Source organism: Pholis gunnellus (genome assembly GCF_910591455.1).
Source record: "Pholis gunnellus genome assembly, chromosome: 8".
Taxonomy (NCBI): domain Eukaryota; kingdom Metazoa; phylum Chordata; class Actinopteri; order Perciformes; family Pholidae; genus Pholis; species Pholis gunnellus.
In genome coordinates, this window is record NC_136534.1 from 23691274 (window position 1) to 23935066 (window position 243793).

General features: G+C 41.2%; 12 protein-coding genes and 2 long non-coding RNA genes across 21 annotated transcripts; 11 read left to right on the top strand and 3 right to left on the bottom strand.

Annotated features, from left to right (window-relative positions):
- The first annotated feature begins 29163 nt into the window (after positions 1-29163).
- On the top strand, positions 29164-52034 carry ube2e2 (ubiquitin-conjugating enzyme E2E 2). Its single transcript, XM_079164212.1, has 6 exons — positions 29164-29279; positions 30778-30961; positions 31865-31915; positions 46041-46173; positions 48933-49080; positions 50248-52034. The coding sequence occupies exons 2-6, from the start codon at positions 30786-30788 to the stop codon at positions 50343-50345; spliced, it is 606 nt and encodes a 201-aa protein (XP_079020338.1). The 5' UTR covers positions 29164-29279; positions 30778-30785; the 3' UTR covers positions 50346-52034.
- A 3245-nt stretch (positions 52035-55279) lies between these two features.
- LOC306699575 (ubiquitin-conjugating enzyme E2 E1) lies at positions 55280-64193 on the top strand. Its single transcript, XM_079164214.1, has 6 exons — positions 55280-55345; positions 56690-56874; positions 57647-57697; positions 60843-60975; positions 63151-63298; positions 64064-64193. The coding sequence occupies exons 2-6, from the start codon at positions 56720-56722 to the stop codon at positions 64159-64161; spliced, it is 585 nt and encodes a 194-aa protein (XP_079020340.1). The 5' UTR covers positions 55280-55345; positions 56690-56719; the 3' UTR covers positions 64162-64193.
- A 7618-nt stretch (positions 64194-71811) lies between these two features.
- On the top strand, positions 71812-77507 carry nr1d2a (nuclear receptor subfamily 1, group D, member 2a). The gene is made up of 8 exons (XM_079165121.1): positions 71812-72094; positions 73974-74204; positions 74329-74417; positions 74514-74658; positions 74751-75415; positions 75535-75720; positions 75895-76105; positions 76380-77507. Exons 1-8 carry the CDS (start codon positions 72064-72066, stop codon positions 76577-76579), a joined length of 1758 nt encoding a protein of 585 aa, XP_079021247.1. The 5' UTR covers positions 71812-72063; the 3' UTR covers positions 76580-77507.
- An 18491-nt stretch (positions 77508-95998) lies between these two features.
- On the top strand, positions 95999-97097 carry LOC306700005. Its single transcript, XR_013767187.1, has 3 exons — positions 95999-96036; positions 96564-96612; positions 96980-97097. It is a non-coding gene; the product is annotated as an uncharacterized lncRNA (long non-coding RNA).
- Positions 97098-100163: 3066 nt separating this feature from the next.
- Positions 100164-102059, top strand: LOC306699324. The gene is made up of 4 exons (XR_013767165.1): positions 100164-100232; positions 100725-100773; positions 101141-101548; positions 101814-102059. It is a non-coding gene; the product is annotated as an uncharacterized lncRNA (long non-coding RNA).
- An 8926-nt stretch (positions 102060-110985) lies between these two features.
- LOC306699990 (macrophage mannose receptor 1-like) lies at positions 110986-113769 on the top strand. Its single transcript, XM_079164843.1, has 6 exons — positions 110986-111045; positions 111537-111585; positions 111953-112360; positions 112624-112965; positions 113063-113151; positions 113262-113769. The coding sequence occupies exons 2-6, from the start codon at positions 111549-111551 to the stop codon at positions 113370-113372; spliced, it is 987 nt and encodes a 328-aa protein (XP_079020969.1). The 5' UTR covers positions 110986-111045; positions 111537-111548; the 3' UTR covers positions 113373-113769.
- Positions 113770-121852: 8083 nt separating this feature from the next.
- On the top strand, positions 121853-137339 carry LOC306699331 (retinoic acid receptor beta-like). Its single transcript, XM_079163913.1, has 8 exons — positions 121853-122328; positions 126935-127089; positions 128131-128272; positions 130636-130802; positions 133824-134000; positions 134553-134757; positions 134868-135026; positions 136080-137339. The coding sequence occupies exons 1-8, from the start codon at positions 122163-122165 to the stop codon at positions 136244-136246; spliced, it is 1338 nt and encodes a 445-aa protein (XP_079020039.1). The 5' UTR covers positions 121853-122162; the 3' UTR covers positions 136247-137339.
- A 3313-nt stretch (positions 137340-140652) lies between these two features.
- On the bottom strand, positions 140653-155009 carry nek10 (NIMA-related kinase 10; the record flags this gene model as incomplete). The annotated part of the gene is made up of 36 exons (XM_079164451.1): positions 140653-140673; positions 141058-141111; positions 141813-141856; positions 142072-142162; positions 142270-142380; positions 142614-142714; positions 142828-142865; positions 143033-143078; positions 143521-143595; positions 143699-143786; positions 144030-144237; positions 144538-144608; positions 144700-144829; positions 145424-145499; positions 145578-145680; positions 146671-146792; positions 146907-146952; positions 147706-147843; positions 147939-148067; positions 148197-148299; positions 148419-148483; positions 148575-148646; positions 148776-148837; positions 149244-149383; positions 150121-150345; positions 150701-150787; positions 150861-150940; positions 151809-151876; positions 151973-152051; positions 152147-152188; positions 152285-152369; positions 152453-152548; positions 153274-153410; positions 153532-153592; positions 153704-153806; positions 154991-155009. 36 exons carry the CDS (start codon positions 155007-155009, stop codon positions 140653-140655), a joined length of 3216 nt encoding a protein of 1071 aa, XP_079020577.1.
- Positions 155010-156056: 1047 nt separating this feature from the next.
- On the top strand, positions 156057-171596 carry septin7b (septin 7b). Of its 3 annotated transcripts, none has more exons than XM_079164222.1 (14): positions 156057-156085; positions 157995-158097; positions 160419-160525; positions 161483-161583; positions 161726-161860; positions 164904-165021; positions 165319-165411; positions 165510-165606; positions 165789-165840; positions 165994-166122; positions 167167-167187; positions 168887-169022; positions 169324-169466; positions 170424-171596. In XM_079164222.1, the coding sequence occupies exons 2-14, from the start codon at positions 158088-158090 to the stop codon at positions 170461-170463; spliced, it is 1182 nt and encodes a 393-aa protein (XP_079020348.1). In that variant the 5' UTR covers positions 156057-156085; positions 157995-158087; the 3' UTR covers positions 170464-171596. The 3 variants fall into 3 exon arrangements, with proteins under 3 accessions (XP_079020348.1, XP_079020346.1, XP_079020347.1); XM_079164220.1 differs by lacking the exon at positions 156057-156085 and adding an exon at positions 157526-157576; XM_079164221.1 differs by lacking the exons at positions 156057-156085; positions 167167-167187 and adding an exon at positions 157526-157576.
- Positions 171597-173997: 2401 nt separating this feature from the next.
- Positions 173998-185723, top strand: LOC306699377 (uncharacterized protein). The gene is made up of 12 exons (XM_079163976.1): positions 173998-174558; positions 175547-175686; positions 176573-176748; positions 177409-177569; positions 177935-178075; positions 178989-179110; positions 179921-180089; positions 180631-180776; positions 182519-182643; positions 182719-182845; positions 183559-183692; positions 185456-185723. Exons 1-12 carry the CDS (start codon positions 174107-174109, stop codon positions 185579-185581), a joined length of 2019 nt encoding a protein of 672 aa, XP_079020102.1. The 5' UTR covers positions 173998-174106; the 3' UTR covers positions 185582-185723.
- A 1035-nt stretch (positions 185724-186758) lies between these two features.
- On the bottom strand, positions 186759-204631 carry col28a1b (collagen, type XXVIII, alpha 1b). Its single transcript, XM_079164676.1, has 35 exons — positions 204500-204631; positions 203939-204081; positions 202225-202790; positions 201389-201409; positions 201237-201296; positions 201056-201109; positions 200925-200969; positions 200814-200840; positions 200662-200706; positions 200536-200580; positions 199129-199182; positions 197433-197501; positions 196916-196984; positions 195933-196001; positions 195251-195319; positions 194924-194992; positions 194268-194336; positions 193872-193940; positions 192823-192894; positions 192636-192704; positions 192422-192493; positions 192090-192158; positions 191939-192007; positions 191797-191865; positions 191646-191714; positions 191274-191342; positions 191091-191159; positions 190558-190626; positions 190234-190314; positions 189731-189766; positions 189352-189388; positions 188717-189271; positions 188080-188264; positions 187657-187933; positions 186759-187308 (listed from the first exon to the last, which is right to left on the bottom strand). The coding sequence occupies exons 2-35, from the start codon at positions 204078-204080 to the stop codon at positions 187136-187138; spliced, it is 3582 nt and encodes a 1193-aa protein (XP_079020802.1). The 5' UTR covers position 204081; positions 204500-204631; the 3' UTR covers positions 186759-187135.
- On the top strand, positions 188212-215563 carry mios (missing oocyte, meiosis regulator, homolog). 4 transcript variants are annotated; one of them, XM_079164678.1, is made up of 14 exons: positions 188212-188288; positions 192647-192743; positions 194939-195062; positions 206003-206869; positions 206948-207437; positions 207919-208017; positions 208187-208441; positions 210054-210223; positions 210828-210893; positions 211073-211231; positions 212282-212434; positions 213381-213585; positions 213853-213982; positions 214773-215563. In XM_079164678.1, the coding sequence occupies exons 4-14, from the start codon at positions 206051-206053 to the stop codon at positions 214861-214863; spliced, it is 2637 nt and encodes an 878-aa protein (XP_079020804.1). In that variant the 5' UTR covers positions 188212-188288; positions 192647-192743; positions 194939-195062; positions 206003-206050; the 3' UTR covers positions 214864-215563. The 4 variants fall into 4 exon arrangements, with proteins under 4 accessions (XP_079020804.1, XP_079020805.1, XP_079020803.1 ...); XM_079164679.1 differs by lacking the exon at positions 188212-188288 and adding an exon at positions 188909-189020; XM_079164677.1 differs by lacking the exons at positions 188212-188288; positions 192647-192743; positions 194939-195062 and adding an exon at positions 205411-205513.
- A 1859-nt stretch (positions 215564-217422) lies between these two features.
- On the top strand, positions 217423-236060 carry glcci1b (glucocorticoid induced 1b). 3 transcript variants are annotated; one of them, XM_079165204.1, is made up of 9 exons: positions 217423-217556; positions 217685-218078; positions 222249-222397; positions 227824-227913; positions 230148-230261; positions 231173-231310; positions 232809-232998; positions 233460-233580; positions 233844-236060. In XM_079165204.1, the coding sequence occupies exons 2-9, from the start codon at positions 217745-217747 to the stop codon at positions 234175-234177; spliced, it is 1470 nt and encodes a 489-aa protein (XP_079021330.1). In that variant the 5' UTR covers positions 217423-217556; positions 217685-217744; the 3' UTR covers positions 234178-236060. The 3 variants fall into 3 exon arrangements, with proteins under 3 accessions (XP_079021330.1, XP_079021331.1, XP_079021332.1); XM_079165205.1 differs by having other exon boundaries at positions 230151-230261; XM_079165206.1 differs by having other exon boundaries at positions 222252-222397.
- A 1504-nt stretch (positions 236061-237564) lies between these two features.
- ica1 (islet cell autoantigen 1) lies at positions 237565-243403 on the bottom strand (the record flags this gene model as incomplete). Its single annotated transcript, XM_079164135.1, has 12 exons — positions 237565-237702; positions 237933-238025; positions 239946-240209; positions 240443-240486; positions 240662-240762; positions 240862-240960; positions 241117-241242; positions 241737-241935; positions 242268-242391; positions 242499-242571; positions 243115-243286; positions 243387-243403. The coding sequence occupies 12 exons, from the start codon at positions 243401-243403 to the stop codon at positions 237581-237583; spliced, it is 1434 nt and encodes a 477-aa protein (XP_079020261.1). The 3' UTR covers positions 237565-237580.
- Positions 243404-243793: the final 390 nt, after the last annotated feature.

The following is a 243793-nucleotide window of genomic DNA, read 5'->3' on the forward strand; positions in this document are numbered from 1 at the left end:
GATATCTTTCCCTTTATGTGAATTATCTGAAAATCACATTCTGTATGAAAACCAAATGTGTTAGCATGTGATCAAGTCACACTTCACATTTTTGGTGAATGTTTATTGAATGTTTTTTACTATTTTAGTTGTCTGTGTTCATACTTAAACATTTCGTTCATTAGTTGTATAAATTAGTTTTAAAGAAGAGGAGTTTTCAACCCTTTGTAACTTAAAGCTCACTTCTGATTGTTAAAGACTGCCCCAAAGAAAGTAGCTGTGCTGTAAATATGTGTAAAGCCTCTCGTCAGCTGTAATGAACAGAATGACTCTCTTACCCTCACCATCACTGCCGCTATGATTCCAAACGTCTCTCCGTCTCTAGCGGATGGCGTGTCTTGGATGACGCGGTGATATTCAAACGTAACGTATATTTGACTTCTCTTTCATGTGAATTCTTCAGCACATTAAGATATACAAATAGGTAGCTTTGTAAATATTTTATTTATTTATTATATATATATTTATTTAACCATTTTGCAGTCTGCACACTGGTTGAGAATAGCCGTCGCAGGAAACACAGCATTCGTGGAAACCTAAAGAATCAGATATGAAGAATTGGATTATTTCTGTGATAATTGGTAAAAATCGACTCCAGTGATCATTAAGGATAATCTATCCTGTAAAGGCCCCCAGAAACTGTTCGCCAGGGGCTTTTGCTTGTTTCCATCACTGCTCGACTCCATCCCATTACAGCAGATTCAGGTCAGAGAACTTGACAAATGATTTGCTGTGTCTCAGTGACCCACCGGCCCAATCAGCACAGAGCGCGTGGTTGAAATTGCCGGGCAGATAATGTTGCTGGCAGACTCATCATTAATTACTGCCCTTCTATCAATATCTAATTATACCGGCTGTCTGGCTGTGCGAGAAGGAAGATGGACCTCATACTGGAAGTCTTTATATTGGCAATATAGCCACCGAGCTGCGATGCCGTCGCTCTTAAAGCAGACGTTTTCCAGCCGGGTCGTCGCTGCTCGGAGCTCTGCCGAATTCAATTTTAGCTGTTTAATCAGAGGCTATTTTACTCTCCAAATGCAAAGTGAATGCTATTAATTTCCATTAACCACCCGGCAGGAAAGATAAAACAGCAGTAGTGTGAGTCTGAGAAGCACTGCCTTAAAAATAAAGCCTTTCTCTCACCGCACCTCATAACGTTGAATTTATTTTCATTTGATATTTTTTACAGAGTTGAACTAAAAACAAACACATTAGCAGATCAATTTAAAATGCTTTTCATCTGGATTTTATTTTTGTTGGTTTGTTTCCTGCTGCAAGGAGATGCTGACCCCAGAAATGTCAGCCTGCCAAACCAAACTCTAAATATTTAAGAAACTCTCTATTTACAACTAAAACTCTATACATTTATGGAACTGTTCAACTGTATTTTCTGTATACATTACGGTCCGGTGCTATGCATACCATTTTATCAGGAAAATACTGATTTTGAATACTAATGAACGTCCTTAATGGAAGCTGTGACCGTAACAAGAACTCAAACAAACAGCATGGATCATAGAAATAAAATAGAAGTAGAACAGACATTCCCTTTCAAATTATCGAAGCAGGTTGTTAAGACCGGCGGCCATTTTTATGTGTACCGTTGCTTTTGCGACCGCTGTAGCGAGCTAACTTCCGTATAAACTAAACCGAATTACAGCAAGCTGCAAACTCACGAGATGAAGTTTTGCAGTAACGGCTCAAATGAGCAGCGGAGCAGAAACATCAGCACCAGATGAGAGGACGCGGCTTTGCGAGCTGCGACAACACTTCATGACCGCACTGACGTGTGTTGACCATAACAACTAACAATCACCATTGTCTTGTCTAATGACCACAAAATAGTATGGAGAGTATGGATTTTCAGTTTATTAAAATAAAGGGAACTTTTTAACATGAAAGCAATATAAAGTAAGCCGTACATACATACTTACATGCTGCACACGTGTGCATTATTATTTTTTTCCAGTTGCAGAAAATGTTAAAACTTTCTGTGGCATTATTTTGGAGTTGACAAGTATTGATCTGAGATCTTTTTTTCTCCCCATTGATCAGTTGTTCTAAAAAAGGATTGTAAACTTCAAAAGTTCTCTGTCTCTTAAAGAAGAAGAAAAAAATCAGCCGCTTGCGAGTGTTTGTGTTTCCTAATCTTCATCTCTTGGAAAAGAAAAGAAAACCCGCTCTCTCAAACGGTGCCATGAAGTCTAAAAGTTGATGAACGTCAGGCACTTATTTAGATCAAAAGGCATATTATAGGGTATATAATGGTCAAGAATGACATTTTAAAAAACTCTTTTTATATTTACGTCAATAAAACAGCTGAGAAGAAAGGCACGGGCAGATAAAAAGGTTGGACCAGCAACAAAAACACCATTAGGTTTTAATCAGCGTGCAGTAGGAAGAGACACAGTGCATTAGCTGAGGTACGTAGCGGCGAGCAGGCTGGTTATTTTGGCAGTCAGATCATTGTTGCATTAATGTGTTTTCCTCAAGAGGACGATGCAGCTGTCCTTGAGTAAAGCACTTAAATGCTATTGCCTCAGTAAACACTGCCGAGCGGTCGAAAACAAGGGAGAGGAGGACTGCGGATGGATTGGCCTGCTGTCGTGTTCTGGAGGTGAAAGTCGGGCGGAGCGGCATTTTAATAAAACAGATTAGCAGTTAAAAACTTCCAACTTTCTCAGGAAGAAGGAAAAGCAGATAGTAAGCTTCAATAAACAACAACAAGCAGGAGGCGGCTGATTTTATCGTCAGTACAAACAAACTGAATTTTCACAATATGGTGTTGTTTGAGATCGTATTATTTATTATGGCTGTGAAAACTATATCAAGCTATAGCTCAGTTTTCAATACAAACAGGTAAAATAAAATCTTAGTGTTCACAGGTCATGGACCTCACCAATAACATGTTTGTAATATTGTTTATGCTGAGATCGGACTACATTATATTGTTGTCTAACAAGGAGGTCAAAGAGACAACTGACTACAACAACTGTATTTATTTAGGTTTCCAGCCAAAAAATACATTTTACAAGATTACATTTGAACACATCATGATAACGCTATAATTTACCAATACCCACTTTTACTGATTTCAGCATGAACGCACCATATTTACACGACTACGTATGCAAGTTAACGTGCATATGTAAGTAATAATAACTCAATATGTCGACTTTTGGTTCCACATGGGACACGAACTGCAGTCTCCTGAGTCAAAGTCCTGTGTTTGCTCAGGCTGGTCTCATCGAGCATTCGTAGCTATACCTAAGATACATAAGGGGCTTTAATTTGTAGCTATCCCACAAAATAATTTTGCATGTTATCCACGTAATCATGAACAAGAAAGCTCACACCGGGCTGGCGGGTGAGGAGGTTGATGGGTCCAACAAACACGGATCTCTCAGGGACCGCTGTTCGTTCCCCGTGTGAAACGAGAAGACAACGTTGACATATTTGTCACGCAACTTCCAGACTTCAGTAACGGCACCTCCAGAGTTATTTTAACCCAAACAACGATCTTTTTCTAAACCCAACTACGTACGACGTCTCCGCGTCATTCCAAATATCGTAACTTCCGTTTATCGGTTGCAAAAAAAATAGATGGCGACAACAAAATCGCCGAACTCGAGGCTCCATAACATCAATCCACAAACCAATGGGTGACATCACGATAACTACGTCCACTTCTTATATACAGTCTCTGGTTATACTTCGTCCCCTGACTTCCTCTTTCGCTCCTGTTGTTATTACTACGGCCACTAGAGGTCGCCACCTCAATAAGCGTAAATCTTGTAAGTAAGCTGCTTGTACAAATGACCTATGGGGCTGATTTTAGTCTCCAAAATTGGAGTACAAAAGATTTCTTTCTTGGAAATCCACCAGCTAATGTGCAGGTGGATTAGCCAAAAAAAACATTTCTGCCAAAGAGCCTCTGATGATATTTGAGTTTGTTGAAAGACAGACAGCCGGGTCGACCAGCAGCACCTGCAAATCAGATCCGTCACCTCCCTGCTGTCTTACCTTCCAGCTTCGCTTAAAAGAGCATTAAAAACCGGAGGCATCTGCAGGTCAATTATCATCAGTAAGCTCCTGAGCGCAGATTAGTTCACAGACGACTTCTCGGAATGATAATCAATGCTCCCGGCTGTCAGCAGGAGCTACCCTGAAATTATTAAAAAGACCAGAATAACTTGGAAGGAAAAATGACTCCGTTTTCTTTCTTTCCTTCTTTGTCATTTCTTGCATCGTTCAAACCGCCACATCAAGTTATTCTCTCTCCTGCGTACACCGAATCTTCCAGAGAGGTTTATATGGAGGAATACTGTGTCAATATTCTTGTGAGCGGAGAGATGTCTGCCTTCATTTTCTGTATACGGACAAGTTCATGTGGTGTTCTTGCAAGGACACATTTGCACGGACCTGAACAAACAATGTCAAGGTAAAATACACTGTAATAAGATTCACTTAATTGACTCCCTCGGGGGGGTGAAACTGGGTCACTGTGGCAGCAAAGAACGGAGAGCTAAAGAAAATGAATGAAAAGGCAATTGCAGATATAAATATTTATAAGCCTTTGTGGTGCATATAAAAGTTTCCCGTTTGAAAGAAACCTCCTGATGATGGCAAGTGACAGACTGCAGTTTAAACATTTACATAAAATGAAAAGGCGCGGAAACATTGTAAGGACGTCGTTATGAGGAGGGAAATTCATGCAGAATGCTTTTATAAAGTGAAACCTCCATTAAATCTGAGCGGCTCTTCTTATATGAACAGCTTCACTGTATAGATCTCTGCTGATATGCAGTTACAGAGAAGAGAGGATCATAGAGATATCTGCATAAACAAACTGACACCGACCTCTGCTGATGTTAATTTCATGCTTATTTTAGATATCCTTCAGTATTAATGTTCTCACGAGCTGGAAAGCAGGCAAAGCGGTGACGTGAAAAGCCAACATTTCTTTAATTCCTTTGCTACAGTAGTAAATGTTGGGGAAAGCTTGTGGGTATGACAAATAATCTGTGGTTAATGTTTGGTTGGCCACTAAATACATGGGGCTCTAGTTTCCTGGTGCAACAAGCTGCAGTGCTCCAACAGTTTGGTTTTCCCTGAAATAGAAATTAGCTTCGTCTGTTTGTGTGGTAATGTTCCCGAGCACCAGATTCCCTTTAAAAAATACGCTAATTTTACTGTACCAGGGGTCTGACAGTCTGCTAGGTGCAGTCCTGGTTCTGGTCCTCCCGTGTCCCCCTTCCCTCCGGCGGCATGGTGTCGGTGTTGGCTCCCAGCCGGGACCGTTTCAAAAACATTCATGTGCAACACTTTGGAAGACAAACAACGCATCTGATCATTTTGTTTGGAGGACTTAAGAGGCGAGAACCAGCTAATTTTCTCGCTGAATATATGAACTAAACCCATAAATCAATCAGGAAAACTTTCTATTGACTGACTTTACTCATCCGTACTGACTAAGCTGCTCTTTTCTTTGGTACAACCCAGATGAGCTGAAGTCTTTGTCTGAAGACGATTAGCTGAATAAACAAAATGAAGTTATTGGATTTGAAAGTGCTGGTGGTGGTGGTGGTGCAGAGTAGCGAGAGAAAAAGGGTGGAGAATCTGTGATGCGCAACAGCGTGTTTTAATTTGCTGAAAATCCTCTACATCCACACTTACCAGTAATCAATGCCTTTCTCCCTCCACATATGATAATGTGAAGGAGGGGATAATAGAGAGCTGTAGCTGCCGGCGACTGAGCCGAGGATTAACGTTCATTGTATTCCTCACGCTCTACTGTGGAAAATGTGAGAAATGAGAGGCGGAAGGGTGCCGTTTGCTCGTCTGAGGGATTATCTCAGCCGGCCGTGATGGATAAAAGGCACTCAGACTTGGTGTTCCTCATGTTCCTGCAGACACTTGACCTCAGGGGGGAAAGACACACTCAACACCTAAAAGATCCACGTCTTTGAGTGTGAAAGGAGTTCAACTAGTTCTACATATACAGCGTATCACTGCGCACTTAATGCAGTCTGGTGTATTGTGGCTCCATTGAGCTCAGTGGAAGTTCACCACAGGATCCCTGTAATTAGTGCTTGATTGACAGGATTTAGTGAGATTAATACTTGACTCCAATGGATGTGCAATGTTACTTAATAAATAAAGATGCATTGTAAAGAAGGAAATGGTATTACTGGGGTAAAGAATGAGTTTATGACCTGCTCTATACATTTGTACTTTTGTCCATGACTCCTCTATGTGATGAAATGATTTTAGTCCAAACTTATTTGGAAGAAAACACCAAATGTTGCCACGTCAGACCAACTTCCTTGTTCAACTTTGATCTACTGCTCTTCTGCTGGAGGTCAGAATTACGCAGTTCAAATGTCCAACTTCCGACCCTCCAAGAGTCCCAGGTGCTGGATTGCCAAATGTAAAGTAAAAACATGGCTGACCGTGACAAACTGATGTGTCTTTGGCAAGTGTGCACACACCCGAGCTCTCAGCAGTGCATCCTCCTCGCATTCAGAGACGGTAACCGGCTACTTGGTAATATTGCAGACGTATTTGTTGACATACATTTTCCAGGTTTTACTACATGATAGTATGTATTATTTTTTATAAAATACAGGCAAATATAAGTTGACTTTTAGTTTATGGTTTACTATTAGTGCTTCAGAGAAGTGCTCCTTCGTGACGTTGGGGTTGATGGATTTGTCCTGAGTTTACAAGTAGGAACTCTTTGAGTTTCCGTTGTCCTTTCTCTGGGAGGTCGGACGTGTTCCTCTGGCATTACTCCGTACTGTTACAGCGACCCTGTCTTCTGGAAATGTTTCCTCAACCTCTGCCTCTGGTCACGAAACAAAACAAAGGGAAACAAGCTCAAAATCTATTTTGTCGTGCAGCGGATGGAATATTTTCTTTATCCAGATGCTTAGAAGAGTCTTTGGTGATTCTAAACAACCTTCTGGGGTTTTTCAAACATTACCAGTTGATTATCACAAAGTAAAACCAATGTGACCGAGTTTAGTCTACAAAAGCAAAGGGGGAGACTTCTTTTCTTCTTTTTTTTATCTAACCAAAATATTTCCTTAATGTTGACGAATGTCTTTGAGGTTCCCTTCAAAAAAAACAATTGGATAAAAAAACACACTGCGGGTGGCATTACATGTCTTAGTCGCATACAAACACAATTTTTAATGCATTAAGTAATTATAACCTCCACTGAGTGTGTTTAATCACCAGATAAGTAGTTCAGACTTGTTTAACATTGCGACCGCCTGAGATTTAATCTGTGAGATCCTTGGAGGGTTTCCAACCCCTATGTTGGGAACCACATGGTTTAGACAATCTGTCTAAACTTGACATTTGTTTTCACTCTGCGATATCGTCTGACCCGCTCATACTTCTTGTTCGGTTGACCCACATTGTAAAAAACAATGTCTTGAGATAAACTACAGGGGATTCTAGATCTGAGATCAACGTGCATGTCAGATTGTCAGATTTACCCAACATGCACAACGTTCTCCCGCAAGGAACAAAGAGCCAGAGGCGGACAACAAACATGGTGTTGTATTGTCAAACTAGGCGAAAACGTTCTCACATACCTTTACTGTCACGGCTCCACGAGGCGGCCTGGATACAGAATGATTTGCCAACAATGACACAAAACATGTTGTGCCTGAATGCTAACTGTCAAATCAAGTTTAGTTATTCGACTAAGAGGACAAACGGCATGCAGTGTCACTTTAAATGCATCCCATAATATGTCAAATATCTCTTCTTCGACAGAGTGAGAATTCTTTGCTTGCTATTATGGAATAATTTTATTCAACATTATTATTCTGCGTAAGTTCAACCAGGGATGTATGCTTCAAATTATACTCAAACCAGTTTAAAGAAAAACTTCACTTTCACAAAATGTCCATTTGCATATAAATTACTCACAGTGTGTGACTCTGAATTCATATACAGTATAATAAAAGTCTAATTTATACCGTTGTATGATCATTACTTTCCAAACACATTGCATTTTTCTCCAATATCTTACGACATGAAACACTTCTGCCTCTATGACAGATTGATATACAAATGGTCATATTGTGGGTGAAGTATTCCTTTAATATGTGCAGCTTCTGTTTGTTATCACAGAGATATGATTACTTATTTACCGTCACCTTCACACACTCATTGCTTTCCTTTCTGCATCACTTCACCAGTTACTTACAGTCAGTGCGGCGGCGGCGGCGGCTTTTAATACGGTTAATTATTTCTGTTGCTCCCACTCAGGCGACATCCTCTGCATGTAAAGCTGCTCTGGAGGTCTGACGTACGGCGACGTGAATCACCAGGCTGCCACGCCAGCATCCTGGACTCGCAGTGCCCCGAGTCAACAAGCCCCAAGGACAAACCAGCAAGACACAGAGAGGCTGCAGCATTCATTATTCAGACTGGAGACGGAGGTCTGAGACAGATAAATGTGTTTTACAATTATCCTCTTGCTTTTCACTGCAATTTAAAAAAAAAAAAAAAAAACGAACGCAGTTGTCCATTATCGTGCACTTTATCCCGTCAAATGAACAAATCCTCCAAAGCAAATGCGATTCAGTAAATTGAATGGAAACAAATGCAAAGAGGAATGAGAGAGAGAGAGAGCTGGGCTTTGAAGACTGTGTTGGCATGCATGTGGTAACATCACATTGACGGGAGGAAACCCTTTCATCCCTTCTTTTGGAGAATTTCAGTATTCAAAAATAAGTTCAGAATTGAGTTGAAATTATTTTTCTGTTTTTCCAAAAATGTAATTGTATTATTGTTGTTATATGACTAAGTCGTCTCAGGTTCATCTGTTCATTTAATGTCTGAAATTAAGTTTTTATTTTAGTGAAATTCTGTAATTTTTAATAATTTTTTACGTGCACTTTATATAATAATCTTCCACTCATACCATGAAATCAATCCTTTGATCAAATGACCAATGCTGACGTTTTTTGAGCAGTTGGAAGTCATTATTTGAGGTTCAGAATTAGCATCAACATGGGATGTTTACGCCAGTCATCCCCAAAGACTGGGTCGGGGACCCACAGGTGGGTCGCAGGAGATTTTATTTGGGTCGCCAGATAAATCTGTTCCATAGTTTTATTTAAAGGTGTTTGCATCTCTGCGGTTCTCAAAATGGAAGTTTGTGAAACACCGGTTTACAGTGTTGGGCAGCAGTGCATTACGGTAATGTGATTACTTCTTCCAGTGACAAGTAGAGTAAGGCATTGTAACCAGTGACGTTCCATCGGCTTGTTCGCTGTCCTATCTGGAGCTTGGTGAGGATTGATTTCAGTTCGGTCTCTGAGGACACACTGATTGGTGCAGCAGCTATAAGAAATATGACTCCTGGACTCCAAAGTTCATGCGATCCCCAAAAAAGGTTCATGACCTGGCCATGTTGAAGAAACTAAAAACAAGGCAGTTATGGAGATACAAGGTTCCCCCTCTGACAGCAGTGATTGTAAATGATGCCAGTGTGTATGAATAAGTGTGCAAGCAGGCGTATGTCCCTGTGTGTCTGAAGGTTTGTGTCTGTTTGTGTGTGTCTGCCATCGGTGCTGCATCTGCGAGCTGCTTCAGTTCCTGCGTGGGCCTGGAGGATCTCAGCATCGTTTGCACGCTCTGTCACAAAATGCTCCACCTAAACGCCTCTGCTGCTTATCTTCCTCCGGGGATTACAAAAAAAGGCGTCGCAAATGCATGCCGAGCGGCGTAACCGACAACAGTCACATTACTGTGGCACGAGCGGCGATAAGGCGCCGGGCGCGCCGCAGGGTACGCCATGTGCCCTTTCAGCGGATATCTGAGAGTGGAACACACACGGAGAGAAAAGAGCATCTTTGCTGACTGTTACCGCTCCTCTCAGAACAAACTCACCGAGGTCCTCTTCTCCAAGGGGTGTCGCTGGACCTCCTCGTCCTTCTGCCTGAGGATCAGAACAAACCGGTTCCTCTGCTGGCTGCTCCTCCCCCTCACACGACACAATTCACTCACATCCCTCCCTCTTGATTTTACCACCACCGACCACCACCTCATCACCAAACACAGAGGAACCCCCACCCCCCCGTTGGCCCCTCGCTGCCCAGGAACCGCCTCCAGCCTGGAGGATGAAGGATGTTCTTAGTAAAGGTTATTACGGCACGTCGCCTGTGTCATCCAGCAGAAGACAAACCTGCACTCTGATCCTCAGCAGCAGGGAACGTATTCACAAAAGATGTTGATGACACGAGGTTCCCTCTAACATATGGACGTGTGCTGAGGTGATGATTAGCATTTCTGCACAGCAGAGGGCACTTCATTCTCTCAGTGGGAGGCTGAGGTTTTTTATCAAATTGTAAACCTCCTCTCTTTGTCCTGAGTACTTTCACATCATATAAAATGACTTCATGAGATGACTTCTGCTTCCAAGACGGCCCAATAAAAAAGCAAACCGGAGCGGGTGATGTATGAGGCCTTTTGTTTTTCTCTTAGGCTCTCTTAGCAGAAAATTGAACTGCTTTTTAGAAATCCCTTTTTCTGTCCTCTGGGTTACCTTATGTGGCCGCCGCTGTTGTTGCCGTGGAGAGAGGCAAATAACAGCCCAGCTGCTCCAGAGGTGGAGCTGGGCCCGCTTCCAGCTGAGAGTGTGTGCAATCGTGTGAACGCCTGAGCAGGCCGTCTCGGGGAAAAGCAACACGCGTGCTCAGCAAAAGGCTTGACTCGCGAGATCGGGGGGTTAATAAAACCTCACAGCTTCACGGAGGAAACCTTGTTCTGTGCTGAAGGTTTCTACCAATTATGTCAGATTATCTGCCCTCGAATCCTGCGCTCTCTGAAAACTACCATCCCAAACGTCGAAAGATAACTGCCTCGGAGCAGTTTTCCATTTCATTCTAGTTAACGAAATGCAAACCTTAGATGTGATTTTCTTTTGTTTGTTTTTGAGCGAATGAACCTGTCAACAAAAGAAAAAGGGGGGGTTGGGGGGGCAGAATGCGAACACAGAGTACAAAGAAAACCTGATTTTATTTGTCACTGATTCAAACCCACGGGGGAAGTCAGCTATTCCGCTGCTTTTCTTTAGTGGGCAAAGTGGTGAAAACACAGCTGGAGTCTGGGGAGAACAGCAGCAGTCGGGGTTTGAGTCGCTCCCCGCAGCACTTCAAATCTCAATAGACTTTATTGGAATTGTGCTCAACTGTGAAAGAAATGTCCCCCTCTTTGATGGGAATGGATTTTTGTTTTTTTGCCCCGCTACATTATTTTTCACACAATTACAGATCTGCTGATAGTTAGTTTTTTTTTTTGATTTGCTGGTCTGAGCTAAAGGGCACACAGAGAGAGACATGAGCTGGCTGAAGGAGTGACAAAAGCTGAGTGTTGGTTTCTGGGAAAGAATTAATCCCCAAAAGAGCTGATCAAAGATCACTTTGTATGGATGGAAACTAAAGCTGCAATATCTTGTGCTTGTGCTTATATATACATATGTGTGTGAGTGTGTGTGCGCGTGTGTGCGTGTACGGCACATGTTTGCATTTTAAATATGCTACTGCTGTCACCTGCAGGGCAAACTCAGCACTGCACGCCGTCCTCGCTGCGTCCTGATCTGTTTTCTTCCTTCGCCAGTAAAGTCAACATCATTAAAAATAGATGCGGCTGAAATAGAGCAAGCGGCTTCTCCTCTGTCATGAATTATGTTTGCATGGATTTCCTCCCACAAATAACATCCAATGGGTTTGTTAATGACAACTCAGCAAAAAAAAAAAGCTAAGCAAAGCCGGCTTTGGGCTTCCTGGGAACAAATTGATAGCAGAGAGTAGCGCACAGTCTCAGTTAAGATGCAAGATGCAAAAAGGAAAAGTTTTCACTGATTCTGATCAAAACCTATCAACATGCTTCCAGCAAGAGTTTGTTTTACTGTGCAGCTCATTTAAATATCTGTAACTGACTGATACGAAGTAGACAGCTGCTGCTGCTGCTGCTGCCGCTGATGATGATGATGATGATGATGATGATGAAACACATCTGAATACCACCGTTCGGACAGAAACACATTTTCTTAACAGAAAGCGCAACATATGCAGATAAAACTGCTCTAACTCGACAAGAATAAAGACTGAGAAGCTTTCATTGCAGCTGATTGTGTCACAAAGTTTTATTCCAAACTTTTGTATCCGCCGTTCAAAACATGCGGTGACTGTTTGAGTGAAAAGCAGATTACGAATTACAATTTATCATCATCTTCAGACCTTTGCCTCCAATTAAATCCTGTTTTGATGATGAAATAATGAAGTCCTTTTGAAATGGTGATACATTTCAGATTGCAGGAATGAAACCTTTCCCTTTTTTCAAACACATTTATTCGCCGTTTCATTACACAGATAAGCCGACTAATTATCATGTAAAGCTACACCGAGACCTGTTTTTCAGCCATTTTTGTCATTCATCGCCTCCTTTCAACAGTTGATACCAATTATGTTTGAGTTCAAAAGGGGATCACGATCATGTTGTTGGACTTCAAAGGCTGACATCAATCTGTCCTCGAGAGATTTGTGTGAGAACCACCGGCTCTCAGAGATGAATAAACAAACATATTCCACATTTTCTGCTGCCAAAACTTCTTGCTGATCCGCACATATAATTTACAAAGATGCTGAAGCAGCTTCTGCTAACCTACCGGGCCTGGAACAAGCCACTGTCGGCCCTGAGCGCGAGATGAACACAAATCCCAAAATACAGAATGGCATCCCAAATATTTTGTTATAACATTAAAAGGAAATGTTTCAGTGCCTGTCACAGCTTCCCAAATCTCGGATTTCCCGGAGCCGGAGCGTCCCCAAGATGTTTGTTATATGGCTTGTATTTTTGTTTGTATCATCGCAAAGGCTGGTATAATGTGAGACATCCTCACAGGTATCCCAAAACTGTGTTATAATTCATCTCATAACAGCACCCCAAATATATGGGTTATAATCAAAGATGTGTTTTTCTGTCTGACAGCACCTTCATATTGACAAAAATGTTTCATTTTCAATTTGTACACACACCACCCAAAAAACCTCAACGTTTACATTTTTGTTAAATCTCTAAATCTGGCGTAGCGTCAACCAAATTTGTCAGTTGTTATAATCTCATAAGCATCTTAATCATGCTTTCAAAGCTCCCAGCATTTTGGGATTTGCATTGAGCACTGAACTGTGACAAAAAAAAGAGACAGACAGAGGAATTCAGAAAAGGGAACCCCTGGTGGCTGAGGGGCCCCATGAGCCGATGTTTACTCCACCGGGACCCGTTATTATAACGTGCTTATAGTCCAATCGCTCCAGGAGGTCAATCATAGTGTTTCACTCAGATGACAAGGGACAGATATAAAAAGATAAAGATATCGAGAATAAAAAATGAGAGCTAGAGAGGTAAATTCAATTCATTCCAGATGTCGGAAAGGTGTAAAGGGAGGAGGCTGCTGAAGCTCTGCAACCATCAGATAAGCAGGTCGGACGGAGTATGCTTGCCCCTTAAAGGAATAGGTCACCCAAAAACAATATAAATAGTATTTAGCACTCACCTCCCTCGGCTCTCATACGGTTTTTCTATCAGATGGTGTGAAGAAAAGCGAAGCACTCGATAAATAAAATCATATCAGTTATAAAACGTCTAAAAAACGTCGTTATCCAAGTGTCTTGTATCCATTCGTGGGCTCACGGAAACCCACACACCTTTTCTTCGCCTCTTGGTAAAGAAAGCGTTGATTATATGTCGTGTACGTGCACACATTCATGCTGTCTTTTGTTTCGGCCTCCGTCGAAGTCTGTTTGCAGTGATGTGCTTTCATTTCTTCGTCCTGTTTGACTGAAACACTTTGTATGCGATCGTAGAGCGTCTAGGGAGGCGAGTAGCACTGTTTATATCATGTTTTTGGGGTGAACTATTCCTTCTCTGTCACTTACATACTACAACATCACAGTTTAGTTCTACAGTGAGTGATGAAGTCTCCACTCTACTGTCCCGAGGTCAGGAGCTAAACACACAGAAAGAAAACAAACTGTAACATGAACAGAAACATTATCTCATCTGTTAACAGTAAATTCCTCTTACGCTGTCACCCATCCCCCCCCCTCGTACCACATTTATCATCCATTATCCTGTACCCCCTGTATGTATACAGCAGTGGGTTTCTTGGGACAGCGCGACGATGAACAGCACGCAGGGAATCCAAACACACCATTAATCTCCGCCTGCCGCGCAGAAAAACAGCCCACACTGTGAGCATTTCCTAAATACTCTCTCCTGCTTATTTAGACTATGTTGTTTAAGGCTGTGAGGATGTTGCAAACGATAAGGCCGCGGCGTATTTGCATTAAAAAAAAAAGGAACTGCAAACAGAACAGTTTATTACTGCGGGGAACACAGAGAGACGGGGAGGATGTTTGGAGTCAGTGTGTGGATATTAACAACAGCCCAGTGTGTCTGTGTGTGTGTGTGTGTGTGTGTGTGTGTGTGTGTGTGTGTGTGTGTGTGTGTCTGTGTGAGTGTAGTATGAATAAATAACTCCGTCTCTCTCGCTCTCAATTACAGTCACAGTTGCAGCTTTTATTATTGGCCTGTAAAAGCACCTGTGCTGCCAAAGTGTAAAGAGGGGAAAAAAATAATAAAAAAATGAAGGATAAAGAGAAACATATGTTGGCAACAGTGTTGAAAAAATGAGCGGAGTTTATGCAAAAAAGCAAATACACAAGTAGAACATGTCACAATGTGTATGTGTTCTAATTAAACACATGAGACCTCTCTCTCTCTCTCTAAGTCATAAAGTAGAAATCAAGCTCACGAGCACAGCGGCCTTCTGGAGACTGACCAACACACACATGAGGAGCAATCAGATGTGATTGTGTTGGTGATTGGAGAGGAGTTTTGTGAGGCACCGTGGCACAACATGGTTGATTGTGTTTGAATAGCCGCTGATTGATTGCAGCCTCGCTGCAACCAAGCTGTGCGCGCCGTGTGTCCCGTATCAGGAGAAAAAAACAACAACATTAAAATATTGTTTTCCCACTTCTGAGACCTGACACACTAAGCTCAGGCCCCGACGTTTAGCCCGACCGCAGGGCTGAAATGACTCCAATGAAGAGTCGCCGTTTGGAAATACATTTCGAGAGTGTTTTCTGCGATGGAAAATGAGTAATGGGTAAAAGAAAGCACCACGCTGTGTCAGAAATAACACTCACAGTATTAACCTCCAATAGTTATTGCAGTTAGTCAAATAAATAAAGTGAGATATTTATTTTCTCTCTGCTACGAATCAACGTGTTTCAACAAACACTCAAGTGTCGTTTTCTTGATTCAGCTTCTTTTAATCAACAAACTCTGAGAAACTTCCCGAAACATTTGCTGCAGTTTCGATGAGATGTAATAATCTCACTCCTTACTGAGAGACTCATTTAACGAATTCAGGGTGGAAGTTGCTAAAGTGTTTGGTTTTGATTATTTTCCTGAGACAGCAACGGAGTATTTAACATGTATGGATGTATATGTTCAGTAAAGCAAAAAGCCACGAGAGGCAGTGACTCACAGTGATTTTTACAACAGCTAAGGGGCGTTGTTAAACCTCTCTTAGCTGTTGTAAAATCACTGTGAATCACTGCCTCAAGTGGCTTACTGCTGTTACAAGACAGTTGCTACATATACCTGGCAAGGTTTCATAAAATAAACACATTTATGGTTCAAAATCATCCTTCCGCCCTTTGACTCTGGATAGGTGTCTTTTAATTTGGGCGCCAGTAAAGACTAAAGGGACGATTCACATGAACGCCGTCACTGACATGAGTTCTCTTCACTCAAAGTCAGCAGCAGAAGGTTTTGAGTGGTGCTTTGCGATTATAGTGGTTGGCAATTGACCCTTCGCTAAGTCCCTCGAGCGCAGACTGGCCAATCACAGCGTAGCTCCGGCCAGCTCCGGCCAGGGTTCATGCAATGCTTTCAGATTTATTCAATGATGCTCAGTGATACTCGGAGATATACGTTTCTTAAATGTTTCATTTCTACGTTAAAACTTGTGCAGCTAACATTAGCACATCATTAACTAGCATTAGCACTTCTATGCTATGCTAGGTACTGAAGGTACACTGAATGTAAACACATGCTGCTTTTGCTTTTTAATGATTGTGACAGTGAATAAAGGTACCCGGCTTTACAGGAACAGTGTTCATTCATTCCATTGTCTTTTAGCTATCATGAAGCTATCCATCAGTGTTGGGAAATTAACTCAGGAAGTGTATTGTGTCATTCTTTCCTTATTTCTTCTTAAAAGAAAACTGGATGCACTTTTTTCCTCTTTCTTTTACTTTTCTTTTTCTATTCACAACAAGCATGCGGACAGTTGGTGGCGCAAAGAAGTGTAGCAATGCACCAACAAAGGAGGTATGATATGGATGTAAACAAAGCAGGATTTAAAATAACAAACTCGCAACTGAAATTCATTCCCAACGCCTGTCAGGACGTAGGGACCGACAATAAATACAAACATACCGTTGTTCTCAAGAAAACTCCACAGCGTACCTTCAACTCAGTAAACTAACAACCCTTTAGTATTTGAAGACATTATTAGAGGGCTTTCCCCCTATTAGAGACACTGGTGAATATGTTGTTTTGGTGGAGAACGAGGAGATGAATGAAGACAAGTGCAGGATTCCTGAGGAGCTGACTGGACAGGACTTTGAGCTGAGTCACATTTTGGGACAGAAAACAGTCGACAGAGAAGTGGAGTGTGTCAAGGAAACAGTGAAATGACAGCTGAAAGCAGTGAAGAGCCGTTTAGAAGTCTGACAGCGACAGTATAATGGTTAAATCATTGGGTTAGAGTAGTGGGAACCGTAGTGGATCCTCAGATGACAGCGCAGGAAATAAGCATAACTAGTTAAGAGCATGCACACGAAAAGTCTTTTTCTGGATGAACTTTAATAACTGAGCTTTTAAACTTCCACTTCTTTGGAGTAAAATCCATTTCGACGGTTGAATATGAGACTAAATTTCAGTGACGTAGCACAACAGATGTTTTTGCTGGACTGGGACATTGCAGGACAGGGTCACGGGTTTGAATCCAACACCCAGCTGCTGCAGTGGAGATACTGCAGGCCACCAGTGCCAGGGAACTCCCAGCTGTGGTTGTGTGTTGAGCACATGAATAAAAAACAGCAGGCATGCTCCATAAACCTTCTGCCTGAATGCATAAAGGTGAAGAAACACAGAAAAGGCATCATTTATCCAGCTAACACAGCCTCAGGGAAAAAGGAGAAAAGTTAAAAACCATGTGTCTCAGTTGCGATAAAGGCAACGCAAACCCCTTAATACCAATAAAGGAAGTATTTTCTCACTTTTGCCCAGCAACAAAGTCTTGAGCCCTGACTCAGCGAGCTGGAATGCGTCCAGCTCTGCTTGAAAAGTGAGTTTCACATGATTGACCCTGAAATAGAACAAGACAGCCATAAAGAGCTCTGCTGCACCGTTGGATGAGGGCTCGCGTCTCCAGTTTTGATGAATGTTTTATTTTAAAGAGACTGATCAACACATCTGTCCATTCTGGGAGCAGGAATGTCAGAAATGGGGATTAGAAAATGGACCAGGCAGAAGTCTGACTAGATCTGTTTACCTTGGCCATCAGCCGAAAAGTGTAACCTCTTTTTTTCTCCCAGACAAAAATCCACTTTCATACCAACGAATGGCTGATTTTAAGGACTCGATGCCATCAAAGAAAAGCTATAAAAGTCCCTTCAGACCAAATGCCTTTCTGTGACATTTCAGGAGGGCGATTACACCTGGTAAAGCAATTTAAAGCCTTGAGGGATCATTGAGCATCAAATGATTCTGGACCAGGACTTCATTTTTCCATGCTTAAGGCACTTTGAGGGAAGCTTTTACACAGCACGTCCTCCCCGCGCTTCACTGTCCAGCCCGTCCTACTTTGAATAGAGAGGTGATGGGCCTGACTGACCTTGGCGTGCTGTGGTTTGTCTCGTATCGGTAGTTCAAATCAATGTCTCCCAGACTCAAGTGCTGCCATCCCAGAGAACACAAGACCCCCAGGAATACACACACACACACACCCACACACATACGCACACCATCTCCCACCCCGGTCACACGTTCTCCACTCCACCACTGTGACATTAGGATGACAGCAGCACCAACATCGCCACACAGGAGAAGAAAATCTACAGAGAGATGAGAGGCTTGAGAATGGAAGGTCTGGTGATGTGTACAGGTCTCACAGCCCCACCTTGTGTTCGAAAACAGGAAGTGACACATACACACACACACAAACACACACACACACAGATCAGGATGAAGAGAGAGGCAGAGTAATGCGATGCCAGTAGTGTCAGGAAACCTGATTGGTCAGTTGCCGAATACACGGCAACACAGAGAGGGTAAGTAGAATATTAATTTTTGTTATTACAGCTGACAGTCATAACACATATTTCTCATTTTTTTGTCATGTTTTATTTTGTTCTCATTTATTTGGGGAGGTGGTCCTGGAATTGTTTTGACCTTAATCTGTATAACCAAATACCTCCAATTACCAAATATTAGCATGTTAACACACTAAATCAAAATGGGTAACATGGTAAATATGACCTGCTAAACATCACCATGTTAAAAGAGTTCACCACCAATTTAGCATTTCCCTCTTATAACAATGTCAGACTCACATCGGACAGTTTTTTGTAAATAATCAAAATAGATGCAGTAGAACCAGAGACATGAACCTTTTTATTACACACATTCTTCTTCCTGTCAAAATATGACAACTACATCACCCAGAATGCAACTTGACCACCAACAGCTCGGTTGGAAGTTCAGGTGTTTAATGCCCATAGCTGCTAATGTAGCCTCGAGCTGTTAGCCTCAGCAGAGAAGAGGACCGGCCTGCAGAGGTCTGGTAAACTTGCTTCTTTCTAACTCCAAACCTCCAGATTATTTTAATTTTCAAACTTGTTTTCTGCAACAACTGATAGTCAAGTGTTGAATACACTTATCGTAAGTCGCTTTGGATAAAAGCATCTGCTAAATGACTGTAATGTAATGTAATGAAATCACTTGAGGCGATTTATCAGACTTCACGCGGCTCCCTCTGGAGCCACGAAAGGCTTTATACAACGCAGTAGTGTTTCCCAAAGACCTGGAAATAGACTTTGATGTGTAAAATCCCTTTTATGATCGCCATTGACTACGTTTACATGCTCACTCATATCCCGCTATTATTCCAAATATGACAATGTTCCGAATTTCTCAGGGGTCATTAAAAAATCATATCCCGTTTGGATATTCCGAATTAGGTCTTATTCCGAATGGAGCACTTTCTGATTAAAACATGTGGGACATGTCGACATTATTCAGGTTTTAGGAGCTTTTATAACAGGGGATTTTTTCACGACACTTTATGACACACAGCCTCTTTCCTGTTTACGACCAGCTCTGTACACACAAACCAACTAAACAATAGTTTGCAAAGTTGGAGTAGAGATGCACGCCTAAAAGAAAAGCCCACATTTCTGGTCGTAAAGAGAAACACACCTACTTTAAAGCATTATGAAGGACTTGGGTAGGTTTTGGGATATGCACAAGTAAGGATGCGATGAGCTTCTCAATTGTACCAGATGGTAAGATGCTAACGTAGGCGTTAGACGTATACGTCGTGGGAACCTTTTACATTAATCGGAATATGCACGACTGCATGTTAACAGGAATATTCGTGGAAAATACTTTTTCATTAGTCATCTAAACAGCTTATTAGAAATATTGTCTTTTTCGGAATAAGAGCAAAGAACTGATTATTTGGTGCCTGTAAACTTCTTTGTGAACATGTTAGCATGCTGACGTTAATATCTTGCTCATAGTACAGCCTCACAGAGCCGCTAACACGCTGTAGACTCTTTGTCTTGTTTTCTTATGCCTACGCCTAAAGCTGATCATATCATTGTTTTTTAAATGTGCCATTAAACAGCAAACAGTCCGCTTTTCACATCACAGCCTGGAGATTTGATTGCATGCTGCTGTGCAGAACAGAGGATGAGATCATGGTGAATCAGCAGTACAGCAGAGCAGATGAATCGTGCTCTTGGCATGAAAAACATTACAGTCAGCCTGCTGACGTGGAACAGATTCATTTTTATATGAATAGTGAGTATGATTTTGAGCGTGTGCAGAGGTATATTTGATGTCTACAAAGATTTTACTCTTCCTGCAAGCATAAAAGAAGCTGAGCTGCAGGGCATATTTAACTTTTCCCTCCCAGGGGAACTTGAGGCTGGGTGGTCCCAAGATTTTTTTTAAACGTTCTTTGTATGTGCCACTGTGGGACTATGAGCCTTACTTTAACCTGTTTCCAATTTGTACTCCTAAGTGAGTCATCCTGGCAAAATCTTATCTTGAATTACATGCATGTTTCTTATTATTGTTGGCTTAAAATCTGCACAAAAGTCAACAGCACATGAATCGATCATTCATGCACATTATTACCGATGGATTTCATTCGCCCTGTTTCCCCCCCCCCCCCCCCCCCCCCCCCCCCCGTCTCTTTAACCACAACATCTGTGTCAAATCTAAATAACACAATGTCACCCCACTCAAGCATACTTAACGCTTATCCATCCAATCTGCAGGCAGGTCCCATAACAAGGATCTGCCACGGGACTCACGGCCTATTGCTTCTGTATTGGAGCAGGGGTGACCGTGGAGTGGGAAGAAGGGGGGCCCAGCGAACACGGAGGACCAGGTTTTGGATTGTTATAGGGGTTAAACTTTATCCACAGGATTTCCATCACAAAAGCCTCCTCAGCAGCGAGCAGACGTGACCTTGGTGCCTGCCAGGGACAAACAGAGGAAGTGAATTCACTGAAGCGTCCCCCCCATTCACGTGCAGGCCTTATAGGTCGCTGTCTATCACACAGAGTGCCCGACCCTCGCCCCACCTCCTCCTCCTCTTACACCGGCCAGAGTCCCCTTTATTATGCTGATCTAATGACTGTGGAGGGTAATCCAACAGACCTTCATTAGAATGAGGGTGGCGCGTTACACACTCAGCCAGATCTGAACTGACACTGGGCGCCATACCTGCCAACTTGGGTGAGCTTCAAAGGCAGCAGAAGTAGCATAAGCTTTTCTTCTTTTTATGATGCATCGATTCATTTATTTCGATCTCACAGTTGGCAAATTCCTTTATCGCTGAAACACCTCCAGAGATGCAAAGAGCGATCAATACAATGCCCACACAGACAGAAAGCAGCAGCAGCAGAGATAGCATGATGCCGGAAGGCCACTTTGCAGAAGATGTCTTTTCTGATAAGTATGTATCAGTACGCAGAGGAGATAAATATCTCAGTGGGAACATGTGTGACAACAGTGTTGTGGTTGCACAAATATTTGATTATAAATTGGATAGCACTTGAATGCCACAACGTCAGTCATAAACATTGTATTTATGCCCAGGATGCTTCCTAGTAGAGTATCTCACTTTAAATGGCCAGTGTAATGGGGGAGCTAACAGTTGGAAGATAATGTTAATGTTTTCTTTCGTGTATAATCACCTGAAGATAAGAGTCTTTGTGTTTTCGTTCCCTTAGAATGAGACATTTATATCTGCATACAGAGCGTTCCTAACAGAGTCAGGGCAGAAGTTTTCAGTCGGTTGCAATCTGCCATCTCACCGTTAGATGGCGGCAAATCCGACACACTGGCCCTTTAAGACCGGAGTTTGCATGATACATGAATTTGCTTGATGTCTTATACAGCCACATCTGAGGGTAGGGCTGTCGTAATAAATACGTGACGTGATGATTGTAAAATGGTGAATACCTTGTGACAGTATTTCCTTGTGTTGCACTTTCATGAACTCGAAGTTCAAATCCAGAACAGTGATAATTAAATGTTTTGATTTCTGGAAGTTACAAAACTTGCCTGAAAGGTGAAGAAGGGGGAGGGAGTTTCCAGACGCTCTTCGATGATCCAACGAGCTCATTAGTTTGAAGCCCACTGATCCCCTTACGCAATGTTTGTACAACCAAGTGTAACACCGAGAGGAGACTGCCTGAAACCGTTATCCCTGTTTGTGCAATCAATTGCAACAGGACTACTAAGACACGCAAAAGACACGGGGTTCTTGAAGAGACAACGGGGACACCGCGCGGTGCAGATTGCGCCACCTTCAAGTGTGGCCATTTTGAAAAGACAAACACTTATATTTTGGTCGGTCAGTCCACCACTTTGGTCCAGACTGAAATATCAACAAACAACAACTAACTATTTGATGGATTGCCATTCAATTTTGTCCAGACATTCATGTTCCCCAGAGGATGTATCCTAATTACTTTGGCGACCCCCTGGCTGTTCCTCTAGTGCCACCAAGAAGTTGATATTTGGGCTTTTTAATTGAAATACCTGAACAACTATGGGATGGATTGCTGTGACATTTGGGAGAGACATGTATGAACTGTAATTAGGTTAAACACACATTTTGCCTGTGATAATGCAACATGTACATATCAACACAGATAAACAGGACATGCATTAATGCAGGATCCGCTTTGAGACCCTCAATCATTTGAGTTGATATTATGATGTAGTGGTGCACATTCCGAAACAAATTGGCAATTCATCAAAACCAACTGACACACAATGAATATGAGGCCTTTGGGGTCTGGAGTCTGGGGGCAGTTACTCACTTTGCTAATAACCCAGCTCTGCCCTTAAAGCTTTATCTTTCATCCCCACTCATCTCTGATTCAACATTACAAAGACATTCGTCAAAGGCTGAGAAATGCCGGAAAATGTTACCTAATATTCCCATAAATGTCTCATAAATGTCAATAAATTAAAACTCAAATATAACATTTTCTCCTCACTGTTAGAAAAAAATGATATAATATATGGAAATTCTGTATTTATATTCTTATCCTTCAGTGATGCTGTATTAACACTTACTGTTCATTTTATGCCTGCAGCATTGGATTGCATGAATTCTTTTAGATGTCTACTGCATCATCATAAGCATATTTCCCCTGTAATTCAAAATTACATATTTGGTATTCTGGGAGACCTTGGGCTCCAGACTAGAATCAACAATTATGCTCTGGGTTGCAGCAATCCTTGTCTGCACAGCATGAGCTCGTAATAATGGACCCACCAAAGGGTCTGTTGGGCTGAAGAGGTTTAGCTGCAACACTAAGAGAACACTAAGTTAAGAAGTGCAATGCGCTCACGATTAATTAAGCAAGACGGAGAGTCTGCAGCCATGCTAGCAGCTCTGTGAGGCTGTGTAGGCACAGTGGGGCTTTGAGCTAAATGCTAACATCAGAATGCTAACATGCTTGCAAATATTACGCTAGCATGTTGATTTTTCAGCATGTTTAATATTTATCATGTTCACAACCTTAGTTTGGCATGTTAGCATACTATCATTCACTCGTTAGCACTAAATACAGAGTACAGCTGAGGCTGATGGGAATGCCATTATTTTTTAGCATTGGGCAAATGGAAATTTTGACCTGATGAAGGCTTTTGATTAAAGGTCGGGATAAACCTTATTACCATAAACAAAAAAGGGTCAATAGGGGGGCACAGCAATTGTCCTTGTGAGCCATGTGTATGGGTCAAGCAAAATGAGTCAAGTTCATGATCAAGAGAGAAGTCACAGTTTAGCTAAATAAAACAGGCTTTTTATGCCTCTGCGCTGGCGACAGCCGGGTTCAGATGTTTTCTGCTTTAGGTTTGTCCGTCCTTCTGTCCGCCGGTTCATTCTTGTGAATGTGATATCTCAGGACCACCTCGAGCAAATTTCTTCAAATACGTCACAAACGTCCACCTGGACTCAAGAATGAACTGATTTGAAGAACATGTCACGTCCCTCCCGTTCTTGTGAACGCGATATCTCAGGAACCAGCTGAGCGAATTTCTTCCAATTTGGCACAAACGCTCACTCAAGTTTGAAATGATTCAAATTCCGTGGTCCAAGATGACCTCAAAATCTAACATAACTCAAGAATTCATACCTTTCATATGACAGTTTTGACACAAATGTCTAATAGAACCGGATGGTGGAGGCATACGACCGCGAGGCGGTAATTGTAGTTTTTCCATACTTTTTTAGAAAAGCATGTCAGCTGTTTCCCTGATCATTTGTCACCTCCCTCAGTCACAGTGAATAAATGCGTTTGTTGAGCTGGATCAAGAGATCTGTAAGAACACACAGCGAGACTTTGACTTTGTGAGCATCGACTACAAACTCCTTCAAAGTTGTCAAAGGAAATTCAAGGCTTGAAAACTCTTTAAGAATCCACTAATGTTCCTTTTTCTACATCTCACACTGGATAATTTTCTCATCCAGCACGTGATCTTTTTCTTGTCTAAAAATCTGCCTGGCTTTTATTTCGTATAGCACTTCCATTATTCTGGGGTAGGTAATTATTCCTGGCTACTGCTGGCTGTTTTATTTTCATGTTACGCTCATTGTATTTCCCTTAAAATGCTGTCATTTACTGTGTAAAAGATGTGAAATGTAATGACTAATGCACCATTCTCAGCACAGTGTGGATTTTATTTGACAGAAATCTGAATCAGAATTATGAATCATTATTATTATTAATACATAACCTTTTGTAAAAGCCATAAACTATATTTTGACATTACAAATACAAATAAATCTTTTACGGCCTCAAAGTTAAAACCTGTCGTTGCCACACGCTCTCAGGCTCTGCAGCAAAGGAAAGAGCTATACATTTCACAGTGAACACAAACACCCTCAACCCACTAAATCTCTATGCAAACAAAGCAAGAAAGCGTGCTTCAATCACACACTGAGCCTGTATGTGTCTTATTGATCCTCAAACAATCACTCCACAGGGGGGTGAGACTGTGAACCGTATTGGATACTCATTATTTATTTATTTCCCTTCATGTGTACGCATACATGGCCAATAAAGCTGATTCTGATAAAGCTGATTCTCATTCTGATTTGAGGAAATTCTGCCCAAAATATGCACAAGTGTAATTAACTGACACGTCACACAGGAGGAGTAGGTTTCACATCGAGTGCTGGTTTGAAGCCAGTTATTGAACAGTTTATACCTCGTAGTTTACGACTGAGATTCCCCTCAGGCGTTCCTACAGATCTCAGAGGACTGACTCTTGAGAAGGCAGAAGAAAAGAACTGTGGTTCCAGGAAGCCATTACCCCTGACTATAGGGTTATTAATCCAGACAATAAAGGCTTTAGCTCTCAGCTACTCATGTTTTACATTTACAGCGTGGGCTTTTAGAGAGAGTTATACGAGGATTGTGCAAGCTTTGGTGTTTTACTAGAAGACAATTTGAGTAACAATGAGTGGTAACAGTGGAAGCTATTTATCCTGCTAACAAGTGGTGGGGGAAGAATTCAGATCCTTTATTTCAATAAGCAAGATAAGATAAGATAAAACTGTATTTATCTTGCAGGGAAATTGCTGTGCAGATTTCAAATCTAAAAGGTCAAGATAACAATAACAAAACATTGCCAAAATCGGGTTAACAGATTGGATCATAAAATATAAACAGATTAACGGTAAGGATTAGTCTAGGATTAATGCAGAACAAGGAATTTTGCCATAAAAACTTCTTTATTGTCTGTATTGAAAATGTCACTTTTAATGTCACTATTATGAGCAAAATATACTGAAAGTAGTATTATTCAGCAATATTACTCCTGGTATATGGTATTGTATCATATCATATCATATATATTATGTAAAATTAGAGCAGTGAAAGATAATTAGTGTAATTCTCTCTAAATTATTGTGAGGTAGAAGTCTAGAGTAACATGAAATGGAAATAGGAAAAGTTCCTGAAATGTGTACACTAACTCATCAAAGATCCACAGAAATGAAAGAACATGGTATTAAATAATCCAGTTTGTAGACCTTCAGCTGACAACTTCTCACATGTGAAACAGTAACAAATTATATGTAAATCAGGTCGGAAGGAATGTGAATTGTTTAAACAAATGTACTGGATTAGATCAGATGAAACCTGAACCATCTCTGTGGGGAATTTGGGTCATTTCAGGAGCAACAGCTGAGCATCAAAGATAAATACAAGACAACAAGTTCAGGTTACATCAGATTAATGAATGAAGACGGTACGCAGAGCTGAAACCAAACTGTTTGTCGTCTGCAAGGAGTTTTACATTTCATTTACATATTCATAGTATGGTTTATTAATGTGCTGTATCTGTAAATAAACCAATGCTTGTGGTTTTGTATATATTGTTCTTCAAGTGACTTTTTACAACCAAAACCACAATTCTCCTTTATCTTAACTGCATTAAAAAGTGTATTAATGCTTCAGTTGCTATGAGCGGATATCGCATTGTAAGACATTTTGGTTTGTCCAGAATATTCAGGGCCATGTGCTGAAAAGTCTATATTTCTAAATATTTATGACTGTAACTGGATTTTAAATTAATCATGTTTGGAAATTGGATCGATAGAAATGTAGAAAACTGCAAACAGCCTTCATCAAAAATACAGAAACATCTTTGTTACCTGACACAAACCAGGACAAATCAAGTGTATTCATCATAATATTTGTGAGTTAAATGGAATAAAACCTGGCTGAGGTTTTTTGTCTTGAGCGTAAAATAAACACAGATTTTAAACAGGCGACTATTAGGCCTCGTATGGCTTTTACACCAAAGCTGTCATCTTATTTAATAGTAAGATATACGTCTAACAATTCACCAGTAAAGTGGTGTGTGGAGGTATGCTGGAACTGAAATGAGATGACAGAAGAGTGCAATTATATACATATATTATATAGTTTCTGCCTGGTGGACAGCCTCTGGCGCATTTGTTACACCAAAACAGACAAAAGTATTATTGTTTCAGTGCTGCAGGTATTCCTGGTGAATTTGGATTAATGCATCTAAATATCACAAACTACACTGTCAAAGAAAAACCCAGCATCAATAGAATGTGCACAGACTGGTTCAGATTTAAATGTGACATTACTGCACCTTCATGTTGCTTTTTGGGGGGGAAATTCAGCCCCCGCACATCCACTCAAAAGAATAAAAAGAAATCACTTCAATGAATGGGGAGTTTCTGTTCCTCTTTTTAAGGAAGCATTGCTGTCATTTACACAAGACTGTGACTCTAATGTGTACATTACGGTCATTTTCACCACATTTGCTGGGTTACCAATCATGAAAGATTGAAAGACGATTCCACTCAAGGCCCACTTACTCGCTTTTTTTTTTAGCTTACATTTCCTGTAACACCTACATGTGTTTAACACGGCAAATAACGACGCTTCCTCAGAGCTCCTGAGCTTCAAACTATGACGCTCTTGGTTCTCCTCTAGCCTCGGTTTTGGACGTGGCAGTGACGGCGTGTCGGTTTCCCTCATGGCATGCATGGAGTCTTTTCAAAATAAACCTCCGTCTTTTACAGGAAGTTAGGTTTAGGCAACAAAACCACTTAGTACGGGTAATGAAGAGAGTGTGGTTGACTCACGTGACTAGCGAGTGAAAAACGTGAGAAAACGTGAGAAAAAGTGAAGGATGCGAACAGCGGTCTCCTGCCTGAAAGTCCTGTGTTTGTTTGACTTAGAAGTTCATACTTGATCTTAAAGGAACAGTATGTGTAACCAACTAAACTCAAAGAACCACTTACTAGCTTTCAGTAGCTTGCTGCATCATGGTCTTCTTCACTGATCGTGCGATTGAAAGCTAATAAATGGACTGTGGATCTCGGACCATTTTGTTAGACTTCAGTTGCGGAGTCACACTACTCTGACATTTTCTACATCTTCCATTGTCATGTTACATACTTATTTAATCCTTTTTAAATCCCTATTTTTTGAGCCGTGCAGTTGCAGTGATCCCCCCCATTAGCCCTGAAGACTGAAACCTCACAGACTTTAATTGATTTCACCTGTCCGTCATCGTCAAAGTTTACCCTCACACGCCCAACTCTGTAATTCTACAACCATTTACAGTTATCGAAACAGGGGAATCTTTCCCATTTCCAACCATCCATCCCATGTGAGGTGACCTGCCTGAGTGCAGGAGGGTGTTGTGAGGCCTTCAAACACCTCTCTATAGTGAGGCTGATGTTTCATCCTGCAAGTATGGAAATACTCCGTCATGGCGGCTCTAATGTCACAACACTAGCCTATAGTATTGTGTTTTATACCCTTGAGTCTGCAGTCTGGGAAGTGTGCGTAAAGAGCTCAAAAAGTCAACCAGAGCACTTCACTTTCAGCCTTGGGTCCTCACAGACTTGCGTCAAAGTAACAAGGGACATTTGAACCGGGCCCTTGAGTGCAGGTTTGAGGAGGTGACACCACTCACCCACGCTTTCATGACAATAGCTCGTTCTGATTGGCTGTCTTACATTTTAAGTAGCAGCTGAAAGGGTAAATTAAAACGTGTTTACACTAGGTTAATGATGCGATTTGTTAAAACGTTGAGAGGGTTGAACTGTTTTATCATGATGAACTTGAGATGAAATTAGCTTAATGTAGTCAAAATGATTATAGTGTAGCATCTTGTTTTCTGCAACCCAATCCCTCCAAAAAGTATCAGGACAAGGCTTTCCTCCTTGTCTGGGTTTTGGCACTTCCAGGTGTCCTGGGTCGCATCAATAAGCTGCCAAAATATTGGAGCAAGTCGTACATGAAGAGGAACCATGAGTCAAACTTTGTTAGTGCATATGAGTGGCCATTGGAAGTACCCAGAGTACCACTATTGGGGAGGTGAAGAAAATGCATGGGAGGGCAACCATAGAGTGTATATAAGGGGGCAACATTTCCTGCACATGGGGCCTTTACAGTCCTGCACCCACACAGAAACCAAACGTTATAAATGTACATGTAACTGGACCAAAATCGTCCATGTTTAGTATTTGAATTAATTAAATCAGACTAATACACACCGTGGTCTCGTGCAGACCTCCTCGCTTTCGAATGCAGCGCACGTGCACGAGCGGTGTGTGTGCGCGCGGTCCGGGAGCGCGCGCGTGGAGGCGGTCCGGTTGCTGCTGCCTCAGTTTTTCTGTAATCGCTTTTCTGCCGCTGCCTACCTCCAGTTAAATAGCTAGGACACGGGAGCGAGCAGACGGCCGTGTGAGGATATTACTTTTTTTTCCGGTTACCGTGGGATTATTACGACGCGGAATTGCAGCATCTACGGCCAGCCGCCAGGTAATATCGACACACGCCTTTACTCACCCCTCGTAGATACGCGAAAAGTAAGTAAATGTCCCGTGAAAAGTGTCGTTTTTTTCCAGTGGAGACGGAGGAGGAGGAGGAGGAGGAAAGAGGGGGGAGGTGGTGCTGGATGTGTGGGACGAGCCTCCCTTTGTGCCGAGGCAGGGTCACCGCACTCCAACGCACAATGTGGACACTCCACAAACGACGAGGATCCCCGCATATCCCCGCATACCCCCTCCTACCCTCACCGCTCCACCGGCCCTGAACCGTCCTTCCATCAGCCCCGCGCCGCCGTCGGCTGTTTCGGACTGAGTCCGACAGAAGAAACGCCTTCTTCTATGCGTATTTTCAATGACTTTAAAACAACCGAGGCCTGTTCAGCTTCTCCTCTTTTTTTAAAATTACCCCCTCGTCGGTGACGCTAATGTAACACCCTACTTTCCTACCTCCCTCCTCCCCACCGGCCTTGTAACGTTAGCTACGGTCGCTGTTTGTCGGACAGCTCGGTTTGACCCCATATTGTGCTTTTCATCCCCACAAATGTTGACCTACCCGGTTTGAACAAGCATTTCAAAGTGACGTCCGATAAAACACACGGACATCTTAACTTGTCCCCGGTGGTATTTTGGGGGGGTCTTATTACGTCTCCGCGTCGACCCCCGGCATCTCTAACGGCTACTGCACGCGTGTACATTTTAGCCGTTGGTGTCCCTATCAGTACCGCGAAAACGCCCCCCAGGGAAGGCGAGCTGTCCTCCGCTTCGTGCCTCATCGTTCGGATTAACTTCCCCACATTTCACGTATAGCTTGTACCGGTCTGGTGTTTACACGGCATTTTCAAGCAACAACATATTTATGTTCGCCGTGTCTTTTGTCGTGTGTTTAAGGGTGGAGGGGGGCATGAATTAATGCTCGGTCTTCACGGATGATCTCCTCATTTTCAAGTGTCCTTTCTGATCCGTCACCGATGAGATGTGTGTGTTACTTTCCGATTAAATCAGCCCCCCAAGGCTATAAAGAGCCTTTATATCCATGTATTTGCTCACACTGTTGACCTCAAACCACAATAATATGCAGTATTTGTTTAAAGAAAGGGGAGAAGCAATACTTTTTTATAAATCTAGGCCAGTAAATCTAATCACATAAAGTCCTCCAAAACAATTAGCCAGTAATATATATATATATATATATAACCCTTAATAGATCATTAGGGGACAGGCTTATTATTATATTCATTTCAACAAAGGACCTATGCGTCTGTAGGCTTTGACAAATGTCTTTATATCGCTTTAACTCTCATCCACGTCCAGCTGTAGACCGACATTAATTAAACAGATCTTAACCATGGTTCCCCCCTCAAAAGCTACCCAGTTTGCTGAGGAAATTCCACATTATAACATCTTTATTGCCCCTCTTTGCAAGTGGGAATCTGCTTGCCCCCCCCCCCATGCTCACAGGCTGTGTGGTGTGCCGTTACTTTTTTTTCCAGGGCCCACGATGTCCAGCGAAGTGCAGAGACCGGACGACAGCCCCAGCACCAGCGGGGGCAGCTCGGATATCGAACAAAGGGAATCGGTACCCACCGAACATGAGCGAGAGCAAGCACAGCCCAAAAAGAAGGAGACCAAGATCTCGAGTAAAACCGCTGCTAAACTTTCAACTAGTGCCAAGAGGTAAGAAGAAAGGAGGAATGAACAAAAAGAAGCTGGCTCTAGAGAGCGGGTTGTAAAGGCCTCTCCTCTGCCCCGAGGGTGTGAAGTTAGAAAATAACAACTATAGTCCCACAGGCATTGTCATTTCAAACATCCACGCTATTCAGTGTGACACTAAACCCACAGAAAGGAGCTCGTTGATGTCACCCGAAAGGGATGTTCCCATTCCAGCCTGTTTCATTCGAATAGCTCTTGTGTCTCCTACACCTCCAACGCTCACCTTAACACTTATTCCCCCCCCCCCCTCCCAAAAAACGACTGGAGATGACAGGGTCATTATGCAACCGGCTGAGCAAAAGGGTTGTCTGAGGCCAGCCCGAGTCTTTCTTACAATAGCGACCGATGTTTCCGACATTTCCCTTTTTGTACGTCTTCGTTTCAGTTGAGAGCGAGCCTCCGCGAGGGCCTTCAGCCCGGAGAGGCGTCGCTGTCGTCTGAAGTGTTGACGTTAACGACCTGCTCAGCAGCAGCGTCTGCACTCCGCTGCCCTTCACCGTCTGAATCATAATTTTGCACGGTTTATGTGAAATACTCACAGCGGCCGTGTTCACCCTCATGCTCCTTTTTTAATTTTGTTTGTGCACCACAGACGATGACAAAGATGAACAAAACACAAAAACGTACATGTTTTACATTCTATCTATGCTTCATACGGACAGAAAATGAAGTTACAACTTGCATGGTGACGTTTAGAATACATGAGATACTGTGTCGCTGGGATTAAAAGCAACATTTACCTCCTCGCAGGATCCAAACACTGACTTGGTGCTTGTACCGAGTCGTCCGTTCCTTCAGCTTTTATCGTCCTCTAGAGATTTGCCCTCCCTCCACCGATTTTTAACAATAACAATCCTTCTCTTCCAGGATTCAGAAAGAGCTCGCAGAAATAACACTAGACCCACCTCCAAACTGCAGGTAAGAAGATCTTTTCACAGCATTTTCTCTAATGACTCGTACGCCTCTGCGTACAGATGTTCCAGCTGTGGTGGATATGGCAGAGACGGGCTTCTTTCAAGGCTTCTTGTGTCTAGAAAAGGGAAATTCCACGCTGCAGTGCACTCTCTTTTGTCTCCGCTACCGTAATGCTGTTGTTTGTGTTGTTTTGTTTGAGATGGTAATCTCAGGTGAATTAGAGAGACTGTAGCCTATTCTGGCATTATTGTTGTTGTAGTTGTTGTTGTTGCTGCATAATGCACGCTGTTGAAAGCGTAGCCTGTTGGATCACAGTATTATGGTTGCTCTGAAATGGTGGAAAATGAGCAGCAGTGTGACTTTAAAAAGCCGTTTCGATTCTCGTGTGGGTCCCCCCCCCCCCCCCCCCCCCCCCCCCGCTCTGCTGGGGATTTACCACAGACAATGGTTATTGTGTGCTGCTGCCGCGGCTCGCAGTGCTTTGAGGAAGAGATATGGTCGCGAACGAGTGGCACACCACAAGTACATCAGTCTCTCTTGACGTGACAAAAAGGCAAACACACAAAGTGACTCTGTCATTGATTATTAGCGGTTTTTTAATACAGCGCAACAATTTCTCCCTGAACCAGCACACTGCTGCGAAATTCAACTAGTGTTGGTAATATTGAGAAACCAGCAGAGAGACAGAAAAAAGCCAAACCCCCAGTGTTGCCGACTCTTTTTCAACTCTGACAGCCAATCACGTCAGGCCTCCAAAGCCACTCCCCCCAAACTATCATTATGAAGTAAAACAAAGAACAAGGTTGTTGTTGGTACTCACAGCTGTTCTCAGACTCAGGTGAGGTGCAGTGAGGACAGGTAGGCCGTCCATTTGATTTATCGACCACTGTCTTCATTTAATGAGACAAATATCACTTAACATGCTTTGGAAGAACATTACCAACCCTAGCTTTAAGAGGAAGAAAAAATGGAGGCCGGTGTTTGCAAGATTGTGGATACTTTGTGGGAGAGATGCTGATTTTGGATGGGCTGCGTTGGTTCGCAGTCACCTGCTTAAAATGATGAAGGAAAACGTCTTTTTGTATGACTCATCTGGCGATTTGGAATTACTTCACCCTGGATGGCCGTGTTTATTGCCTGAATTAATCCCCCCCCGCTGGGTCTCATCAGAAGCCCACCGCCATTAACGATAAACATTGAGCTAACCTTTTCATTCCAGCTCACAGGCCCCTTTTTTTTGTTATTCTACTGCGGGCTAAAAGAGATGTTGTTTTCCTCGAGGACTCTAATCTATTTCAATACAACCCCTCCCCTCCTGATGCCCCCCAAAAAACTAGGTTGGCTCACATAGAGGATTTAGCTGGAGGACACGAGTAAGTCATTTGAAAGTAAAATAATCGCTAGTGGAAATTTCACAGTCGCCGTCTTAGTGGGGAACTAGTTGCCTGGGAAACAATTAAGCTTCTTCAAGATAATCCTTTTCGGTGTGTGTGTGTGTGTGTGTGTGTGTGTGTGTGTGTGTGTGTTCCCTTTCTGTACCCTCCAAAAATGATACCAAAATCTAATAATGTGCTTTCTGTGATGCACCCAAATAGATTAGCCCTCTGTTAACAATGACAGGAGGAGGAGGAGGAGGAGGGGGAGGAGGATGGGGGTGGGGGGGGGGCCGTCAAACATTCAATTTCCCATGCAAACGATCACAGACCCATTTACGTTCTCGCATGAAGGAGTTCGCGGTGGAGCCGGTGTCGTCATTTGTATGCCGCTCGCTCCTGTCCAGGTGAGCCTGAAAGGTTATTCATTTCTTCTCCCTGCGACAAATGGAGTCACAGACTGCCGGCCCCCCTTCAGGAGGCAGACGGAGGGAGAGAGTCGTGTCAAAGAGATTCACTTCGCTGACTCTGTCAACACTTAGACGATATGGTGTCTTCGTCACGTTAAAATCCGAAGTCTGCTTCCTAACATGTACAGCCTCTTCAGGTGTGTGTGTGCGTGTGTGTGTGTGTGAGCTCTGCTTTGTGTCCTCCGGTGAAGATGTGTGCTAGGAGCCAGAGTTTACCATTTAGCGCCTTGGAAGTGTCGAGGATCTATTTTAGGGAAACATCTGTGGCAGGAGGTTCCCTTTTGATAAGTCTAATAAAAAGCCCACCACTCGTCCTCTAACATCCCTCGGAGGTTGATAAGGTTAATAGGTTAATATCACAAACTGTCGGGACAATAAATAACATGTTTTCTTGCGTTCCGCGACTATGATGAGTCTTAACATTGTTGCGTACGGTGCCATACAGTGTGACTGAAAGCTGTCTGTTTCTACTTTTAGTGCTTTGTCGCAACTTGGAAAAAAACGCAAGCAAGTATTTAGAATGTGTCTCTGAGCTTTATCTCACTCTTATCTCACTCTTTGCATCGTGTCAGCTCACTTGTCACCCTGGCAGGTAGTCGTGCATCAAAACCAACAGCAGCACGTTGACGCCCGACAGGATTTGACACGGCAATTATTCTCACTGTCAAGTATTTACACTTCCAAGTATATTTCACAGGCAGCTTGTGCTTTTATCTGAAAGGATCACTGTGTTTTTTCCTCCTGTGCTACATGTTATATTGCAGTAGTATCACTGAGAATACATTTTGGATTAGATGAGCTGAAAGAGGAACATGACAGGTTCATTGGTGTTACCAAATCTCCCTTTTACACTGAATGCCTGAATTTAGGGCTGCAACTGACAATTATCTTCACAATCGATTGATCTGCTTCCTGAAGCACAAAGTGACGTCCTGTAAGTGCCGGTTACGTCCGACCAACTGTCAAAAAACCCAAAGATATTAAATGCAATGATACAAAACACTGAAAAGCAGATAATCCTCACATTTTGAGAAGCTGAAATCAATTAATTTTTGGCATTTTTTGCTAGATTAAATGACTAAAACGATTATGAGAATCGTTGAGTTTGATCTTTAGCTGAATTGTTTAGAATCAGTCCAGGACCACTGCTGGTGATTCTTAAACGGACTTATCTCTCATTGATACGCTCCTGTCATAAATAAATACTCCTCTCTGCCTCTCCGTTCATATTTCCATACTTATCTCTTCCATCTTGTGCTTTGCGCTGCCGTTGTCGTATGACAGCAACAGTTGCATTTGTTATTGTGGCGCTGCAACTCTTGTGACTTGTTACTATTCCTTCCTTGCTGTTGATCGAGCGCTTCAAGCACAAATCCAAACAAAGACACTTTTTGACGTGGTTAAAACAGCAGCCACTGGTGTTTTTGTACCTTCCGCTTCCGGACCACTGTGCTGTTTGATGTGTTTTATCTTCTTCTCACAGATGGCCAAAACAGATACTTTTATTACAGCCACAACGGAGTGATGGCAGAACAATGTTCATCCGTCTGAAACATAATGCTACATGTCAGGTTTCAACCCATGCGGATTCAAAGATTCCCTTTTTCTTATAAGCTGCCATTGTTCGGCAATCACAGCAGAACAAGCCATCGCAGAAGAGGCAGAGACGCCGATTTCTCATCCCGAGGCGGCTCAAATAGATTAAGTGCAACACAGCCACGACCCATGGTGCATTTTGGGTAACAAGCCCCCCCCCCCCACCTCCTCCTCTGTCAAGATTGTCACAAGTCGTTCAGGGAAATGTAAGTGGAAGTAGATAAGGTTGCCGGAGTGTTGAAAGTAATTTACAAAACTTAATTACAGAATAGCTCCTGTAATGCTTTGGACATTATTAACAGAGAACGCTTTAACAGAATATACGTTAATACACTGGATCTTTATTTAAGACATCGCACCATAAGCTAAGCTCCACCCCCCCTTAAGCCTCTTGCGCATGAAGTCCGTATTTTCCGTCCAAAATTGTTGCACATTTAAAATAAATAAACACAACCTCATGTGGTTTCAATCATTGTTGCACATCGACCCCTCAGAAACACCGTACATGCAAACGTCATCATCCAAAATGTCATCTGATGAGCTGATTCACTGTATGACAAAGTAAAGAATACAGAGATGAAGCATTTCAAAGATAGATGTACAAAAGATAAGACGTTAAAGATTGTCCATTATCCTTTTAATCTCGTATAATAGAGGAAAAGTAATCAGACTCAGTGAGCTGGATTTCTGTGCGTAACAATTTTTACTGGATGACCGATTTAAAAAGAAAAATACGGAGCTGGTGTGCAAAGGCCTCTGCTTTTGTAAGCGACAAAAATAGCATCTTGGTTCTCGCTGGTGAGCGTCAATTTCTGCCAGTTGGGATGACTCACAGGCTGTAGATCGCCGGCTAATTAAACCAGCGTTCGCTCCGTGAGGTGGTTGAAAACGCTGTCTCTGACTTTGTTAATGCCTCCACTGGACTCTTTTTGAGTCTTGCTTCAAGGGTTCTGCACTGTAATGCATCAGCATTGTTCTGGTCCTGCAATGTAGAGCTAGTTAGTTCTTGCATTAAGATATCTTACATTGTTTTGCACTGTTACGCTATAAATGGATTTTCGCTGTTCGGGGGATGGGGGGGTTTAAGCAAACTGTCAATTCTTTGTAATGTCCGCCTTTTTTGATTCCAGCTTCAGCTGACCTAAAATGTCGCTCCTCCTTTTTTAGCACAGCTGCAATGTATGGCCGGTCCTTGGAACAAATAGCCTTCTCTGGTCCTTGAATGTTCCTGGTGTGACGTAATGCCCCCATGATGACATCATGCGAGCTGCAGGGAACGTCCTTTTCTCGAAACACACACACACACACACACACAGCAGGTCACCACGACATGAATATGTATCTCCATTATCATCAGAAGATGGGGCTCTCTGCATTGTAGGTTCTGACCTCTTAATTATGGGATGGTCTTGGTGTCTGTGATGGCTGCCTGTTAGTTTGTGCCAGGCCTCTGGGGGATTCCGTGCCAGTGACACACCCAGCATCATTTTTCACAGCTTTACCATTAAGCACAGCAGGGGGGGGGGGATATCAATATTCATGAGGGGGAACGGAGGGATGAGGACCGGAGGCAAGGGGAGGAGGAGGGGGAGGAGCTGCAGGAATACCTCCCGGTTGTTGTGCATTAATGTTTCCGTGTTGGATCTTTTGCAATGTGACGGCAATTTGAAGCGAGAAACAAGCAACTGCTTTTTTGATGCCGGCTTCATTTGACCTCGGAGGAATCGACCCTAATCGACGTGTTGTTCCATAATCACCGCCTTTATAAATATTGATGAGTTCGAGGCACCCATCTGTGTCCGACGCTGGCTTGTTCCTGACCTTTTCAGTGAAGGTCTTGTTCATCGACTTGTTCAGAGCTAAAGACCTTCATGAAGACAACCGCTTCAGAATCGCTTTGTTCTGAAGCAGAATGAATAGAAACGGGCTCTTCTAGGAGACGTTTGTGCTGAAGCAGATCAGACGTCTGCATCGGCACAAGGCGGGGTCGTAAACATGGTTTTGTTGAGTTGTCTTAAATACAGAAGCAAACAACGGCTGTGAAAGTTTAAAAAGCAAGTATAACCAAGTGAATACTTTCAGTTTAAATTGAATTATTAAAATATTTTACCCTAAAACAGGGCTGCAGGAAACGCTTTTCCTTATTGATTGATCAAATATTCACTTTGTTTATAAAATGTGACAAATGTCCCTTCTGATTGATGTTTTGTTGACTGTTTTTGTGGAAAAAAAACTGTTCATAAAACTGAACATTGAAGGAGTGAAAGATGCTTAATGATAAGAGGGGGCGGGACTAAAGGCCCTTAGTTTGCAGTAATGAACAGGAAATAAACAGTTTGAAGATCTTATCACGTTTTACCGTAAATGTATTATATCTTAGATAAATAAGAGACCATAACACAGGAAGAAATGTGCTATCTGGAAAGAAAACATCACACCTAAAGACAAATGAAGAAGTGTCGTAGCTGCTCCAGGAGCAGAAGAACATCATAGTACAGATGGAGGGTACCAGACCAGGTTCTGCTGCTTTGCTATGGTCACCGTTCTCTTACCTATGAAACATCTGCCACAAAATCATTTCCTTCCCGAGCAAACCGCTCCTTCCTCATTTACTTTCCCCTCACACAAAGTTTAGAGTGTGGGGGAAGAAATGAATGTGCCCCTATAGAGCGACGGGGTTTAATTTATCCTTAATGTTTTCCACTGCGGCACTTGTTTGACAGCGAAAAACGCGGGCCGCCGTGATTCATGCGTGTCATTTGAATTCTCAATGTCCTCGTTTGTGAGTTGGTTTTTCTGGCAAACATTTGTCCAGAATGTTATGAATGGGTTCGACGGCGGACAGCAGTTTGAGGGGGCGACTGATGGGAAATCTGACACGAAAGCAAACAGAGGAATCATTTTGGCAAGCGAGGAGCCACAGAAACGTATGAGTAAGCGGTTTGCGTGAGAGCCTGATGGATGTCCCCCTGAAGTCACAGATCAGAGCTCCTGCCAAGACGCTTTAAAGCGTCTTGATGATATTTGCAGGCCGAGGGGGACGAACTGTTAACACTCATCTGGTTGCAAATGGTGAACGTGACTGATAACCAGTGGATAACATCTCTTAGGAATGTTCTTTTCTCTGTGCTGATTTGTTTCACATTTCTCTACCTGCTGACCTGAGACGTGGTGTCGGGGGAACGGAACCAACGCAGGATCAGACTCGGCTTGTTCTGATCACTGACCTTTTCGGTAATAAGTCCGTTCCCTCGGCCGCACAGAGTGCTCTAGTGGAGGGGGGCTGAAGAGGGTCTCTAATTATGGCTGAGGAGACTTCGGCGCAGGCCTGTGAAATTAAAAAATATTAGCATCGTACTCTCGACTAAATTAGTTTCTAAATTGCAAGAGGCTGCAGTTTCGTCTCTGAGGCAATTTTTTTTTTTTTTAGGCGGTTTCCTTTCCTGAAGCGGTGTTCCTGTGAATCCCTGGACTGCTGCAACGATTTGCATGTCAGCACAAATTCTACCTCGTTTTATTCATGCAAAAGCAAATGTTTATAATTACCCCTCGAAGAACGAACACACACACACACACACACACTCTGAGATTATTTAGAAAAGGCTAATTTACGCATCAATTGTGATTAATATCAGACCGTGTGCTCTTAAAACGTTTTTATTTTCTGCCAAACTGCGCAATTGTGCTTCGAGGGTCATGCAGTCCTCATTAATGGAACAAACGCTTTTTATTTTTCTCTACGCTGCTGTGTCATCCCTTCACCCCCGAGCACACGCTACGGCGACGCTCTGTTGGCTAAGTGATATTTCTTCTGACTCATGATGCCGTTTCCTTCATGCAAAGCCTGTGTGTGTGTTTTTGTTATTGTACAGATATATGCCCTGCATTATTCATCTCTAGCCAGAGGCAAACATTTGCGCTGCATCAGACTCCGGCTGCGCGCTGCGGCTCAGATGCAGGGAAGAAAAAAAGCAGGAAAGAAAAGAAAAATGCTTACCGCGGCAAAACCTCTGCCGTACCTCAGACGCATCGGGCTGAATTCAAACGGAAGGCTGAGGAAAATACACAGATCCCCTGCTTCACTTACAGCTCAGTTAATGTGACTTTAAACCTCAGCGGGGACAAAGTTGCTGAGTGAAAGGCCGGTTCTTCAAACCCTCTCTTTAGAAGTCCACTTCCTCAATTCAATACCGACTGCGGTTTAGATTGAATCGAGGTTTCCCTCCTGTGAGAGTACAATTGTGTTCTTCCCTTTCGACTTGGAAAGCACGCAACCTACTCCCCCCCCCTGTTGTTGCTGGATAGACCGTCCGGTCAGTAATTGCATATTTCATTGGACGCATGAACAATAAAAGGCTTGATTAAAAAACAAACCATGTCATTTGAGACAATGAAGACAAGAGCACAGAGGAAGGAGGTGTCACCTCGGACCGTTGAGCTGCACAGTAATTGGTCTTGGGGCTCTTTCGCGGTCGGGGGGTGGGGGGGTGGGGGGGTGGAGATTGCTTCATTAAAGTTCCTCTTCTGATAACAGCAGCAGCCACGCTGATAGAAAAGAAGATCTGAACTGAACGGCGGTGCCATTAGGAGGAAAAACCGCCCGCGGGGAAACGAGCCGGATAGCGAATAATGCAGATAATGGCTTTATTTGTGCGCAGCGGTATTCACAAGCTCCAAAAAACACACGGATTCACATTCAATTACTGGTTTTCTCTCCTGTTTTATTCATCAGCCCCTCGGAGCAGCTCTATTTACCTGCTCCCGTAAACAGCTCGCCGTGTGACTCGCTGTCTAGTGTTTTCACCAGGAACATTTGCTGTTCTGACCTTTTATGTTGAAGTGATATTCCACCGATCTGATCTTTTGAATGCAACCCAATCTTGGTGTATCAAACAAACACCCTCTTTAGACTTGAAAGGCGGCTGTTAAACAGTGTTTCACAGAACAGCTGTGGGCAGAGTGGATTCATGTCGGCTGCAGTGGATTCCGACACGCATCGGTTTTTATGGTGTCCTGCAAACATGCTCAGTATGTTCAAACATTTTATTTTGTGACCAGAACTCCTCACCTGCCTGCAGGTTAGACGATTAGTTTGGTACAATCGGACAATTGGTTCAAAAGAAATTAGCATCCTCTGTAAATTCTTGACCTGTGGACGATGACGCCTGTTGCTGGTGCGTCCAGTCTCGCACTAACAACGCTGGTCTCTGAGGTCTTAACAGTGGACTCATTAAAGGAACCTCACACATAACTAACATAGACGTCAAAGGACAAGTTTAGAATAACACAATACAGCCTCGGGGCACATTTCTAAATGAAAGTTTCTGTTCGACTCGTTTACTACCGCACACACTCATTTTATCTTCACATGACTTGTTTGTTCCCGCTAGGTTTGGCATTCTTTAACACCGGTTGCTTCCAGTTTTGTCTTTCTCAGAGTTTATTCTGGTTTGTCGTTGCAGCGTCAAAGATGTAGTTTCGTCTTTTTTTTTTTTTTTACCTCCCTGTAAATATGATCAGAGTAGATTGATTTACCTGATGCATTCCCCTGTGAGTGGTACAGTCCTATCTCATGACTGCATCTCTTTCATCATCTTAACCCGAGCTCTGATGTCTGTGGGAATTGGCTCTGGGTGACGAGATAGAGTTGGCGTCTTTTTCCCGTAGATTAGCCCACAAGATAAAGGTTATCTTCTTTTTTTTTCTTCTGCCAATCGCCCTGTCTATGAAATAAGGCTATGAGGATGATTAAATGGCCACCCTGGTCTCACATACCGCACTGTATCGTGGGGAGGAAAGGTCATTCAATATATATGGAAATGATTACTGCTGTCTTTATTACGGGGGCACAGCTTGGATAGTTTTCAGGAACAGGGAATGAAAGGTAAAAATGTGCTAAAGTGTTCCTTTATGTTTGAGGAAGAAACCGTTTTCTTAATCCTCTTCCTCTGAAAGCTGTCTCGGTCCAATCTTTCTCAGCCTCGTGTGCACCGACGAGTCTTTGTCGAGGTGAACCGCAGAGCAAGGTCAGCGTGGGATGCAATTACTCCCTCACAGCTTCCACAAACACAACACTCCTCTCTGACGGAGTCGCGGTGCTGGTGCTACATTTAGTGAAAGATAGGGCTGCGGGAAACATATAATCACCATTACTTTCATCAGTATTGAGATGATTTATCTCGATGAGTCACTGATTGTGTTGAGCTTTCACATTTAAATCATCGTCCATGATGTGCTGCGCTCCTGCTAATGTGCTGTAAAGACCTCATTCACAGAGACTCCTAGAAGCAAAATAAAATTGTAAGAAAACCTTTCACCCTCAAATTAAATCAACAGAGTACTGCTTTCAAGTTGTGCTACATCCCTGCTCATTATCACATTATTGCCTCACACTTAAAATACGGGATCCTCTACACATGAGTTTATTCATTTTTGTGTTGCCCGTCTGCTCTGCGGTATATTACTCTTCTACTTTAGGAATCTCCAGAGGCCCCACGATATATTAAGGCAATACTTAATTAAGTCACAATATGCAATGTATTCGTGATTAACTAGCTCTAGTGAAGGATCAGGACTGTTGTTTCTATTGTAAATATAATACTCACAGGATGATTGAATGTAAAGAAAAACAACACTATTTGGGTGCTCCTTTATGGAGGAAGCAGCCCAGCTGTCTAAAGTGGGTTCCTACTATGAGTGTAATCTCCGAGGACAAGGCGGTGGCAAGACTCTCACGGACAGCCGCACACTAACGGGCCCCGGACCCCTGAAACAAATGACCCAGATACCCAGTGAATCAAGGCATTTGGCTGACGGTGCACTGCAGACGTAGCGCTACTTACACACAGACGAGTATTATTGCAGCCTCCAAAACAAAGCCCAGAAGCAGCACTGTTACACCAGTTTACGTCACGCGTTTGTTGCCGAGTCGATCCGTCTGATAGGGAAAAAAAGACTTGAAATATTTATCCGACTGTCTTTTTGTTTAGATCACCGTGTGTTTGTTATTCTTAACACCTCCATTGACTTCACATTGATTCAGTGAGGAGACATAACGCTGAGGAAATGTCGGCGTGAGGTTGCCCTTGTAGAATTAAAATTCATACAACGCCTTGATTGCCCAATGATTGCTGTGAATTGGATATGTCGGTTGCAGAGCAGCATATCCTGCATCGCTATTAACCAGGGTCAAGGAGTCATCGGCTACTTAACTCCCGTCATTAAGCGTGCATTAATTAACGCCTGGCGAGTGGCATCTCGTGCAAACACCCTCTCTGATGCTGCGGATTGAGTCCAATTGAGTTTCTTTGCGACGTCCACGCCTGCTCGCCTATTCCCAAAAACGTAACGGCCGAGCGAGCACCTGTCAGACGCTGAAAGAGCTGCAACAAAGCGCTGCAGGAACGCCTGAGCCGGTGGGGGGGGGGGGGTCTCCGAGCAACCGCCAGCGGTGGCATGCACATTCTGCTATTGACTTAGCCTTTATCCACGGCCCCTTGTGTGGTTGTCAGATCCCCGACAGCACTCTCGCCTCCGAGCGGGGAGGCCATGACCGCTCATCTCTTATCTTTACCACCGCGTCTGAGCTATTATCAAGGCCGCAAAATCATCAGCCTTTTGAAGGAAGTGAGCATGTGCTTTTTATTGAATAAGTTTGGAAATGGAATAGTCGTCCGTCTCTTTCAGCGCGGCGTCAAGGAGGCTTGTGAATAGTTGTGGCGGTAATGGAAGAGTTACCTTGAGCGCAGAAGGGGGAGATTGCCTTGAGCGAGGAAAAAAATAGGCCTTTTCTTTCAGGTTTCTGTCAATAGCACAGGACATGTATACATTAATGTCTGAAGAGCTGGAGAGGGATCACGAGCAGTTCAGTTGATGTTTCTATCAGGATCACGCTGCACGATTACAAGACAAGCAGGACTCGCTTGAAATGAACTAGTTTGTGCAACAACGTCGCCCGACTAGGTCTCAAGTGTTTACAGCTGTTCTGAACGGCCTCCCTCAAAGACTGTTAGACAATCTTTCCCCCGAGGCATTCATAGTGTGGCACTCTTTTAAAAATTGCCAAAAGTAATTTTGTGAAGAATGGAATGAAGAGAGTTTAATCTTTGCCTACTTTCTCACCTCCACACATCTGGTCGATCACTGGCCGCAGTCTGATTGAAGCGTCGTCTTAGCGAGCATTCCGACCGAAAAACACGAGTGGCTTCGTTGTTGTAGCTTCAGGTACAGGTGACACATGAAAGATCATCCAGGAAGATCAGTTTAAGGATCAACTTTATTGCCGAAACAGCCCTGTATATTTTTACCTTTTACACCAGGCGGCAACCTCCAGTTCTGAAAAGTGAAGCAGATGAGGAAGTGCCTTTAACCTGCATTCTCTCTAATCACCATCAGGGGGCGACTCCTCTGGTTGTATAGAAGTCTATGAGAAAATGACTCTACTTCTCTCTTGATTTATTACCTCAGTAAACATTGTAAACATGAGTTTATGGTCTCAATCTCTAGTTTCAAGTCTTCTTCAATACAGCATGATGTTCATTTAGTAGATTATGGTCCATTTAGAGTCAAACAGACCATAAAGCAGGGTATGCTTTAGGGCGGGGCTTACTGTGATTGACAGGTCGCTACCACAGTGTTATCCTGTCTGGGAGTTAAACCCTTTCACAGTGTGTTTTCAGTTCATGAAAGTTAATTGTAACATTTTGGTTGCCTAAAAATGACTTAATCATTATTATCAATGTTATTTAATGTTCTTTTCATCAGATTTGGGTATTTGTGACCACATGAAAAGTAGTCCCATCTACGGCACCGGATCTAAAGAGATCCATTTGCATTCAACTGCAGAGGGACAATAAGTAAAGAGGCAATCGAACAGATTAATCAATTAGTCAATGAACTTCTGTTACTGACTTGAATTTCTTCAGTCAAGGACGGCCCTTCAAGTAAGTAATTTATTGAACACATTTATTTTGGCAACCTGACAGTCTCCTGTCAAAACTCATCCCATCCCATCTGAGGCATGATGGAAATATTGAATCCCTCTGCTCCAATTTAACTTCACTTAAATACAACAGAAGAATGTAGGAACAGCTGAACACGACCACCAATGAACTGCGGTTGGCCCTCACTTTATATTGTTATGACAGGCTTTCCGAGCACAAGTAACTGTTGGCTATCAGATGTCAACATCTGTCTGTCTGGGAGCCTATGAATCCTTGTATTTAGGGGTCATTTCCTGCAGTCGGTTCAGATAGCGCTCTCTGTCCGACCAAAGATGCAACACAGTTGGTTTTAAGAGAGAGAGACAAAAGAAACCGACGTTGTTTGATGTTCTTTAACACCAGTTTTTGACAGCGAGCACACTCCATGTTTATGGTGCAAGTTCTCAATTACTGCAGTTTAAGTAGGTTTACAAAGATGAGTACTCCGTATGTGTCTCCTTCTTATGGACCAACACTGCCCAGGATGCTCCCTTATCATTCTTTGCTTTTGTTATTTTATTTTCACAAAATAAAAGATTTTTCTTTGTGCCTTGAAACAACACAGGTCCAGATTGGCGACGTCGCTATCGACATTGAAAATAATTCCCCAGAGAAGCAGTAATGATAATCAGCTCATTAAAGAAGGCTTAATAGAGGGGCAGCGTGTGTGAAAGAGTGGCAAAGTAGATTAGTTTGAATTTGCATGTGTTGATGCTGAAGGAGGAAAGGAAATGTCTTTATTTCTCTTTAAGGAGGACGATGTGTTTCTTCAAGGACGCGCTTGGAGCCAGATGCCGCTTTTAACAGTTTGCAGTTTGAGGTTGTTACACAGGAAATCTCTGAGATTATTGGTTTATGTCTGAATAAAAGTGAACAGTAATGTAACAGCCTTGAGTGGAAGCAAAACCGTGTGTGTGTGTGTGTGTGTGTGTGTGTGTGTGTGTGTGTGTGTGTGTGTGTGTGTGTGTGTGTGTGTGTGTGTGTGTGTGTGTGTGTGTGTGTGTGTGTGTGTGTGTGTCGCTGTGTGGCTGTTTGTGTGCTTACACATTTGTAAGCACAGCGTTAAACACCATCCCAGGTAATTACATGAAACCGGAGGGATTGTTCGTCGTCCCGGGCTTTGTGATCTGGACATTGTCCCGGTCTCCTCCTGGCTCCGTGCCAGCTCGGGGTCTTACCACAAACAACAGTGGGGGAGGGGCAGGGAGCGCTCAATATGGAAATAGCATTAATTACTGAGCCTAAACAACAGATGTGACCCTCGGCATTAAATACTCATCTCACGAATATGAAGACGGGCTGGAATATGAAGTCATGTTGCATCACTTGGCCTGTAAATATCTCTTTGGTTTTAGTTCTACTGGTTCACTGATGTGTGTGTGTGTGTGTGTGTGTGTGTGTGTGTTTGTGTGTGTGTGTGTGTGTTTGCTTGCTTCAACTCAGCTCCCAGTAGCAGGTAATCTAATCTTCCAATCAACATTTTGAAAGATAATCTAAATCCTACTAAAATCGCCCTGAACTGAAAACCCTTCAAACCCCTCAAACCCCCACGGCTTCGGCATTTCCCCCAAATCTCCGTCATTAACTTGTCAGAACACCCCTCCTCCCCCCAAATCTGCGTCAGCCCGCTGGCAGTTTGTAGCACCAGGCTGTCGAGTCCAACGCAGCGATTAACATATTAACACGTCTTTTGTTTCAATTTCTCCAGCGCCGGCCCCAAAGGAGACAACATCTACGAGTGGAGGTCGACCATCCTGGGACCCCCGGGCTCCGTGTACGAGGGGGGCGTCTTCTTCCTGGACATCGCCTTCACCCCCGACTACCCCTTCAAACCCCCCAAGGTCAGCAGCCAGCAGACACAACTGTTACATTATTTTTAATGTTTGAGTGAGCAGACACAAGTGTCAACTTCCTGCACAGAGTAATGGAAATATCTGGAGAGAATAAAAAAGTATTAGAAAGAGCTCGGTGTGGGAGGATCCCTCAGAGAAACATTAGTATTCATGTGGAGTCACGTCTCTGGCTTTATTCTCTGGCTAATTATTCCAATATTCACTACATTATATATAACCTAGTCCTTTTATATTAAACAATATTCAGAATTGAGGACGGGTTGCTGAAACTATTAGATGTCACTCACTCTTCTGATGTGATATTAGTGTCATCAGCACAGACTCATCATCTTACTCTATATAGAGCCTGGTCATCGTGCCCGGTGTTTACTGGTTTCAGCCTGCAGCCACAAACTGAAGATGAAGTCATGACTCAGGGCTTTCTGTTCATTTATTTACGGGTTCACACACCTGTTCACTAAATCATGTAAGTTCTGGTCCGGGCATGACGAGACATCTCTTTCCAATTGTCACACAAAGAAGCCTTGATACAAGTTGTAAAATGGGTGAGAGAGAGCAAACAAGCACAAGAAACTTTGATTTGTTTCATGGTTATCGTCACAGATGTACGTCTCAGCTACACTCAGGTAGTTGAGATATGTGCTGCTGAAGTCACAACCGATGTCGTGTTAGTCGTTCAGGATCCGCACTGCAGCTTTTCGTGCACTCTTTTACAGCTCCGTTTCAAATCCTGACCTGTTGGTTCTGTGTCCACTGAGCACTTTAAGGGTGTTGAGTGGATGACACGCAGACTGTCGGGGCCAGTCGCCCTTCAGTTTTTCAGTGCACCCTATATCCCCCTTTCACTTGGCCTTCATTCCCCCCCCCCCCCCCCCCCCCCTCTTTCTGTTATGGAAACCCCTCCCCATGCTCGCTCGCCCTCTCCTCTCGCTCTTTGTGCTGTGTAACCACCAGCTCTGTGTTTGACAGCAGACTCAAACAAATCCACAGGCTCCGGCCCAGCTTTCTGTTGCCAGAGGGACTTGAGTGTTTCCGCCCCCCCCAATACCTCCTACCCCTCCGACACACTGTGAACTGCAGCCAAACCCCTCCACACACACACACACACACACACCAACGCCTTTGGCCTGTAGCTGCCACACACTCCCTCGCTACAGAAACGCTCCAGTGAAGCTCAGCTGCTGAGTGCTCTCAGACCCCAGGCTCGGGAGTTTTAGATCCAGAATCTGACTCTCCTTTTTTAGCTCTTCTAAAAGAGAAACAAGAGCTGACAAGTTCACCAGGTGGATGCGTCTCTGCTTCTGAACTCGGGCCAGGAGAGGAGCTCTGGATCTGCGGAGGCGGAGCGGTCGGTTATTTATAACGTCCTGCCCTTGTGTGATTTTTGGGAATGCCAAGGCTCATTAGAGGTTTCCTCTGGTGGGTCAGGAGGGCCAGATGTTGGTGATTGGAGCAGTGTGGGGGGGGGGGGGGGACAGTGGTGTCAAGTGTCAGAACCGAGCAGATGTCAAGCTCAACGTCTGAGCCGGGACGGACTACGTGAACGGAGGAAGGCCGGTTGTTGGGGGGGGGGCACAGTTTGAGCATAGATTCCTAAAGATTCCTTCATTCATTTAATACAAGACTGGTTCATCATCATTACCGTTGCTTCAAGAGCTTGTGTGTGTGTGTATTATTTCGCTTCTTTTTTTGTGTTTTTAATGTATTTTCTTTGCTTCTTATCATCATTTATTTTTGTAGTATTCTTTCTAATTAATGTTTGCTACGTCTTCTTTTTTATCTGCTTTCTTGTTGTTGTTTGTCTTTCTTGAGGTCCGTTATTTAAATGTTTAAACCTGTGGCTTCTTGAACACTTTGTCACATTTCTTATTTTGATTTTCTGAAGTCTGATGTGTTGAAACAATAAAACAGTACGTAACATTAGTCAACATGTGATGGGTCACTGTGTGCTTTGTGGAGGCTGTTTACTGTGACGAGTAAAGGAATTAATCAACACTTGGGTCCAATATTCAAGGTGGCAACAAAGCTGTTGTTGTGTTTGGTTTTACACCATGCTGCCCTCTGTTGGTCTGATTTATTAAGAATATCATGAGTATTGGTGGATACTAGATGGGACTACATGCGGTTTGCAAGCCATAAAGAAATATATATTTGTGGCTACATGCACATCCAGCAACAGAGACAAATGGTGTGAAGTGTCCCTCAGTGGAGCGATGGAGCGATCACACAGTTAATGTGAATAAAGGAGAAGAGATGAGAAGCCCACAGCAGCCTTTACATGTCCTCTGTGTCTCACCTGTTATTACTGCGTTATAACAAGCTCCTCATCCTCACACACCAAATCATCTTCCTTCACTTAATCCACTGCAAACGTGTTTGATCAGATCTGAACTCTGCAGGTCTCTGGTCATCCTGATGTTACGTAACAGGAGTGTTCACAAACATCTGTAGAGCCGTGGTTTCCCACTGTTGGTGGTGGCAGTTATGGGATTAATTAAAGTCCATTTCATTATTCTGTTATCATTATCGGCAAATTCATTGTGTTAAAATGGCAACATCCTTTTATTTTAGTGGTTTCCTGGTGTTTATTGGAATATAATTATTATTATTTGTAAATAATTAATGCAGCACAGAGTTCTCTTTCCTCTTGAAAGCAACGCTTCCCGTAATGTGCTGACATTTTTTTGTTAATAAAGTCCGATTTTCTGTCTCTAAACTCCCAAACTGTTGTGTTTGTGCGTCCTCAGGTAACCTTCCGTACGAGGATCTATCACTGCAACATCAACAGTCAGGGCGTGATCTGTCTGGACATCCTGAAGGACAACTGGAGCCCCGCGCTCACCATCTCCAAGGTGCTGCTGTCCATCTGCTCCCTGCTCACAGACTGTAACCCAGGTGAGACTCTCTACCGTCTGTTTGATGCTTTTTATTAGTGAGAAGTCAGTAGTGGTTCTATGAGGGCTTCTTACTCGAGGCCTAATAACAGTGTACTAAGCGCCACAATCCATGACCAATTCAAACCCTCATTCTTACTCAGTGACAGATCGTTGGCACAGTAAATAATAAAACCACGTGTCCGCGGCAGAGAAGAGAAGCGAGCTGCTGGCAGAGGAGATCCGCAATAAGTGTTTAATAAAAACACGAATATGATCAACGATATTGATGATTTGTCCTTGGCTTGAGAACAGAAAGTTGTGCACCAGTGCAGGCTGGGAAATGAGTTTACAAAGCAAGAATAAATGGGTCAGTGGCTGCACTTTTTAAAAGATGAACATTTTGTTAGAAGTGTTGAGTTCAATGTCATGAATGTGAGCACAAAGGAAGTTCGAGGGAATAATCCTCTAAGACGGTTTTATTGTTATTTCTCTCCACGACTCTCTACAGTCCTCGCTGCTCCTGATTGGGTTGTCTTTGCCTGTTTAATATGATTTACTGGTTATTGATACAGCTGAATTTGAGACGGTGTAATCAAGTCTACTTGAAGGTCACCACACCATAATAAAATGAACGCTGCCCCCCCCCCCCCCCCCCCCACACACACACACACACACACACACACACACACACACACACACACACACACCCCAGGCAAACCTCTTTATAGTTTGCAACCAGCGTGAGTCTGGGAGATGGTTTAACGATCTGGAATGAAATAGAATTGCATTTATATCAATCACGGTTAGTCTGGAGGGAAATGTAAGAAATCACTCGACCATAGTTCAGTTTTTAAAATAAATGCTATTATAAACTGTACATTTAAAGAAGCTTTCCATATTCTGATATGTACTACAATGACTATGAGGATGTGGACGTTTGTCACCTGCATATTAATAATTAGATTTGTATAATATTTAACAGAACTCTGCTCCTTGGCCTGTTCCAATGGATCCAATAGAAATGTGATCATGACTCATCTCCACCAGCACAGACATTCACATAATCTCTGCCTGAGAGGATAAAGACGTTTGTTGACTGTTGACGGTGGATCGTCCCGCCCAGCTGAGGTGATTATTGACGCTTCATGATTTTAAATATTCTCTCTCTGCCTTTTGTACCTTTCAGCCGACCCTCTGGTGGGAAGCATCGCCACACAGTACCTGACCAACAGAACGGAGCATGACAGAATAGCCAAACAATGGACGAAGAGATACGCCACATAGACCACCGACCATCCCCTCCTGTACCTCCCTCACCTGTCACTGTACCTCTCTCTACCTCTCTCTCTCTCACCCTTAAGGCCTTCACACAACGGGGGGCGGGACCAACAAACGGCACGAAAATGCGATTCTTGCAAATATTTCTCATCAAAACTAATTAGTTACAAGACTTTAAGGAAAAGGTTCTAATAGATTCACGCAGGCAGAGGACCAACTACCAGGATCCCATTGATCCTACCAATCATTGATCCTACTGATCGTTGATCCTACCGATCGTTGATGCTACTGATCATTGATCCTACCAATCATTGATCCTATTGATCGTTGATCCTACAGATCGTTTTGATCCTACCGATCATTGATCCTACCGATCATTGATCCTACCGATCATTGATGCTACTGATCATTGATGCTACCGACTCTACTGATCGTTTATCCTACCGATCGTTGATCCTACCGATCATTGATGCTACCGACTCTACTGATCGTTGATCCTACCGATCGTTGATCCTATCGATCGTTGATATCATTGATCCTGTCAATCATTGATCCTATCGATCACTGATCCTGTCGTCTGTCTGAGGTGAACTGTTGCGTAGCCTAAACTACTGTAAGCTGTCTTTTTGAGTTTCCTTTTAGCGAAATGCTCTGAGTGAATTTGAGTTCCCTCTGGTAAAAACAATTAGTGTACGTACCTGGGGCTTTTATTGTGAAAGGTAAGAACGGAAGGAGTGGATCTGGTCTGCCTTAGTGAAGGTTGAAAGGACTGATAAAGTTTGCAGACTTGGATCAGACTATGGAGCCTCTGTGTTGTTGTTCTTATAAATAACTCAACCCGTTCCGCACAACCTGATTGGTTGATGCCTTTTATTTGCGTTGCAAAAGCTCCGAAAATCCATTCCGTTAAATATTCGTATTCTGTGTGGAAGTACTCAACAACTGTTTGGAAAAATATATATTTACGTGTGAATTAATCGCACACAAAAAATAAATAACTGCCCCCGGTGTGTTAAGGCCTTTAGTCTGTCAAAGCACACTCACTAAGTGCAACAGTAAACCTGCCCTCCTATCACCTTCCTCCTCCTCCTCTTCCTCCACCTCAACATTTTATCTACCTTTTCTGTGTTTAAAAAAAAAAAAAAGAAATCAATGAAGACAAAAATATGTCCTTTTGTTCCATGTTGACTTGAACGCTTCTTTTTTATACAAAGAGTAGATTGGGATTTTTATTTTCCAATATCTGAATGTTGGAAGTATTGTATTGGAGAAAAAAAAGAAGAAAAAAAAACACAGAATATTATAAATATCATACGCATTGTCCTCCAGCTATACAGTATGTATTCTCATTTCTCTTAGTGGCACCTGGAACAAACATGCAGAATATTATGCTTTTGCTTTTGATTTCCTCGTTTTTGTTTTTTTTGTATTTTGTCATCAATATGTTATCTGCATGGAACAGGAAGGTTTTGCGTCAATGGATCCTTCATGCTTTTTAACTTCCTCTGATTTTGTTTGTACTGTATGTATTTTTTCAAAGGCTTTTGAGGCAGACCACAAAAGTATAGGTCTGCCTGTGAAAGAGGCAGGACTTGTATATTTACTGGCTACCCGCCACCTCTGCAATTGCAGAGTGGTTTGTTGTGCACTTGTATTACTGAAGCACCCAATAAAACACACTGTGGTCGACTTGTGAGAAAAAAACTGCTCGGCTCTGTCTGGGATTTTGTGTTTGACTGCAGCGTCAAATATTTACACTTCTTCACTCACTGATCTTCATTCACTCAGTCACGGCTCAGGACTGCTTTCACACACACACACACACACACCTGATTGTTAATCTTTATAGTCTGAAACATTGGCTCAATTACAATAAAAGTTGTTTTTTCTTTTATCAGATATCTGCTTTAGTTGGGTGTGGCTCATTATGACTCCTGCCCTATCTTGGTGCTTGTATTACCTCTATAAAGGAGGAGTGATGTGTTCGTGTCTTCAGCCTCTCGGTCTGCAGGATGTCGCAGAAACGCATGAATGGATCCCCATGAAATTCTTCTCTTTTGGAAGACCTGCAGACTTAAATACAGACTGGGCACTTTCCCAGTGGGAGCTAACATTAGCAGAGTACGTTAGCACATCATTAACTGCTTTTACTTTTTAATGATTATAACAGAATAAAGAGCTACCCGGCTTTACAGGAACAATGTTGTTCCTTAATTTTATTATCTTCTGTGTCGATCTCACTTTCACACTGTGATCTGTAACTTTAGCTTTAATCTTTATCTTTATAACCTGTTTTTAATCAGTTTGACATCCTGGATATATCCTTCAAACACATAGCATAGACCCTTCTGTGTGCTTCTCTCTGAAATTGCATGTGTGTTTTCCTGTTAGCCTCCTCACCATTTGGTTATCACAGGCAACTTGTGTAAGTTAAAGGCAGGGTTGGTCTTCAAAAACATTTTTGATATTATTGTTGAAATTCTCATTACACCCTAACAGAAATCAATAAATCAAATGCTCTGACAAAAAAAGGGGAAATAATTCAATATCTGTGGCTGTCGCAGGACACAAAATCACTACAAAGAGACACATTACTAAAAAAAGACACAAATACTACAAACGGCCACAAAATGACTTCAAAGAAACACAAAATTACTACAAACAGCCAAAAATGACCAAAAAGAGATACAAAAATACTCCATAAAGGCCACAACATGACTACAAAGAGACGCAGAGCAGAAGCTGGAAAACAAGCTGTAGCAGAACAACGTCAGAGAGCTGTGGTTCTGGTATGAAACAGATCATAAGGTCTAAGGTCAAGACTAAAACAGACCGAGGACAGCCTGGACTGAACCGATGAGGAGAACATGTTCTTAAATATGTTGAGCTCGGGGTCTCCTGCTGCTTCCTCCTCCACCATCTCAGACTCTGCTCGCACAGAGCCTTCACTGTTCTCAAGCAGAATATCAAACGGGCTTCTCCTGGTTCGATTCATCATCTTGTCTTTAACACAAATACATGTCGGTTCCTCTGTGGTTCTATATAGCAATGCTGCCACACATAGAACATGTTAATTCCTTGTTCGGTTCTTTAGAGGTTCTCTTCTTTCAACTAAACTAAGCTGGAGAACCATTTCATGCTTCTGTATTGTTCTTTAGAGGTTCTCTTCTTTCAACTAAACTAAGCTGGAGAACCATTTCATGCTTCTGTATTGTTCTTGAGGTTCTCTTCTTCCAACTAAACTAAGCTGGAGAACCATAGAACCATTTAAATCTTCTGTATTGTTCTTGAGAGGTTATCTTCTTCCAACTAAAGCTGAAGAACCATATATAACTTTTTAAGCCCATGTTTTGTTCTCTCCTGGTTCTCCACTTTGTTTCAGTTTAGTTTTGAATAAAACACGTCACAATAGCCTAAGAACAGTGGCTCTCATAATTTTTACATTTCACCATTGATCTTTGGGAAAGTTATAGTAAAAGTATTAAAAACAGAAGGGACGGACCACTCGGACTCAAATCCTCGCCCACAACATGTTTTGACTTTAGAAATTAATCATACAAAAGCTTTTAAGCAAAGGACCAAGTCAGCTCTTGGTCTGTTTATACAGATTTGATGGTCCAGATACTGATGCAAATAGCCTTACAAAAAAAACATACTTCAGATTTTGGTGAAGGTTCTGATTGGCCGGTAGTTGGCTTGAATAATAAGATGGTCGTTAGTCTGCAAGAAAGTCAAACTGGCTAAAGCCTCCATGCCTGCATTAATGGGTGCTGAACTAATACCAGATATAAATTTGCCAAAGGCTTAAGTAAAGGATCAGGCTTGTGTTAATTAATTAGTGTTTGCTGGATCTTAAATTGTTCTTCCATGGCTCCTTGAGGAGTCTGGCCTTTGTGCAGGATAATATCCTCAAATTTAACTCCACCGTGAACCGTGCATCTTAGGTTTCACTCAGCATTGCACAGCCTCAATGAAGACAGAGGAGGTGTAAAAAGGATTCTTCTTACTTTAAATTCAAACAAACTGAATGGGATGCGTGTGATTCAGGACTTAAATGGGGTTAAAGATGAGCACATGCTACTGTCACAATATTGACACAGCATCCGAGATCACTGTGTTCACCTTTTAAACCCACACTTCCACCAGCAGGTAACAGGTGCATCGTGTTCTTTCGTGGCTCATTTAACTTCTGTGAGGCCCCGCTTACACCTAACAAATCTCTTACGAGGTAATTTATCAGTAATTGCACCAGATGCAGTTAAAATAGGAGTTTTTGAAATGCTGGTTGCACACAACAGACGCAGAAAGTGCAGAGAATCGATGCCCTTCAGTGCAGAAATACGTACAAGCCACATTATCCTCTTGAAACGGTGAAAATGTGCTCTTAGGCTGCAGCATGCAATGAATAATTTCAACTCACAGGCCCTGTTACACCGTGTTACTCATGAGTCAGACGTGGTCCGTATCTGTGGTTTTTCAGTTTCTGTGGCCAGCGATGCAGCAACTTAGTCATTGCAGAAGTTCTATTAGATTAAACCCTTTTGAATATAGTAAACAACACATCACACTTTCCAGATTGTCTTTAAATCATGAAACTGGCATTGAATTTGTGGCTTGATTTAATTATCACCACATTAATTGGAATGCTCGTCTGAAATGTAGAGCTGTTGTCTGTAAAATGTAGTAATTTATTTAATACATATTGATTGTTTGAATGTAATATCAGGTGGCATAAATCCTCAAATTAAATATTGAAGTTCATGAAACACAAAGTTCATAAGTTCGACCATCACGTGCCGTATCAAGATGTTGGATTCTAAAGATAACATTAAAAGAATTACAATAAATGTAAATAGGTGTATAAAACTCTTATGTATGTAATATAGGTTTCCAGAGGAGGACCGGGGCCGTACAGCTCGCTGTAGCCGCGGTAGGCTACTTCCGTTCCGCAGAGGGCGACAGGCACCAGCCTAGACTGTGGCGGAGCTCCAGACACAATAGACGGGGTAAGTTTTTATTAGCGAGCGAAATAGATCATTTATCACCGATATTTTACCGAGTGGTCAAAGCACACGAAGCGGTCCACCGCCTTCGTGTGCTTATTTGTGAAGTCGAAGCTCAATTTCTCGGCTTAAAAGAAATAAACAACACGGTCGTGGGGTTAATAGTTGGTTGCATGGAAAACGGGCTCCGGCTATGTGCTGGAACGGAGTTGTTCCTGGCTTGCTGTCTGAAGCGTTTTTAATGTTTTCGTTGTTTCACATTTGGCCTTGAAACCACGCATTTGTACGCTCTGTTTTAATACAAATACGTTATTCACGTTATGTTGAATAACCAAGACAACTGACGTGTACATTTCGTACCACGGTTACCCGGTTGTCGGTTCACTTGTTAAGGGGATGCCTAGCAAGCAGCTCTCCCACACGCCGTTCCAAGAAGTAGTCTCATCCCCCAGAAGTCGTAGGGCCTGCGCGTGCGTTGCCAGTTGGAGTTAAGGGGCTGGTGGTGGGGTCACCGTTTGCAGGTAGCACGAGCTGCGTTTATGGGTTGGGGTGGGGGGGTCACCGTCAACGTCTACGTCTACATTAATGTGAATTGAATGACTATAGTGAGTTGACGGGTGTGAAAGGGTTAATTTGAATGCGTGCGCGTGCGAACTGTGCACTTCGCTATAGCTAACGTTAGTTAACGGCTAACGACAGTTAGTTAACGTTAGTTAACGGCTAACGGCAGTCACGTTCACCGTCACGGGAACGTTGGCTAACGTTAAATACGTTGTGAAAAACAAGCGCACGAGCTAACAGCTTTTTCTGCCCCCCCCCCCCCCCTTCCCACTACCAGTTGAACAGATGATTATAATTTACCAGTTGATACATAAATCATCACGTTAAATACGTCATAATCATCTCCATTAAAACAGTCATAAGAATAGAGAAGTTAAAGTACAGAGAAGTTTGTCAGTATTTCTTCTCTATAATCTGCTATATAACAAGCAAATGACCATAAACCGTTGGTAAAAAATACACATTTAATGTTGACACAGTTACTAATAATCATCCTCATGAAAACACTTAAATCTGAGTGTGTTATCACCAGAACAGGGTAGTTTAAATACCAAAGTACAGAGACGTGTGTATTTGTACTCGCTGCTGTAACAGATAAACCATCAGATAAACATACCGATGAATGTTTATAAGCAGTGAAAGTAGTTTGTGTGTTATGAAACCTATGAGCGGACATATCAGCGTCTGCTTTGGTTGGAAATCATTCTGAAACGGATCCACCTGATTGTAAACTTATTACCTTACTTTGTTGTTGTTGTCGTCCCCGTCCCCCCCCTGCTCCCTCAGGTTCCGGCTCATCTCCAAATCCAAACCGGTATGTCGGATGAGGATTCCCGTGCCAGCACCAGCTCGTCTTCATCGCCACCTTCCTCCAGCCAAACCAGACAGAGGGACGTACTTTGCAAAAAGAAACGGGAGAGCAAAGCCAGCATGAGCAAGACCTCCAAGCTGCTTTCCACCAGCGCCAAAAGGTACAAATATAAAACCCTGATTGTATAGAAATGAATCAGTTATATTCTCTCTCTCTCTCTCTCTCTCTCTCTCTCTCTCTCTCTCTCTCTATATATATATATATATATATATATATATATATATATATATATATATATATCAGTAAGTTGTTTCCTCCTAATATTTTAATGCCACTTCAAACACTAATACCAACAACTATAATTGCATTTAGATGAGTCTCGCAAATGTGACACCATATTGAGATAGCAGTACATTTCAGAAGAACAAGCAGCGTTTTCTAGTACCTCCATCACTGTTCAGCTGTCGTATAAGAAGAGGAACACATGCTTATTCCTCCCCAGACAGTAGCTTCCACTGACCACTAATGTCCACAGTCACAAGATTAAAAAAACTTCCTTTTTCTCCTCAGAAGAAACAAACAAAACCCTCTCACACTTTATATTACAGCCAGGTTCGGAAGGGTTATTTTAAAAATGTAATCCGATACTTATCTTGAGTAAATTGTGTTACTTTTTGTGTGTTCTTTATTTGAGATGTAATGTAAAAGGTTCCAAGAGTCTGATTATAGTTCACGTCGTTAACAAACTAATAATAAACATGACTCACTCACAAACTGATACAATAAATCAGGTTTAAAAAGTACATTTCCCGATGACGCTCTGAAGATCAAAGATGGAGGATAAGTTTCACTCTTTAGTTTGTCTCGTGGTTGAAGAATAAGTGATGTTTGACCAGCGACTGATACTTTATATTCTTATTTCTTGTGTGCAGGATTCAGAAAGAGCTGGCTGACATTACTCTGGACCCTCCGCCGAACTGCAGGTGTGTTTCATTCTCTGTTGTGTGTCCGGTGTCGTACTCGTTGTGAACACACAGATCCCACTATCTGAAACCTCTTGTCGTAATACCTCAACTCAGACACAAAGTACTTGTGTGACTCACAGTGTTTTGTTCTTAATGACTGGCTGTAACTACACATTGTCAACTGTGTGTAATCATGTTATTACAATTTGACACCAGCAGTGAATGTGGATCCACCACTGATTCCTCATCTGTTCAGTGAGGACAGTATGAGGTATATTGAGTACTTGTGCTCATATACTGGCAGGTGTTTAAAAACAGCAGTATTTCCTTTTTAATTCTTTAAGAACTAATCTGGTAGTAGAGCTCAGCTGATACTGGTTAGAGGCTGATCTAACTGGGCCGGTTGGAACGTTTCCAAACCGGTTTGATATTAGCCGCACACACCGAACTAATATACCAAATTCTACCACTAGAGGTCACTGTTTACCCAGCAGCTGCTCCGGTGTGTTAATCACACCGTCATCGCTCTTTACTAATGTAATATAAGAGGGAGTTAGTCTGCTACTCTTTAATTTGACAGAAGGTGTCATAATGACAAATGTCAGTTTGCATAAAATCAACTCGGTTTAACCAAATCTAGTTTTAGGCCTGGGAACATTTTCATATTTGCGAACCTCAAACTAGGGCCTTAGAATATAATCTGTTGTTTTTTTCACAGCAATTTTCATACGTCACCTTGTGTTTTTAAAGATTGTGATGAACATTTTTCTTTATTTTCTGTCATTTTAAAGGCAAATTCAGTCTAGTTTCAGCTCTAAATTGATATCATATCAGCATGAGGACGTGGATGTGACACTTCAGCGGCTCGGTTTACTTCAGTGTTGTGATTTGAAAGATTATCCTTTAAAACCAGACGCTCTGGTTTCAAGCTGCCGTCGCAGCCGTCCTCCTCCCGCCATCAAACCACCGAAGCCCTCCGTGCTCCAGAGAGCCTGACCTCTGACCTCTCTGAGAAAGGACAGAGGCATCTCTTCCATCGTGGCTCAGTAGAGTCCTCAGGCCACAGACCGTCCCGTAAACGAACCCCGTCTGGAGACTTCAGACTTCTCCTCACGTATAAAACAGTAATGTAGTAAAGTGTAGCTGGAGATTTGATTCTCTTTACCGGCCACATTAGAGGCAGCCGGCCTTCATTTGAAAGTCTGTTCGCTGCAGGGAAGCACACGACATGTGTAAATGTTTAACTTTACCACATAACACACACGTTTCTTAAATGTGCGTTTGAGTAATGGACAATTGCAGCAATCTGAGAGAGGACGTATTTATTAAAAACTTGATAAATCACAAAATTTGCGTCCAGTTCTTGCAAGACGGGAAACAATAGAAACGTTTACGTGTATGCTAGTAAGTGTTGAAAGCTTTTCCATCTTAAATATGTTCTCTGTGTGTATCGTGACGACAGCGCGATGATGTTCTTAGTTAAATTAACGGCTTAAATTGTGGCTTACGGACGGATGACTGCAGCTGGAGGTTCACACTGAAGGACTCCAGCCATCGCACGTTTTAGCATTCTAAAAGTAAATTCATAATTAATTACAACAGTGAAGTGTGACAGAAGGCCAGCACACTTTCATTTACATGTGTTTAAAAGAGGACCTTGTGTTATGTGACAACTTAAATGTTCATAATGTGGAAACGCACTCGAGCTTAACTTGTTACTGGAGGAGACGGTAGCACATCTGCATGTTGGTGATATCAATTTAAGGAAGTCATTAATTCTTTATTTCTTTCTGGCTCGTATCATGAAGTTAGAGCTCGTTTATTGTACAGATTTAAATCAACAGTCTCATTATCTCCCAGAACATAAAGTCACATTCTCAAATCTCTGTTTGTTCTTCTAGCCAGCAGTCCAAAACACAAAGTTATCCAGTTTTCAATGATATAAAACAGAGGAAACGGCACACAGTCAGGAAAAGAGTGATCGGTCAAACCGCCGCTCATTTCGGCTCCACATTGAATGAATCCATCTCGTTAAATGAAAACCCTTCCTCTGGGTTACTGTCCCTTTAAGGGACTTTTTATCTGAGGTTGTATTATAATGAGTTTTGCTGCTGCCGCTCTGGAAAACTCTTGAAGCTCAAGCTGTTTGACTGTTGAAAGTCTTTTGATTTATGTGAAAAGGCTTTTTTTTTAAAACCGTGTCAGATGTCGTTAAACCAACATATATCTTATGTGATATCAAAATGAATTGCTCCTGTATCCAACTCCTGCATCTCTTAATGGATTATCATTAAATGCAGATGAGACAACGGGTGTTTTGAGGCTGAGTGTGTTGGAGGGAATGTGTTCACATCATTAAAATCAACCACTCTGAAGACTTTCATGTGGTGAAAGTCTTCATTTGTCACATTAACAGTTATATCTTTTATCATTAGTCCAAACTGTGCTGCCTGGATCTATTTTCTCTGTCGTAGTTGGCACTGAAACCCCCCCCCCCCCCCCCCCTGCAGTTTTGGATCGATACCACTGTGTCTTGTACTCGTGACCCCGAGGGGTTCCAGACCACATGTTCTGCATATAAGAGGGATAAAAGCCACGACTGCTTTGAGCAGAAATCAATACAGATTACAGATCATGAGGCATCGACGCGTCACCGGGGATTTGCATTGAACTGAGGCGTCTTCTGAGTGACGCACGGGGGGGAAAGGAAACTTTTTGAAGGGGGAGAAAGTACCATCTTTGTGATCGCTAATCTGTGAAAGTCATTTTCACAGATTTGGGTTGAATTTGCCACTTTAATGCCACATGCAGCAGCTCCTGAATGAAAAGTGTCCTTTACAGTCTGTATAGAGACAGAAAATACAACGCCCACGCACTCCACTGCTGCCAGTGAGCTTTAGCTGTGCAGGTTGTACACACAGTACATGAATGAGTATGTACATGAATGAGTATGTGACTTTCATACTGTAGTACACACTGCAGGGATTACTCCACTGATGTAGAGCCAGTTAGCCGTATAATAAGCATTGAATCTATATAGTGATTTATTGACGGTCTTCCTCTGACTTTATTTATTTATTATCATGCTGTGTTTACTGAGAGATTTATTTTGTAATGTTTTTAGTTTTGTAAGTGAAAGTGTTGTTTTTGTTTCTTCCTGCAGCGCCGGCCCCAAAGGAGACAACATCTATGAGTGGAGGTCCACCATCCTGGGACCCCCGGGCTCCGTGTACGAGGGGGGCGTCTTCTTCCTGGACATCGCCTTCACCCCCGACTACCCCTTCAAACCCCCCAAGGTACGTTAGTCCTACGTGTCTGGTACACTCATGCAGACTGTGAACGAAGATGAATGTAGTAAAACGAGACAAATTGATATAAAATCTGCTTTTTACAGCTGCACTTCACATGTTGAGAGTCGTATTCAAAAGAAAATGTAAACTATATTACAAAGAAATCCTTTAACCTGACATCAGTAAACTACACAAAGCTGACTGACTTCCTGACTCGTTATACTCTATATGACTCGTTATACTCCATGTGACTCGTTATACTCCATGTGACTCGTTATACTCCATATGACTCTGAAGTCACAGATGTTTTTTTTTAATATTTAGCATTCAGGTTTAGCTTTAAAAGACTCTGACTTCACCAGCATGTCTGTGGCGCTCAGCCTCTACCCCGTTGGTTCCTAATGAAGATTAAATGTACATACTTTAATTATTATATGTATACAAAACAATGTCCTTAAGCTGCTGTTGTTGGCCGTTACTTTAACAGGAGTTAAGTGTAGTGATTCTTTTGTGGAGTATTTTAAGCCCCAGATTTATCCTCAAAGATGAACTTTGTTTTTGTTTCATGGTAATAAAGAAACATGTCGCCCAGTTCCACAGTGTAGCTCAATGACGTGTTTTTAATACTGTTTTAAACCACAGTGGAGCTCCATAGTACAGAGGAATAACAACAGGAGAAATATAGAAATAAAACCAAGCTGTTTTTAGCTGCATTCAGCCTCCTGCACTAAGTGTTGGCTATCGATTTAGCTTTTGTCTGGCGTGTTGGAGCATAAACAAAGTGCTTACTGTCTTCTACTTGAGGCACAGCTCATCCTGAAGCATTCTATGGAAAACCTGCTCTCTGTAGTTTAAACACACATTTACATTCTGATTTCTTTTTGAAGTTTAATGATAAGAGCTTTGTTTTCTTTTCTAGCTCAGTGCTGGTTAGTCTGTGCACTTTACTCCTCCGTAGACGTGCAGTGAGTAGAGGGATAGTGGTTCATTTCTTCGTCCCCACAGGTTTATTTGGACCAATTAAGCAACAAATATGGTCGTTATGATAACAAATTATGACAAAAATACCAATCTCAATGGTAAACAAAACGGTTTAGTTTGTGTTACCACGGCTCATTTCCTGTGGGATACAACAAATATAAAACATATCACAAATAGTGATATTAGCCCAAAAAACAATACAACAAACAGGAGAGTTAAAAACATGTTATGGAGATATTCAAAAACAAAGCAGCACGCTCTGCTGTTTGTTTGAAACTAAAGCAAACTATGTTATTAAAATATGTTTCTCAGCTCTGTATTGTTGTGTGTGTGTGTGTGTGTGTGTGTGTGTGTGTGTGTGTGTGTGTGTGTGTGTGTGTGTGTGTGTGTGTGTGTGTGTGTGTGTGTGTGTGTGTGTGTGTGTGTGTGTGTGTGTGTGTGTGTGTGTGTGTGTGGTTTTGTTTGCTGTGTAAACATCAGCAGGAAATAACCCGTTTGAAGTCAGAAAGCTGAACTAAGATTTAAAGCGACTCATAAATACAGATTCTGTCTGAGAATCAAAGCTGCTACATGTACTGCAGCGCTACACCAACAGGCTAAAACAACGTTGTCTTCAGTGATTCATCAGAACATTTACAGTAAATGACTCAATGAGAAGTTCTCTGTAATATTTTAGTGAAAGCAGGTGTTTCCTGTTAACAGTACCTCCGTTCAGCCACCAGAGGGCTTTCATGCGCTGCAGATGAAGATGAATGTTATGTGAAGCCCTGACTGCAGGTTTCATATTGAAGGACTACGTTCAGAGTTTTCTGTAGTTCAGGTGCCTATTCAAATGACAGTTTAGACTTAGAACATTATAATATTATAATGTAAGTATGTGATAACATTTAGGTTCTCAGTATTAACTAACTATTTTGAGTTAATACCATTTGATTTGGTGCTAAATTTAACCGTTTTTGACCGCTCAAGAATTGATAAAAGACCTTGAGGATAAATCCATGCACTGACTTGGTATCAACATTTTTTTTTTTACATTTTGAGATTTCTGCAAGAATGGTATTTTTTGGTGATTGGACGACGAGACACTTTTGTTCTGGAAACTGTCAATTAAACCCCGTTATTGTATACTTTCGTAAATACATTCTTCTGAGATGTTTTCTCACCCCGACTGTTAACTGCATCCCGTTTGTGCGTCCTCAGGTAACCTTCCGTACGAGGATCTATCACTGCAACATCAACAGTCAGGGCGTGATCTGTCTGGACATCCTGAAGGACAACTGGAGCCCCGCGCTCACCATCTCCAAGGTGCTGCTGTCCATCTGCTCCCTGCTCACAGACTGTAACCCAGGTGAGGCTCTGCAGCGAGTCCGTGAAGGCTCAGGTAGTTAGAGATCACACTGAAGTGTCCTGAGGGGGGACTTCACAAGCTCAGTTATATTGTAAATGTTCAGCACGCGGCAACACGCAGCTTAAATAACAGTTTCATAGTGGCAGCCGTGCACTGAAGGGAAGCTTTTTGTCTCGCTGGCATTGTTCACATCTCACGTTTTCCGCTCTACTTCTCTCTAATGTGTCCGCTTGGAGAGACGGGAGTGAGGGAAAGTGAATCATCCCGTTCAGGCTGAGGAGCCTTCTCAGAATGTGATTTAAAATCACTTTTCAAGCTCATTAAATGCGGCCTGAACAGCTTTTTCCATGGTTTTCACAAAACAACAGGAACCTGACACTCGTGTGTGTGTGTGTGTAAATGTCGTCGGTGCTGCCACCTTGACAGGAAACCCGGCGTCCTCTGGACATCCTATCCAACGACTACTACTCGTGAGAGTGAAAGCAGAGAGGGAGGGTTGGCATTCTACCCGCCGCTTGGGGCCAAAAACAGAAGTTAATTTTGTACCGCAGAAGATTCAATAACACACGACGTCCAACTGCTGCTGAAGATTGTGACCGGACAGATTTTACTCTATAAGATGTTTCAGATGTCTCAGACGTTAATCCATCAAAACCAAATGTAAACGTCATGAGACATGACGCGTCTGAACTCTTCTGTCTGTGTGTTTTTTTAATATAATCTCGTGCAGACAAACTTAACTTGAAACTTGTTTTCTCCGTTCAGCCGACCCTCTGGTGGGAAGCATCGCCACCCAGTACACGACTAACAGAGCGGAGCATGACCGAACAGCCAAACAGTGGACGAAGAGATACGCCACATAGACCCACAGAGGACGGTGGCGGTAGGGGGCGGGGAGGGGGGGGGGGGGCGTTTGTGTTGGGGGGGTATTTCTATCTCAGATTTTTAGTACTTTATTGTCTGGTATATTTTTTGCTTCCTGATTAAGTTATCTCCACAAATATGGTAATAAAGGAACACAATGGAAAGGAAGTGTCGTCGGCCTCCTTTCTTCTTCTACATTGTTATTTAAAGGTTGGATTCTACCTGCAAACCTGCTGCACATATCAGTAATCACTTCCTGTAACGATGAAATCACTTTAAGGAATATAAGTTATACTGTGATGATTGTAATAATGTTTACCTTGTTAACAACACAGAGTAACTTTATCTCATCATTTGGTAACACTTTACTTTAACCCTCCATATTTAGCATATATAAGCTGTGTGTAAATGTTTTATAATTAGTATAATAAGTGTTTATTAATGTATTTATCAACCTCTACTGTACAGCTCCTGTGGGCGCTCATACGTAGTAGCTGGTGAATAAACAGATTATGTAAAAACACAGTTGTAGAATTATAAAATAAGTCTTCATTGAAAAATGTTGTAAGGAGATAAGAACATTTTTAAACCTTTAAAGTGTCCTAATATCCTTACAACTACATCATGTTATAAACCATTTAATAAATCTTAATATAGAGCCTGTAAATGTAAAAAAAGAGTTGACGGTAGTTAGAGTACCGATAACTGAAGAAGACAAGTGATGGAATCTTTTCAGCTTGTTTTCTGGCTGCAGCTTCCTCGTCTCTCTGATGCCCGACAAAAAACATTAAAGTCAGAGTTTGCTTCAAATATCTGCCAAATAATTATAAATGGTGCCGTTAATAATGATGATACTGTCAACACTATGTTGTTTGCAGAAAATGGATGAAAAGTTATCACACATTGTTACTCTTTCACATGTTAGACGCTTCAATATATTATTATTTTACAGTTTGTCATTAATTCAGACCACAGAATGTTACTCAAAGTATTAATCCTGGAGATTTAAATTAAGTAAGTTAAGTCACTGAATGATGTAACCCGCTGGTGATCGAGCCTTTCTGTCTCTTTGATGAAATCATTTGCGTTCACAGTGTCTGGACTCCCGACACTGTTTGGATCTCTGGGAAGTGAGAAAAGCGATTAATCGCCAGAGAGAACCAAACGATATCTTCAAGATTATAAACTTAAACTTCACTAAATGATTCTCACGATGCCATTCCAGTAAAAAGCAGTAAATACTAAATGATTACGCAACACTAGCGTCACTGCATTTTCCTCATTTATCACTTTATTTTTGTCTCGTCTCGCAAAACACCAACTGATTCAGCATCATAACTGGTAACCAGTTAACCAGCACCAGCGCTCCACTCCAGTGCTTTCTCTTCTATTTTAAGCTCGACATAATCCTCCCGATGTCTCCTGTGACCTCCTTTTCACTCGGTGTTAGTTAATGCGTTGGATTTGCTGAATGAACGCCTGAATGACTTTTAATGTCACAGTGACATTTTCCACATCGTGTCGGTCAGGAGAGGCCAAGCTAAGCTGTGTCGTTCCTGTTCCTGTTCCTTCTGTTGGCAAATGTCTGACTCTCCGCTTCAGCTTTGAGACATTTGATTTTCACATCGCTGTAAAGCAAGAATACATGTGTTCCCTGTCAGTAACAGTTTAGTGTTTACTGTTAGATAACGAGTGTTGTACTTCAGGACGGCTGGTAGTGAGAGTGAGGAGAAGCATGCACACACATACATATATGTATATATATATATATATATATATATATATATATATATATACATATACGTATATATACCTTCACAGTACAAAACAATGGCTTCGCTGTCTTCCAAAACATTTCATATTCTGTCACCTGCTGTCTGAAGTATTGATATAATAATAATACAGAGTATACTCTAATACTCTAATATTGTGTAAATACTCCAGCTCCCTTTAAATACTTTTTATAAATACAGTTTTGGTAACAGACTCTTATTTTCACCTCTCTACAATCGTATAATGTCATTAATTTGCAAAAAAGGACGAAAACGCACAAGAAGCAAAGTTAATGAGTTTGACTGATAGCATTTTTATTTTTATTATCAATTATAATATTGTTATTGTGAATTGTTTTTGCCACGATAATTGTATATTTGAAATAGTTTGGATAGTCTGCCTACAGATTTAATATTTTTTCAATGAAATGGTTTTGCTTTGCCTGTAAATGTTTAACAAATGAACATAACTACGTATTCTCCGAATATTTTAGTTGAACATGAACTACTCACGCAGTGTCTGCTAATTTGAGTGAGTATAGTTCAAGTACATGTCGGTGTTTTCATCGGTACATCTGTTGAAGTGTTGAATCTCAACCAAGAAGAAATGTAACAAATACGCTTTAAAACTATTTGGCTCTGATGTCGTTTGACGCCGGTGGGATCAAACTCACGTCACTTGGAAATAAATGGTTCTCAATTGTACTTTGACAAAAGATATTCATCAAATGCACTCTCTCAAGAGTTATACAAGGATATTTTAAAGGGGGAGTGCACTCCTTCTTAAAGGGCCAGGCAGGGTTTTAAAGCCCCCCCACCCGCCCACACACACACACACACACACACACACACACACACACACACACACACACACACACACACACACACACACACACTGAAAACCTGTGTGGGTAGAAGCATCTCTGGAACATCTCAGGTGCACTGCTGATGTAAATGTGGATCAGATAAGCAAGAGGAATGTCCACCTTCCTCTCAGCGAAACATACCAACATTGACGACAATAGAAGGGGAGGAAATACGCTCTATTACAATAGAAATACTGCGATGTAATTACGTAAATCTAGGAAAAACACTGACCTATCCCCAGATGTTAACACGTGAGAATCTCTTCAGTTCACATGACAGGTGAGAAAAATGTGTCTTTTGAGTTGGCAAAAGTCAATGATAATACAGTACTTTCATGTAAACTTCACACGGCAAATACTTACTTATTTTGTATTTTTAAGGACAGTTAGTTTTGATTAACTGAGAAAGAAAAACAACTGAAGCATCTTACAGCTGCCAATCTCCCCTGAATGAACACTGAATGAACACTGTGTCATGCAGTATTTTTTTTATTGGATTATCTGCTTTTCTGTGCTTTACCTCAGAAACTCAGAGGTAAATCTCAGAAACTTGTTAGATAAGAAGTATATTTTTGTTATTGTGAAGAACCCCAGTCCGTTTACTCCTCTGAGCTTCATTTCTGTCCAATTATTGTCCATTAAAAACACACCAATGAGCCACGCTAGTGCACCGTAGTCCTTCAATACGAGGAACCCCACATACTCCTGCTGACAGAAATACAGCAGCTTGAGCAAGAAAAAAACTACAGAGACAAATGAATCAGCCATTTGTAAAGATGTACGTCTTCCCTGGGAATGAGCGAGGCTGAGAGCAACAGACAGGGAAGCATTGAGTCAGTAAAAATATAGATTATTCATTTAGGAGTTCTTTTAGTTAACCAGCTACACGTGTCTTTCAGGAGAGACCTGACCAAGAGGGCGGCGTACAAAACATTATAACCAGTATGACCAGACCCATGACATCGTGAGTAAAGTTTCATTTCCCCACAGCGAGTTTGCTTCCTAAACAAGGAAGAACACAACTACTGCTCAGCATCTGGCATGTTTATGATGTGTTTGAATATTAAATATTAAAAAAAACGGTTTCAAAGTTCAGTTCTTAAAATACTGATTGAGATGACCTGCCAAGTGAAAACCGTTCCCCAGAAGTCTGAACTCGGGCCAGATGGCTGAACGTGGTAAATAAATACTCCCTCGCTCTGCACAAGTGTTAGAAGTGCACGTGTTGGTTAAACTGACTCAGGGATTTTTGACTCCCTCACTTCTTTTAATAATCTTCTTTTGAAAGTGTCTTTTCCAGGAACTCGACATCCTTTTCTTTTCTTTTTTCACAGCTGGTTTTGTACACATGCAGTAACAAATCGTAAAAACGTGAACTGACTCTGGTCCGCAAGTGCGGTCTTGAGTTATTCAATGACTCAAGACTGATTTCACTGGGAATATCGAGGCATTCAACTTTAAATCAACACTTTGTCCCACGGGCTAATGGGAGCAATACAACTACTCACATTCTGGGGAAAAAGTCCCTCAAGTGAATCTAAAACATCAAGTGTATCTTTCATTTATTTATCATTTAAGGACCAACACAAACATTGAACACAAACTTAAATCACAAAGAATGCTGGGCGGGGCGGGGCGGGGCGGGGCGGGATGGGGCAGGGGGGTTATTCCCCCTTTTCTGTTTCCTCACTAACAACTGAACCCGCTTCCTATTTTGTACAAATGCCAACAGTTTTGCACGTAAATAACAGCGTGAGTAGAATGACGCATGCTACATTAAAGCACGATCACGTTATTACACGTCATTATAACAAAGGTGACTAAACGTCTGGAACATTTTGTGCTGCCAAGAATATTAAAACTAGATCAGCCAGAGAACAATTCCTGTGGTTAGTTTAGCGTTGATGATAGATTTTGAAAGTACTAGTTCTAATTGATCCAGTGCAGAGATCGCATTGGAAGGTCACGTTTGTTTGAATTTGAGGTATTTCAGAGCACAATTAGGATCACAGTGAAGAATACATTTCAGTCTGCAAAAACTTGGCTTCAAAATAATGTGGTTACGGTTTAATTTAGTCACAATTTGACAACACAATGCCGTGTGGGTGGAGGCCAACGGTGGTTATTCGTTTAGTGGGAAGGATTTGATGTAATTTGACACCTGTACGTTGTTTCACCTGCAGCCATCAACTCTTTTGAATTCCTGGGGGAGTTTGGGGACCTCCGTGTGAAGCAAAACAATCACGAAACGTAATTTCACATTCACTTCTTAGAAGTCAGCCTAACGACTGCGTGTACTAAGAGGACCTTTTTTATACAGTGGGAAGAGACACTGGTGTCAGTCTGGGACATATATTTCCAAGTATTCAATATAATTAAGATATTAATTGAGCTTGTGTGGTTGTAAAGGAAAAATAAACATGTGGCAAGCCACATCCAAATCAAGCAATATGACACAAAACATACTTAACTTAAACTTAAAGCTGCTACGGGGAACTTTTGGCGGTCCCTCTGGACAAAAGCTGCAGTGTTTTTCCGTAATGAAGACTTCTTTGCCCAGAAACTTCATCACCGACTGTTGTCAAGACATTGGTCAGCATTTGTTTTTGGGGAAATTTAAACAAAGAAGCGACTTCTTTTCAATAACATTTTTCTCTTTTTTTAAACAGCTGTTTGCAGCATGTATAACGATGAGGTCATGTTTCCATTTGTGGAAGAAAGATTAATAATTTAAGGTTTTGGAATAAGGTTAACTCTGTTCATTAGTACCATTCATACACCTGCTAACTATACAGAAACAGACACTCTTCTTGCTATTGGTCTTGTTTACCCATGTAGGTCATATTGAGCCACCCCTATCATATTGAGTCTTGTTTCATAACCAGGTAAAAGTTCATCATAGTAACTTTAAGGACAACAGGCTGCTTGAGTAAATGTACTTTGTTCCTTTCCACAACTGCTTGAGATGACTGTAAATTGCTCTGTTGTAAAGTTTAATTCAGTTATTGTCCCATATCTCTCAATATGCTCGTGTAATGGGACGACTCCCTTTCCCACTCCCACCTAATTCCTTTATGTATGCATTTACCTGCCTGACTGCACATGTTTCAGTTACCCAACGATATCCTCATTGCAATTACTTAGCAGCTGACAGCGGCCTATATATATATATATATCTGTGAGCTGTACACTTGGTTATAACATGCCCTGAAGAATGTGAGTGGAAAAGGGCTCGTCAACCGTCGAGAGGACATTTTGCGCATTCGCTACAAAAGAAAAACATGACAAACAAAGATTTATTTGCTGCAACCAGGAGCAGTTTGGGTGATGGGATAGCCTCAGGTCCTAGATGGGTTAGCTTAGCTTAGCTTCCATCTCAGCTCGCTCCGCTTTCAGTGGCGTTTGGTCCGGCGGGTCTGGGTGAGGTCCGCCCCCAACGATGTTAATCCAAACCCCACGCTTCCTTCTCCTGTTCTGATGAGTGTATTCTTCAATATGTCTTGAGTGCTCCTTTAATAAAAGACAAAAAGACAACAAATGAAGACAAAATTCATGGTCGCCACCGGCCGCACCATGTGCATTCACCATATAACCATAAGTAGTACTAAAATAATCTTACACTGACGGGCATACTGAGTACTTCTAACATTACTATGTACCGTGCTGATAATACTTGTACTGCGAAACATGTTTGAAGAGAAGAGCAAGTAATTATCTTAAATAAGTATGTATGTAAACATTGTTTGCATTAAAGCAATAAAATAATGGTTTGATACTCTATTATTGTTATAATTGTTATACTCTATTGTTTGTTCATTCAGTTAATATCATGTATTTGTACACCATACCAGTATATGTAGCCGACTCTACCAGTGGTGGAAAAGAACTAAGGAGGCTACAATTTGAGGTACTTTTACTTGAGTTGTTCAAATGTATGCTACTTAATACTTAAAATTATACTACAATTATCTGACAGCTGGAGTTACTAGTAACCTTAAAGGTTTAGATTACACAAATACAACACATGATGAACTTATAAAAAGTGATTCTGTGCTATAGATTCATCTATTCCACAGTATAAAGTATTTAAAATGTGCTTCACCTCCTCCAGCTGCAACTTTAAAATGCTGCAATAAAATAGATATAAAAGTGTTTGAATACATAACAGACAGACGTGGGACCCTGTGGAACATGAAGTGAATAGATGTGTTTTTAAATGATGCTGTGATATGTCAACAGAGGCTGCCTCTGATGTTTTGGGGTCAGCTATTCCACAGTTTAGGAGCATACGTGAAAAAAAGCTGCATCTCTAGTTTGTGATATTTTATTCATGTAAACATGGAGAACATTTAATTTGAATGGCTGTTGACAGTATTTTCAGATTTAAGGAGTAATGGAAGGAGATATCCAAAATGACCTCCTTAAAACCAAAATGTCAACAAACCTTTATCCAAAATCCAGATTTCTGTTCTGGAAATATATGCAAATTATCCATTATTTTATTTTATATTAAAACATCATTGTCTTCATGTTAGTAGGCTAATCTACTGAGTAAGTCATGATGATATGTGTTACACGTGTTAATCCCTTCTTGCACCACTGTACTAGAAGGGAATGTACTTTTTATTTTTGACTCTGCAACATTTAACATTTAGAACACAGATCCACGCTCCACGTGCTTATTTGCTCTTGTACCGCTGCAGCTTGTTACTGACAAAAACAACCCCAAAAAAGTGCCCTGGTCCACGGACAGCGTGACTGTATACTCTGCTGCTCCGGTTCAGCGCTGTTCACGTTGAGCTCTGCAACGTGACCAGCCGTGTTACCATTCCTCTCGCTGCACAATCCACGAGGCGCTCTGACTCCGCCCCCCTCCGGTGTCCTGAAAGTGTGTCACTGGGTTAAAGTGGCTCGAGACGCAAAGGGCGGATGGCGAGGGGGCGTGTCCGAAAAAAATAGGTCACATGGGCGAGCCCACGATTGAGAACATTTAGTTCTCCTGACGAGCTGCTGCTCCCCACACAACAAGAGGGGAGCTCCATCGATCCAGACGTGGTTGACTTCTTCTTCTTCTTCTTCTCTCTCGAGATACTCTGCAGATTATTCACAGAAATATAGACTTCTGACATGAGCGTCATCTCTAAAGTACTCGCGCACAAACGTCAAGTTTAGTTGTTCTTTCCGTGAGATTTGCAGACGTCGTGACAGACAGTTTGAATCATCTGTTGGAGAGATTTTTCCTTTTTAATTTCCTCGATCAGAGATGCCTGAGGACATGGGGACAACCAAGCCTGGTAAGAGGACACTTCATCGTGATTTTAGGCAGAGAATGTAATGTTGTCATTCATTGCAGAGTGTTGACATTTAAAGGGAATAACGGGCTTCCATAGAAGTCCCAATTCATTCTTAAAATACCTCACCATTACAGAGCATCAAGTTTGATTTCGTCTTTTTATTTATAGTAGAGAAATCATTTGTGGTTCCCTGAATGCATCATAATTATTATTATTATTATTTTTTTAAATGGATCCAGGGAATAAAGTATTTACTAAGAGGGCAGCACACTAATGAATGGAGTCCTGTCATTGAAACTGTTGTTTTTCAGCGCTATGATCGTCAACAATGTCAGAAAATGACACCATTTTAGAAGTAATCTAACTGTAAAAACAACGCTAATGCACCCCGGAAACCGTGTCTTATAAACGGGGTTAGGAGTACCACAGTTCCGCACGACGCGTCGGTGCTACATTTACATTTGACACAACAACCGTGTTTATCTTCCCCACGTCCCCGCTCACATGGACAGCGTAACCGAGGCCATGTGTTCCGTGTGTACACGCTCTCATCGGAACACTCCTCTGATTGGCCGAGGGGCGTGTCCTCCGCGAGCACGCGTCTCAGGTTAGAGCTCTTCTCGGATTGGCTGGAGGGGGAGCCCGTGACGCAGAACGTTGCATAAATCACGCTGTACACAGGACGCGCCACGCGAGGCTGCACCGCGAGGTACACGTGAGACCGGAGGAGGAGAGAGGGAGAGGAGGGGAGGGGGGAGGAGACAGGAGACAGCAGCCACTGACCTAGATTTTTTTTTTCTGCTCCTCGCGCCTCGGTTTCACAGAAATTCATGACAGGTCCACGTGTGGGTGGGCCGTAAAAAAAAGAAAAAAGGCGAACAGTCATGGTTGATGGTTAGGTAACCATCTGTTTAATTCAGGAAGGAAATCAGGCTTTTACACAAATACTTGAATAAAGACTAAAACTTACCAACAATATTTAACATGCTTTAACATTTAAACTACCCACTCAAGTCACGTAACCAGTTAACTTTACGTTCTTCAGCGTTTTAACGGTCTTTGAAAAACATGGAAAAATAAAATAAACCCAGAAAGGGAATTTGCTTCACACAGTAACTTTTAAGATAAACTACATGACGGAAAAAAAAAATATATATATATATATATATATATATGACTATATATATGACTTTCCAGAGAATGTATAGTCATGTAAATTTGACTCAAAGGCATTGAAAAGTCTTGGAAATATACTGTATGAACACTGAGTCTAGTGCCTTGCCCAAGGGCACTTTCCCTAGAAGTTAATCTATTTATTACTTGGTGTATCAGTGACACTTTTTTAACAAAACAAACCAGAGCTGTAATCTAGCCAAACATGTCATTACACAACCCACCGGTGGTTGTTTTTCCTCTTTTTTTTTTTTCTTCTCACGACGGCTCTAGTTGCTCCGGTGCTTCAGTGACCTTGTCTGGAGCGCACTCCCACAGCACGGGGACACGCGTATGTTATGTAATGGTGTTATCCAACCAGCCAGCCCTGTGGCTGATAAGAGCAGGTCAATCGGAGCAGTGAACTCACCAAACCAGGAAACACACACACATTCTGGAGCGCTTGTCTAGGCGTGTCAAGTTGGCACATTTATGTACTTGATGTACTGCCAAGTGTAATTTGGCACACAAAACAATCCATTTTTTTAAAAATGACTGCGGTTTAACTCGTGTTATAGTCTCTTGTGTCACAGTGACATGCTTGGTGTTTAGTAAAGTGGAATTAAATTGAATACCTGGATGTCGATACGAGCGTGTGTTTGTAATTGCATTGAAATAAAAAGGGAGGTAATTAACGTGCCATAACGGTGTCACCGTCTCTCCACAGGAGGAGTCATCGCCTACATTTCCTCCGGCTCCGCCTGCAGCCCGGAGTCCTTCCTGCTGAGCACCAGCCCCGGCAAAAGCTTCCTGACCACATCGCAGTCGGTGTCCCGCCAGTCGCTGCCCAGCAGGGCCGTGGGCATGGTGGTGGACATCTCCCCGCCGGCCAAGCAGCGAGGCCACGGCGCGGAGAAGGCCGGGCGCTCCTCCACATCAGCCAAGAGCAGCATTACCAGTAAGCACAGCATCCAAAGTCTTATTATTATTATTATTATTACGACTATTGAGAAAGATGTGGCGTATCTGATCTGGTTACCCATAAACCATTGCTTACGTCTGTTTTTTTTTCTCTCTCGCAGAAATTAACGGCATGGTGCTGTTGTGCAAGGTGTGTGGCGACGTGGCCTCGGGCTTCCACTATGGCGTCCACGCCTGCGAGGGCTGCAAGGTGAGACGGGTTCCCCAGAGAAAGAAGCTTGACTCACATCCTGTTGTTGACTTTGAATGACTCGTGCTCACCACCAAGGTCTTGTGTTTTCTTCAGGGCTTCTTCAGGAGGAGCATCCAGCAGAACATCCAGTACAAGAAGTGTCTTAAGATGGAGAACTGCACCATCATCAGGATCAACAGGAACCGCTGCCAGCAGTGTCGCTTCAAGAAGTGTCTGTCCGTCGGCATGTCCAGAGATGGTGAGTCAGTCAGGTTGAATTATTTACTCCACAGCTCGTTAAATGTCGTTTAATCTGGACACAATCTAACAGCACTCCCGTTTTACTCCCAGCTGTCCGATTTGGCCGCATCCCAAAGAGGGAAAAGCAGAGGATGCTGCTGGAGATGCAGAACGCCATGAACAACATGATGAGCAACAACAGCCAGCTGCACAGCATGCTGCACGGCCACCAGAGCCCGCCGCTGCCCATGGAGGCCATGACCAGCGACGCCAGCTCCTCTCTATCCTCTTCCTCCTCGTCGTCGTCCTCCACCGCTTCCGACTCCCCGTCGTGCTCCAACCCTTCCTCCCCGCGGTGCCCCCAGGACTCAGAGTCCGTAGTTTCAATGGACATAAACTCCAGCTCGGCCTCTTCCTGCGCGTCTGACAGCGGCGAGGACGAGGCGGCGAGCAGGCAGCACCGCGAATCCTTCGCCTACAGCCAACAGGGCCAGGCCTCGCCTCCTTCGTCCGGGATGAGCTGCTGGAACAACAATGTGGTTGTAGGAGGTTACCAGCACGGCTCTTACAGTAACGGCCAGCACGTCGCCAACGCCGCGTACAGGGAGGAGAGGGGAGTTCACCACCAGCACCAGCAGCAGCAGCAGCAGCAGCTCAACGGCACCCCTAGCTGTAAACCATCAGAAGACGGCCAGAGACTGCATGGCGTGAACACACAAACTGCCTCAAGTGGTTATAATGGACCAGCCAGCTGCGGGAACAGCAGAGCACACTTGGTGAGTGATTTTTCTTTCTCGTTCTTGAAATTTATATAAATATTCTTTAATCCAAACGTAAAGTTTAGGCGCCTCATCCTCCTCCCCGACTGACCAACTTGACTTTTTTTTTTCCCCAGGTCTGCCCCATGAACTCATCACCCTACGTGGACCCCCGCAAGCCGAGCCAGGAGGTCTGGGAGGAGTTCTCCATGAGCTTCACCCCGGCCGTGCGGGACGTGGTCGACTTCGCCAAGAGGATCCCGGGCTTCCGCGACCTCCCCGAGCACGACCAGGTCGGCCTGCTGAAGGCCGGAACCTTTGAGGTAATAAACACTTCATGTTGTTTTGTGCTCACTTCTGAAGTCAAACGCGGCGGGCTCCTCGAATACTCGGAATATAGGAGCCACCGTAGCTTTTTAAACAGATAATATTTACATTATCACAAACTCAAGAAGTCTTTACCTGACTCACACCAACCTCCTCTGCTCTCTTCCCAGGTGCTGATGGTCAGATTCGCCTCTCTGTTCAACGTGGTCGAGCGCACGGTGACCTTCTTGAGCGGCAAGCGCTACAGCCTCGACACGCTGCGGTCGCTGGGCGCCGGCGAGCTGCTCAACTCCATGTGCGAGTTCAGCGAGAAGCTGGCGGCGCTGCGGCTCGACCCCGACGAAATGAGCCTCTTCACGGCCGTGGTGCTCGTCTCAGCCGGTAAGAGAACTTCAATACAGCTCCACTGTTACTTTTTATACCACAACTTCTTGTATTACTACTACAGTTGGTATAACAAGGCTCTAGGTTAACCTGGAAGCACCAAATATCTGCTCCATTCTATATAAATCAACGTAAAAACGGTAGTTAAAATATGTAGCGTGATGTATTTAAAAGCTAAATGTACATTAGTTTTGATAGAAAACTCTTCCCTCTGATCCCTTTCTGGCCTCCAGCATTAACCCGTTCTCCCTCCTTTTCTCTTCTGGCACAGATCGCTCGGGGATCCAGGACCTGAGCTCAGTGGAGGCCCTGCAGGACAAACTGATCCGGGGTCTGAGAAACCTGGTGATGCAGAACCACGGCGAGGACTCGGCCACCACCTTCACCAAGCTGCTGCTCAAGCTTCCCGAGCTGCGTTCACTCAACAACGTGCACTCGGAGGAGCTGCTCTCCTTCACGGTGCACCCGTGAAAAAAATAAATAAATAAACTTCCTCCACCTTATCCACACACCTCCACCAGGACCTGCCTCTTACTGCGCCCTCCTCCGCACCCGACCAACCCAGTTGCTCGTTTGTTTCTAGAATGTATTCAAAGTTATTTTTTATTCTATTTTTGTTGAGTACACCCGAAGAGAGAAGAGTATAAAGACGTACAGTATTTATAGAAGAGCGCGCGCTTGCGTCTGCGCTTTTTATATTTTACGAGAGAACGAAGAGCGCTGAAGACTGGCTTCACGAAGACCACGCGAGCAGAAACCCATCGCTCGATCCACAAGCCGATTTTAATTCCAAAGTGTGTACTCTGACGAGCGGGCGAATGTGAGATACCGGACACACCGCATGTTGGTTTGGTCCAATAATTCTTGACTGATGTCGGCAAGATATCAGAGAAATGTATCGACGAATGTGTGACGACCGCTGCTAATGCATGGCTGTACTTAATGCAAACTGTTTTTACTTGGGTCTTCTCCGTCTCGTCTCAGAAAGCATCAGTTTCACTGTAAATAGTGTCGAATGTTTTGTTTTTATTTAATGTTTTTGTTTTTTTTACGACTGCCTGCAAACTGTCTGGTGATTTTTCTGGGGGAGTCGGTGACGCCATTATTTTTCAACACTACATCTGCAACATGTTCTGTAACATGTAAATGCTACATGTAAACATTGTCACACGTGTGATTCTGCTGTTTTGTTTTTTGTAAATATATATTTGTTTTTGAGCTTTGTGTGCTTTCAGCATAGCACTGAATTTTAATGTTTGTCATCCATTTTGTTGAAATGTTTTTTCAACTGGCAACACTGCCATATGTAAATAACTATATAAATATATATAAATATCGGATGAACATAGAATATAAATATGAAATATGATATAGTATGAATAAATACAAGTGGAAAATACTCTTTGTACTTTGTGTGTTTACTGTAAGTATTTTTGGATGAAGCTGACTTCAGAGTGGCAGTTGTTCTCCACTAGGTGGAGCTATTCAACAGCATCTTGACTTCAACTCCTTTTCTACTTGATAACCTGAAGTTACCAGTTTGTCTTTGCAAATTGTTGCATAATATGAGTGAGCTTAGCCTCCAACGATCCACCTGCAGATCAACTTTACAGTTTACTTCAAATCACCCGAGCTTCAACCAAATCCATTTTAAAGAAGACCTGAAACGTTTATTCTCTCACATTTCCCACTTCCCATCATCGTCCTATATTGTCTCCATAACACCAATGCCACAACCATCGTTCTACCACACTAAGCCTGTTAGAAATGTGCAATATTCTTCTTTGAGTTTCACATTTTCCCCAGGGTGTAAAAAAACACAAAAGCAAAAAAGTATATGAATGTGTTTATTATCAATTAAGTTTTTCCACCTTTTCTTTCCAATAAGCACCATTTTTTTGGTCAAAGAAACATACGAGGAAGGAACCTCTCATTTTACTGCACGAGACATTTAGGATCTGAAACTACCCTTTAGTAGAGGTTGAGTTGAGCCCAAATAGCCCCAAAAAACAGAACCAGGTGGCATTTTAGGCTTGATTACAATCAGATTGATGCAAAGCAGGTGCACAGACTTGCAGCCAACATGAAAGAACCTAAACTTATAAATCACCGTAAAAAAAATGGTGCAGAATACACTCACACAGACAGTTGATACAGTACATGCACACAAGCACCGTGCAGTATTTATTATGTTAAGACACCTCCTGTTATGTTGCAGGTCAAATTGACCCGTTTCAAAGTTTGAAAATCTAGAAAAAATATTTAAAGTACTTTTTCTGTATGAAACTTCTTCTGCTTGCTTTAATTAGTGTAATCAACGTGAAAATAAATAAATAAAAAATATCATGTATTTGCAACCCCCCCCTGCAGGTTTATATAACAGAGATGATGTTATATAAGGATCAAGTTTAGACCATTTCTTTCTTTGAAAATGTGAGACAAAGTATCTCTTACTCCTCCCAACATGTTTCACCCCATTTCACACACACACACACAGGTGCGGTCTCACTACCGCACCTGTGCGAGAAAGATACTATTTTGCCGGGAACCTTTTTTTTTCTCGCGGGAAAACTCCGCCCACACTTAGCAGGAGAGGGGAGAAACATATGAAAGGGTTGCTTGGGAGTCCTACCAACATTACACTCTGCAGATACATGCAGCACACCAGCTTACTGGAGGACAGCATGAGCAACAGAAACAAAAGGATGACAGCCCTGGAGGCTCTGGAGCACATCCTTGATCACGACAGTGAAATAGAGGATGTGTCTGAAGATGAAGACCATCTTGAAGTCAATTCAGATTATAATGGTGCTGATTATGAACCATCAGATGAGGAAACTGATATACCTGATCCTCCAAGACAGACATTCGTGTCAAAAAATTGTGAAATACAGTGTTCATCCTCACCCAACACACGTCAGCCAAGACTGTCTGCCGAAAATATTATAAAGAGTGGCAAAATGTATTTGCACAAAGACGACATGTCACTCGTGTGCTGTGTAGACACACACACACACACACACACACACACACACACACACACACACGCACACACACACACACACACACACACACACACACACGCACACACACACAAACACACACAAACACACCTCGTTCATTGTGTTCATATCTTGTTAATTTTTGTAAATGTCTGTTTCTTAACACTATAAGTAAACCTAAGTAAAGTTGACTTTCAATACAAATCCTTATGACTCATTTGGCTTGATTTTGAGTGAGCGGGTCAATGTGACTCTGAACAGCAGAGGTGTCTCATCTCCATTTATCTACATCACCCCATGAAAAAAAAAAAGTTTCAAAATGTAGAAATAATTTAGAGAAAAATACATGTTATGGTAGACTAATGCAATTTACATCTAGGTTTTTCCAATGTACCTAAAAAATTGTTTGAACATGTATTTTTCATTAAAACGAGTGAGTTATCCTCATTGAACTATAATCTATGGAGGGGGGAATTACTTCATTCCACTAAATACTGATTGAATTGTTAGTAAGGGTGGTGGTGATGAGGTACAAACTATATTTATTAGGATTTTTTGGTTTCTGACAACTTTTGGATGATTAAACATGCACCGGGTCATATTGACCCGCGAACATCATGGCTGTACCTAAGAAACGAACATAACAGGAGGGTTAAGACAAGGAGCCAAATCTCAAAATCAGTGACCAGAGAGGTATAAAACAAATCTTTAAACATCCGAGGAAGCCTTACTGCTCAGATTTTAAACTAAAAGCACAATTTTATATCTGTATCTGAAGGACAACGGAGATTTATTTTTCCACAAAAGGACAATGTTTTAACGAGAGATTGTCTTTGTATTCAAAACCCTCCGAATGTAAATTTTCAACAAATATAAATGAGTTTAGAGTCCAATGATCCATGAGCAGCCTGCGGCACGAAGCACATCAAGCACAAAGTGAAAACACCTGAAGAGGTGCGTCACACGTCTGGAGGCGCTTCCTCTATATCATCCCACACAAACTATGAGCAGGTAAATATTTACTGTGCACACTGAGTGACTCAAAATACGTCAAATAAAAGTCCTTAATGTAAAATCTGCGGGTTTTTTTGGGTCAGCGTAGATTTCTTCTCTACGGACGTTTTAACGCGACGTTCGTCTCTGTATTCAAATTTCTTTAAATGTATCATTCAAATCCACGAGGCCGCTCAACATCCACTCTGAGCCCATGATGATGATGGAAATGTGGCAGTTAAAGAGAAAAGTAGAAGTAAAGTCAGATGTTCTATGTCATCGATCTTGTAGAAACTAAAGTGAGGGCAGGTATCATTTAACAAAACAACGTGCAGCACATTTTTTATTAGATCAGCTCTCACCTTGTGTTGAGAGGCCTGATTTAGAAACCTAAATGTGGCACAAAAAGACAAAAAAAAGAGCAAATATCAACATTTAGAAGGTCACCTGCAAATGTTTAAATGACAGGAAACAAAAGAATGAATCCATCTGTTTGGTCTGACTTTTTTTGTAACCGATCATTTGATTGTTTCCTTTAATTATCATGTTTTATTTTAAGGGTTAAAGGTGCTCTGTCTCACCAAAACTCAGTCTTAAGTGTCCTCCACACTGTCCCATACATCACTGCTGCACTACTCCAATTGTTTCTGATTTGTATGATTGTTTCAGGTAAATTTATGTTAAACCCGATCACCAAAAAGACGTGTTGCAAACGTATTATTTGCATTCATTGTTTTTCCAGATGATTAATTCAAATCTGACTGACCACATAATGTTGACATCCACTCAGGTCTCACGGTGATGTAAATGTGGTAATAAAAGAGAAAAGTCACTCGCAAACAACAATCTCCAGGTTTGTGTCATAAATGTAGCTGCAGCTTGTAGTTTGACATCTCACGCTTCTTTGCTTTCTATCCGAGAAGATGAGAAGATGTATGCCACATGTTAAATATTAAAGCTACAGATGGCAGCAAGTTAGCTTAGCTTAGCATAAAGAATGTAAATACCAGTATTTATTCTAAGCTAAGCGGCTGCTTGCTGTTGCTTATATTTAAGATAGACCTTCAAACATGAGTTAAAAAAAATACACCTACCAGCACTATAGAGCTTACGAATCAACACATTATCGTATTCGTTAAGCCAAGCTATCTGTGTCCTCCTGCTTACAGTCTTTATGCTAAGCTAAGCTAACCTGCTGTTGGCTGTTGCATCATATAAAACATACAGAAATTTCATACCTTAAAACACAACTACCAGCCCTTAGAAAGCTTACTAATCAACACATTCTCTTGTTTATTTAGCCAGGCTAGCTGTCTCCTCATGCTTACAGTCTTTATGCTAAGCTAAGCATAGCCTACAGACCAGAGTGGTATCTATCGTCTCATCTTACTCAGCAAATAAGTATGTTTCTCAAAAATATTGAAGCTTTCTTTTAAACACAAGGGGATAAATATACTTTAAAGTTCCTTTTGAGTTTCATAGGCTATTAAAATAAATGTAATAATTATGTTGCATTTAAATATCAAAGGCTGGTGGAAAAACATTTACTTTCTAGTAATTTTTTAACTTATCTAGTAATTTATTTTATTTATATTATTTCAGGATATTTGAGATTTAATGTTCACTGTTTTTGATCAGATATTGAGCTTTGGATAATTTCCAAATCATGTCTTTGTATAAACAAAGCTAAATTATCTCTGCTGTTATGATCCAAAAGTAATAACTTTTGTTCAGACCGTGAGGAGGAAAAGGTTGATTTGTTTTTTTATTTAATTTTTTTGTCAGTGAGGGTGTGTCACAGTTTTCTCATCCAATCCGTGTCGTTCAAAGTTAATTGTTCATCTGTAGATCAAACTGTGCTGATTTTCATAAACATAGAAAAGGAGCCTCAACACAACAGTAGTGTTCAAACACTGAAGAGGACAGACAGACGCTCATGCATGCTCAATCAACTGAAGACATTTGAAGTTTGGTAAATATGTAGCTTCATATATTGTTTTTGTTTTTGTAACTGACATTACTTTGTGCAAGTTGTTTAAAGGTGAAAAGATTTGTATGCAGCTTGTCATAAATTCATCACCACAGGATACAAAACGGACTAAAGAATTTATTATTCTTTACTTCTGAAAGAAATAATAGAAAAAGATTCAAAAAAAGATAAATAACTAAAGTAAATCATTGTCTACATAATTGTTTCCAGTTGCACAGGGTTCAACATGTTTTGACTAAAACAAAAAAATGAAAAGAAGTCAGGTCTGAAAACAGCGGAGTCTCTAATTAACAGTAAAAGTACAATACTAATCTTTCCTTGAGGTTAAGTGTATATTCAGGTTCTGTGCAGCATATGAGCTCAAAGCAGCTTCGCCATGTTTGGGTTACATTCTGGAAACGATTAGGAGGCCGATGTTTGTAACGTGTTTACTTCAAAGTGACAAAGGACAAAATCGATCAAATCTCTAAATGTGTCAAAATGTCAGATTAGGTCATTAGGTGTATTTGTTGGTAATATTAGTGTCAAGCAGTGGTGGAAAGTATATTTACTCAAGTGCTGTACTAATGTATAATTCTAAGGTACTTGCACTTGAGTACTTCCAATTTATGCTACATTATACTTCTACTGCACTACATTTTGGAAGCCAATATTATAATTATTATAATAATTATTATTAATATTATTTGATAGTTAAGTTTGCAGATTTAGCAATTCAAAATATAATCAACATGTACATTATGATGTAATATAAAGATGAGGCTTTATTGATTCATTGTAAAAATAAAAAAAAATTAAATAAATAAGAAGCTTTGACAGTTGCAACATTCAAGAGATGAACACATTAATAGATCAATAATTTGAATTCACTGGTATAATCTTTATTCTGAAATTAGCACAAAGCGTACATTTACTTTTGGTACTTTAAGTATATTTTGATCCAAATACTTGTATGTACTTTATGTTCATTCATGTTCTTTCGTCTAGAGTTACTCAAAGTCAGCATGGACGGGGCCGTGTTGGCGACACTCTTTCTCACAGGTGAGATGGGATTTATGTGATGATTGATTTATTATTGCTTATTGGACCCTCACATAGTCTAATTATAAAATTGTGAGGTGTATCACTGCTAAAGAAATGTAATAATATTACATTTTTTACTTTTTTGGTAATTACAATTTGGTATAAAAAAGTGCAGGTGTCACAACAAAGGAGATATGTAGTATATATATATATATATATATATATATATATATATATACTATATATCAACAAATCCACTTCCCTGCTCAGGTTTCTGCGCCCTCTCCTCTTCTTTTCCAAACGCCTACTACTTCATCAAAGAGGAGATGACTTGGGATGATGCCGAAAACTACTGCAACTCAGAGTACATTGCAATGGCCCAAATACAGAACGTGGAAGACGCCACCGCCATGAGCAACACTCCAACTGGGGGATACACAGACAAGGCCTGGATAGGACTGTTTGCAACCTCAGAATGGACCTGGGTTGATGGAAAACCAGTCACGTATTCAAATAATTTAACTAGTGAGCCAAATATGGACGAGGTCTGCGCGGCCATGAACAATGTTGGGATGTGGACAGCTGCCAGCTGCTCGGCTAAGAAAACATTTGTTTGTCATGATGGTGGTTGGTACAGTCTTGACATTTTGGTATTTTAGATTCCGAATTTCAGTGGGAACTGTACTTTTCACTCCACTAGATTAATTTATTTACAACGCAATAAACAACAATATAGTTTATTTCGGTTACAAACCCATATTTACGTAACTGACACAGCTGCACACGCTAGCTACAATAAGAATATGAGATAAGAGAGAACTTGAATAATCCTTTTTTGTGCCAAAGACGCTCAGTATACATAGTAAAAATATTATTACACAGCACATAGCAGCAGAGGATATTCAATATTTTGCGGAAGGTCCTCGTTCAAAAAAATTCTGTTGTTTAGCTTCAATTGTTATATTATTATATCTAATCAGCGGTGCAAAAAGTACTCAGATCTTAACTCTTAACTAAACTAAAAGTAGCAATACCTCAGTTTAAAAATAATCTGTTACAAGTAAAAGTCACGCATTCAAAAGTATGAAAGTATAGAATCAAAATATACTTAAAGTACCAAAAGCAAAAGTACTCATTATGCAGAATATCCTATTTCAATAGGAACTAGTGATGTATTAATGTGTTGGTGAAGGTGATGCTAAATCTTTCCTGGATTATTATTTTTTTGTATTTATAATTTAGCTAAGTAGCTTGTCAAATAAATGCAGTGGTGTAAAAAGTACAATCTTTTTAGTAGTATAAAGTAGCACAAAATGAAATACTCATGTTCCGTACCTCAAAATTGTACTGAGTTACGGCATTTGAGTAAATGCATTTACTACTATATTATATGTATGATATGATAACATTATCTAGGAGAACATACATTTGACTGAAATTGACAATGCAATCCACTGATGATTTTACTTGAAAAGTACAGTGGTGTTATGGAGTGGGATGTCTTCCCTCATTAATGATCTTTGACAATGGTGGCCTGTCATCAAGTGACTGATGTAATTAATGTTAATTAGCAACAACTGATACTTTACTTTGGATGCCCGCGTACCACGGCTAATACCTAATAGCTGTGATATGAATCCATTTGCTCACGGTACCTTTTTAAACCTTTGTTTAACTATTTATTCTACTTCCTCATTGTCTTTATCTCAACAGGTGCGAACTACTATCTTAATCGGAGTACAAGTACTTGGAAGGACGCCAACACCAGCTGCGAAGTCAAAGGGGACGTTCTGGTCACTATCAGTAATTCAAGTATAAACTCTCAAGTCAGGAGTTTATTCTCATCAAAAGGACCATGGATTGGCCTCTACAGACGTAAACTCTGGTATTGGACAGAATCCATAGAAATTAACGAATTCATGAACTGGCAAAATGGACAACCTGACAACCTGAACGGGTCAGACAACTGTGCCGCCGTAGTTTTGACAGACGGAAGCTGGACTGACGAGCAATGTGACGCGAAATATCCTTTCTTCTGCAGTGGAGGTGTGAATCACGCAAACATTTCCCCTTTTAAAGCTGTCCGTTAGATGGCAGATGAGACATTAGACACAACATGGAAGACGCATAGATCCGACCGAATTTTGAGTTGGTGTGCAGGCTTGCACAATTTTGGAAATATTCAAGGTGGAAACTTTCCATGAGAATTAACAGGGAAAAAATGGAAATATAGAGTTTACTTCTTTAGACTGTATTGACCATGTTGTACGCAGATAGAAACAAACATTTTATTATCTTAAGCAGACAATTTAGTTGAGTTGGACTTGACTTATTTAATATTCTATTGAGCTTTCGTTGAACAACAACAAAAAAACATTCCCTCCAAAACGGTACTTCTCACCAAAAAATAATTAATTGATGTAGATTTTTGTATTTAAATTGTGCACATCTTCCATAATTCCCCAGTTTAACTACCTTGTAAAATGTATTGGAACCCTTTGCAACCCACCACAGAAACAGTCTAAAATATTGAATTGAAAAAAAACTAAAGGCTCAAACACACAGGTAGGCTTACGCAGATGAGCGAAGCAAGATCGATTTCACACATTCTGGAGTGCGTCACCTGAAAAATCGAAATGCAACACAAGCGCCAGCTGCAGTCTGAGTGGTGCAGCTAGAGGGCGCCATAGCATGAAACGACAGGAGAAAGCTGACTCCTTCTGTCTGGGTTCACTTCTGCTCAAAACTACCACAGCTGAGCAGTTTGACGAAGTGCTAGCTGAAGATGCATCGGCATATGTGCATTGTTTGTTTACTACAGTGGTCATGGAAACATTGATCAATCATGATTAGCTCTGAATCTTTGGCCTGGCTGTTAGAAAACACAGATCTCTTATGTGTGTGTGTGTGTGTGTGTTTAAACTTCCTCCTGTTGTTTGTGACCCTGTGCAGTTTACGAAGCACGGAAAACAGTGGTGAGGATGAAGATCCATTCCAGCAAGAACATGGAAGATCCAGCTCACAGTGCCGACCTGCTGCAGCAGGTATAGTGTGTATGTGTGTGTGTGTGTGTGCACTTTTAAATATATACCTTTGTGAGGACCATTAGGAGATTTCAGTCCTGCAGAGTAAGGGGACATGTTTGCAAAGGCTCAGGGTAGAATTAGGTTTAGCTTAGGGTCGGTAGTTAGGCCGGTGTGTGTGTGTGTGTGTGTGTGTGTGTGTGTGTGTGTGTGTGTGCGCACGCATGCGTGTATGAGCAAAAAAGAACGAAAAGCAATACGAAACAAAATACTTAAAGTATCATCTCTGTTCTTCTTTAGTTGAGTGCAGCACTTGCTCAGCAGGGTTTCACTGACTTCCAACTGACCTGGAAGAAACTTCCAGAGAAGATACAACTGAATGAAAGCAGTACAAGGTGCGCGCACAGACACACACACACACAGGGACACACACTTATTGGATCTTCTCCAAATACCAAAAATGCTTCTATCTTTCTGTTTAGATGCTTGATGACGCTGTGAGAACAACTCCCAGAGAGATGCACCACAGCATCCTTACTCTCCAGTTACTCAGCTTTTCTGATTTCACTTGTCATTGAATTTCCATTTGACGGCAGCGTGTTTCACATATCATGTGTAACTTAGACTTAGTGTTGTGAGATATAATTACCAATATATAAACTAATAACAATGATGTATTGTTTTCCAATTAATGTCTCCCATAATACTGAATGTTGTTGTCATTGATCTAGTTTTCATTATCTTGCATTGCTGTTCTTGTACATCCTCATGTTTTAGTTGTAGAGGGATTTATAAATAACTACAATCAATAAATACATATATTAAAAATAGATTAATGAGAGGGTAATTATGGTATATTAATTTCATATTAAGTGTTGTCTGTGTGCTGACTGGTTACTCTAAAATAAAAGTATTTAACAACCTCCTGCGCCACAATCTAACCTAATGTTGATACTCGTTACCAGGAGATGTTGGAAGGATATAAACGTTTCTAAAACGCTACGTTTCTACGTACGTAAAAACCTGTGGAGCTAACATTAGCACACATTAACTATGTGCTATTCTACACTACTGAATGTACTCTGAATGTAAGAACATGCTTCTTCTGTTGGCTTCAGCTTCCATCTTGATCTTTTTAACTTATTTTAGCAGCTGAATGTATGTAATTTTTGTTGTCTGTAACTTTTCTCATGCTGCCAGGTCGCCCTGGTAAGAGAGATTGTTGTTCTCAACGGGTCTTATCTTGTTAAGTAGAATAAGAAAATACACAGCTTCCAACACAGTGCTCCATTCATGTAGTGTATATAACCTCAACATCATAATGTATCTACATAGTATATCATGTTTAACTTGATTGTCTTACTTCATTGTGTTTATTATATTAAGTAGTTATTTTAAATGTATGTATTTTATTCCCTACCTTTTAGGCACAGTACAAATATTGAGAGATGTGCATCATTGAGGTCTATATACAATAAAATGTTTTTCTCACACAGTCGGCTTCACGAGGCCTTTCCTGTTCCACCGGCTGTTCATTTGCAAATTGATCGCTTTTTTAAAGTAAATATTCACCTTGACCCAAATGCATTTCATTTAATTCTAGTGATCTCAAATTGATCACCAAAATAAATGGGCCTTAAATATTTGTATACACTGTATGGTTCCAAAAATCCAAACGTTTTAACATTAAAGGGGACTGGTGTCCATCTTGACCTCTCACTGTCCTCAGAGGTCTGACTTCCCTTCACATCTGAAATAAACATTGTTTGTATAACTATGCTAGAAATGCACAGTTTTAATATCAGAGCTTTTACAGGTATGTTTTTTGAAAATTTCTGAAAATGCCATTTTCAGATTTTCTTGCATTTCTGTGTATTATATTAAATTGAATGTATTTGGGTTTTAGACTGACAAAACAATACATTTAAAGACCACCTAGGACATGTTTTCACTATTTTCTGACATATAGACCAAACATTGCATCCAGAGAATAATTGGCAGGTTAATCGTTAACAAAAGTAATTCTTAGTTGCAGCCCTATAATGTGTGATAGACTTTGTGTTTTGTGCTGCACATTGACATGATGTGTTTATAGAACTAAATTATATAACTGATTTATTTTAAGGTGATCACTGTGTCACTGTTTTTGTCCATCTAGACCGCATTGGACCGGTCTAGATCAAAAACCACTTGTCTTAGTCTTGTCAAATCTGAAACCTATTAATCCAGAGAAGCTAAAGAATTTAAAACAAAATGTCAGTCAATCAGACGTCACACACTTATACAAGTGCAGTAATGTGGAAACTTGAAACGTCCAGAGAACAAACACTGATAATGGACGTTTCACTAAGGTGGAAGACATCTCGTCTTCAGCAGCTAAACTCTTGAAATGAAAAGATATTTACATATTCATAGATTCTGGATTTTTCAATGAGGGAGGAGGAGGAGAGGTAATTTTAAGTTTAAACTTTTTTAGTGAAAAAAGACCCACATCAGACACAAATTATCATTCACAGCAGAGTATATTTATTTATGTCTTCAAACACGTCTGACAACGAAAGCAATTCTAAACAAAGCTGGTGATGACAGTAATGAGCTCACTTTATTCATCATGCAGCATGTACAAGTGAAGGTGTACATTGTTAAAAAAGTAAGACTACTGAAAATTAGGTAACTGAAGATAAAAAAAGATATAAGTGTTTACATTCGTTATTGTTGGACTGACTTTTTAAAACAGACGGACCAGTAGCTCCTCTGATGACTACAAGTGAAAGTTTAACGACTATGTAAACAACAAAAAGACCAATCTTCTATTAGCGGCTGTCTAATTACATACTCAAATGATTTGATTAACAGCAAAACAAAATCCTCATATCATTGAGTAGGCTTGCAGATAAAAACACATGTTAAAAATTTAAAATGCATTGAGGTTCAGTGTGTTTCTCCTGCTTTCTGGGTGGAATCTTCCATCGCAGCTTGAAGTCAGTGTATCCCTGACTCTCTAGCGATGCAGCCAGCTGAAGAGAAATAAACTGGGCTTAAAATATATACGTAAACTTTGTCAAATGTAAAAACACACGTCACAAATTCATACGTTCATATATCAAGACATTGAGCCTGTACCAAGATCATTCACAACAGATACAAACATTAACTCATCATTCTTCTCTTCCCTTTTTAGATTTGTTGTGCTTATCTTGTCTTAAGTGGTTTAACTGAAACAGGAAACTTTTAACCAGAGGATGGCAAAACTCTGCTTTTTTTCACCTCAGTGTATAGTTACTCTTTAAATGTACAAGATACTGCACAAAAGTGCATATCATCTGGTATTATGTGATTTATTTTGTGCAACATTTGGCTGTGCATTGAGTGTTACTGAAGTCTGATTCTTGAGGTCTGATGCCAAAGGTTAACTGATTCTTGAGGTCCGATGCCGTGAGTTCTGATTAGAACTGATTCTGATGCCCGATCCTGGGAACTGATCCTGAAATCTGATACCAAAGTTCTGGTACTCAGGTCTCATAGCCGGGTTCTGAAGCCTGAGGACTGAATCCTAAGATCTGATCTAAGGTCTGACTTTGGCCCAGAATTGTTCCTCTGTTGTTGCTTTTTTCCTCATGAGAGAATGAGAATATGGGCTGGAACTTTACCTGCTGTAGGATCTGTGTGTTAGCAGCTGGATTTGAAAGGTCAGCATTGGTCTGAATCTTCACCCTCACCACGGTCAGCTTCACTTTAAGGGCTGGACGGTCCAACAAACAACCAGAAACCAAGGAGAGAAATATTATTGCACTGCCAGAAAACAAAAACAGAGAAGTAAATATCTGGTTTACATGTATATTGTTTTTTACCTCCATGGCACCAGAAGGTAAGCTCAGTGTTACAGCTCAAATCATCCCACTGGTGTTGTGAATCCTCAGCTACACAGTAATTGTTACCATATGGCTTTCCACTTTGCCAGTTTCTGAAGGAGCTGCTGCTGTTGTCGGACCACCTCCACAGATCACGGTACAAGCCAGTCCACACACTGTGCGGGTTTATTGCTGACATCCTTGAGTTTTCTTCATCATTCTCGATCATAGCCAGGTCGGTGTGGTGTGTTCTGCAGTAAATCTGGGCATCCGTCCAAATCTTGCTTATCGTAAGTAAAGTATAAACTTTCGGGTCTGTTACATGTTGATCTACCAATAGAAGAAAAGAAAAAGCTTCTGTTACTGCAAAGACTCGAGTGTGTGATCAACTTAACAGCAGCTAGAAAAAAAACAGGGTGTTATTGCTGTCCTCCAGGGATTTAACTTCTCACCTCGCTGATGTGATGTAGAAGTGGACTACAGGGTGTGTCAGTACACTGTGACATCACTGAGATGTGATCTGAGGTAGGGTGTTCTGGCCAAAATCTTATATCCTGATTTAAGTCATTTCATATCCCAATAACGATATACATCATCATATAGCATGTTTTCTGGTAATTCAATAAATAAACTCTATATGAAATAATCACATGGTAAAGCCTTTTTTTTTAAATACGGGCCAAATAAAAACTACTGAGTATTTTCTCATTTTATTAAGAACTTTAAAACAAAATGCCCAGATTTTCTGAAAAAAATAAGTTGAGCTTTAACATTTCCGCATCATCTCATATTATCTTGAAAATGCAAACCAGACATTTTCGAAGAGATATAAGATATAAATGAGACAAAATAAATGCATGTAGGCAGAGTTAACAGGCTTTCATTCTTTAATTTCCTCTCATTAGTTAAAACAGAATGTAAGCTAGACGTTCATATGAGGTTCATCGATAAAAGCTACAATTATCAGAACAATACGAACGTTCAGGCTCAAAAGTGTGCTGGGGATAACAATGTTAAATAAAAGACTGGAAGGAAATCTGCAAATTGATTTGGCAACACCAATAAAATCTTCCTCGGACCACACCCAAATAAACTTTCAACTACAGTATGCAGTTCTACACTGCCTTTCAATTCTCAGTTCAATCTTTAAATCAGTAAATACAGTATTTGTTCTTACCGTAACAAACAAAATATCGTTTGATCAGACAGTCAATATCATTCCATCTTCCATTTGGTTCCATGATCACACAGGCCTGATCGATGTTAAGCTGATCTGGCTGACCTGGTTCCCAGTTTTGGTAGCCAGTTATGCTTGTTCCACCAGTTGTGGACCATCTCCAGGAGCTTGTCAGTCCAATCCAGATCCCTGAGGAGATCGAACTCGGTCTGTCCAGCCTGTTTGCGTCTTCCATGCTTTCGATGGTCGCCAGGTCGGTGTGTTTCACTCTGCAGTAGTGCTGAGCATCGGTCCATTTCATTGGCTGGTTGACATGGTGGTACTCTCGGGGGACAAGGGCGGCGTGAGAGCAGGAAGTGAGGCCAAGTCCTGAGGGTTGATGAGAGAGAGGGCATATTTGGCTGTGAACTATCAAAAATCATGGTTGGATCTGTTGATCTGAATCTTTTCAAAAGGCTTTTTATTAAGTTTCTAAGAGAAATTAAAGAGACATCAGACCAGATTAGTGTTCGTAGATGTTTTGGCCCATTGACTACAAATCACATATATTCTAAATGACTGTTGACAGTCTTTTTGTTCAGTTTTGTCTTAATATGATTGTAGGAGCTCTATATTTTGTGTTAGTATTTGTTATTTAATTCATAAGTAGTATTATTTAATGATTCTAGATGTGTGGTTATTTAGGTTAGATTGTTTGATATATTAAGATTGCTTTTTCTCTTTAATAGTCATTTGTTTAGTTGAATTATTTTAGTTGTTTAAGTATACTTAGTTTTTGGGTTTGTTTGTTTTGCTTATCCATTGAGTAACACTGTGCACCTGTGATTAGTTATAGGAGTAGGAAGGTATCGGACCAGCATGCACCGGGGTGGGTCTGGTTTTACCAGCGCAGGAGAGGCAGCGACAGGAGATTTCTTTGTTCTTTTTGTTTGTTTGCTTGTTTTTGTTTTGTTTGCCAAATAAATGAGAAAAACGGAATCCTGTACGGACAATCTACTCTTCCTGCCTGCATAAACCACAAACCACAGTGCATCAGTGGCCCTTTGATTAATGTTTGTTTTATTTTGATTTATTGGACAAATGACCACTACAATGATCAACAGCATCAAATAAATCAACCTGCCAGAAGAGGAGTCAGAAAATCGTTCTCGTGTCTATCGAAGAATTTTTTTTTGTTTTGTACATTTCATTTTTGGAGGCACATTTCTTCTAATCATGGCCGACATTTCTCAGCTGTCTGATTCAAAAGGAAATAATTAATTAATTGTGGTGCAAATGAGAACCAACAACAATCACCACGTAATTATGTAAAGTTATCGTCACTCTTACCAAAGATGACGGAAATCAAAAGCACGGTCCGATCCATTTCTGATTTCACTGAAAAGTAAAAAAAAAAAATATATATATATATATACAGGTATATAAGTAAATTAGAAAAGCACTTCAAACATAATTTGCCATTAGAGCATATATCCACCTTAACACAAGCTGTACAAGATATTTTACACCTTCAGCAAGCTCGACTGTGGCTTGGTGAAATATTTGTAATAGTTTTGAGAATTGTATAAATTCTGTACTATACTGATGATAAAATGCCTAATAACTACTACTACTAATAATAATAATCATAGTAATTATAAAAGAATGAATAGATTGGTACTCACATACACAAAGTCCAGTATTTTAACTCTTGGCAGCAAACCAAACTTGTCATCGCTTTGTAATCAAATGTCTGCTCACCTTTCAGAGAAGTATCCTGTGCTGTGCTGCATTTGGTTATAACCTTATTTAAATATGCAAATGAACAAGGTGACAAAAGTCAGTTTTTATACAACCATGATGTTTGAAAAGTGAAATGTTTTGGTGTTTTTTCATAAACTGAGGTCAACAGAAACCCTGCGTCTGCATTTAACACGTTTAAAGGAGGTAAAGAAAAAGTGTTAAATGAAAGAATTAATAAATTTTTTCGATTCAAGACTACATTTCCTTCAGAGGCAAGAGAAAACAAACAAAAGCAACAATACATTGTACGTCTTACACTTAAACACACTATATGAGATAGAAACAAAATAAATTAAACATACAACGCTGCCATACCTTGATCATAGACACTTAACAAACACTGAGCTACATGAACTGTAATCTACATTATAATGACATATCTAACAGATCAGCAGATATCTTCAGGAGAAGCTTACTTTCAATGAATCATGATCAGTGTTTCCCCTATAGGTCTATCATGGTGTTCATGTGTTTCTTTTAATGACAGCAGTCAATATAACAACTCAACAATTATTTGAACTGTACATTGAACTAAACATGGAAACATTTATTTGTATGAGAATTATCCACAAAGCGTGCAGCTTTTCTCACTGCAGTGTATCTTTCTGGGCTTCTGGAAGAACATTTCCAGACCCTCTTGGTATGTATGTATGTATGTATGTATGTATGTATGTATGTATGTATGTATTGTAACACTAAGGTGCTTTTAAACAGCAGTATTCCCTTTACACAGTAGCAGTTATATTCCTTGTAAATCTCAACTTCAACATTAATGTAATCGAATCAAATCAAGTCTTGAGGCTCGTACATGCCGTCATTCGTTGCGATCCTAAGAACTTTCCTCAGACCGACATCTTCCACAATACTGACCGGCAGCAGTTTGTATCCGCGGTGTAACTAATATTACTGCAAGAGAAAATATTTAATTTACTTTTGTAAATTAAATGTTTGACTTTTTATTACCATCTAAGACTCTTTTAAGACTCTTAAAGATCTGTAGATACCTTTTAATTACAGTTAAAAGTTCAATAAAAGTGCAGCACATGAAATATAAAAAAGATTAGCCACACACTTGAGCATTTTAAAACTGCTAATTGTTTGAACTGAAGTTGTAAATCGGAAAAGAGCTTCCAGTTTACACACACACACACACACAGACACACCTTCATTACATGACCTTTGATATCACACAGCCTTAACTCAACAAGGAGCTTAAAAAAAGGCAAATGCAGCAGCAGCAGAGACGCGACAGATTTGAATAAGAAATCACTTCCAACAATTTGTTTACTCATCTCCTTTATTTCTTCTCTCTGTAATCCACCGCAAATAATGTTTTGACACACAAATTGATTAAATTCAAATCTCCTGACCTTGTGTAGTCTCGGGGTTAACCACAACAATAAGCATTGTGAGAAAAGCATGACTTTCCAAAAGTTAGTACACATCATAAGGTTCATTTTCAGATGTGGAGGGAAGTCAGATCTGACCTCTGAGGACTGTGAGAAGTCAAATACAATATGGCCGCCAGTCCCCTGGATCGACATTTGGAACTGATCGCTTTTTTTAAAGTAAATATTCACCTTGACCCACATGATCTCAAATTGATCACCAAAATAAATGGGCCTTAAATGTTTTTCTACACTGTATGGTTCCAAAAATCCAAACGTTTCCAGATCTTGACCTCTCACTGTCCTCAGAGGTCTGACTTCCCTTCACATCTGAAATAAAGCAGAGCTTTTACAGGTATGCTTTTTGCTGTCGGTCGTGTTCTTCCAACTTTGTGGTAGGAAGTGTTTGAGAAAGACTCTCTACTGTTTCAATGTGACAATGCCGTCCATTGAGAAATGGTTTTGCACAGAGCCCTGACCTCAACCCCATCCAACACCTTTGGGATTCACCCAATGTGTAAAGTCTGTCGTTTCAACACATTCTCACCCCAACGAGTGAGAGACCACAGCTTCGTCAGTGCTCCTAAGCTTCATACTGACCTCTGAATTTTTGTAACTGGACTCACACATGACTGTCATGACAAAGAAAGCCAATTCGCTTTCAAATCCTTTAGTTAACGGAGGTCTACAAAATCTATATTTAAGAATATATTTTGCAGTAAAATCAAATTGTTTTTGTTTCTTTATAATGCCTTTGAGACTTGACTTCTTTCTTCACAAGGATTGTATGAAGGCAATAAAGTAGACCATGAATATGAGATATGAGCTTACAGTTAGAATAGTTACTTAGAATGAGAATTCCTCCTCGGCTTTGTGGAGGTTGGTTGATGGTGTTTTGCCGGTAACAAATGTTGTCTTCTTGTTTCTACGTGCTACATTTTGTTTGTTCAAATTTGCATCTACGGTGCCATGCAGAGTGACTAGCGACTCACGAGACTAACGACTCACGTGACATAATGTGCACGCGGGAGAAGTTTGTCTTCAGGACTTTCTGCCAGAAAGGGTTTATTTTAACCCAAACCATGATCTTTTCCTCACCTAAGTAGGTTGATTTGTTGCTTAAACCTGAGGATATTTTTGGCAGAAACGATTATTGTCAACGATTACTTTTAATTTTGTTCAGGATCCAAACAGCGTTCTCTTGGACGTGTTTGTTTGACTCCTCCACCTCCCCTCCACACTGCCCTGTGTGGAATATGTTGCACTTTTTTCTACTAGTTGCAAGCCCGGTGCATCGCATACAGACTGAGGAGCACTGATCAAGCCGCCATATGTCATGCATTGGGTGTGAGGACGGGCTGGTCTTTTAAAATTGCCTTGTTTCTTCTCTCAATACAAACAAACATGACCAAAACAGTCAGTTAATGCAGCTTTAACAAAGGTTTCAACATATGTTGAGAAATGCAACACTTATCTATGAGGAGGCTGATGATTTTATTGTTGGATATCTATGATGCAAAACAACCTCCAATTGATGACTTTTCCCAAAGTCAGGTTTTACATATGAAAATAGTGTCAGACACAATATATTACTCAAGGGGGTTTTAGCCGAGTTTTTCTTTGTCTGAATTGTTGGATGATTAACAACAAAGAGTTCAAATCTCAATCGCAGAACATTCAACGGCTGGATTTTAAACTTGTAAGTATACTTTTATTTCTCCATTTCACTTTAACTATGAACAAGGACTGCAGGGGAATGATTGTTTATTTAAGAGCTGGTAGAGGAGCAGGTCCCAACTACACATCTAACCGCTGGTGAAAATTTAACCCAGTTTTAACCTCGATCTCTAGACTTTGTCGGACCTGCAAATTACCAAAATCGTGATTACCGGGCATCACCAAATACAGAATAAAATACTCCCAGGATACAAAGTACAACACCAATATATCCTTGTGCCTACTTTGTTGTGTTTTAAGGTGCCTCTACACACCACTTATAATAATAGTACACTGGTGTTTTCAATTAATGTATAATTAGAGATTAACTCCCTTTTTTTCCCAATATTGTTGTTGCAGCTGCTCTGACTTTTCTGTATCTTTTCATTCATGAAGTTTAGCGACCAGAGCAGAGGTCTCAATCAGCCAGGATAACTGGAAACACCTGTGTTGCTCATGCAGACGTTAGAAAGTTCAGTTTTACATTAATTATTTTCCTCTTGTTTGCAGTGAAAATCAGAAATGGATTGCTATGTGACTCTCATTCTCCTCTTCTTTGGTAAGGTCAAGACATTTAAGGAATTTAACGACGGATGAAATGTCTGTTTTGGTTTTCAGTTCACACTCAAACCCAACTCAGCATTGTAAGCTTGTTGAGTCTCCTTTCAAAGTGTTATGTTATCATTGAATATAATATTTAACATTTTAAGAAACTTAGTATAGTACTGGGTCGATTAGTAAGCACTTTATTATATCACATGTATGTTTTTATTTGTAAAAAGTAGCTGTAGTGAGAATAATAATGGCGTGAAAGAAATAAACAGTGATAGTTGTCAAGCTATGAACAATCTGCATGAGATGCTTGGACCTAATGCTATTATATGTTGATGGAAATTATTACATATTGTAAATCACAAAACCCTCAGGATTCAGCCTCAGCTCCTGCTCTCACTTCCCCCCGCGTACGTACTACCATGTTAATTCACCAATGACCTGGGCTGAGGCTCAGCATTACTGCAGAGAGAAATACACCGACCTGGCGACCATCGAAAGCAATGATGATATAAGCACGCTACGTTCTGATTTCCCTGTTGAATGGACATGGATCGGGATGAGTGACGACCCAAAATCCTGGAAGGACAGCATGGGCAATGACAGCAACTCCTGGAGATGGTCAGCGACTTGTGAAACGAGCAAAACTGGTTACCAAAACTGGGAGACAAAGGAACCATCCAGTGAGAAAGCAGATGTAAACTGTGTCTCGATGCTCCCTGCTGGAAAATGGGCCGATAAGTTGTGTGAATCAGTGTCATTCAGTTTTATTTGTTACACTGGTAAGAAATGATTTGAGTTTATGGATTTTACACACTGAATGCATTTGTCCACTGACAACATTTTATAGAAAATGTCACAGCTACCGCTCTCTTTTTTATATATACAGTATATATATATATTTAAGATTCTTATATATAAATAAGAGAGAAATAGAGTAAAAATATTGTTTTGGTGCATAGCTAAAAACTAGATTTTTAACAAAGTAGACATTATCAAATATACATCAGTAATAAATTGTTTCACTGCCTTCACTTCTGTCTATTGCAGCGACGAACCAGACTGAGAAAACCTATGTGTTCATCGAAACGAAGAAAACGTGGTACAACGCCCGTGACTACTGCAGAGAACACCACACAGACTTAGCTATGATTGAGAACGATGAAGAAAACAATGAGGTCATTTCTAAAAAGCCAAGCAGTGATACAGCTTGGATTGGTCTGTACCGAGTGCGGTGGACTTGGTCCGACAAGTCCCAGAGCTCCTTCAAATCCTGGCTGAGTGGCAGACCAGATAACCTTGGTGGCACACAGTATTGTATCGTTCTGGGTCGTTATGGTGGATGGAATGACGGACGCTGTCATGACAAGTTTACCTTTATCTGCCATCAAGGTGATTGTTAAATAAGAAATTCTTTTGATCTATATTTATCAAAATGTACAGCATGAGTCTCGCTGTTTAGTGACTGCACGTTTATTTCACTGTTCAGTTGCAAGACTGGAGACCACGCTGAGGGTGAAGATTAAGACCGACGCTGACATCACAGATCCAGCTACGAACTCCCAGATCCTGCAGAAGGTACGGCTCTCTCTCTGTTTTTGTTTATTTTAGGAGGTAAAATGAAAGTGGATGAAGAGAAAGACAGAAAACTAAAGAGTGTACTTTATTTCTTTATTTTCTCTTCAGCTGGCTGCAGCGCTAGAGAGTCAGGGATACACTGACTTCAAGCTGCGATGGAAGACTCCGCCCAGAAAGCAGGAGAAACACACTGAACCTCAATGCATTTTAAATGTTTAACATGTGTTTTTATCTGCAAGCCTACTCAATGATATGAGGATTTTGTTTTGCTGTTAATCAAATCATTTGAGTATGTAATTAGACAGCCGCTAATAGAAGATTGGTCTTTTTGTTGTTTACATAGTCGTTAAACTTTCACTTGTAGTCATCAGAGGAGCTACTGGTCCGTCTGTTTTAAAAAGTCAGTCTAAAATAATTAATGTAAACACTTATATCTTTTTTTATCTTCAGTTACCTAATTTTCTGTTGTCTTACTTTTTTAACAATTGTATTGACACCTTCACTTGTACATGCTGCATGATGAATAAAGTGAGCTTATTACCGTCATCACCAGCTTTGTTTAGAATTGCTTTCGTTGTCAGACGTGTTTTAAGACATAAATAAATATACTCTGCTGTGAATGATAATTTGTGTCTGATGTGGGTCTTTTTTCACTAAAAAAGTTTAAATTTAAAATTAGCTCTCCTCCTCCTCCCTCATTGAAAAATCCAGAATCTCTGAATATGTAAATATCTTCTCATTTCAAGAGTTTAGCTGCTGAAGACAAGAGGAGGCGACTAGCTCACTGGGCTCAGAGGGTTGTCGACGGTTCGGTCTTTGGCTGTTGAACAAAACAATACATATGAAGATGTCCCCCTGGATTTTGGGGGATTTTAACGGGCATTGTTCACTATTTTCTGTCATTTTATTGAGAAAACGATTAATCGGGATCAGCTGAGGAATTGATAATGAAACAAATCAGTTGCAGCCCCATGAATGACACCTTTAGTCAGTATATTAAGGTATTACGTCATGGTCCCGTCATGGTCTGTACACAAAAGATAACCTTTAAGGTCATGCTTTGCATATGAAAATAGTAGCGAGAGCACACACCTTACAGTACATCTGTGCGAATAGCAGCCGTCTGTATGTTTGGTGGATGAAAGAGTTCAGATCTCAACAATGAGTGTCAGTTTGCCTTTATATTTCAAGGGAATAAGTGATGAAATACAGTTCCACTGTAAGTTCACAATACTCTCCGCAAGACAAGAAATGAACTCCTGATCAAAGATTTAAGTATTCTTTCTTCTGTTACGAGGTGGGAAACAGTGAGGAAACAGTGAAATTATTGTTAAATTCTCATGGAGTCTCTCCTGATTGACGTGCGATACCTCTATATTTGAAGCTATTAAGAGGCTTTGAGAGGCTGATAAGTGGAAGTTGTACAAAAATACAGCTTTTTTTTGGCATTACTGTTTATGTGAAAACTTCTTTCTCGTGTCAAACTCTGCACATACGTCATTCTGCATAGTGAAGCTTGAACATCAAACTTACATAACAATCACAACATGTGAGCGTAGGTAGACTTTAAACTTGAACCATAACTAGAGCATTGCTTCAAATTATCTTCTCATACAAGTTTTTGTTAATCCATTAAAGGAAACAATTGTCAATGCTCTCTAAATAAAACACATATTCTCTTCATACTTTTGTCCCTAGAATCTGTTTTTGCTAATTTGATTGTAAATACATTTATGTATGAATAATATAATGCCTTTTAAAAGGGAGTTAATGCAGCTTTAACAAAGGTTGCATAATGTGTTGAGAAATGAAACACTTCTTTATGCAGAGAGGATGCCGATGACTTTATTGTTGGATATTTATGATGCATCCAACCTCCAATGGATGACTTTTACCAAAGTAATATTTTGCATATGAAAATAGTGTCAGACACAATATATTACTCAAGGGGGTTTTAGCCGAGTTTTTCTTTGTCTGAATTGTTGGATGATTAACAACAAAGAGTTCAAATCTCAATCGCAGAACATTCAACGGCTGGATTTTAAACTTGTAAGTATACTTTTATTTCTCCATTTCACTTTAACTATGAACAAGGACTGCAGGGGAATGATTGTTTATTTAAGAGCTGGTAGAGGAGCAGGTCCCAACTACACATCTAACCGCTGGTGAAAATTTAACCCAGTTTTAACCTCGATCTCTAGACTTTGTCGGACCTGCAAATTACCAAAATCGTGATTACCGGGCATCACCAAATACAGAATAAAATGCTCCCAGGATACAAAGTACAACACCAATATATCCTTGTGCCTAGTACACTGCTGTTTTCAATGAATGTATAATTAGAGATTAACTCCCTTTTTTTTCCCCATTATTGTTGTTGCAGCTGCTCTGGCTTTTCTGTATCTTTTCATTCATGAAGTTTAGCGACCAGAGCAGAGGTCTCAATCAGCCAGGATAACTGGAAACACCCATGTTGCTCATGCAGACGTTTGAAAGTTCAGTTTTACATTAATTATTTTACTATTTTCTTCTTGTTTTCAGTGAAAATCAGAAATGGATTGCTATGTGACTCTCATTCTCCTCTTCTTTGGTAAGGTCAAGACATTTAAGGAATTTAACGACGGATGAAATGTCTGTTTTGGTTTTCAGTTCACACTCAAACCCAACTCAGCATTGTAAGCTTGTTGAGTCTCCTTTCAAAGTGTTATGTTATCATTGAATATAATATTTAACATTTTAAGAAACTTAGTATAGTACTGGGTCGATTAGTAAGCAATTTATTATATCACATGTATGTTTTTATTTGTAAAAATTAGCTGTAGTAAGAATAATAATGGCGTGAAAGAAATAAACAGTGATAGTTGTCAAGCTATGAACAATCTGCATGAGTTGCTTGGACCTAATGCTATTATATGTTGATGGAAATTATTACATATTGTAAATCACAAAACCCTCAGGATTCAGCCTCAGCTCCTGCTCTCACTTCCCCCCGCGTACGTACTACTATGTTAATTCACCAATGACCTGGGCTGAGGCTCAGCATTACTGCAGAGAGAAATACACCGACCTGGCGACCATCGAAAGCAATGATGATATAAGCACGCTACGTTCTGATTTCCCTGTTGAATGGACATGGATCGGGATGAGTGACGACCCAAAATCCTGGAATGACAGCATGGGCAATGACAGCAACTCCTGGAGATGGTCAGCGACTGGTGAAACGAGCAAAACCGGTTACCAAAACTGGGAGACAAAGGAACCATCCAGTGAGAAAGCAGATGTAAACTGTGTCTCGATGCTCCCTGCTGGAAAATGGGCCGATCAGTTGTGTGAATCAGTTTCATTCAGTTTTATTTGTTACACTGGTAAGAAATTATTTGAGTTTATGGATTTTACACACTGAATGAATTTGTCCACTGGCACAATTTTATAGAAAATGTCACAGCTACCGCTCTCTTTTTTATATATACAGTATATATATATATTTAAGATTCTTATATATAAATAAGAGAGAAATAGAGTAAAAATATTGTTTTGGTGCATAGCTAAAGACTTGATTTTTAACAAAGTAGACATCAAATATACATCAGTAATGAATTGTTTCACTGCCTTCACTTCTGTCTATTGCAGAGACGAACCAGACTGAGAAAACCTATGTGTTCATCGAAACGAAGAAAACGTGGTACAACGCCCGTGACTACTGCAGAGAACACCACACAGACTTAGCTATGATTGAGAACGATGAAGAAAACAATGAGGTCATTTCTAAAAAGCCAAGCAGTGATACAGCTTGGATTGGTCTGTACCGAGTGCGGTGGACTTGGTCCGACAAGTCCCAGAGCTCCTTCAAATCCTGGCGCAAAATCAGCCCAAATAACGTTGGTGGCACACAGTATTGTATGACCCAGCATGTTTTAGATGGATGGGATGACGAAACCTGTGATATCAAGTATCCTTTTATCTGCCATCAAGGTGATTGTTAAATAAGAAATTCTTTTGATCTATATTAATCAAAATGTACAGCATGAGTCTCGCTGTTTAGTGACTGCACGTTTATTTCACTGTTCAGTTGCAAGACTGGAGACCACGCTGAGGGTGAAGATTAAGACCGACGCTGACATCACAGATCCAGCTACGAACTCACAGATCCTGCAGAAGGTACGACTCTCTCTCTGTTTTTGTTTATTTTAGGAGGTAAAATGAAAGTGGATGAAGAGAAAGACAGAAAACTAAAGAGTGTACTTTATTTCTTTATTTTCTCTTCAGCTGGCTGCAGCGCTAGAGAGTCAGGGATACACTGACTTCAAGCTGCGATGGAAGACTCCGCCCAGAAAGCAGGAGAAACACACTGAACCTCAATGCATTTTAAATGTTTAACATGTGTTTTTATCTGCAAGCCTACTCAATGATATGAGGATTTTGTTTTGCTGTTAATCAAATCATTTGAGTATGTAATTAGACAGCCGCTAATAGAAGATTGGTCTTTTTGTTGTTTACATAGTCGTTAAACTTTCACTTGTAGTCATCAGAGGAGCTACTGGTCCGTCTGTTTTAAAAAGTCTAAAATAATTAATGTAAACACTTATATCTTTTTTTATCTTCAGTTACCTAATTTTCTGTTGTCTTACTTTTTTAACAATTGTATTGACACCTTCACTTGTACATGCTGCATGATGATGCATTTGGTTATGCTCTTATTTAAATATGCAAATAAACAAGGTGACAAAAGTCACTGTTTTTATACAACCATGATGTTTGAAAAGTGAAATGTTTTGGTGTTTTTTCATAAACTGAGGTCTACAGAAACCCTGCGTCTGTGTTAAACACTTTTAAAGGAGGTAAAGAAAAAGTGTTAAATGAAAGAATTCATTATTTTTTTCAATTCAAGACAGTACATTTCCTTCAGAGGCAAGAGAAAACAAACAAAAGCAACAATACATTGTACATCTTAAACTTAAACACACTATATGAGATAGAAACACAATAAATTAAACATACAACGCTGCCATACCTTGATCATAGACACTTAACAAAAACTGAGCTACATGAACTGTAATCTACATTATGACATATCTAACAGATCAGCAGATATCTTCAGGAGAAGCTTACTTTCAATGAATCATGATCAGTGTTTCCCCTATAGGTCTATCATGGTGTTCATGTGTTTCTTTTAATGACAGCAGTCAATATAACAACTCAACAATTATTTGAACTGTACATTGAACTAAACATGGGAACATTTATTTGTATGAGAATTATCCACAAAGCGTGCAGCTTTTCTCACTGCAGTGTATCTTTCTGGGCTTCTGGAAGAACATTTCCAGACCCTCTTGGTTGGTTGGTTGGTTGGTTGGTTGGTTGGTTGGTTGGTTGGTTGGTTGGTTGGTTGGTAGGTAGGTAGGTAGGTAGGTAGGTAGGTAGGTAGGTAGGTAGGTAGGTAGGTAGGTAGGTATGGTAACACTAAGGTGCTTTTTAACAGCAGTATCCCTTTTACACAGTAGCAGTTATATTCCTTGTAAATCTCAACTTCAACATTAATGTAATCGAATCAAATCAAGTCTTGAGGCTCATACGTGCCGTCATTCGTTGCGATCCTAAGAACTTTCCTCAGACCGACATCTTCCACAATACTGACCGGCAGCAGTTTGTATCCGCGGTGTGTCCAATGGTGTGTATTGCATTTAAAAATAAATAATTGTCGGCGTTAATTAATGAATGCGTTAACGCGATAATAACGCATTAACTTGCCCAGCACTAATATATTTACTTACTTACCAAGATCAGTCTTGTACAGCCAGGGAGAGTGTTTCCCCTCTGACAGCCAAGCTGGGTCGTGTGAGTTGAATGTTCGCTACAACAGAACTTAATAATATATAACTAATATTACTGCAAGAGAAAATATTTAATTTACTTTTGTAAATTAAATGTTTGACTTTTTATTACCATCTAAGACTCTTTTAAGACTCTTAAAGATCTGTAGATACCTTTTAATTACAGTTAAAAGTTAACAATAATTATATTTAAATCAATAAAAGTGCAGCACATAAAATAAAAAAAAGATTAGCCACACACTTAAGCGTTTTAAAACTGCTAATTGTTTGAACTGAAGTTGTAAATCGGAAAAGAGCTTCCAGTTTACACACACACACACACACACACACACACACACACACACACACACACACACACACCTTCATTACATGACCTTTGATATCACACAGCCTTAACTCAACAAGGAGCTTAAAAAAAGGCAAATGCAGCAGCAGCAGAGACACTATAGATTTGAATAAGAAATCACTTCCAACAATTTGTTTACTCATCTCCTTTCTTTCTTCTCTCTGTAATCCACCGCAAATAATGTTTTGACACACAAATTGATTAAATTCAAATCTCCTGACCTTGTGTAGTCTCGGGGTTAACCACAACGATAAGCATTGTGAGAAAAGCATGACTTTCCAAAAGTTAGTACACATCATAAGGTTCATTTTCAGATGTGGAGGGAAGTCAAATTTGACCTCTGAGGACTGTGAGAAGTCAAATACAATATGGCCGCCAGTCCCCTGGATCGACATTTGGAACTGATCGCTTTTTTTAAATATTCACCTTGACCCACGTGCATTTCATTTAATTCTAGTGATCTCAAATTGATCACCAAAATAAATGGGCCTTAAATGTTTTTCTACACTGTATGGTTCCAAAAATCCAAACGTTTTAACATTGAAGGGGTCATTTCGACCTCTCACTGTCCTCAGAGGTCTGACTTCCCTTCACATCTGAAATAAAGCAGAGCTTTTACAGGTATGCTTTTTGCTGTCGGTCGTGTTCTTCCAACTTTGTGGTAGGAAGTGTTTGAGAAAGACTCTCTACTGTTTCAATGTGACAATGCCGTCCATTGAGAAATGGTTTTGCACAGAGCCCTGACCTCAACCCCATCCAACACCTTTGGGATTCACCCAATGTGTAAAGTGTGTCGTTTCAACACATTCTCACCCCAACGAGTGAGAGACCACAGCTTCGTCAGTGCTCCTAAGCTTCATACTGACCTCTGAATTTTTGTAACTGGACTCACACATGACTGTCATGACAAAGAAAGTCAATTCGCTTTCAAATCCTTTAGTTAACGGAGGTCTACAAAATCTATATTTAAGAATATATTTTGCAGTAAAATCAAATTTTTTTTGTTTCTTTATAATGCCTTTAAGACTTGACTTCTTTCTTCACAAGGATTGTATGAAGGCAATAAAGTAGTCCATGAATATGAGATATGAGCTTACAGTTAGAATAGTTACTTAGAATGAGAATTCCTCCTCGGCTTTGTGGAGGTTGGTTGATGGTGTTTTGCCGGTAACAAATGTTGTCTTCTTGTTTCTACGTGCTACATTTTGTTTGTTCAAATTTGCATCTACGGTGCCATGCAGAGTGACTAGCGACTCACGAGACTAACGACTCACGTGACATAATGTGCACGCGGGAGAAGTTTGTCTTCAGGACTTTCTGCCAGAAAGGGTTTATTTTAACCCAAACCATGATCTTTTCCTCACCTAAGTAGGTCGATTTGTTGCTTAAACCTGAGGATATTTTTGACAGAAAACCCTGAAGGCTGAACTTCCCTATTGTGCCTAAATGTCAACGATTACTTTTAGTTTTGTTCAGGATCCAAACAGCGTTCTCTTGGACGCAAGTCCTGTGTTTGTTTGACCCCTCCACCTCCCCTCCACACTGCCCTGTGTGGAATATGTTGTATTTGTTTCTACTAGTTGCAAGCCCGGTGCATCGCATACAGACTGAGGAGCACTGATCAAGCCGCCGTATGTCATGCATTGGGTGTGAGGACGGGCTGGTCTTTTAAAATTGCCTTGTTTCTTCTCTCAATACAAACAAACATGACCAAAACAGTCAGTTAATGCAGCTTTAACAAAGGTTTCAACATATGTTGAGAAATGCAACACTTATCTATGAGGAGGCTGATGATTTTATTGTTGGATATCTATGATGCAAAATAACCTCCAATGGATGACTTTTCCCAAAGTCATGTTTTACATATGAAAATAGTGTCAGACACTATATATTACTCAAGGGGGTTTTAGCCGATGTTTTCTTTGTCTGAATTGTTGGATGATTAACAACAAAGAGTTCAAATCTCAATCGCAGAACATTCAACGGCTGGATTTTAAACTTGTAAGTATACTTTTATTTCTCCATTTCACTTTAACAATGAACAAGGACTGCAGGGGAATGATTGTTTATTTAAGAGCTGGTAGAGGAGCAGGTCCCAACTACACATCTAACCGCTGGTGAAAATTTAACCCAGTTTTAACCTCGATCTCTAGACTTTGTTGGACCTGCAAATTACCAAAATCGTGATTACCGGGCATCACCAAATACAGAATAAAATGCTCCCAGGATACAAAGTACAACACCAATATATCCTTGTGCCTAGTACACTGCTGTTTCCAATGAATGTATAATTAGAGCTCTCCTTTTTTTTCCCATTATTGTTGTTGCAGCTGCTCTGACTTTTCTGTATCTTTTCATTCATGAAGTTTAGCGACCAGAGCAGAGGTCTCAATCAGCCAGGATAACTGGAAACACCTGTGTTGCTCATGCAGACGTTAGAAAGTTCAGTTTTACATTAATTATTTTCCTATTTTCCTCTTGTTTGCAGTGAAAATCAGAAATGGATTGCTATGTGACTCTCATTCTCCTCTTCTTTGGTAAGGTCTAGACATTTATGGAATTTAACGACGGATGAAATGTCTGTTTTGGTTTTCAGTTCACACTCAAACCCAACTCAGCATTGTAAGCTTCTTGAGTCATGCAGGTAAAAACAGAGCGTAAATTCACTGATGACAAAGGTTTATGCAAAATATATTATCAAAAGAAGGATTCATTATGATCATCACTGGCAATTAAAATATATTATGAAATTTAAATGAGCTTAAAAACTCTTTTTTAACAGGAATCTTTTTACTTACTCGACCCATTTGGTGAGAAATTTATATGGTGTTTTTAAAATAAGAAAAAAGAGCAAATTCTGAAATGAACTACATGAATAGACATGTTGTTGAACCTTGAGAATCTATTAATAAATACATTTTCATAGAAGTATGAGCAGGAAAAGTGCTTCATAGTGACCTAATTTAAACCAAATATAACTGAAATCTCTCAGGTAAACAAGACTAAAGACACGACAGAGTTAAAGTAGTAAAAGTAGAAGTACCATAGTCTAAAAATACAACTAAAGCTCTGAATTCAAAATGTTACTTAAGTTAGAAGAAGTATTATGAGCAAATTTTACTTAAAGTATTAAACCGACTCATAATGGCTCCTTTCAAAGTGTTATCATTGAATATTATATTGAACATTTTAAGAAACTTAGTATAGTACTGGGTCGATTAGTAAGCACTTTATTATATCACATGTATGTTTTTATTTGTAAAAAGTAGCTGTAGTAAGAATAATAATGGTGTGAAAGAAATAAACAGTGATAGTTGTCAAACTATGAACAATCTGCATGAGTTGCTTGGACCTAATGTTATTATATGTTGATGGAAATTATTACATATTGTAAATCACGAAATACTAAATCTGCCCTCTCTCACCAACCCTCAGGATTCAGCCTCAGCTCCTGCTCTCACTTCCCCCCGCGTACGTACTACCATGTTAATTCACCAATGACCTGGGCTGAGGCTCAGCAATACTGCAGAGAGAAATACACCGACCTGGCGACCATCGAAATCAATGATGATATAAGCACGCTACTACCTGCTTTGCCCAATGAATGGACATGGATCGGGATGAGGGACGACCCAAAATCCTGGAATGACAGCATGGGCAATGACAGCAACTCCTGGAGATGGTCAGCGACTGGTGAAACGAGCAAAACCGGTTACCAAAACTGGGAGACAAAGGAACCATCCAGTGAGAAAGCAGATGTAAACTGTGTCTCGATGCTCCCTGCTGGAAAATGGGCCGATCAGTTGTGTGAATCAGTTTCATTCAGTTTTATTTGTTACACTGGTAAGAAATTATTTGAGTTTATGGATTTTACACACTGAATGCATTTGTCCACTGGCACAATTTTATAGAAAATGTCACAGCTACCGCTGTCTTTTTTATATATACAGTATATATATATATTTAAGATTCTTATATATAAATAAGAGAGAAATAGAGTAAAAATATTGTTTTGGTGCATAGCTAAAGACTTGATTTTTAACAAAGTAGACATTATCAAATATACATCAGTAATGAATTGTTACACTGCCTTCACTTCTGTCTATTGCAGAGACGAACCAGACTGAGAAAACCTATGTGTTCATCGAAACGAAGAAAACGTGGTACAACGCCCGTGACTACTGCAGAGAACACCACACAGACTTAGCTATGATTGAGAACGATGAAGAAAACAATGAGGTCATTTCTAAAAAGCCAAGCAGTGATACAGCTTGGATTGGTCTGTACCGAGTGCGGTGGACTTGGTCCGACAAGTCCCAGAGCTCCTTCAAATCCTGGCGCAAAATCAGCCCAAATAACGTTGGTGGCACACAGTATTGTATGACCCTGCGTGTTTTAGATGGATGGGATGACGAAACCTGTGATATCAAGCATACCTTTATCTGCCATCAAGGTGATTGTTAAATAAGAAATTCTTTTGATCTATATTTATCAAAATGTATGAGTCTCGCTGTTTAGTGACTGCACTTTTATTTCCCTGTTCAGTTGCAAGACTGGAGACCACGCTGAGGGTGAAGATTAAGACCGACGCTGACATCACAGATCCAGCTACGAACTCACAGATCCTGCAGAAGGTACGACTCTCTCTCTCTGTTTTTGTTTATTTTAGGAGGTAAAATGAAAGTGGATGAAGAGAAAGACAGAAAACTAAAGAGTGTACTTTATTTCTTTATTTTCTCTTCAGCTGGCTGCAGCGCTAGAGAGTCAGGGATACACTGACTTCAAGCTGCGATGGAAGACTCCGCCCAGAAAGCAGGAGAAACACACTGAACCTCAATGCATTTTAAATGTTTAACATGTGTTTTTATCTGCAAGCCTACTCAATGATATGAGGATTTTGTTTTGCTGTTAATCAAATCATTTGAGTATGTAATTAGACAGCCGCTAATAGAAGATTGGTCTTTTTGTTGTTTACATAGTCGTTAAACTTTCACTTGTAGTCATCAGAGGAGCTACTGGTCCGTCTGTTTTAAAAAGTCAGTCTAAAATAATTAATGTAAACACTTATATCTTTTTTTATCTTCAGTTACCTAATTTTCTGTTGTCTTACTTTTTTAACAATTGTATTGACACCTTCACTTGTACATGCTGCATGATGAATAAAGTGAGCTTATTACCGTCATCACCAGCTTTGTTTAGAATTGCTTTCGTTGTCAGACGTGTTTTAAGACATAAATAAATATACTCTGCTGTGAATGATAATTTGTGTCTGATGTGGGTCTTTTTTCACTAAAAAAGTTTAAATTTAAAATTAGCTCTCCTCCTCCTCCCTCATTGAAAAATCCAGAATCTCTGAATATGTAAATATCTTCTCATTTCAAGAGTTTAGCTGCTGAAGACAAGAGGAGGCGACTAGCTCACTGGGCTCAGAGGGTTGTCGACGGTTCGGTCTTTGGCTGTTGAACAAAACAATACATATGAAGATGTCCCCCTGGATTTTGGGGGATTTTAACAGGCATTGTTCACTATTTTCTGTCATTTTATTGACAAAACGATTAATCGGGATCAGCTGAGGAATTGATAATGAAACAAATCAGTTGCAGCCCCATGAATGACACCTTTAGTCAGTATATTAAGGTATTACGTCATGGTCCCGTCATGGTCTGTACACAAAAGATAACCTTTAAGGTCATGCTTTGCATATGAAAATAGTAGCGAGAGCACACACCTTACAGTACATCTGTGCGAATAGCAGCCGTCTGTATGTTTGGTGGATGAATGAGTTCAGATCTCAACAATGAGTGTCAGTTTGCCTTTATATTTCAAGGGAATAAGTGATGAAATACAGTTCCACTGTAAGTTCACAATACTCTCCGCAAGACAAGAAATGAACTCCTGATCAAAGATTTAAGTATTCTTTCTTCTGTTACGAGGTGGGAAACAGTGAGGAAACAGTGAAATTATTGTTAAATTCTCATGGAGTCTCTCCTGATTGACGTGCGATACCTCTATATTTGAAGCTATTAAGAGGCTTTGAGAGGCTGATAAGTGGAAGTTGTACAAAAATACAGCTTTTTTTTGGCATTACTGTTTATGTGAAAACTTCTTTCTCGTGTCAAACTCTGCACATACGTCATTCTGCATAGTGAAGCTTGAACATCAAACTTACATAACAATCACAACATGTGAGCGTAGGTAGACTTTAAACTTGAACCATAACTAGAGCATTGCTTCAAATTATCTTCTCATACAAGTTTTTGTTAATCCATTAAAGGAAACAATTGTCAATGCTCTCTAAATAAAACACATATTCTCTTCATACTTTTGTCCCTAGAATCTGTTTTTGCTAATTTGATTGTAAATACATTTATGTATGAATAATATAATGCCTTTTAAAAGGGAGTTAATGCAGCTTTAACAAAGGTTGCATAATGTGTTGAGAAATGAAACACTTCTTTATGCAGAGAGGATGCCGATGACTTTATTGTTGGATATTTATGATGCATCCAACCTCCAATGGATGACTTTTACCAAAGTAATATTTTGCATATGAAAATAGTGTCAGACACAATATATTACTCAAGGGGGTTTTAGCCGAGTTTTTCTTTGTCTGAATTGTTGGATGATTAACAACAAAGAGTTCAAATCTCAATCGCAGAACATTCAACGGCTGGATTTTAAACTTGTAAGTATACTTTTATTTCTCCATTTCACTTTAACTATGAACAAGGACTGCAGGGGAATGATTGTTTATTTAAGAGCTGGTAGAGGAGCAGGTCCCAACTACACATCTAACCGCTGGTGAAAATTTAACCCAGTTTTAACCTCGATCTCTAGACTTTGTCGGACCTGCAAATTACCAAAATCGTGATTACCGGGCATCACCAAATACAGAATAAAATGCTCCCAGGATACAAAGTACAACACCAATATATCCTTGTGCCTAGTACACTGCTGTTTTCAATGAATGTATAATTAGAGATTAACTCCCTTTTTTTCCCCATTATTGTTGTTGCAGCTGCTCTGACTTTTCTGTATCTTTTCATTCATGAAGTTTAGCGACCAGAGCAGAGGTCTCAATCAGCCAGGATAACTGGAAACACCCATGTTGCTCATGCAGACGTTTGAAAGTTCAGTTTTACATTAATTATTTTACTATTTTCTTCTTGTTTTCAGTGAAAATCAGAAATGGATTGCTATGTGACTCTCATTCTCCTCTTCTTTGGTAAGGTCAAGACATTTAAGGAATTTAACGACGGATGAAATGTCTGTTTTGGTTTTCAGTTCACACTCAAACCCAACTCAGCATTGTAAGCTTGTTGAGTCTCCTTTCAAAGTGTTATGTTATCATTGAATATAATATTTAACATTTTAAGAAACTTAGTATAGTACTGGGTCGATTAGTAAGCAATTTATTATATCACATGTATGTTTTTATTTGTAAAAAGTAGCTGTAGTAAGAATAATAATGGCGTGAAAGAAATAAACAGTGATAGTTGTCAAGCTATGAACAATCTGCATGAGTTGCTTGGACCTAATGCTATTATATGTTGATGGAAATTATTACATATTGTAAATCACAAAACCCTCAGGATTCAGCCTCAGCTCCTGCTCTCACTTCCCCCCGCGTACGTACTACTATGTTAATTCACCAATGACCTGGGCTGAGGCTCAGCATTACTGCAGAGAGAAATACACCGACCTGGCGACCATCGAAAGCAATGATGATATAAGCACGCTACGTTCTGATTTCCCTGTTGAATGGACATGGATCGGGATGAGTGACGACCCAAAATCCTGGAAGGACAGCATGGGCAATGACAGCAACTCCTGGAGATGGTCAGCGACTGGTGAAACGAGCAAAACCGGTTACCAAAACTGGGAGACAAAGGAACCATCCAGTGAGAAAGCAGATGTAAACTGTGTCTCGATGCTCCCTGCTGGAAAATGGGCCGATCAGTTGTGTGAATCAGTTTCATTCAGTTTTATTTGTTACACTGGTAAGAAATTATTTGAGTTTATGGATTTTACACACTGAATGCATTTGTCCACTGGCACAATTTTATAGAAAATGTCACAGCTACCGCTCTCTTTTTTATATATACAGTATATATATATATTTAAGATTCTTATATATAAATAAGAGAGAAATAGAGTAAAAATATTGTTTTGGTGCATAGCTAAAGACTTGATTTTTAACAAAGTAGACATCAAATATACATCAGTAATGAATTGTTTCACTGCCTTCACCTGTCTATTGCAGAGACGAACCAGACTGAGAAAACCTATGTGTTCATCGAAACGAAGAAAACGTGGTACAACGCCCGTGACTACTGCAGAGAACACCACACAGACTTAGCTATGATTGAGAACGATGAAGAAAACAATGAGGTCATTTCTAAAAAGCCAAGCAGTGATACAGCTTGGATTGGTCTGTACCGAGTGCGGTGGACTTGGTCCGACAAGTCCCAGAGCTCCTTCAAATCCTGGCGCAAAATCAGCCCAAATAACTATGGTGGCACACAGTATTGTATGACCCAGCATGTTTTAGATGGATGGGATGACGAAACCTGTGATATCAAGTATCCTTTTATCTGCCATCAAGGTGATTGTTAAATAAGAAATTCTTTTGATCTATATTAATCAAAATGTACAGCATGAGTCTCGCTGTTTAGTGACTGCACGTTTATTTCACTGTTCAGTTGCAAGACTGGAGACCACGCTGAGGGTGAAGATTAAGACCGACGCTGACATCACAGATCCAGCTACGAACTCCCAGATCCTGCAGAAGGTACGACTCTCTCTCTCTGTTTTTGTTTATTTTAGGAGGTAAAATGAAAGTGGATGAAGAGAAAGACAGAAAACTAAAGAGTGTACTTTATTTCTTTATTTTCTCTTCAGCTGGCTGCAGCGCTAGAGAGTCAGGGATACACTGACTTCAAGCTGCGATGGAAGACTCCGCCCAGAAAGCAGGAGAAACACACTGAACCTCAATGCATTTTAAATGTTTAACATGTGTTTTTATCTGCAAGCCTACTCAATGATATGAGGATTTTGTTTTGCTGTTAATCAAATCATTTGAGTATGTAATTAGACAGCCGCTAATAGAAGATTGGTCTTTTTGTTGTTTACATAGTCATTAAACTTTCACTTGTAGTAATCAGAGGAGCTACTGGTCCGTCTGTTTTAAAAAGTCTAAAATAACGAATGTAAACACTTATATCTTTTTTTATCTTCAGTTACCTAATTTTCTGTTGTCTTACTTTTTTAACAATTGTATTGACACCTTCACTTGTACATGCTGCATGATGAATAAAGTGAGCTTATTACCGTCATCACCAGCTTTGTTTAGAATTGCTTTCGTTGTCAGACGTGTTTTCAGACGAAAATAAATATACTCTGCTGTGAATGATAATTTGTGTCCGATGTGGGTCTTTTTTCACTAAAAAAGTTTAAGTTTAAAATTAGCTCTCCTCCTCCTCCTCCCTCATTGAAAAATCCAGAATCTATGAATATGTAAATATCTTCTCATTTCAAGAGTTTAGCTGCTGAAGACAAGAGGAGGCGACTAGCTCACTGGGCTCAGAGGGTTGTCGACGGTTCGGTCTTTGGCTGTTGAACAAAACAATACATATGAAGGTGTCCCCCTGGATTTTGGGGGATTTTAACGGGCATTGTTCACTATTTTCTGTCGTTTTATTGACAAAACGATTAACCGGGATCAGCTGAGGAATTGATAATGAAACAAATCAGTTGCAGCCCCATGAATGACACCTTTAGTAAGTATAGTAAGGTATTACATCATGGTCCCGTCATGGTCTGTACACAAAAGATAACCTTTAAGGTCATGTTTTGCATATGAAAATAGTAGCGAGAGCACACACCTTACAGTACATCTGTGCGAATAGCAGCCGTCTGTATGTTTGGTAGATGAAAGAGTTCAGATCTCAACAATGATTGTCAGTTTGCCTTTATATTTCAAGGGAATAAGTGATGAAATACAGTTCCACTGTAAGTTCACAATACTCTCCGCAAGACAAGAAATGAACTCCTGATCAAAGATTTAAGTATTCTTTCTTCTGTTACGAGGTGGGAAACAGTGAGTTTCATTTACACGACCACTGCAGAGCACACTACACAGACTTAGCTATGATCGAGAACAAAGAAGAAAACACAAACGTCTAGAACTCGAAACAAGCCCCTAATGTCTGGATCGTTCTGTACCGAGTGCTGTGGACTTGGTCTGATAACAGCAACGGCTTATTAAGAAACTGGAAAAGTGGAGAGCCAAAGAGCTTTGGTGATGGCAACATATACTGATGCTCTACGTGAGTGGGCTGACGGAGACGAGTGCGCCTTCATCTGCCATCATGGGGATTTCTTTTTCGAATGTATTCCAATTCACAGTATGTGTGTTAACACAAATAGCTCATCAGCCAATCACATGGCAGCAACTCAACTCAAGATACATGTAAACCAGATATTTACTTCTCTGTTTTTGTTTTCTGGCAGTGCAATAATATTTCTCTCCTTGGTTTCTGGTTGTTTGTTGGACCGTCCAGCCCTTAAAGTGAAGCTGACCGTGGTGAGGGTGAAGATTCAGACCAATGCTGACCTTTCAAATCCAGCTGCTAACACACAGATCCTACAGCAGGTAAAGTTCCAGCCCATATTCTCATTCTCTCATGAGGAAAAAAGCAACAACAGAGGAACAATTCTGGGCCAAAGTCAGACCTTAGATCAGATCTTAGGATTCAGTCCTCAGGCTTCAGAACCCAGCTATGAGACCTGAGTACCAGAACTTTGGTATCAGATTTCAGGATCAGTTCCCAGGATCGGGCATCAGAATCAGTTCTAATCAGAACTCACGGCATCGGACCTCAAGAATCAGTTAACCTTTGGCATCAGACCTCAAGAATCAGACTTCAGTAACACTCAATGCACAGCCAAATGTTGCACAAAATAAATCACATAATACCAGATGATATGCACTTTTGTGCAGTATCTTGTACATTTAAAGAGTAACTATACACTGAGGTGAAAAAAAGCTGAGTTTTGCCATCCTCTGGTTAAAAGTTTCCTGTTTCAGTTAAACCACTTAAGACAAGATAAGCACAACAAATCTAAAAAGGGAAGAGAAGAATGATGAGTTAATGTTTGTATCTGTTGTGAATGATCTTGGTTCAGGCTCAATGTCTTGATATATGAACGACGCCATTATTCATCTCTGGCTCACATTAAATAAACCGAGGACGCCTCATTGTTTATTATTGCTTATTCTTTCAAATATATCTTACTGTATTAATCATGTCCACTGTAAACTTAGTTCATCTGTTTATTTCTGGTTTGTTTTTGTGTTCTAAATCTAGAAGTGATGATGTTTAGTCAAACAAAATGACATACTTCAGCTGTAATTCGTTGCTTTCTGTTATTGCCTACTTAATAAAGTAACAGTTGGTCAGGGATCTTATCAGGTGGCTTATCAAGGTGACCTTTGTCAGTTTCCTCATTTGCATATAGTCAAATATGAGCCTGTTAAAATGCAGCACAATGCTGGATGCTCCTCAGAAAGGGCCCCTTAAGATGTGACTGATTCCAACTTTGGGAAATTTGCTCTAAACAGTTCAACCCAGTGATTAGCTATATTTTCCAGAATGCTTTTGAACAAGAATTTTTTTTTTTATAGCTGCAACTATTTGACCAGGTTTAAACCATGGCTGAGTAATGAGTCCTGTATGCCCGTCATTTGTTTCAGGGGGGAGTTCTGCTTTAATGTCTTTAATTCATTATATTTTTTTAATATCTTTTTTCTCTGTGAGTCTTTGCTTAATCTCCGGCCAATCAAATCTTCACAATGTTTAATTTCCTCCATAAAAAACACCGTAATTAAACACCGTATTCCACATTCGCCAATGAAACAATAGGTGAAGAAAAATAGCTTTTGCAAAGGCTTTATGAAATTGTTTGCTTCCACATAACATCCAAAAATGTGTTTCTTTACTGAGCAAACTAAGTATTCATCAAGCCGTGTAGATGTTTTCTGCCTCCACTACAGTTTGGGTCAACAAAAAGCATATATTAATAAACATAATATATATCCAATGTTAATCTCTGACTGTGAAATCTGCAAATTTAGGTTCAATGTTATAAAAACTAGATGTATCAGTTTGACTAGTGTCATTTTTACTGTTGAAAAGTTTAGGCAGTCCTTAATGCAAAACTCCACTTAATCCCGGACAGGTCAGATAACGGTTTGGCTGCAGGTCAGAGAATATAACTGCCCGCATGTCCCAAATATCTTATTAGCCCCAGATTTCCCCCCCCCAAAAAAAAACATGGCAACTGTTCATCAATCAGCAAGTATGGTCTTGATTTTCAGTTGTTTAATAAGCTAAAACTTCAAAGAGGAGTTTGACTTACAGAGAGCCCTTCTAAACCTGTTCATTGCCCGTTATCACTGCTGTTTGTGTGACAGTGAGAATAAAGAGATATATTGCTCTAATAAACAACCCCTCAATGGTGCCAGGCTCCAAGTGAAGGTTTACAACTGGTTGTAAAGAATCAAAAGGAAAGCTGAGGATCTGTTGGGAAGTCGGTCATTCAGTCTACTTACCATTTGGTGCAACGCCATATTTGGACAAAATGCTGGGGAAATGCACAAAATGAGGAGCAGATGAAAAGGATTTTACAGCTTTAACGAAACCAAGATGTGGTTTGTTGTGTGGTTTTGTATATTTAGGGTAGATTTCCTTCATGACTTTGACCAAATCTGGACAAAAACCTAAATAATATTAATAAGTAAGTCGTTCTTAATGGTTTAGGGTCAGGATTATATATAAAGTGAATTATATTATATTAATATTGAGTATATATATATTAAAAAACAAAATTTGTAACTATGAGAATTCACCAAAGCGTTTGTTGGCTAATGCATGTTTTATTTTAACGTAAGCCTTCCCAGAGCTTTTCTAGATGTAAACAAGTGCCTGGAAGAGCGCCAGGCTGTGTAGCAAACAGGCAGCAACCTTCAGTTCTGACAAGAAGTCAATGCTGAAGTACCTTAAACCTGCATTCTCTCTAATGGCCATCAGGGGGCGACTCCTCTGGTTGCAAAAAGGAAGTCAGATTATATAGAAGTCTATGAAAAAATAACTCTACTTCTCACTTGATTTATTCCCTCAGTAAACATGAGTTTATGGTCTCAATATCTAGTTTCAAGTCTTCTTCAATACAGCACGATGTTCATTTAGTAGATTATGGTCCATTTAGAGTCAAACAGACCATAAACCGTCTCTACGTCTCTCCTCCAGTCCAAATATGGTCACTTTAGTTCATTGGTTGCGAAAAGCCAAGATGGCAACGGTCAAAACGTTGAACTCAAGGCTTCAAAACGGCGGTCCATAAATCGATGGGTGACGTCACAACGACTACGCCCACTTCTTGTATACCGTCTATGGTAGCATATTTTACCTGTTCGTTGGTTCCATCGATTGGGTATAGGCATGAAGAGTGTGCTTGGTTAGGGTTAGGGTAAGAATATCAGCGTAAGCCAATCAGAGGCAGAGAAGGGTTGGTCAAGCCTTCGCCATAGAACAAAATAATCAAACCACAACAAGAGCATATGGCTTTGAAGTACATTTTTGCTGTGGCCAAACAGTGAAATATCAACCTTCTCCCAAAAAGTATTTTCCCATAGACTTACATTGGGAAACAGACATCTAAAATCAACTGCCCAGTGCGAACACTTGAACGGCCCTCATTTAATTCACTAGGTCCTAACATTTGTAAAATGCACTCGCACATAGCTGAATCCAGAGAGGTTTTCCTTCCTCCGTTCATGAAAATAAGCCCGATAACGTGGGCTGGGAGGCGGGGTTAAAGCAAACACTTGTGCACTTGTTCTTTGGGCCCAGGGTTGCGTGAGAGCGCCGGACGATCCGAGTACTTCCATCAGAAATTCGTACTTGGAAGTCTAACTTTTTCTTGCTTCACGCACCACGGAGCAACCCTCGTAGGATTGACGAGGGGCGCCGCATTCAACGCTGTATCCAGTTCTCTTTATACATCCATGGAGGTATCCAGGACTGTCAGGGTACGGCCAGACTGAATACAACAATACCTCACACATCAGCCACAGATCTGTGCCTCAATCCAAATGGAGTTTAGTAATAGTAATTTGGAGGTACAGTTGGTAAACATTATACCTGTTTAATATCAGCAAGGTAGCGTTGTCTTCGCGAGTACATTAGCATGCTGACATTAGCATTACTTCAAAGCACCCTAAGTACAACCTCACAGAGCCGTTGTTTAATCAGAACAAATCAGTGTGTCACATGCCACAAAATGTGATTGATGAATGGCTGAATAGATGCACTCCTACCACAGAATGACAACAATTGACTGAGTGAACATTGGAAAGAGCGATCAAGATGGAGAGCAAGAAGAAAAAAGAAAAAGAAATTAGAGCGATGCTAAATGGGACAGAGGGAAGAGGACGGGGACGAGGAGCCGGGGGAGGACGGATGAAGGAGGAGAAAAGGAGGACAGGGGAAGACTGAGACTGGGAGGGAGGTCCAGCAGCAGCAGGCTGCAGGAATGTTTCACATGCCTGTCCTCTGGATGACCTGGCCTCCCTGGAGTGTGGGAGATACTGGGAGTAATTAGCCTCCTTTAACATTGAATCTGTGCTGCCTCCACGCCTCAATGGGGTTAGCAGTGGCATTGAAGGAGATCAAGTGTATTTATATATTCAAACAACATAGTTTAGCATTCTTCTTTGGCATCGTCCGCCTGCTATCCCTTTTTAATTGATACATTTTTAGACGATGTATTTAAATACTTTTTCTATGTATTTCTTTTTTTGTTTTTTTGGGGGGGGGGGGGGGGGCTTGGAAGTTGTTTTCAGTCATTTCCAGTTGATGAATGCTGTTAAATTGGTCCATTATTCCAAAGTGGAACAGATTTCCTTCCCCCTACCCACCAACCCATCTTGCAGCTGACCTACTTTATCTCCCCGAAGATTTAATTATGGATCCTCCTGGCTGCAAATATTTCTCACTTAAAGTCATGGATCAAGAATTGAAGTGGACGCAAATGAAGAGAAACAGAGCCTAAAAAGTATTGATTTTGTAAAAGGCCACATGGTTTCAATCATGAAATGCCAATACGGGAACATCAGTGTTAACCTGCTTTGGTTTGATGCCCTTTATTTAAAACAGGAAAGTGTCCCTTTATGGTGAACCATGAGTCCAAAGCTAAAAGCCTGAGTGTTCTCCAGCATAATGACACTAATCTCACTGCACTTGAGTGCATTTTGGAGGGGAGCAGGAAGAGTATTTCACTTATATTTCCGAATAATTTGAATATCATCTTATAAGAACATTGCAACCATTGGGTCTTAAAGAGGATTAAGATTCTATATGCTTGTTTATGGCTGAAGCCTGATGTTTACATATAATGTATCTCTATTGCTGCATATTCTATATGGGTGTATTTTTTATCTCTGATGTGCTGCACATTTTTTAACTGTCTCTATAGACACTGTGTCTTTAACTTGTAGTCCATCATACCTAGGACTACAATCCCTTTGATGTTTTACCACGAAACTACAACATATGTACACAAGTGTTCTACGTTAAAGTTAATTAAGTGAATTCCTTGAATCTTTTGCGTTCTTGCCTTAAAAAAGTTCTCTGAACAAAAGCTTGCATACTTAACAGATTATTACACATATTTGAGTATGCAGATGCTTTTTTTCATTTAAAAAAATCCACTTTGCCTTATATCTTATATCTTTAAATAATTAATTATCTCCAAGCTTGGAACAAGGCACATAGTTTTCTATCGCTCCATAAAAGAAAAGATGTTTGGGCTATGGTACATTGTTCTCGGTGGACAGTGACAATATATCAATAGGCATGTTCTGGCCTAATTAAAGCATTTTCAGTTCACAAAATGAGTAAATGTGAAATAATACTCAACTGAGCATTACATCGAACAAGGGTGAACATTCTACAGCACATCAATTATGTAGTTTGGTAGAATTCCTGTATCCCATCTCCTGAATATACATTTTTCAGAACATAAACACACTTGAGTTTGACTGTAGAAGGATTTTATCAACAGTAAAGATCTTTATGGTTTATGACTTTCTCACCCTAGAGGTGGATTAAGCATAATATTTTGTCTTGATCTGAAAACAGAAGATATCATTGATGCATTCGCATGTACAGGCTGTTAATAATTGAATACTGACCTTCTTCACTATGATTCAGTGCCTTTTATGGTTGTTTAAAGTACTTTTAGGCTCCTTTAAACAAAGGAAATTTTCACATTTTATAAAATACAATTATTCAGTTTCTAGCCAATAGTGAGGTGAGAAGATAGATACCAATTTAACGCTAAACAGGGAGCTAGAGCAACGAGGCAGTTAGCTTAGCTTAGCATAAAGACCAAAAGCAGCAACAAACCATGTCTACCAAACAACTCAAAAGCTAATAAAGTAAAACCACAACTTGTCATTTTTACATTTCTGTTTCCTGTCTTTATGCTAAGCTAAGCTAATAGCCTCCTAGCTCTAGCTTCACACTTAAAAATAAAGTGCACTGATTTTTAAAAACTTAATTATAAAATCTTACTTCAGTAAATCAGTATGTATAAGTATGTAATTTGTAATTTGCATGAAATACACGTAAAGTACAGAAATTAAAAGAACGGTTGATGTTAAAATAATATACACATAATATTGAATAACTACTTAATTTGTAAACATCACAAATGTTGCAGCTGGTAAATGTGGGGCTAATTTAAAGTAGCTTAATCAATAAAAATACATCTAAATGTAGTCTTTAATATTTGTAAGTGTGTAAGTGTATAAATGTAATGTAGTAAAAAGTATTGTCTTTTTATAAAGCACCTTGGCATAAAATAGAAATACTTGAGTAAAAGACAAGTACCTCTAAACTGTACCGAAGTGCGGTACTTTTAATAATATACTTAATTAGCTCCATAACACTCGAATTGCATTATGGGGATTGTAGGCGCCACATTTTGAGCAGGAAGAAGATTACTCGGAATAAAATACCTCTGTTTCTGCTGCTTTAAATTTTATACTTTTCAAAGTGACTTCGGTAGGTGTTTCCAACCGACCGACGTCCACGCTCGAATTGCATTATGGGGATTGTAGGCGCCAGAATTTGAGCAGAAGAAAGACCATAAAAAAAATACAATTTCTCTTGTTTTTTAATGCTTCAGATTGTATACTTTTCATCTTTTACAGAATAAATCATTTTTACTCAAAGTAAAATGACTTAACGGTTCTTGTTTCCAACCGCTGCCGGTGACGTCACGCCACGGCTGGGTCATGTGAAGGCCAGCAGCGGAGGCGGTTCACCGGGAGTTCACTCGCATACATTAGGTAACACCATCGCTCGCTCTGACATAACTAGTATGAAGCAGGGCCGAGTTGAGACATTCGTCAATAAAGAGGAGATAAGAGGAAGAAAGTCCCGGGACTAACTTTGTTATGCAAAACAGCCTCAGAATAAACCTGGACGCGTTTAACCGCCAGTGGCTCTTCTGCAAAGCGACATGCGAACACTCTCTCTGACCGTCTGTGGGGAAGCATAGGTCTACACACGCCCCTCTGAATGCAACACACGCATGTTTTAAGAGTAAAACACCGTTTGCATCAAACTCAAAACGGAGTAAGGGGGGGGAGACAAACAAAAACCAACCCGCCTTTGCTGTGAAGGATTTGCACATGCGGAGAAGGTCTCAGTCGCGGAGACCTAAACCTCGAAGATGTTTGACTATCTGGAATTTCAAGCTTTCGGTCCCGGAGAATTCATGGACCTGTACGCGTCCACGTCCAGCCCTGCATGCATGCTGCAGGAGCAGGACCAGGACCTGGCAGCCTTCTTCCCCGAGCTGGTCGAGGCGGACTGGCAGCAGCACCGGTGCTCGCAGTGTAGGTGGAAACTACATTTTTTAAACAGTTTGAATCAGTGATGTTTTGGTGGCCTCCATAAGGGGAATGTCATATTATTTAAAAAATAGAAATCAATCATGTTAAATCAAGTTTGTTTTAGTTATATGGCCAATGAAATGGACTTAAATGGCTTTTCAATGTTGTGCTTGACACCCTTCTCTATACACTTTAATTTATTGGCTAAACTAAATTACACTTTTGACTTTAACCGGAAAGTCAACAATTATTTAGCCATGCATCGACTAATTAATACGTTTCAAGTAATATACCTGTAGTTTGTTATTGAAGGTTAGGTGTTGTTCTAAATTAAGGTGTAACTTTATTCATCAAGTTACATCAAATTGTTGTGCAGCAGTTGCAGCACAAAGTAAGAAATACAATAATAACAATAAGGTGCAAATCACAAATATACACAATGCCAAAAAAAACAGGTTAACAGTGTGGATCATGAAATACAAACAGCTTAATGGTAAGGATCCATCTTGATGGGTTGCATAGATATGCATGCTTAAGAGCAATTACCCCATTTGGAAAAACATTTCAATACATTAGGCTGCACTGATGGGTAGATATATATATATATATATATATATATATATATATATATATATACAGATAGAAATATGGGATTCATCCACTGCATTGTTCAACTGCCCTGTTTCTGATTCAATCAATTAGTCAATCAAAGTTCATTTGTATGACACTTTTCCTCCAATGTAGTTCAATTCAAAGTGCTTTACAGAAGACTGACAAAGCTAATAATAAGATGTGAACAAAACAATCTGAGCCTTACGCAGGGAACACATACAAATGCTGAAAATGAGTTAATAAATAAGATAAAATAGGTTTAAAACACAGTCAAATAGACAAAAACAAATACAATATTTTGTTGAGTATGAACACATTTAAATAAATTATGATTTTAAAACAAAAACATTTAAAAAACATGATTCTAAACAACATCCAGGCTAAAGGAGGTATATTTTAAGTTTACTTATGAAGATATCAACAGTTGGAGATCATAAAATGCTTAAAAAAACAAACAAAAATATGTTAGAATAAATACAAAAACTGACTTGAAGCCAAATTTGAGTTGTTTCCTCTAATCATGTGTGAAGGACTTTACCTTCTACTGTAACAATTCACTTTAACCCCTCATTTAACATTCATAAGCAGAATATAAATGTTTAATTGATGGTTTCATGTAAGCAGATTTAAGTCTTTATTCATTTATTTGTCAACAACTATAACTCACGTGGGCACCCATAACACACAATGAATGAAACACAGTTTTAATAATATAAAAGCAGACTTCACAAGAGACGTTATAACAGTTGACAAATACTGTACAGTATTAAAAACTTTAAAACGCTCTCATGGCTGCGTATAACTACACTTAAGTGTGTTACAACACTTTTATTGATTGGTTTATAAACTGCTTCTGAAAGTCAAGGAGGGGAAAAAGTAAATCCCGTGATCAATATACTGCGATGCTTTTCGTGGTGAGTTCAGGAGCTTTTGTTTTTCACATAATCATCAGTAAACGGGGAGCTGTGCACAGAGCGGCTCATGACAGTGTGGTGGTCTGTGTTTGGGATGGGGCCGGTCAGTGTGGGGTCACCGCGGGTTCACCGGACGGTCACCGGCTCAGAGGAGAGCCAGACCGTTGTCAGTGGTGGAGGAAGTACCCATATATTATACTTGACTAGAAGTACAAGTACAACACATGTAAAAACAAGAAGACAGTGCAAGTAAAAGTCCTGCATTAAGAAACTGTGCTTCTTCTGAGAAAAATGGCCCCTGTGGCTGTTGATATATTATTACATGTGACATTATTAGATTGTTTGATTTGTTGAATGAGGGAAAAACTATTCTGCTACACTAATGTGTGTTAATAATTTATAGGACTAACTGTAACTGTAATATTTATGTGAAATAATTTGACCTCTTTGTGCGTCTTAAACTTACAGACTGTCACTGCTTTCACGTCTCAAAACACAAGAAGACTCACTGAAAGTGTGTTTAACCAGTAAAAGGAGACAAAAGATGTACAAATAAATAACCCAAAGCTGCAACCAATTGCTGATTTAAATTGATTCATTGATTGAAACCGGCAACTGTTTTGATAACTAATATTTTTGGTCATCTTTTAAGCTGGTTCCAGCTTCTCAAATGTGAAGATTTTATGTTTTTCTTTGTCGAATATGACAGTAAATGAAATGTTTGTCGGTTATTATGGTTTCTTCCTAATCATTTCTGGACTTTGGGAAATTATTATGAGCGTGTTTCACTACTTTTGACATTTTAGAAAATAACAGTCGAGAAATTAAGTACATTCGTTGTGAGGGCTGCAACAGAAAATGCTTCTTTTGAATTTTGATTTATGGATGTTGTATTTAGCAACAAGCAAAATGAGGTTAAACACAAAAAGAGCTTCTTTCTTCAGATGAAATTACCAAAAATACCAAGCTTACACGCAACTTCTTTCACTTGCAAGTTGCCTTTTGAATCTTTTACCTTGCAGGCTCCAAAATATGTTTGATTTAAATGTTAAATGCATTGTCGCGTACATCATATAACACCACCTAAATTGGGACGGGGGCCCCCTCTTTCTCCCTTCCCCCGACCCAATGACTGCCACCGCCCCACCGCACACACTTTCTGTTTCTTCTCCCTCCCTCTCATCAGTCAGCTGGGCTCGTGGCATGCTCCGCCATTGTTTTGTGTCCGGGCTGATGGGGGTGTCCTCGATTGACCCGCTGATTCCAGGTTCAATCAGAGGCCACGGGTTCGAGGGGATGTAGATGAGCAATCTTTCTCTTTTTTTTCTAAAACGACTTTCTTCGTTTTCTGTCAGCGGTGGAGGTGATCAGGGAGCCGGCGGGGGAGGCTGAGCGAGCCCCCACAGACCGGAGCAATGCTCCTCTCAAAAGCGTCTGTTGAAGTGGAAGAGGGTGGACTGTTGTGAAATGATACATTCAACTGGAAAGATTGAGATAAACGCTTTGCCACAATAGGTGCAAATGTGTGCATGTTATGGAGAAGTAAATTCGACATTTCAAAAGAGTCGGTTTGTGATCGATGAGTCCAGCTTTCTCTGGACAGAGCGCCTACTCTCTTATTCATGACACAGTTGGGGTTTCACTCGAGAGTTTTGGTTTCTTAGTCCATGAAGGACAAGTGCAGATATGTAACTCCACAATTTCAATAAATGCGAATAAGTGTTGCTGTCTCAGAGTCTGATAAAGGTCAGGCGATAAGCTTGAAGCCAATGAATGCTGAGGTGTTTTAAAAGTGCATTCTCTCTAATGGCCATCAGGGGGCGACTCCTCTGATTGTATAGAAGTCTATGAGAAAATTACTCTACTTCTCTCTTGATTTATTACCTCAGTAAACATTGTAAACATGAGTTTATGGCCTCAATCTCTAGTTTCAAGTCTTCTTCAATACAGCATGATGTTTATTTAGTAAATTATGGTCCATTTAGAGTAAAATAGACCATAAAGAAGGGTATTGTCCGGTCTGGGAGTTGTCGTTGTTTTCTTCTTACATCTTTAACTCTTTGAGCATTTCTGTCCCCTATAAATGCCTTATTAAGCTTTCGGTTGTATCTTCACCCTCTTGTGTCACTTTTGGTCCAAAAAAACAAGATGGTGATGGAAACTCAAGGCTTCAAAGCCGTAGTCCGCTCACCAATGGGTGGCATCACGGGGACTACGTCCACTTCTTATTGATAAGGGCCGATAAGATCGATGTAGATTTACACGAAGGTCCTGCCCAGCGATAAGAGGACTGTGAAATAATTCTCTTACTTGACTTTTCTCTGAAATCTCATAACATTTTTATGAAATTGAACAGCCTTAGCAGTTAGCAGAGTCACTGGCTCTGTGAGGATGACCGTATGTTCACATTATCTTCTTATTAATATTTTATTTAAAAGGCTCCAACTAGTTGTGTAATCTTGGCAAGACAGAAAGCTACACCTGCAGCTCCTAGTGGCTGTAATCCATAATACAAATGGGATTTAGACCAAAAATAATAGATCTGTCCTATTTGTGATGCAATAAGGATATTTATTTCCTAACAAACGTAGTGATTCCAGTATGTTTAATTGCCCCTTTAAGAGTTTTAGGCATATTTTTATGATTATCGGGATATAATTATAATTATTTTGGCATAAAATGTTCATATTGTCCCATAATGTTGCACGTTCTGTATACATACACACGGTACATTTTGAATGTGATTTTGTATATTTTTCCACTTCAAATGAAAGTACAAATTTTGAATAAAAAGTGAATGCCCTATAATGATCGATTGTCCATAAAATAGAATTTAAAAAATAGAGGAGAAAGCCTGTTAATATCTCCCACAGCCCAAGAAGACATTCAAATTGCTTGTTCAAAACCCAAAGATATTCTATTTACTATCCTACTATCATGCCGCTGTCATCAAATGAAGTGCCCGATCAGATTTCTTTGATAATAAAACCCAAAAGGTTCAAACTTGTAAGTGACAGTATGTTGCATTCTCCCTGTTGTGCTTGTTAATGAGTGTTTTTTGGTGTCATATTGTGTGTTTGCAGCCGTTGAAAGCCAGAGCTCCAGCTCCAGCTCAGACGACCTGTTCGCCAGTCCCGCCTCCCCGCCGCCGCCTCCTCGCACTTACAAGCCCTGTTTCGTGTGTCAAGACAAGTCCTCAGGCTACCACTACGGCGTCAGCGCCTGCGAGGGCTGCAAGGTAACATGTAAAAAAAAAGAAAAAAAAAATAACCTTGCTCCAGAAAAGCGGTCAGCAAAAAAACGTTATTCTCATGCTCTAAAAAAAGAACGATTTTTTTAATTTTGGGATGCAACAGCTGCTACAAAGTTCATCATGTATAATAGCACGTTTTATTATGTTCGACCCTTCTAGGAACGTGTGTTTCAAATTAGCTTCTGCTTTCAACACTACTTGCATCTGATAGCTGTTTTCTGTTTGTCTCTGTATATTGTATCTCTCCTCAACAAATACACCATAAATAAATATTGATTGCTGTATTTGCTCAGCGATAACACCAACATCACTACAGCGCCTGAACTTTGTCCCGGTAAACATGTCAATATTTCAGCAACAGTGACTTCCATCCATACAACGTAAACACACTGTTGTAAACAACCTGACTTGTGTAATTCCAGATGTGTATCTGTGTTGTTTGTAGATGTTTCCACCACATTTCAAGTTGTAGTCGGTGACGTTTTTTGCAGAATCAAACTGAGTTTTTGCTGAAAATCAAGCTATTTAAAAGCACGTTGGCTGATTCAAAATATAGCACACATAACAGTAGTTTTATTGTCGAAACAGATCATTGGAACCTGCTCTTATTCCCAATTCAACTGACAATAAAAGTCGGTTGCTTTTCATCTGTAATTTTTGTGAACATTGAAATAAAAAATGCCTGTATTATATTTTACAGCCAGTAGATGTCTCAACATTTACTTGGTGGATTGGGCACAAAACCTTTTTACAGACATGATCTAATGTTTCCTAGTGAATGGAGTAAATATCTTAATAAGATATTTAATACTTAATAATATGTTTATACAGGATGATTAGTTAGTTATTGATTACTGTATTTGGAGAAACATACCACTAATATCACTATAAACTATCCAATTATAAAAGTAAATACACCTGTTTACAGTGTCAAAACGATTCCAGATGACATAAAAAGGTTATTTCGTACTCATGGTAACTTGAATCATGAATATCTCCTCTTTACTCTCCCCGCTGCCTCTGCAGGGCTTCTTCCGCCGCAGCGTGCAAAAAAACATGGCGTACACCTGCCACCGAGATCGAAACTGCATCATCAACAAGATCACAAGGAACCGCTGTCAGTACTGTCGGCTCCAGAGGTGCTTCGCAGCGGGAATGTCCAAGGAGTGTAAGTGTCTGATCCACGCCGGCTCAGCGGGAGGCCTCGTGAGACAAACGTGAGAGGAAATGATGAGGCCTTCAAGGACAGAGTAGATAGGAGATAGCGGACAGTGGATTGTAGATGCCATTGATCAGATAGAGGAAGATATAAGAGGTGACGGAAGGGTCGGTCTCAACTAATTATCAACTTAATCATTAACAATGAGCTATCCTGACCCTAACTACCCACGTCCAATGCCTAACCTTAACCATCGTTAAGGTTAATCGTCTCTGCCTCAAACATAGACTGTTTATAAGAGGTGGACGTAGTCGTCGTGACGTCATCCATTGGTTTGTGGACTGTCGCTTTAAAGCCTCGAGTTTAGCGTTTTGGCCGTCGCCATCTTGGCTTTTTGCAACCAGTGAACGGAAGTGACCATATTTAGAATGTGAAGAAGTGATGTCGTTGAGATGCTATATTCTGCTCTGGTAGCTACCTGTCAATCACAAGGTAGCCCCGCCCTACATCATACTCCGCTTTATGGTCTGTTTGACTCTAAATGGATCATAATCTACTAAATGAACATCATGCTGTATTGAAGAAGACTTGAAACTAGAGATTGAGACCATAAACTCATGTTTACAATGTTTACTGAGGTAATAAATCAAGAGAGAAGTAGTCATTTTCCCATAGACTTCTATACAATTAGACCTGTTTTTTTGCAACTAGAGGAGTCGCCCCCTGATGGCCATTAGAGAGAATGCAAGTTTAAGACACTTCAGCATTGGCTTCACACTTCAGAAGCCGGGTCTTGCCAAGAAGAGTCTTTATTTTTCGTCCTGCATAAAGCCAACAGCTAACGTGAGGTGCCATTGATTTACATCATGATGAGTTCAGGTTCAAATATAGTTTTGGCAAGAAAATTGTACAGTTAAAGGATATGTTTTCACAGCAGTATAAAAATATATAGTAGACAGGGAATTATGACCCATTTAACTTCCCAACAAAAACCAGTATGGAAACAGTAAGAAAGAGTGTATGTTACAGTACATTGGATTTACGGTTTAAACTTTATTGTTTACCGTGGTATCGGATTTTGGCATCAATAATTGTGTAATTTCACTGGTATTTGTACTCAACTTCTGGCATCGTGACAGCCGTAAAAAGAACCTCAGAAAATGTTCAGACAAAACTGGTATTAAGAAGTTATGATTTCACTGAAATAACCTTTTTTTATGATAAACATTCTCAAATGAGTCATTGAGAAGTTCTCAGTGAACTCGACCTAGATAACAGAGCGTGTGCTGTGGGCAGCGATGGGGCGGTAGTGAAGGATCCACCCACCCACATGTTCTCATTGTTGCCGGTCCACAGACAAGCGTTTCGTAAAAACATCACATGTAGCAGACAGGTGGGTGCGATGTAACTGCTCGCTGGCCGCCTCAGTCAGTCCGTGTGTAATACGATCTCACTTGGAGTGTTTACGCAATGACGACTGAATGTAGGCCATCCAGAGATGATGATGAGGAGGAGGAGGAGGAGGAGGAGGAGGAGGAGGAGGAGGAGGAGGAGGAGGAGGAGGAGGAGGAGGAGTGGGTGGTGGTCAGAGCGACAGAGACGGGGCGGTCGCATAATTCTGAGCATGTGTGTAGCAGAGCCAAGTCATTGGGACGCGCTGAAACGTGTTGACACCGTTAGCGAAGTGATTATGAAAGGCCAACCTGGTTGGGTTGGGTTAGCCTGCTTCTCATGCCCCCCTCGAGTAGCAGTTAATCCTCACAGCTTACTGCCAGCTGAGTACATTGGAGACTGTGTTTTTCTACCAGAGAAAGAGTTCCACTGAAAGCTGTTCACGTTAATTTCATTTTATGTCATTTTAGTCTTTACTGTTCACCTCTGTTACTGAACGGGTCCACCAGGTACAGACACAAAGGCCCAAAGTGTCAGGGCCCCCATGGCCTTAAGCTACAAAATGTCAACAACAAAAAAGTCAAACTTGTGTGTGTGTTTAAATATATTTATATATGTATATGTGTGTGTGTGTATATATATATATATATATGTTTTTTTGTCTATCGCTGTTGAATAGGATTCTTGTACAGATCACTGTTTTCTATCACGTTCAACAACATCTTTGTGTTTTCTGAATTGTGTGGACTAAGGACGAGTATCTTGTATTTTCACGATCAAACACTAGAGTGTCATGGAAAGGCTTGTGAAGCCCATTTACAATGTCAATGTGAAAACACATTCGCAAGTTAAATTCAAGAAAGAATTGACATCAAAAAGCCAAAAGGTTCAGAGTTTTAAATCAAGCACCATCGGACTGTTTGAATCCATTTTAGTTATTCATTTAAACATCTTATAACGTTCGTCGTTCTCTTCTTCAGCAGTGAGAAACGACAGAAACAGCAGGAAGGGGAAGAAGGAGGCGGTGAAGATGACCATCATGGAGACGTACGAGCTGACGGCGGAGCTCGGCCTGATAGTGGAGAAGATCTGCAGGGCTCACAGAGAGACCTTCCCCTCTCTCTGCCAGCTGGGAAAATACACCACAGTGAGTCACGACGTGACAAAAATGTTCATCTGCAGAGAGAAAATAAGATCAAAGCTGTCATGTCAAGCCAGTGGTTCATTTGATTTAGAAGTATTTTATGGTTAATACTTGAATTTAACAGATAGAAGAGAAATCACGACAGGAAATATACGTGGAAGTGGCTGAATTGTCCCAAAACGGTCTCTTATTTCTTTAAACATAGCTGTCTAAAGGTCTTTTCAGACCAAATAAATCACACGTCCATTAAAAAAAGAGGATGCAGATAAAAACAAACTAGCTCATAAAATAGTGAATTTTTTTATCAATAGTTGTTTTCGGACTTTAATGTCATAATTCTGTTCAGAATCTGTTTTTTTAAATCTTCTGTTATTCGGTCATATTGCAAGAAATTAGAGCTTCTTTGCCGAACGTTTTTAGCTCGTTAGCTAGCAAACAATGTCACGTGACGTTAAGGAACACAGAGCAGCCGAAAGTTAACGGTTCCCCCTTCTCTTAAAGTCTACTATCTAGGTCCACACAAACCTGTGTCAACAAGCATCTCCATATTGATTAAACTGTATTCGATTTTGGTTTAAACTTGAATTTAAGAAACGGAGATTAGTTTATAATTGTGCAACAGAGATCAGCTTGATTTTAGATCTGGATTTACTCATTCTCAACCTAGCTTTGATCAACTCTGATTAGAGCTCTTCTTCGATCAAATTAATTATATTTGGTGCAACTCAGCCTATATGTGTCACGAATGTAGTCATTTAATTGTATGAAGTCATGTAGTAACATCAATTATTTATTCTTTTATTTATTATTTATCATTGTAAGTAATAGTCTTTTTTATTATTATTATTATTATTAGTGGAAGCATTTGACCCATGCAGTCTACATCTCACAGTGTAGTTGCGCAACATAACGAACCTCAAATTACACGTGAGTTGGCTTGTGAGTCATTATTGCAGCTGATGAGCACGTGGCACCTTGTATGGCAGCATCTGTTACCAGTGTGTGAATGTGTGTGGGTGAATGGGTGTGTGAATGTGTGTGGGTGAATGGGTGTGTGAATGTGTGTGTGAAAGGGTGAATGCTGGCTCGTGTTGTAAAGCTCTCTAAATGGTCTCTATATAGGTGCAGTCCATTAATTTACCACATCAGCTCTCTCTCTCACTCTCCTTCCTCTGTCTTCCTTATAATCTGACCACCGGGCCTTGTAGTAAAGGCCATGTTCTACATTTAACAAACACATTTAGACTCCGTTCAGTCCAGTCATGAATGATAGAAACAGTGCAATGAAGCTCAGCGTTTACACTCGTTTCAACAACATGCTTCTTTGGCGCCACCAACAGAAAATGTGACCACACTGTAACCTTTCTACGCAGTATTTGCAGTATTGTAGTAATAATATAAATGTGTTATTTTTGCCTCTTCTAAAAATTGTTTATTTGAATATTCCTGCATGCTAGGGTCCTTAAACAGGAGATGTGTTGGCTTTACTAGGTATATTGACAATAAAAGGGGTTTCTGAGCAGAAGTGCTCGCCATCCAATCAACGAAAAAAACAATTCTTGCAGAAATCTCCAAATTTCAAAAGGTTTTGATACCACATCATAGCATGACTTTTTCTATGGAGTTCCTCGAGGTCCTGGTCTCTTAATGTGGTGTTTTGGAGGGATTTATGATCATATTCATCTAGTCAAAAATTGTTAAATTTAGCATCAATACCCATGTAATAAATGGTATCAATCCAAAAACTGCTGCCACAACTTGTTCTAAGCCCTTCTACATTTTTGAAATGTATTTTAAATAATGTAATAATTTAAAGACCCCCCCCCCTAGAAAAACAAAAACAGGTCTATGTGGGTCTCTGTGGGTAAAAGCATACCTGTTTATAGGCAAAAAAGAAAATCTACACAAATAGCAGCTGCAACTGATTCATCAGTCGGGACCAAGGTTGGTAATTGCTAGTGAAACTGTATACTCACGCAGATTAAAAGAAATTGGGCAGGGCTTCTGCTTCTCAACAAAAACAAACAGGACAGAGAGGACACAGAGTTCATTCAAACTGTGATACACGTGCATCACAAACAGGAATAACGTGTGCCTTCACGACAAAAGCCAGAAACTCCCTCAGTTAACCGAAATGGCAATAATGTGTCTGGGTGTTCCCTTTGCACAAATTCCTAACTGCTTCGCTTGTTGCATCACATGTTTGTGGTTTGATGAGTCAGCAGAAGTGAGCGATTCCAGGATGTACTAAATGAGTACAGAAAAGACTTGTTCCAAAGAACTTTTGTTCCTGGTTTGAGATTTATCAGGATACCTCTGAGTCTTAAAGACTTTAAAAATCGTAATGTGCCTTTTTTGCTGTTTTTAGTGATTGGACTTGACCCCTGACCCTATTTCTCTCTTGATTTATTACCTCAGTAAACATTGTCAACATGAGTTTATGGTCTCAATCTCTAGTTTCAAGTCTTCTTCAATACATTAATAAATAAATGATGGTCCATTTAGAGTCAAATAGACCAAAAAGCGGTGTCTGCTGCTACCAGAGTCGTATACGGCGTCTCTACGTCACTCCTCCACAGTCCAAATATGGTCACCGGTTGCAAAAAAAAACAAAATGGCGACGGCCAAAATGCTTAGGAGTTGATGGAGACAAAACAGAGACAAAAAAAGACTAAATATTGAACTCACATTAATCAGATCTCTTAAACACGACGCTAAATGAATGCTAATGCACATTCACCATATCGACTTTATAAGGTGTCTTTGTTTTGACCCCCAAATGGCCAAAATTAAAACAATGAACGCTGCTTTTATTGTTTATTATTTTGTGGTTATTGAGTCAAGTGAAAATAGATTTAAAATGTCAGCACACCATCGTCACACAATGAAAATAGTGTGTTTTGCTGGTGAAGTTGGACTTACATCTCTGATCACATCATGTATTTTTTTTTAAAGTGGCGTTCTGAATCCTGAGACGCGAACGCTAAATATCTCAAACATCTTCTGCTTTTCTCCTCCTTCCAGAACTCCAGCTCAGACCACAGGATCCAGCTGGACCTCGGGCTGTGGGACAAGTTCAGCGAGCTCGCCACCAAGTGCATCATCAAGGTGGTGGAGTTCGCCAAGCGAGTGCCCGGTTTCACCGGCCTGACCATCGCTGACCAGATCACTCTGCTCAAAACCGCCTGCCTGGACATCCTGGTACGTCTGTGTGTTTCCTAAAATAACTGTCTGCTTCAAGACTTCCAGGTGTTCTAACAGAAACTTTGTGACGATAGCTTAAGTTTTATTTTAACTGCAGCCACACAAGATTTACAAGATTTACTTGAATTACACTTAAAGCTGGAGTTTAGATGACGAGCAAATAGCAGCAACGGCAGCAATTGAATATTCTCCGTCTAATTTATTTCACAATATGCTTATTGAAGAATAATTTAAACATAAAAACCTGGATCTCTCTGCAGTGGAGGTTTAAAAAACAAGTGTTTGTTTCTCGTGATGGTGTCTGGTGGGCGGTGCAAAGCCGGTTTGAATTCACTTGCTGTTCTTTTGCTGATTTAACTCTGAATTAAGGCAAAAATAAAATGTCCAAGATAACGAGAAGTACAAACGGGGACAAATATGACGTCCAGCTTGATTAGAACCAACACAGGATGTCCTTTTTTTTCTAAGGTAAGTGTCACGATCTGATACTTATTCCGAGGTTAAACACATTCATCAAATTCTTCCTCGCGCTGTTCTTCTTCCATCCAGATCCTGAGGATTTGCACTCGCTACACTCCCGACAAGGACACCATGACGTTCTCCGACGGGCTGACCCTGACCCGCACTCAGATCCACAACGCCGGTTTCGGACCGCTCACGGATCAGGTCTTCACGTTTGCCGGCCAGCTGCTGCCGCTGCAGATGGACGACACAGAGAGCGGCCTGCTCAGCGCCATCTGTCTCGTCTCTGGAGGTACTGAAGCTCGGAAAAATATGCAACCCTTATTTTTATAGTTTGGGGGAGGGGGGGAGCTTTTCCTTTTAACATATAAGCTAAATATTCTCTGGTGTCTGTTTGAACAGACCGACAGGACCTGGAGGAGCCGTCTAAGGTGGAGGTGCTACAGGAGCCGCTGCTGGAGGCGCTGAAGATTTACTCCCGCAAACGGCGGCCCAGCATGCCCCTCATGTTCCCCAAAGCCCTCATGAAAATCACTGACCTGCGCAGCATCAGCGCCAAAGGTCAGAAGGCAAAGCCCTGCTAGTGGATCATTCCCCAGAAAGTCCTTCACTTGTCCCAGACTATATTAAGGATACGATAACTTCTATAACTCGAGGAATAAAATCTGTGATTGCCGGTGTTTACTCTGATCGTTATCTAATAGAGCGCTGCAGTGAAGACGTTTTGTTGTAGGCCAACCAGGAATTAAGTTCCCTCGACAAAAAGCCAATGGAATTTTTCCATTGGCTTTTGGATTATTGCAGAAAATAAGCTCTGTAGCAAACACAAGTTTGCGATACTTTCACATTTTGTTAAGCAAGATAATCTTCAAAAGTGGACACCATTTTTATTATTTTTTCAGCGTTTTTTGCAATCAAGAGAAGTAAAAAGCTAACGTTAGCCTATAAATGAACTACACTGTGGTAGCATGCACACAACAAGGCTGTGAAGACGGACTATAGTTAGGATGATGATATTTAAATGTCCCATTGAGCCTTTTTTAAGACACGTCGAAGCTTCAAAATTCACGAGAAGAGTAATAGGGATGAGACATTATAGGATTTCATCACGGATCACAATTAAAAACTGGCAATAAGTGGATCGAATTTCCGTTATTGGGGTTGCTATTCTTTTAATTGATTCATCCTCATGACCATATGATTCATCATGACCTTATTTGTTTGTTTGTTTTTCTCGAAAAATTATGTTCAGAAAAAAATTTATATATATTTGTTTCTTAACGTAAGCTAAAGTGGTTCCATTATTTTAATTTGCCATTTTCAGAGTTTTATGCATATTCTGATATCGGGATAATAACATTAATCACAATAGTGACATGAAATATCGTTAATATAGATATAATAAGGAATAAGGAATAATATAGATCGTCCCATGCTTAGAGGGGTATTCACTCATTTATGTTATATCGTAGAACCACAGACCTTGTTTCAGGCATCTAACCCAAAAAAACCCATTCAAACACTCTTTAACTTTGACACGAGGGAACGAGAACTTTTCGCAGCGCTCCGTAATGGCAACAACTGGCACTAATGTGTGCTTTCGTTGCTCCACAGGAGCGGAGCGGGTGGTGACGCTGAAGATGGAGATCCCGGGCTCCATGCCGCCTCTGATCGAGGAGATGCTGGAGGATCTGCAGAACCTGGAGAAACACTCTGAGGAGAGCAAAGTGGAGGCAAACAGCAGCCAGCACACACACACATCATCTCCTCGCAGCACATGAACTCCTCTGACGTCTCACTCTGAAGCCGCTCAAAGAACATTGTCTCCCGTCTTCCCTCCCCAGAGAGAAACGCTAACAGTATAAACTAAAGACGCAGTCCGGAGGGTTACTAGTGTCTTACCTCAGTACCACAGTTTGAAGAAGAGATTCAGTTATTACGCTGATGAACGAAAAGCTAATTTCTGCCTCAAAGTGGGAAAAAAAAGAGAACGATGCAGTAAAGTTATAAAATGTATCACGGTTTCCTTTTTTAACCCCTTCCTGGCAGACACCTCATAACCACCGGGAATCACACAGGTTTCTACTGTATTTATACTTGCATGGATTACTTTTACCTCATTTAATAACAACGTCTTTAGCTTTAGAGTAGCAGAGTTATTAAACATATGGACTTAAAACGTCTCCTGGTTGTACACACAATTTATTGTTTTCCGTATGTGTAAAAAAGAAAGCTCTGGACTAACTGGTTGAACATATTTGAAGAGGGGGGAAAAAAAGCAGATTTGTCTGCACAAAAGGGAAATGTAGAAGCTCATACTCATAAAGGTGAATGTCCATAACCGGCATTGACAAAGTTCACAAACGTGTAACCGAGTTTATACAGGAAAATAGGAAAATAAGTACGGAAAACTGCTGAGCCTTGAAACAAAAAAGTGAAATAAATACATATTCAGTGACGAATCTTTGAATTTAACTGAACGAAATGATTCAATTCAGTAAAGTGATTCGTCACACCGTGGTTGTTTTCTGTAAAATGTGATAGGGCTGTAAAATGAATTGATTTTATTTAAATTCACAATATGGCTTATTTCAATTAAGGGAAATGTGTCAAAATACCATTTTAAATGACATATATGTCCCTGTTTACCCATCTTATTCTACAGACTTAAGAGAACATCTTTGTTTGGTACAAATCCCTGAAGAAATCCCTCCATAATCATTTTAAAAATGTTATTTCAATGAAAATGAGAATGATGTAAAAATGATCATTCCTTCTAATATTGCAAATATTATTTACTACTGCAATATCAGTCAGAATAATGGGAACTAGATATTGTTTTTCCCAAAATGTTCAGCCGTAAAATGTGATACATTGCACTGTTGGATTGTTTGCAAAAAGTAGTGTAAAGGATATGGACACTACTTGTTTTGTTCCACAGTGGCATGTATTTTTGAGAGCACTATAAAATCCACTCATTTCACACAAAATGAAATATCGCATGGTGAATGTGGAGCTCTGTATAGTCGATAGGAAGTGATTTCGGACGCAGCCTAAGAACGCTGGTTCCTTTGCGACCTCCCAGTGACACAAGAAGTAGTCCCTGCACAAAACTCCGCCTGTAAAACCACACATTGTTGTGTTTACACTTTGCTTTGTTTGGATCAAAGGGAACAAGAACCAAACGAGACGAAACATGTTAATTAGTGAGATTCAGAGGTGTCGGTATCAAATATAGCTCCACTGTAAGTAAGCTAACACACAACTTTATTCTTTCACATGTGTTCTACATGCAAAGTTTTAATCCCAGATGTCATTTTCGCCGTTATTGTGAGGCCTGGGTGTTTACCCAAAAGTTTGAGTTTCAATACTAATAATGAAAACATCCTCACACATTGTTGTTTGCTATTGTCTTATCACAGATAGCCGTCTATTAATGTTGCCGAAGTGAAATACTGTTCACTGTAGAAATAACACTAATTCAAAAGAAAGAAAACTTGCAACAGGATAAAAAGGATTATGGGAAAAATAGTCTAATGTTACAATACGTACAGGAGCTTTTATATTTAACATCAGAAGCTTAAATGACATTCGTGCCTCAAGAAATGTACATTCCATTCAACAGAAGGATGCTTAAGTGTATAATATCTACTGTAAGTAACAAAGCAAGCAGCCTGTGTACTTTAAGAACTCACGTGCCTACTTCAGATGTGCCAACGTCTTCCATATTTTGTGAATTTTACATATTTTGCCAATTTAACCTGGAACATTTCATCCCGTTTCGTATGTTTTTTTTGTTGTCGTTGCTCTATTAAAGTCTTGTGTATACGAGTTTTATTTTGCTGTGTCATGTTTTTGCTGAAGCTGCCGGCTTTTGTCACTTCTGAGGCGACACAGCAGTTCATGTTTTAGTGTTGTGGAGCTGTGAGGTTGTTTGAGGTCAGCTCGTCTTCTGTCAATAGCCGGGCTCATACTGCCCCCTGTGGCCACTGCGGGGAACTGCACTGCAGCACAGTTAATAGTCAAAATTGCATCCACTGACTTTATCTGTTCAGTGGTAAAGAAATACAATATTTAAAGAATAAGAAACTCATTTTAAGGCTTTTCACATATCCTTTTTTTTTTTTTAAGTCACAATAATGGACAGTTTATTTTCGTAAACATGCCGTGTCTGCGCCCAAGCAGTGATGGAGGAAGTACTCAGACCTTTCACTACAGTAGAATTAACAATACCACAGTGTGAGTGCCTGCAAAGAAATACTAAGTCTGATCTTACTCTATAATAACATATAATGTATTTGTTGATTATATTTTGTATCATCAGTGTAAATCTGCAAAACAGTTATAAAATAATTTTATTTGAATTAAAAAGTACAATATTTCCTGCTGAACTGTAGAGGAGTAGAAGGGTAAAGTAGCAGAAAACGTATACCTTAAAGTTGTATTCAGCACTAAATGATCTGAGTAACTTTCAATCATTGCTCCCAAATTACCAAAAATAAAGGATGATACATTATTTGTATTTTTGCCCATCCTGCCTCTCTGATCCGTCTTCCTGCCCCTCCCCCAAAGCCCCTGCATCTCTATGAAGCTTTAATGTCATTCTCCACCTCTCCACTAGTTACCCTCGGACTTCTTTCCTCATCCTGGTCACCTGACTCCCCCGTCCCATGCTCACCTGTGTCTCATGTCCCAATCACCCTGTCAGTACATAAACCAGACCCGTCTCCTCAGTCAGCTGCCAGATTGTTGTGTTGCATCGTGCTCTTTAGTGTTGCAGCCACCTGAACCTGTAAATCTCTGACCTGTAACCCTGAACCCTGAACCCTGATCCCTGATCCCTGATCCCTGTCACTGAACCCTGACTTGTTCCGGCCTGCTGTGGATTCTCAGTTACTTCTGTTTGGACTTGCTGCCAATGCCAGTAAGCTTCTTTTTTTTCACTTTTCAGTAAATCACTGAAATGGACTTTCTTCATTTGGGTCCTTAAATGTCAACAGCAATGACAATAAATAAAGGGAAAACTAAATAGAAGACTAGATTATACGGGAATTATTACAAAGGTAAATAGATAAGTATCAAACCTTTTGTCTCAACTCACTCAGTTTATTAACTTTAGAGCAAAATGCTTCCACTCTATATTAACGTGATAAATGACATGGACATTGTCTGCATTAAATAGTTTATTTTGTATTTCATTTTAAAATAGATATTCCTGAAACAGATTATACAGATAAATCCCTTTTTGGATGAAAGTGCATGCGAAAGTCCCCGACAGCTGGGCTCCAAAATGACAGTGAAAACATTCTGTGATTAAAAGTATATTTCGGACATTAATCTTATTGAAAATGATAACAGTATCTCAGACTGCCTGTTTGTTTGGCTGCTCGTAAAGCTGCAGACAGACATTGTGATATGTTTGAAAATTGATGTTGAATTGAGGTGAACGTTTGGTTTCTTATCAGCTCCGGAGGAAATTTGGCTCGCAGCCATTTGAAACATTAAAACAGTCAAACCGCTGAGTCTGGTCCTGAGAATTTAAAGTGCTAGACTCAGATATATCTGAAAAAAACAAAAGAGCAGATAAAAAAAGCTCTGGATACTGTCGGAGGTTAAGTTGTTTCTGTGTGTGCACTGGTTACAGGTCAGTTCACTGTGATATGAGCAGACCGATGTAAATATAAATTAGCCTCGAACTTCAATACAAGCACATGCAAATTACATATATTAAATTGACTTTGGAGATTTACACAGTAATAAAAAGCCTGAAAACCAAAGAGGTGTGTGTAGAGCTGCATCCATTGATCGACAGAAAAATGATCTACGCAATTCAAAATCTTTGGAGTTTGGATTGTTTGTCAAACAAGATGGTCGACGAACATTTTTCATCTCATGGACCCACGAATATTCAAATAATTGAGACAATGATGACGATAATCGTTAATCGCAGCCCTAGAGTGGTGTCAGTCTTAGTAACGGGTTACAGCAGCCCTATCACAACAATAGGTACAGGTTATATTGTAAATAGTTTAAAGACAAACAAATACTTAGAATATTCTTAGTTTTACATGTAGATAATCATAAATTACTGCTGATGCAAATGCTACCGCGCAGGAATAATTTGTCTTTCCTGCTGCTTCTGTGACATCCGAGGATGAAAACAGACGCCGGTCACTTGTTTTCTTGGTCATTTCTTTTCTCTGAGATCCTAAAATTAACACACAAAACGTATAAAAGATTATAATCATCATTTCAATTTAGTGAATTCAGGATTCATTTTGTTACCAGTGAAATAAAAAGATGTGTTTATTACTAAAATGTTATAATCCCACTTGCGTTGTTAGTCAGTCCAATAACTCTGTAGCCCTTTAACAGCTCATATCACTGTAAAGAAACCAATAAGGAAATTTAAATCCTTAAATTATTTCAGTTGTTGAGGCCCCGACAGTAAACTGACCCTGAGCTCTATAATTCAAGATGAACTACAGCGACAAATGTTCTCAAACAAACTGATTGCTGGCAGTAAAATGAAATGCATTTTGGCAATAATGATTTATCTTTGGAAAACAGTCTTTTAATGATGAAATGTCACCTTGTGTGTTGCTTCGTAGTAGTTGTTCTCCTCCAGCAGCTCCTCTATGATCCCCTGAAAAGGAGCATTTGTACAGGAAATCACTTCACCGGCAGACAGACATCCAAATATGAACATGAAGCGGAAATTAAAGAATTTTGTTCCAAAATGAGACACTAGCTCCAGCAGGAGAAAGCAGAATTATACATATCCACAGTATTGACACGGGTGGTTTATATTAAAGAAAATATTTATTCATTCTTGATTGCATTTTTAGGAAATACGCTCATTCACCATCTTGCCACATAGATGGATGAAAAGATTGATACCACCCTACTTCCTGTACGGTAATTATGAACCGGCAGCCGGCTAGCTTAGCTTAGCATAAAGACTGGAAGCAAAGGGAAACAGCTAGCCTGGCTCTGTCCGAATGTAACATCTGAATCTCACTCATGAACACTTTCTATCTTGTTTGTTTTAATCTGTTCGAAAACCAAAGTGTAGAAATAAAGTTGTGGTTTTACAGGTTCACGTGCTGGAACTATTTCTGCGCCGGACGCAGTGGCTAGCAGTTTTTACTGTTTTACGGTCTTATTGTATCATTTTCATTCATCTAAAGCACTTTGAGATGTTGTTATATGAAAGGTATATATGCTATATTTAATAAACCTTGCAGATTTCCCAAAAATGTTTTACTGAGGAAAAAATCTCATAATAGCTTGTTTTTCAAAACTTAAAACAGGAAACACACAAAAATCCGTATCAGAAAAACAGACCTGCATCTGCTGATAGGTGACTCCATCTTTGAGATTCCCATCACCTGTCAGGAGCAGAGAAAGAGAAAATCAGATGTAGATTCTTGGCATTACAATTTTAACATACAGCTGTGCATCATTTGAGATCTGAAGGCACTAAAACGCACCAGATCACATCAATAATTTCCTTTTTGAGGTTGTGTAAGAGCAGATGTGCCAAAGAGCCTGCAGGGTTGTTGTGTTTGCTGCACGGTGAAGCTGTGGCAACGGTTCCTCTTACCTGTGCTGTCAGCAGTGAAGTGGTGGACCAGAGGACACCAGTCTGAACTGTTTGTGCTGAACTCCATCAGTTCTGGAGAGGCGTGGAGGAGCTACAGGGAAACAGGAAGGAGATCTTTACGTCAGTATTGAAGCTTTTCTTGGTCTTATGTGACGATGTATATCTTTGGGTTTTGGGCTGTCAGTCGACCGTACAAACCTTGCTGAGCTCCACTTTGAGGTTGTATGGATCGCTCCCAAAGTGGAACAGAGACTTTTTAAATCTTTCGATGACCCGTCGTTTAATGTTGTGATGAGGAGCTGGTGGAAGCTGGAGATGGGGGGGGGGGGGAATATATCTCTTACAAACATTTAAGTGTCAGTGCTGAGTCAGCTTAATGTGAGGATGAAAACACAATGTTTTGCAGATTGATGACCTTGTGGTTTTAGGTTTTTGATGGATTTGTGACAGAATGAATGAGTCATGTTATTGACCCTCTTAAAATTCAAGTCATGTGTATAAAACCAGACTCATATTTGGACTTTTAAAAATAGTTCTATTACCTGAGTGATGTATATAATGTTGTGCAGCTGCACGAGCAGCCTCTGAATGGGATCATCAATCTGCCGAACCTTCTTCTGGGAGACACAGATCCCTGCTGACACTGAGGTAAGAGCAGAACCAAACGCACTAAATAAACAGGACACGTTTTATAAAAGACTTTTAGAACGTCTGCTCTTTGGGTTCTTTTGGGTTCCAATCAGACTGAACACGTACCTGGTCTTGATTTAATCTTTGCAGCAGCGCAGTCACCACTGAGACGAGAGGGAAATTGAAAAGGCAGATTAATAAACTGTGTCAAATGCGAATACACTTTTTAATCTGCCTCAATTTATAGATAACTGTCTTTTTGCATAATTAAATGATGATACTGTGGTCAATATATACAATATACATTTTACTCTGACGATTTCTCACTCACCCAGATTGTATTTGGTCCGGTGTGTTGCAGGCAATGGACTTTAATTCTTTGATCGAAATAAAACAAGCCAAAATCAAATCAAACACAGTGAATCAACCAATCTGAAAAAAACTTAAAACAATAGTAACTTCTAGCTTTAAAAGACCAGCTTTGTAGGTAACAGACTGCGTGTTCAAATCCCAGACTGCCCCCCTTGTTTATAATTCACAGGTTGACTTATTTATCATGGAAATACTCAAAACAACTCAAAAAGACATGAACCGACCAGGAAGAGACTCAAAGTTACCACAAAGGAAGATTTAAACTACAAAAAAGAGACACGAAAAGACTACAAAACAAAGCTAAACAACTATAAAGTCTGAGTCTCCCTCCTAGGTGGTGGGGCCTTTAGTGTGTCTCTGTCCAGGGACCCATTGTCATATAATCCACGTCATGATAAATACACTCGTATATTCTCTTGTAAGTTATCTCACTGACAGAGAACTAACCGTAGCGTTTCCCCGTGAAGGCAGTGGTGTTGATGTTGGTATCGCATGGTTCTACATCAGCATCTGAGGCATCATCTAAAAAACACACCTATAGTTATTTACAACGTTTAATCATTTTTAATTCAAATCTTTCCCAGTTTGTGTTGATTAAATTCTGTGCAGTAAGAAATAGAGTCACCTTGACTGATGCTCTGCGGGCTGTGGTTTGAACTGCAGGTCGCAGGAGAGCGAGGAGTTGGAGATTCAGTATTCATGATGGGTTTTTCCTGCAAAAAGGTGCAGCTGGTATTTTAAAAACCCTGCAGGACAAACTGAAAATATCCAAATATATACAAACTTTCATGTTGAATAAAAAATGTGCATCTAGCCATTACAGAAGTTGATAGTTACTGCAAAGCCCATAAGAGGGAAGTCTGTTGTTCACAATTCATTACCTGTCAACAGCGACATTGTACAAAAATAAATCTAATCTCAATAGACTTCCTTTCGATTTTCAAAATCTAATTCACCTGAGACGGGCTCGAGTGACAGCAGTCCGTCCTGCTTTTGTGCCTCTCCAGGAAGTACCTCTGCGCTCGCTTCCTGTCTCTCTCCGCTCTTCGTTCCAGTGCATTCTGAGAAGCGTAGAGGCCGTCCATCAGCCTCATCATGAGGTCAGAGATGCTGGAGCTGACGGCCACGATGTCCGGCCGCCGGTCTGCATCTGGACACAAACACCTGACAGGACGTCCCAAAGCAGAACGTATGAATACGTTGGAGAAAACGATTATGCTAGTTAGTTATTTTTAGTGGATTTAGATAACATTTTAATAGTAATTCTAAACTATAATAAATTAATCTGGTAAAGCAGAATCACTGAGTTTAAGCCAATAAAAGTATTTTTTATCACCAATATATTGAAATGACTGCCAGTAATGTGAAATGGTAGTAGGGCTAATGTTCAACCTTTAAGGATACAGTATAACTAATGGACTTTTCAGTTCATCAATATCCATAATTTCAAAATAAAAGCCTCACCATCTGATCATGTCCTTGACTCTCTCTGAGAAAGCTCCCTCTTCAATCGGCTCGTAGACGGCCTCCACAATCTACCAGCACAGAATAAGAAGCAAAAGATAACAGACGGCCGAGAGGAAACTTGTTGAGACGTGTGTATGTGCGTGTGTGTGTGTGTGTAACCTTGCTGGCCAGCGTCAGCATGTTACTGCTGTTGAACGGAGGCTGTAAAGCAGCCATCTGGTAGAGGATGCAGCCCAAAGCCCAGACGTCAGCTTTCTCTCCATACGGCTCGTTCTTCACCACCTCTGGACTAACACACACACACACACACACACACAAACGCTTGTACGCGTTACCTTGAGAGGAATCCTTACAACGCATTCACAAGTGTTCAACCCTGCTGTACCTGAACTTAATCTTCGCCAGCCCTAAAACAACAGCTCGTTGACAAAGAGAGGACCGGGAAATATGTCTCTGCCTTCCAAATATGTCCTCATATAGGGTCTTCTCCTCAAATTGATCTTCATAAACATGTTGCAAGGCACACACAGCTGTTGTCAGGACCATAAACACTCTTGAGCTGCAGCATTTGCTGTTTCTCTAAACTGCTAACAGGCTGTAGAAACATGAAAACCATACTTCCTTAAAGGGTTGATTCACCAAAAACTCATTTTCTCACCTCCTTCTGGTGTCATCTCACCACACATTTTTTGCACAGGCTTTGAGATATCTCCCCCTCAATGTAACCAACGACAAATACATTTAATTTAAGATGCTCTCGGTAAACTGATCTTTATAGAAACAGTTCTCAAGAATAAGGGAAAGAAATAGTCCTGATGAAAACTCTACCGCTTAAAACCGATCATTTAATCTAAAAGCAGCTGAATGGTGAAAATGTCCTCACCAGGAGTAAAGGATGGTGCCGACCACTGACGTTAGCTTGCTGTTCTCCTGTTTCTGCTTCGCTAGGCCAAAGTCGGCTTCAAGCAGAAGAAAGACACGTGTTAAACTCTTATAATAAGACAAGACGGGGAGAGTGATGAGCTGTTGACACTCACTGATGGTGACTTTGTCCTTTTCCCCCAGCATGATGTTGTTTGGTGTGAGGTCTCGGTGGACTATTCTCTTTTCCTTGTGCAGGTACCTCAATGCCAGACACATCTGAGGGAATAAAGAGAAGACAAATCAGCTAGTAATTAAGTTGTTAAAAGGACTCTTGACTGGAGAGAAGGAGATGTTTTCATTCAGTCAAAATGCCAATTTTGATTTACATTCAGGCTGAAACCAAAAAAAACAGTTTCTTTTGTAGTGAGGAGATTATGTACACAGGAAACAGTGTTGTACTGCCGTGATTACCAACTTTCTATTCTGATGAGCTCAAGTAAACCTTCATCAACACCAATGCATGTTCCCAATGTGTTCATTTCAGACACAGAAATCCTCGAGCTTACTTTTAGCTTTCTATTATCACACACTCTCAATCGCAACATGAGAAATGTTGGACTTTTACTGTATTTTTACTGTGTACTGTATCAATGAGGTATTTTTACATTGTGGTATTAGTACTTTTACATAAGTAAAGGATCTGAGTACTTCCTCCACCAATGTCCACAGCAAATATAGAAGTTCCCCACACGATTGTTCTACTGATAGTTAAAGGGATGCTTTGCTGATTTTCAACACGCTTTGTATCGTTACAATGTGGGAAGTAAAAGCAAACGAACAATGTTGAACTTCCCTCCATGTTGCCTACACCCAGGGGCCTCTTCTCATTTACCAGGAAAGTACAAAGCATGTGTCGTGCACGAGGAGTGCTGGAGACACATTCCAGGATCCCAGAAAGAAACTAAAAACAATGAAAGCAAGTGGAGCAAAACGTTTGAGCGTGGAGTACGATTATTACTTTTTATGTCACCATAAAACAGTTTGTAAGCGCAGCGTTAAGCTTCATCACAATACATGTAAGTGTCCTACTTTGTCTGCTCATGCGTGTTGTTTGAGCCAAATTTGAAGAAATCCCCTCATGGCGTTCCTGCGATATCACATTCACAGGAAAGGTGCGTGCGTACAGACCGACAACCCCGAAAACATAATGCCGCCAAGTGCAGATTTGTTTCTCAAAGAAGATTTTTTAAGTTTCAGAGTTGTTACCTGTATGAATATATTCCAGAGTCTGTCTTCTGTGAACTTCTGCTGCTTCTCATTGAGAGAGTTGAAATGTTCAGCCAGCGGCACTCCCTCGATCAGCTCCATCACGATGTACAGCTTGTCGCCTAAAGTGAAGAGTATGATGATGATGATGATGATGATGATGATGAGGGGTTTTCTGCTTTGAACTTCCGTTGTATTCCCTTCTCACACTAGCTGGGGTCTAAAATGATCCTCACCTTCCAAAAACGTCTTGTAGTATTTAACAATGTTTGGGTGTGTCATCTAGAAAAGAAGAAACATGAACAACACAAAATATAACCTGTTCAGATATTAAATGTACTCTGTGGCTGTGCTGCACCAACAAGGATTATGTTAAAGATTAGTTCTAATCAGAGTTTAGCAAAACTAGGTTTAAAATGAGCAAATCTAGATTTGAAATTAAGCAAAGCTCTGTTGACCAATTGCAAACTAATCAAGGTTTACTAAAGCACAGTTTGAACCTAAATTAAATAGAGTTGAGTCAATATGGAGATACTTGCTTACCCACACTAAAATAAATTAAAAAGGGGTCTAGTCTACAGAACAGTTTCGTTGCTGTGCCGTATATTGAGAGAAATCCAGCAGCAGCATCATAAAACTCAATTCCCTCCAGGTTCTGATGTTTCGCGTCATATGCGACATGATTATATAAGTATTTCGTAATGAGTATTTTTTCGATGCTTTAAGATAGAATACATAAAAATCCACCTTTAAAGGTGGATTCGACATCATTAGGTTAAGAAGTCGGCCATTTTAAAAGTTTAACCTCAAGTGTAAGTTTAATGTTGATACTGGAACACAGTTTAAATTCAAGTCTGTATTGTAATGCATTGGTGCAACATAATTAAACATCATTCAATTTAAAAACTAAACAGACGTTTAAAGAAGGTTTAAATTAAATCTTTCTTAAGCTAGTTTTAGTTAAACCATGATTTAATCTGGTTTAAAAATGAATCCTTGTTGGTGCAGCCTAAATGATAAACTGTAACTTTGTGCCTGTTCTTTGACGATCGTGAGCTCCGAGATGATTTTCTCCACGTTGCTGTCTCGGGACTTCTTGTCTTTGCCAAACGCCGGGTTATGGAGGTTCACCTCCTTCAGAGCCAGGAGGTTCTGGCCACTCTGCTTCCAGACCTGTCATGTGATTATAATCATTAAAACCAAAGACACTTGATGGCATGAGGTTACAAAGAAGCAAAATTGATTGAAACCAACGCTGCCGTTTTTACCTTAAAGACGCTTCCAAAGGCGCCGGTGCCCAGATGGTCCAGGATGGAGTAACCGTTGATGACTTTAAGGGGAGGTCGGTTCTGGTCCACAGCCTCGATGCCCTCTCTCAGACTGTCCAGTTCCTCTTCCTGCATTACAAAATACACAGAACATCATCCATTTGCAAGGTAAAGAACATTAATGTTTCTTTTTATTTCACAGCCCGTCAAAAACCAGCTGAATAAACACATGAATGCGTTTAGAAGCTCTTCTATTACAGTGTAGAGTGAGACTTTGGTTTGCAGTCCCTCGTAGGCCGCGAGGTCTCGTACATAATGTCCAACATCAATAAACAACTCAAAGAGGTCTGTGGGAAAGAGTCTGAAAGGGATAAGAGATTACATAACAGCATTGGAGAACATTTTCACAGTAGCTAAATTTAAATAAATTATGCATGAAATGAATTTTTTCTTTTTAAAACAAATATCTTGTAACATCACCTTTTAAACAGATGTCTGTTTCTTTCCACGCTAAAAAGAAACCGAAGGGTCCGAAACGCATAGCACTATAACAAATGTACAAATGTTACATTTAGGTAGTTTCAAACTCTACATTTATATTATCGTGAAATTTAAAACATATTTGAAGACGTATACCTGTAAGGATAAGACCTTTGGTCCAGAGTTTTGTGGTAAAATCAACTTTGAGACTATATAAACCCCATTTTCCTGAGAAAAGAATGTCAAAATGTATTGACACAGTGTTTTAAAATATTCTAGTAATTTGATATGAAGTTGTACTTATTCATTCCCATCCTCTCAACTGTCCTGCTCTTCATGTACAGACGTTTGCATTACCTGCACAATGTGGTGAGCAGATGTGTCATCCAGACAAAGCTCAGTCAGAACTGTGCAGCAGGCTGGAAAAGGGATTAAAGGGGATACGACTTCATTAAGAACTCATACACGCGACCTTATAGTCTCAGACTGTCCAACATTAATAACTCACTCCCCAAACCACAGGAAGCCTTTAGACTGTAACATTCAATGTTTCTCTACAGATTCTTATTGGGACAGACGTAACAAAATGTCGGGTTTTATTTCATAGTCCTTTCTTTAGACTATTTCCTCCAAAGTCTCAAAAGTTCTGGATTCCCACTTCAGGAAAAAAGCTGTTTACATTCTGAGCAACTGATAAGACTCCTTTGGGGGAATCGCTTACTGTGCAGCGGCGAGCACAAAGGCCTGTTTCCCCATCAGTACAGAATATTACTCTCAAGAAAACACTTTTACGTGCAGTATGTGGCGAGTTGTTTGGTCCCTGACCTGACTGCAGGGCCACAGTGTTGTCCACCTCCTCCTGTGGGCTGAGCTCCTCTCTGATGAGCTCTCTGTGGATGCGTCCGGCTGCGTTGGCGCTGGAGAGCGTCTCGATGGACGAGCGGTCACAGACGTACTGCCTGTCACTGGGAGAGTTATGTTGTACGTCACCGTACTAAATAATGCAAATAACAGCACTTTGTCATTTGCGTTTGCCTGAAAACGAAGCTTCATAACTGAACTGCATTGTGATGCTGATTACTCGGTTGTAATTGCATCCTCCATCGTTGGCTGTTAAAATGTAAATCTGGTAGTTTTGAAGGCCAGAAGTCATTCTGCAGATATACAGTATCATGGTAAAGTTTGTGGTATTGGGCAGTATAAATCTGGACCTTTTTCACTTTACAAATACTCTGAAGTACTGCAGTAGTTTAGTGTTGTACTTCTATAAAGTTGGGGGACTCATATGAGACCGATTTTAAAAGAGGAATGGTCTAAATTGATGAGGCTGAGATGTGCTTACTTTTTCATGGGTCAAGCACCAAAATCACTGGATCCTACAATTCCCAACTAACAGCATATTTTTGTTAGACCTTCCTTGTCTGGTAAGATAACTAATGAATCCAATGAAAGCTGCAATCGAGTTGCCCTATTGGAAATGTAGGATCCGTTGTTTATGGAGCTTGACCTATACTAGAGACTAAAGGTCAGCATATCTTGGCTTCTGTTGGTTAGATTTTGAATATTACAGATGTGTAGTGTTAACAGCGTTTTGGTTGAAACACATTTTACGTCTATTAATAGAGAGTCTGTTTTAACTTTGACTATTCCTATCGTGTAGTATAAACATCAAATACGCTTTAATCGCTCAGTTTTTGCAAACCTGTTGAGCAGCCGGAGAAGCTGCTGCACCCCGCCCCAGCTCCGGATCTCCGTCCTGGTGTCGGGATCCTCGCAGAGCTGGACCAGGACCCAGGCGACGCTCCACAGCAGCTTCAGGTGCTGGCCGTACAGCAAGCTCAGCAGCACGGGCAGACCCTCCAGCTCCCTCACCTGGTCCCTCACCTGGCTCACCGGGGACAGGAGCCTCAGCAGCTCTGCACTCATCCTGGAGGAAAACATCAGGTTCACCTTGCTTGTTTCCAAGGCTTTATGTTGTTTTAGATTATTTTGTATTGCTTACTTGCTTGCTCACTTAAATTGTGGGTATTAAGATTATTAGTTTATCATTTGGTGTACAAAGGGTCTTATGTTAAATTCCTACAACAGCAAAAGCTTTGTGTCTTTGTTTACTGTCAGATAAGACAACATGAGATAAGCTGAGACGAGACGAGATGTAGCAACTTTGTTGATTTGTTTGTTTAGTTTTTATTTTATCAGCAACTCATGAAGGAAGGAAAGTTCCAACAACTCAAAATCACTGCTTTGTTGATGTATTTGTCAGATGAAATGTTGTGTCGAACCTCTTTGACAGCAGGTCATATTCCTGCAGTATTACAAGTAGATGCTCCACTATGGGCAGCTGGCCAATCTCCTGCTTGCATTCTGGGCTGCAGAAGAAAATGGCTTACAGCAGATGAAATCTTAAGTGTATTTAATGCATTGAATGACACGTTTGCTTACCTCTCAGCCAAAGTGGTGAGTGCCAGCAGGGCTCCCAGCAGCACACTGCTTTCCGTTGTGGAGAGGAGCTTCACCAGCGTCTAGAAATGGTTCACTGAATGAAAGACTTGACTTTTTCTCCACAAAGCACATTAAATGTAGAAGAATTTGAGATTATAACCCGAGAGCAAAGACACTCACTGACTACCACGACCTGCCTGAGGAGATAAGGAGATAAGGAGATAAGGAATCAGTAATCTCTTTTAAATCACTTCTTACAGACTGGCTTTTATGTGATGTTGTCGCTTTACTGCTTTATATTATATTTTATTTTATTAAGTTATTTATTATATTTCTTGGTTTATTTTAAGTCGTATTGGTTTTATTGTTTCATCTATTGTACTGTTTTATCAGAGTTTAAGTCTAACTTTAGTTTGAGCTTTGTTGGGCCTCACTGTTGAGCTTTCTGTTGTTGTTGTTGTTGTTGTCTGTCAAAGCACTTTGTAATCTCTGTTTTTAAAGGTGCTATATAAATAAAGTTATTATTGTTATGTTCTTTTTTTATCATATAAAAAAAGCATGACTTAATATATCCATATATCTCACAAAGAGAGAGTAAAAGATTTGCTATCACTCTCCACGTCGGTTTCCATTGTTTCATTTGACAACTGAGACTAAATATTTGAAGATATTTGCACTCTGGAAGCTGCAAAACGTTGCATGGCAATCTGTGTATTCTCAATTTGTAATAAAAAAAATACAAATTATTATATAAATAAATTATAATCTAAATATATATTAAGACCCTGGTTGTAGAGCCTAAATAAATACATTATATATACAATAAGTAGTGAGTGGCCAGTTCCAGTGCACCAACAGGAATGACTATTACAGCATGAGGTTTATCTCAGTCGTGAATATGATATGAAAACATAATCACAGATAACCGTATCTCGACTTATCACTCACCATGTGAGCGCCGCTCTCGGTGACCCAGACCCGTTGACCCTCCACAGCAGACAGCTTCTGAAACATGTCTGCAGAGCAATCAGCAGAGGCAGCGTTTAGGAGGACGTATACACACAACGCTCATATTATCATGTGTCTGGATACTTGCCCCTCAGATTACTCACAGGTCATTGTGACCAGCTTCTGCACAGCAAACGCCTGTTCGCCGCAAGATGCATACGCGGCAGTGACATGCTCCATATGCTGAAAGAGACATGGAGCAGCGGTGAGGAACGACATGAGATTTATGAGGATAAATCTAAAAGAACACAGTGAGAAACGTCTTAGAGAGCAGTTACCCTGGCAAGTAAATGAATGCCTCGGAGCTGATGGAGGATTTTCTAAAAGAAAGCAGTTAAAAGGGGGCATTACTGTTTTCATACAGTACAGGGAATATTCATGCAATACCAAATCAACTCTTTGTTTTCAAGTTGTACCTGATGGTGGGGATCTCTGATCAATAATCGTAAGCAGATCAGAACTCTGAGGACAGACTTGGGCAGCGCATGATCAATCCATTCACTACAGAAGGAGTAAACGTTGTCAGTAAACCTTTTTTTGGGAGACGAGAGAAGAAATGCTGCCGTATTCTGAAGATATGTTACCTGCAGAGTCTGTTCTTCACCAAAGACGCGAGAATGTCAGAGAAGAGTTGATGCATCGGGTGGCTGCTGAAACATCTTTGGTCTCTGTATGTGATGCTGTGAAGATGAACGTATATATATATATTATATATATATATATATATGTATATATATATATTATATATATATATATATATATAATTAGGTCCACAACTGTACAGACTGTTTGATTGTTAAAGGAAGTCTCATAATGAACACTATTCATTAACTCATGTACTTCTATCCTTCAAAACTATTGAGTGACAACTTCACAATGCATTGCATCATGGGTGTAGTAGTTCATTATTTTCTCCACTCTCGACTGTTTTCTACACCACCATGTTCTGGTCACATGCAGGGCTGCGGATACCAGAACGAGCTGTGTCTGTATCTGTGTGAATCAAAAACAAAAAGCTGATTCATAGTCTTGTTTACTATATATATCATAGTGAAGCATGTGTAGTAGATATATAAACAAATTCCTCTGTAAAGATCTCCAGAATATAGATAGGTATGAAACTGCAAACTTTGATGTATGTGGAGTGGAGATTTCTGACTCTTAATATGAGGGAAAAAAAATAATTTGTAGTAAAATGAACACCTAAATGTGTAATTTTGATGTTTTTGTTTACTCTGAAAGAAAACATGTTAAGGAAGAACAGCCCCAACATCTTAACATTGATGAGTGGGTGAAAAGGGATGTTTCTGTTTTAAGAAAAGGCTGAAATTGAGCTCTTGCAGCCAATTCATTGTGTGTTTTGTGGTCTTAAGAAGCTGGAAATGACAGATAATTGAATGAGAACCTGAATTTTTCCAGTTCCGAGGCCTCACTGGCGATGTCGCTCTCACTCCTCTGTCTGTGAGTGTCTTTAGGAGGATGCAGGCCTTGAGGTCTGCCGGCTCCACTGCTGCGTGCTTTACTGTGACTCAACGCTGCCACCTGCAACACAGGGAGTCTCGTACTACAACAAACCCACGGACCTGAAGACATGTGAGCTGGTTTTGTTATCAAAGTGTCTGGACCCCACTGCCTCAGTGTGGAGGCACTTGTTGTTGCTCACCTCTTGTCTGGGAACGCTTTTGGCAAGCAGGGACTGAAGCCTCCTGAGATCATGAGATCCCCTAAAAAAACAGGCTTCATCAGGTGATTTGTTTTTGTCATATCAGGGAAATTCATCTTAAATTATGTAACAGACTTTTAAATGACTGGGAGGAGGAGATCGCCCGGCTTACTTGCTTTGGATTCCTCTGGATCTCAGGGGCAGTTTTTCTCCTTGTCTCCCTTTTTTAACTGGATTGGACATTTTCAGCGGCCCCATTTGTTTCCATGAGTCAACTTCAGACACAAAGACACATTTAGACAGCGGTGAAATGTAATTAAGTACATTTACTCAAGTACACTTTTTACATTCACATTTTATGCTACTTTCTACTTCTACTCCACTACATTTTCGAGGCAAATATTGCACCTTTTTACGACATTTATTTGACAACTTAAGTTACTTTGCAGATTTAGATTATTAATACGAAATATAAATCAAGTAATACAATCGTGTAAGCTACCCAGCGGTATATAAAGTTATTCAAATGAGCGCCACCTTTACAAGCTGCAAATTTAAAGTCACTTTGTATAAATAAAAATAAATAAATAGATAATAATAATATATATATATATATTTTTAATATAATCCAGTAACATTTAATATATTATTCCGAAATGGACCATTCTGCATAATGACTACTTTTAATTTTGATACTTTAATTATATATTTAATATACTTTTGTTTTTTTAAATGCAGGATATTCACTTGTAACAGAGTATTTCTACACTGTACATTACCACTTTCACTACTTAATTAAATAAAACTAAAACTATCTGCACAGCTCGACACCACCATTGATGAGTAGGAAATGGTGTTTGTTTTGTAATTTGAGGGAACCAACACTTTAATATGAACATTATGATGCAATAATATTGGTCAACGTTTTTGTTTTTAACAATGCAGTGCCCACAGCTCTTTACATTGTCAAAACAGATATCTTACATATTTAATATTCTTGACCTTTGCAGTAGCCTATACTTGTTTTTTTTTTTATCATTTTCGTTTTTCTGCACCTGAATTGGGCTATTCTGCAAGAGAGGCAATATCTTTATGCAAATACTGCCTAGTAACAGAGTACATAGTAGTCCACTTCCTCCACCTCTGATAGCCTCTGTGATAAGAGGGCTAGCTCGACTATTTAGCCTGCATTTGTCTGCAGGAAGCGGTTGAACTGATCCTTGTTTGGCAGTTTTAAGAAGACAAGTCAAAGGTCTCTTACCACTCCTTCAGCACTGCAAACCAGCAGCTTGGTTCTGAATTAAATACGATTTTTTCTTAATTAAATATCCTTAGCCGGGGATAAAAGGCGACATAATTGTTTTATTCTTGCAACAGCAGACGCTCCCTTACGTTAGCAAATAGGTAAAAACAATGTTCAGTTCCACTACATTATTTAACCAATCCGGGTGAGCGGTACAAGAGAGTCCCGGTCGCATGGTTACAACAGACGCTACTCCGTCACCGGAATGTCGTTGAACAACTGGACACGAGCAGCTTAAAGTCGCACTTATATACATCTGTGATATAATATAAAACGGTGACATATCACCAAATAAGTAGTGTTGAAAAATCATTCAAATATACAAACGTTGCAAACATGTAGGCTACTCAACACAATGATAGAGAAAAAATAATATTTAAATAATTAAATATAAAAAAAGGATTGGGACAAATAAACTTCAATAATACAAAATGATATTAAGAAAATCATTCTTATTATAACTTTTTTAATTTGTTATAATTTTAAGAGTCCCAATATAATCTTTAGATTCACATACAAATCCAGTGTAATTGGGGGTAACTAACGTGTTATTTTGCATTTATGTATGTAAAATTGACCATATACAATCAACATATTTACAATTAATGTAATGTTATATATGTTATTTATCATGTTCAAAATGTATAGTGAATGTATAGTGTATAGTGTATAGTTATACTCCGTTTTTCATATTATGATTAGTTTCACACAATATATAATCACTCAGTCTTTAAAATGTATTAAATGGTCAAATAAAAGTGTCAAAGATTATGGTTCATAATTGCAAAAAAAATAGAACATATTTGTTGGATTTATATTGTGTAAAATGTTGATGTTTACTTAACCTTATTGGTAATAAAGCATTTCTATAGCAATAGCCAAGTAATGGAATCGTAAATAGAGTTACTTGGAAAAATCCGCTCCATCATTAACTAATCATTATGTAATTAAACGGTATTAATGTAGTGACAGAATAAAATGTGTAATAAGAAAAGTATTTTGCAGGTATCGCGAGAACGCATCAATTCTCAAAGGAAAAATACCAAAGTTCTCGCGAGACTGGAGTGTTCCTCCCTTTGTGATTCACGTAGAAGTTACGTCAGCTTTACGGCGTAGCGCCGTTGAGCGCGTGAAGCGCTGCGTGCCTCATACTGCGTAGCTCGGGCAAAATCAGCGAGAAGGGGAATGTCGGCTTGTGAATGATCGGGTTTTTAGAGGCGGCAGGGAGCGTCAACGTTATGGGTGAGACTAGTATCCTTTTATTCTGAAACACCTCTTTGTAAACTCCAACTGTGATGATTTGTGTCGGATTGTATTCGCTTTTTAAATTTTTTAATAATTTGGCCGTGCCGCTATTTTAGCTTCTGCAGTTGTCTGAGCAACCAACGCCCAGTCGTCCGCCTCCAGTTGGATTGGTTGCAAGCTAGTGAAGCTAACAAGCTAGTCGTTAGCCTGCTAGCTAGGCTGCACAAACCTAACTGGAGAGTCATTTCCTGCCTCGAGCAAAAGTATTCAGTAAACGTTTCTGTTTGTGTTAACAGCTATCATGAGAAGACACGTTAAAACACGTGTTAGGGTGACATTTATTATTGGGTTTTTTTAAAAGCTTGTCTACAATTACTAGCTATTAGACTTAACTAGCTAACTTGGTGTCGAATGTTGGATTGATCAGCTCACGTAAATGCTATCTAACTAGTGCTTGTGACGCTGTAATGTCTCTGTATTTTAACGTTCAAATAGTCCCACATTATACAGAAGATAGTTATTATAGTTAGCAGTGCATTTGGCCTTTTCAAAATGCTTCTTAACGACCACTTTCTGTCGTTTGTGTGTCCTAGATTGGGCTGCATTGTGTGTGTGTGAGAGATCAATAATTTGCTTAAACTACCGTGATTGAAGCATCTAGGTTAGGCAAACAAAGCTAAAGCTGGAAGATGTGTGTCGGTTAGGCATAAGGAGGGCACGGCTGCCATCTAATCTGGATTAAAGTGGATCTAGTACCACAGAGTTCATGATTGACTTTTACTGTATACTGTACCTAGTAATTCCTTTACTCTAAAAACTACAAACTACAAACTCAAACACTTTTAATATCTCTAACAAATCATCCTCTCCCTGTCACCACTTCCTGTAGCAGACCTGTCAGACATTGCCAGAAAGGAAACCGACCGACCGATGTCATTTTTAAATTGACAGTTCTCGCAATTTCCCCTTTTTAGATTAAAAATAAAAATGGTTGCAGAACCCAGTATATAATGAGTCACACACTGTAGCAGTAGGATGATGCTGAGATTAAACTGCACATCCTGGAGGCAGATCTGCATATGAAGTCATCGTGTCTCACAGAAGACATGTGGGTTGCTGTTGGTTGGCAGGCAGATGCTCCAGAGTAAGAGGCAGAAATCCTCTCCTCGCCGCGGGCTCAAAGAAAAAGCCTTGCTTTAATGGTGCTGCTGACATTAAAGGAGCAAGTAGAGTGGAATATGTCCCACACTGGCCAACTGTCTTTTGTTGTTACAGTAGCCAGGATCGTGAATCATTTTGCCTCCAGCTTCTCTCAGCTTGGACAACTGATTCTGGAGACAGATTGGTTTGTTTGTCAGATGGCCTGAGATTGATTCTGTTGCTTTTTTTTTGTTTTTGTGTTCTCTCTCCCGTTGCTTTGTGACCCTGGAAACGCTGGCCTTTCCTGCACATTGGGAAAACATGACGTTTGATCGACACAAAACAGCAGTGCAAACAGTAAGTATTGAAATTATCTCTATACTTTAAATCATTCTGTACAACCAGCGTCGTTAAGCGCGGTGTCCTGCTTCATTACGACACAAACGTGCTCAAAACACCTTGAATATTTCCGTTTGATTTAATGGTCGCATCTTGGATTTGAATATTTTACTCTTTGTTCTATATCTTCAATGAAAACTGGAATAAGCAGAGTTGTCAAACAGAATTGGAAAAGATGTTTGTCCTACTTAGAATCTGCTGGAGAGGAACATTAGGGTTCAGGTGGTTAGAAGACTGGGAGTATATTTCAGTTTTGGCAGCGTGGGAGTAGCGATTGAAACTTCTTTTTGTTTTTACGCCTACATTTAAAGCATTGGTGCAAGATTTTTTTTTTTTGTGGATTTAATGTGTGTAATTTTTTTTTACTGTCTTACAGCAGCAAAAGAATCTGGAAGGATATGTTGGCTTTGCAAGCCTCCCCAACCAAGTGTACAGGAAGTCTGTCAAGAGGGGCTTTGAGTTCACCCTGATGGTCGTGGGTAAGAACCGTCAGCCCTCTTCTTCTATATGAATCATTTCATTGTAATTGTTGCGGTTGGCATTTTTTTAAATCCTCCATTGCGGTTTGTTTTTTAAAAAAAAGAAAGATTGTGTATGTGTGCAGTCATATTCATACACAAGGGACATGCCGCCAGCTTTGTAGTGATACACACCGAGTCAGAGAGGAGGGGACCACTGCATTGCTGCTGTTCAAATTAATCTCGTTCTCAGTTCCTTGACACGGTCTGCCCGAACAGAAACATTTGGGATGGATTCATCTGGAGCTGCACTCTGTGAATCAAAGATGGAGACATTCCTTTAAAATGTCTGGATGTGGTGGTTGTCACTGAGCCAAGATCCTCCTCTGCTGATCAGTCCCTGTTTGGAGGGAAAATGTTTCCTCGGGTCAAAACCATTTCCTGTGGTGGGACCGACAGAATTTACCCAGCATGCCTCTAAGAATAGCGCATCTCCCATTGCGTCCGACACTTTGTTTCTGCAGGTTTTTGGTTTAAATTCCGCTGATAGACTTCAGTGACATGTTGGTGTGCAGCCTGTTTTTGCTGTTATCAGGCGCTTACAATAGAATATCCTCATGACTGAGCACTTAGATTTTGGTTTCTTCTATTCTCTGCAGTGTCTGTAAAAGCTGCTGGATGGTGACCAAGTGGTCCTCTGGGGTCTGTAAATGCTTCAGTGTGTTTGCAACAAAAAGCTTCATTTTGGGAATCATTTCAGATACGGCTGCACCTAGTCATTGTATTTTTTTAACGATTAATCCAACGGTTCTATTTTTGATTAGTTAAACAATCTAATAACTAAATGATCAATTACTCTAATGATTTTTTTTACTATAACAATTAATTTACCCAAATTTAAATATCAAAACTTTCAATATTTTATTCAATCACAAACAAATGCAATGAGATCCCTGAGCAGAAAAACACTGAACACTGAACCTCAAATTCAAAAGTATTACTGTGACACAGATTATCTTCATAACTGTGTGTCATAGCAACAATTTCCCTGTATGTTTACTTGACTTAAAACGGTTAATATGCTTATGACAGTTCATCACAGGATTAATATGACAGTTTATTTTTGTACCAGTGTGGGACGTTTTACAGAATAGTCCATTTTCTCACTCATACATGGTTAAAATAAACAGAATATATGTATAACGGTTCAGTAACAATGTTAGATGATGTGTGGTGTAACATTACATTATCATAAAAGCATACTTTTCAACCTACAGAGTCTACAGAGCACCACATTGTTGGGTCTCCGTCTCAAAACACTCCCACACTTTATTGGGTTGTGGGCGAGGCTCTTTTAACTGGAGCTTATTCTCAATCGACGTGTGTTTGTGATCTGTGACTGCCAATACGTCGACAAATCACCTCGAGCCCCAATTTCATAGAAGACTCGAGTGCAACGAGGAAAGTAGAGGAGGTCCTCTGGTCTTGTTGGTCGTCAAATGCTTGCAATTGTTTTTACGGTATCGCCCTCTTGCATGGACACACACACACACACACACACACAATATTCAGCTTTTCTTGGCTCTGATGAGCTGTGAGACCACATGTCCCCGTCGTGCAACGCAATGCGTCACCAGTGTGGTGTAAAAGAGGATGAAAGAAAGAGGAAGGGAAGGAGAGAGAAGGGACTGGTATGACCAGCAGTAGCTGGCATGTCTGCCCATGAAACACATGACCCGACAACCTGTTCATCTCATAGATCGCAGAGGCATGTCATCACTGCATGCTGCAGTAAATGTAACAAGCGCATGCCCACAGCAACAAGTGTAAGACAAACAAACGCTACAGTAGAGCTGCACACATTACCCTTTGACTGCAGCTCTGGTGTAAATGGCGGCTCGTTAAATATTGACGTGTGGCCATCGTCCAAGGCAGGCCGTGTCAGTGGTCGTTTCCACTAATGATTCTTTTCATTGGGAGCTTGGAAACTGGGCACACAACGGCCAACCAAGCTTGAGAAGCCTCCCAGACCACACAGCCAGTCAGCTGCACATAACAAGACCCATTGTCTGTGTTGTTTCCAGAGCCTTTTAACTGTTAACCCAAATGGATTAATGTCTTGGGCAAATGTCAGTCTCATCCCCGGGCAGACGGCGTGGCCTTTGATTGTCTTTAGGTTGTGTCAACAGGGGTGTTTGTGTGGATATAATACAATAAATATATATGTTTTATTCCAAGTAATGCAGAGCTTTATGGCCTGACCTCCTTCCCAACTATAACATGAAGAGTACGGCCACTGTATTCTTGAATACTGATTTCGCCTCCTTTTTGCTTTTCCCCAGGTGAGTCCGGGTTGGGCAAATCCACGTTGATCAACTCACTGTTCCTCACAGACCTGTATTCAGCAGAGTATCCTGGACCTTCACATCGAATCAAAAAGACCGTACAGGTACGTTTTGGCAAATACATTAAATCTTTTAGCCGAGATGTAACACACGGTGTTGGCAACAACAAAAAAGCCCGGATACACGGAGATGGACGTGTAGAGCACAAAGTAGACCAAATATCAGAGTAAAATGCTTTTACACTTTGTGGTTGTGGCTGTAAGGTCCTCTAACGCACCAACAGCTTTGGCAGCTATCCAAACCATCAATGTGGCGTCTTATTTGAAAATGCGGCCACGACAGGATTGTTTACTGTCTGCGTTAATCACATAAATGCCAACTCAATTATAGTTAGTTTTTTCTCAACTATAAAGCTCCCAAGTAGATTAACTGCCTTAATAAAACGTTGGGATTTACAGTATTCCGGTGCCAGAGAAACTGCTCTGTTAGAAACAGAACTATCTGTTCCTTTCTCACCATGCAAACTTATCAACAAAGAAACAGTCAAACATTAGCGTCGTCATAATATATATATATCCACATCTGAATATTATAAGGAGAAGAGAATTCTGGGGTTTGGTGACAAAAGTCTGTTCCTTTTTAAAGTGTATTCGTATATTGTGATGAGGTTTAAAGAGTCTCTCGTGATGGTTCACACCAGCCTCACTGTCAGCTCCTGCCACGAATTCCTTCATCTTCTTCTCCCCAATTACACAACGTTGTCCTGATGCCTGAGTGACTCAAGTGCTGCTCTTTATCTGTCTTGGCTCCAGACTGACAACATCTCTCCAGATGCCCGTGTGTGTATTTCTGGCTTCTCAGCATAGTTAGCTAATAGCACAGTCTGGCACGGCCTGTTCCTGCACGCTGCTAACATATATGATCTGCGACGCAATTTGCTTACAGTAATAATGATTTCACGCCCTTCCTTTTTGTATTGTGTTTAAACGGTTTTGGTTTCAAAGGCACAGTTTGTGGCAGAAGTAAACACAATATGCCCTTTATTCTCTCTCCTGTGCCAGGTGGAGCAGGCCAAAGTTTTAATAAAGGAAGGCGGCGTCCAGCTGCTGCTCACAATAGTTGACACCCCAGGGTTCGGAGATGCCGTCGACAACAGCAACTGGTAAGGATCGCCACGGCTTCAGCTCGGCACAGATGATATTCCTTCATTTAGGTTTTCCACCATTCCTATTTCAACGGGTGCTTCGAAGTCTTTGTGGGGATTTCTGTCTTTTAATGCAAGCGCTCATTTGTGTGTCACGCAGCTGGCAGCCAATCATCGACCACATAGACAGCAAGTTTGAAGACTACCTGAACTCAGAATCCCGGGTGAACAGACGTCAGATGCCCGACAGCCGAATTCACTGTTGCCTGTACTTCATCGCCCCCTCGGGACATGGGTGAGTCTGGGAGACAAATTCATACGTCACTCAATGCGTTTTTTACTCAGAACGGCAGTGAGATCCAGTGAGAATCAAGTTCACAAGGAGATAGAAGTTAGGATTGATTAGGACTCGAGAAAGGAGGAACAGTGTGAGGAAACGAGTAAGGAATAGTGTAAGGTAGGAAACGAGAGATCAAAAGTGCCCCAAAGGTCAGAAAAGCAGGTTTGTGTTAGCAAATGAGGGTTGCTGGTTCAGATCCCTGTGCAGTCTGGTAAATCCAGGGAAGGGTCGTCAACAAGGCTCTTCCTCTTCCTCCTTTAGCATTTTTTTAGCCACTCGCTTAACTCCCCACCACTCCTGGAACAGATTGGCGGCCATCAACGTGAAGCAGTTGTCATGCGGTGTGTGCAGTAACTTACTCTGACTGACTTTATCTCCTACAAATACAACCCCCCCCCCCCCCCCAAAATAAGGGTTCAAACTTAAAAGGGTGAAGACGCTGGCAAAATGCCCAGCTGATGATACTGATCGCTAAATGTGCTCGTCTTATCTTTCTTTAAGACGTGTACGTGTCTTGTTTGATGCACTATTCAGTGAAAAAGCAGAAAGTGTGGGAGTAGTGAAATTGAGAAACTTCCTGTTTATGAAAATAAAAAAAACAAGCTGTTGGTGGTATTTGGTTAATAACATGTTAAAATGCATGTATGGGTTTAACATTCTGATAATGTCAAAGCATGCCCAAAGCTAGTAGAGGTGTTTATCTTCACTGGCCTCACACTTCGATTCCATTATGACTCTCCTGTCAACGAATCTCAATGTGTTGCATCTTCAATTTTCTAAATGCATCCATGCAGAGTCTTGCAGGTCTGGCAGGACAGTTCTGTGTGTCTGCTGTGTGGCGCTACCCAATATATTGTGTGTGTGTGTGTGTGTGTGTATATATATATATATATATATATATATATATATATATATATGTGTGTGTAAATGTGCACCGTGTGCTCACATGTCCTTAAAGCTGTTGACCGTGACCTACTGTAAACAAGGATGAGCCTTTGTCCTCACGTCTCCTCAGTGAGACGTTGTGTTTGTACAAGCCTGTCCTCTGTACCCACACAAGAGCTCCTTTAGCCTTGAGGATGGGCAGCATATGTCCTCTCTCACACACACACACACACACACACACACACACACACACACACACACACACACACACACACACACACACACACACACACACACACACACACACACACACACACACACACACACACACACACACACACACACACACGGCAGCACAATGACCTCCAACACTGAGAGACAATCTGAACATTTCTCTCCCAGCTGAACTCTGGTGGCTGGTTTTCTTAGAGGTTTGAGGACGGAGACTCATGAAGTATAAAATCACCCACTTCAATTTCTGATTAATCCTTAAACGTGGCCGTCACCAAACTGTGGTTGAACCCAATCATGAGAGATGCTTTCTGACATCAGTAACGAGAGCTGAAACGATTGGCCATTGTCCAAGTAAAATGACGTTCATTACCTTGATCCATCTAATTTGTGAGGATTTTGTCCGTGTCTTTGTTTTATCTATTTCATAATGTGGATATCTTTAGGTTTTGGACAGTTCAGACAATCACCGTCGCAGGATAGTTTAGTTTTACGTCGTGACATATTGGCAAAGACGGTAACATCACAGATACACACACGTGTTGGTGAGTGAACAAGACCAAAAGCTTCAAAATGAGCCACGGAGGATCCACCTTAAAAACATTTATTAAACAACAAATATTTAATCAGACACGTATTATATTGTAATTCACTTCCTTGTGTGCAGCTCGGAGTAATAAGTGTCCGGCTTGTTCTTGGAAAGAAAATGGGAATTGGCTGGTCAGCGTTTCAAAAATTGGAAATTGGAATCGACCAACAAAATTGCAATCGATGCATCACTGTTGATGATATTTTTTTAATAAATGTTGGGCTAAAGTAGCCCAAAGATTATGAAATTCTCTCTTCTGTTCATTTTGTTGTTGTCTCAAATATATGTTGTTGTGTATATATTGTGGCTGTGTTTTTGTTCTCTCTCTCTAAACGTCTTACCCTTTTGGGAATTGAGCTTGTTTAAGTTTAGATATTGGTTCCTTCCCGGTAAAGAGATTTGTCCGGGACATGTTTTGCATATCCTGATTCATCCTGATTGGTGCTGAATCACACTGAGGTTCATGTTTTGTGATTTTCTGTAGCACAGAGCAGCAAAACCTCCGGACCCTCAGGGCTGTTTTTTTAAAATGTAATCTACGCTTAACTTGATCTAAGTATGGCCTTAGATATTCCTGATACACCAGCAGTCAGCTATGAACTCTACTCATGTTTCTGTCAGTGTTATGCTGTTTTTAAGTGACAGCTTCACTTGCATCAGCTGTTAATGATGCTCGTTGGATCTTCAGTACTGATTTTATCTGATAAACTGAGAATAGAAAGCGTTACTATGAGCTGTTAGTTCAGGTTCAGCGCTGCGCTGTAAACTGACCGGCTGTTGGCGACGTGACAAACATCCCACTCTCAAAACTAACCGCGTCAAATTCTGCTTCGGGGCAGATTTTGACTCAGTGGGGTATTTCTAATGTGCACTCAAAGAATCAAAGAAGATGAATATCTAACAAAAGGCAAAGCTACAACCCGATAAATCAGTAAAGTCAAACGTTATTTATTCAGCTTTAAAACAGCCAAGAATAGCGACGCTTTCTCACGACTACCGGATCATTGTCTTAGACATCACAAACATCATCCAGCGTCACTGATGCTTTTCTATATTTGGTAACGCTCCACTTATCCTTGTGTTGTCTAAGGAAGCCGAACAACTAATTAAATGTAGATCCAAAAAGCCAGTCAGTCCCAAAATATCCCATTTACTCCGATAATAACAGTTTGATTCATTATTTTGAACTGAAATGTGCTACACAGGCAGTTCAATGTAAGACATTCTAGATGATTTCGACACTGCTTGCCGTATCCATTTAAACTACAAAGTTGAATCTGTATCTGCACACAGACTGAAGCCCTTGGACATCGAGTTCATGAAACGGTTGCATGAGAAAGTCAATGTCATCCCGCTGATCGCCAAAGCAGACACCCTCACCCCAGAGGAATGCCAACAGTTCAAGAAACAGGTCAGTGGTTTCCACAGCTGCATACTGCGGCAGAACAAATACACATCTTTCTTTTTCTTCATCGGTATGATGGCAAAAAATGTGCTTCACCAAGCAAAGCCACATAAAGTAGATCCTCTGTGGGTTTACCGTAAATTATACATTTATATCAATACAAAAAGAATGATGGAGCTGTGGTTCCTTTAAGATGCAACGGTTGCATTTTGTAGAGTGCTTTCGTGTGATGTGACCTGTTTTCTTTAGCCGTTTACAAATGAGCTCTGCCAGAAGTTGCTAAAAGATGTTTTCCCGTTTTAGATTATGCGAGAAATCCAAGAGCATAAAATCAAGATCTACGAGTTCCCAGAGACGGATGACGAAGAAGAGAACAGGCTGGTGAAGAAGATAAAGGTACCGCGTGTCCTCTGATGCGTCATGTTACATACGTGTATACTGGTTTGTTACAAACCCGGACACTTGAAACACTTGTGATATCGTTGCTCTGCTAGGACAAGTTGCCGCTGGCTGTGGTAGGAAGCAACACCATCATCGAGGTGAACAGCAAAAGAGTCCGAGGGAGACAATACCCCTGGGGGGTTGCAGAAGGTACGAATGCTTTAGTTGAACATCACCACAGTGAGAAATAAGAAAAAACAAACGTCTTGTGTAATAATATCTAAGATAAGGAACTGGACCCGTTCCCATGTTGCCCTGCGTTAAGTATTTGTTGTCTGGAGTACAAACAAAGTCACATGTTAGTGATTCTGACTTCTTGTTCTCCCTTCTAGTTGAAAACGGTGACCACTGTGACTTCACCATCCTGAGGGATATGCTCATCAGGTAATTAAAAAAACAAACCTGCAGGATTTACAGTTTAACACTCAGTCAACCCGGCAGATAATAACCAGAGAGGTTATTGTTTAAATATGACGGTGTTGAAACATTACTCGAGAGCGTTTTGCATATTTTGAATGCTTTGCCGTCCCTCCCCAGAACACACATGCAGGACCTGAAGGACGTGACAAACAACGTCCACTACGAGAACTACCGCAGCAGGAAGCTGGCTGCCGTCACCTACAACGGAGTGGACAACAACAGGGCTAAAGGTCAACTGTCCACCAAGTAAGTCCCAGACAAAGAGCACTAGAGACGGAGTTTAACTCAGCTTCACTTCTAGATTAAGCTGACGTCGGACTAACTTAAACCTAGACTGTGAAGAATAGAACCAGACCTCTGAATCGCTGGTTACATTCAGGTCTTTGGTTTATTTCCCCAATTTAATTTAACCAGATAAATAGTTGCTGGCAGGTCTCCTCTTCGACCAGGAGTCTGGACAGAAACAGCGATTATCTGATCATTGGGAATTATGTCGTATGATGCTGGGAAATACTGAAAAACATGTTATAATAATAACAAGTCAGATCGTCCCTTCTGGTTTTTTTCAGGTATTAAATCGTGTTCTTCTGTATGTGGTATTACATAGGTCTTAAAAAAGCTTAAATTTAACCTGCAGAAAGTCTGATAAAGCAACATGGCTGACCTTCGGTCTGTAGAAGGTGATTGCAGATGAGTTGTTGTCTGACTATTTGCTCCCGTCATAATGTATTAAGGGATTTCGTTTTCATCTAAAAGTCTGAGTTGGGGGATCTCACTCACCGCCCATTCCGCTCAGTCGGTGATGTTTGACAAACACTTGATGATTCTGCTTTATGTTGCAGCCTCTCACTGCACTACTCTGCATCAGATCATGCCACTGATTTTCATACGTTTTCATTCAAAGCACCACGCGGCTTCCTCATTCATGTAGACACGAGCAAAATGGCAAAACTCACTAAGCTAAGATTCCAGCTCTACTGCTGTAGCTAACACGCGCACGCACACGCACGCACACACACACACACACACACACACAGTTTGGCCAACTCTGCTCATGTACTTGACACCCAGCAGCTCACAAAACCCACATTGTTGTTTTTTCCAGGCTTTCTATTTTTCCCATTCGCAGTGAAAAAGTAGATGAAAGAACACGTCTAAGAGACTGTTTTATTTTAGTGCATGAACTCATTCTCGCATGCTGTGTGTGTGTGTGTCTGTGTGTCTGTGTGTGTGTGTGTGTGTGTGTGTGTGTGTGTGTGTGTTTTGGTTGTATGTGTTTTTGTTTTTTAGACTTGACACAGTTGAAGGAATGTAAGTGGTGATTTTTTTTTTCTATTATTTTTGAGACCCTTGTGTACGATGATCGTTGCTCTTCTCTCCCCTGTTGGCTGCATTCGGGCGTTTCCTTCCCTCCCTGTTGACTTAAGCCCCTCCCCCCCGACTTACTTCCTCCTGTCAGTAGATATTTCCAGGACCAGCGGGAGGAAAACAGTGAATTTCCACACTTCTGAATGTAGTTTGACAGCTCTGAATGTGATGCCTTCATTTTTCTTCCCGACAACAAAGCCTTTAATTGTTTCCACCTGCTGTTCGCTTTGCTCTGAGATCTAACAGAGACCGGTACATGAAGTGTATGGAGTGGTTACGAATGAACGAACGTCATTTCAATATGCTGAAATGACTTAACGCTACAACTTAGAACATTTTAGCATGAGTTGGATGTAACTGGCATCCATAAACAAACCACAGCCGCTGAAGTAGCAAACATAGATAATCTGTAACAATGAGAGGAATTGTTTTCTATATAACATCAAGTTAAAAATGCACATTTGTACTCAACTTTTGCTGAATTTCATTTGAACTACATGTGCGTTCGCTGCCGCTGAAATCTTGGTTTCAGATCTAAATAGTTTCTCTATGAGCCTAAATAATGAGGACTAAATCTACAGACGTTCTTGTGAACAGGAGTTCATAGGAACATCATTAGCTTAGCTTTGTTAGCAGCTAATCTTCCTTAAAAACAAGCCTGCTGGTACTGCAGGGAGGGAGAGTAAGCAGCAAAAATAACAGTGGACTATTATAGGAAATGAAACGTGTTTATCCATGACGTCACTTTTTTTATTCCAGCAAACCAGTGAGAAAAAATGATGAACAAACGCAGACCCACACTTTATATGTATATATTTATTTAAAACTCTATATTGAGGATTGTATAGTTTTCACCTTTTGTCTCCTTAAGATATTCCCTCTTTTATAATATAATTTAAATATCCTGTCGCTGCACCCGCATGAGGGTAAATCCGGCTTTAATCACAGGTAACCTCTCCACATATTTCATGACGGGTCTCTGGACACTAACGCTGCAGTAAAACATCCCGATGAGCTTCACTAATGTTTAACCCTCCGCCTGCACTGACGCTCAGTGTTCACAGGTTCCCTCTTCTGCCCCTCAGGAGACTCTCCTGGTGGGTTTGGCTTCCTGTTCCTGTCACAGCCTTGTTGGATCCCGTCATTCCTAAATCTTTCCCCCTCGCTCCGTTCTCCCTCTTGCACCCAGACATGATGTATTTTTTTGGGGGGGAAATCAAGGCTGATGTTGTCACGATAGAGTCCGAGATTTGTGTAGTAATGCGACAGAAAGCACCGCGTAGCATATTTTACTTTGACCTGTTTAGTGAAAGCAGGTGAAAGTAAAACATGCTCCTTTCTCTTAATCACCTTTATCACTTTAATCATCTGCACATGCAAACATATTCAAGAGGAGATGCCAATATAAGAAGAAATTGGATCAAAGAGTTGAGATTGTTAAGACTAAATGAAGTTCTGTAAATTCAGTTTTTAACATTCCTACTGTTCTCAGACTGACATTGTAATGATCGTGACAACTCTTAACAATGGGTGACGTTACTGTTCACAATGCAAACTGATGAGTACGCCTGTGATGCTCTGTAGTGCTGATCTAAATCTGTGTGTGTGTGTGTGTGCGCGCGCTCCATCTCTCCCCGTGCAGGAGTCCTCTGGCCCAGATGGAGGAGGAAAGACGAGAGCATGTGACTAAGATGAAGAAGATGGAGATGGAGATGGAGCAGGTGTTCGAGATGAAAGTCAAGGAAAAAGTGCAGAAGCTCAAAGACTCTGAAGCAGAGGTAACACACACACACACACACACACACACACCTGGTTTAATGAATACTGCGCTTCTCTTGTGAAGTTACTCGTCTGTCTGAGCTCCTTCCTTCCTCTTGTGCTGACTCGCTTCAGCGGTTAGAAGTGTGACTGAGTGTTACGTGAGAGGGTTGTTGATTTGTGCAAATGGAGGTTCTGTTGGCAAGTTCCCTCTTTTTGCACATGTTCTGAGTTCAGTTTTTTTCTGACTGCATGTGTGCCGGTGCCTTTTTATATACGGAGTACTGACGTCCTCCTCTGTCCTGTCCTGTCTCTCTGCAGCTTCAGCGGCGTCACGAGCAGATGAAGAAGAACCTGGAGGCGCAGCACAGAGAGCTGGAGGAGAAGAGACGCGTGTTCGAGGACGAGAGAGCGAACTGGGAGGCCCAGCAGCGCCTGGAGCAGCAGAGAATGGAGGCCTCCAGGTACAGCACTCAAACTAAGCTCCTGCATCATGAGCTGGACCTTTTAATTTAACTGGAGGGTGTGTGGTGGGCAACAGTAAAGTGGTGCCACCTTGTGGCCGTCTGACACGAATGCAGAACCAGAGGCGTAGTTTTTACATACTAAGAATTTGCCTTTGTGTTTTGGTGCATAACGGTCTCAGTGAACAGTTAGAGACAGGAACACGTAAGAATCATGAGGTCTGGAGAACTGTCGGTTGAAACAGCACCGTGTATATTTATACATTCAGCTCTTCTTTGTCTTTATCTATTGTGTGACATGTTGTCTCTGCCTCCATGTTGTGCTGATGACACCGTGGTAGCGTTGATACAGGAACAGTGAGAAATATCTCATGTGACAAAGAAAACCAATCTTTGGTTGAGTATACATATTCAGCCGGTGACGATGAGTCACAACAAGTAGTAGTTTGAGGGGTCAGTAGTAGTTGGTGACCACCGCTAATGACAACGGAATAGTTTAGTGGTGAACAGTTACAAGAGGGATTTAAATAATGTCATTCACATTTAATTGGACTAAAAGGTGGCCTTAGAGAACTGTTGACTCCATGCACCTTCCTCACCTGTTGTTAGATCAGGAGGAGGAGGAGGAGGAGGAGTCTCTCTCCATATCGCTCCGTTAGCTGCTACGATCCACAAACAGTGAAGTGTGATTTTTAAATGATCGGTGTGACGAGCTAGTCGCCCAAAGTCCCGTTTTAATGAATCACTTTTAGTAAACGCCCGTGTGTGAAGGAAGATTCATCGAACATGCGAAACCGTCACTGAAGCTAAAGACGCTCTAACTTCTCTCGGACGTTTTACAGCATATAAATGCATCAGGCTTATTTCCTACAGACATATCTTACAAAGTGATCTGTGTGTTTGCTACAAGTAGAGCTGGAATATATTCACAGTGTGTGTTTCTCTTCCCTCCTGCAGGACTCTGGAGAAAAACAAAAAGAAAGGAAAGATCTTTTAAGAGACAGTCGGCAGGACGACCCCCAACTCCCGTTAATTTTTTGTTTGCCAATGTTGCCGGTTCAGGACACCCGTGTGTGTGGCACTGACATCACCCTCCTCCTCTTTCCCCCCCTCCTCCTCCTCCTCTTTCTCCCCCTCCCTGTGTCCCGTCCCTGCTCTGTCTGCCAGCACAGCTGTGCTCCTGCTCCCAGCCACTAGAGGGGGGTGTTGTGGGTGTGTGAGGAGGTGGAGGGCGTCTGAATGTACAGTCAGAACCGCCACCACAGAGCCCCCCCCCCCCCACGCTGCCTCGGGACTCATCATCAAAGTATCAAAAAATAACCCCATTTCAGAACGGCCAAACCCATATTATTATTATTATTATTATTATTATTATTATTGATGTTATTATTGTTGTTGTTCCCCCTTCCTGCTGCTCTCTCTCTTTTTCACCCTAAGGTTGCTTTTAAATGACTAATGTGTGACGTTTTACAGAGAGCACAGATTAAAATATCTCTGACTGTTGTACAATCAAGTTCTGGTGAATTTTATTTGTTTACAGGAAAAATGACAGAAACAGTAAATGAAACTGATCTTCCTTCGTGTATTAAAGTAAGAAGAGGACAAAGCATTGACTAATCCGTTTTGTTTGGTTTTGCGTGTATCCGGTAAACTTTGAACCGTCTTATCAGGGCGACAGAAATGAAACGTGTCAACAACAACCTGAAACCGAGACAAACAATAAAATGCACCGTAGGCCTTTTTTATAGATAAAAACGCTTTCTTTTTCCTCTGTGTTTAGCTCTTTTCCACTAGCCTTGGACCACCATTTATAATGTCATAAGTGTTATATTTCACCTTAGTTTATTTTTATATATACCGAGCCAGCTGGAGTAATAACTTCTTTTGTATGTTTAGAAACAAATCGTCAGAGACTTGAGAGCAGCGTCCACTGTTTAACAGAAACACACGTTTAACGGTGATCCATCGATGCTTTAGGAAATACAACATTTCAATCACTCTGCGGTAACGATCTGTGGAACATGAAGAGTCAACGCCGCAGTTTGCTTTGGCTATGTACTCCATCTCTGTGTTTTTAATTTTATTTTACATTTGTATTGTACAAAGTCACTTAATAAACCTGTGATGATATTGAGGAGTGAGATGGGTTTATTTTGAAAACTGGTGTGGATGCGTTTGAAATGACAGTTTTTATGTTTAAATATTACTGTAGTTGGTATGGAAGCCCATCACTGGCAAAATAAAGCTCCTTTCAGTCATTGTAGTGAGAAACTTTAAGATAATGACTTAGCATCTCAAAATAATGACAAACTTTCTTAAAGTAATCAGAAATCTTAATATTTTGGCCAAGTATCTAAAAATAGTGAGTTTATTATATTGATCCTTTCTTTCATGACAGTGTCGGACTTCCACAGGTTTGTTTTCATCATTTTATTTCACCACTAGATGTCGCTGTTTGCCTAACAGTTCTCGTCCTTGGCAAATGTGTCAAACTCCACTGCGATAATATGACATTTTTTAATGAAACAATTACAAACAGACCAAACTGAATACACGGTTTTGTTCTCAGTAAACAAAGTAAGACAACAAACGCAGATCCTCGCTCTTCTGTGCAGCTCACTGGGCTCCTGTAGGGATGAAATCAGCGTTTACCAGAAGCTCCACTGAAATAACGCTCCAGTATATTTAATGTCGCTGTTGGAGGTAAAATACCTTGATCCTCGAAGCTCCTTTTACCCATCAGGCCCACAAAGGTTTTAAATTGATGCCCTATGAATGGAAAGATCCGTTAAAATGCCACAGTATCTATTCATATATATATATATATATATATACAGTATATGTCAGAATTGATATTTGATGTTGAAAGCAAGCAAATGAATAAAACTTACGTTTATGGGCTTTCTGCGCTCTTGCTGTTTGGAGGAAATAAATAAAATCAGACGCAGCATTCTTTAACATGAATACAGTTTAAATATAATTCATTACCGGAGTCCTTCTTCCCCATGAGGCCGAGATATTGGCGCAGTCCTGGTTTTCTGGTCATTCTCATTACTATATCTTGAATCACTTCAGAGTTTGGCCATTTGTTCTTGTATGAGACAAAAAATAATGCAAAGAAAGGGATTCAATGTTGCTAGAAAAACATTTTACAATTATAACTTTGTCTTTCAGTGAATACTTTTCCAAATAAGTTTGATCTGTCTTACCTCTTCGATGTCTTCTCTCCAGTTGTCACCATCCATTTCTTGACAGAGCACATTTGTCAGAAGCAGCAGAACTACCAGAACCAGTTTAACTAGCTCCATCATCCACCGTGCGTAAATGTCACCCAGATGCGTTTGCGTAAAAACAAAAAAGTAAAAGCTGAATACCTTTCTCCTAGATGACAGCTAATGATAAATACGTGTGCGCACTGTGCAGGTATAGTCTCCACCTCGCTACTGGAGTATTGCAGATGCTGATAGAGAGAACAGCGCTTCCTCCCTGATGATGCGCCATCGCGCCAAGGGGGTCCATTAACGCTCCTTTTACGCACAAGGGCTTTTACGCACAGCTGGAGTGGATGATGTGGGTTGACGCTCGTCTTTTTTCTGAGGGTCACATAGGCTTCGTTTTGACATAAATAGTATGTATTTCATGCTCTGGGTCCATAGAAAAACAATACTGGACCTATAGGTACTAACACATGGGCTCACCAACTCTGAGTAGAAAGTTTGAAAGTGGGAAAAGGACTTCCAGAATAGTCGTATATATTCCTCTATTATTTTTTGTACATATCTGTTGGTTGTTGGTTGCATGTCTGTCTGTCTGTAGGATCCCTCCTCTGCTGTTCTTCCTGAGCTTTCTTCCATAATGTTCTCCATTAAAGGTTATTTAGGAGATTTTCCTTATAATTGAGGTTCTTAGGACAGAGGGTGTGTGCTGTAAAGACTGTAAATGTAATTTAGGAAAATGTGTGATATTGGGCTATATAAATAAAGTTTCACTTGATTGGATCTTTTATGTTTTAATGTGTAACATCATATTCTGCAAAGTAACACACGAATATAGTGGATTAAAGGAACAGTGTGTTGAATTTTGCACATTTTGGGTAGTTTGTTGTTTTGCCACTAGTGTTTTTATGAATTACGCGTCTGTTATTGGTTGATTTACATCTTGAGTCATTTTTCATCTCTGTCTGGTAATTTTGCGTCACCTTATAGTCGTTTTGCATCTATTTTTGGTGGTTTTATATTTGTATTGGTCGTATTCTGTGTCTTTCTGGTCGTTTCAGACCGTGAACGTATCATACACGGTTGCCATAGACTAGACTAGAGTTTATTCTCTGCTATAAATCCAAAATCGGCTTGTTGTCGAGGGAACCAGTGCGACGCAAACTTATACTTCCGTGATTGGCCTACAAAAAACGTCATCCCTTCACTCTATTTGTCGACCATTGAAAATCCCGTTTGCGCTCGTTGGTCCCTCCGGGGCCACCGTACAGAGCAGTACGGCCCGCCCCTAACTCAAAGTCCACCAAAGCGTAATTTTGAGAGACTTTAACAGCAGTCCGACTTTTTATTTTCATATAAACTCTGTAAAAGAAACGCTCGGCTGTTTGTGGTGAGTTCACGGTCACCCGCCGTGGGCAGGAAACCATGCATTTGTTGTTGTTGCGTTCAAAGTCCTCGATGTTGTGGCTCCTTGCTGTTGTTGTGACAGCTCGTGTGAGCAAAGCTGCGGGAAAACCGAAACTGATCGATTATGGGTCGGCCTGTGAGTCCCGAGACAGCGCGGTCAGCTTGAGATCCAGCACAGCCTCCAACCCCGACGGCCAGGAGCCGGGGGACCTCGCGGCCGCGTTCACTGTCCCGACTCTGGACGGGGAGTTCTCCTACCAGCCCGGTGCCCTGCAGGGACCCCTCATCGTGCACGCCTTCTCCAACAAGTCGGGCTTTCTGGAGTGCATGTGGAGCTCCGAGTCGTCCCTCATCAGCCTGGTGGAGGAGCTGCCCAACAGCACGCAGGTGCTCTTTCTGTCCCTGGACGACTCCGCGGTCAGCGACGCTCTGTGGATGAGGGAGCAGCTGCAGCGGGTCGCCATGCACAGGTGACCGGAAGAGAACCACTGGTTTTAAGGCAAAGTGTTGGAAATGCTGACCAGTCGAGTTGTTCAACTCAACTAAAAATGTTCAGCAACATGTGGCATCTGCAGTGGTAGAAAAACACGTTGATTACACTAATATAAGTACAATTATGTCGTACTTTACTTGAGTATTTCCAATTTATATACTTCCACTCCACCACATCTCAGAGGGAAATACTGTATTTTTTACTTCTACGTTTTTTGACAGATAAATGACTTTAAGGATTGTTACATCCAAAGAACACAATCAACTTTACTTTACAAATATTATACAATTTTATAGATAAAAAAAATATCCTGCAGTATGTAAATGCGTAATACTTGACATAAGCTCAACCTGACAGCTACTGAATGAAAATGCTTCTTGAGTCATTCAGCTGCATAACAAGTACTTTTACTTTTGATACTTTGAGTACATTTTGCTCAAAATACCTCTGTACTTTTGCGTGAGTCAGATTTTGAATGTAGGACTTTTATTTGTAATGAAAGGTCTGAATATGTCCTCACATCATTTTCTTTCATCTCTACATGCTAACAAGTACTCAGATCCTTTTACTTAAATACAAATCCTGCATTTAATATTTTACTTGAGGTGTTATGAGATAAAAGTAGGCCTACTCAAGGTATCAAAGGTAAAAGTACTCCAGAATTCTGCAGAGAAAATGTGGCGGAGGAAGCACTTTTATGTTTTAAAAGAAGCAATATCACATTACAGAAATATTCAGTAACAAGTTAAAGTCATGCATTCTACCTTAGTAAAAGTACAAAAGGATACTCATCAACATATACTGAAAGTATCAAACTCAAAAGTACTCATTAGAACAATGAGACATTTCAGAATATCATGTTATTTGATTATAAACAGTGGACTCATTAATGTGTAAGCACAACTTAAAACATCTTGGTAACCACTTTGACGAACCACATGTCACCGCCGTCATGTTTTCTGCAGGAATAAGGAGGTTATGTCCAGGCTGCACTTCTCCCCGGTGCCGGTCTTCGCTCTGGGTAACTGGATACCCAACGTGCTTTACTACTGGCGCTGCACCGGACGCTGCTGTGTCTTCCACCAGGCCGTCTTCAAATCCGAGGGTAAGAGCGCCGTCTGCACAGATGTTGTGGTATCTGATGTTCTCCATATCGCACAGCCCTAATTTAAGCTGCATTAGTTATGTCATTTTAGCAATCCCAACTGCTCTAAACTTCAGTGTACATTTGTCTATTTTCCATCTGAGCTTGTTCTTTTTTTCTGCACACACTAAGTGACAAAACTAAAAGGCCCCTTTTTGCTTTTGTCTTAAGTTCCCAGATGTGCAAACAATTTATAAGAAAGTGATTTTTAGCTGTTCATTCTTATGAAGAAAAAAAAATCCTCTCTCTCCCTGGAAAATATGATTTTGTTATGGGTGATGCATTTTACATACAATAACCGTTTTGGTGCCCCCCAGTCAGGCTGTGTGAACTTATGCTGCAGCTTAAACCCTGCAGGTCTGCAAGCAGCAGCTTGAACGCTCGACGGGTTGAAGGTTGACGCTTCCTTCTCGTCTGTTGTTTGCGAGCAAGGCGGATAAAACATGACAAGTAACTTCAGTCTTTGTGGTTATTTGATAACCACTAATAAATAAAACACGTTGTCGTGGGAAAAGTAAAAATGTACTTCTGCAAGTGAAAAACACATGAATGTTGAACCCTGTGTGTGTTTGAGTGTCACTTTACTTCTACACCTTCGTTCATATTTAAATGTATTCTCAATTTCAAGGTGTAATGCGAATAAACAACGTATTTTGTACGTTGTTTTTCTAAAGCTGTATTTAATACTGTGGGTTAAATGCAGGTGGGTAAATGGTGCAGGGTCATTGCTCCTCTCTGCTGACGTCAATTCTCACAGCGACAGCCTGTTTCTGTAGACACAACGTCACGTTATTTAAGAGTCAAATATAAACTCTATAGTTGATTTATTGTTTTTCTGTCCTCACAGGGTGGAAAATGCCCATAATCGTCAAGAGACTAGACGCCCGCTACGATTGGCTATGGTCGCGCGGGGGTCCGAAGTCGTTCCAGCTGTTGGATGCAGGTGATGGGTGTGAACCTTCCACCTCGGTGGCAGGTGCTCTGGCCTGGGTGTCCGAGGGCAACTGCTCTTTCTTCACCAAGGTCTGTTTGTGTGAATGCTGAGGAGGCGTGACGCTTCCTGCTCGGATCGCTACCTCCAGACCGTAAAAAAGGTCTGCGATGACATTCGGCACAGTGATAACCAGCCAGGGCCGTGTGGTCTGTTTGAGCGCGCTCCGTATTTAATCGCACAACCTGATTTGAGCTTTTTTGTTTCAAAGCGTGATCGTTAAAGGTTTCTACCTCTAGCAGCGCTTTGAAGCAACTTTTTCTATGAGAGTGGTTACAGTATAATTTGAAGGCTAAATAAATACATATTTTTGTGTTAAATATGTTTTCTCCAGTGTTTATTGCTGTTAACTGTACCTTAATGTCACTCAACGGTTTCTCTGTTTTATAGCATTGTTATTTGAATATCTTTGGATTTTGGACAAAACCAGCAATTTGAGGAAATGTCCTTTGACTCGTTGCAATAAGAATCTGCATTTCTCACAGTTTTCTTAGATTTTGAACTAAAACATAAATCAATTTACTCGAAAGAATAATCAACAGATTGAGTGATAGTGAAAATAACCATTTATTGGAATAATACAGCTTTTTCCTGCTTGTAGCCGGACCACGTTTCACTCCAAACTTTGTTGTTAAACACAGCGGGAGTATTGACTTTAGTGTAATCTGTATTCATCAACCCTAATCCTCCAGGTGCAGAACATGGCCAAATCCAACGCCTCCGCTGTCCTTGTCTACGCTCTGCCCGGTAACCCGATCCAGGACATGAACTGTGTCGGGGATGAATGCGACACAACGCTGGCCATCGGGGCCTCCATGGTGCACCTGGAGGTTTCGGTCGCTCAGGCGCTCGAGTAAGAAAGACCGACCTGAAGGATTAAAAGCCTCCTCACTGTGATGATTAACATCCTTGTGGATGTGTGTGGGATCAACTGAACACTTTAAAGGTTAAAGTAATGGTTCTCTTAAGTCTGTTCGCTTCCGCTCTTCTGAAGCTGGTCACAACTTTCGGGTGATGTTTCCAAAATATGACACAATAAGCTCTTCAGCGGGACATTTTTAAATCAAAAGAACAGAGAATCTGATTGTAAAAGTGTTCAGAAGTTTAAAGTTATTGGTTCATTTAAGCTCATTAGAATGACTGTAAATCGTTTAATCAAACACCATCGTATATGACATTCGTTGCCCGTCTGTGATGCGTCTGGATTTTGTTTTGTAGGTTGGGACAGCCGGTGTACGTGTCCTTCCAGAACACCCCGTCCCCGAACTTCTTCATCGGTATTGACCATCAGGGGGCGCTGGCTGAGATGGGCTGGTTTATTTACCCCTCGTTCAGCTTCATCAACTGGCAGGCGCAGTGGTGAGGACGCACTCTGCAGAAGAGTTCACGTCATCTATTTAGTTATTAACTTGACTCATCAGAGTATTAGATCTGAAAAATCTTATAGTTCAAACAGACAACTTGGAAAAAAAACTATTTAATAGTACAGAGTGAGTCCTACTGAAATTAAGAGCATCGAGAAAAGAAGTTTGTCTTTAAAGTATTTATTCTCTGCACAGAGAAGGTTCTCTCGTCATACAGGATGCAATGAGTGGTGGTCGTACGACTTATAAAGGCCCTGAGCACAGGCTGGGGGAGGAGGAGTCACCACTCATCTGGACAACAGTGACATTCTGTGGTTAACTATTGAATGGTCCACTGTCTGCCCCCCCCCCCCCCCCCCCCCCCCCCCCCATTCAGCCCCTTATCTAAGCTGACAATATCATGTCCCTGATTAAGACACACACACAGTATTAACCCGAGAGGACCCTCACTCACCATGTCTTGACATTTATTACCTTGTTTATAACTGGGGGCCCTAAAGCCTTGAAGTTTTATCTCACAAGACAAAAAGGGTTAAAACACTGAGTGGTCTGATAATAAAAACAGATAGATAGGTCACAGTGGAAATTTGCCATCACACTCCGCTGTCACAAATACATCTTATTCTACAGCTATTGTATTGTGCAACCAACATTTACTTTGTTAAAGATAAAAACAATGTTCATTGTCACTTTAAATACATTTTTTATCCAGTATTTACACAATTTAATATGTAGACAAACTGAAAACACTTGCACATAAATTGTGATATATATATATATATATATATATATATATATATATATATATATATATATATATCAACCTCTTCACTGAGGCATTGTAACAGTTTTAATGTGTGAAAAGTATGTTTTTGCATTTGTCTCTGACTTTGTTCTTTGTCTCCAAGGTTTGACTTCTATGCAGCTCTGCAGACCAAACTTCAAAGTCCTGCAAAGGTCGTTCCTGTTTTTGACAAAGTCCAAATGCAGGGAGAGAAAGGAGCGGTGGCCACAGTCGACCTGCCGATAGGTAACCTCATCACCAACACGTGTGAGATCGGCGGGTTTAGTGGATTTTGCACTTAGTGGCCATTTCATACCAAACAACAAGTATTCTATGATTGTCATCATTGTTTCTTTGAGGCTGGGATGCACCAACAAGATTAGTTCTAATCAGAGTTTAGCTAAACTAAATCCAGATTTGAAATTAAGCAGACTATTGTTGCACAACTAATAACTAATTATTAAATCCAAGTTCCTTGTTGTTGTCGAGTTTAATCAATATGGAGATGCTTGCTTCCCCAAATTCAAATAATTAAACAAATATATTTGCGTGCTGAGATCTAACTTCTCTTCATTTGAGAACAACTTACTTGATTGAAGATTAGAGCAACTGGAACAACTCTATTGTGTTGAGTCTTCACTTTCTTTTAGGAACTTGATTATTATTTTATCTCGAAAATCCATTTTAGTATTGGATCACAGTTTAAATTGGCGTTTAAAGTTCCGGTGCAACATAATTAGATTTGTCTAGGTTTAGAGTCAAAATAATGGTTTAACTTTAATCTTTCTTAATCTGCTAGTTTAGAGTTTGGTGCAACATGATAAACTAGAGTTTTAATCTGGTTTAAAAATGAATCCTTGTTGGTGCAACGCAGCCTCAATGCCCAAAAGGAAAAGTCCTTAAAAACTGGATTCAGGCTAAAACTCTCTTCTCTGAAACCCAGACAAGAGATATCGTTCTTTAGATGAGGAGCATCAGTGTGAACTCTGACGGGAACACGAGCTATGTCAAGCACTTAAACCACACTTAACATTTGAACATGCTGTCTCTCTGCAGCCCTGTCGGACTTCGACGTGCTGGAGCTGGACGCGTCGCTGTCGTGTCCCGGCAGGAGAGACTCGTCCTGCGCTCACTGGGATCACACGGTGCAGCTGTTTGTCTGCTGCGACCCTCTCGGCTCGTACTGCAACACGGAGCTGGGCCGATGGATCACTGCCTTCCGCAGGTGAGATGTCTACGTAAAACACAACGGATAATCCTAATAATTGCTACTCGTATCAATATTTCATGGCTTTGTGGATTAAATTCATTTGTATGTACCGACTGTGGGTCTGAAACATCCTAATCTATTTAAATTCAAGGTTTTAATCTGATCTGAGATGTATAATAAGTCAGTTTAGCTACTTTCTATTGATACATTCTTAAGCACAATAGAATATTGATCTATATACCTTTAAATTACTCTTCACTTCCTGGGAACAAACCAATATTGTGGTCAACTGACCACTATCCCGTTGTTAAAAGGATTCTGATGAAACTATCAAAATGAAAGAAGAAAAGAAAGAAAATTAAAAGATTGTGTGTTTTGTCTGATGTGATCATTGCATAAAAATAAACAGAGTATTAGGAGAGAGAGAGAGTGTATTAAAAACCAACACAACTGGAACAGATTGCATTGCACCTCAAAATATGTCTTGTTGAATATTTTGAAATGACTTCATGTTATTTTGTCTACCGTGTGATATGACTGTGCTGTATGTCGATAGAGGTATCGGCCGCTGGCTGACAGACGTGTCCCCTCTGATCCCCCTGCTGGACGGCAACAAATGCACCCTCACCATGAAGACGGTGCCCTGGGCGATGCCGTGGGTCGCCTCCCTCAACCTGAGATTCAGCGTCAGCAACCGGACAGGTACAAACGCTGAGCCTGCATTCTGAAACTGTGACACCCGTCATGATGTTTGTGGCTGTACTGAGCAGGTGGTGGAGTGGGGCCGCACTGCTTCAGGTGAAAGCTACAGGTGTGTTCCAGTAGCCTGAAAACAAGGGGAAGTCAGTGATTGTAGTTTGAACCACTGATTTTGCTCGCTTATAAACACATTCACGGTGGCAATTAAGGTTATTTTAAAACACTTGGGCATGATTGCCAAAAATGATACACATATTTCAAGATTCAGTGAGACATACTCTTCCCAAGGATGTAATTATCTCTGCTGTACATCACAAACAAACGTCCATTAGAATCTTAATGTTAGTTGTGTCTACATCCTTGTGTACATTAGACACAGGAACTGCTAAAGCTTAATTTCGGCATACTTTTAGTCGTGAGAGTTTGCCAAAATGCTCAAATTGTGGCCTGTTTATCTCATTTACAGAACATTTACTATATATATATTACAATATAAAATCAAATATAAATATTCCTTTACAAACTATATAAAAATGTTAATATAGCAGTAATGACAGAGTGCCTCATAAGTCTATTTTTAAAATAATGTCATCAACCCGGCATCCCAGTGTTTAACCGTTCTTGTTCTGTTAAACACAATATTATTCACCCTTTTTATGCAGAAGTGCTGAGATAAAGCAGCATTTCAGCAGCTACAACATGGAGCTAAAGCGATGTGCGTCACAGGATTGTCTGTAGCAGCCTCGCTGTGTTGGGTTTTCATGCTCCGCTCTGAACTCTCCCACTGTGAGGACGGAGAGATGCGACTGAAACAACGTGATCCCAGAACATTTTCTCTCCATTTTAGGAGACTTTTTCAAAAGCAGAGAACAGGAAGGAACAGTCTGTCTGTAAATAGTTACTGGAAGATGACACACAGCAAAGATGAAGCTTTTAGTTCCTGGAAATACTTTAAAAAAATACAGTCTTTATGATTATGACTCAGAGGATTGTTTGAAATAGACTGGAGCCTCTCTGGCATGATCACAGACCGAATAGCAGTTTTATGAAGATATTCTTATGCCAATTTTGTTATGAAATGTGTCTGTATGCACATGTTTTGCCAAATAATATTAGAGCACTCCCAAGAAACTTTAATGACTTGATTCCTCCTAAAACAGAAAATGAAGATTATAGAAATGTTTTTGATGACATTAGTTAGTAGTTACTTTACAGATTCATAATAATGATACAATATATTATCAACAAATAAATTATGATCTATTATTATCGATGAAGATAAGACTTGATACTTTAATAAATCTATTTGTTTGAAGGAGATATTTTCCCATTTCAACATAAATAGCAACTTATAATACATCATTAAAATCCACAGAAAATAAAAGTTCCTTCTTTTAGCTTTAAATACATAAATACATTGTGTTCACTGTCAAATTCCCATTTTCAGATGATATCCCAGGTTGGTGAATATCACTGATTGTCTCAATCATGTTGGAAAGTTGTGAAGCAATCAGTGTGATTGCTGCAATATAAAATATAAATACTACGGTGACATTCGTGCGTAGCGCTGCGTGACGGTTGTTTTCGTGATTCACCGTAAAGCACCATTGATCAGCAGGCTCTTATATATGCATCGTGTGGTGCTTTGCATTCACCATGTATGGTTTAATGTGGGCGCGTAGAGGGCAGGATCTGATCCACCTGTGCAAACATCTTCATCAGCTACAAAGCCCTCTGCGTTGCAGATGATAAAGTCGAGAAGCTCCGCCCCTTCAGAGTGACGCCACTGTACAGCGGAGGAACCTTCAACAAAAACTACAACAAGAGATTCCAGCCAACCAAAGTGTCCATCCCAGCATCCACCAAAAAGGTAACCGATGTGACGGCGGTCACGTGATCATTTAAAGAGCGCCCCGTCCGTCAGCAGCTGTGTGTCTGTGCTCAGGTGGAGCTGTACGCCGTCATCACAGCACACGGCCACGATGACAACCGCTGCGGAGAGTTCTGCGTCACCTCCCACTACTTCCTGATCAACGGCGCTTTTAACAACACCCTCACGTTCGATTCTGCAGGTGAGAACAGCACGAAGGAACCTTTGCTGCAGGTAGTTGACCAAAACAATCCCGTTTCAAGGTTCACATAAGAAGCTGCTGTGGAGCTTTTGACACCATCTTCCTCAGCAGATGGAGTTTGCTCACTTTAGATGTTTATATTTCAAGTTTTCTGAGCCCTTTAAGGACTTCTCATCCATGTGGCTATAAAGTTGAGTCAAGTGTTCAGAAAAATACAAAATGTAATCATTTAGATAACTGAAAGATCCAGAAATGGACCTTGAGGTGAGATAGTTTTGTCCAATGTCAAGAAGGAACTTTGTAAGTAACTCAACAGTTTTTAGTTTTTTAATTCTCGATAGTAAGTTTTGAAAGGCTTCATCCCACGTTGGTCAATGATCTGAGCTTAGTTTAGTTTTAATCCTAAAACCATAACTTTAATCATGAAATGTGTCAGTAAAATGTATTTCGCATCAGCCATCTGCAACTTGTGCCCATGTTGATGCCCTCGCATGTTCTCCTTGTTGTCTTCAAATGTTGTGTTTTGTTCATGATGATATCAAACTTTTCAAGAAATCCTCACATTTGAGTAGCTTTGAATATTTGTCATTTTCGCTGGACTGTTAAGTTCTTGTCTTGAGTTTTCTTGAGCCTGAAGACTGGACGCTGACTTCACTGATTGAAGGGTCATTTCTTTCTCATGTGTTTTGGGCTCGTGGTGTGGGGAACATCAGGAACACCTATGGGCTGCACTCTGTTGGTGAAAGAGGGCGCGGTACCGAACGGACACGGCACGTGGCTGTACGGACGAGGAGGCTGGTGTGACGGACTGCAGATCAACCCCTGGAGGACGGATATCACTAAACAGGTACTAAACTTTATCATTTGGTTCTAATCGTGTTATCGATCTCCATCACGTTTTCCTTTTGTCCACGATAGCTGTTGTTTAATTTAACTTGCACGGCAGCTGGATTAAGTGATGGGACGATACAGGATTATATCACGGATTGTAATAAAAACACAATAAGTTGATTGTGGTGAATTTACATGATCAGGATAATCGTTGATATAAAAAGCTCTATCTCCTTATCATGATAGAGAAGTTAAAAATAGACACTTGGTTGGTCATACGTGACGTTTGAGAGGGATTGTTTTTGGATGAGTCTATATATTTTAGGAAAATGCTGCATAGCATGAAATACAGGAATTATTAAATAAGAAAGAACAGAATCACTTCTGAATCTGAATCGCGCAGCTTTAGCATCTTTCAGCTCATTGTTTATGTTTTATGGCTCGCTGCTGTACTGCTTTGGCTCTAAAAAAAAAAACGACTTCACATTTCCTGCTCTGCACCAAACGGCAAGCAGACACAGTTACGACTAGCTAGTGAACACAGCGGAGCATTTAGCAGCCAAAAAGCCAGATATTTTATTATTTTATTTTTAGATGGTTTTAGAGACCAAAAGCAAAGAGGACTGAATATTAGACCTGCATTCATTTGGTAGCCAGAGACAGGACTTTAAATCAATGGTAATGTTGCTTGTTATGCTGGATGTGTAAATAGGCAACGTGTTCACATCAACATTACGAGAGAATAATATTACCCGTCTGAGATTTTCTGTGTGAGACACCCACACATGATCAGGGTCAGTGAGGAGTTTGAAGCCTCTCTTCCTCCAGTAGAGGAACAAGAACCAGGCACTGAAATAAAGGTCGCACTGAAGTTAAACATTTGAGTGAAGTAAGCCATTTAGAATTAAGGAGCGCTAAATTATTCTGAAGTGAGTTATTAACCATAAAAGGCTTCTGATCATAATCACGTGAACTGATGACTTGTTTCCTGGCCGGAGTGCTCTCATGTTCTCAGCACAGTCCTGAGATCAGATTCCCTGGAGGAATTAAATGGAACAATACACAACGACATGTTACACAATGAATGTCAGATTTGATAAGTTTCTACATTTTGTGCCACAGTTTACACAATCTGCATCTCAGTTGTCTCAAAGTTTCTTTAACACTTTTAATCATCATGTGTTATCTGGAACCTGATTTGGTTTAGTTTTGGTGGAAGATACATTTGAACCAGGCGGCAACCTCTGTTTCTGAAAAGTGAAGCCGATGCTGAAGTGTCTTAAACCTCCATTCTCTCTAATGTCCACCAGGGGGCGACTCTTCTGATTGTATAGAAGTCTATGAGAAAACGACTCTACTTCTCTCTTGATTTATTCCCTCAGTAAACATGAGTTTATGGTCTCAATCTCTAGTTTCAAGTCTTCTTCAATACAGCATGATGTTCATTTAGTAAATGATGGTCCGTTTAGAGTCAAACAGACCATAAAGCAGAGTATGCTTTAGGGCGGGGCTTACTGTGATTGATCGCTAAATATGGTGACTTCCGTTCACGGGTTGCAAAAAAACCAAGATGGCGACGGCCAATCTGTCAAACTCGAGGCTTCAAAACAAATGCGCGATGTCATGACTACTCCGTCCGCTTCTTATATACAGTCTGTGATTTTTTTTCACGACCATCTGAGTGATGTGTGCTGATGGATCCGATGTGAGATTGAAATGGTGCTTGTTTATTTAATTTACTGTGTTTGTGGATGTCTGTCTGTTCCTGTCCCCTTTCAGCTGAACATGAGCGAGCTTGAATCCAACACTGTTGTCTACTTCGGCTTATTCCAAGGGATGGATCCTAATCCATCTAAGAATCCTGGATACATCATCATGTCTTCTTTTCTTGTCTTTTACAAATGATGCCCCTCTGTGAAAATCCACTGTTTTAACTGTGACGTAAATGAATGTAGAATCAATGTGAATTAAATTTCTATTTTTCCTACTGCTTTTACCGACTGTTTCTATTACTCTCTCTCCTGTTTCATTAACGTAGGCCGGACGTCACCTTTAGGCTTGTGAATGATAAAAACAGTGCAGATGGATAAAGTATCAGCTGCCACGCTCGAACGCCCAACACGACCAAACCGTTTGCATCGTTCTCAAGACGTTACCCTGAAGTCAACAAGAAGAAGCTTTGCAGCTAAATAGGCACCTCATTTGCTTCTCGTGCCTCAAGCTGGAGATGCGTTGTTCTGAGAGCAGCAGCCTCTCCTCACTAATTACATGTAATCACGTCCAACTTAAAGCTGTGAAGTGGAGAAAGTGTTTCTCAGTGAGTCATCTTCCTTCTTATGGGAGGTGAGTCCTCCTAACTTCAACAACAGAAGATGTGCTTCTCGCTGGTATTTTATTCTTTTCTTGTTTTAGACATTTGTGCCGTGAGGATGGGCCGACTGCCAAATTGCTGTTGCAGAGCAGCTACAATACCAGCTATTTATTTCCAGCGGGGACAGTGTGTCTTGTTTCCACCTTGTGAGTGTGTGTGTGTGTGTGTGTGTGTGTGTGTGTGTGTGTGTGTGTGTGTGTGTGTGTGTGTGTGTGTGTGTGTGTGTGTGTGTGTGTGTGTGTGTGACATCGTGGCTTTAATACGTCTGTCTGGGGGAAGATGTTACTGTGCAAGATGCAGTCAAATGTAGGGGGCTAAGAATTAAGGAAGGACCAACTGGAAGCCTCAAAACATGTATTCACAAATATGAAAAGTAAGTGCAAGAGACAATTTTCTGCCTAAATGATGTAACAGGTTGCCAATTACCTCCAGGTATTACACACACACACACACACACACACACACACACACACACACACACACACACACACACACACACACACACACACACACACACACACACACACACACACACACACACACACACACACACACACACACACACACACACACACACACACACACAAATAATGACATTTAACCTCTAATGCATGACATTTATTTGCTTAGTTTTTTTCCTTAAATGACATTCAGTATTACAAAACATAAACATAAAAAAAATGTAAGACATTAAGTAAAAAAAAATACATCATTGCGTCATACAAAAGGGTTACTTTTTCTGAATAGAAAGGTTAGTGGTTACAAAGTTTGTTTTATTTCTTAACAGAACTTTCCCACAGTGTGTAAGTAACATCACAGGCATCATTTTCTCTGCTTTAGCTTAGTTTGGTTCACAATATTAATACACAAATCCCTCTGGCCAACGGGAATAAAACATATTAATAGTACTTAGCCTACTGAACAATTTTAAAACAAGATTTCAAACCAATTTTGGTGTAATGATGCCCCTTTTATAACATTAGCTGTTTATTTTCCCCATCCGTGTTGAAGCACCAATGCGCTGATGTTGAGGTGAACATCAAGTCCCAGCCGAATGTTTTGTTCGTGACTGAAGGGCCATGTGTGTGTTAGACCTTCGCGCATGTTTCTCTGCAGCTCCTCTCGGTCTCAAACTGGTTGTTGTTTCCCTGACAGCCTCCGAACCAGAACTGAGCGCAGGAATTGGCTGTGGCGTCGTAGTACCACTTCACCACGTACTCCCGGCACGGTCCTGGATCCAGCACCTGGATGCAGCGCTCCGCTGGAGACGACAAAAAAACAAGAAGTGTGACTAAGAAGTCTTCGGCCATGCTTTGAGTTTAGCGTGTTAGCTTGCTAACATTTAATAATTTTCACTCAATACAAAGTATAACTGGAATGATGGAATTGTCATTAGTTCCACAAAAATGTCGACCTGATTATGATGCTACAGGAGAAGTCGGGATTACCAAAGTTATTACAGTTCATCCTGATGGGAACATGAATGTGTGCACCAAATATCATGGAGATCCATTAGAACATATTCAGTGCTTGTTTTTTTTCCCTTTATTTGAGACTTTTAACATTTAAACCAATCATTTCTCCGTCGAACAATCTCTTCAGCGGTTACCTGATGTGTTGGTGTCAGAAGTCAGCAGTGGCGGATGCGTCGGCGGCTGTGTCTTCTCCTCAGACGGGGCCCTCAGAGTGGGACCCGCCGGCCCGACTCCTCCCGTCATCACCACGTGGCCGTTGTTGTCAAACCGTGGGAGGAACTCTGTGACCGGTCGGAAGGGTTCCCTGTCGAAGTATGGGAATCTGGGAGCCTCTGAGTTGATTCTGTCGTCCGTCTCGGGTCTCGGTGGAGTGACGGGTTCTCTGGCGGGTTGCGACGCTGGAGGGCCGGGCTGTAACAGAGCAGAGACTGTTTCAGTCTACTGTACCTTTTTATTTATCCAGGTAAGATCGACATAACCAGTGATACGTTAAACTGTTGTAACACAGCGTAAGTTGCCAAAAGGAGGTAGAGAAATGACTGCTTTGTTCTTCTCACCACCATCTGAGCCCTCCTGAAGTCCCCTGTGAAGGTGGGGGTGTCGGTATCGGTCCTGTACGGAGGCTCTCGAACGTTACCGGAGTCCTCTGGGGTCCCTGGAGCCAGCCTGGAGCTCGGGACGGAGCTGAACAAACGTCTTGCTCCGTCCTCGCAGATACGACTTAGCAGTTTCCCCTCCAGAGCTGCAACGCGAGACGACCAAAACGGTAAATATGCAGTTACTGTATACCTGTATAGTTTAAGTGCAGCCACAGTTTGAATGGAAGCAGTTTGGGTTGTCTTGCTCATGAGCACTATGGTAGTAGATGTTCTAGAACAGTGGGTCAGGCCCCCCCTCAGGGGTGCTCCAGGATTTGCTAAAAAATAAATGTTAAAAGATGGTATTTGTGCACAGTGTCAGATAAATTCAAATCTTTTTTTTTACCTTAATTTAACCAAGCGAGTCACTAAGAACACATTTGTATTTACAATGGCAGCCTGGCTACTAATACTAATATTATTCGTGTTATACTTATATTTCAGTGGTGATTGCGTAGGATTGTTTCTGACTTGTTTGATCCAAACATTTTCAATAACAAAATAATAAAAATATATTCCTTGTATGGTTCTGATGGGATCATGATGAATGTCTCACCGGGAAGTGTTTTGAATTCGTCGATCTGGAACACGTGCTCGCTGTCGGGGTCAGACGCCATGAGACTGAGCTCCTTCTTGAACTCCTCGTACAGAGGATCGCTCTCGTTCACCACGCCGATCACAAACGTCTCGATGCCACTCCCCCGAGCTTCTGACATCGCGCTCTCCAGGCTGACCGCGTCCCTTTTATCAGCCTGCCCGTCCGTGATGACGATGGCCACCTTCCTCACACCTGCCCGCGCCCCCTTGAACACCCGGTTGGCCTTTTGGATGGCGCTGCCCGTGAACGTGCCCTCGCCCAGGTAGGTCATGGAGCGCACCGCAGACTTGATCTCATCGCGGGTGGCTTCCTGCGTGAGGCTGACCACCACCATGTTGATGTGGCTGTAAAGCACAACGCCCACCCGCGTGGTGTCCCGGCTGACCGAGGCTCGGTCGATCAGGGCGTTTACAAAGTCTTTGATCCGGTTGAAGTTGTCCGGGCCGACGCTCTCGGAGCTGTCGATCACAAAAACCAGCTCCAAGGGGGTTTGGCGGCAGGTCACTCCACAACCTCATGAAACCCAGAAGACAGGTTATAGTCAAAACCATATACATAAAAATAAAACAAAAAGTGAGTTTCTGATTACTTACTGCATATGGATCTCACTATTTTGACGATGTCTTCCCTCTGTGAAAGACAGCACAGCTTTTACTACAAACTGATCTGACACTGAGTTACAGAAAAGAAATGAATCGCTAATGCTGAGCCCTGCCACCGCACCGTCAAACACCGTTAAACCTGAAAGTGTGACTAGAATGGTCAGAATAATTACCATTTCCCCTAAAGTGGGGAACTATCTATAAAAAGGGCAACAACTCCTGCACTGTTCATCTGATGCGGACGTGAACGCCTTTAAATTAAAGCTGAAAGACATCACTTAAACCTTCATAATGAAAAACACACCAACGTCTCAATATTGTTGACTGCTCTGCATGACTGTCAGTGTTACGAGTGATGCACTATACTTACTGTAAGTCCAGGCTCTCCCTTTTGTCCCAGTCTACCCTGTGATTTGAAACAGATCATCATTTATTAGCTGTTCACATATCGAGAGATTCCCTTGAGAGAACTTAGCGTCTTTAGCTTCTGTGCTGTGAATATTCCCGGGGAAAACTAAATATTTTAGCGGTGTACAGTTAGAAGAGGGATTCAAATCAAATCCTTCGCATTTGATTGGACCGCTACACAGAGGGTGGACTTAGAAAGTAATGGATACGGAGCTACAGAGCACTGAGGCTCCACACACGGCTCTCTTGTTGCTAAAGTTGATTGATGGAAGTCATGATATTACTGGTTGAAATCGATTGGTTCTAGCTTGCGTAAGCACACGTTTATATTTAGTTTTACAAATACAAAGAAAGTATTTTGAGTGTATTTTTGTGCATGTATTGTTAAATAGCTGCACAATATTATGGGGGATGTGATATAAAAGGGTTAAAAATGCAGTTTTCATTACAAAAACTCTAAAGTACCAAAGGTCCGATGGCTCCGGCCTCTCCTGGTTGTCCTTTGTCTCCACCTTTGCCTTTTTCCCCTCTGAACCCTCGATCCCCCTGCAAGAGGAAAGAAACGTCCGTCTTAAATCACATCGTAGATATGCACATACCTGTACTGCTGCCACTACCTTTGATGAATAATAGATCAATATAGGCATGTTGAATGCAGTTTGTGCGAAAGTTATTCTCCTCTTTTGCTGGAAGCCACTGACAAAATTGCATTTTTTTTATTTTTTGGTAGTTTTACTGTAACTTCATATTCCATAATACAGGTTCACTCTGCGGACATTATATCGTTACCTTGTCCCCATGCAGACCTTGTCCTGGAGGACCTCTGGGGCCGAGGATCCCCTGAAATCCAGTCTCGCCCTGGAAACACACAGAGCACAGTCCATGTCAAAGACAACAAGTCGGATGTTAGCACATGTGGCTGGGACTCTAAACTATTTTGTTAACATAAAAAAAAAACCACACACACAACATGAGTTTTAGCCATTAAGACATAAGATATGAAGTAGTTGAGTTGTTGAATGCTACTGTCTTGTCATTGTTGAAATAACACTGTGCCCAGATTTGATTGTCTAAGTACAGCAGCTGACTGAAATAAGAGCTCTCATTTGTCTTCATGCTGTATCAGTTTCCCCCTCTTATACTTGAGTTTTCAGTCTGGAACATTGTTCACCAACCATTGCCAGGAAAGGAAATGCTTTTACTGCTTTACAAACGTAGATTAATGTCCCTCCAGTGAGTCCAGTCACGTGACAATTTCCCTTTTATAATCCACCTAATACAGCTGGTTATAGACTGCTGTTACTGACATCGTACAACGTTACCTTTTGTCCTTGAATGCCTTCTCCAGGTAGCCCCTGTGCACCAGGTGCTCCCCTTTGGCCAAGTGAACCCTGCAGGGAAAGACAACTTTCTGAAGTCTCTCTGGATGCCAAAATTAATTTGTAAAAGGCAATTTAGTTCTAGTTTTTTAAAAAACAGTCGTCGTTTAGAACAGGACAGATTACCTTTAGACCAATTAGGCCAACTCCAGCTGGCCCAGCAGGTCCAGGAGGTCCAGACGAGCCTCTGTCTCCCTGAACAGGAAACAGATTGTAAGTTATAAAAAGTATGCTACGCTGGTTACAGAAAATGAGCTGAAAACATCAGGCTGGTGGCCAGCAGCAGCACTGACACCTCATCCTGGCTGCCCAGTGCTCCGCAGAAGGACAAGCTACCGAGCTAACTACTTTACCGCCTCGCTGACGTGTGTTTTCCCCATAACAACTAACAACAATCGCCAGTTTCTTTTGTACTGGTCAAATAACCATGGAACACCGTTAAATGTCAGTTCTACTCCTATTCTATTTCTATGGTTTTTCCCTGAGGTGAACTTTTACCTTTGTTCCAGGTAAACCGACGCCGTCTGACCCGGTCTCTCCCTTCAGACCAGGAGACCCCGGAAATCCCTAAGAAAGACGTTGTGAGAGGATTACATAGTGCGGGGTGTGTAAAGAGATAAAGGGTGCTGTGATGTAGGTTCATACTCACTGTAGAGCCGGGGTAACCGTCACCTTTAAGTCCAGGTGTCCCAGGAAACCCTGCAGACCCTCTGTCCCCCTTAAAACCAAAACATGCCTCTGTTATATCTGTACTTTTCATGGGAATCGGTGAGGAGTGAACCGTAACTCACCTTGGGTCCAGTTGAACCCGTCCCCGGCTCTCCTACAGCGCCAGCTGGACCCGGTCGGCCCAGTTCTCCCTGACAAAAAACAGGAGTAGATCAGTTGTTGCTGTTGAGAGTTACAGCAGCTGTTTGTTTGCACCACATGGGCTCACTGTACCTTGGCACCAGCTACACCCCTCCCTGGTGGTCCTGTTGCACCTGGTGGACCCATATTTCCTGGTTCCCCCTGAAAAATAAAATAAAAATGCAAAATAACTACAGTAGTAAATACATTAGTGAAATAAATGTACTAAAAAAGTTAAATTTAAATACTCAAGTACCTCAAAATCGTAGTAAAGTACAGTACTTGAGCAAATGTACTTCGCTACTTTCCTGAACTGCACTTCTATCAGATGTGACAACGTTTTGCTCACAACTTCATTCTAAGATCTAGAAATGCGGCGGCGTTATTTGAGGTTAATAACACTTTACTGTGATGAATCGACTGACCTTTGACCCCATCGGCCCCACGGGACCGACTGCACCTGGTTGTCCTCGGGTCCCCCTGTCCCCTCGGTCTCCCTGCCAAAGTAACGCAACACTGTCGCTCATATTCCTCTAAATAATCTGTTTGGATGATCATATCATAGATCATATGAAGCTCGATTACAGTTCACATTCACATAATCTTTGTGAAATGTGACATTTGTCAAATGTCTGTTACCTTCCCTCCAGGTGAGCCTTTACCAGGAGCACCGTCGGGTCCTCTGGGCCCCGGTAACCCAACGTCACCCTGCCGTCATTTGAAAACAGTCAATGAAGCAGCAGACTGGTAAGAAATATGAATACATTTTATATTTATATATATATATATGAAAAAGGAGAAAACAAGGTTCAGGTTATGAAGGTACCTTTTGTCCCGAGGCTCCATCCTCTCCTGGCTCACCTGTTATACCTGTTAACCCCTTGGAGCCCGGGTCACCCTGAGAGAGGAAGGTTAGGCGCAATCATCAGAGAATGAAGTAAACCACTGAACCAGAGGGTGAGAGCAGTATTTCAATTATCTAATTAATTAGAAAGTCACTGGATGTGACCGTCTCACCTCTTGTGAAGTCAATCATTTAGAATTAAGAAGATTGTAAACTAAATGACTAGTCGTTGATTATTTCTGCTGCAACGGAGCTAAAGTGTGTGACCTGCAATTCCAGACGTTTGCTCAGCTGAGGATCTCTACTCTCTGCTATTCAACTTTAAAGATACAGTTTGACATTTTGGGATATACAGGACTGTCTCAGAAAATTTGAATATTGTGATAAAGTTCTTTATTTTGTGTAATGCAATTAAAAAAACAAAAATGTCATGCATTCTGGATTCATTACAAATCAACTGAAATATTGCAAGCCTTTTATTCTTTTAATATTGCTGATTATGGCTTACAGCTTAAGAAAACTCAAATATCCTATCTCTAAATATTAGAATATCATGAAAAAGTATACTAGTAGGGTATTCAACTAATCACTTGAATCGTCTAATTAACTCGAAACACCTGCAAGGGTTTCCTGAGCCTTGAAAAACACTCAGCTTGGTTCAGTAAACTAAATCACACGTATGGGGATTATCACAATATTCTAATTTTCTGAGACAGTCCTGTATACGCTTATTTGCTTGCTTGGCGAGAGATTCATTCCTATACTTTAACTATGGCGCTAGAGCCAGGAGGGTGACTAGCGTAGCTTAGCATAAAGACTGGAAGTAGGGAAATAAATAAATACCTCTACCAGCAGCTTAGTATTTATGTGTTGCTAAGCTAACTAGCTTCACACTCACGCATACAGACATTAAAGTGGTGTCAATCTCCTCGTCTAACTCTTGGCCAGAAAGTAAATAAGCGTGTTTCACTTAAAGGGAACTCTACTGCAGAGTGATGCGTGAGTGGTGCCGTAGTGTTTGGAGGACTCACTTTAGGTCCTGGCTCTCCGACGGCTCTCTCACCGGTCAGTCCGGGCTCACCTGTGAGGCCCTGGTTCCCCTGAAAACAACATTCACACAGTGGGCGAGATATTCAGTGGAATCTTTTGGACAGAGAAAATAAACGATTCACTTTCAATGATCCACAGATAAATGTGAAATAAACACGTTTCAGATTATAAATGCAGCAACAGCAGCCTCTCTGTTGTGAGATTCAGACTCCCGGGGATTTGATCGACAGGCCAGCTGTGTCTCCCGGGCGTATTTGTGTGATGAAATACGCAAAATAATTTACATGCAATCAGACAAAGAATCAGCCGACTGTCGATCATAATTATGATCTGAGTTGGTGTCTCTGAGGCAAACATCCTGTTAGTTATCATCTTACCTTTGGTCCTGTTATTCCAACACCTTGAGCTCCTCTGAGGCCTGCAGCACCCACTGGGCCTTGATCCCCCTAAACGACAGAAAAGGCATCAATCAAAACGAAGTGAGCAGGTTTGAGACGCTGAAAAGCGTTCTGTTCGTTAAGTTTGGTTATTCAGAAAGTATTCAGATCCTTTACTTCAGTGAAAGTACTTCAAGAACACTGTAAAAATACTCCACAACAAGTAAAACAGTACTTAAGTAAAAGTATGTCAGAATTATCAGCAAAATGTACTTAAAGTATTTAAAGTAAAAGTATTGACAGTGTTTTACTTTTATTTATCAAGTTTCTTGATTAATACTGCTGCTGCATTCATGTGTATGTTGCATTTTACTGCTGTAGTTTAAGGTTGTGCTCATTTAAACTCTTTTATATGCTGTTGGCGGTGGTGCAATGTCATTTATAACAAAATATTATATTTTATAAGCTTACACAATGTTTTATAGGCAAGTAACTCGTAGCTAAAGCTGTCAAATAATTGTAATGAAGTAGAAAGTGCGATATGATCCTCTGTAATGTAGAATTAGAAGATGGCAAGTACTGTACAAGCACAAGTAGAGTATTTGAGTAAATGTACTTAGTTACTTTCCTGCATCAGTGATTAATGCAGCTTTTACCTTTTCTCCTTGAAGTCCTAAACCAGGAGCACCGACTGGACCGGGAGACCCAGGCGGCCCGTGACGTCCCTGAACAAAGAAAAACGGCAAATCACAGAAATCAAAGCGCCACCTCTGTATCAGAGTACATGAGACGCCGGTGAGTACTAGTAACGGTTGCAGTATCAGAAGGTAATAAGGCTGAGCGGTATGACCTAGAGTTATATCACAGTATCCTTTTTATTGTCATCTATTGTGGTTATTTGCAGAAAACACGCAATTCAAATGAATACCTTTTTATACCCCCCCCCCCCTGTTAGACATGAATACATTTTGAGTTTAATTTACCTGGTCACCTTTGACCCCGACACCAGGAAGTCCTCGATTGCCTCTGGGACCTTCGTATCCTCGATCCCCCTGAAACAAAGAGTGACACGCAGAAGCTTCACACGTGTGCAGCATGTTTCACATGTGACGTTTTGTGAAGGCCAGTGATGTACATTCCTGAGTAAATACACAATGATTTGTAGCAATCAGTGAAACATTTTCTGCTTGTGATCAGTCTGCTTTTTGCACCAGCAGTGAATATTATCAGCTTCACTTCTGTCCAGACTGCTCCTCTGTCTATTTCAACCCTTCTTCTTTTAGTAAACATTGATGTAATATTCATTTTAACAGGGACGAGTACGTAATGTGGACCGATGACACATAGCCTGAGCTAGTCTGCAGGGCCTTGATACAAATACATACAACACACATGCACAACAATACAAAACACAAGCAATGATACGATAGCAACGCTGGAAAACATTATGGAAAACAAGGAAAATTGTAGGACCCATGCAAAGTATTGAATACTTAGAACAATAAGTACTGACTATAGACGCTTCCATTTGTCTAGAATCAGAATTAGACTGATTATTTGCCACGGAGGTTTTCACATACAAGGGATTTGCCTTCGGATCGTGACGCATAACGGTCACAATAATCAAAGTATAACTTATTTTTGGTGGTTTAAAACTTGACCCACCTTCGGCCCTGGAAGCCCCTCTCCAGGTGGTCCGGGGACTCCTTGCACTGCCGGTGATCCCGGGGGACCCTGGAATCAAACAAAAGACTTCATAAAAGGCTGCACACGTGAAGACATAACATAGTAAAGAGGCAGCTATAAGACGACGTTGGTTCTACATAAGACAGAATAAAGGTGCAACATTGCATGTTGTGTGCTGCAGGGGGCAGCAGTGCTGTGAAAACTGTTCAAAACTTCAATTCCCAGGAATCCTGGAATGGGACGGGAGTGAACTGAACATGCTCATCTTTGACAACTTGGCTGATATCATATGATGCATAAAAACAAAGGAAAACAGATGGAAAAGTCATCTTGCATATGGGATTTAGCTTTCTCTGGATTCCCACTCACCGCTCTGCAGGAAGACGTTTCTATTCTCACCTTTATCCCTAAAAAGTATTGCACTTAAGTACAATTTTGAGGTACTTTACTTGAGTAAATCTATTTTCTGCTACTTTATAAATCTACTCCGCTTGTACTTTTTACTCCACTGAATATATTTAAAAACTACAGTTACTAGTTACTTTGCAGAATGATGATTTTACATACAATACATATTCTCAACGTATAAAGAACGATACTTTGCTCTCGGTGTAATAGCTATATAGATATAATGTTATACATGTAAACTATACAGCAGTGTATACTGTAGTAAATAATTAGCTCCACCTCAACTATGATATTAAAATCCTGCAAATGTGTCAATGCATCAATAATAATAATCCAATTATTAACACTCTCAGAGGGGATATTCTGCTCGACAAGTACTTTTGATACTTTAAGTTCATTTAGCAGGTAATACTTGAGTTCTTTTACTCAACATTTTGAATGCAACACTTTTACTTGTATTTGAGAGTATTTTCACAGATACTTTAAAAGTATTTCTTCCACCACTCAAGACCTTGATGCATTAACAGAAGACAAGAACATGTTTTCATACTCACTGGTAGTCCTGGTTCTCCTACACCAACGGGACCTGTGGGACCGGATCTTCCCTGGATGCCTTTTTCACCCTGTAAGCGTCAAACAGCAGCATTCAACCACTTTAACACCTTCCAACATCTTCCAGTAACTCCTTTAAGTTATAATATGTATTCTATCTCTGGAAGTTTCTCACTAACTGTATTAAAGGGGCTATCTTATCACACAATCTTTTTCCCAAAATGTTCTGTAACTGAGCGGGACAGGTGTGGTTATTCACAGCGAAGTAAATGTAAGACTAATATGATACTATAACAGATTAAGAAAGATTAGGACCTGAATCCATCAATAACACATTTAAATACTAATTGGTTTTCAGCTGAAAGGAGGTTCAGTTACTCTTTAAGTAATTATACTTATCTGTATTATTAAAGAAATATGATGTACATCACAAAACAGTACCTTGAGAATACATTTAGGCACATTTTAGGAAGATTATATGACTGATTATTGGTTTTTATGTTAGTATAAAAGAGTTACCTTGGCTCCTGGGAAGCCGATACCAATGTCCCCCGGTGGTCCAGAAACACCGTTGGGTCCTCTGTCCCCCTGTAGCAAGTAAACAAGTTCAGAGGTTTGTATGTCGTGTGATGGCAGTTCAACACTGCAAAAAGATGTTAAATTAAATGAGAAATAGTGTCCATGTAGTCCCTCTTTATGCAAAATGAATGAAAACAAGTCTTCATTCCTGCAGGTCGCTTTGATAATTCAAATATTATACTTTTCAACTACGCAAAATAACCACCAAGTTTGTTATTTAATTGACTTAATTAATGCCAATATATAAATGTTAACAGCTTTTTACAGAAGTCACTGTAACATTCTCTGCAATATATATTTTCTATGTTGTTCGTGGGATTTTTCACTGCAGTACTTTCTTTCATGGGGATTTAAATACTCTGCTCTCCCTACTCCTACAATGCTTGAAAAATAGATTCAACAGATGCTGTGCAACTAATGAATGAAGTTTGTGTGATTTACAGTATTTATCTTACTGATATCTGGTGGAAAATACTCTTTAAATAATCACATATTATGCAGTGAGGCCAAAATGGGGTCTGTCGTCTTGTTTCAACCTTTTGTGGCATTTAGGGAATAAAGACCAGTCCTTTGTTCCTTCGGTAAAACTTGATTAATATCTGGAATTCTTTCCTGGAAGTGCTATAAATCACGTTACATTTCATCTGTATAAAGGCATCTTTGTTAAAAAGCTGTGGGAAAACTCTGTGGTGATGAAGGAATCAGCATCTTATTAACCCTGGGCAACAATTTTAAAGGTCGTTTTTATGTTGCCCCCCCATGTTGTGTGGAAAAGTGTCTGCAGGGCGCTGCGTGTGAATGCTTTTACGCTATTCTGGGGGAAATAACCCCACATTTCTAATTGATCTTAGATAACTATATTCTTTAGTTATACTTTACAGACAGACTGCTCTGCGTCTTTAGGATGTTGATGGATGGAATTTCTCATCTCAAAACATTGTGTTTATACTAAACAAACAAGGTACAAGGTGTTTTTATGTGTGTGTGTTTTTTTTTACTTTGGACAGAGCCAGGCTAGCTGTTTCCCCCTATACTTCCAGTCTTTATGCTAAGCTAAGCTAAGCTAAGCTAAATGAATTGCCTCCTGGCTCTAGCTCCATACTTAATGCACAGACATGAGAGTGGTACCAGCGGCTTAGTCTCTGGAAGACTAACTGTATTTCCCAAAATATCAGACATTTCAAACTATATTTATCTAATAACTTTGGCAGATGAGGAAAAAAATACAGAGCATTATTATAGGCAACCCTTTAGTAAAGTAAATCAGATATTTTAAAAGATCTCTGACAAAAACTAAGTACTTTAGAAAAAGATGCTTTATTTTGAGAACAAGTCTAAATATTATGAGAAAAATGTAACTGATAATATAACTGATTACTTTGAATTATGACTTTATCCTCAAAATCTGATTATTTCCCCACAAAACTCATCGATATGCGTTCTTTGTTTAGCGGCATACATTGTCTGCCACAGTATGATATCTTAGGGACACTGGGAGGTATTTCAAATCCTAGTACATGTCCTGGCGTTTTATTTCTTAACATACACGACTTTAATCCAGCCAATCAAACTGTTGCTGCTGGAAACTTTCAGCGCAGAAAAGACTAATTTAAATGGCGGTTTTGGGGGAACTTACTTTAGATCCTGCTGGGCCCTCGGGTCCCATGTCTCCTGGAGGTCCTATTGCAGCCTGCAAAACAAATACAAATAATACACAATGCAACATTCAAGTTTGCTTTAATCAAACCCATAATTGTGCCGTACCTACTATTTGTACCCCTGATGTTTCTTAATTTTGCGACCAACCTTTGATCATGTATGAGTCTAAAACTAAACCCCCACGTTGTATGACCAAGCTGCAGGTCAAAACCAACCCACCACCTCTGAAACGACTAAAACCAACACTCGTGCCTTTCATGTCGTTCGATTCTCAGGCCGAGCTCACAGAATAACACGGTTATACTGACACTGTGCCAGTGGCACCAGGGGAGGGAAGAGTGGTGCTGGGCGGGCAGGTCCACGCACTAATCCCACCACACAGAGTCTGTTCCTGCAGAAGAATAATATCCTGCAAGCCTGGATTCACTGCTTTGGATAGCCACATTAGTATCAGGATTACCCATAATCCAATATTCACATTCCATTAGTGCAGAGATGAAAAGGAGACAAATTCCACTTCCATTTTTCATATTGGAGAGAGAACAGACCGTCTGATGTCTGCGTATCAATATCAACAGCAGGCAGTAAACCGTATGTTCGGGAGCATGAAGGATGAAATCATGAGTAACTAATACATACCACCATGAAATTCTCCCAGATATGTGCTAATTCTTATTGATTTGGAGATGTGTGGCTCAGAGTCTGAGAACATGTTCACATGTATAATGGTCATTATGTTCACTGTCTATTCTTAGTTGCACAGCAGGCTAACATCTGGTGATTAGCACCAAACAAAAGGGGAAGCTGAGGTTGTTGAGTGTCATTAGTTCTGCAGGTATAACAACTTTAACATTTTGACCTGACGATGGCGCTACATGAAAAGTTAAAGGTTTATGCAAGTTTTTAGAATTCATCATGAAACTCGCTCAAAACCTCAAATGTGAATCTCATGGTGGCGAGAAGAGGGAAAAGTTTAGGATTCATCCTCTGCAGACCATGAATGTTTGCAAACCTTCATGTCTATCCATTCTATAGTCCGACATTGTAGCCGTGCTGCTGGCAAATACTATCGCTGACTTATTTCAATTCAAGACATTTATTTTATCTACTTCTACTCATTCATTAAGTGGCAATCTTGAAGACATATTTTATAAGCAGGTTGCTCTTTTTGTATATATTTTGGACTTACACCTTATTCATTTATATTAAATTAGCATTTTTTTATACTCTAAATATGCGTAAAAAGTAGACGCGGTGGAGAAATTCTTCTTTTCATATATAGAATTAGCCTGTAAAACTATTTTCAGGGTTTCAAATCATTAAACCTAGATTCATAATCGTTAACATTTATTTAATAGAAAAAAGACATCTGGCTGCGCTGCACCTGTTCTCCTTTTGTTCCTCGCTGGCCCGGCGGTCCCTCAGGTCCCTGCAAAGTGATGCAAAGATTCAGTACGAGAGACACAGTATGAGGTATTGATTGAAATAATGTAGTTAATAATGTTCATACGGTGTCACCCTTCTCCCCCGGAGTGCCACAGTCTCCTCTCTCCCCCTAAAAGACCAAAGATTAGACCCTCTGCTTATTTTCTAAGGACGTCATTAAACGTGAAGAGAATAAAACGACTCGTAAGCATTCTGCTGAAGCTAAACCTCACCCACCTTGTTTCCCTTATAACCTGGACGACCCTGTAAAAGGTGAAACAGTTTTAAAATCTGAATTTCATCCAATAAGAACTTGGTAATTAAAGATTTTTTTATTATTTTTTTTACCTCTGGACCATCGCTTCCAGGTCGACCATTCAAGCCCGACTCTCCCTTAAAACAACAGAGAACAAGTTAAAATGAGCTGCGTTAAAAGAATCAGACGCTAGAATAGTTTGTGTCTTTGTGAGATGACTTACCCTCTCTCCTTTTAGACCATCTGTCCCTCTGAAGCCTGCGTCCCCTTTTCTACCCTGGAATTAGTAATAGTTAAGTCAGATGCTACAAGATGAGATGGTGATACGTACGTTTGTGATAAAAAAATACAGAACGAGTATCCAATCACTTTGGTAAAGATTATAGTTTTTGAACAGAACTCACTGGACTTCCTTGAGGGCCCCTCTCTCCTCTTTCACACAAACACACTTGAGCCTGTGGACACTAACACGGAGACAATAATACAAAGTCAATGCAACCATTTACACCAATTAATTATAGAAGGAAGAAATACTGGATTGCATTGAAAGACTTACCTCGTCCAATACGACTGCACCCTGGATGCAAAACATGGGACAAGAAATGTCAATGACAGTTCATTTAATCACAGAAACAATCAATTTATTAACTTTTGGAGAAATCTTGGAACGTTCATGTCGGCCCTCAACAGTATTTGTTCTTTCTTAGCGAGCTATAACTGTGAATGAATGATATCACACATTTCTGGAAAGCAGAACAAGCCATGCATCTCTCTCAGACAGACATGCAGATATTTGACATTTCTGTTGTGTGTTTGTGTGGAAAATGCAAAGCAGGCGGGAAAGCCCCGGTCACGCAGACACAACTGTGTCACTGAGAAGTGAACCTGCTGTGAGGACAGAATATAAACCTCTTCTGCACGCTGCTGTCACTGTGATCGGCTGCTGGGTGTGCAGTTTATCATTCGTGCTCCTCGACCATGTGGCGGGTTCGAGAAGAACGCTTGGTTCTATTCCACGCAAACACAACAGCAGTTAATGTCGGGGGATTTTTAGCACCTTCAACCAAACAAGCGGAAGAAAACACGTGAAATCAGATGGTTAAAATGGCTGCATTTGAGTACGATTAGGCTGCAGAACCCCTGAAGCATCTTCTAGCTCAGTGGTTCCCAACCTTTGTACCCTTTTCTATCATTGAGTAAACAGACGACCCCTGACTAAATTAAATATCTGGTGGATATAACGGTACATAACAACTGATAAACTGTACAACTAACCTAAATAGTGAGAGCAATAACTGAAGGAGATTTTCGTAAAACACGCCACCCTGTCCCTGTCGTGTAGACACAGGCGCCGTCTTGACTGAGGTCATCTCCCTAGAAGCCGACACTCACCATCTCTTTGAGCATCTTCTCCTCCAGCTGAGGATCCAGAAGACTTTGGACAAACTGCTGAGCGGGTGTGCTGGCGATGGCCCGGAGCTTGGCGTTATTCTGACTCTGCTGACTGATGTCCGACAGACCTACAGTGAAGAACTTTATGCCGTGACCTTTGGCCTCCGCTGCAGCCGCGATCACGTCGGGGTTGCGGGGATGGTCGACCCCGTCGGTCATCAGCACCGCGACCCTGACGCTGTCCGCCGGCGTCTCCTGCACCAGCAGCTGCGAGGCGTTGGTGATGGCGTAGGTGGTGTAGGTGCCGTGGCCGATGTAGCTCATGGTGCTGACTCGACTGTGAAATGAATCCAGGTCTTTCCAGGCCGAGAACCGGTGCTCCACGGAGACGGAGCTGCTGTACTGAAGGGCGGCCAGTCGCATCTTCAGCGTCCAGCCGGCTACCTGCAGCATAGAGAGGCGGGTGCTGAAGCTCAACACGAAGGCCTTCTGCTTCTCAAACAGGAGTATCTTTGCACTCTCGGAGCTGTCCAGGATGAAAGCCACCTCCAGTGAACATGTCAGACCTGTGGGAGAAGAAGAGACAACGAAAGCTCAGGTGAACGCAGAGATTCACAAGACAAGAGAGTCTGGTGAAGGTTGCAGCTCCACAGCCCTTTTAGTAGATAAGCCAACCATCACTATTTATGGAACTGCAAGAGGGTGATGTCCATAAACAGATATGTTCCAACATGCAGCAAACGATTGCATGTTGAATAACAGAAAGTTATTATTTATTATTTAGATTAAATACATTTCAGTTTTGGACTGTTGGTCGGGCAAAACAAGCAATCTCAAGAAATGTACTGTACTCTCAGAAAAACACTGTTTTTAACTCAGTAATGAATTCATTAAAACATCGATATTGACTGTTGAAAATATCTATCATCTGTAAAGTCAATAAAGTCCCAAATCTCCACACATAGAGGCTTTAAAGTTAACAACTTCTATGCCAGAAAATTACAAAGATGCATTTTTTTTTCACCAGTAACTTTGATCGTACTGTAATACAAAAGCATCTGAACTTAAATCATTTAAACCAGGACACTCCGCCTCAAAGAACCACAGACTATTACAGTTCTGTGAGGCAGAGCTGCCCTCAGAAGCACGGAGACCTCATCACTGGAGTTAAGGCTTGTCTTCCCAGCATTACTCTCTAAAAGAGCACCTGATCATCTGGCCTGCCCTACAATGGCCTAATGGATGGTGAAATCTCTAAAAGGCAGCTATAAAGAGTCTAAGAGTGAGAACGCCGCACATCAAATGTTAGATGACGAATGGTAAGTGGTTGCTTTTATATGGCGGTTTTATCCGAAGGAGCTTCACAATTTGCAAGCTACCATTCAACCTGAGGCGCTGGCCTGACCGTCAGGGGCAATTTGGGTCTTGCCCAAGAAATAGCTGGAGATTTAACCTCCATATCTGTTGAGCCACAGCCGCCCAACGACGATCCCACCGTGACCCGGAAGCTCTGGATTTGTGGGTTCAAACACTTTGCCCCAAAAAGCTTAAAAGCACCTCAGTTGTTGTCTGTGTGCTGTGGAACTCTATAAATGGTGTACATTGTGACTGAAGCTGTGGATGTTGTAACTGCTACCGTGAGTCCGTTACACCCACAGGATCCAGTGACAGCCCTTCACCACCAACATGTGGATACCTCGTATAAAGAGATTACCGTTTCCTCCGTCGTCATGCTGCCTGTAGTTGTTCCTGCGTCCTGTCCTCCTTCTCTGGCCCGGGGCCTCGTGTACGAGAGCCAGCAGCAGAAGGCAGACCCCCACTCCTCTCCTCAGGTTTCCCCTCAGCGACTTTTCCATCCTGGCAGAGAAAGCAGTTTACGAGACAAAGCAATGAAGTGCACAAACTTACAGTATGTGCAAAGCACAACATATGCAGCCAGTATCATAGGATTCAAATGTTACTATCATGCGAAGTTTCAGACAACAATGATAATAATGTGTTCAAATCATACTGTTATCATACTGAAATTAATATAGATCCAATCCAATATCATTAGTCCAAACAAATTCCAAATGCTGCAACTTTTAAGTAATCTGCAAAGTAATTGAGTTCATGCAGAGTAAATCTCTAAATGTACATCTTTGAGAAACATGAACCATAATGACTTGTCTAAGCTTTAGTACACGCATTAAAGTTGTCATTTAAACTGTAACGTGACACAACCAAATTAAGGGTGCATACTGTATTAGGCATGCAAAGAAAGAAGTTATTTTACCTAGAATCTCATTTAGCTGCAGTCAGTGCTTGTAGTCCAGTCGGCTGTGGCGCGTTGGAGCGACATTTCGCCGCGTAATGAAGTCCTATAAACCGGGTTGAATCCAACTGAGGACCATCAGATGAGCTGGTGTGCTGCGTGTGTAGCCGGGGGGCTCTGGGCCCGCTCCAACATTTCAGCGCTGGTTCACTTCAGAGCTTGACGACTGACCGAAAAAAATGTTCCTGACTCTGTGGCTGTTCCCTGAACACAACAACTTTCTGCAGGAATATTAGAACAGCGTAGAAGACGGACTACACATTAATTTATCACCCTAAAATGATATTAACATACAGGTAATTATCCAAATAGAGCTCCCGCAATAGTGCAGACACACTACTCTGTAAGAATATTAAAGGAGCATTGGGGTGCTTTTTCGTCCAGTGAGTCTTCTCGTGGACAGACTACTTGTGTCACTTTTCGGATAATACATTTGGAGGGTTCATGCAGTCTTTGCTTTGTGTTTTGGGAAGTTGCACATGGAGATTGTTTGGATGCTGTGCGTAAAACTCCCAAATGAGATTATTTTACTTTTCCACTTTCGCCCACTAATGCGAAAACCAGATGTAGAATGATTCCCATGTACAGTGCAGAAATTAATCTTATTTATAGGAGACTACTTGTAAAATGCAAGCACAAATCCGTGTACACTGATTACCTTCCGGGAACAATATATTAAAATAATCTTCTAAATCTTAATCGATTATCTAAAATATCTAGATGATGTAATGGGGTTTGAATTTTTTCCATTGCTTTCCTTTCTGTGTATTTTCACACACTTTGGTTACGGCGCCCTCTGGTGGTGAACTGCACGCATAACCGCGCCTAACCGGAACCTTAGAGCATCTGACGTTCCCAACCTCACGGATATGTTTTGGTGTAACACACAACATTCCGAGGAGCTCGGAGTGTCCCTGACCGACATGTGCACGCCAAACCGTAATTCACCCGCTCGTTTAAACTCTCTGCATGTTAGTAAGTAACAAAGCATCAATAACTAATATTAGTAAATATTAAAAGCTCATATCGTGACGTCGTTGAAGATGTTTTCGACCTTTAGCTAAATCCGCGCTAGCTAAACGGTTTTCCTTTAGCTTGTCCTTCACTCGTTAGCATTAGCTTCGTGGAAATGTCAACAAACTGTCAACAAACTTTGGACTTTAGTTTTAACTTTGTCATGTGGTCGATTAACTGCATCGTTTACTTCACGTGGCTCTTATCTCAAAACAAATACGTTGCCGAATAGCTAGTTAGCATCAGGCTGCTAACTTTTGTGCTTTTAAATCATCAGCAGTAACGCTTTAGTTTTACATGAAACGTTTAGCTAATCTTCTCTTTAAAGTTACGTCATCATGTTTATGGGATTTGTCATTCTTGTTTTGGTCATCCTTTTTTTATTTTTTGCCAATATCACTAGTAATTTGATTATATGCTAATTTCTTTGCTAATCTGTCCATATTCCAGGTTGGAGAAGGCAGATTTCGTTGAGATCCTTCTAGCTGCCTCTGAATCATGAGTGGCTCCAAGCCGGACATCCTGTGGTCCCCCCACCACCCGGACCGCTATGTGATCTGTGACTCTGAGCTGGGACTGTATCGCATTGGAGCCGTGGGCAGCTCAGAAGCCAAGGCTGGCACCCTTCCGCTCTCCGAAAAAACAGCTGCCACTCTACTAGCCATCAACTCTGACACCCCTTACATGAAATGTGTGGCCTGGTACCCAAAGCACGAGCCAGAGTGTTTGCTCGCGGTGGGCCAAGCTAACGGCAGAGTGGTGCTCACCAGCCTGGGTCAGAGCCACAACTCCACCTGTAAAGAGCTGGTGGGGAAAGAGTTTGTGCCCAAGCACGCCCGGCAGTGCAACACTTTAGCCTGGAACCCGGTGGACAGCAACTTGCTGGCCGCCGGGTTGGACAAGCACAGAGCAGACTTCTCTGTCCTCATATGGGACATCAGCAGTAAGTTTTCCCCAGAGGCCAGTGTTGCCTCTGAGAAGATCCGCCTGTCATCTGTAGATTTGGACTCGAGCACGGTGGTGACCAAGCCGTTGTACGAGTTGGGCCAGAACGATGCTTGCCTGTCCCTCTGCTGGCTGCTCCGCGACCCAAAGCTGCTGTTGGCGGGCATGCACCGCAACCTCGCAATATTTGACCTGAGGAACACGAGCCAGAAAACGTTTGTCAACACCAAGGCTGTCCAGGGGGTGACGGTCGACCCACACGTCCATGACCGTGTGGCCTCTTTCTATGAGGGTCAGGTGGCCATCTGGGACCTGAGGAAGTTTGAGAAGCCCGTGCTCACGCTCACCGAGCAGCTTAAGCCGCTCACTAAGGTATGACGCAGTTTGAGATGAGCAAAATGTTCAAGCTCTGTCCAGTTAAAGACACAATGATTTCCTTCCTCGTTTCAGGTGGCCTGGTGTCCAACTCGTAACGGCCTGCTGGCCACGCTGACACGCGACAGCAACATCATCCGCCTGTACGACATGCAGCACACCCCCACGCCCATCGGCGACGAGACGGAGCCCACCATCATTGAGCGGAGCGTGCAGCCCTGTGAGAGCCAGATCGGCAGCTTCGCTTGGCACCCGTCCTCTCAGAACCGCATGGTGGTGGTGTCGGCGGCCAACCGGGTCATGACCGACTTCACCGTGTTCGAACGCATCTCGCTCGCCTGGAGCTCCACCACCTCGCTCATGTGGGCGTGCGGCAGGCACCTGTACGACTGCACGGAGGACGGAGGTGAAGGAGTGGCGAGCGCCATTGAGAAAGACATCGCCACCAAGATGAGGCAGAGGGCTCAGTCCAGGTACGGCCACGATACCGCCCAGGTGTGGAGGAACCACCTGCTGGCGGGAGGCAACGATTCCAAGCTCAAGTGTCTGTGGTATGATCTGTTTTATATCCTTTTTGGTGGTGAGGAGGAGGAAACACACACAGCTCAGTCTACGCTCAATCGTTGTGCTTCACTCATCCTTCTTTTCTGGAGTTTTATCGCTCCTTCTTCACAGCTAACTGGTCACATGTGCAGAGGAGTCTTTATGCCCTTGGTAGATATATATATAGTCTCATTATACTTAATATTTAAATACATTTGTTAATGCAAGTCAATATTATTAAAGTCACTGTATGGAAGTTTCCTGTGAGGATAGAATCTTTCTATTTTGATGGCGTACAACTAGTTTGTATAAAAATGAGACAACCCAGATGACAGTTGGTTTCTTGGATTCGGCAGCAGTTTAACTTTTTTTCTACGTTGGTCCAGTTTGAATTTGAGTAACGTGACAAAGTGGTTCTTAAGCACCTCCGATCTGCCCGGTTCTGTGCTGTCACTGTGTTGCTTGAACTGCAAAATGAGTTACCTTTCCTATAAAAGCATCACATATGAAGCAGTGTGCAGAGGACACGGAGCTGAAGCTGCAGGGGAACAAACAGTCGGTGGTCTACTCCGGTATCAAGAACATTGTGAAGACCAGCTCAGGTAAGCCAGCGATACCCTGATCGTCTGAACCACCTGAAGGTGTAACATGAGGAAATACTCCTTGTGAGGAAGAATCAGACCGTGGTTAGACAGTAACATTATTAGTTTTTATTTGTGTTATCCTACATTGCACAATCATACACTGTGTATGTCTTCCTGGTTCCCCCAGGCACAACAGAGAGCCGCAGGTGCTGGAGCGGTTCGGACCGGCAGACTGACGTTCCGCGGTACCACAGCGAGGAGCGCTGCCTCGCCCTGCGGCTCTGCAGCTGGATCAGCCGAGGCCCCGACATCGACGTGGAGATGTTCCTGCGGTCGCTGGAGCACGAGCGCGAGTGGGAGCGGGCGGCCGCCGTGGCTCTGTTCAACCTGGACATCCGCCGGGCCATCCAGATCCTCAACAAGGGAGCCACCGCTGAGAAGGGTGAGTGGGTGTAAGGAGGGGGGGGGGGGTAGGAAGCAGGTGTATCTTTGAAGCCAAGTGTTTACTGGAAGGAAGAATGTTTCTGACCAAAGCAAAGCTGAGCGATTATTTTGTTATTATTATTTGTGTGTGTGTGTGTGTGTGTGTGTGTGTGCATACGCGTACGTGGTCGCAGCTATTGCAAGTTTGTTCTTGTTTTAATGTGAGACCAAGAAGAGCAACACATTCGTACTTTGACAATCGGAACCAACAAACATTTATGCTTGAAAAGCGACTCTCTGTCCATCAACATATTGATTCATTCAATTGTTGCAGATTTAAGTGTTTTTTTAAGGTAAAATAAAATCATGTTGTGGTTCAAAATAAAGCAGAAGCAGTAAAAACTCCAATTAAATAGTGATAAACTGTCTCTCTTACTGAGGTCTATTGATTTGCACTTTGCAGAGTGGTCTGCCTCTGCATCGTTGTGCTCTGTAATGTCATGCTGCTTCAACAGGAAATGATGTAAGCATCTTTATAAAGCTATGTAGAGCGTGTTGAAGAACTGCTCATGAATGTGTTAAATATAATACTAGACTCCTGATGAACAGAGTTTGTGTCTCAGTGTGCTACGTTTCTGTGAAGTTACGGTCTGAAGGAATTTTAAAAATGTAACAGCAGGAGATCTTTGTTTTCCACACAACACTCATCCTGCAGCGCTGTTCACACTGAGGATTAACACAAACACAGAGAGAAAGCCGTTGTTTGCGTATGTCGTGACTTAAAAAATTCCACCGATGTAGGTCAGATGTTTTCTGCTAATGAGTTTCTGAACATGACTGGAGGGCGATTCATTAGATTCACTCTGAACGGCAGCTTTAACTTCTGCACACTGATAAATAAACATTTATCTAGTACGGTGATAACCTGCTGGCCCACTGGAAACTACCTTTCTTACTTTTACATTTTTGCTAACATTTACAATTTGAGTGTTAAAGGAATAGTTCAACATTTTGAGGAAAAGGCTTATTTACTTTCTTGCCCAGAGCTTGATTAGATGAAGTAACTCTGAAATCTGAAGCTACAGACGCTTATCTTATCTTATCTTCAAGCTGAACCCGTTGAACCAGTCTTTAAAGGATCGTCCTACCAGCACATTATTGTCTTATGACTTGTTTGTTTACAAAAGCTGAAGAAAATGTGCTTACATGTGCTTGTAAGTTGTTTTTTTGGACAGAACCAGGCTGGCTGTTTCTGCCTTCATCCTGTCTTTATGCTAAGCTAACTGGCTGCTGCCTGTAGCTTCTTATTTAGCATGCAGACATGAGAGTGTTGTCGACTTTCCCTCTGGGGAAAATAAGGGATTCACGTTAATATACGGCTTTAATTTAGCTTTTTTGTGAATGTCTATTTAATTTAGTTTTGAATTCTACTCTCTGACGCAGCGTAAACAAAGAGCGATGAGGTTGATGAAAAAACACACTTTTAAATGAATTCCTGTTTCTCAGAACTGATTTTCATCGAGCCACAAGTCACCACGAACAATTCGCTCAGTCAGAAGCTCGACCGCAGTGCTGCGCTTACAGTGAAGGCTTTGCACAACGTGAATGAATGTCTGCCTCCTTATTCCCAGGTGACCCGAACCTGAACGTGGTTGCCATGGCTCTGTCGGGCTACACCGACGAGAAGTCCTCCCTGTGGAGGGAGATGTGCAGCTCTCTGAGGCTGCAGCTGAAGAACCCCTACCTCTGCGTCATGTTTGCCTTTCTCACCAGCGAGCCGGGAGCCTACGACGGCGTGCTGGTATTGAATCTCTCACTATCAAGCAACCTTCATAGCTCTGTTGCGAACACGAGGGAAGTTAGCAAATAGGAAAGTGTTTAAATTGGCACTCTTTCCTCTCTGAACAGTCGCCGTTTTGTTCCAACTTAATGAAAACTCTTACATATTCTATAACAGCGTGCTGAACAGGTAGTTAATACTGCAGTGGTGTTTCATGGAAAAATAACAGGAAGAGATGTGTTTCAAGTCATAAAACACCACACGGAAAATGTTCCCTGCACACTTGAGTGTATGTTTGAGCTTTTTTCCCCTCCCTCATCAGATTTTGGCCACCTGCTGCCGTCGCTTTCCATTTATCTCTTTCGACTTCCTGGCCAAAAGGGAGGTCTCCACAATAAGAACATTTAGTCAGTCGCTGTGACGCTCTCGGCTTTTTAGAATTGATTATGTGTAAAATAGTTTCCTGCAGAACTGTGTCTGAGATTTTACCATTACAGGCAAAGTTATTAGTATTTGGAGACAGATGCTCGATGTAAATTGAAGCATTTCTCCCGTTAAAATCGTGAAGCAGAAATACGCTTTTGAAATGACGAGAGACGTTGAACGATCTTTGTCTGTGTTTCAGTTTGAGAGCAGTGTCGCTGTGCGGGACCGCGTTGCCTTTGCCTGCATGTTTCTCAGCGACGCTCAGGTAACGCAACACAAAGTCAATCCCAGGTTATGTCGTCACAACAACATGCTATAGTTGTGCTTATGTCACAACCTTTAACCCCATTTCCTAATGAATTACTTTAAATATGCATGATCGTGTTACATTCTTCTCTGATTTGTGACATATTTGTAAATGTCTCGCGGGGTATCCGGCTGCAGCTGCCTCGATACATCGACAAACTGACCAACGAGATGAAGGAGGCGGGCAACCTGGAGGGCATCCTGCTGACGGGTTTGACTAAAGACGGCGTGGACCTCATGGAGAGCTTCGTGGACCGCACTGGAGATGTCCAGACCGCCAGTTTCTGCATGCTGAAGGTACACAAACCCAGACAAAATGTATGCAAGCGGGTCTTTTTTCTGTTTTTTGTATCCTCGCCTGTAGCTCCTCTGGCAAGCCTCCTGGCTCCTCGAGATGCATTTTAGGAGATTAAAAGTGACGAGTCAGAGGATCGAGGAGACGAGGAGGCACAACATCTAGAAAGGAAGCAGGCCACTGTTTATTGTTTGGGGTCAATCTGTCTCTGTGCCACACAACTTTATTATGTTTGGGTGTTTGAGTCATTTTCTGGCCTCAGATACAATGCTAAAATTGTTTTAAAAATCAATTTTACTGTTAAACTAATAGAGTCCTCAAAAAAAAGGAACCTACAGCTTCCCTCCTTTGACTAATGTTAGAACAGACTGGCCCACAGCGGAACCTAATTGCCAACCCCGAGACCATTTATTGTGGTTCATTGCAAGAGGCGATAACAATGCCGTATTAACTCGTTGTGCCATGCAAGCTTCGGACTTCTGCTTGAAAGTACAGCATGTTGCAGTAAGTGACCCCGAAATAAAAGGTTCATTCATTAACCTGAATGAACTAAACACAAAACTGCAACAAAGGAAAAAGAAAGAAACCGTCAGTCTGATCGCACCCTTAGAGAAATCATAAAGGCACACGCTAAAACTTGCCTCTTCGTTTCTTAAAGGTCACAGCTGTTATTCTGAACTCCAATAACAATGTGAAGCAAGAAAGAGCTGTTTGCTCTCCTGCACATGTTTCTATAAAGAAAGGTTCAGAATTTAAAGCAGTGGAGCAGGTCTGTAACGTATTTAACATGCTGTAGAACAGCTCTCTGTGTTTGCATTTATTTATTTTTCTCCTGTCCTAACCTGCAAGTACTGCAAGGTACAAGTCACCCCCCCACCTGTGTTAAGTGTACCTCGCATACTTTTACACAAACATGTACACATTCCACCACAGGGAAGGGTGCAGGAAGGGTGAGCCTTGTAGAAGCCTTTCTGTGACCTGACCTGCTTCCCAGTGCAATGAACTGAAGTGATGATGTGAAATAACGCTAAGAAATAACAACATTCCACCAGGGCTCCCCAGGGGACGTGTTGAAAGACCCTCGAGTCCAATGCTGGATCGAAAACTACCGCAACCTGTTGGACGCCTGGAGATTCTGGCACAAACGGGCCGAGTTTGACATCCACAGAGGCAAGCTGGACCCGAGCTCCAAACCCCTGGCCCAGGTAACCAGTGCAGTGCCTGAGAGCAAGTTGTACCCAGCATGCAGTTTGGCAGTGTAACAGTTAATATTGTGGTGAGCGAGGGAGAGCGTACTTTACCCAGCATGCCGTTCTGTGGTGTAAGAGTCAATATTTTAGCGAGCGTTCCTTACCCAGCATGCAGTTCGTTGGTGCAACAGTTAAAGAGGTCCCCATTTCAATATTCACCAAATGACTGACAACAAATGACAGTTTCGATAATTGTATATATATATATATATATATATATATATATATATATATATATATATATATATATTTAGACGTCTTCTTTGGCTCTGGGAAATTATCTACAGAGTAAACAACCAAAAAAAAGATAGAGATTAATTATTGATGACAATGATTGTAAGCTGTAGCCATAAATACTTGTATTTGATCATTATAGGTTCCTGGTTATGTGGTTAAAATCACCTGACTCTGATGTGAGAGGGCGCTGGCAAACTCATAGCGGTCCGTCTTGTTTGTTTGCAGCCGTAGATATCGTGACGCTCGAGCTGTTTCTTACAGCACAGGTAGTTTGTGCCAAGCTCGTAACACCCACAGCTCTGCTGCTCTCCAATTCTTGTCATAAAAACCTGTGTTCTCGTGAGCAGTCCTCGTAGTTTTCTCTGTTCCATATACTATACTGTACTTAAACAGATCCTTTTTAAAATGTTGAATACTAAAAAACGCTATTATGTGTGATTATGAGTACGCTGGTGCTGCAGGCAAACCTCGGCACCACCTGCACCACTGACATTCCAATATTCCCAGTTCAGCACATTGGGATCATTGCAGCATTATCTCGCGCTTATCTCCTTCTCCCCTCGAAGTGAAAATCAGACAGCTGGCGAGCGTGTGCTTGTTGGTTTTACCTTCATGTTCCCCGGCCCCTTATCGACCGACCTTTGTGTGTGTTCTCGTGCGACAGGTGTTCGTGAGCTGCAACTTCTGCGGCAAGTCCATCTCCTACAGCTGCTCGGCGATGCCCCACCAGGGCCGCGGCTTCAGCCAGTACGGCGTCAGCGGCTCGCCCACCAAGTCGAAAGTCACCAGCTGCCCCGGCTGCAGGAAACCACTGCCACGTTGTGCCCTCTGCCTCATGAACATGGGCACGCCTGTTTCGAATTGCCCAGGTAAGCTGGCCTGTGTGTGTGTGGAGTGTGTAGACCGATGCTCATGCCGGCATCTTGGAGCAGCGTTAAGTGTTTATAACCGAGCATTCGCAGGAGGAGGTTGTGTGCACTTTGATCGGCATTTAGAGGCAGTTGCTCCTGGACGTTCAGTGGCCAATCCAGTTTCCTTTTTTCTTTTTTTTATTGCTGTGACGTCGCTCACGCCAACGTCGACAACGAATTTTATTGATTGCTAATATTGACTTGTGGATAAATCCTTTCTGGCAGGAACAGGGAAGTCGGATGAGAAGGTGGACTTGACGAGGGAGAACAAACTCGCTCAGTTCAACAACTGGTTCACCTGGTGTCACAACTGTCGACACGGCGGCCACGCCGGACACATGCTCAGCTGGTTCAGGTGGGACGCTCACTGGATGCTGCACATGTGTGGATACGTGGTTCTATTGTCCGTGTACCTTCTGTTTGTTAGAAAAAAATCCAATATCAATCAGTCCCATTTTGCATTTTGTACTATCGTTAAAGATATCTAGAGCTAATAGCAAAAAGATCAGACGTTAGATGAGTTATTTAACCAGATGTGGACACGTGCTGTGAAAAAAGCGTTCATCTCTCTCTCAGTGCAATAATCGTGGACGGCAAAAGTGATTCTACTGATGTATAAAAAGTCACCAATACTCTTAGATACCGGTCACTTAAATATAAAGTTATATTGTTAAATCCATGTTAGGATCCTGTTAAAGATTCTCTTTGAGGAACCATGCAGCCTAAAGTTATCTACCACAGACAAAAAGCAACGTAGAGAAGAAAGAAATAACATAAAAACATGACTAGCGTTACCCTCTTTGAAGCTCGTCATGTTGTTTTCCTTAAACAGTAGCCTGTAGTTATCGATCACTGACAAAAGCAAAGTAGAGTAGAAATCATTTTCCTGTTGCAAAACCCTTTTTGCTTTATTTTGCTTTATTTTATTTCTAGTTGACTAAAGCTGAAGTGTAAAGAAAATACAGAGATTCAAGCCATATTCCTTCAAACTATTTTTTGCATCAGGAAAAAAAGATTTTTCTTTTATTTCAATGAACAGATGGTACACTGACCTGCAACGGCCCTTCTGGGTTCTTTTAGCCAGGATGTACAAACGTCTGTATTATCTCCTGTTAATTCCTCCACCGTTCATGTGTCCATTACAGAGACCACACAGAGTGCCCAGTGTCTGCTTGCACGTGTAAATGCATGCAGCTGGACACCACGGGGAACCTGGTGCCTTCAGACAGCAGCTAAACGGGAGACGCTTGTCGGGAAAGTGAAGCCAAACAACCAGCCAGAAGCCGACCGGTGCGGGTTCACTGCTGCGCCCGCCACACGACGACTACGACGGGGCCGATGGACAAAGGGTGCCAGCAGTGTCCTCCCTCTGAAGTGGCTGCTTGAATAGAGCGACATACTGTTTTAAGTTATAGTCTAGTGAATGTAATGTTATAGCAGAGCCCTATATGAAGAAGGGAGACGGTGTGTGTTACTTTACTAACTGAATCAATGACGGAAAAAGGGAGCCAATGCAAACTCGCTGCACTGCTAATGTAAATCCCACTCAGGAGAAATACAAGAGCTTTAATCAGCCTCTTACAATCTAACCTGAATCAGGCTGATGTTTTATTGTGACCTATTAACAAAGAAAAAAAATCAAATGTCCACTCACACGTCGGGTTGTAAAGATGTGATCACAGGTGCCAATATGTGTGCGAGCTGTATAATTTCCGGGCTTGTGTTTTAACACACTATTTAAAGTCCTGTGTTTGTCTTACGAAAGGATCTTCACATACCTCATGAAAGGGGGGGGGGGGGGGGTGGTGGTACCCCGGGTGACGGGAGCAGAGTGTAGCTCGCACAATACCGACACTCTCTTGCTCTCTTCGTGTTCCTCTATGCCACTCTTCATCTTGGCATTGTGCGTGATGGGCTTCCAGTGTTAGAGGGGTGGATGAGGAATTGGAGATGGTGGGGGGGGGGGGGGGGGGGGGGGGGTGATGGGGAGGAGGAGGAGGAGGAGGAGGAGGAGGAGGAAGAAGGAGGGTGGGAGGGTTGCGTCTGTATTCACCGGCCCACTCCAGGCCTGTGGTCCATGAAAGAAGCTCGCCAGAAAACAGCAGCTGCTCGGCACTCTGACAAGACCCTCCAGATTGTTCCCCTCATAAAGAACCTCAGCTGCCGGAACACTATTGACTCAAAGAGAGGGCGAGAGAACAGACCTGCACACACACACACACACACACACACCCCTCCCTCGCTACACCCTCCGACATACACAGACTTGCCCTCTCTTTTTCTTTCTCCCTTTCTGTGGTGCCCAAATTGCAACCCAAAAATCTATGCATACCACACATCAATCCAAGGATGGGCGCCGTCTGTGGTGTGGGGGGGGGGGCGGCCGTGTGTAAGCCGCATTGTAAATGGGTTTTTCTCTCTTTCTCTGCCACCCTCCCCGCTCTGTCACTAACCTAGGGAGGCATTGTAAGTGAGAGGCGGCCTGCACCAGAGCTGGCTAAATCACTTAGTCATGGAGTAGGGAGGAGGAGGAGGAGGTGATGAGGAGGAGGAGGAGGAGGGTTGGGGGGGTTCACAGGAGCTACTGTATGCCACTTTCACCAGGATCTCTTCCCGGTGTGGGAGGTTTTTTACAGGCCTGCTTGCCCTTTTGTGAACTATTTTGGAGTGGAGCTGACAAATTGGCGAGCCGTGTAGCGTCCCGAAAAATACAGGGTTGCTGGAATTTCATCCTTTCAGTGTTTCTTGTTTGCCTTTTTAAATAAATTCCCAGTGACAAATTGGAGCTCTGCTGAATGGGGGGGGGGGGGGGGGGGGGGGGTGTTTTCCATAACTTCACATGGTTTATTTTTACATTATCATGTTTCATAGACACAGATGGCGTGGGTTTTTCTATCCTGTGCCTTCTTCAGCTTTTGCCTGAAAGCATTGAGTCACGCATTATTCTCCCATGGGAACTCTCACAGACCGCCAGTGCAGGCTGTAAGATGGACACCGGTGAAAAACAATAGATTTTGGACATCAGATGTAGTATTACATCTCTTGGGCTTGGACTGGAAGTTCATTCTTAACCGTTGATACAACAACCTCTCCACAAGGTCCATTAGTAGATGTTCTGGTGCTTTCATTCACATCAGTCTTCCTCAACAGATGGAGTTTCCCTTTTCACTTCATCTTGTCCATGTTGGCTTAAAGGTTGTGATGGAAATTCACTCTGGACCTTAAAAAAACAAATGAATCAAAAATCTCACCACAATCAGAATAAACTTTACAAAGACATACAGCTCAAACGAGTCTAAACTAAAATAATTAATTTAAATTGTGTATTCAGTGCTGGAATACATATTGTATGCATACAATATATTTTAGTGCTTTAGTAGTGCGCAAAAAAAAAGAAGGAAACAGAATCTACATTTCAACAATTGGGCAAACGCCATCTGCTGAGGAAGGTCGTGTAATAATGATTGACAGCGACTAATGGGCTTCCTCAACTAACATTTATTCCATAATACTTTATACATTAAACATGCAGGCAGCAATCATGTGCTATAGTTTGGTTTATACCGTTTATAAGTATGTTTTTACATCTTAATTTTCGCTAAAGAAACTTTAGCCACACTAATAAGACATCTCTCACCCAATTGGAGGAAAGTGCGATCCATAGAAGAACCTCCGCCAATCAGCGTCATTACTGTACAACGCCAGTGTCCAATCAGAAGCTCAGAAGTGAGAAGCGTAGCCCCGCCCACAGGCACCAGCCAGCAGTCTGGCCGAACCAACTGTCATTTAGACTGAGTGGACATGATGGGGAAGACACTACGAGAGCAGGAAAACACGCATTAAACGTCTCAAGAAGTATCAAAAACAACTTTTAAAGTTACTTGTGTGATGGTGTAAGCTTACATCGACATGTGTTAAGTATCTTACAGGTAAGTTATCACCAAAATAATGCGTGTTTTTGTCCCTTTGAGCGCGTGAGTTGAAATTTTACAAAAAAGGAAGCTAACGTTTTTTGTTGTTGCTAACGAGCTAATGTTTATCTCACCACCTCCTCCAGAGAAGCAGCAACTTTTAGCAGCAACGTCTTTCTTTATCGCAACCGGAGGGTTTTCGGAGGATGTCAGCGCCCAGCAACTCGCTCCAGCAGCCGAGGGTGAGACGCAGCAACGCGGGCTCCCCCGGCTCCTTCAACAACAACAGCAGCAGCTGTCGTTTGCACCCCATCCGAGCCACCGTGCCCTACCAGCTCCTGCGTGGCGGGGGTCCGGGCAGCCCGACACGTGCGCAGACCCAGCAGACCCTCTACGTTGGAGCCACGACGACCAGCAGCCGAGGATCGAGTCCTCCATCCAGTCCGTCACTCGGTTCAGGAAGTGCAACAAATGCTAAGCAAAGACTGTCCCCGGAAAATAAGGACTCCTCCTGTCCCCCAGACTCTCCAGTTTCCAGAGGTACGAAAACCCTTTTCTTCACCTGTTTGGCCTTAAGAGAGAAGATAATCCTGTATTATTAGAAATGTATAGGATTACAGCAGCATAGTGCAAACATTATAAATAAGTATTAAAACGTTAAAGAATATTTTAAAAGTAAAAAATCCACTATATTACATACACGGACAGAATAATGTATTGTTGCACAGTATATAGGCCAATAAATGCCATGTCACCATGTGCTCACTGATCATTTGTCATGGTAACTTTTGTGTTTGTTTGTTTCGCTAGTATATATTATATTTTAATGTTATAATTGTACACAATATGGCTAACATTTTTGTCTCCTTTTTTAAGTCTGGAGCAAGGCTGGCACTTGATTTGCAGAAGGTTGCTGCATTAACTATTTAGACTCCCGTCCACTTGCACAATTAGGTCCTCATAAAGAGAACAGAGCGCACTATTGGCTCTCTTACTTCCTATGGACTTTTGACAGGAGAGGGGGGGGGGGGGCGGAGAATTGGCAGAAAGACGTTTCTTTCAGTTGTAAAAATGGGCCACTTCAGTCCCGATAGACGGTGCTGAGCGAACAGTCAGGTGTTGCTTATTCTGACCTCACTCCATACATGCGGCATGGAGTCCTCATGGCACACTCTGAGCATATGCTGAGCTTCACCACGTTGCGTTGCACATGGATAACAGAAGCTAGTGCTGTGCTGTTTCCTGTCATGCTCAGCTGCTCCTTGGAAGTGATAAGAAGAGAATCTGAAGGAGGACATGAGAGTCCAGGCAGCTCTAAATCTTCATTTCCCAGCGTGTCACTAAATCTCATTTATGTGACAGCCTTTCCTGCCAAGTATCGACACTGTGGCTGCTGCTTTTCCAGACCGGTAGAAGTATCCTATTTAGCTGGAAGAATACTGTTTTTTTATATCAAATGCATACAAAAAAAATCCCACAATATATCAGCACAACATAATATGGAAGTGTCTGAATACAGCTTGCGTTTCCAGTATGTGGAGACAACAAGAGACTCCTTCTGTTAACCTGAGTGGGTGTTTCTGACTCTGCATCAGTTCCCATGAAAAGCACCAAGTATTCTCACCACAAGAGTGATCTGCACTTAATGAGATTAGGTCACATCTCACAACACTACAGCTGGATCAATTCTACCTTCATTAGTCCCCTTTGAATAGCTTCTCCTTCTTATACTTTTTAATCAAAATGGCAGCCCTCTTTTTTTTTTTTTTTTTTCTTCCCCCGTGCAGGATTTTAGTTATCGTAGAGTTGTGAGTGGACTTTTATGTTTGTGACGTGCTTCACATTCCTCAGTTCTTTGAATGAGATGACCTCCAACCTTGACCAGTGTACCATGCGAGGCAGGAAACGAAGTCTCTTCCATAACAGACTTGCCTGGCACGACGCATTTCTCCCGTGTTTGGCTAACGTTTGGTGTTGATTTCCCACCTCGGTGGCATGCCACACATATCTCGGCCCTCTGTCAGGGACAACCTCTAACCCAGGCCGGTGGTGGTGATGATGATGATGATCAGGAGACTCCACCCTCCTTCGTCGCTGTGACCTCGCACTCCAAACACGCATTCATCAGATGATGACCATGATCATATCAATGCGGGGGCGGTTCTGGCTACTGGAAGTCAAAAATGCAAACCTGATGTAGTGATCTTTCATCACAGAGGCCCAACTTGATTGTGATTGAAGCAGGAGGCTCTGCACTTTGTAATTTATCGTTCACTGTAGTACTTTGAACCCACTCTCAGACATAATGCTTGCCATTTGGTGGAGGAGTCGGTCCAAAATGCTTCGCAGTACCATCAGTGTGAGTGCCAGACAATGTCACGCTGGTAATGGACTGCACCGGTGTGTAGATCATAGCATGATGAAGAGAATTATACTCCACATCATGACCTTTTTTAGGTTCACCAGCATGACATCATTCACTTAACACACTGTCCCAACAATGATAGTCCTGCTCTCTGTCGAAATGCCAGCTGTGCTGAAACAGCCCTGCTTCATTGTCACCCGTTCAAACTGCAGAGTAGGAGTGACTGAACACGAGATGTTGTCTAAATCATTCGTCTCTGGTGGAACTGTGCCGTGGTTTCTGTAGTTGTAGCTGCCTGCACTTAACTGTCTGTGTAGCTTCTGGTTGAACCTTAACTTGGATGTCAAGTTGGCTCGTTCTTCTTAGTTATGAATGGTGAGCAGTGCTGGCAGACCCTCCTCGCTCATTGAGATGCACTGAAACTAGTCCAGGCTAGCTTATTGTGGGAGGTACTCATTGACTGATGTCAAATGTGCTGATAAACCATTTCCTGACCAGCTGAGGGACAGATGCTGAAACTCATAACTTTAACACATCATGGCCAAGATTAACATCATCATTCATATTTTATGAAAGGCTGTCACTGTTCTATTTGATGCTTGCGATTAACACACTTTTTAACTTGAGCAGCTCGTGTAGAACAATCCTGAAACAGGAGCTGCCTGGTGGTTAAAGGGGTTCCTCCATGATGGTGTGTCGTGTTTTTATTTATTTATATGATGTAATAAATAAAGCACATCATACCACTCTGTAGTTAATGTAACAAATAGGTTTAGGAAGTTATTTCAGTAGTATCAGTGTTATACTCTGTAGCCCTTCTTAGCAATGACAAAGTTTGCACAGTATTGAGAGTTGGCAATTCCTAGTTTCATTATTCGCTGTGTAGGTCATTCGAGCAATTGCAATAAAGTTGAATTGAATAAAAAAATGCACAAGCTTCAGCACAGACTAATATTCTATTATCACCTAGTTGAGAAATTCTTAGAAACTGATTGGGAATCTGTTCTGTAATCACAAGATGAAGCTAAATGGTTTGTGATTTTCCTTTCAAGCAGTGTCGTGCAGCCTTGTGAAAACCTGCAGGAAACAATTCTGCTCCGGTTTACTGATCCGAACCACGTGTTTGTGTTCACATTTGCTCTACGGTTAATAAACCACCCATTTACCCCTTGGAAATGCAGAAACCTTTTCAAGGAACCCGAAAATATTCCTTTTAATATCACATACACCATTCGCTCAGCCCTGAAATCGGCAGATGGACTGCTTTGATGTCTTGGCTTCTTTCACAATGTTTCTTTTTTCTCATCAGGAGATTATTCTAGTCTGGCAAGTGGGGAGACGATGGAAAATAACCACAATCCCGGTTCTGAGAGCACCGGCTTGGCCTGTATCAATATTGATGGAAATTTAGCCTGCTTCCTTTGTCTACAATGCTTCAGGGAATTTTACTGTAGCCCAGTAAGCTTACTTAGGCAATACCTTTGGGTGGGTTGGCCTGTGTATTCTATGAACAAAGAACAGCAATGAACAGCTATGTAGTTCTGCGAAGAGAGGGGTGCCTCATGTCGATAGTTTAGTCTGTGTGAGTGTTGGTTTGTGAGTTCAGGTTGGAGAAGGCCTCTGCGTAAACCAACTCAGACAAGGAGCAGAGTAAATGTTTCCTGATCATCACGCTATTCCTTTATTCTGTCTTCTCCAATACGGAATGAAGGAGCTTTCATTTGCTTTCATTTTCATTTGCTTTTTGGTAATCACACAGTGCAATCTAGGCTAATACATTTAATCCGACACTTACCACATTCTCATGCTATTCTCAAGCTAATTTCTTTGTGTTTGCATGTTTTGTTTTTTCTTCTTTTACTGCGTGTCACTGCAGGAATGTTGAGTGGATGCAGGCAGTATTGATGTGCGTTGTGGTGTGGCTGTTTATGAGTTCTTATGTGGGTGGTGTGTGCTTGACTGTTCTGGCTCACAGCAGACTGCTCTCATAACATCAAATACTCCTGCTCAGCCGTTTACATTTGCTTCAGGCCTCAGTTCTCAAGCCGGTTTGTTTGCCCTGCACTAATACTTATGAGATTAGGAAAAACTGTCCACACTCTGAGGACAACAAGAGGTTGCGAGGCAAGGTCTCGTCTCAATGCAACACTGTTAATTGCAGTAGTTAACAGGTGAAGGTTGATTATAATGTATTGCTTTTAGAGTTATTGTATATTTCTTTTCAGGGACCAGAGTAACACCTGGTAATTCAAAGACTCTTCTGAGAGTTTGGATCTATTGCTGGCTTGGTGCTGACGACATGTGCGTGCACACGCTTCATCCCGTCTCTTTGTTCTGTCCTACAGCAGAAAGGTCCAAGTTACAGGTCCGGAGCTCCAGTGCCATCCGGCGGACATCTTCCCTGGACGCCATCACAGGACCGTACCTCACCGGCCAGTGGCCTCGGGACTCCCACGGACCCTACCCTTCCTGTATGAAAGACAAAGCCACACAGGTACATACCGTTCTGAAACAATACCACCGCCTGAGTAGGGGTGGGGGATGTCATATTATTCATGACAGGGGTTTCCCTAAGTTTCAGAGGCCTTAAGTGCTCTGCAGCTGTTGGGGCTTGAATTTTTTTGTTTTGGTTTTATGCCATTTCACATTCTTTTTTTTAAATTTAATTTTACAAAATAGCTTGCTATTATTAAAAAGAATAGTGTATTGCCTAAACCCTGGGTTCCCAACTCCAGGCACCCCGACCTGCCTATTTCCCAGTTCTCTCTGCTCTAGTACATCTGAACCAGATTCTGCTCAAGCCTTGATCTCACCAGGGCTGTTGAGCACCAGTTGTCTTCAAAATACAATGTAGTGAGTATGTTACTTACTATAGTTGTGTTATTTATATATTTTGTACATTCATTACAGACGGAGACATAAAAGCCTAATACGTCTTTGCTAACTATCGAGCACTCGATTAGTGTGACGACCATGGTTTCATCATTGCTTAGCATCGTGGCTTCGTAAACTAGTTCCGACTCAGCATTCTAACATCAAAGGCTGACTGATAGATGATTGGCTGTCATAAGCGATTATTATGTGCTGCAAAATTACAGATAAATGTAATTACAAATATATTACAGCACCCTGGTTCTCATCCCTGTCCCGTGCGTTCAGCTCGTCCGAATCAAGCCCCCAGGAAGGGCGCCGGGCTTTAAAGCTTATTTTACAAAGTGACCAAACGGATGAATTTTGGGCCAAAAAATACCGTTTCGCCCCTGGACTTACATTTGGAAAGAGATGTCTGTAAATCAGCGGGTATAGCCATGAAAAACAATCCCAGAGACAAAGAGAAAAGACTCCATGTGTCATCTTGCAACCAACTTGATCTGATGACGTGATCCGTCTGATTCAGCGCAGCAGGTGACCGTGATTGGTTGATCGTCACGGTGTACATTTGGTTTTGGGGTGATTAATCAGTGTAGCATGTTGTAACGTCCGGGGAAATCAAGTACGGGGAGAAGTAAGAGTTGACTGGCTTCATTAGTCATATTCCAGGAAGGGTTGTTTGAGAAGAAGCTCACTCAATTCAAATGATGGGAGACAGGACTTACACATAATTGTTGGTTTTCCATCGCAGTAGCTTGTGAAGAAGACAAATCTTCAAGCCGTGACCAAATATTTTGTTTTGGTAATCTGGTGGTGGACTCTGATGCCAATAAGGCCTGATAGACTTTGCTATACAGAATTCCCTCACAGTCATACATTTAATACATTATAACTCTTCACAAGACCTGTGCATGGATTTCATATTGAGCCTCAGCACAGTGTTCCTGGACAGCAGCCCACACATCATCACCCACTAATCTGGCCATGTGACTGATGGCTAAATGCAGTCTTTCCTCTAAGAGCTCCCTTTTTTTGGGGGGGGGGGGGGGGGGGGGGGGGGGGTAGTTAGTTTGGGGTGGGTTTGTGTTATAAAAGAATATTGACTATGCGTGATCATGACATGGGCTGCTCCCTCTTTGCTGACAGAAGCCTTTCATCTGTCTGAATGAAGACCGCCAAGCCTCATTTACATGAGTTTCATACCTTTAACCCTTCGTTTGTCTCGCATGTCTTTGTGTGTAGGCTGAGGAAGTGGTGGGAGGGCCTACAAGGTCTCTTGAAGTGGCTGTATACAGAGTAAATGCCTCCTTATTACAGGGTTCCTCTGCAGCCATGGAAAGACTGGACAAGTATGGAAAATCAATTTGATAATTATCAGGTCTCGGAAAAATGTCTGGGCACATATACACGGTGATCTCGTAGACTTACTGTTTTTTTGGCACATTGTGATGTTTGCCTGTGCTACATAGTGACATGGACCATATTTCCCAGCTATTATCAGCAGAGATCTGATTGGAGGCTTATTAAAATGAAAATCCAGAGATTTATGTCCTTCAAAGCTGTGGAAATTTGAGATGGGGAAAACATTTGGCTATGTCGTAATGATGTGGGAGAGAGTGTGACACACTTGAAAATCCTTGAACGATTAAATGCACAAACTCCCCCAAGGATAGCGAGAGACCACTTCCTGTTTAAAAAGCTACGCCTGGGCCCGGCTCTTTCTATAAGACAACAACGGCAGAGAGCAGCAGACAAAAGGTCCCTGGCCTCTTTTGTCGTGCATCACACAAGTTGAAGACAGCCTCTCCTTTGAGCTGTTCTGTAGCCTTGCATGGAGGTGAAGCTGTTTGCACCTGTCCCCCAGGCTGCGCCTGAGTCGAGGAGAAATCCCACTGCTTGCCACCTGGCCCTCGTGGCTGCACGGCCCGCCTGCCTTTTGTGTGGGAGTCGAGGAGCAGAGGGCCCATACATATGCTAATCACTGTTCCGGGATAGGTCTGCGAGTCCTAGGCCCTGTGGTTACAGAACACAGAGCATGTCTGTATGAAGATTAGGGCCCTCGCACACCAAGCCGACATTAAAGAACTAGAACCGACAAAGGCGGACTGATCAAACGGTGTGCGCCGCTTCACGTCTTCTGTTAAAAGTTGCACTTGTGTACACCACAAAAGACTGCAGCCGATGGCCCGCTGACCACTGACATGCGTACGTTCTGCGCCTGAGTGAGAGGAAATAACTAATCGGCGGTCTGTTTGTAATCTGAAAAACATAACGTAGAGACAAACAAACTAGCCTGCTGTTTCTCACACTACTGTGAATCTGCTTAATGTCTCACTAAAGATACACGCTCGCAGCTAAAGCTAGTTAGGAGAGACTAGATGCACAGTGATCCAACGTTTATAGATCAAACAAAGCGCTCTACAGTTACTGAGCGCCATCGACTAATATCTCTTGTTGTAAAATGTCCGGCGTAGTTAGCCTTGGAGACATTTGTCCATTTTCTGTAATTCTAAGTGAGCTTAAGACGTGTAGAGATAACAGATGCACAAAGTCAACTCACCAAATCATAACTCCTCATCTCTGAACCCCATCAGACGATCGCAGTGGCCCTCTGCTCGCGTGTCTCGACATGCAAGCCAAACAAACCAGCACAAGTTCCACTCAAATCCTATTGAAGCACAGCCATTATTTCCTGCTTTGGAACAGAGCTGGATTCTTGAGGATGTTGCCTGCATGTAACCCTTTGGGTGGGAATCATAATGGGAAGCAAGCTGCAGGCTGTGGTAACAGAGTTTTATCTGCACAGCAGCACATTATCAGGCAAAAGCCCTGGTACACAAGTCTACAAAGCACTCGACTCAGGCAGGAAGCTCGAGGGCTGGCGTGATGAAAGGGCCTCTGAGGTAAATATAGGTGGGTGTTCTTGTTCACGGACAATTTGTGTCAATCAAGAAAGATAGCCTGCAGTATTTCTAACTGTCTTACTATGTATTCCTGGGGGGGAAAAGTGGGATCAAACTACTGTTAACATCTCTAAAGTTATGAGCGTTCTAAAAATACAGCTAGTAAAACTATTTTGTCGTGTCAGAGAGACGATGAAGCCCTTCCACTATCTCCTCCATTTTCCTTGTGATTATAAAAATGATTGTGCTTTTTTGGTTTAGCCGGTTTAAAACCTACGCATATCACTCCCTGCCAAATGAGTAACACATAGCGAGCTGCATTCCCTATTTGACGTCAGAGAACATCTGTGAGAACTTAGTTTCTTTTCCTCAACGGCTAAATCCACAACTCCATAAAGCCTCTCTGCCCTTTTACAGCGATCTGCATTCTGTATGAACAGATTAAGCTGCAGCATCAAGTCCCTCAATGTCTGGCAGAGGCATCAAACGGCTCAAGCCATGCCGTGGGCCCTGCACAAAATGTTAATGCTAAAGGCTAGCTACACATCTGCCATCCAGCGTGGCCCGAGCACAGTGCTCCCTTTTCATGTGAGCACAAGCACCCATTTAATCCGCCGTCCTTTTCCGGGGAAACCAGCGCCAGCAATCCAGCGCAAACGGCTTCCCGGGTGTTCCTCATTATTCACAGTGTGATATTCCATATCATAGGGCAAGGCTTGTGCGTTAGCTGCAGAGACATAGAGGGGTTTTTCTGTTAGTGCGGGGTCAGTCATAAGGCAAATGTGAAGACACTGACATTTAAGATGTTTCGTACGACTGTGATGACCATAAAACGTCAGATGTTTGAGGAGCAGAGGCACTGTTGATGTGCATAATCAGGGGGGGGAAGTATGTGGCTTCAGACGGTCCCATGAAACATCCTCAGTCGGTTTCTGTTTTTGCATATATTTACATAAGTTAACCGTTTCCTTGTTTATGCTGCAGAGGTCTAAAAGACATCTTCAGTGAGACAGAACTGCCTCTATGCTCTCTGGTAGGGAATGTTTTGTGTATCAGATGTTTTCTTATGGCGTACTAACGACACTAAAGGTCCCTGTCGACTCGTTGACCTGGTATAAGCTTAGCGTTGTGCTTGTACTTTGTAGACAAACTAAAGGTAAAAGGATGGGAAACTAGCACCAGCTGCTAGTGAAGTCCTTGGTTATGTCAGCTGTGAGTGACTGACGAGGCAGATCATCAGATATTAATTGGTAGCCCTGTAACTATTTTCTCAAACTATGATTTTTGGAGTGTACTAGTGTGTTTGGCTTGTAGACCAACAGTTTCCTGCTGCAGTATTTATGTTAACCTGGCTTACTAATGGAAGCAATCAAACACGCTATGACTTTTGTTTTTCCTGTTGAAAGTAGTGCTTTTCCTCAGGGATGGTATCTCGTGACTGTTTTTATGGATTCCAGATTCTCAGCTTTACTTCTGAGCACACTGCACTCATCACTGCTTTCACCCACCTCTTTCTCAGCTGGTTATCCAAACATTTAACTTTTAAGGTATTGAGTTGACGCTCGCATTTTGACAGACTTCACCATGAGTTGGCTTGTCTGCTATTCACTTAAGAGGTCTTTGTATAAGCTTTTAGTTTCCTACTTCTCCTGCACAAGCTTTTATTTACTTTAAATTCATGTTGATTTGGAGCATATGTGTTTTATAAATGTGTGTACATGTAGTATTTATAATATTTCTTAGTGCAAAGAAATTAAAAATAAATAAGGGCATTTCATAAGACTCTTGATGATTCAACAAGGGCTCCATCTGTGACCTTTCAGTTATCTGATCTCTGTAAAAAATTAGGCCAACCTGCCATGTAAATAAATGTCAGATACTGCAGGTATCCTCCACTTTTAGGGTTATGTAATGTGTTCTATTCAGATATCTTTGCACACAATCTAAACTTGTGCCTATGCTGATGTGCAGGAGTACATCATACTTATCTTTGTGTGCCGATTCAACGCACGACATGCTATTTAGTAGCCACAGTGTCATGTGGAACGTGTGTCAATATAGCACGAGTTGTGTTTGTGTGTTAGAGGAAATGATGTTGAGTTGTGTACCGTGTGGTCATGTGTCTGCATGTATTAATGCGTTTCAGACTCCAGGTCTCTGGATTGATGAGGGAACAGAACTGGGAAGTCCTCACCAGCGGTCGGCCTCCTGGGGCAGCGCAGACCACCTGAAAGAGGTAGATTCACCTGTCTGAACCTCGCTTCACACAAGTCACAGCTGCTCATGACTGCAAACCACACAGATGGTGCATCAACAGAGTGAAGTAGTGTTCAGCCTTCTGTCTGGCTCTAAGCTAGGCCTGGACTGGTTTAAAACCATGCAGCCAGTTCAAAGAACATGTTTTTGTCATTTGTGATTCATTCCATTTATTCAAAATGTGTTTTATTTGTCAGGGTCTTGAGGACAGCCTAAATATTATGCTCCTTAAGGTTGGTTTCCACTCCTGTCTATCTGCTGCGCTTGGTGGCCAACCAGCCGACCACATGGAGCTATTAGTTCTCCAGACCTCAGTCTAAATTTAACCTCCTTCTCCCCTCGCTTTCCCACTCAACTGCACCCTCGCGTTTCATTACGGCCTGTTGTTTGTGAGAGACGGTGCAGGAGCACCTCTCAAGGCTGATGCAGCCATGTTGTTCCCTCTTTAGCACTGAGGGAACTTATTCAGGCTAACTCGTGTTACTTAAAAGCCTCACACATGCCCCTGCAACACAATAGACATTCGTGTTTCCAGTACGATATAAATGGCACACAGATGTCGAGGGGTTTTGTTAGTATTGACCAGAAAAAAATAAATCATAACTGTCTTTTTTCTTTTTCTTTTTAACTCACAAGTACACTTTGGAGAATCTACTTCAACCAGACGTAAAGACCAGTATGCAGAACTATCTATTTCATGACCAAAATGATGTTTTTGTAAGTTGCTAATAAGTTCAACTTCATAAAACACAGGTATGGGAGATCAATACAGCAATATGTTTTAAATGGAACAGGCTTAGCCTTCACTTTGTTGACAAGGGACAGATCAGACATGTACATTTACACACATTACTATTAAATTAAGACACGAAATGTTCCAGCTTCTATTGTGAATCTGTTTGGACATGGTGTGTTGGGAGACAGGAAGAGACTCATATTTTGTGGTTATGAATTCACAGCGGTGTGATCTCATGAAATGTGATCGTAAGAATCGGATTTCACGAAACGCATCCAAGCGTGAATGTAGTCGAACACTAAAACTCGGCCCACTAGAATCATTAAGTGTTGAACTTTCTGCAGACAGCCCCAGGGCCTTTGGCCTGCACAATCAATAGCACAGCCAGGAAAACCTCTTCCTCATCCTCTGAGATTACATCGGGATTGCTTGGACTTGTCATTATCGACTGCTGCGGTCACCCCATGACTGTAGTGCACTGTCTTCCAGCGCTCTAACCTCTGTGATTACATGTGTGGGAGGACATCTATGAAAAGAGCACGTCTCTTTGTTGACTGTGTTTCCAGGATTACAAGATCAGCGTTGAAGACCACACCTTTGTCTGCACAGTACAACGTCGTCTGTTGGGCTCACAAAGGCTATCCTGTTTTTAGGCTGATACTGGGCCAGATGCATTGACACGCGTTGACCTGACTCGTTTCATCATCAGACACCCTGCAACAATATACACGTCAAGTCGATCTTTATGGCTGTGCACAGTAGCACAGTAGCCATATTAATGCTGCACGCCACATAAATCCGCCTCTCAGCCGTCCTGAAAATTATAAGAAAATATGAATTTGACAAATGGCACAATATTCTTATTAGTGTAGGTTGTCAGCTGCTGCAAAAAGGAGGAAACATCAATACAAATATCCGTGTGTGTGTCAGGTCTGTTAAACTATTTTCATATAATATCCAGGCCAACATTTAAATGCATGCAAGTAGAGCTGCAACGATCAGTCAATTAATTGATAAATTGTAAAAACATTATTGCAACTAATTTGATAATTGATTAATCATTAGTCACTTTTTAAGCAAAAATGCAACTGTTGATAACTTATCAAATGTAAGAATTTGCTGCTTTTTTTATTGCCTTGAAATAACAAATTGAATATGTTTGGGTTTAGGACTGTTGGTTGAACAAAACAAGGTATTGGAAGACGTCTCCTTTATCTTAAAAGGCATTTGTGACCGTTTTATTTATGTTTTCTACACCATGCGATTAATCAACTAAATATTCGGCACATTAATTGATGAAGAAAATCATCGCTGGTTGGAGCTATGAAGCCCTACATGGGAGCAAATATGCTCATCACTTTCCAGCTTCATTCATTTCACAGATGGGGAAAGTTAAAATTCACATGTTGACCGCATTACTGCCTTCACTGCGCTTTTGTGAGCCGTCTTTTGCTGAAGTGATGCTACTTTTCTTCCAGCAGATTGCTAAACTGAGACTGCAGCTGCAGCGCAGCAAACAGGTCAGCCGGCAGAACAAAGACCGGGAGCACAGCTCACTGCAGGCGCCGCACGGCACCGCATGCCCACCGCAGGTGAGCTATTCATGCCAATATTCATGCCATGCCAAACTGGGTCACCCGGCATGCTCTTTTCAGGTGACAACATTAACTAGCTCTGACTTTGGTGATGCAAGATTTAACCCCGTGTATGATAAGGTAGCTTAGCAGCCAAGCAAAAGGCATACAAATGAAACGGATGGTGACCAAAGCTGTTAACCCTGATATATTCATATTCGGTTATCTTTAACGTTCTGTTAAAGATATAAACTTGTTAATCAGGGTTTTACTTTTCATTTGCTCCATCAGTGCACGTTTGGTAGTTATAAAGCTGTAGGTTATCAGCATGCGATAATTATGCAGGTGTAGAGTGAAAGTGCCCGTTTGTATTTTTATAGCATGTTTTGCATGAGCCGTTCAGGCTCCTGCACCGGCCATATTTTATCGTAAACCACGTTTATGATGTTGTATGTTGCACTGCGTTTGACTGAGGGAGGTCTAGTTAATGAGTCCCTTCTGACCAGTAATGTCAAAAGAGGAGAGAGGGAATGTGTCTGGGCATGCCCTGTCCTCTCCTTGTTTGCAGTTCATTCATTAACAGATGCCCGGCAACAGTACACATACACCACTGTGGGAAAATGAGCATGAACCGGAGATATGCGTTGCCCCATATCCACATGTGTTAGATCACAATCATGGCTGTGTTTTTGATCTTTATGATATTTAATCCCACTTCAGTAACCAGTATTTAAACGCCTCCACTCATTAAATATCTCGTAAAACTGGATCAGCGACAATTCCATACCGCAAACAGATCTCTGTGCCACAGAGTCTTAAGACATTTGCAGTATTATGTATTTAAATGCGCAATTAATTTGAATTATGAGACTATTATTTTCATGTGTACATCATTTTTTTTTTTAACTTATTTTTGTTTGTCTTTGCAGTACAAGGGAACTTCATCAGCTCTGTCAACAATCCCGGTGCCAAAATCCCTCATATGCAGGGTGCCGAGCAGTGTGGAGGGCATCAGCCACGAGCTGGAAAATGTGTTTATCAGAGAGAACTGGGAGCAAGGGATACAGGTAGGGACTCACACACACCAGCAACGGGGTCTAGCTGTATTTGTGCTTGGTGAACTGTAAATGTGTCAGTTTAGTTTGTACTATATCTGAACTCTACCTAATTTATCCATTTACAGTTCAGTCTTATCTTTTGTCTCAAACTGCCTGCTGTACCTTAACTACAACACAACTACGAAACAATACATGACATAGACACCGTGTGTTGCATTTAACATTGTGCAACAATCATTAATACTTTCTCAATCTGTGAAGTATATTTATTCACTTAAAGGAATTGTTTGGGTGTTTTTAGAAGTGGGTTTTTATGAAGTACTTATCCTTAGTCATTACAGACAGTAGGTAAGACTGCGGTCAGCGCGCCCCCAGTTTGGAGAAGCAGACTAGAGTATCGGCACAGCTGTGGATATGTGGGCAACAGAAAAACGTATTGTAGCCTCCTAAAGCAAAGACCTGCCTACAAAAAGTGTATACCAGTTTAATTGTACACTATATTAGTTTACCTTTCCAGTGAGACAGCTATAGAGTCTGTTTACTGCTAGTGGTTAGTTTGGTGAATTTGAAATAACCAAAGTCACACAATAACATAAACAAAGATATGTTTCTTCCTCTCAACATCAGTCACACTTTACGTTTATATACCTGAATATGCTTATAGTAAAAAAAATAGCCTTTTAGGCTATGCTTAAAATTCATAACATGCACAAGCAGTCATGTAAAGTCATTTGCAGCATGGTGCACCATACAGTCCAACAGTAAGACACACATTCTCACTCACACTGAATTATATTCTCACTCGCACTGAATTAAATCTCTGAGAGGCGAGGACACCCGTACATCCTGTCTGATGTGGGGTAGTGAACCTTGGCAGGTCTGTAAAACTCCCCTCTTAGAAAGACACACACACACACACACACACACACACACACACACACACACACACACACACACACACACACACACACACACACACACACACACACACACACACACACACACACACACACACACACACACACACACACACACACACACACACACACACACACAGTTGAAACACACATTTAAACATATGCACCACTACAGATTTACAACCTGCTGTGCACCAAGCCCTTCTCTTTGCTGCCCCCCCATTTGCATCAGTTGTGCCAAAGCAGAACGCTCTGCACATCGCACTGTTCCTCTACTGTCGCGTATTACCATCTGGTGTGATGTTTGCTTCTCCAATTGCCCTTTGAACAGACAGACGGACACGCACACGCACACTCACCCCAGAGACGCTTCAGTTTCACTCATTCTTAGATTCAGTTAGTGAGCTGGTGGCTGTTGTATAGGAACGCTGCAGCAGTTCACGACGGTTTTTCAAGGACACTTTGCCTGTTATCTGTGATTCAATGTAACATTTGAGTTATGATTCTCTCCAGACTCTAAGCACCACCACTCTGACATTTAGGATCCATGTACATTAATGCTTCACCTCCTCCTCCCTCTGACCTCACAGGCCATGGATGTGGTGGATGGCCGCCGCGCCCCCTTCCCTCCGCATCACTACAGCCGCAGTGGGGACACACGTGACACGGACACACAGGCCCCGTCGAGTGGGGACTCCAGCCCGTCGCCCCGCCCCTGCAGCTCTGACCACGCCCACTCTCCTGATGGAAGCCCGTGCTCTGCAGAGGAAATTGACAAAGGTGTGTGTGTGTGTGTGTGTGTGTGGTCAGAGGGGATTTTATACATCAAAGCCTGTTTACAGGTCTTGGGGAGTATAGATACGTAAAAAAAAAAGTTGTTCGAAGCCTTAAATTGACTCAAGTGATGTCTGAGGGCTGAAGACTATGTTTTTGAAAATAAAAATAATCTGGAGGTTGGAAAGAGGTGATCTTACCAGACCTCTGTAGACCTGGTTAAAGATTAATTTAGGCAAAGTTCTTGTACTGCTTGTTTTTCAACATTTGAGAAGTTTGGCTTCTTTTGTTTGATGGGGAAAAGGATGTTTTATGTTTCATAAAGTAAGGCACTGAAAACGGTATTGATTTAGTATCGGTACAGAAACTCGTATTGGGAAGTGCCTCTCAGCTCTACTCCAAGCACGTTGCAGCTCCTAAGAATCATTAACAAAGTTTTTCTTTTATATTATATTCTGTATTTCCAGACGGTGTGTGCAGTTCTCCTCTCCCCAAGTTTGCCACGTCTCCCAAACCGAACAACAGCTACATGTTCAAACGGGAACCTCCAGAGGGCTGTGAGAGGGTCAAAGTGTTTGAGGAGATGGTGTAAGTATTATTTTCATCTTACAATGTGTTTGTGGTTCAGTCACCATGTGTGAGCGCTGAGTGCACTGATCGTTACAAGAAAACAATAGATACAGTTCACCGTTAAGAGGACAAAGCCGACGGGCTTATTTGCATTGTGGGTGGCAGGGTTGAGGGCATAACGGCTGTGTAGGATGAACAAACTTGCATTTGATCAAAACAGTCATATAAATGGAAAATAAAAGGCAAAAGTATTGAGCTTGGTTTTTCTTCTTGGTCTTCAGATCCGGCCGATCAAAAGGCTTCCCTCTCTTCTCGTGCCCTGACAAAAACAAGGTGAACTTCATTCCCAGAGGCTCCGCCTTCTGCCCCGTCAAACTCCTGTGCTCCTCCCTGTTCTCCCCCATCACTCCCTCGTCCTGCTCCTCCGCCAACGACGGCCCGGGGCCTCAGGTGACCCCGACTCTGCCCACCGCACCACTAGCTACCTTTCCGGCCTCCGCCGACTGGAGCGCCGACACGAGCACGGGCGTAAACGCAGACGGCGGCACAGACGGCCAGAGCCCCGACACGGATGTGGGGAAAGACGGCTCGGCACATGTACTGCTCACCAGCTAGTCCTCAGGTATTCACAACCAAACCACCTGCAGCTGAAACATTACAGCGAAGTCAGGTGGTATGGCTTTAAAAACAACAAAAACAACACAAAAAAAAAGATCCTTGCACTCCGTTAATCCTAACGTAAGCCAGCAGGGAGTGCCCAAGGTCTAGAAATGACAAACACAACATAGGGTAATGGTACCAGCCTCCTGCTGCACAAGCTTGATGGTTAAGTCTGGACAACAATGACCAAACTGTGTCCTGGCCTTGGGCACCGCCTCCCTTCACCCATTGCTAACCTATAGCCTTCTCCTCTGTACCGGGACAACACCCATAGCAAAAATAGCTTTGCTTCCTTTAGCGAAGAAAGAAAGAACTGCTCAAATAATCTTGTTATGTGACACCGGCAGTTTTATCAAGAAAATCTTTCACCAGGTATCAGAGAAACCTCTACTACTCATGTTATCTAACCAGCTTATTAGCTGTTCAGTGTTCAGCGTGCTAACATCTAAAGTACATATACGTAAGCTTTTTGACAGGATGGGAAATGCCAGATTCATGTATTTAGCATATCAGGATGTCACAATGCATTGCCCCACGTTAACCACAATGTTTGCACTTGTTAAGACATGGCTCCCAATGATACAGGCCGTGGCCTATTTAAAAAAAAAAAAATGTGTTTATTTCAAGGTATTTGTAGCACAATGTCGTTGTGAAACCAGCAGTTGCTTGAGCGCTCCACCCAACGGGCTAACAAGCCGAGACCTAGATCTGCTTTTCTAGTCTGATCACTATTAATTAGCTCATCACAAAAAGCAAACGTCGGCTGTTTTTCTGAGACCAAATAACCAATCACAAAGCACACAACCCTCCCATTGCCTTGTGGTAATGCCCCACACTACACAGAACAAGAACTCAGGTCATGTGGAATGTACTTGCCCGGACTATGTTGCCTTTCCCCAGTGTTTCTGACTTTCCAGTCTACGGCAGAACGGTTTTATTTCCCTGGAGAGGGAGGTTATTACGGACTGAATCAACGATTGGTGTCGCATCTCGTGACTGATGACCTTTTTAGCGTTAACCTGTTCAGGTTTAGAGTTTCAGGTGCTGTGACACATTCCAGAGATCGCTGTTGAACAGGTCAACCGTGAGTACTCGTGTTAGCGAAGCTAGCTACATAAGCTACACCCTCCCTCATTGAGACGATGACTGATGTGTCATTTGTTTCTCCCCTTTTTATTGAATACGTACCAAAGCAGGGCTGTCGCGTACCTGGGACACAAGAGTCACCGTTTTAGTGCCAGAAGCAGAATGTTTATGTGCGTTTTTGTTTAGTTGATAAACAGTTCAGCGCCTTATAAACACCGGTTCATAGTGATTCAAACACGGGCGATAATCGCTGAACCAAACATAAGCACTTATTGGAAGTGAGATGATAATCACTATTTTTTTTTTTTTTTTAGACCAATTTGTAAGTCGAAACAATCAGATCTTAAGTGTGCAATTGATTTTTGTTTGACGTAAAGCTACACTAACAGTTTTTGTGTATCACAGTTTGGCTCAATGTACAGATCCAACGAGATGCTCCCTAATGTTCCCTGCACGAGCTGCATCACCGGAACGTTTTCAAAAGTAAAACATGACTTATTGAGACCATGTTGGCGTTGAATGGGAGAGTTAAACTAGTAAATGTTTCATTCCAAAACTTGCACACAGACAATAAGAACCGTATGCAGGACATTCCACACAAATGGAAAAACTCTCCTCTGCTTGCAAAGAGTTTCAATTAATAATTCTGATTATTTTTATTCACAAGCTCATTGTGCAGTAAATAAATGGTTGCCATGTTTGGCAATGATGATGATTCAGTTCTCCTGTGTATTACGCATTTTTATGTAGATCTTGTGTTTGTTTTTTTTTCTTTTACAATAAAGAAAACAAAAAAAAGTCTCTTTTTGGATGGTTATATAATCTTTTCAAAGGCCGTAGACAGACACAGCGACTAGTTCCACCGGTATTCAGAAGCATTTATATACACATAGGAGTCGAGGTAAGGCAATCAATGGATCCGCTTATGATTCAAATATTAACATGTCACATGGCTTCAACATCAAAAATGACACGTGGCTAAATTGCAACAACATGAATTCACAATAAATATACTTAGTAATTAATTATGAGGTTCTATAATGTTTTGTGATTAGATTAAGGCGTTTACTCTGAGATATATATTCAATTTATGCAGCATTGTAGTCAAAATCAGTTTAACATGATTGTATTAACATGATCCAACTTTCCAGTTAGTTTCGCTCTGAAAACTGCATATATTTCACATGACAGCCAACAACGGAGCTAAATAAAGACAAAAAATTATAATACACTGATTAAAAATCTCACATTGATATAAATGCATTGTTCATCCAATCACACTTTTACTGGGTAACATAAAACAAAGCATGCAACATGCAGTAATGAACTAATTAGCAAACATTTAAAAGCATAAATCTTCAAATGTGGGGTGACATAGTTTACTATATTTCTGATCAGTGCTTGAAGTCTGTAACAGATCGATGGCAGAAATATATCTTGTGTTTATTTTTGGATGTTTCTCCGAGGCTGCAGTAACTTTACTCCACATGTTTTGGTATTTAGTAAATATGAACTATTGCACTGTGATCTTTGTCATGTTTGCTTTCTTTCCGCTGTTGTGTCGTTTTGCCTGTGAGCAAGTTTCAGTCATGAGAATCAGAAATGAAGCATGAATGCTACTCGAGACTACAGATTTTCAAGGCAGCGAATGTCAAAGGCTTCTTCTTCCAGCCTCGTACTGAGGTATCCGCGCTAAACATTCAGTGTTTAACCCAAGTGAAGGAGCCGGCGGGCTTCACGCGGTCCTCTAAACGTTTCTCTTCTTTCTCAGTGGAAAGGTTGTCAGTGGGAACCTTTTCAGCAGAGTAATACTGCCACCAAGAGAGAAAAGGTTTCACGTAATAACAGCAACATTTCTCTTGTTATAACAATATATTTGTCTCATAATATCATACTTTACTATATGTAATTTTATTGTTACTACGATTTTACTATTACTACGACACACACTTTTTATAAGATATTATAGTACAGTATGTCATAATAAAGCACATATAATGTTGTAACAAGAAGATGCAGCTATTTTCTTTATAATTAATTTTGTCTATCAGGTTAACTTTATGATTTATTATATAATTTTCCACCCAAAGATGTTATATATTTGGCATTTCTACTCGAATAACATTTGCTTGTTAATGTTCTCTGGATTTACTAATTGATTGAAGTCCAAAGAGAAGACAATTGTGTTCGGCTCATGGTATTTTGCCTCTGGTCGCGCAGGGGAAGCTTTATTCTGCTGCACCCATCAGATCACGGCGACGCTGAGGAAGAACTATGCGTTGTGGAGTTCGTGCTCTCTGCCGGTTTTTCCGACCGCATCGGGATTGGAGAGGGGGTCCAAATCGGCAAACAGGTTGAACCACGCCGAGAGGTCTTTGGACGCCCCCGCTTTCTCTGTAAAAGAAAAAAGAAACGAGTCAGAAGAGTAAACTTCACTCGGACACACTGCCTAACATATCCACCCCTCTTGTCTGCCTGTGGCTGATATCCAGAATTATGAATGGAAACGACCCACAAATTCTTTGAAAGTACCCATAAACACAGGTTTCCGGTTGGATACGTCTCGTTGAATGAGTTAGTCTTTTTCTTTCAAGTCTTTTCATCTGTTTTACTCGTTTTGGTACCTTTCACTGCTGGCTTAGAAGGGTTCTGATTGGCTCCAGATGATGAGTGCTCCTTCGGCTGGGCGCCGGGCTGTGGAGCGACGCCGGCCCAATCTGAAATGTAGGACACAGATTTTTAGATTTGAATCGTCACACTCTTGTTGCACACTTGCTGATGTGGAAGAATATTGTGTAATAGACGCACAAACGAGCAAGAATCCAAACTTGTATCACGGCAAAAAAAAAATCACACGCAAGGTTATTAGTGGTTTATTAGATACAGGCCAGAAGTTGCAACAGCAACTTTTGAGGTTTTTGTTTCAGGCACATTTATTTTGCGTTCATCCTTTTGTGCATCTAGAAAAAAACCGTATGAAGCAGCACTAAATACCACCAGGGAGAACACTGGATGTGCTGTTGGTATTGCATTTAGTAACAATCTATGCTCCAAATACAGGCTTAAAGTACGAAGTAGCCCCCCTTATTGACAGATGTTTAAGCAGAAATTCAGAATGAACAAAACGTTTCTTTTTTTATACAAGAAAAGCCTTTAGAAATGTTTCCCATTGCTTTAGTTTAAAGGCTTTGGATGTGACTACAGCTTCAGATCTTATTGGATGCATCTGAATGTGCTTGACCCTTGAGGATTTGGGGATTTTCCTCCACGAAGATTTGTTATAGCTTTGTTTTACATTCTTGGTCTCAAGCCATTTTACTTTCGATCCAGCTGTTTGGGTCGCATGGTTCGACATCAGTCACCATTTCTGACTCTGGACCAAGATTCCTTCCAGGATTTTGGTCAAATGGAGGTTGTGACCTTTGGTCTCTCTCGCTCTGTGCCCATTGGATGTTTCTTGCAGGAGTGACAACACCTCTGCTGTTCCTCCTGCAAGATCAGCCCAAAAAACCTGGTGTTTAAGTTCCCAGAGCAGCCTCTGGAATGAGGTTCTTCCTGCTCAGTCTCCCAGACTAGTTTCATGAGCATGTCATTTTTTTACATGCAGTGGTTTAATAACATCAAAATGAATTTGTGTAGATCAGTAGGTGCGAGCTTTGAGCTGCCAAAAGTTATTTTGCGCTCACAAGTCGGTCCCTGGCCGCGAGCGCTCCTACCTGCACTCACAGACCGACTACAGCCTGAACTGGCTTTATGCTTTAAAATTCTGTGCTTCACAAAGTTCTGTGCATTCACGCCCGCTGTGATTGAATTCTGTTGACGGCTCTTGGGGGCAACATATTGTGATGGTTTCTGCTCTGTCGTCCTGAAATATGGACTTTAAGCCGAAATACCAATTAAACTCCAGCAGGTTGAATATGTTCTGACGGAACAGATCGATCAGGCCCGAGCGTGCTTCGTTGAGCAGCTGGACTCTCGGCCTCCCGTTCAAAACTCATCTCCATCTCGCCGGCCACGGATCCCGTTGACCGCATGCTTCTCCTCGACCTGTTCTCATTCCAGACTTCTTTTTGTCAGCTTTATGAATTTACCCAGGAAATACATCCTGTAGTTGTTCATGTCTCGATGCCTTTTATAGTGGAGCTACTCAACCCTCCAAGCTGGAAACAGACAACATCAACAAATCCAGATGAGGTGCAAGCTGCTAGTTACCAGGCCCAGATGAAATGGAAAGTAGTTGGCAATTACCTCCTGGTAAATCTAATTGCTATGTTATTATACCCTCCTTCTATTACATTGACAGACGTGGGTTTTTATAAATGGTTTTAAAGCCACTTCTCCCGCTAGAGTAGTTCAGCAAAAAGCAGCTTTTGGGGGGAATTTGTTAATGCACTCATTCATGGAAAAACGATGCAAGTTATTTTTTAGTTTTCAGGCATATTCATTCCACCTGAGTGCTTAGTTAAATTAGTATAATTGTGGCTTATTTAAATGTTTTTAGCAAGAAGAGAATGGTTTTTTGACACAAAAAGCTTAATATATTGAAATCTAAAGAGCGTTTTGCTCTTATCTACCGTTCCTCTGGTTCACTCTAGTCTGGCTCACACAAATGCACACACAGGCTAGTATGTTCTGACCTGAGAGGGAAGACTGTTGATTATTGAAGCTCTGGTCAAACAGCTGAGATGGTAGAAAGAAGGAGCTTTCCATCTGCTGGGCCTCCGCCGGTCTACCCGACGCGGCGCTCGTTCCCTCCTCGGCGTCTCCGAACACTTCCGTCCACTCTCTGGAGAAGTCGCCCTCGTCCACAGACATGCTGCCCAGGATCTCGTTCAGGAAGGCCATGCTGTCCCTCTCCTCCCCCTCTAGCTCTGGATAGGCAGAGAGACGATCCTCATTCCCTACAATGATCAGGCAAAGTGATCAGAGGACTGAAACACTTCAGAATGCTCGTGATGATTTGGTAGCTTATGTTTGTGTCTCATTTTCCCAAATACTTCACATTTTTATTGAACAGCTTTGTAGTTATTTTACATTTCTTTGCTTTGCTTTTGTAAATGGTAGCTAAAGGTGTTAAAGGAATTTCTAAATGCAGTTTATTTCCATTATACTATAACATATTGTTGTATTTTACCTTCTCTGGTCGTGTCGCTGGTGTTTTCATTTAGTGAGATGAGTCTAAATATGACAAACGGAAGATCAGTTTATAACATTGTTACGGCAACAAAAGAAATACTGTTTGTATTCAGTCCGGACCGGTTGAGTGTTCATAAAGATAATCTCTGTTTTCACCGTTGGCATGCACGTGTTTGGTCTACCTGCATGAGACAAGATCTAGACGAGATAAACTCACTGGTCGTCTGTGGTCTCTGCTTTCTTTCCGTCTACGGCCTCTGCTTTAATTTTCTTCTTCCCTTTCTTCTTAGCCAGCTTGTCCATGGGGCCTTGTAAGGTCTGAAAGAACAACCGAGTCACTGCTTATAGTTATTGGCCGATTCTCAAGATGTAGAACTACTTTAGATCTCATCTGTGCGGGTCGAGAGGCTCTCTGACCTTTAGAGCGGAGAACTCGTAATGCTGGCAGCCCTTGAAGCTCTCATGAATGGCCGCCATAGTGTGGGACGTCTTCTCCCAGAAGTGCAAAAGTGTCGTCTGTAACAGCGGAACAAGCAGAGGCCACATATTCAGCCGGTCATGGTTAAAGTCACATTGGTTCATTTGTGTCCTCGCGCCGGTCCGACAGTTTAAAATCTCCATGCAGTGTCTTCGTTCAATGGCGTGTATGCAAACGACTGGAGTTCGTTATACCTGATATGTGGTTAAAACGTGAGAGAGGAGGTTGCAGCGACTGGCTCCCAGCAGGTCCACCTTCTGGCAGACGTCATTCTTCAGTTTGTCGAAGCTTGTTTTGGTCGTGCGCACCTGGGCCTGAACCTGAGAGATGTACGTGAAGGATAAGAAGATGTCCCAACTGAAGATAAGCACCCAGTATTGTGTGTCACACGGGTTTAAACGGGGAACACAAACACTGGAGTTCACTTTTCTGCACGTGTCGGCAGAAAAGAGCATGCTGGGTTCTTGATTAGTACAATATATTTAGAATAAATTGACCTACATTCTGTGGTGCGTTCTGCCCTCTAGTGGCATTGTTTCGTAACAGTTGTGGCGCTTGTGTGGCCTTAGTTATTGCAGCAAATATTGGCTTAAACAATTTGTTAATTACTCATTTAGTTCACGATATTCTGAAAATCTTGATAAGTAAATATCTTTAGGTATGAAGCAATAGAATAAGAATAAAGTGTTTCCTGACATGACATTTGTTACATTATGAAATGCAGCATGTTATTAATTACTTACTGTCTGCTGTGTAAAAGCTCAACTTGTCTGATCTCATGATTCTGCCGACGTGTACTGTGTGACGGACAAACCTTGCGAAATTTCTCCATCTGTTTGTGAGTGTCTGGATCCAGCTCCTGCGACGCGTCCTTCATCCAGAGCAGCGCTCCGCGGTACTCGGTCCTGGACTGCTCCATCCGGTTCACCGTCAGCCACGTGTCTGAGATCGCCCGGTAGCGAAATGTTTCGACCTCCTGGTACAAACGGCACAGAGGTTTCCTCAGAGCCAATCTGTACAGGGACGAAGAGTTCAATGAAGTATTAAGATCCTGCATGCGACACGTTTGACGTTATCATTCCCACACAATGTTACTGGAACATAAACTATGTTGGCGTTAAAACCTCTTCTAAACTTCGTAGTACATGATACAGTTTGAGTGCGTCCATGAGTGAGTGTGCAACTCTGTGTCTGTCCACGGCTAATCTCACATCCTGCTGCAGCAAACTGCACAGTATTTTGAGTGGCGGCGACTCAAAACACCTTTTAATACTTGTTTTATTCTGCCATTGACTGCCTGCTTACTCCTCGCTCACCACTCTTGACATGTATGTTGCACGTATACCTTTGTTGGGAGGAGAAGCAGAGCGCTTTCCCTGTGGCCTGCATGATCTTTCCAGCCCTGGTTTTATCCTGCGAGCCCTGGGAGCGCAGGAAACGACCCAGTTCATTCTCCTCCTGGGAGAGATCTGCATAGTAGAGATCATAGTAAAGGATGGACATTTATGTGGACTCTGTGGACAGTTCATATTTTCTTTTATTATTGGTTAGTTTTCTTTTTCCACTAAACACTTACAGCAGATCCTCCTCTGGTACTGCTCGATGACCTTTAGCAGCTCCATGCATGTTCTCTGGATGGAGTGGAAGACCTGCAGAGTAGAAAGTCACAATGCCTCATCATTGTGGAAGTTATACTGTCAGTTAAATAAGACCTGTTATGTCGTACGCTGCCTGAATGTGTAATGAGTCATTTTCAAGAAGATAAATAAGAGATATCCAAGTCTATGTGACGTGACCCTAAAGCCTTTACGAGGTGAAAATAGAAGTGTCTAAATGTCTCATCAAAGCTGTAAAACAAGCTCTGATCCCGCATGTTAATATCCAGTCTGTCTAGATGCTTATTGTGGCCTCGGCCTAAAGTAAGGCTGGATGTTCCAGCTTTTATGAGGTATTGATTTCAGCCATTCAATTCCCTTCACTCCTGAGATGGAGGCATGGATGACAGGGGGGGGGGGGGCGGAGAGGCAGCCTAATGTACGTTTTAGGCCCCAAGCAAATACTGGCATCGTGTGAATCAAAAAGCCCTTTTAGTCGCCGCCTGAAGGGAAATAATCTACGATGTTTCTTAATGTATCTTTTCTTTTACCCGAGTTACTTAACGTACTACAACGGTTTTAAAATTCCCTCCTCACCTCCAGCTTGCCGTCCAGATCCGCATCCGACGCCACCACGTGTTCGTCCTCTTTCTTCCCGGTGACCTTAATGAGCGTCTGCTTGGTCTTCCAGTACCTCTGCTGGAACTTGTTCACCACAGACGAGTCTTGGCTTTGGATGAAGCGGTCGAGATAGTCCTGAGGGTAGCCGCTGCAACGACACAGAGGATGGACCAAGTGTTGTGACTGATGAACTGTACTGTTAACATTCTGAGAAGAACTTGGTTGTAAACACTGAGGTTTATACTCACAAATGTCCTCCCTCCATTTTCTGAGATTACCTGTGGAGGAAGCAGAGCAACTTAAATACCGAGCTGATAACAGAGATAGTGAGCGTTGTGTAATGCGGCCTGGGAACAGTTGTAACACTATTTTTATTTTTTACATTTTCTCTTTTTTTTTTGTCAGCTGAAAGCTTATGAATTGGGAGTTAAAATCAATATCACGACGTTATTACTGAGTATTTTACTGATATTGATACGTCGCAGTTTGACAAATGTTTGAAGAACAATAAAGATTGATTTTAGATGCAGCGAGCTTTGTCCCAATGTTGGGCGTTACCTTGAAAAATCTCATGAACAAAGAAACTAGATCATATTTCAGCTGCACTACATGTTGCTTTTTCAACTCAACACAAACTTACTGATTATATTTGAGA

What these genes read in the sequence shown, in the direction of transcription:
- LOC306699575 (XM_079164214.1), top strand. Translation starts at nt 56,720, where the DNA reads ATGTCGGATGAGGATTCCCGTGCCAGCACCAGCTCGTCTTCATCGCCA. An exon ending in CTTTCCACCAGCGCCAAAAG is followed by an intron (nt 56,875 to 57,646) that starts GTACAAATATAA and finishes TCTTGTGTGCAG; the next exon opens with GATTCAGAAAGAGCTGGCTG. An exon ending in GCTCACAGACTGTAACCCAG is followed by an intron (nt 63,299 to 64,063) that starts GTGAGGCTCTGC and finishes TTCTCCGTTCAG; the next exon opens with CCGACCCTCTGGTGGGAAGC.
- LOC306699990 (XM_079164843.1), top strand. Translation starts at nt 111,549, where the DNA reads ATGGATTGCTATGTGACTCTCATTCTCCTCTTCTTTG. An exon ending in TCTCATTCTCCTCTTCTTTG is followed by an intron (nt 111,586 to 111,952) that starts GTAAGGTCAAGA and finishes CAAAACCCTCAG; the next exon opens with GATTCAGCCTCAGCTCCTGC. An exon ending in CAGTTTTATTTGTTACACTG is followed by an intron (nt 112,361 to 112,623) that starts GTAAGAAATTAT and finishes TGTCTATTGCAG; the next exon opens with AGACGAACCAGACTGAGAAA.
- LOC306699331 (XM_079163913.1), top strand. Translation starts at nt 122,163, where the DNA reads ATGTTTGACTATCTGGAATTTCAAGCTTTCGGTCCCGGAGAATTCATG. An exon ending in AGCGGGAATGTCCAAGGAGT is followed by an intron (nt 128,273 to 130,635) that starts GTAAGTGTCTGA and finishes TCTCTTCTTCAG; the next exon opens with CAGTGAGAAACGACAGAAAC. An exon ending in AGCTGGGAAAATACACCACA is followed by an intron (nt 130,803 to 133,823) that starts GTGAGTCACGAC and finishes TCCTCCTTCCAG; the next exon opens with AACTCCAGCTCAGACCACAG.
- septin7b (XM_079164220.1), top strand. Translation starts at nt 157,541, where the DNA reads ATGACGTTTGATCGACACAAAACAGCAGTGCAAACA. An exon ending in CTGAGGGATATGCTCATCAG is followed by an intron (nt 165,841 to 165,993) that starts GTAATTAAAAAA and finishes GTCCCTCCCCAG; the next exon opens with AACACACATGCAGGACCTGA. An exon ending in CTTGACACAGTTGAAGGAAT is followed by an intron (nt 167,188 to 168,886) that starts GTAAGTGGTGAT and finishes CTCCCCGTGCAG; the next exon opens with GAGTCCTCTGGCCCAGATGG.
- LOC306699377 (XM_079163976.1), top strand. Translation starts at nt 174,107, where the DNA reads ATGCATTTGTTGTTGTTGCGTTCAAAGTCCTCGATGTTGTGGCTCCTT. An exon ending in TGGATCACTGCCTTCCGCAG is followed by an intron (nt 180,090 to 180,630) that starts GTGAGATGTCTA and finishes GTATGTCGATAG; the next exon opens with AGGTATCGGCCGCTGGCTGA. An exon ending in CAGCGTCAGCAACCGGACAG is followed by an intron (nt 180,777 to 182,518) that starts GTACAAACGCTG and finishes TCTGCGTTGCAG; the next exon opens with ATGATAAAGTCGAGAAGCTC.
- nr1d2a (XM_079165121.1), top strand. Translation starts at nt 72,064, where the DNA reads ATGCCTGAGGACATGGGGACAACCAAGCCTG. An exon ending in AGCCAAGAGCAGCATTACCA is followed by an intron (nt 74,205 to 74,328) that starts GTAAGCACAGCA and finishes TCTCTCTCGCAG; the next exon opens with AAATTAACGGCATGGTGCTG. An exon ending in ACGCCTGCGAGGGCTGCAAG is followed by an intron (nt 74,418 to 74,513) that starts GTGAGACGGGTT and finishes TGTTTTCTTCAG; the next exon opens with GGCTTCTTCAGGAGGAGCAT.
- glcci1b (XM_079165204.1), top strand. Translation starts at nt 217,745, where the DNA reads ATGTCAGCGCCCAGCAACTCGCTCCAGCAGCCGAGGGTGAGACGCAGC. An exon ending in GCGCAGACCACCTGAAAGAG is followed by an intron (nt 227,914 to 230,147) that starts GTAGATTCACCT and finishes CTTTTCTTCCAG; the next exon opens with CAGATTGCTAAACTGAGACT. An exon ending in TGCAGAGGAAATTGACAAAG is followed by an intron (nt 232,999 to 233,459) that starts GTGTGTGTGTGT and finishes CTGTATTTCCAG; the next exon opens with ACGGTGTGTGCAGTTCTCCT.
- col28a1b (XM_079164676.1), bottom strand. Translation starts at nt 204,080, where the DNA reads ATGGAAAAGTCGCTGAGGGGAAACCTGAGGAGAGGAGTGGGGGTCTGC. An exon ending in TCGGGGTCAAAGGTGACCAG is followed by an intron (nt 194,993 to 195,250) that starts GTAAATTAAACT and finishes TTCTTTGTTCAG; the next exon opens with GGACGTCACGGGCCGCCTGG. An exon ending in AATAGTGAGATCCATATGCA is followed by an intron (nt 189,272 to 189,351) that starts GTAAGTAATCAG and finishes GGGTTTCATGAG; the next exon opens with GTTGTGGAGTGACCTGCCGC.
- mios (XM_079164678.1), top strand. Translation starts at nt 206,051, where the DNA reads ATGAGTGGCTCCAAGCCGGACATCCTGTGGTCCCCCCACCACCCGGAC. An exon ending in TCTGTGGTATGATCTGTTTT is followed by an intron (nt 207,438 to 207,918) that starts ATATCCTTTTTG and finishes TAAAAGCATCAC; the next exon opens with ATATGAAGCAGTGTGCAGAG. An exon ending in CATTGTGAAGACCAGCTCAG is followed by an intron (nt 208,018 to 208,186) that starts GTAAGCCAGCGA and finishes TGGTTCCCCCAG; the next exon opens with GCACAACAGAGAGCCGCAGG.
- ube2e2 (XM_079164212.1), top strand. Translation starts at nt 30,786, where the DNA reads ATGTCCAGCGAAGTGCAGAGACCGGACGACAGCCCCAGCACCAGCGGG. An exon ending in GACCCACCTCCAAACTGCAG is followed by an intron (nt 31,916 to 46,040) that starts GTAAGAAGATCT and finishes CAATTTCTCCAG; the next exon opens with CGCCGGCCCCAAAGGAGACA. An exon ending in ACCCCTTCAAACCCCCCAAG is followed by an intron (nt 46,174 to 48,932) that starts GTCAGCAGCCAG and finishes GTGCGTCCTCAG; the next exon opens with GTAACCTTCCGTACGAGGAT.